Genomic DNA, 288,358 nt, shown 5'->3' with positions numbered 1-288,358 from the left:
CAGAAATTGAGAATTTATAAGCAACAGAAAATTTATACCTCACTGTTCTGGAGGCTAGAAAGTTCAAGATCCATATGCTAGTATATTTGGGGTCTAGTAAGGGCCCAATTTCTGTTTCTTCAGTCATTTCTTATGGCTACTACTAACATAGAAGAAATAGGGCAAAATGTTTCTTTTATGAAGTATCAATCTTAATCATGAGAATTCTTTGTTTATGACATCAACATGTCAGTCATGAGGTTTCAACAGATGAATTTAAAGTAGTCACAGATATTTAGACAGGAGCAACTATAGCACTACCTAGGACAGAATACTGTCTAGCTAGATGACAGTCTCAGTTATCACTCTTAGAAAAATTAAGAGAGGTACTTATTTCAAAACACTGAAATTTACAGGCTGGTGATTTAGCTTAGTGGCATAAGTGCCTGTCTCAGAAGCATGAGGTCATTAATTGGATTCCCAGTACTAATAGATAAATAAATAAATAAAAACACTGAAGTTTAAGTTTTGGGGTAAAGCAATCCTATAATGATAAAGGCAAATTGACATGTGTCAGACGTGTTGTACTGGCACACACCTAAGACAGTACACCTCATTTAGCCATTCACTGTGGATTTTTTAGGTAGTAACAGAATTTCAGTACATACTTCTTTACCATAGCAGCTTAAGTAACCAGACTCATCACAAAGAAAGAGATTTTCTATGGCTTAACCATTTGTACCCATCCCTTATACTGACAAATTTTTCACCACTTGAATTTAAACAGACAAGATTATTGCCTTTTGCATTACAGTGGGAGCCAATCTTATCTCAGAAGAAATGTAGTTTTGTACATAATTAAATGTAGACTGCTGTATATGAAAAAATAGACATTCCTTGAAAATTAGCCTTATTATATCTTTTGAAGCAAAGATTAATATAAAACTTATTTTGAGGATATATGGTAGCTTCACCAGACTAACAATCATAAGTGGCTTTGTATTAACCAGATTTTAAAGGACTATTTCTCAATTTAGGCTTTAATAGCAATTTTTAAAACAGCTTTAATTATGTAGCTCAAATTGTCCTTAAATGCCCTATGTAGACAAACTGGCCTTGAATATGTAATGATTGTCTTTCATCAGCTTCTCAAGTGCGGGGGTTAAAAGCATGTACCATTATATGCAGTACACCATTAATATTTAGACCAGAAACTTCATGTTGTAGTAGGTAGCTGTCCTGTGCATTGTAAACTGTTTATCAGCATCTCTGGTTTCTGGTTATACTAGAAGCCAATAGCACTTTCCTCACCCTACTTGTGACAACAAAAAATTCCTTCAAATACTCCCTAAAGTACCCTCGGGTATAAAATCATCTTTGGTAGAGAACCACCATTTTATCAATTCTCATTCTGCTATATCTACCCTAAACAAGTGATCCTCTTCTCTCAGTACAGTAGAGATGTCTTCAAGTTACTGAGATCCATCTCTAACATCTTTTTCTAACAACTACAGTTTTCCCTGATGCTGTCTGACACTGGATCCAGGTGATATTTGTAGAACCTTGGGGCTGCTCAAACACTAAACAAAACAAAAGGAAAGGAAATATCTGCCCTATAAAGTTTTTATGGAAAGAGAATGCCAAGTGGTACAAACTATGAAGAAAGTCACTAGAGTGAACCATACTATACAATCCTCTTCAAGTCACTAATCTATATTTATTTATTGTAGGATCTGTAAGGTTTTATACTCTGAGGCAACTGATGGTGTAAACTTTAAGATAAAAAATTCATGGAGACCTTCTGTAACATATCCAACCAATCTTGCCATATTGTTAGTATCATAATATTGGTTCTATGACCTTAGCAGAGAAACATGGGTTTACTAGTACTAGATTAAAAGAAGTTTTTTAGAACTGATAACCAGGAAGGAGTAAAGGCTCATGCATCAGTCAAAGAAACTTAATGATATTCCTAGATTTGTGCAATATATATCATGTAAATAGCTTGTCCAGGCACACTCTAATCTCTGGAATCTACACAGATATTTTTGAACATTTCAGCAGAGAAATCTCTAAGGAATAATGGTTTATTTCACATGGAGCAGATTGTAAAAGAAGTAATGATGTCTCTTTACACATCAGTCTTTTTAGTGGCTACCAACACACTTATGCTAGAGGCTCCAACATGTATCTCAATGAAAGGCAATTCATCTAGGTTTTATCCTGTTTTTCATCTTCTTGAAACTTCACTCAATGGCCTCCTCTGTCTTATTTACCCTTCCTGCCTCATCTAGTGCCACTCTTGCTTTTTGATCATCAGAGTCCAGCCTCAGAATTCTCTTTCTGTTCTTCCACAAGCCGTTCTATTTTCTTGCCTCTAAGCCTTTATACTCATTGTGTCCTCTGCCTGCCTCTTTCTTAGTTACTTTTACTCAATGCCAACACAAAATATACAACACCAAAAGTTAAAGGAGGAAAAGTTTACTTTGATTCACAAATTTGTGGAGTTTTTTCATTCATAATTGACTGGCTCCAAGGCAAGATGGCATGGCAGAAGGATATAATAGAAAACTATTAGCAGCAGCAGCAGCAGCAACAACAACAACAATAAGCAACACGTGAACAGACTACAAGTAACAACTTGCAACATGCCTCTTTATGACCTTCTATTGCAATCTAGGCTACTTACCCTTAGGGTGGATAGCACTCACATACTTAATCTTAGCACCCTTAATCCTAGCATTGCACCACAAATCAATGACATGCTCTAGATTCAGTGACCTCTGAAAGAGGCCCATCTATGAATGCATGAGGCTTTGGAGGAACATCTAAACATAACCATGACATTATTCTCTTTAACTCCCCAAAGACTCATGCATACTGCTTTATGCAAATGTCAGTTAAATCATCTCCAAGAATTGCCAAATTCCTAACAGTTTCAGCACTGCTGAAAAATCTAAATCCAAATTCTGCTCTGATATTTAAGGCAAATTCTTAGCTGCAAGTTCCTGTAAAAATAAAAAGAAAAGGTAAAGAATTCCTACACTCAATGGCATAAGATAGACATTTCCATTCAAAAGGGCACATGAAGGGTGGGATATAAAAGAATGGAAACAAAGCATGATCAAATCTAGCAATGCAAATATTGAGTCCCATAGTTTCATATCAACATGTTCATCTGTGACAAGTTATGAACTCCAAAGTGCTTAATGGTTCCATTGGTGTGGCACTTCTGGTGGCTGTAGTTCCCAGGAATTTCTTCTTTGGCCAACTTTACTCTTTCCTTGCAGTTTTCCTCAGACCACCCATGATCCTGGTTTCTCCAAATTTCTGATGTCTCCATCAAACCTCTGGCTTCACATTCACAGATTTACACACTGCCCTCTCAGGGACATGCTGTCTACCTCCCAGATCTTCTGAAATCTGGTGGAAGCTTTCCTGACCCCAAAACTCTTGTGTTATTCATGAACCTAACATCAGCACCATGTGGATAATGCCAAGGCCTGGGACCAGCTTGATCTGTAGCCAGGCTTCTTTCTCTAAAACCCCAAGAAACAATTTCCATATGACACTGCTATTCTAGAACTTGGTTCTCTGGGTACTCTCTTCTCATAGCGAAGTCTTGTACTTTTGCAATTTTGAGGCTACAAAAGTTGGAGTCCTACTGATTCTTGTGATGGCCTCAGATCATCTTATTTATTACCTTCTTCCTTTTCAGCAAACAAATTCTCCTCTGCTCTATTTTTGTAATCAACAGTTTTACTAGTTCTTGCTTTCTGGTGAAGTTCACAGTGTTTTTTTTTAATTTTTTCTCTGGGATCTTTGTTCTTGATTCTCAACATAGACCTGGCTAAAAGTGCCCAACAGCAGCCAAGACAGTTCCTCAACATTAGACTACCTTGAAATGTCTTCTGCCAGATTTAGTCTATCACTTAAATGACCCTATTTCTCTGGTATAAAATTCTGCTTCCAAGGCTGTTTCCCCCACACATTTTGGTTTTAAATCCAGTTGCTTCATGGGATTTCTGCTTGAAGAATATTTCCTCAGAGACCTCATGCCTCACTTTAAAACTTTATTCACTTATTCTAGTTTCTTTTATAATGCATTATATTTATCTTTATTATATTTATCATTAATTATACCATTATATGTATATTTATTATATTTATCATTATAAATATTCATATTTATCTAATAACATTTATAATACTCCCTTGGATTTATTTATTGTTTATTAGTATAATATGAATTGCAATATGAATATTTGCAATTCATAAAGTTTAAATTTCTAATGGAAATTTGTTATGTGTATATAACACATCTTTTTTGTTGTTGTTTGTTTGTTTGTTTTGTCTTTTTCATTTTTATCGGTACCAGGGATCAAACTCACAACTGCCTGCTTGCAAGGCAGGTGCTTATGCCCTGAGCTAAATCCCCAGGCCCTACATAGCACATCTTAATTCTTTCTTCAACTCTTTCACTGCCCCTTATTCCAATCTCCATCTTTCATTTCCTTTATTTTATGCATAAGATCTATATCCCTATTTCCCATTATCTATCATATGTTTTGCACTTTATATTTTGGATTTCTCATTTAACAGAAATCATATGATGCACAAGCTTCCAAGTCCAATTTAGTTCACTTAACATTACAGTCTTAAGGTATAACTACTTGCCTACAAATGAGTCAAGTTTATCCTTCTATATCATACAGTAGCTGTATACTTATTGTGAGTTTATTATTGGATTTTTAAAGGTTTTTTGTCTTCTTTATTTCAGTGTTGATAATGCACATATATGTAAGAATGTATGCAATTCTTTGGAATTTCCCAATTAATTAGATTACTGGTTTTCAAAATATTTGCTAATAATTTGTCCACTATAATTACACATTTTTCATTTTTTACTGCATTTACTTGTATATTTTCTTTCATTTTTTGGTAAGAACATGTAATTTTATCAATCTATTTTAATGTTTCAAAGAACTAGATCATTGTTTAATTGAAACACAGTATTTTTTAGTCTCAATACCATTAATTTCTGCTTTGATCTTTATAATTTCCTTCCTTTGTACTAGCTTTGGATTTGGATCTCTCTTAGTTTTCTAGAACCTTAAGGTTCATCATTAAGTCATTTGTTGGCCTTCATTCTGTTTATCTGATGTGAGCATTCAAAGCTATAAACTTTCCTTGTGGGATTGTTCCTTGACCAATAGGCTCTGATATGTCATATTGGCAATATCGTTGGATTTGAGAAACTGCCTAATTGCTTCCTTGATCTCTTTTGTAACTCTTTACTTATTGAAGGTCATATTGTTTAATTTCCATGTGCTTGCAAAATTTCTATGTTCATTTGTGTTATTGTTTTCCACATTTAATAGACCATGATCTGGTAATACCAATGGGATAAATTTAATTCTTTTGCTTTTACTTAAACATTCTTTAAATGCTACTATGTGATCTATTTTAGAGAAAGATCCATATGCTGCTGGGAAGAATGTATATTTTCTTCTTTTATTTATTTATTTATTTTTGTCTTTTTCTTTTTTATCGGTACTGGGGATCGAACTCATGACTGCCGCTTGCAAGGCAGGCGCTTATGCTGTTGAGCTAAACCCCCAGCCCCTATTTTCTTCTTTTTATGTACAATACTCTGTGCTATCTACTAAGTTAATTTGTTTGAAGGTTTGGTTCAAGTCTAATATTTCTTGGGTTAGTTATTTGTGTAAAGTAGCTGATCTGTGGGGTGTTGAGATCCTCCACTACAATTACGTTAATGCTTAGCTGATTATGTTCAGTGATGTTTGTTTCATGAATTTGGATGTAGTGGTGCTCAATGCACATATATTTATATTTATAATCTCTTCCTATTGAATTTTTCCCTTAAGCAATATGTAGTGACTATTACCTCTTAACCAGCATTAAGCCCACTTAGAAATTAGTATAGTTACTTCTACTTATTTTTGGGTTCCTAATACATGACATCCTGATTTCCATCCTATGATATATAGTCCATGAATTTCTTTTGGGATTAAAAACATTTCTTGTACACAGAATTCTGTTGGATTTTGCTCCTTCACCCATTCTGCCAATCTGTGTTTTTTATTGGGGATTGGAGACCACTCACAATCAATATTACCACACATTTCTTTCAGATTATACATTTTCCATTGGATCTAGTATTTTCCCCAGATACATAAAGGCTTGAGAGTGTATGTGATAAATTTGGATGATGGTGTCCTGAGGTCTTGGGTTGAGTGTTACATTTGGTTCAATTTCTCATTTCAGTACTATTCTGATTTTAGACACAGTTCCTGGGTTTCGGTTCTATCGCTATCCTTTGTAATTTTAGTTTATACTTATTTTCCCCTGGGCTTGGCCTTCTGTCCTTCATAATTTGAACTCTGTAAGTTCTTTATACTCGGGTCTGTCTCAGGGTGAGAGATATAAGCATGCTTCACTTTTCATGACCTCCTGCTAGCCCTGGATCTTTTGGCTAACGCTTTTTCACTGACTTTACCATATCTCCTAGAAGTATAAAGTTCTCAGATATAAAAATGGCTAATATCCAGTCCCTATCCTCAAACAGTACATTTCTGAGATCATATTGAGAAGCCAGAATTTTCCTTAATCCAAAATCTTTTTGTTTAATTAACCTCACCTTGCTGTGGACCTTGCCAATGTGGGGTCCCTTGGATTCTGCAACTTAAGCTAGCTCAGAATTTTATTTGCATTTGTGCCTACAAGTCACCTAAACTGGCTATAGAGTCCACATAGCCAGTCATAAGTGCCCTAGCTCAAGGCTCTTGGAATAAAAGGTGGTAAATTTTCATTGAAATTCCCCCTGTCCAGGACATAAATTCTTTGTGAGATGATATACCTGCCAGTTATAAAGTATTGTAGTATTGGTAAAGCACTGTTTTATGGTCTCAGGATATTTAATGATAATGAAAGAAGCCCTGTATCTCCTCATTCCAGAACATAGTTCTTTTTTATTAATAAGAATATTAAATTGAGAATGTCATAGAATAGTTACAATGGTAATAATAGAAGATCATGACTTTTACTCACTCAAGTACAGAGTTTCAGGTCACCCCAAAGGTATGTGTAATCTTGAACCAAGAGAAGGGAACATATGGTCCTCTATAAATTAGAGTGGAAATTAATTAAAGCAACACTGTAGATTTTTCTTAATGTTAAATTATTTAATGATTGTCTTTGAAATATGTAATACTTCAAGGATGCAGCCACATCTTTTCAATCATATTGGGCAAGGTACTGAAAAGAAGTGATTGCTTCAAAATGTATTTATATATTTTCAGGATCTAAATTTCTATGAATATTTGTATTATATCAATCTAGAATGATTACATATACATAGCAGTCAGTATGGCATGATTACCATTATGCTTTATATCTAAATTATTTCTCCAAATTTTCATATATTTGGAAGTGATTGTATCATAGGAGCATTATACTCATCAATGGATTCATCTATTGATGACTTCCATAACTGAATGTGCGGTTAGGAGATGGCACCTGATGGTAGATAGGTCATTGGAGGTGTGACCTGAAAAAGTGGATTCTTGCCCCAGCTCTTCCTTTCTCTCTCTCTGCTCAGGTGGTCCACTGTCGTCTTCTAGGTCTTTCCACAAAGTTGTTTCTGCCTTGGATACAGCAAAATTTGGACTGAACTCACTGGAAAATAAACTACTCATTTAAATCATAAGCATTGAATATTTTGTTCCGACAGTGGAAAAGTAAATAATATAAAAATTGATACCAGAGAAGCAGGGTTGTTGCTGTAACTATATGTGTATGTGGTTCAAAAGCCTTTGCAATTAGTCTGTGGTAGGAGTCTGGGTTAAGTTTAAAGATGCTGGTTAGAGAAACCCTAGAATACTGGTAAACAGAGATTGATGTGCAGTTATGGTCAGAGTTTGAAAGAACACTGTGTTTCTATGAATGCAGACAGTAAAGGCCAGGCCCATGAGGTCTCAGATTGGAATGAGTACTGTGTTAATAATGGGACTAGAGACCATCTGAGTTTCATTCTGGCAAAATATGTGTCTACATTTTGCTAATATATTTGGGGCTATGTGGAAAACCTCAGTGTACCAGTTGATCAGGCAAAGGAAATTTTATATTAGCCCAACATTCAGACTGTGGCATGAATATTGTTGGATGCTTTTAGCCAGATCTTCAGGTAGAAGCATGAATAAAATGCAGATCCAAAAACCTATAAAATACCTTTAGTTTCTCCAGAAAGTATCTGCAAAGTTGATTGCTGAAAATATTAGCATTAGAAATAAGCCATGTGTCTTCCATAAAGACAATAAGAAACATGGTTTGAGGGTATCTCAAGATTTGGTTAAAATCCAACATTCACTGGCTCAGTGGTGCAAAAGTGTAAACATTTCATTTGATATGATAGGCTCTGGGCTCCAAGCTTGAGAGAAGTCACCTAGATAATTGGCTGCCCAGGATTTACTTTGCCATGCTTAGTTATCAAGACACTCAAGGTGTCTTCAGTCATGATCCAAGATATCCAGGCTACTGTTCTAGGCAAACATTATTGTTTTAATTAAAGAATGAAAGAAAAAAATGCATAGAAAAAAAGTAGAATAATAAAGAATTTAAAAAGAATTAACACTAAGAAATCACTAGCTGATGCACTACATATTGCCATCTTAGAAATAGTTGTTCATTACAAAATCAAAGCATAAAAAGTGGATGGACACTCAAACACTGACAGTGAAAACCATTCTGTTCAGTGATCCAACAAAAATTTAGTAATATGGTCATAGATCTTACACATTTGTACAAACAGTTATAACCTTTAGAGCACTTTCCTTCCCTTTCATTTTTACAATGTCTATTATATCGTATTACTTTTTCAGTTTTTATTATTTTTAAACTAGAGAGACAATGTGGTATTTACAAAGGTGAGTTTTATTTATTTCACTTATGAGGATAGTCTCAAGTTGCCTCCATTTACTTACAAATGTCTCAAGATCATTTTTTCTATAGTTGAGTAGTAGTTTACTGTATAAAAATATGACATCTTTTTCATCTACTCTGTGATTGATGAATGTCTTGATTGTTTCCAAGATTTAGCTATTACAAATTGTGCTGCTATTAAAATTAGTGCACTTATATCACTGTGATATGATATTTTCAATTTTTCTGTGAAAATACCCAGAAAAGTAATAGCTGGACTGAATGGAACTTCCAATCCTAGTTTGTTGAGGAATCTCCATACTGATTTCCACAGGCTGCACCAGGCTACACTCCCTGCAACAGTGGATAAGTGCTCCTTTTCCCTGCAGCCTCACCAACATTTGTTATCAGTTGTTTTCTTGATGACAACCATTCTATCCAGAGAGAGATGAAATTTCAATGCTGCTTTAATTTGCATTTCTCGAATGACCAGCGAACAGTTTTTGATGTATTTACTTGCCATTTGTATATCTTCATCTGAGAAATGTGTGTTCATCTCTGATGCCCATTTTTGGACAGGGCCTTTGAATTTGAGGGGCTTGATGTTTTTCAATTCTTTATATGTTCTGGATATGTCCTTTGTCTGAGGGATTGCTGGCTAAAATTCTTTCCCATTCTGTGGGTTTTCTTTCACATCTATGGTGATTTATTTTGAAGTGAAAAAGTTTTTAATATGAGGTCCCAGTTGTTGATGTTTTGAAGTATTTCCTGTGTGTTTTGGGTTTATTTCATGGATTCTTTGCCTACCTATATGTCTTCAAGGGGGCTGGGGATTTAGCTCAGCGGCATAAGCGCCTGCCTTGCAAGCAGGCAGTTGTGAGTTTGATCCCCGGTACCAATAAAAAGGAAAAAGACAAAAAAAAAGATTTTATCCTATCTTGTCTTCCAGTAGATTTAGTTTTTCTGTTTTAATATTTACGTCATGATTTATTCAGACTTAAGTTTAGTGAATGTTATAGGTCTTTGTTGCCCAGAATCTCCTTTGCTATTTTGTGTTTCTTCAGTTTCCATATGAATTTTAGGAATATTTTCTTTAGATCTCTGAGGTATGTTAATGGTATTTTGATTGGGATTGCAAAACTCTGTATAATGGTTTTGGAAGCATGGTCATTTTCACAATGTTGATTCTTTCTAACCAAGAGCAAGGAATACCCTTCCATTTTCTAATATCCTCTTCAATCTCCTTTTTTAGAGTAGTATAATGTTCACCATATAGGTCTTTTACATTTTTGGTTAGATTGATTCCTAAGTACTTCATTTTTTAGATGCTACTGTGATAGGTGATATTTCCATAATTTCTATGTCAGTGAGTTTTTGTTGGTGTACAGAAATGCTATTGATTTTTGAGCATTGACTTTGTATCCAGCTGCACTGTTGAATTTCCTTATTATCTCTATTAGTCTTTTGGAGTTTTTGTGTCTTTTATGTAGAATATCATGTCATCTTCTAATAATGATAATTTACATTCTTCTTTTCCTATCATTATCCTTTTTATTTCTTTCTCTTGTCTGATTGCTATGCCTAATATTTCCAGAATTATATTGAATAGGAGTGGTGATATTGGACATGCTGGTCTTGTTCCGGATTTTAAAGTGAGGGCTCTCAGTTTTTCTCAATTAGGATAATGTTGGCTGTTGGCTTGTCATAAATGGCCTTTATGAGATTGAGTACTCTGAGTTTCTGTAGAGTTTTTATCACGAACATGTGTTGGAGTTTATCAAAACCTTTTTATGTGTCTACTGAAATGGTCATGTGATTTTTATTTTTGACTCTGTTGATACGCTGTATTACACTTACTGATCTGCATATGTTAAACCATCCTTGCACTCCTGTAATAAATCACACTTGATCATGATGTATAAGCTTCTTGACGATTTGCTGCATTTTATTTGCCAGTATTTTGTTGAGAATCTTTGCATCAATGTTCATTAGTGAGATTGGCTTATAGTTCTCCTTTTTGATTGAGTCTTTCTCTTATTTTGGTTATCAGCATGATACTTGCCTCCAGGAATGAGTTACAGAGGCTTGCTACTCTTTCAGTCTCATTGAAGATTTTATGGAGTATTCACATCAAATCTTCTAAAAGTTTCTTAGAGAATTCATCTGTGAATCCATCAGGACCTAGGCTTTTCTTTGTTGGTAATTTTTTAATCATGTTTTCAATTTCAGTAGCTGATATTGGGTTATTCAAAGTTGTTATAGCTTCTTGATTGAGCTTTGGCAGTTCATATGTTTCTAGAAAGCTGTCCATTTCCTCTGTGTTTTCCACGATATATGAGTAGAGATTTTCAAATTAGGTGCTCACGAACTTTTGAATCACCATGGGATCTGTAGTAATTTCCCTCTTTTCAGTCCTTATTGCATGAATTTGAGTTTTTTCTGGAAAAGATTGGCCACATGTTTTTTTGATTGTTTATTCTCTCAAAAACCAGCTCTTTTATTCATTACTTCTTGGTATTATTTTTTTAGATTCAATTGCATTAATTTCTACTCTAATCTTTACAATTTCCTTCCTTTTATGAGCTTCAAGTATGATTTGCTCTTCCTTTTCTAGATGCCTGAGATGTAATAATAGGTTATTTATTTGTGTTCTTTCCATTTTCTTGATGTGACAATTTATTGTTATATATTTCCCTCTTAGGACTGTTTTCATTGTTTCACACTCTTTACAGTATGTTGTGTCTGCATTTTCATTGAATTGTAGGTATTGTTTTATTTCTTCTTTAAATTCATCTGTAACCCACTGGTTGTTCAGAGGTTTGTTATTTAATTCCCATGTATTTAGGCAGGTTTTTCAATTTTTGTGATTTATTTCAAATTTCAATGCACTCTGTTCAGACATTATGCATGGAATAATTTAAAACCATTTGCATTTCCTTAAGAATGCTTTATGGGTTAATATATGGTCTATTTTGGAGAATGACCCACATGCAGCTCAGATAAATGTATATTCTGATATGTTTAGGGGGAATGCTCTGTAAACATCCACTAAGTTCATTTGCTAATAGGTATAATTCAGTTCTGTTATTTCTTTGCTGATTGTTTGTCTAACTGATCTATCTCTCTGTGACAGTGGAGTATTAAGTAGAGTATTTTCATATTTAATGAAGAAACAAGATACTTCAATATTACAGTTGTGTTCTTGTGTATTTGGGTTTTCATGTTTATTAGTATTTATCTTATTTAGCTGGGTGCTCCTATTTTTGGTGCATATATATTTATGATTTTTGGTTATTTCTCTGGAAGTTTTCCACTATATAATAGTGGCCTTCTTTATCTCTTTTAATGATTTTAGGTTTGAAATTCACTTTGTCTGCAAACAGAATAGCTACCCCTGTTTTATTATGGGTTCCTGTTTCATGGAATGCTGTTTCCCATCCTTTGACTTTTAATCTATGAGTTTCCTTTTGGGTCAGATGTGTTTCTCATATACAGCATACTGTGGGATCATGTTTCTCAATCTACTCTGTCAACTTGTTTCTTTTGATAGGTGAATTGAGGCCATTTATGTTTATGGATGTTAAGTGACTAATAGTGGCTGAACTGTGTCATGCTATGTCCTGGTTGTTTGTCTTCTGCTTTTCCTCCTTGTTTAATTTCTTCCCCTCCCTGGTGGTTTCTTTCTATTGTTGTTCTGGAGATTGTGGTCATTTTTATCTCTATCTAGTATGTCTCTCGGTACTCTTTCTAGGGTTGCTTTGGTGTACATGAATTTCTTCAGTTGTTTTTGCCATGGAAATATCTTGTTTCTTCATTGAATGTGAAAAACACTTTTTCTGAGTACATCAGTCTGGAGTGAAAGTTGTTTCCTTGTAGAGCTTGAAACATTTCACTCCAAGCTCATCTTAACTTGGAGGTTTGTGCTGAAAAGTCTGCCATGATTCTAATGGGTTTTCTCTGATAGGTAAGTTGTATCTTTCCTCTAACAGCTTTTAATATTATGTTTTTATTGCTGTATGACTGGGATCTTAATTATTATATTCCTGTGTGTAGATTTGTGTGGCATGTGACTGTTTGGTGTTCTATATGCCTCACTTATCTGAATATCATATTTTCCCCATGTTTGGGAAATTTTCTGCTATTACTTCTGTGAATATTTTACTGATCTCATTCGTGTTGACTCCTGCTTCTTCATTGATGCTCATTAGTCTTACCTTGTTTCTCTTGGTGTCATCTTAAAGCTGCTGGATTGTTCTTTCATGCTGTTTTGTTGTTTTTAAAAGTTCTACTCTTTCATGATTGCTATCTGTGATCCTGTCCTCAAGGTCAAAAATTTATCCTCTGTTTCATTTGAATGGCTTTTGCCCGCTTTCAATAGAATTTTTTGTTTCTTGGATATCTCTTTGAATTTATTTCATGGATTCTGAATGTTTTATATATTGTTCAAAGTTTCAATCAATTTCCCATGCTTCTGTATTTTTAATCTATTTCTTCTCTAGCTATGCTGAGAAATTCCTTTACTTAAGTTGTTACTTCTGTCTTTTTGTGAGAAATTATTTCTAATTTGATTTCCTCTACAGCCTCATGGATTTGTTTCTTTATTTCATTTGCTATCTTTTCAGAGATTTCTGGTGTATGACTTTTTTTTTTTTTAATTTTTTTTTTTTGTCTTTTTCATTTTTATCGGTACCAAGGATCGAACTCACGACCGCCTGCTTGCAAGGCAGGTGCTTATGCCGCTGAGCTAAATCCCCAGCCCCTGGTGTATGACTTTTAAAGTCTTTTATTTCACTGTCCCCTGTTCTTGCTCCTGATAGACTAGATGTTTGAGATTTCGTTTTCTTGCTTTGTCATTTTCACCTTTTGGGCTAATATTTGGTTTTCAATCTCAATAGTCACAACTGACGGTAGTGTGTATCTTAGTGTCTTACTGTGTGGTTGATGTTTGTCTGATTATTAATTACCACAATGAAGAGTAAGGACAGTCACCTGAATTTTTCCTGCAGGTCCTGTTGGGTAGGTCCTATATGCTTCCTGGGATGACTAGCCTAGAAGTATTGATATGTCAACCCTTAGTTCCTAATTTGCTATGTCTTCAGGTTATTACCAATTATCAAATCTCCCTGTCTTTAGTGTTTTTCTTTGCTGAGACCCTACTGTGTCACGGGGTGCCTCATAAACCTTTTTAATTTTCTCCAAATTTGAGGAGCCCTTATTGGCAAACTCCTCAACTTTCCTGATGGTCTCTGTGTGGAGGAAGGAGTCACCTACACCCTTGAAAAACTCTCCAAGGTCTTACAGATGGAGGGAGCTTCACTACTGCTCCTGTTTACCCTTTGAAGACTTCTGTTTTAGGGGAAAACTCATCGTATTAATTGGAACCTGCCAAGATCTTCTATTTGGGTGAGGGGTTAATGAGTCTCCCATCAAATGAGCACCATTAATCCACTGCAGTTCAAGGCTCTGGGAAGGGGAGTGTGAGCCAACATCAACAACAGTACTTGGTCCAAGAGATGAGGAGGGTAATGAGGGCAGCAGACAGAAGGAATGAGGTCTGTGCTGGTGCAGTGCATGCAGGAAAAGTGCACCAGTGCAAGGAAGGTCTATGGGTGGCACAGCCCTCCAGGCTGGCAAAGGGCATACCAGCACATGGAAGGTCTGAGGGTGGCATGCCTGTTCTAGGTAAACTTTAACATCATCCACATTGTACTGATTTTAAAAGCATACAAGAATACAAGAATTTTCAGGTCATGAAAGCTTCCACTCCAATTTCAGAGGAAGGTCTAAGAGACCTTCAGTAAGAAAATGTGTCCTTGAGAAAAAGCATGAAGTGAGAGAGAAGTTGAAGGTGAAATGGAGACAGCAGATAAATGGTGATGCCAGGAACATAATATATATATTGAAGAAAAACACAGGCAGAGAGAGAAATGAAATGGAGCTGTAATCAACAATGCTTCAGTAGTGGGGCAGCCCAAGCCCTTTGGTGCTTAAATCTCACCACAACCTGCCCTAAGTCCTAGACATAGAGCTACGAGACTTAGTTTGCTTTGCTAAGTTTCAGTATTTCTTTGGTTCAATTCTTTTCTATCCCCTTTCCTCTACTTTGGAATGGAAATGTTTGCACAGTGCCATTGTACAATGCAATTGTTTAACTGTTTTTTTTAAACATAGGCTGACAGCTAAGAGTTTGTCTTGAGTCTAGGAAGAAACTCTGGAGTTTGGCTTTTCAGCAATGCTGTAATTATTAAGACATCAATGACTCTCAAATATGGACTAACGTATTTTGCATAATGATATGGACATAAGTCTTTTGAGGGTTGTTGTCAGGAATTGTAAGGAAAGCAATTACATACAGGACACATAATGCATACAATTATTTTCTAATAGACAGTCAAATACAAGAAGTGTAGGAAATCTTTCCACACACTAAGGATCCCCAACAATTCAGCTGAGGGCCTGGATCTCATGGCAACATTCTGCATGAGTCCAGCTCAAGACCTAGAGTCCACAGCAGTGTTTCATGTAAGTCTGTTTCATATATCTGCACTGGTAAGGTCAGCGGTGGAAGGCAGAATGTCTGTGCCAATGGGATGAAGATCTGTGTCAGTAGGTTGAGGGTTCTGCACTGGAGCCAGAAAGCGATGCTCCAACTAAGGATCAGGACTCCCCTGAAAAGTACCACAGCCATCATCAACAGCAACAAGGTCCAAAATTCCTCCAATGATGAGAATATCCAAGTTCATATCAGGAAGCCAACATGACAAGCTTCTCCTGGAGACTGAACAGAACAGCACACCATTTTTCCTTCTGAAGGCAGGAAGTGGTAAGGTAAGGAACAAAGTTTTCTCAAAGTGAACCTCAGCCATTCTCAGCAACAACAAGATCATCAGCTCCTCTAATGATGATAACAGCCAAGTTCATATCAGGAAAGAAACTTGACAAGCACCTCCTGGAGAATCAATGGCAACAGAAAAACCAACAACAACCAGAAGAAACAAAAACACCACTTCTTTCTGTCTAGTTCTTTTTATCGCGGCAGCAATCCTCAGGTGGGACACCCATGCTCAGCACCATGCTGATTCAGTTCAGCTGGTATTACAAGTTGAGCACCAGTTATCAGTCCACAAGTATCAAGGGTAGGATGTTATGGTTTAGAACTTTCCTCAGTCTCATGTGTTTGGAAGGTGACTGGACTGTGAGGGTTCTATACTTATCAATTCATTCATCCATTGATGATTTCATTTTTTTGTTTGGTTTTTCTTTTGAGTTTTTTATACTAGGAATCAATCTTGGGGCCTTGAGCTTACCAGGCATGTGCTGTGCTGCTAAGATCCATCTCTGGTCTGATGATTTCAGTACCTGAATGTGCTCTTAGGACATGGGACCTGGTTAGAGGTGGGTTACATGATGATATGACCTGGAAAGATGTGTTTTTGTCCACAGGTCTTCTTTTTTTCTCTCTGCTTCCAAACTGACTTTTAATGAGCAGGTGTCCTCTACGAGGCCCTTCCACCATTCTGTGTCTGACTTAGAGACAGAGAACATGCTGGAAACTATGAGCTAAGTGAATCTCTCTTCAATTTGTGGGTGTCAGACAGTTTGCTCCAGCAATGGGATAGTGACTTATACAGGTGCACTCCCTCCATAGTAAAACATTGTCTCTATGGTTTTTTAAAATTAATACATGTTTTCCATACATAATGTTTACATTCAAAAAGGGGAATTTGTATGTGTACATAATATATCAGAATTATTTTTCCTCTGACCCTTGCTCACTTTCATCCTTCTTCCCCTCACCATTTACTGAAGCTCTACTTCCATTTTTTCCTTTAATTCTCTCTTTTTAAATTCTCTTTTTCTGATCATCCTCCCACATTTGTTCCACTTCCCAAATGAATAAGTTTTTCCTACTAATATATATCCTCCAGTTTGCTTCTTATTTACACTTTGGGTTTATTACACAAGAGAAACAATGCAATATTTAATCTTAGGTGTCTGATCTATTTCCCTTAAGATCTTGAACTGCATTCCTTTGCCAAAAAATGACTCAAGTTCATCATTGTTTATGGCAGAGTTGTACTTCCATTGTTGTAATGATGAAACATGTAATTAAAAGAAACAGCTAAGTAGGTTCATCAATTCTACAACTTAAGGTGTAGAAGATCCATCCTAGCACGGATTTTCATCTGGATGGTATAAAGGGGAAATGAGAAAGTATATTCTGTTCTTCAAAGGAACTCTAGTCTTTGTATTCAAATTGGATGTCATCTCTGGGCTTCCAGCACAGACTTTTTACTTTTCAGCATGAATCCATCAGCCTTCCAGTATAGATTCTGTAGTTTTCTGCTGCAGACCAATTGATAGACTTGCACAGGACTCTGCAGTAAAGTCCAGACTTTGGACAGAATTCTTTGGTCTTCAGTGTGCAGACACACTCTGCATTCTTCTTACTCAACTCCATGGGTGACTATTGAAAACCAGTCTTCTAAATTTGTATACATTTTATATCTGGTGTTATGTCTGTTACTATAGTAAAACATTGGCTGATAAAATTATATTCCACATTTTCATTATCTGTTGTTTTGTTGATGGACATATAGACTATTTCCAAGACTTAGCTATTATTTTAGCAAAAAATGACTTTTCCTTGGCCAGTATACATCAATTGCCCAGGTGATAGTTCCTGTTTTAGTTCCAGTTCTTCTGTCTCTTAGGAACAGCTGGTGATGCATAGCTGATCACTATGATGCATATTATAAGAACCAGTCAAATACAGTCAAGCATTCTACCTCTCTACCTCTCCTTTGAAATCCCATAAAATCCTCCCTCCCTAGGCCTTCAAGGCCTGATGTTTTGAGGAACAATTGATTCCTTGCCAGTACTCATTCAATGGTAAGTAAATCTGCCTCCAAATCCTGTCATTTTAGTGTTTCTGTTGCTGTTGCATATGGCTTGTTATCTGGGAAGTCCAACCATGCTGACTTTTTGGTCACCAGTCATGAACCTCAAAGACTGAGCAAGAACCTCTCTAGGTTCTGACAGAAATGAATGCCCCTGAGATTTCTCAAATCATCTTGGAGGTCTGGAGGAATATTCCTGGCTCCTTGATTGAGTGGTTCACATTAGATCCCTAAGGGAGGAGGATATAGTCTTTCCATCTGTCTGCTGGCCTGCATGCATGATTCTGGTAAGAACTCCATGGGCACCCTGGTTAGTCAATCTGTCAGTCCTATTCATGTCAGGCAGGAGGATAGTGTGATCAACTCTCATTTGTCAGGAACATTCTCTAGGGAAGGGAGTTGCAATGTTTAACCTCTAAGCACCTGTTGAATAAATGTGTCAGTGAGCAGAATGGACAATGTGAACAATAGGTTTTTCCTTCTCTGCACTAAGCCTGGGAAGCACTGGTCTTGTGGATGACTGGGCTTTCATCTGCAGTTCCATGACAATAAATGTATGGTATAACAGAGGCCTCTCTTTCTCCTTAACTAACTCACACCTATTTTCCAGTGAGGGGCACTGCCAAGTGGGCATCTGAATGGTCTCTTTCTATGGTACAACCATCTTTTGTCTGTTGCACCATCATTCAAAGGTATATAATGTACATGTAGAAAATCAGAGATGGGAACTGCTTAGTCAAAGTCCATGGTTCCTGACCAGAGGAAAAGGGGCTTTTCTGAGATTATAGAGTTAAAAATTAAACCAAATCATTCAAGGAAAAAAAAAATAATCCCATGCTTCTTGAGTATTCCATCTTAGCATGTTTGTTGGCCACCACAGTGGTGGCCAACATCTATGGTTTCACGCCTCTTTCCTTACCTATCTACTTCTAGCCAGTCCAACTGCTATCCATTGCCTGCATTTTCCCACAGAGGCCCTCCTGGATCCTCATTCTTCCTATTATGGTCAGATGTCACTGCCTGATGTCCACCTGAGATGACTGACAGCAATTCCTTCTGAGATCCATATTTTGACTGAGGAAAATGAGTTGTCATGGACTTTCCAAAAGTTTCCCAGCCTAGAAACAACCCAATAGAATGCTTCTCAAAAAGAATCAAGGAGAAGAGCAAAACTTCCAACTATATTGCTTTCAAAAGCTTCAACCTGGATCAGGTGATAACACTTTCATCAGTCTGATGTGATTAAACAAGGCCAGACCAGGCTCCCTTTTTCCTGGTATCTGCCTTCAAAAGTTCCCTCTATCAGGAAAAGGTTACCATCACTGAGAAAACTGTAATTCTTGCCTCTTGCCCTCTCTGCCAGGCATTAACTTGCAGCCTAGGAGGACATTACCAAACATGAGTTCCTGTATCCATACCACTTTGGGGAAGAGATCTCTTGTTTGAGTTATATAGTAGTTAATTGATTGTGTCAACTTGAGACATTTAGAAGCTTAACTAAATGGGTTTAGCAATTCTACACACTAGGATGTAGAAAAGACCCACGCTGGGGTGGGTCATCACCTGGAGGTATAAAAAGGGAAAGAGAAAGGACAAATATATTCCATTCTTGGGAGAAGCTCCAGTCTTCAACTTTGGTTTGCACCTCGTCTCCTGGCTTCCAATGTAGACTCTTCAGCTTTCTGGCATAGACTCTTCAACCTTTCATCACAGAGCCTTTGGCCTTCTGTTGCAGACCCATCAGCCTACTGGTTTAGACTTACACAAGACACTAGGGTCAACTCCAGACCTTAGATTAAATCCTTCAGCCTCCAGGACCTAGACACCCTCTGCACACTTCCTCATCAGACTCTGTAGGAATTTTGTTGTTTCTGCATATCTTGTGTTATATCTGTTCTCTCTAGTAAAACCCTGATTAATACAAGTTAAAAGTGATCATCTCCTTTGCACCAAGCCAGTGAACCTCCTTCTAATTTAACCTGACACTTTCAAATTTGACTGTTTTCCAAAAGGAAGTTAATACTTGCAACATTGTGGGGCAGATAACTGCAGTCTTGAAGTTCAGAAAACTCTTCTCCCAGAGATATGAGCTGAAGACTCACCACTGGGCCTGACAATCCACCCTGTTCCCATATCCATATGGGAAACACAATAGATACAGCCACACATCAGCCATTTAAAACAGTTTGGGATCCTGATAGACTGTTAGTCTGTGGTTCTCAACTGGTACCCCCTTTTAACTGTTATCTACAGATGCCACCTGTTATACATGTCTATATTTAAAAGATGTCTTCCTCTACTTGCAAGTTATTACCATAAACCCCTTCAATTGGAAAAATCCTGAGACAAGATGCAGCTCACTTGAATTCAATTGCCACAAGGGCTTAACAACTCTCCTATGATTTTTTGAAGCTCTGACAACAGATTTGTTCTATATATCAGCACCTTTTGTCTGATACAGGCTCTTTCTCTGCCTCTTCTGCTCTGTTACATTGCCCTAAGTAAATATCACCCTAAATCATGAAAGATTCAATAGACTGTCTGACTGCTACAATTCACCTATTCTACCTGTAAAGAAACCCAGTGGAGAATATTGTCTAGTCAAGATCCCCAAGATCTCCAAGTTATCTTCTGCCATCCACAGCATGATGATAGTTACCTGGACCTAAATAATGCACCTTTAAATGGAAAGACATCAGTTCTGAACTCAAAGGTTAACTGACTTAAGACTCAACTTCCTACAGGTTCCAAAATTTGTTTATCGTCTTTTGGAGAATCTCTCACAGGTGACATCACTAGTTTTGCAGCAAAAAAAAAAAAAAAATCCCTGCATTTTGATTAACGATACTCATTCTGCCACAAAAGCTCTACTCCAATATCTGGCACCAGCAGGTTAAAAAAACTCAAATGTCTTGGAGCCTCTGGTTTCCACAAAATCTAGTCCCTTGAGTTCACAAAAACAATGATGCTTACTCAGAGTGTCAGTCCCTTGGAATGCCCATAGCCTACCTGTACAAATACTTGGGTCCAGTTGCTAAGGGCTGCCCACCACCTTTGCCTTGATGCTCTGTCACTGTCCTTCTGATCAAGAAAACTGACAAGCTCACCTCAGGCCAAGACCTAACTGTCTAGGTAGTACATGCTGTTCTGGGCCTCCTAAATAACTGTGGACCACTCATTCCAACTATGTCCTTGCCCACCAAGCTGGACCCACCAGGCCATGACTGAGAAATGGAACCTCTGACAGATGCTGAGAACATGCCCTTTATGGATGGAAGTCACTCTGTTAGTAATGGAGTCCAACAGGCTAAATAAGCTGTGATCATTTTGGAAAAGGATATTTTTTTAGCCAAAGGTCTCTTGCTACTGCTTCCTGCTGCTGTTTGGAAACTTGTCACCAGTGACACCAAACCTATGCTCCTAAACCCCTTCCATGGATCCAGTTGACTGAAACATCAACACCTGACAGAAAAAATCTTTACACAGTACTCCCATTAAGTCAGAGCCAGACTTGCTCCCACTGTGTGTTCTGCAAGCTCAAGGTGCAGCACTGGCATCTGTACTCCTGCAACCAACTCAGGCTTCAGTACCTGTGTCACTGGCCATGCCTTCCACCTGATATTCAATATAGTTGACTCTCCCCATTTAAAGATATGTAGAAAGACTCACAGTAGTAACATCTTACAGGAGTTACAAGTATTTGTTAGTGCTCATTTATACTTACTCAGGTTAGCCCAAGATATTTCCTACACTTGATCATTGGCAATGACAACAGGCCTGCATATATAACAGAAATGACTAAATAAAAACTACATACAACACACTGACCACAAAGCTTTAAAAAGCTAAAACATAAAACATAACCTTACAGGAACAGCTTGTGACCAGCTCCATAATGTTTTATTAAAAGACTAGCTATATTTATAGACACTCCTGAACATACAGATAACCCAGGTGCATATTGACTATCATGACAAGTTTCAGAAATCCAGCCTTAGATCCACCATTCTAGAGTTAAAGGAGCCATTCCAGACAATTTGTGGAACTTATTTGGACCAAACAACTCATTCTGAAGAGACTATGCACACGAAGCCTTATTCTGGTCACTCCAGATGTTGAGTAGTCAACATACAGTTAAATCCTGAGGACATAGTTCACAGGATTGCTCCATATTTATATTTATTCCCCTTGATTTTTGTACTTTTTTAGGCTTGCCTAAGTACTTGCTCCCCCATTCCTCCCTACTAGCTGTGGTTTTTGCCTTAGTTTTATAGATGCTTGCCCTAGGAGAACAAAAAATAACCAGTAAGGCCCATACAAATGCTAACGATTTGATGAATGTCCAAGGCACATTAGATGCTCTTCTAGCTACAGATTAACTCCTTCACTGCCTTGTCAGAATCAACTTAGAAATAAACCCTATAAAAAGGGAAAAAAACAATAAATTCCTGGTAATACAGCTCTGCCAGCTTCAACTGACTACCCATACTGTGCAACAACAAAATAAAAGGGAAAGATATATTGGAAGTCATTGAAGCTGGACATTCAACACACATGCCAGGTTGTGGCATGGCCAGGGCATGCCAATCTGAGAATAAATTCATACCCCAAATGGTGAGATAAGGCCACAGCTGAGGACACCTGGTTCCAAGCCCAATTAACAAGATAGAGACAGTAGCTGCAGGTATCTCACTCCCGCTGTCTATTTCCTACCACAAATGTCATTGTGGAGATAATACCTTTTAAATTAACACAGAATAACTCTCACTTACAGAAGTCACTGAAGTGATTCTCAAGGTCCTGCTCATATCCTGACCTTTCCTCAGTGTCCTATCTCTTTTTTTGAAGATGTAATGGGTGTGGACCACCCAGAGAAGCTCTTTGCCTCAGCCCCCAGAATCAAGAACTCTGCTAGAGAGTTTTGACCCTTCTGGAGTCCTAAAATCATACCACTTATCTCATTTATTTAAGCCTCACGTACACTAGTTTGGGAGGTTGGGGATCTTGGCCAGGTGCCAAGTGGCCCAAATGTTGCTGCTTCTACTTAGGCCTTGTCTCAAAAGATCACATGTAATATTCCTGCAACAATTTGCCAAGGAAACTAAAAGAGGTGGGAGGAAACGTAACAGAAAATTCCTCTCCACCTGGGCCAGTATACTTCAGATGCACAAGTAACAGTTCCTATAGCAGTTCTGGTTCTTTCTATCTCTTAGAAACAGCTGGTCACTGTGATGCATAATTGGTCACTATGACGCATATTATAAGAACCAATCAAAGATGGCCAAGTAATCTATCTATGTACCCTGCCTTGCAACCCCATGAAATACCCCCTCCCCCGGACCTTTCAAGCCAGATATTTTGAGGAACATTTGATTACTTGTAAGGGCTTGTTAAATGTTAAATAAATCTGGCTCCAAATCCAGGATATCATTTCAGTGTTTCTGTTGCTGTCACATCATAAATTGTAAAAACATGGGTATGGATGTCTCACTGTGGCATGATGACTTATCTCATTTGGAAAGGTCCCTAAAAGGGAATAGCTAGATCAAATAGCTAGTTTTAGTCTGTTGAGGAATTTCCGTACTTATTTCCATAGTCATTGTACAAATTTACACGCCCATGAACAATGTAGAAGTGTCCCTTTATCACCACATTTGTTACTGGTTGATATCTTAATGATAGCCCTTCATTCCAGAGTGAAATGGTGTTTCAGTGTTGTTTTAATTTGTATTTCTCAAATGACCAATGTTGACCTTTTTTCTTGTACTTATTTGTGTTTCATGCTTCTGTATCAGGGAAATGTCTGTTCATTTTAGATATGCATCTTATTGGGTGTTCAAATTTAGGGTGATCCAATATTTTGAATTCTTTATATATTCTAGATATTGATCTTCTGACTGAGGAGTAGCTGGCAAAAAAAATTGTTCCCATTCTCTTCACTGTTTTTTTCCTTTGATGTGAAGAAGTTTTTTAACTTGGTGTGAACTCAACTGATTTTTTATAATGTTTCCTATGTAGTGGGGGGTTTGTTCATAAAGTCTTTGTCTACACCTATGTCTTCAAGAGCTTTACCTATTCTATCTTTCAGCAGATGAAGGGTTTCTGTTTTAATATTTATTTTTTTGGTCCATTTCAATTTAAGTTGGTGCAGCATGAGAGATATGAGTCTAGGTTCAAACTTTGGCATGCTAAAAGCCAATTTTCCCAGTGCAATTAATTAAATAACCTATTTTTCTTATAGTAAAGATGTCTATCCCCTTGTCCAAGATAAAATAACTGAATGGCTTGGCATTTTTTTCTACATCTTCTATTCTCTATGGGTTTTTAAAATTTTATATGTCTTTGACTGTCAAATTGACATATGAAGTTTTGACCTTTCTTATAAACACCCTCTGGAACTCATATCTCTGACTGAATCTTCATATTTTGTCACCTATCTAATTTGTAGCTATTTAAGATATCTTTGAATGAACTCTTTACTCTGCCACCCAAAAATCTGTTCCTCTCATAAACTTTCCAATAACACTTACTATCATCTCCACTTTTCAAGTTGTTCAACTAAAAAACTTTGACTATCTTTGATTTCAGTTTTTAAACCTTATGTCCAACATCCCATCAAAATTTGCTTTCAAAAATATAATTCTGGCTCTTCCAAGAGAACATGGTGGATAGTGAGCAGCAGGTATGGAGGTTCTCTGAGATACTCCACTTAAAATCCAGCAATGGTGCAGGGTGAGAAGTCCTAAGCAAAGGCAGATATACCCTGTCGACCCAGGAATAAACTAAACTAAGAGAAACCAACTGGAAACGTGATCCTGGTGCTAGAACAGGAACAGATAAGGTCTCAGTGTAGAAGCTAGAGCCCGTGCCACTGGAAGCCACAATTTGAATTTCCTGCAGCCACTGCTGCATCCCAATCAGCACAGCAAGGAGAGAGGTGTGAAAGCTCTGAGAGAAGGAAGTGGCAAATGGAGCTGAGAGCGGGACTGGCCGGGAGCCCTGCATCAACCTGTGGTGAGTGAGCAGATCTGGGACCCATCCATAGAGTAGGAGGCATCAGCAAAGGACATACTAGGACCGGGAAGACTAGCTGGAACAGGACACTGCAGTGTCTTTAGTCGCATATTCCCCTCTCAAGTGGGATTGGTGGGGAGTGCCTGGCCTGGGTGTTGCCACTGACTTAAGACCGACTAGGCTAGCCCAAACCAGGTGCCAGCACCTGGAGGTGCACCCTAGCAGTGAAGCCTTCGGTAGATTCACCTGGAGGGGTGAGCCAAGCATAGGCTGCCCAGGTCTGTGTCTCCTTAGAACACTGCAGTTGGCGGGAACACCTAGCTGGTGCAATTCAAACAAACTGTAACCAAAGAAGGAAGAAACTGGGCCTCCTATATATGCTTGTATGGAAGGAGCAAAAAATATGGGAAGAGGGAACAACAAGAAAGGGTCTTTGGCCCCCAATCCTGACAAACATGCAGTATCAGACATGGCACCAAGAGACATAAAGTGATATCTTCAGAGCCAACAGACATAAAGTGATATCTCCAGTTAAAAATGAAGTTATTAATGACTTAAAGCAAGATAAAAGTAGAATAGTTAGAGAAACGCTAAGCACTGCCCAAGAAAAAACAGATGGTGGAATGGAAGAACAGAAAAAAAGGGCAGAATTGTTTGATGGAGAAAATAGAGAAAACATAGAATACGTGATGCAGGTTCAAAGAGATTACAGGGAAACTAAAAACTCTATCAAAAGCTGGCATAACAGCTTGAAAGAAACTAAGGATAGATTATCTGAACTGGAGGGCAGATTTGTAATGTGGGAGCATGAAATGAAAAACTTCTTAAAAATAACAAGAAAACAAACAGCAATACTACAAAGGCTAGAAGATGATAAGAGGATCTATAACTTAAGAATTAGGAACATAAAAGAAGAAGTAGGGACACAAACAAATGGACTACAAAAGGTATTCACAGAAATAATCCAAGAGAATTTCCCTAATTTAGCAAAAGGTAAATATACTTAGATGTATGAAGCATACAGGAACCCAGCCACCTACAACCCAAATAGAACTACACGCAGGCATATAATAATCAAAATTCCAGAAATCCAATATAAGAACAGAATATTAAAAGCCATCAGAGACAAGAAACAGATCACTTACAAGGGAACACCCATCAGAATTGCAGCAGACTTCTAGGCACAAACCATCAAATCATGAAGAGCATGGGGGGAAATAATTCAAGCTTTGAAAGATAATAACCTCCCACTAAGATTGATATATCCTGCACAACTGTCCCTGGAAATAGATGGAAAAACAAAGTGCTTCCAGAATAAAGAGGAATGAGGGGAATTTGCAACCACCAATTTAACTCTACAGAGAATACTGCAGGATTATTTTTTAAAAAAGAAAATACCAAGATTCCAGAAATAATGCAGGAGTAATTCATTGTGGCAGAGAGACCACGATGAATGGAGCAGAAAGAGAAATGTAGAAGACAAACTGACAACAAACGACAGAAAAAGAGCTCAACAGAAATGAAGCAGAGAAGATTGGATGCTAGGAACAGCTATTTTGGAGAAAACAAGACATCATAATAGCTAGTGCTGATTTAGTATCATCTTGTTTTGAAGTCCCATCAAGCTTTTATTCTTCTGTCTCCATCGGTCTTAACAGGTTGTATCTTATTGGATTTTATTATATGTGATATTATAAGCAAAAACTTTTATAGACAAGGAGATTATACAGAAACCATTGTTCATTTTCTGTTAGTTGGCTCTAAATATCCTGTAATAATGTCATTCTCTTGAATGGTTTTACATTGGATATGTTTGGTGCTACAGTATATGAAGTTATACTCAAAGATTTCAAGGAAAGGGACACTATGGTAACTACTTTTATGCCAGGATATCTTGTGGTGAAACACTATTTTGCCTAAATGGTTATGTTTTGACCTGCGCTGTTTTGTTGTTATGCCCTCTTTTATCTCAATCTCCTATTTGAATTATTTACTTTTTTATTTTTATCTTTTATTTATATCTTTAATTTTATTTTTAATTAAGGGAAAAATAAATAAAATATAGTAGGATACACTATAGTAACATGCTTTGATTTCCTATTAACATGATTTGAAACCCTGTATTGCCCTCACCATCTGGTTTTGACTGCCCCTATTCTGCTTAGCTTGATAGTACCAAGTTCAAAAGTATAGGCAACAACTGTAAAAACAGTAAGATTCATTATGACGCCCATTCTGGTTGACTATTATCTTCTTTTAAAGTCCTGTAATGTCTCCAATGTTTTGGTTTTATTGTTTACTGTTTTATTCAAATTTATTATAACTGATGATATAGGCAATTCTTCTTAAGATAGCCAGAGGCAGTACGGTAACCACTGTTGATCACCTTGTATTTTGTTTTTACATTATGTATTATGTCCATCCTTTTGATTTGGCTGACTCTGTTCTGATATATCGCATTTGGTTTTACTCTGTTCAAAAAAGTAATAAGAACTGTGGGAGTAATAAAACCCAAAATGTGTAATTGTCATTGTACAAAAGAAAATAATAGAAAGTTCTCTAAAGGTTATAACTGCATATATGTCTAAGTGTATAAGATAGATAACCATATTACTCAGTTTTTTTGGATCATTGAACAAAACTGTTTGAAGTCTCAATGTTTGAAAGTCCACTTTATATGCTTTAATTTTGTACCTTGAACAAATATTTCTAAGATGAGAATATGTAATTTATTAACTAGTGATTGCTTACTGTTTATTTTTTAAATTTTGTATTACTTGTACCCTTTTTCTGTTTTTTTCTTTTTCTCCTTAAATAAAATTTTTTAAAAAGTGCTCTAAAGAATACAACTGCAAGTGTGTTTAGGTGTGTTAAGATAGATGATCATATTACTAAGTTTTTGTTGGATCACAAAACACAATTGTTTGCAGTCTCACTGTTTGAATGTCCACTTTGTATGCTTTAATCCTGTAACTTGAACAACTATTTTAAAGTTGACAATATGTAATCTATTAACCAGTTATTTCTCACTGTTTTTTTGAAATTCTGTATTGATTGTACCCTTATACTGTTTTGTTTTCTTTCTCTTTTAAATAAAATTTTTAAAAAAATTAAAAATATATATATATATATATATATATATATATATATATATATATATATATATAAAATTCTGGCTGCAGCCACCCCAGGAGGAGAACCACCAGGGACTCCTGAGTTCTGTGCCATGTTGGAACTTAGTGCACTGGGAAACAAAGCAACCAACTTGCCTCTCTGCTAAGCAGTAATGAGCCTACCAGCACATGGACTAAGAATCAAACATTCCACCTCCCCCTGCATTAGCAAATGGGACCCAGAGATCTAAGTATCTCTTGGGAGGTTGACCACATGTAATATAGCAAATAAGGGGGATTTCCTTCTACCATCTCTTTGAAGGGAAATATTTTCACTACTGTTTTACTCTATTCTGATTAATGGTATTGCTCTATTCAATATTTTGTTTTGATAAGTTCTAAAATGTTCTGTATTTCATTTTATTTTGCTATACCTGATTGAAAGAACAACTATTGTGCAGATAATAATATAATCCTATTTATCAGCACTTTTATTGTTTCTTCAATTTTTACTGCTTCTCTGTAGTCTAAGCTTCATTGTCTTTTCAAAAAATATATTGACATAGAATCTTCATGTCATACAATTCACACAATCAAAATGTATAGTGAATGATTTTTAATGTGTTTATGGTTCTGAGACCATCACAAAAGATTCATTTTATAATATTTCAGGTCCCTACCTGTAATAACAATACAAGTGCAAAAAGCTTAGGGATCAGGCATAAATTCTACTTTCCTGTTCTACAGTATTGGACATAAGGTACAGTGTTATTCAGCTATCACTGTGAATAAAATGACTCAGAAAAACAATTTAAAGGTGGAAAGATTGATTTTGACTCATGGTTTCTGATTTTCAATCCATGTTGAGTTGGTCCCATTTTTGGTGGCCAATATGGTAGAATAAAGTTACCCATTTCATGACATTTGAGGGAGAAACAGAGAAAGAGAGAGAGAGAGAGAGAGAGAGAGAGAGAGAGAGAGAGAGAGAGAGAGAGAGATTGAGAACAGGCTAACAGGCTTTCCCTTCTTTCACTTTTATTTCACTTGTTCCCCTGGCTTGTTGGACAGTGACATCCACATTCATGGTAGGGCTTTCCCCTCAGTCTCTTATCTCACAAGCAATTATCTTCAGAAACATCCTTATAGATACATCCAGCAGTGTATTTTTCTAATTTCTTAGGCTTTTGTCAATTCCATTAAGTTTACCACCAATATTACCCATCACATCTAGTACAGCATAACTTCTACCTCAGAGCTTTTGCCTTGGCTTTCTCTCCTGCTTTGAATGCTTTCCTTTCTCCCAGATACAAATGTGATTGCCCCAATTCTTCCTTATGACTGTTGTTCAGTGTCACTTTGTAATCTTTCCTGGGCACCTTATTTTTACCTCCAAACACATTATGTTATGGCTTTTCTTTTGGTACTTACAATTATCTTACATATTACATACTTCACAGTTTCATTTGTTTGTTATCTGTTTTACATATTAGAGTGAAGATTCTATTAGAATCAGGATATTTTAGCTATTATTTATGTTCAATACTGTCTACACAGTACCAAAACCATGTCTGTCTCACTATTCAGAAAATATCTGGATAGATAACATGCAAGTAAATGAAGGAATAATTCAGAGTAAGAGCTTTGTAGATAAACAAACTTAGTTTCAAATCTGAGCTCCAAATCTTACTGACAATGTAACCGGGGGCAAAATTTCCTGAGTCTCAATTTCTTTTATGACTCATAAGGCTGATGTAAGAATTTTAAAGAGATGATCTGTGCAAAGACCTCAATACAGTACTTGGCATATAAAAATATATGACAAATAAAAATAATAATTATAAAATGTCTCTCACATATTCATATTTGAAAACACAGAACATTAATCTTTCACCATGTGCTGCCAGAAATTGAATGTAAATGATATAAATTGGCAAGATTTCTGAGTCAGTAATGAGATAATAGAAACTTTTTGCAGTTATGGCTATCCTATTTTCTCAGTTTGAACATCCCTCATAATGATCTTTTTAGAAAAGATGAGGCTTCATCTGACTCCTAATGTATTTGACATTTATGCATCCCCACTCAATCCTTTGACCAAGAGCGCCCAAGAACTGTGGACACATGCACCTCCACTATCTCCATATTTACCATTCTGTTAAAAAATATGCCTAAACATTTTCTGTACAAAAATGTTGTAAACCTAACTTTGGGGGTTCTATCACCTCATGAAGCAGTGTTAATTGACTTTTATTTCTAGCAGCAATTGATGAGGACTCAGAGCCATTACGATGTGGCATTCAATGATGAAATGTGATAGTGTGATATTGTTTTAAACAGTGGCCCACAAGCATGAACTCATGTCAGAAACACATGGAACTTTTTCAAAAGTACAAACTGTATTAGCATATTTTCTCATTCAGTAGGCTTGCAAAGGAACTAAAAAAATTGCATTTCTGACAAGGTTTCACCTTGTTAAGTTCTATAGCATCTCACAATGCCACAACACTAAATAATTTACATTTGGACTTTAGGGGAGACTCATCTAAATCATATTACCTATTGTAGATGCCCAATACCTAGCCCCAAAGATGCTAGTTGGGTACATTTGGTGTGGCATTTAAGTAATCATGTGATTAACAAGTCTTCAAGTGCTTCTGATGCACATCAAAGTTTGAAGGTAATTTTTTTTCTGTCATTCATTATCCATACTGATGTAATAGCTCTTACTTGCTTTTAAAATCTCAGCTGGGACATGTAAAAGAGAGATGTGATATCTACCCTAGCTAGTGAGATCTAGCATGAAGAAAGCCTTTGAGAGGAATGAATTTGAGAATAAAGATTATTTCACAGGTGAAGACAGTGGGGAAGTGGATGGGGAAGACAGCTAAGCAGTTGCAAATTCTCAGCAAGTTTCAGAAGGGAGGTCAAATTGTGGTTGCTTTGGAAAGAATAACTCTTATACCAATAAATTCAGATAGACTTGTACTCGTCTTTCAAGACTCTGTTCAGATCCATCTGTTCCCTAGCAGTGACCCAGTCATCTTCCCCAAGGCCAACACAAAGTTTTTTGTTGGATAGCTTCTCACAAAGAATTCTAATATCATAGGAATAGAAGGAACTTCAGAGATTTTACACCTAACCATCCCCTCCTGACATTATGATGGAGACACTGAGGCCTAGAAACAGTATTGAATTTGGGAGATAATTAAAATTCACTTAATCAGGAAAGAAGATCCTGAATATACAATGTATGACCTAAAATATGATGAATGTTTAGTTAAAAAAGGACTATAACAGTAAAAGTCACATTGACATTAACTGCCCACAAAATTCTCATGATTTCAAACACAGTTGTTCTATTTTTCTTGCCGCTTTCTGAAGCACTTCTGGAAGTTCTTTTTCATGAGTGTCTTCAGTTGCACTGTCTAGGCTTCCCCAGGGGCCTGAATCAATTAAAATGTTTGTCTTTCATGGTTGTTTTGACTTTGGGAAAGAGTTAGAAGTCAGATGGTGCCAGATTTGTTGAATTGGGGGGATAAGGATACACTATAAGGTCTTATAAGTCCATTTCCTGTTAGGTGGTAATCAGTAGTAGCATTCACCATATTTTTTTATAAATCACAACTTTAATAAAGACACTCATGACAAAGGACTTCCAGAACTCATAAAAATGGCAAGAATGATAGGATAAGAGTATTTGAATCAAGGCAGAACATTTGAGGAATATTAATGATGTTGTATCTTTTAGTGTAATAATTTGTACTTAAACCACCATTGTGTATCAGTAGCACCAACTACTAACCATGCTAGGGATTTAATACACTTTCTTGTACAATAATCAGAGCAATTCCATTAGCTGATCACTATTATCAAATCTTCCATCTTATTAAGCACTTTGAGACTTGGATAAGCTTTAGTATCTGAGTGTATGGGTGCCCTTGATAGAGGCTTTTACAAGAGCAGTGAGCCAAATGAAATGATATACAAGTAAAAATGCCAGTACCCTGATTGGTCTAAGGTGTAAATTGCAACCACCTAGCAGTCATACTTAGGCAAGAGAATTGGAAGCTATTTCATGACAGGGGACTGGAGAGCAAAGATGACAAAAAAAATAGCAGACTATCAAAACTAATGGCACAGGCCTGTGTACATAAGGGGGAAAAGATGCTATTGCATTGCCTATAGGCAGAGAGATTGCAATTGTGCAACTGCAACTGTTCAGTAACAAGTGATATTAGGTATTGTGGTTTGTTTAAATGCCTTCCTAAAGACTCATTCAGTCATGGAGGCAACTGAGCCTAGCATTTGTGACTGGTTCATTGTCTAGTGCTAGGATTAGCAAAGTGAGTGCTGTATCCATCCAGGAGTGGAGCTACTATACAGTGTAACATTTGGAAGAAAGTGTCTCTCTCTGTCTCTTGCTGGTTCATGCTTTGTTGTTTGCAGTTGGCCATGGAGGTTGGCCCACCATGCCACTTGGAAGCAGCAGAGTATGGACTGAAACCTCCAAACTGTAAGAAATAAACTTTTCCTTACCTAAATTTGGGCATCATGTATTTTATCTCAACAACAAGAGAGAAACGTAACCAAGACAGAATTTGGTACCAGAGGAACAGGGTCATTGCTGAGACTATACCTGACCATGTGGTTGAAAAGCCTTTGGAAATGGCTTGTGAGAAGAGTTTGGAAAGGTTCACAGATGTTGCTTGAATGGACAGAGCTGTAACAGCTTACACTGTTCTGTAGGGAGATACTTGTCAGAGCTCAGGAGATCAGAAGGCTGAGAGAAAGCCTGCTCGTAAAGACTAGTCTCAGGAGGTTTCTGCTAGGAAGAAGGACTGCATTGGTTGTTGGCCTTCACACAATGTGTTTTATGGCTTGGCAAAAAGTTTGTCTGCATTTTTCTTGTGCCCAGAGACTTTGTCTGAGACTGAAATTAAGGGCAATGGACTGATTAATCTGGCAAAGGAAATTTCAAGGCAGTTGAATGTTGAGGCAGTGGCATGGCTTTGTTGGGGGCTTTTAGCCAGATTTATGTTGCAAATCTAGAGCAAAGAGCCCAGCAAGATGATTTAAAACATTGTGACTTTGGCCAGAAATCTGTGGCCTGCAAAGATAGAGTTGAGACTTCAGTTGCTGAGAAGGAATAAAGAAATAAAACAGATAGTCTGGGGGCATCCCAGGAAGCAGTGGGGTCTTCAACTTTTGCAGCTTCAAACTGATGAAAGTGAAAGACTTTGCTCAGAGGAGAAAGCCACAGAGTGCCACATTCTGGAGTGGCAAAGGAAGTCACAGGAGATTCCATAATGGTGGTGACCACACCAGATTCCAGAATAGCAGAGGCATAGAGAAGCTGTTTCTCATAATCAGATTCAGAGAGCTGAGTGATCCAGGTATTTGACCCCTACAGCCAAGTAAAAGGAAAGCCTGCATACAAGCTCCAGGACCTTGGTGGCAATCATGTGGTGCTGATTCTAGATTAAAGAAAATGCACAATCCTCCACATTGACTGCACAGGGCCTGGGAGGTTAGGAATTGCACCCCTGAGAAGGCAATATGTAAATTTGCAAGTGAGAAGCCAAAGGTGCAAGGGATACACCAAAAGTTTAGAAAAGCCAGAAATGTGGATCATCCAAGGAAAATTGCAAGAATTGAGCAGAATGTGCCAAGAAAGAAGCTATGGGAGTTAAAACCCCTGAAAGTTCTGTGGCAATGGACTCACTCAAGCCTTTTGGAGCTCCCAACCATATTGCTTCAGATGCTGGGCATGAAACTCCAGGGCTAAATGTTCGCCCTGCTGGATGTTGGACTTGCTTTCCAATGCTTTGTACTCACCTGTTTGTAACTTTCTGAATGGCAATGTTTATCTTGTGCCTTTATATTTTTCAAATGTTTAACCTTGTTTCATTTGCATGAGGGGTTACAGTTAAGAGTTTGCTGTAGTTCTCAGAGGAGACTTGGAACTTGGACTTTTCAGCAATGCTGAAACTTTTAGGAGTATGGCAATTCTTGAAATGAACTAAATGTCTTTTGTAAAAAAGATGGGGAGACAGGGGTGGAATGCTGTGATTTGCTTAAATGTCCCCTAAAAGCCTCATCCAGTCATGGACTCAATTTATTCTAGCATTTTGATTGGCTCATAGTCTATGAGGGCATTAGTGATATGAGTGATGTATCAGTCCAGGAGTGGAGCTAATACAACATAATGGTGGGAACAATATAATGGTGGGAAGAAGGTCTATCTCTCTCTTCCTCTCTCTCTCTCTCTCTCTCTCTCTCTCTCTCTCTCTCTCTCTCTCTTCTCTCATCAGTTCATGCCTTGATGTTTGCATCTGGTCAAGGAGGGTGGCCTAATATGCCACTCTGCTGCTTCCAGCTGAGTATAGACTGAAACCTCCAACCTGTAAGAAATAAACCTTCCCTTCCCTAACTTTGGGTATCAGGTATATAATTCAACAATGAGAGAGAAAAGTAATCAAGACACTAAGTTCAAACAGCAAATTGGTAATGATACATATGAAAGATAGAGGGTTCAATACAGCTGAATTGGAATTTGAGCTTGTGTCTGGAACATAAAGTTCAATTTTATTACATAGTGTATCTCACAATTTAGGGTACCTCAGACTGATCTGGAGAATAGGTATACATACAAGTCCCTGGGCTTACATAAAGTCTTATCCTGATTGTCCTGATTGGGTTCCTTGGATCTGTATTTTCTAATATCCCCTCCAAAGGATTCTGACATAGCTTGACCCAGTTTTTAATTTGAGATATACTATCAATAACATTCTGCTAGATCAGTGCCATTCACAGGGTCCCTAAATGGCTGTCACTTCACCTTCACAAAGTGACAGCTTTACACACACACACACACACACACACACACACACACATGCACACACTGCACCCAAGTTCTTCAATCTTACTATATACCTCAGAAGGATTCTACACCTTAAAAGTGTTCAAAACCAAATGTTTCTGACCAAATGTTCCAATTCATGACTTTTCCCTTTGTAGTGCAGAAAGATATAAAGAGATCATGGGTGACCCATGATTACTGATAACCCATTAGTATTTCTTTAATTTTATGATTCTACAGAAAATTCAAGAAGTTTTAAAAATATCATAACATAATTGTGGAAACTTCTCACCTTCTATACTCTAAAGGAAACCACCAAAAATAATATCTTGTCTGTCTTTCCAATTTTTTCTCTTTATCTACTACTGACTGGTAGATGTGCTGTAGTCTCCATATTTGCCACCCATAGGTCAATAATGATAGTTAACACTGGGTGTATACTACATATATACCAGTCACTTTACACATATTGTTTCACTGAATCCTTACAACAATCTTGTGAAATCAGGTAGTACTGTTCATCTCATTTCAAAGATAAGTAAACTGAATCTCAGAAAGCATCGTTATTTGCCAAAAGTCAGAGAACTCACTATACAGCTAGGAGCTTAATTTGGACCTCCACATTTGCCATTCAACTCTGTTGTTTTGTGGTAGCATGCATGTTATAGTTTGTGGCTGTATGCCCCCCCACACACACACACAAAGACCTCATCCAGTAATGGAGTTGTGCTTTCAGAGGTAGCTGAATCTAAAGTTTGCAATTGATTAATTGTCTATTGCTGAGATTATGGGTGTGAGTGCTATACCTACTCTAGGTTGGTTAGCCTACAAACAGTATAAGGAATAAAAAGAGTTTTCTCTTGTGTATTTTATGTTCTTGTTGATTTTGATGTTTTCTGCTACCATAAACTGTTTTTCTCTGCTGTGTGCCATGCTGTTTTGGAGCCTTGATTATGGAATGAAACCTCCACAAACTGAGCTAAGTATACTATTTTCCCTTAATTTTGGGCATCAGATATTTTGTATCAGCAATCAGAGGGAAGTATTCAACACAAAATTTACACAGAATTGGTACCAGGAGTGGGACCATTGCTGTGATGTTGCCTCGCTATGTGGCTTAAGAGCCTTAGAAATTGATTTGGAAAGGTTTTGAGAGACTGGCCAAAAAGACAGCCCTTATAAGCTGTAAACTATATTAGAGACTCTGGTCAGAGCTTGGAAAATCAGAGTACTAATGGAAATGCTGCCAGTTAAAGTGAATCTCAGGAGGCTTCTATTGAGGACTGCATTAGCTGCTGGATCCCAGGTAGTATATTGTGCTTTGTCAGGAAGTTGTTTTGCACTTTGCGTTTAAAGATATTACCTGAGTGATAGAAAAATTTCAGTGTAGTTTACTGATTGTAGCATGGTTGAGTGCATTTGACCAGACCTATTTAAATTAAGAACAAAGAGCCAGCAAGATTATTTGACATATTTGGCCACAGAGAAGGCTCTAGTGGAACTGTATATTGCAAGGATGACATAGAGTAGAATGTGGTTGTTGAGAAGGACAGCACAATGGAAACTAAACTGAAGTCTTTCACCAAAAGGGAAGTGTTGCAGGAGATCCTTGTTTTTTAGTCTTGTCATGCCCTGTCAAAAAACTTAATGGGAAGAAAGTACTGTGATCATAATAGTTCCTTTAATATTATTTTAATGTCATTTTAGATGTTTATAATTAAGTTAATTAGTCAAAATATTGTGGTTTTAACCTTGAATTTTGGTCACCCTTCATATATTTTGCTTTTGATGTGAGAGTGAGCATAATAAAAGTTATATTAATGTAAAACTTAATAAACCAAGACTTGTTAACTTTTAACAATCATCCACTAGAGACTATGGTTTAAGGAAATGTGTATGGTTATCAAGTTCACCAGGAGTGGATTGTGGTAGATTTACACTAATGATCAACTTGTAACTGAACTGAATCATAGTGCTGCTGAGTGTGGGTGACCCACCTGAGGATTGTTGCCAACATAAAAGGTAGAATTGGAGAGAAAAAAGTGCTATTGTCGGTTTTCCTGGGTGTTGGTTTTCCTGTTACCATTGCTTCTTCTGGAGGAGCTTGTCAGGACTCCTTCCTAATATGAACTTGGCTCTTGTCATCAGAGGAGCTCAGGACCTCATTGTCATTGAGGATGTTTGTGGTACTTTTGGGGGGAACACTGACCCTTATTTTGAGTGTTGTTTCCTTGCTGCAGTACAGAACCTTCAACCTACTGGTACAGATCCTTCATTCTGCTGGCACAGACTTTCTAGTTTCCACCACTAATCTTTGGGCCTTCCCAGCATGGATCCGTGAAACAGACTTGCATGAATTATTGTTGTGGGGACTTCCGGGAGAACATGTTGGACAGATAGCAGATACTACGGAGGCTCTCTGAAAGGCTTGGTTCAGAAGTCAGGAATGGTGCGGACTAAGGAGACATAAGCCGGTGGAGATATGCTCTGCTGACTCAGGAACGAACTGGGCTGAGAGAAACCAACTTGGAATGCAGTCCTGGTGCTAAAACAGGAACAGAAAAGCCTCAGTGTGGAGGCTGGACCCCGCGCCATTGGAAGCCGCGATTTGGGTTTCCCGCCGAGTGGCGGCTGGCTGCCTCTACATCGGCTCGGCAAGGAGAGAGATGCGCGGAAGCTCTGAGAACAGGAGTCTGCGAATGGAGTCGAAAACAGGACGGGCAGGGAGGTGTACACTGACTTGTGGTGAGGTGAGTGAGAGAAACTGACACTCTACCACAGTTTGACTCCAGCGGAGGACTTTCTGGGCCGGGGCAGTCCTGTGGGAGTAGGGCGAGGTGGCGACTCCAGCCACACATCCCCCTCTCGGACGGGATTGGTGAAAAGTGCCTGGCCTGCATGACGCTGCTGGCAGACCGGGTAGGCTGGCCCAACCCAGATCCCAGAGCCTGACGGTGGCCCGGAGGGGCGGGCCCCACGCAGGCTGCCTGATCTGCAACTTCCTGGTGTGCTGCGGTGGGTGGGAACACCTAACCAGAGCAATTCGATCAGGCTGTGGCTGACAGGGAGAGAAGCTGGGTCTCCTATGTAAGCTTGCATATATAAGGAACGGAGATTATGGGAAGAGGCAGCAACAAGAAGGGCTCCTCGGCCCCCAATTCTGAGAAACAGGCAATAGCGGATACCGCACCAATAGACATAAAGTGCCATATAGAGAGCCTCATAGACCAATTCAGGAATGAAGTTATCAACAACCTGAACTAGAAGTATGCAGAATAGTTAGAGAAATGCTAAGCACCACCCAGGAAAAAACAGATGGTGGAATGGAAGAACAGAAAAAGAGGGGAGAATTGTTTGATGGAGAAAACAGAGAAAGCATAGAGTACGTGAAGCAGGTTCAAAGGGACTACCAAGAAACTAAGAAGTCTATCCAAGACTGGCATAACAGCTTGAAAGAAACTAAGGACAGACTATCTGAACGGGAGGGCAGACTTATAATATGGGAGAATGAAGTGAAAAACTTCTTAAAAATAACAAAGAAACAAACAGCAATAATACAAAGACAAGATGATGATAAGAGGATCCATAACTTAAGGATTAAGAACATAAAAGAAGAAGTAGGGACACAAACAAGTGAACTACAAAAGCTACTCACAGAAATAATCCAGGAGAATTTTCCTAATTTAGCAAAAGGTAAAGATACTCAGAAGTATGAGGCATACAGGACCCCAGCTACCTACAACCCAAACAGAGCAACACCCAGTCATATAATAATAAAAATTCCAGAAATTCAATACAAGAACAGAATATTAAAAGCTGTCAGAGACAAGAAACAGACCACTTACAAGGGAACACCCATCAGAATTACAGCAGATTTCTCTGCACAAACCATCAAATCACGAAGAGCATGGGGGGAAATAATTCAAGCTTTGAAAGATAATAATCTCCAGCCAAGATTGAGATATCCTGCACAACTGTCCCTGGAAATTGATGGAAAAACAAGGTGCTTCCAGGATAAAGAGGAACTGGGGGAATTTGCAACCACCAATTCAACTCTACAGAAAGAATTGCAGGATATTCTAAAAAAAGAAAAATACAAAGAACCCAGAAATAGTGGCTGGGAGGCCACAACGAATGGAGCAGAGAACAAAATGAAGAAGACAAGCTGACAGCTACTGACAGAAAAAGAGCTCAACAGAAATGAGACAGAGAAGATTAGATGATAGGAACAGCTATTTTGGAGAAAATGACATCTTAATAGGTAATACTGAGTTAGTATCATCTTGTTTTGAAGTCTCATCTAGCTTTTGTTCTTCTGTCTCCAATGGTCTAAATAGGTTGTATCTTATTGGATTTTATTATGTACGATAGTATAAGCAAAAACCTTTTAAAGACAAGGAGATTATACAGAAACCATTGTTCATTTTCTGTTAGTTGATTCTAAATACTCTGTAATGCTGTCATTCTCTTAAATGGTTTTACATTGTTTTGATATACTTAATGCTACAGTATACAAAGTTATACTCAAGGATTTCAAGGAAAGAGTCAATATGGTAACTACTTTTGGGTCGGGATTATCTGGTAGTGAAACACTATTCTGCTTAAATGGTTATGTTTTGATCTGTGCTGTTTTGCTGTTATGCCCTCTTTTATCTCAATCTCCACTCCATTATTTACTTTTTAATTTTTATCCGTTTAATTAAAGGGAAAAAAATAGCAGGATATATTATAGTAACCCACTTTGACTTTCTATTATCTCGATTTGAAGCCCTGTATTACTCTCACCATCTTGTTTTTGACTGATGTTCCCCTATTCTGTTTTGCTGGATAGTATCAGGTTCGAAAGTTTAGGCATCAGCTGTGAAGATAATGAGATTCATTATAACGCCCATTCTCATTGACTTTTATCTACTTTTGAAGACCTACAATGTCTCTAATGTTTTGGTTTTGTCGGTTTTGTTCTTTACTGTTTTGTTCAATTGTATTATAACTAATGATATAGGCAATTCTATTAGAGATAGTGGGAGGCATTATGGTAACCATTGTTGATCACCTTGTATTATGTTTTTACATTATCTATTATGTCCACCCTTTTGACTCGACCAATTCTGTTCTGTTATGTCACATTTGGTTTTACTCTCTTCCAAAAAAGCAATAAGAACCGTGGGAGCAATGAAACGCAAAATGTGTAATAGTCATTGTACAAAAGAGAGGAAAAGAAAGTGCTCTAAACTATATAACTGCATGTATATTTAAGTGTATAAGATAGAAAATGATATCACAGAGTTTTATTGGATCATTGAACAGAACTGTTTGCAGTATCATTGTTGGAATGTCTACTCTACAAGCTTTAATTTTGTGACTTGAACAATTATTTCTAAGATGACAATATGTAATCCATTAACTAGTGATTTCCTACTGTTCATTTTTTTTTCTGTAAATCTGTATAACTTGTACCCTTTCACTGTTTTTTTTTTTTTTTGTCTTTTCTCGTTAAATAAAATTTAAAAAAAAGAATTATTGTTGTGGGTTCTAGGTCTCTAGTTACTTGTGGTAGGTATCCTCATGGCTCTAGGTCTTTAGCTGGACTCATGCAGAGTATTGCCATGGGATCCAGGCCCTCAGCTGTATTCTTTTGGTTCTTTGTGCGTGGACAGATTTCCTGCACTTTTTGTGTTTAACTCTTTGTGTGACTATTATAAAATAATTCCATAAATTATATGTCCTGTATTAAGTTATTTCCTTGCAAACTCTGACTACAACAATACTATAATAACAGCTAAACTGGGAGCAGTGGCACACACCTTTAATCCTAGCATTCTGGTAGCCTGAAGTAGGAGCATTGAAAGCTTGAGCCTAGTCTAGGCAAACTAGTGATTAAGTAAGAGCATGTCTTAAAATAAAGAATAAAAAAAGGCTGGGGATGTAACTCAGAGTAAAATCCCTGAGTTCAGTAACCAGTATCACTAATTATTATTATAAATATTATGATATGACTAATATATAGTGAATTCACACTGTGTACTAGGCACTATCTTGAGAACTTTAACTGTAGTGCCTTCTTTTAACTCTTTCAATAAGCTCTTGGGTTGGGTATTATTTTAATCATCATTTTATAAATAATGAAACAGGTACAGAGAGGGTAACTTTTCCAATATTGCACAGCTGGTGACATGCAAAGCTGGGAGGTAGAACTAGGTTCTGTGGCTTCAGAGCTTGCATGTTTATCCGTAAAGCCATGTGGCCTGTTTAGATAGAAGGAGTGCATAAAAAAAGAGTCAAGCCTCAAATCTCTGCTCACTCATTTTTATGATCCAGCTTGGCTTATCTCTCATTAGAAATTTCCACTCCTTCCTCTAGCCCTATTAGTCGATCTCAGCTGCTTTACATTTTTATTAGTGGGCTAATACAACCTGAAAACATCGTGTTGTAGGAAGTCAAACAATTTTAGATTTATGCTTCTCAGCATCATCACTTCTTATAGGAGGCAGCAGCTTTCTCTGGGGAAGGGTACCTTCAGTTGAGTTAAACATGGTGGGAAGGGGGAGGTGATGCCTTAGCATGCAGCTGCAGAGGTATCTCTAACTCTGCCTCTGTCTAACCCACTGGAGAAAACAGTATTGCAAGAAAAGAAAAGCCGGGGCTGGGGATTTAGCTCAGCGGCATAAGCGCCTGCCTTGCAAGCAGGCAGTTGTGAGTTCGATCCCCAGTACCGATAAAAAGTAAAAAGACAATAAATAAATAAATAAATAAAAGCTAAGGGAGCAGCAGTCTCTGGCCCCTGGCACATCACTTGTGCTTTATGTAAGAGCAAACCTAGGGTCTAAAGCAAAGGGATCAGAGATTGCTTTAGTATTGGACAGTTAGTTCCTTTTTATGAGATTCCTGCTCACTCTCTTCTACAAATTTGCCAAGATGGTAGCCAAGACTGCGTTCTCTATTTTTCCTGCTCAGAGGCTCTAAGCTAAGGAATTCTCAATATGATCTCCATAGATAAGGTTCATCTTCAGAGGGACTCCAAAAACTCGAATGGAGAAAACACATCTTTGCCTTCACTAACCTTTAACTTCAGTTTGCAATGTAAGGTGATATTTCCTGCAATTATAAAAACAAGCAGCAATTCATAGAGGTGTTGGCGGTACCTGTGACTTTGTTATCAATGGAAGTCACAGATGGTTGTCTATCCCATTCCAACAGCTCCATTATAAATTTTTTCATTTATGGTCATCACATACTTCATAGTCACAGTAGTGGAGATCTGCTACCGGATCTTGTAATCTAATATGTGAAAAGAAATATATCACAAATTCATTTTAATATTTAGAAAACACATTTCAATATAGTAGATTTCCTGTTTATTTCTACTTGCTCCATAGTATGTAAAAATCAAGAAACTCAACTTTTAGGAATTGGGATGGGTGTTTCTGCATCTGTGGTGATGGGCTGTGGCAGACTAGAAAAAAGTCCTAGTTACTACAGCTTCCAGCAGAACAAAACAGAAACTTAGGTATGACACATTCCAAGCCTCATTTTCCCACTATGAACACCAAAGCCCACTCTTTTGTCACTCTTGCTTCCCTAGTAGGAGCCTGTTACAACCCTGCTACTGGTTAAAAATCTCATTTCCCAAGGCACAGAGTGTACCACTAGATGTTGCATTTGTAAAAACTGGTGGCCAGGAGAAGACTGCCAAAGAATCCCAGAATTATTAGTCACCATTTAGAAGTTTCAAGGCTTGTTGTCAAGTCCCAATTAGAACCTTCAGAGGACATTTGGAACTGAAAAAAACGTTATGGCATTCCTTTCTTGTGTTCTTGTGTGTAATTAAAAATAAAAACAAAATAAGCTTCAAATAATTTTGCCCAAATTCTGTGACTTAAAATATTTTTTAAATCAAAATTCTGTATAAGGTCCTTAGAGTTGTTCCCTTGCAGTTCTAATTTCCTGCCTGGAGTTCTAACTGCATTTATTCAACTTTCTTGGCAAAAAGTCCAACAGAATTTGCTATGAAAGGGACAACTAGACTACATTCCACTCTGGACCTTGACTCATCACCAGACTCCACTCCCTAAGGAGGCACAGTGTGTTGGACACTGGAAAAATCCAGAATATCTTGTATCTCTAAGATTCTGATAGACTAGGGGCCTTTGACGTTTGGAAAGCTTTGTGTATGCTGGCCCAACCAACTCATATGACTTAAGTCAGGCCCAGCATGGATGAAGCTCATGATATGATTAGAAAATTAGTAACATATGAGGTATACCTAAGTATTCACACATGGGATTATGCAAATTTCCTACTCAGAAATCCTATGTTTCTTAGGAAAACTCATTTGTCTTCCTTCCTCTAGTAGTAGTTTTCACAACACATCACTCTTTCAAGCATTCAATGAAATAAATCCTGCTGTTTCTGTACTCCACCAAGTGCAAGGCTCCACCAATTCTAGACCTACCACAGAAGTACTTACACTGGTAAATAAACATTTGAAAAACTAACAGGCCCTTAGCCTCTATCTGACAGAGAATATACATGAAGTCACATGAAGTAGAAATCAATTTACCTGGAGAAGTAATACTTCTGAGTCTTTATGAATATATAATAATATCTTTCTCTCTCATGCATTTCTTTAGTTTTCTACACCTGCTGTTTCACATTACCAAAGGACAAGTAGCATAGGACACAAGTAATCTGAGATAAAAAATAAAGAGCTGGAGAGGGTTGTGGGCTTCTGTAATGAAAGCCTGAAGAAAGTTGTCCTTAGGAAGATGAGAGTTGGGAAAGAAGTTGGCAGAGGTGGTATCTAGTTCAATCAAGCTTGGTGCCTATAAGCTAAATGGTTGCTCCTGCTCCACATAGGTCACTATCAACCAATTTCAGGTCAATACTCTGTATCACTCATCAAGAATGGACATTCCAAGTCTTCCACTTGTATGGCCAAGGTACAATTTTTTTCCTTAAAATTCTGTGTTTTGTTATATTTTGCACTTTAAAATTACTTAAACAAAGACTTTTTATGTACCAGATGTTATTCTAAGCCTTTATTTAATCCTTACAGCAACTCTCTGACATATGTATATTTTAAATTTAGAGATGAGAAAACTGAAATCAAAGAAAACAACTAGTCAATTCCCTTGTTGCTGGAACACAATATCTGGCACCCAACTTAAAAGAAGAGAGATTTATTTGGCACAATACTTTAGAGACATCAGTCCATGGCCAGCTAATGACAGGGCAGAAATGCAACGAAAGAAGAGTGTGTTGAAACAAAGCTGCTCATGTTATGGCAGCCAAGAAGCAGAGCAAAGAGGAAAGGCATGTGCATATGAGAGAGAAGAGAGAGAGAGAGAGAGAGAGAGAGAGAGAGAGAGAGAGAGAGAAGAGAGAGAAAAGACAGGAGAGAGAGAAAAGACAGAGAGGAGAAAGAAGAGGTAGAGGAGAGAGGGAGGAAAGAGAGAGAAGAGAGAAATAGGGAGAGAGAGAGAGAGAGAGAGAGAGAGAGAGAGAGAGACACAGAGAGAGAGAGAGACAGAGAGACAGAGAGAGAGACAGAGAGAGAGAGAGAAATTCCCACCAAACATCTGACTCAGTGACACATTTTCTACAACTGGCTTCCAACTCTGAATGGTACATTCATCTGCTGATTATAGAATTTCTATGATCCAGTCACATCTCCATGAGTTGCTTAGTCCATTCAAACTGAAAATTAATATTGTCACACAATTCATTTTTAAAAGAAATCTTAAGGTTCTTAATCTAGGCTTCAAAGAATTATAGTATTAAAATTATACAGAACAATTTTTCACATATGTGTGATGCATTTCCAAGGGTATAAGTCCATAGGTTTTTATCAGAAAAACAAATGAACCTAAGACACACACAAAAAATTAAGAGGCACAGGCATTACTGCTGGCTTTGTCTTTGATAAATAAGTAAAAATAGTAATTTTCTTATATATTTCACATTCCTTTTTCTCTTATTTTTGGTTTAAGATCAAAGGAGTAAAGGATTCAGATATTTTTAAAAATTTACCTTGTGGGGGTGGAGCTAAGATAGTGGATAGATAACAGCCAGCTACAGGGGATCCCTGACATAGCCAACTTAGAACTCAACATAATACAACATGGGGAGCCCTGAACAGAGGGAGAGGAATTCTCTGGTCCCAAGAAGAAATTAAAGTGAGAAAAACCAATCAAACATACACTCCTGGTTGGCTGCGCCACCGTGCAGCCCTGAGTGCCTCCAGGCCGCCAGCGAGGCAGGCCATCCCCAAGCCACCGCCTCCAGCCCCCACCTCCCATTCTGTTGCCAGGGGCTGGTCCAAGGCTGGGGGAGTGAAGCGACTCAGTGCCCCCCAGCTGCCCCTGCCCCCACAACTACTGCCACCACCTCCCTGGATCTGGGCCGCCTCCCAGAGGGCACAAGGAAGAAGGTGCATTGTAACATCATGGGTGTGGGACCTGCTGGGATGCATTGCTACCTTCGCAGTCGCTGCTTGCTTGAGGACTGGAGCCCACAGTGCTGGTGCTGAGCAGGCCCCTGCCACTGGAGCACCCCCATGGTCTCTGGGTGGGCGAGTGTGTCTTTGCCGCCACCAGGCCTGTGTGACTGGAATCCCACGGAGCGTAGCTGCTGCCTTGGCTGCCTCTGCTTTGGCTGCCTCCCCAGATCTGGTCCATGTCCCAGAGTGAACGAGGAAGAGGGTGTACTGCAGCATCGGGGACACAGGACTGGACCTGCTGGGATGCATCGCCATCTTCACATTTGATGCTCACTTGAGGACCTGAACCTGTGGTGCTGGCACTGAACAGGCCTCTACCACAGGAGTGCCCCCGAGATACCCTGGGCAGGTGAGGGTGTCTTCGCTGCTGCCAGGCCCGTGGAACTGGAGTCCCATGGAGCCACTGCCACCACCAACTCTGCCTCTGCCAGCTCCCTGGATCTGGGCCACATCTCACAGGGCATGAGGAGGGCACATTGCAGCATCATGGGCACAGGAATGGACCTGCTGGGATGCATTGCCGCTTTCGCACTCGCCACTCCCATGAGGACCCAAGCCCAAAGCACCAGTGCTGAGCTGGCCCCCCGCCACCAGAGCTCCCCTGAGGTCCTTGGGCAGGTGAGTGTGTCTTCTCTGCCACCAGGCCCATGGGACCGGAGCCCCACGGAGCCACCGCTGCAAATGGAGCCCAGAGAAGCTGCTTCTGAAAACACCTCTTCAGACAATAATCAAAAATATAGAACCAGAACTTTCTGGTTTCCTGCTGTGATTGACCAGCTTTGAGGAATTGGGCCTGCCTACCTGTGTCCTGAACCCTGGACTGGGTGGCCTGGGGTGAGTGTCCCTGCACCACACCGAGCCCCTGGAAGGGAGTTTAAAGTACCTCAGATAACAGCAAATTGTGGAGGGCAGGAAAACCCCAGTTAGCACACTTCAGAAAGACTCTAAGCAATACAGAGAGGGCCAGAAACTCCCCGGACACACCTGTCTGAAAGAAACCAGAAACATGACAAGAGATAGAAATAAAAAAAAAAAAAAAAAAACCCAGCCACTGACCCTGGAAAAATAAGCCCAGAAGAGATAAATACAGAAAAGAAGCAGTGCAGTAATCATGCATTATTAGATACAGCATCAGCGGACATAAATACCTTCATGATCTTATAGACAAATTTAAAACTGTACTTCTGATCCAAGTGAGGCATGATATAAAAAGATTAATTAAAGAAATGATAAGCTACTCCCAAGAGAATACAGATGGAAAAATGGAGGAATTCAGAAAAGGAAGAGAAACATTTCATGAAGAATATCAACAAAATCTAGAATACATGAAACAGATCCCAAGAGACTATCAGGAAACTAAAAACTCCATTGAATGCTGGCAAAGTGCCTTGGCAGAAACTAAAGTTAGCCTTTTGAAACTTGAAGAGAGATTTACGGTGTGTGAGCGTGAAAGAAAAGATCTCTTAAAAATAACAAGGAACCAGGAAGAAACAATACAAAGGCTAGAAGATGACAAGAGGCTTTATAACTTAAGAATAAAAAAAAGTGAGAAAAAAGACAGGAGTAACTACAAATGAACTACAAACAATATTCACAGATACAATTAAGGAAAACTTCCCAAGCATAGGAAAAAGAAATGATATCCAGATAAAAGAAGCATACAGAACTCCAGCCACCTACAACCAAAACAGATCTACACCCAGACATATAATAATCAAGATTCCAGAAATCCACCAAAAGAGCAGAATATTAAAAGCAGCCAGAGAAAAGAAGCAGATTACCTACAATGGAAAAATTATTGAAATAACCACAGACTTATCAACACAAACTCTCAAATCGAGAAGAGCCTGGAGGGGAAATAGTCCAAGCCCTGAAAGAACGTAACCTCCAACCAAGACTGATGTACCTGGAAAATCTCTTTCTCAAAATTAATGGGGAAACAAGATGTTTCCAAGACAAGGAGGAACTGTGGGAGTTCATGGCCACCAATCCAATCCTACAAAAAATGCTGAAGGACATTCCAGAGGTAGAGAGGAAAAAACATCAGGATTCCAGCAACAGTGGCAGAGAGGCCTCAATGAATGGGGCAGACAGTGGAATGAAGGAGTAAAGTGGACAAATAATGACAGAAGAATAAAAGGGCAGGAATGAGGCAGAGACAGTAAGCTATAATCTTTAATATAGATAGCCTAGATACACTAACAAAAGAAGAAACACAGGCAGAGTAGATTAGGAGGGAGGATCCATCAAGATGCTCTGAATAGGAGATGCACTAACCTGAAAGAGGGCTAGTAAATTGAGAGTCAAAGATGAGAAAGCAATGCTCTATGTGACAGGAAACCAGAGAGAAATACGGACAACTCGTCCAGCAGCTGCAGATAGGTTAGAAAGACATGACATTTTTGGGCAGTGTAGAACTACACAGCTGGAAGGAAGGAAAACCTTGTGACTTTAGTAAGTAAAGGAGTACAGCTCAAGATCAAACTCAGGGGTAAAAAGGTTCAGCAACACTAGATAGATAACAGGCTAGCCCTGTAATCTAAAAGCTAAAAAAGCTAGTGGGACCCAAAATATACAAAGCTCCCTGAGAAAGGGAAAAAGGAGGAACTGTCTAAATAGGAAGGCAGAAGACATTGTTAATAGTGTATCAGGATTTAAAAGTCACAGTAGTCTTATCACTCTGTTTAGTTTGATTATATTTTGTTCCAGTCTGTCTACTCATATTAAATTTGAGGGCACAGACAGCTAACCCAAAAATAGAAGATTATACCATGGCAACTATCTTTAATTTCTATTATCTGACACTGAAACCCTGTATTACTTACATTGTCTTACTATGGCTGATCTTATTTGACACTGGCTTGTTAGACCACTGTTTAGCCTTGACTGATTTCATTTGAATTTGGTATCCTTGATATTATCAAGTCTGGGAGTGGAGACAACTACTCTGAAGATGACAAGATGTAAAAGATATCCATTCTGGTTTTAATTATTCACTGCTTTAAAGTCCTACAATATCTTCAAAGTTGTGTTTTTATTAAAATAGCTATGTAATTTTATGTCCAATTATATTATGCCTGATGATGTGGACAATTCTATTGAAAATAACAAGAGAAAGCATAGTAACTACTGCAGATCACCTAATATCGTGGTCCTATATGTCTTTTTCATTTCATGCTTTTCTAGGAATATATTTTGTTGTCTTGTTTTGATCTGCTTTCCCCTATAATACAGAAAGGATAGATATACATACAGAGATTCACACATGGGAAGAATTTCTAAACTATTTATGTGAACAGATTATATAATATACTATATAATGAACGGATGCTCTGAAGAGACACTAAGAAACCCAGTGCTAATTCTGTGGCATTATGATATGAAATCTAGCAATACTATAATTAACTATTCAGAGTGATATTAGTCTAGTCTCATGTTCAATTTCAGCATACATAAAGATAAAGACAGCTACTATGAAGAGACTGAGAAACATAATGGTAGACACTATTGACTTCCCCCAAATCAGGTTTTGAAGACCTAAAAAGCCTTCATCATCCTGTAATTATCTGATTAGTTCTATAATGTTTAGTATTTATTCAATGTGTGAAGTGGTGGACAACTATTTGGAAGAAAACTAGAATAAATAAGATAGACAGTGAAGATCTCTTGTGGACTTGCTTTGAAATCTGTTTCTTTAAAGTGTTTCCTTATAAACTGTTTTGTTCTGTTTTGTTATGTTTAATCTTAACCTCTTTAAGATAAAAAACAAGTGTGTAGGACTGATAACCATATTACTAAGTTCTTGTTAGATCATTGAGCAGAACTGTTTGCAGTGTCATTGTTTGAGTATCACTTTATATGCTTTAATTTTGTAACTTGAGCAACTATTTCTAAGATGATGGTATGTGACTTACTGACTGGTGATTTCTTACTGTTTATTTTTCTGAAATTCTGTATTGTTTCTACCCTTTTTTCTGTTTTTTTTTTCTTTAAATAAGAAAAATTTACCTTGTAATTTACATGGTGGAGAGACAGAATCAGTATAGAAAAACATGACATACATACACTCACATGTGTAGGATGAGCTTCAAAATTTTTGATATTTTGAAGGTTTTCTTTGAGGGCAGGTCAAATGCTGTAAGTGAATGTTGAGCAATTATTTACTTAATTATACTGGACTTTTATAAAATGTTATTTAAAATAGATGACTAGAGCTTAGAAATATTTTCTAAATTTTAAACCATGTTTTGTTACATGAATTCTACCTTTATATTTTGGTGAGGCATAAATTTTTTGCAACATAGAAAAATTCATAGCATATTTATAGGTAACTTGAAATTTAGAGAATATTTTGGAGTCTTTACACGAAGGAAAAGCAATTCTTTTCAAAAGCTGATCACAAGTAGTAGAATAGGTCTGTGTCACCATCTCCCTAAGTGTAAAAACAGAAATGTTAATGGAGCTCTTAGCATGCTGTAGGGTTCCCAATGACAGCTCTTATAATCACATAGATTCAACAGTGACAAGAAATAGTCTTTGCATAACATGAATTCCACTTATTCTGATGCAGACATTGACACAATTGCAGTATTACACTCTAAGTCAATAAAAACCAATAGATAAATGTTTTTCACTTTGAAACTATAATCACTGTATACCAACATATCCCTTTCTTTTTTAAATTTGATTTTCTTTGTTTTGTGTTTCCAATTCTTCTCCAGTAAAATGTATAATAGCAGTGACAACTATTCAGTTTTTAAAATAATATGTGAGCAAGCAAATCAATATATCTGGATTTCATATCTGATTTGGCATCCCCTTTCTCTTTTAAATAATAATTCATTTGAAATACACATAAACTCAATTGCGCCACTCAAAATGCCTTTAATGAGTGCGGGGAAATACCTTGTACCTTGCAACCTTTTTTGTGGGTTGCTGGTTTAATACTGCACCATTTAAGCCCTTTATAATTAGTAGTTGTTCCAATTCATTCAGCTGATTTTGCATGACTTTGAGATTCACCAATATTCTCTTGCGTAGGGTCATCGAATGTGGGAAGTGCTTTAACGTATCCTGAGAAAGATTCTTGACTGAAGGTTTGGAAGTACTGCTGTGACTTGAGCAAGTACTTGTTTTTATCAGTGCAAGAGCAGTTGAATTTGATGACAGTCTACTATAGAGTCTCTGTAAAGAAAATTATACATATGTAGTCTGTTGAATTTAGCAATTTCCAAATACTACCAAATAACAACTTGTTTACAAAAGATGAACTGATTTTTCCTAAGAACTAGAGATTAAAAATGTAAATGACTACACTGATCCAGTAGTAATATGCTCTGCCAAGAGCAACACTAAGAGTAAAATATATTAACATTACCTTATAGTTTCAAAGTGTCATATCCTTTACTTATGTTCTGTACAACTACAGAAGTCTCCTGTCTTTGACCCTTATCTAAAAGATTTTCACTTCCAAGTATAAAATAACACCAGAAAACCACTTTTGAACTTGAAATATTTGTGAATGTTGTATCCAAAAAGCTCTCACAGCGGTAGCAGGAGAACCAAAGAGGAATATGGGTAAATAAGAGAAGTAAAAGAAGGGCAGAGCAGATAAAGTTTCTTAAAATGGGACATGATGGCGGGTGGTGGGCGTCTTCGGCTGCATTTTTTTTTTCTCTAGTTGCATGAAAATGAGCTCAAATCACTTACTGACTTGGGACTATTTTCCAACAAATCACAACTCTGGAATCTATGTGCAAAATGGGGACTTAAGGGGTAAGGTAATTGAAGTCTGGACACTTTCAACAGAAAGAGATAAGGTCATATTTTTACTTAACTATCTTTCCATTATCCACCAAACTCATTCCTCAGTCTGCATATCATTCAATTCTGGGACTTCTTCAAAAGAAAAAGATAAGTTCATATTTTCACTTCCCTATTTTTCCATTATCCTACAAACTCAATCACAGCCTTTTGTATTCATCTAGCTTCACTTAATTCCAGTCTCTCTTACCTTTATCTGAAATCGCTTTTTCCAGAACAAAAATGTGAAGCAAAAAAAAACTGCGCTCATTAGCATCAAAAGGATGGTCATGGTTTCTCTTTTTTCTCCCTTAGTACAGAGGTTCTGGGTTTGTACTTGCGAAGCAGGGGATGCTTAGCTGCGCAGAGTGAGGAAAGCGCAGACTGGCGTGGTGGACGTCCCTCAGTATTTGGTGCAACTGGGACTGCACTGAGGAGCTGTGCTTTATATTGAGGTGTCAGCGTGAAACCTCATAATTGTATGCTCAGCTAAGGGGCACTGTGACACAATCGGTGACTTAGAACCTGGCTCAGAGGAGGCCAGGTTGCACTTAGTAAACGCCCACTTAGTTACTGCGTCAAATCTTTGAGAAGAGAATTAAAAGACACTGAAGGAATTTGAGAGCCCCACGAAGCTGAAATATAGTAGAAGTACACACTGCAAACAGCCTAAAAGAGAGGGGAGGGCAAGAGGAGAGAGGGAGGGGAAAGGGAAGTAATAAGTGTTAACATAGCTCATGCACAGGAACCTAGTAACCCTACCGCAGTGAATGTAAATATTATTTTATAAACATGAATTAATAATAACAATAAAAATAATAATGAAAATGGGGAAAGGGGATTTAGAAAGGGAGGGTCAGAAGTGGGTGGGAATGGAAAGGGAATTTAAAAAGAAACAAGCTGTGTTTTGTACATGAATCTTTTCCCCGAGATGAGTATAAACTTCAGATACTTCAAACACATACTAGTAACATTTTTAAAAATTACAAAAATTTTTAAAAAGTTTTAAAAGTTGCTTTTCCTTCTTTATTTTTTCTTTTTAAAATTATGGCTGTCTTTTCTGCAACCACACCATTATTCATTCCAAAAATAAGATAGAAAAGTTTGTAAAAGTAGTTACCCACTAATTGTAAGTCATTGTCAGAAAAAATACCTTCTACACAGTCCTATTTTTATTTTTAGGATTTATTCCAACCTTGGTCACATTGGAATAATTGTACGTTTCTGTTATTTTATAAATAAAAAATTTTTTTCACAGACATATTCTCATATAATCCTGACAATAAATTTGTATTGTATGTTTAATATTGGATTTATTTTTGCAGACACAAAAACAGTTTCAAGTGTTTCAAAAAAAGTTTTAAGTATTAAACTCGTCTGAAATCACTAACAAAAGCAGCATTTGGATGGTACAATTTGAACTCTAAGATAAACTGTCCCGTTCCTTCATTCACACCCCTAAAATCTCCTCCACTCTGATTTGTGAGCATCAGGTGTTTAATATTTTTCAGCCAAGATACGTAAGTCTATTAAAGGAAGGCCCCAGCTATAGGAATCATTACACTAGAAATAAAATGCTCATGAAACTCATTTAAATGTGGGAGATGACAACTAAACTGAAGATTCAGAAATAAGAGCAATAACCAGGTGTGATGGTTTGTATTTGGATGTCCTCCCAAAGCCTTATGCAGTTATGGAGGGGGGTAGGCCTTTCAAAGGTGGTTGAGTGTAGTATTTGTGATTGGTTTGTTGTCTAGCCCTGGAATTGATGATGTGGTCACTGCACTTGCCCAGGGGCTGGTAGCCAGCATACAACATGAGAGGAAAGGGGGTGTGCTTTTTTTTTTTTTTTTTTTTGGTCTTTTTTCTTTTTTATCGGTACCAGGGATCGAACTTGCGACTGCCTGCTTGCAAGGCAGGTGCTTATGCCGCTGAGCTAAATCCCCAGCCCCGGGGGTGTGCTTTTTAATTTTTGCTCTTGTCAGCTTTATACTAGCTGCCATCATGAATGGCTGCCCCTATGCCATGCCACTCTGCCTTGGAGCCAATTGAATATGGACTGAAACCTAAAAATTATAAGGTACATAAACTTTTCCTTCCTTTATTTTGGGTGTTGTATATTTTGTCCCAGGAACAAGAGAAAAGTAACTGAGACAGGGCAACCTCAAGGTTAATGTCAAACAGTAAGCTGTAACTCTGCTTGAGGAACAACTTTCATATAGTTTATTGGTCAGCTTTCCTGTTGCTGGGACAATAAACTCAATACCTTAGAGGAGAAAAGTTTTAGGTTATCTCACAATTTCAGATGTTTCAGGCCATGATTGGCTCACACCAAGGCAGGAACATCATGGCAAAAGGGCAGGGTGCAGCATGATAGCTAGAAACAGAGAAAAGAGGAAACAGATCAGAGAGGAATGGGCCAGGGACTAGATACAGCATTCAAAGTCACACCTCCATGACCCACTTCCTCCAACTAAGCTCTGCCTTCCAATAATCCATTCATCTGTAAACTCATTAATGGATTGACTCAATTATGAGATTAGTGCCCTAGTAATCCAATGTTATTTCTGGGAGTCTCAGTCTAGTCAAGCTGACAATCAAAATTAACTGGCACAAAGAGGTAAAGTAACTTGCTCTTGATCAAACTGCTGATAAGTGGTAAAGTTAGGAAACTCAGATTATAGACTGACTCTGTAATCCATGGGCTTAGTCACTGTGCCACAGCCTGTTTGGCATGTGATACCTCTGATAAAAACCTGTTAACTTCTAGTCCTTTTTACATCCTTTGCATTTCATTTGTTGTGTTTATGGAGTCTGCCTTTTGGCCCATAGCCAAGAAGACTTCAAACAAGGAGTGCCCCAGGAAAAGTGGTCTTCCCCTCATATGCAGCAAACCTCCACAAAAAAGGATCTAAACACAGTTAAGAGCCAACTCAGAAGCACCGGCAGCAAGGATGGAGGAGAGGCAATAATTACCAGAGAAATGTAAAGGAAGACTTGGCAGGTTTGTGACACATGAGGAAGAAGAGGCCAAATATCTCTGGCTTGTGTCATTTTTCATGTAAGCAGTGATGCCAGTCACTGAGGTGCAGGTCCAGAGGGAAATGAAGAGTGGTGGGGAAAGCAGCAATCATCACCATTAACCTCCATGGCACAAGTATTGTGCGACAGTACTTTAGATTTAGAAGTCAATGTCATTCATACAATACCCATTGGAGGGAGGAGGTAACTACTATCAGTATTTTCTTTGAACCGTGAGAGGAACATGAGGCTCTGAGACCTGCAAGAACTTCCCCAAAGTCCCACAGGCAGTAGAAAAACCACGATTTCAATCCAGGTTGACTGGCCCAATTTCATCCATGCCACCAGCTTGTTGGAAGGGCATTGCCTGTGTTTTCTTGCTCTGTCTTCTATTTTAATCCTGATTGTTGCCTGCCTCATTGGTTTCTGATTTGCTGGTTTTCCAGAGTCTTAATTTTGGTTTGACCCCTGATGCTGGTCATCTATTTGACCATGAGTTCTAACATTTCTCTAATCTTCAGTATGTGAATATTGCCTTCACCTTCACACTTCACTTCTCTCTATTCTCTGACTGCCTCACCAGAATTAAAACACAATGAGTTAAAGACCTTCCTCCATATCCTACCTATTACTCAGTCTCTTTCCTTGTATTCTTCTCCAGTTTAGCCCTGAAATGAATATCAGAGCTATAATTCAATTTCTTTCTCGAAGTTTTGGTATATATTTGTCTAAATCAGTGTTTCTGTGCGTATGAATGTGTATATGCAGTGACTGATTGCACAAGGTTGAGGGAACGCTTGATGGACAAGAGGGTTGAATGGTGAATATGCCCAAGATTCTGGAAAGTTCCACACAATGAAGAATGATCTGTATTCTATCCACTTTTTGTTGCCACCTTGCACCTATTATCTGTGTAATTTTAAAAATCTCTAAATGACTGCTTGTACCTAGAATAAAAATGCTTTACACAAAAAGTCCCAATATTTGTGTACTGCTTTAGCATATGCTGAAATTTCCAGTGATAAAACTGCCATCTAAATTGAGAGAAATTTGTGCTTCAGTTTGTTTAGAACTCTTCCAAAAGTTATTTAGTTGTTTTTTAAGTATTACATTGTCAACAGCCACACTTACAGTAACTGGGTCACTAATGAGATGCCCTGTCTGTGTCTGCATTTGTTACATTCTGTTCTTGGTCTTTCTATTTTGTGCAAGATTCCTTATATATTCTCAGGTCTTTTAGTATGGAATCGCCTGAATATTTCAAAATTTATAATATAATTTTAAAATTATCTATTCTTTCTCTCTTACACTAGAGTTGGCCCCTCATATATTTGCACACACATGCACATATACAAATATATAAAATTAAGAATGTAGTAGATATACTGTATATTAGTTTTCTTGTTTTATTTTAGTATAGTGTAGGAAAGAATTTTTTAGAAATATGAAAGTTTACTAAAGTGCACTGTCTTGTTTTGGGTGCTTTATATGTATATCTCAATTAATCTTCAAAAAACCTGTATAAAATGGACATTATTTTCACTTTTATTTTAAAGATGAAAAAGTAAAGAGGAGTTAAGTAAATTTCCCAGCATTATACACTTAGTAAGTGATAGAACAGCAATTGAAAACTAAGTTTATCTTATTTCCAATGCAATACACATTTAGCTACTAGTAATGTGGTAATATTGTTTAATACTTCTTATTGGTTTTAAATTATGCTTAGGATGATTCTCAGGTGATAATATTCCAAATTTTGCGGTTCCATGAGAAATTACAGATAAACTCAGGATCACTGAAAATATTTAGGCATGCAGTTGGACATGTCTGATTAGTGGGCATGCACGTGTGTGCACACTCACACACACAGAATGAGTTGAATCAAATTTCATTATGTCTTATTCCTTGTTTCTTGTGCCCAATTACATTATATTACGCTTGAAAGTGGATTTGTTCAAATCACATATTCCGTTTTAAAAAAATAAGACAATAATGGGACAGTTAATATGATGATATAAACAAGTAGGGTACATCTGGACTATAGAAATCCTCAATTTACAAGCAGTTGAGTAGCAAAATTTAACAAATAAAGATCTTGCATTTTTATGCTTTACATTGTATATTTGTGTCAAAAGTGTATAATAATAATTTGTCCGATTTATTGACAAATACGATTTGCAAACATTTTTCCACCACACACCCATCAGCATATAGCCACATTAATAAGATTACGTGACCAAAAAGTGAAACGCCCAAACATTTACTAGCCTCCTTTAACAATATATGTTGGGTATAAATACACACCACACATCTGCCTTATTTAGAGAAATCGTTCACTCATCTTTCCTGGTATAAATGAAGTCTCAGTGATTTTTCTCCAAGTCTCCAAGAACTGCAGTTCATTTGCCAGCATCTCTGAATTCTATCACTAGATGGCAATGTTCTCCAAGCTTTTGATTATAAGCAAAGCCAGCTTTGTTTGTGTGTGTGTGTGTGTGTGTGTGTGTGTGTGTGTGTGTGTGTGTTTCATTTCGTTTTGTTTTTCGTGCTCATGGGTCAAATTAACTATCTTTCTTGCCAGCAAAATCATGCCCAGATGTTTGCTATGCTGTTATTTCAGGACAGGCAATTTGTTTTCAGCAATTTGCTGGCATTTTAACAATAGTCTTGATCCTATTTGAATAAAAGTGACCCTTGATTTAGTTCAAATATTCTGAATCTAGACTATGTTGCAAACACTGACCTAGGCATGAAGAGCACAGAGATAAAGACAGGCTTGACACTTAAGAAATGCACAGTCTACTTGATGAGACTATGGATGAACAGAAAGTTTTATGACAATATCATAAATCTTGTGTGTGGGAGTAAGCACAGGATGAAGTACCACCTCAATTCAGAGGCTCAGGGAAATCCTTCTGGAACAGATGACACTAAAAGCAGAATTTTGAAGAATGGACAGGGATTAGTTAAAGAAGGAAGGATGTGGGATATTGTACTTCAGGCAGAAGAAACAAACAACTTGCAACAGTGTGACTCATGCTGGGGAAGTAGGTAACAGGTGTTAGGCACCATAAGAGAACACAATACTCAGTACAAAGGTAGGGAGAAATTAAGCTAAGGAATGCAATAATAGTGTTGCAACCAGAAACCACTATGTGAAGCTATCTACTCTTCCCATCTACATCATCATCTTAAGTTGAGAAGAAACAATTACTTCATTTCTTTAACCACATGTACTTCAAAGTAAATTAGCTATTATTTACTGAGTCACTATTTAGTACTGAGCCCTACACTAAGAGAGTCTTCATACATTGACATTTTAAGAACCAGAAATAACTCTAAAAGATGCCCATAACTGTTATGATCATCTTTATTTTACAGATAGAAAAAACCGGTTTAAGAGAGGTTAAGTGAATTGCTTATAATCACACAGCTAACAAGTGGCAGAGCTAGTTCTTAGAAGCATATACCAAGTACAGAGGATGCATAAGTGAAAGAAGGAATCTAGCAGGAGGCTGAGAATGGTAAGAAGGATTTTCTGGCTGAGATAATGCCTAATATGGGTTTATTAACATGAATAACAATAACAGGAAAACATTTATCTTTTTAAACCTACCCTATGTGTTATATGCTGTGTTGTTTTATAAGTATTCACTCATTTAGTCCTTACAAAATCCTATGAGGCAGGTGCTATAATGTGGACGTCGATGTCATGGTCAGACTGTGGCATTGCTGGGATGGGTGGAATCTTCATGAGTTGTGGTCCAATGTAAGGAAATTAAGTCATTAGGCTCATGTCCTTGAAGGACATTGTGGAACCCTGGCCCATTTCTACTCTCTTTGCCATGAGGTAAGCAGCCTCTTCTGCTATATGTTTCCACCATATGTCCTGCTTCACCACGTACCTCAAACCAACTAGGTTAACAAACCCAGCATGGCAGCATGTACTGAAACTTCTGAAACTATGAGCCACAATAAACATTTCCACCTTTAAGTTGATTTCCTTCATGTATTTTTCACAGTGAAAGACAGCTAAAAATGCAGAAAGAAGAATTATCTTATTTTACAGTAAGTAAGGTCCTGAAGTACAGGGAAATTAACCAGTTTCCCCAAGGGCACATGGCGAGTAAGTGGCCAAGCCTAGATTTAAATGCAGGTAGTTTGACTGTAGAACCAGTAAGAATTGGGAAAAGGGTATGAATGAGGGCATTTCATGCAGAAATATCAGGGAGAAGTGCATGAACCAGCATGGAAGGTTGAGGACTCGAAACAGGTTGGAATTGCTGAGCTATAAAATTGGGGTAGTTGAGAAGTCAGGACTGGGAGGCAGAGAATTTGCAGGAACTCTGATGTTGTGAAGGGCCTCGTTTGTCCTGGTCCAGCTGGGGTTTGACATGTCAGAAGTAGGAAGCAGGAGAGCATGGTGGAGTTTCAAGCAGAGACAGACTTAATCCTGTTTGTCTAATCTTTCTTACCTCAGCTACCTCAGGTGATAATATCCTGCATCATAGAAATCACTCTAAAGCTCATACGCTATCCAAATGTGCATAATGGTGCTTCTCACTCCTTTATTTTAGATGCTATGTAAGACAGTTATATTCTAACGACAGTGGCTTTCCCATTAAGGGACTTAAACTAGCATTGACAATGACAGCTGAAAATACAACTCCTCTGGGCCTGTTTAAATCCTTCCCAATTACAAATCCTAGAGGCACGAGCTAACAATTTGTACTTTAACAATCCTCTGGGTGATTCCATATAAGACTAATGATTGAAAACCACTGTTTTACACAATTACTTTACTATTGCATGTGTATGTGATTTGTTTCATCTTTCAGCTCCTTGAGGTAGAGATAATATCTTCTGATTTCTGTGAAATACTATAATGCCTACCTAATTTAATTACTGCATAAGTAAAGTTGTAGACAGTTCCACCAGACTCATATCAAGTTCTCATTTATCACTTGTACCTAATGTTCAATAATACTCATACATTGATTGATAATTGAGGATAGATATGTATAAGAAGGGGTAGAGAATTGGAAAAGCCTCAATGGGATGCCAAGTCACAGAAAATTAAAAAACAAAACCTCTTTTGAGCAGATTCAACCAGTCATACAGGGCTGACCTAGCAATCCAGGATATTAACTTTGTGAGAAGGCAGAGAAGAAAGGGGATGGGAAGAAATGCAGAAATAAGCCTACTTCCATTTATATGAAATACCCAGAATAGGTAAATCCATTAAAATAGAAATGAGATTAACAGTTGCCAGGAAGGTTGGTGTGTGGAATGTAATATGACTACTAGTTGGTGTAAGGATGTCCTTGTAGGGTGGTGAAAATGTTCTTGAATTAGATAGTGGCAATAGTTGTGTAACTCCAAGTATATTCAAAACCACTGAACTCTATACCCTAAAAGGGTAAATTTATGGTATATGAATTATATCTCAAAAAAGAACAGCTGTTTTAAAAAAGATAAGATTTGTTAATCTAGAAGGAGAACTCAAGACACTTGTCTTCTGCCCCCATAAAAGCCCAGGAAACTAGGCACAAAACAAGTATAGAATTGATAGTGAATGCTGTGGCTGGATTCTATTCTATTCTATTCTATTCTATTCTATTCTATTCTATTCTATTCTATTTTTTGCCAAATTGGAGTACTCAACTCAGTTCCTGTGTTATTATTTCTAAAGACATAAAGCCTAACATTTTAATTAAGACCTACTATATTGATGGCATAAAATTAAGCTTCAAGAGAAAGCCATAACCTTATTGTATTGAAAATATAACCCAAGACTGGCATGTAATGGAAAATGTCACACACCTGTGTCACATGATTAGGGTCAACATATGTGAAAGTCTCAACTTCATTTTTTTTCTCTAACTCCACAGGCAATATAACTTAACCAGATAGCCTTTCAAGAGCTAGTTATATCTGATACAGATCCAAACCACTTAATTTTCCTACCAATCTTTTAGCATTTCCAAGAAAATCATTCAATAATTATTTCACTAAGTGATAAAAGTACTCTTATGCTTTTATAACTCAGGATGCATGAAACAAGACTTGATGAATTCTGAGGTTTAAGTATTTATTTAATGGTATTAATTATAAGGAGGAGGCTATTTTATTTTATTTTATTAAAGATTATACATGTCTGCTTTATAGACTCTCTGTGTGACAAGATTGGTTTGCACCAAGAGAATTCTACCAGGAAAACCTGAGACAAGCAAAGTAAATATGTATGAATCAATGAATGCTGGCAAAATTTAGGATGAAGGTGAGGGGAGGATTTACTGCCCAATAGTTAGAGTGAAAGATGTCATATACCACAGAACTATATTTATTAAGTCTCAAATGTTAAGGCAACTCAACTGTTTGACTCTGTATAATGAGTGGTTCAGTATGTAGATTATGGAATTAGGCTACGAGGTTTAAATATTGACTATCTTATGCTCTCCTGTAATAAATAGCATGAATATACTAGACAGGATGAGCAGTTAAGTAGAGGGAAATGGGAAATCAATAGCAGGAGAATAATGCAAAGGTAGGAATATAGCAATAATTTTCAGTAATGACTCTGCAATGTGAGTGGTCTCACTTCCCTAGCCAAGAAATGCAGATTGGCAGAATAAAATAAAACACAAAATATAACAATATACTATGTACCAGAAACACACTTAATCCAAAAATAAATGCATTTACCTTTAAATCAAAGCATGGAAAACCATATTTCATGTGAGAAGCCCCAAAAGTAAGGAAAAGTATTGTATTTTTAGACAAAGTGGACTTTAAGCCAAAACTTGTCAGAAGAGACAAATAAGGTCACTATCAGTTGGTTAAAAACAATTCGATTGGAAAGTATAACAAATGTAAATATATATGCACCAATAAACAGCATAGTCAACTTCAGGAAGAAAACAATTGGACATAAAATGCCAGGTTAACACTAACACAATTATCATGGAGAGCCTCAATTTTCACATATCATGATCAATTAGGCTTCATTTCAAGGATGCAGTGATGGTTCACCATACGCAAATAAATCAATGTAATACATTGCATAAGCAGAAGAAAGAACAAAAAGCACATGATTACATCAATAGGTACAGAAAAAGCCTTTTACAAAATCTAACATCTATGATAAAAACCCTTAAGAAAGTATGTATAGAAGGACCTTCTCCCAATCTGATAAAAGTGTATTATGAAAAAGTATATTATGATAAATGTATTAAATTAAAAAATTGAACACTTTTCCTCTAAAGAACCAGGTGAAGATATCTCCTATCACCACTACTTTACAAACAGTATCAGAGCCTGGGCCTTGATGGTGCATGCAGGTTGAATTTCAGCACACTGGGAAAATCTGGAACTTTTCTCCCGGTGGGTAAGACCACACTCTGCATGTGAAATCACCCTAAGACCCACAGGAGGTACTGGGCAGGCCTAACCAGGCCATGTTCAGCCATCTCCAAGCAGCAAGCAGGGCCTGGAATCCAGTCCCGGGCCCTGACTGCTTGTGCTGGTTGAATTCCAGCACATGGGGAAAATTGGGAACTTTGCTCCCAAGCACTAAGACCATGTCCCATGTCTGAAATCACCAAAGAACACACAGAGTTCCCACAAGCCCAACTGGCCCATACAAGCAAGCTCAAAGTGGCAAGCAGTTGCCAGCAGTCTGCCCTCAGAAGCCAAAAGTGGGCCAGATGATTCACAGTGCACCTAAACCTTGAAACAGGTATGACTCCAAAAAGCACTGAGGAATGCCATGCTGCCTTGGGACCTTGGCCTGGCCATCAGGAGTTCCTGTGTGACTCCCATTGGCCCTGGGGAATGTCTGATGCCCTTGGACCTTGGTCTGCTCAGCCACCTGCTTCTTGCATGACACCAGTCAGCACTGAGGAATGCCATGCTGCTCTGGAACCTGGACCCATGCCCATCAGATGCCCAGACCCAGGAAATCTGCTGGCGCTCGGGGACACACCCTAACTCCTGGACCTAATGCTGCTGTTGACCTTCAGCTCCCACCATTTTTCCCAGAACCTTGGACTACAGTGGATAGACTGCTAGCCTGAAGGGAGATTCAGTAACTGCCTCACCCAACCAGGATCCACTCAGTGTGGTGAGTATGCCCCTAAAATGGAGGTGTACAGTGGTTAAATAGGGCCAGTAGTAAAGCTCCCTCCAATTAGCTATAAGACCTTGGTGAGCCTGGCAAGAGTGTGGGTGACCCCTTCCTGCATACAGAAAACATCAGGCAGGGTGAGGAGTGTGTCAATAAGGACTCCTCCAACTTGGAGACAATCAAAAGACCTTATGAGACACACAGGCACACAATAGGGACACAGTAGGACCTCAGCTGACACAAATACTACAGACAGGGAGATTTGGAGACCTGGAATAACCTGAAGATAAAATAATAGCAGGAGCTCAAAGTTGACCTACATCAATACTACTATGCTTTTCAGCCCAGGAAGAATATAGGACTGCCGTGGAAAGGCCCTTGCAGTGGGAAGCGGGATGACTGGCTCATCTCTTCATTTTAGGACCCAGCAATTGGACAAACATCAACCTTACATTAGGACCCCAACACTACCAACAGTTGACACTAGTGGGACCGAAGGACCAAATATTAACTCAAAAGGAGAAAATGGAAAAATGAAAAAGCAAAATACAATGTCAAACATCTAGTCCACCAGGAACAAGTACAGAAGACATTGAAATAGAGGACTTCAAAAGTAACACGCCAGAAATCTCTGAAAAGATAGCAAGTGAAAAAAACAAAAAACAAAAAACTCCATGAGGCTATGGAGAAAATCAAATTAGAAGTACTTTCCCATGTAAAGATAGAAATAACAACCTTCATAAATGAATTGCTGAGCACAGCTAATGAAGAAAAAGAGAAAAATGTACAGGAGCATGGGAAACTGATTGCAACCTTGAATGAACAATATAGAAAACAAGCACTTCATGAAACAAACTCAAAGAGACATCCAAGAAACAAAAACTTCTATTCATAGCTGGCAGAACCTTTTAAATAAAGCTAAGGATAGGATTTCAGACTTTGAGGACAGGATCACAATTAGCGATCATGAAAGAATAGAACTTTTAAAAATGATGAAGCAGCATGAAATGACAATCCAGCAGCTTCAAGTTGATGCCAAGAGCAACAATGTAAGATTAATAAGCATCAGTGTAGATGCAGGAATCAATACAAATCACATAACTAAAATATTCACAGAAGTAAGAGCAGAAAATTTCCCAAACATGGGGGAAAAACTGATATGCACATATGTGAGGCATATACAATGTAAAACAGTCACAACCAACATAAATCTACACACAGACATATAATAATTAAGATCTCACACACACAGCATTAAAACAGAATACTAAAAGCTGTTAGAGAATAGATACAAGTCATCTATCAAGGAAAGCCCTTTAGAATCACAGCAGACTTTTCAGCACAAACCCTCAAGTCAAGACAAGCTTGGAGTGAGGTATTTCAAGCCCTGAAAGAAAACAACTTTCAGCCCAGACTGAAGTAGCCAGCAAAACTTTCATTCAAATTTAATGGAGAAACAAGATACTTCCATGACAAAGAACAACTGAAAAAATTCACGCCCACCAAACCAACACTAGAAAGAATATTGAAAGACATACTAGATAGAGATAAAAATGACCACAATCCCCAGAACAACAACAGAAAGAAACCACTAGGTAGAACAAGCAATTAAATCAGGGGAAAACAGAAAGCAAACAACTGGAACATAACATGGAAAAGTCAAGCCAGTACATATCAGTGATATCCATAAATGTAAATGGCCTCAATTCAGCAATCGAAACAAATAGGTTGACAGAATGGATCAAGAAAGAAGATCCCACAATATGCTGAGTACAAGAAACACATCTGACCCAAAACGAAACTCATAGATTAAAAGTCAAAGGATGGAAAACAGTATTCCGTGCAGCAGGAACCCAGAAAAAAGCAGTAGTAACTGTTGTATTTGCAGATAATGTGAATTTCAAACCTAAAATGATTAAAAGAGATAAAGCGGGTCACTACTTACATATTAGTGGAAAAATTCAAGAGGAAAAACTAACAAGTATAAATATCTATGCACCAAATATAGGAGCACCCAACTATATAAGACAGATACTAATGGACATGAAAAACCAAATACACAAGAACACAATTATAACAGGGGACCTTAACAGCCCATTGTCACAAAGAGAGGTCAGTGAGGCAAAAAGTCAGCAAAGAAATAATAGAACTGAATCATACCTGTGAGCAACTGGACTTAGTAGATGTTACAGAGTGTTCCACCCAACCACATCAGAATACACATTTTTTTGGTCTTTTTCCGTTTTTATTGGTACCAGGGATCGAACTCATGACTGCCTGCTTGCAAGGCAGGCACTTATGCCGCTGAGCTAAATCCCCAGCCCCCAGAATACACATTCTTCTCAGCTGCACATAAGACATTCTCCAAAATAGACCATATCTTATCCCATAAAACATTCTTAAGTAACTGCAAAGGTATTGAAATTATTCCATGTGAAATATCTGACCATAGCACATGGAAATTAGAAATTAATGGCAAAAGAAATTGCAAAACCTGCATAAATTCATGGAAATTAAATGAAAAAACTTGTGAACAACCAGTAGGATACAGATGAAATTAAAGAAGAAATAAAGCAATACCTACAATTCAATGAAAATACAGAAACAACATATTGTAATTTGTGGAATGAAATGAAAGCAATCTTAAGACAGAAATATGGAGCAATAAATTGTCATATCAAGAAAACAAAATGAGCACAAATGGAAAACCTAATGCTTCATCTGAAGCTTCTAGAAAAAGAAGAGCAAATTAAACCCAAAGCTCATGGAAGAGAGGAAATTGTAAAGATTAGAGCAGAAATCAATGCAATTGACACTAAAAAAAATACAAAGAATTAATGAATCAAAAAGCTGGTTTTTTGATAGAATCAACAAAATTGACAGTCTTCTAGCTAACCTTATAAAGGAAAAGAAAGGAAAGTCACAAATTCACGCAATAAGGACTGAAAAGGGGGAACTGCTACAGATCCCACAGAATTTCAAAAGATCATGAATACCTGCTTTGAAAACCTCTACTCACATAGGGTGGAAAACACAGAGGAAATGGACAGATTTCCAGAAACATATGAACTACCAAAGTTGAACCAAGAAGATATAGAAATTTTAAATAACCCAAAATCAGCTATTGAAATTGAAAAGGCAATTAAAAACTTACCAACAAAGAAAAGCCCAGGTCCTGATGGATTCATGGCTGAATTCTACAAGAAATTTAGGGAAGAATTACTGCCAACACTCCTTAAACTCTTCAATGAATTTGAAAAGGAAGTGATCCTCCTTAAATCATTCCTGAAGTTAAGTATTACTCTCATACCAAAACCAGAGAAAGACCCAACCAAAAAGGAGAACCATGGGCCAATTTCACTAATGAACATTGATGCAAAGATTCTCAATAAAATACTGGCAAATAGAATACAGCAAATCACCAAGAAGATTATACATCATGAACAAGTGGGATTCATCTCAGGAATGCAGGGAAGGTTTAACATATGTAAATCAATAAATGTAATACAGCACATCAACAGAGCGAAAAACAAAAACCACATAATCATCTCAATAAATGCAGAAAACTCTGTCGATAAAGTCCAGCACACTTCATGATAAAAGCCTTTCAAAACCTCAGAATACACAGTGTTTACCTCAATCTCATAAAAGCCATTTATGACAAAACTACAGCCAACATTATACTAAATGGACAAAAACTGTAAGCTTTCACTTTAAAAGCAGAAACAAGAGAAGGATTTCCATTATTGCCACTCATATTCAATATAGTTCTGGAAACACTAGCCAGAGCAATCAGACAAGAGATAGAAATAAAAGGAATAAAGATAGGTAAGGTCCTAGAAACAAGGAAGTTGACTAAAAACATGAATAAACTTCTGATATGAGATGATTCTAGATCCTACCCATCAAGCCAACCCTAGTCTTCACGTTTTCTCAACAGCAGTACCAGATATTTTGTAGAAGATACAATTTCACTCATCAAGAACCTTCCAAATTCCTAACCTATTTAAACCATACACATAATGAAATTATGTTTTCTTTAAGCTACTCAGTTGAGGGATGATCACTGGTAACAGTATGTTGAAATATATTATAATTTCAAAGGAAGAATATTCAAAAGATCAGACCCTCTCATATTACCACCTCCAATTGAGGTTTGGATCATTTGAGCAAGATCTAGGATGCATCTCAGGATTAAGGAAACACATTACTTGAAAAACACTGACTCTCCAAATCACATTATTAGTTTTAAGAGTTAAAATCTATCCAATCAAGATTTACTTGAAAGATTTCACCTTTGAGAATCTTCTAGTAAGAAATAATTTCCTCTGAGGCAAAAAAAAAAAAAAAAAATTGGAGATGGAAGTTGGTCATTTGAACTGAGCATCCTGTTCAGAAAAGGCTTCAACTTTATTCTTCTGAAGTTAATCACCAAATGAGTGTCTAGATATACATTGTATTATGATGCATAAGCTATTCATCATATGAAAAATTCATCATATGAAAAATAAGCTATTCATCATATCACTTTAAACTTCTGACTCATCACCAGGTCCACTCCTTTCTCTTCCATGAATTATTTCTTTTGATAAATTCGGTAATTGTCTTTCAGTTAGCAGAATTATGTTGTAGAACTTTGCCATATGAAATGGAATATTTAAAGTGGAAATAGACTACAGATTATAACTGATTTGTGGGCATTCCTTATTGGCAAAATATTTTCTATAATATAAAAATCTTATGACATATTTGGCTGTGGCAGTTCTGAACTTTTGCATCAGTTAAAAACATATTAATCATTAACTCTTTGTGGGCAAAAGGAAACAAATTAATTTATTTTCTTTGTAAAGTTAAAAATGTGTTTTGCTTCCACATTGAAAATATAGGATAATTTAAGAAACTTGTTTACTAATTTGTGTCTGCACAGAGATTTTTAATGCCCAGAAGTGGTCCCTGTGTGTCTTGCTCTCTGAAAAACCCCAATTGACACTGAAAGCTATTATTTTGGAAGGGTATGAGTGAAGGAGTTTAGTGATTGAGTTTCATGCATGAAGTATCTTTGAAAGCCTAATTTTGAGGACTACTGAGTGAATGATAAATAAAAAGGCCTCTGGGAGGGCAATGTGGTACCCAGGGGTCAGAAGAATCAGAGACTGAGGAATCTGCTATGTCACCTATTTCCCTTTCCAAGTTCTGTCTGGACTTCGAGAGAAGGGGAACACAAAGTGCTGGGGTTAACTGTAACAGCCTTTCCTGAATGTGGATGTTCTAATGAAAAATTGAACTCACTTCTGTGAATGTAAATAGGGTAGCAGCCCACAGAGTTGCCATGCCTACTGCTTTATTTGCATAAGGTCTTTTAAGGGTATGTGCCAGACTGTGGCTGATCCATTCCCAGGAAGACTAACCTTGCCTCAAATGCTCCCTAATTGGCTTGGTATTGCCAAGCAGCAGAGGGCAACATGCAGCCTAGACTGCTCAGCTGCTGCTGCTGCCACCTTGTGCCCTGTAAGGAGGAAAAGCAATTGCCTTCAGAGGAACCAATATTTTCAGTGGTCAAGATCTCTCCTAAGACATGAGTTTGCTTTTCCCAGGCAACAAACTGGCCCAGGAGCCCCCAAGGATTGACAAATAGGGCTAACTTCTTCCACATGTCATCCTTTTATTCTCATTGATTCTCCCCTTCCTGCTACTTACCTCTTCTCTTCTCCACATCATTTTTCTTTTCTTTTCTTCTTACAGTACTGTGGCTTGAATATGTGACCTTTACAAGGAGTTACACCACACCTCTTTTTGAAATATTAAACAGTTGATATAGGGTTTTGTAAGTAGCTGGGCTGCCCAAAACTATGATCCTCTTGCCTCAGCGTCCCAGAATGGTATTATAGTTATGTTTTACTTCAGCTGGATCTCCACATCTTCTTTCCTTCCTTTCATCTTTCTTATCATTGACCTCTTCTCTTCTTCTAATTTACTACTTCCCAATTATCTCCTAAGATTTTCATAACTCTTTCCTCATTTTCCTCTTCCAATTGTTCTTTATTTGATCTTTTACTCGTCTCACTTAAAAAAAAAAAAAACAAAACTCTCTTGCTGTATCTTTCTCTCTTTCTTGTCTCTGATCATTTATTTAATTCTTCTTCCCTTTAGATCTCCTAACTTTGTTAGTCTACCATTTCTTACCCTTGGCTTACAAACTGGTGAATTATGAGCCAAATTTGACTCACAGTCGGGTTTTATTTGGCCCACAGCATGGTTTTCTTCTTAATAAATTATTTGCTAAAATTAAACAATAGGAATATTTCCTTTTTAAAAAGTCTGTATTTCCAGCTTTACTTGAAAAGTATAATATCTGGTAAGGCAACAATTGGCCAGTGGGCAGCTGGACTGTCCCTTTGATGAGGCAGTACTGTGCAGTGGTCATAAGCCCAAGTCACCTTCTCTGATATGTTACCTGTTTGGCTCCTATTTATTTCAAATAAGGGTTTTAGATCTCTTCTACAATATCTTCTCTTTCTTTTCGTGACTTCTGTTGGGAGGCAACAAAATCATTCTAAGGTCACCCCCCCAAAAAAAAAAAACATTTAAATGTTTTCATTTTTCAAGCTGTGTAACCTCAGACAAATCTCTCAAATTCTATAAATCTCACTTTCCTTATTTACAAACAAGGGCCTGTTAATATAGCTATCTCATGAGGTGATTTGGAGGCTCAACAAGATGAATATCAGGATGTTCTTAGCACAATGTCTAGTACGTAGCAAGCTCTCAATGATACTTATACTTCTGCTGTCATTGTATCTTTTCTGCTTTTCAACCTCTCTTCTTTCGTTTCTACCATCCATCCCTTCTCTCTTTTTCTCCTCAATATTCTCCTTAGGTTCTGTTCTTATTTTCCTTCTTTTTCTTCCCTTTCTCTCAATCTTAAGAGCATATTGAAATATTTACTCTTCATCCAGTTCTTCTTTACCTACTTTCTCCATAGTTTCCTGACTTGTTCACTCTCACCTAATACACACTTGCTCAAATTCCTCATGGGTTTAGAATTCTGAAGTTTTAGAATTATGGAATAGGAGTATATGTAATATGAAGTAATATTTAATTGCCAGATCTTGAAATAGGTTTACAATGCATGAGAGGAATTAAAACTGTAATTTTGTGAGGCAAATAAAGAGCCAGAATGCTTCATCCCCACTTTTAAATGTTTCAGGCTTCACTATGGCAAGCCTGTTACTATGGACTGAGATCTCTTCTCTGCCTAAAACAGTGAGATTGCTAGGAGCCTCTAACAAGTTTTATTATGAAACATTGAAGAGATATAAAAGGCATGAATGTGGAGCCAAGGATATGACTTACTAGTACAGTGCCTGCTTGGCAAGTGTGAAGTACTAAATTCAATTCCTGATACCAGAAAGCAAAAACAAAATAAACAACAAGAAGAACAGGCATGTATGTGTACCTTCTTATTTAACCACTGCCCAGACTAACAAAATGAAGTGCTAGTAATGGAATTGGAGTCCTCTGTGTGCATTTTTTTCCTCATACTCTATACTTATCCATCAGCAGATAGCAGAATTAGGTAATTGCTATTTCACAGTGTATTTTATCTTTTTCCATGAATGTACATAGCAGCAAAAGACTTCTTAAAAGTTTTGCTAACTTTTTACCCACAGATTTATACTATTTCAGCAGAAGTCATAAAGGAAATTTTGATAGTGTTTGGTGTAGAGAGTGGTCAGCCTCATTCCTCATTCACAGCCTAGGTCCTATAGGCTGCCAACATCAGAAAACGTGGTAGATAAGAATGTAGTCTTCAGCCGGGTGCTTAGTGCTTGTCTGGTAAGCACAAGGTCGTGAGTTCAATCCCTGGTACCAAAAAAAAAAAATAATACAATCTTCAAGTGCTGGGGATATATCTCAGTGGTAAGAGCCTGCCCAGCAAGCCTGAGGTCCTGAGTTCAATTTCCAGTGCAAAAATAAATTATGATCTTCAAATAAACTGACTGGGTTTGGGTTACATTGTTGTAGTGACTTTGTCTTTGGAATATGCCCAGCACATAGTAAATCCTCCATAAATGGAAGTATTTGGTTAGTAATAGTGAAGGGGATTTGCTAAATAATGAAAATGGAAGCTTTTTACTATGGCATCAACAAACAGGGATTTTGACTAAAGGAATGGCCTTTGGGACACCAAATAGAAGGACAAATTTCAGAGATCTGGGTGAAACAGACTCAGAGTAAGAAATATTGGAGGCCTACAGTGCTACACTGATTAATGCTTGAAACTTGTCACAGGAATTTCTAAGTCATTTTCAATTTTTTTCAAAAGCACATTTCTGATAAGGGCTTGGAGATTGTGCAAAGAAAAGAGGATGCTATGATAGTGTTTTGCTGTTATAGTGAGCCTTAATTTCTGAGAGAGAGAGAGAGAGAGAGAGAGAGAGAGAGAGAGAGAGAGAGAGAGAGAGAGAGAGAGACCTAGAGTTTGGTAGATGAACAACCACACTGGGCAACAAAAGTAGCATAAATGAAAGCAATGAGTTAGTTCATCCTAGCTTGTTACTGTCAACTTTACAGATTGATCCTGAGATCCTGCAAATATGATTGTGTCAATGATATAACGAATTCAATTTAGGGTCATAATTCATAGTAGAAAAGACTAAGTTTAGACTATTGAACTAAAAACATTGTTAGATTATATAAATGAAAATGCTCTCTAATACCCATTATAAAGAATGAAAGCAAATACTCCATTTACTGATTGAGCACATAAGCAAATAAACAGCAAAGGTTCTTCAATTTTAAGTCTTTTTGATTGGCCTTAATTAGGATTAGAAATCTGCATTTTCATAGTATTTCAAGTGATTCCGCTATAGATCATCTTTGTACAGAGCCCACTTTGAAAAATTTGATCTATGCTGCTAAGAAAGGAGTTTCATTTATAGAAAATGGTATAGTAGCAGTCTTTTTTTTAATTTAAAGAATAAAGGGGAAGGAAGGAGCTTCAGGAAAGAATACTGGTCCCTGAGAAAATCAAACTATGATTAACGTGCGTTAGATTTTCTTTAGCTGTTTTAGTTCAGTATGTGTACATGAGATCTATTTTACTCACAACTTTTGAAGCCTATTTTAGCTCTATCAAGTTTATGAGATAGAGAAGATTTTTCCCACACAATTCCAATTTGTAAGTATCTTTAAAGAGGACCAAGTCTAATAGTGTCATTTTTCAGATGGGCTTCAGAGCCAGGAGATGACTTCTTTAAGGTTTCAAATTTAGTTATGTATATGGAAAAAGGTAAAATTGCTCTCCACTTACTGTGAGGTTATGTCCCGATAAGCTATTCATACGTTAGTAATATCATGAGGTGAAAATACACTGAGTACACCTAACCTACCAAACATCATAGCTTAGCAACACAGTACATTGCAGTATCTCAGATTTTACCCCTTCTTGGTCATGCAGCTTTCAGGGAGTCAACAGTGTACTTCTTATTGTTGTTCAAATTGCTAATCTGGAAAAAGATCAAAATTCACATTTTTGAGATATAGTTTCTATTGAATGCATATACACGTTATTATGAATCTAAAATATTACAAAAACTGTCATAATTCTGACATCATCTGTGGTCAGACGAGTTATTTGGTATGGTACAGATACAATGTTCAAATGTTATTCTGAATTGACTAGATCAACGGTTTCCAACATTAGCTGTAAGAGTGGCATTCAAAATATTTAATAATGAGTACAATACTGAGCACTGATTAATTAGAGTGAAATCTGGTTAAATGCTGAAGCAGTATCCTGGAGGACTCCTGCTAGGCCTGGCATTAACCCTTTAGTTACTCATCATGCAGTAGTCTGGGGGCCCTGGGATGGAAAAGACAAGGAGTCCAGGGTACAAGGGTCTCAGGGCATTTATCAGTTTTAACAAATGGGTCTCACAATACTTTTATATCTGATACGATTATTCAAAAGCATCTTCCCTGAACTATCTACCTATTATGCTTGGCTTGTACAATTTACAAGCAATGGCTTATAAAGAGAATCAGTGCCTCGGTAATCTTATATGCAGCCAGGGTAAGAACCAATAGACTAGATATTTTGCAGTTGTGAAAAGCAATTTTCTTTTGACTTTTACTCACCAACCATCATTCAGAAACATGCACAGAGCACACACAACTGATGCAACCGATTGGACTCCCTCTAAGAACTCAGAACTTCACCTTGGTTCTTAAGCATATTATGGCTTGTCCAGGCAGACTTTCATGGCTTTGCCTGAGCCCTACTTCTGTACAAATTATTTCTGCAATAAACTAGAGTCATTATATGTGATCTGGTTATAATGTAAGACAAAAACCCACTCAGTGTCATACTCAACCGTATGGGTCACACGATCTTTGTGTGTCCAGTGCAACTTTCTTTGTATTGTGAAATTGTATCTCTGCAAGTGATAGGCTTGAACACTAATTCTTTTATGTTGGAGCAAAGAAGGGATTTTGGAAAGTGAGTGAAAAGCTCCATAATATGAGGCAGACACCTAGAAGAGGTGCAGACTACATCCTTTATCAGAATTTAGCCTGATATGAAGTTAGTGATGGGTAGGGAACTATGAGGATACATGAGAGACAGATAAAGAGGTGAGTTATAACTGGGAGATAAAAGCAAGAAGCCACCATTCAGGTAATAAATGTGGGTGAACAAGGAGAAATCAGACAAAAGAAATACATAAATATTAATCAAATTTTCAATGAGTTTGACAAATTAATACACATATGAAACCAAAATCCTTTTCCAGAAATAAAAAATTACCATGACATCAGAATTACTTATGTTTTTTTCAGACATTTTTCTAAAGTATTCATAGCATTTTTTACTCCCAGCAAAAATGTATGCAAATTTGAGTTCCTCCACATCTCCAATTACATTTTGTCTAACTGTTGCCTCTTTTGTGATTGAATATTATTATATAACAGTACAGTTAGTTTTCAGTTCTCTGATGCCCAATGATGGTAAATAGTCATGTGCATATATATTCAAATATATGTATATATATATGCATAGATAGATGCTAGATAGATAAACAGATAGATAGACAGACAGACAGACAGATAGCTGAAAATATGTAGTGCTTGAGATCAAACTCTGGGCCTCACACCTGCTAGGAAACTTATTTACCTTTGAAATATACTCTTATCTCCCATTTTGAAGAATATGTTAAAATATTTTGTCTATTTTTATTTAAGAGAAAAAAGACAGAAAAAAAATAAAAAGCAGAAGACATAAACATCAAAACAAACCCTAAACAATGACAGTATAGGTATTCAAAACAAGATGATAGGAATTTAACAATAGTTGTAATATTGTCTATTGTTACCTACAAAAGGATTGATCAATTATTAGATATAGACATGTAAAATTGATCTATTCATATGAGGATTACTGGTTCTTTTCCAAGAACTAATACCATTAGTAGTATAGTCATCTTAGTTAACTTATGTGTGCATATATATATATATATATATATATATATATATATACATATATTTGTATACATATGTACACATATATATGTATACTATGTACATATATATATACAAATTAATGTCATTTTCCTTTTCACTTCATTTTTTCTTCATTCCCCTATCCCAGTTACTTTTCTACTTTGAGAAGTTTCTTACCTTTATGCAATATTCTTTGTGGATTTTGGATCATATTTGCACATTCAGTTTCTTACACCAGGGAGGCAATACAGTATATACGCACATGTGATTTATTTCACTTATGAATATAGCCTCAAGTCACATACATTTACTTATGAAAGCCTCAATGCAAGCTTTCTTTATAGCTGAATAGTACTCCATTGTATAAAAATACCACATATATTTTATTCATTCCTCGATTGATGGGCACATGGGTTGCTTCAAAGATCTGGCTATTACAAATTTTGCTGCTATAAACATGGGTGCACATACATCATTATGGTATGATGTTTTCAGTTCTTCTAGGAAAATGCCCAGCAGTGGAATAGCTGAGTCAAGTGGAACCTCTAATCATAGCTTTTGGAGGAATCTCCACATTGGTTTTTACAGTGGTTGCACTAGTCTGCACTTCCAGTAACAGTGAAGAAGAGTTCCTTTTCCCCCAGAGTCCCTCCAGCATTTGTTATTGGTTGAGTTCTTGAATGTGAACATTCTTTCTGGAATGAGACGGAATCTCAGTGTGGTTTTAATATGAATTTCATGAATGAAAAATGATGCTAAACTTTTTTCATATATTTATCTGCCATTTGTAATTCTTCATCTGAGAAATGCATATTCATCTCATATGCCCACTTTTAGATTGAGGCTTTGAATTATGGGGGCTGATTTTTTGAATTCTTTATATGTTCTAAAGAGAAGTCCTTTGTCTGAAGGACAGTTGGTAAGATATTTTCTCAATTCATGCATTTTCTTTTCACTCTGTTAGAGATTTATTTTACATGCAAAACCTTTTTAATAAGACAAGATCCCAGTTGCTGGTCCCAGGAAGTATTTCCTGTGCAGTTTGATTTTTGTTCATGAACTCTCTGCCTACCCCTGTATCATCAATATTTCTGCCTAATTTGTCTTCCAGTAGATTTAGTGTTTCTGTTTTAATATTTAGATCTTTGATCCGTTTTGACTTCATTTTATTGCACCGTGATAGACATAGGTCTGGTTTCAGTTTTCAGTGTATGGAGGGCCAGTTTTTCGAGCATGGCTTATTAACACAGGCTACCTTTCTTCCAGTAAACGTGTTTGGACCCTTTGTTAAAGATGAGGTGGTTGAGTGTGTTTGTAGTTGTTGCTATATCTTCTAATCTATTCCTTTGACATTTTAGGTCTGTGTTTATTCCTGTACCATGCTAATTTTATCATAGTAGCTTTGTAGTATACTTTCAAGTTGGGGATTGTGATGTTTTCGCCTAGCTTTTGTTGCCCAGAATTGCCTTTGCTAATCTAGGTCTCTTCTGGCTCTAGATGAATTTTAGGAATGATTTACCTAGATTTGTGAGGTATGCTACTGATATTTTGATTGGGGGTGCATTAAATCTGTATGAAAACTTTGGAAGGATGGCCATTTTCACAATGATTGTGCTTCATATCTATCAACAGGGAAAGCCTATCCATTTTCCGAAATGCTATTTAACTTCCTTTTTTAGAGTAATGCAATTTTCAATTAATAGATATTTTACTTCCTTTGTTAGATTTATTCCTAAGTATTTCATTTTTTTGGATGTTATAGTGAAGGGTGTGGTTTCTCTTATTTCTCTCTCATTGAGTTTGTTATTTGTGTAGAGGAATACTGAAGATTTTTGAATGTTGACTTGTTATCCAGCTACATTATTAAATTTGGTTATCACATCTATAAGACCTTCAATGGAGCTTTAGTGGTCTTCTATGTAGAATATCATATCATCTGCAAATAATGATAATTTAACTTCTTTCTTTCCTATCCTTATTTGTTTTATTTCTCTCTCTTATCTAATTTCTCTGTCTAATGTTTCCAGAACTATATTGATTAGGAGTGATGATAATGATCATCCTTGTCTTGTTCCTGATTCTAGTTTTCAGTTTTTGTTCATTTAATAAGATTTTGGCTGTCAGTTTATCATATATAGCTTTCATCAGACTGAGATAAAGACCAAATATTCTGATATTCCTTTGTTTTTTTTTAATCATGAAATAGTTGTGGATTTTGAAAAGCCTTTTCTGCAACTATTGAGATGATCATTTAATTTCTGTCTTTGGCTCTGTTGATATGGTGTATTACATTTATTGATTTGCTATGTTGAAGCACCCCTACACACCTGTGATAAATCCCACTTGATCATGGTGTATTATCTTCTTGATGATTTGTTGCATTACATTTACCAGTATTTTATTGAGAATTTTTGCACCTATGTTCATTTGGAAGATTAACCTGTGATTCTTTTTTTTTTTTTTTTTGGCTGAGGCTTTCTCTGGTTTTGATATTAGACTAGTACTTACTTCCAGGAATGAGTTAGGGGGACTTGTTTCCCTTTCAATTTCACTGAAGAGTTTGAGAAGTGTTGGCAGTAATTCTTCCCTAAATTTCTTGTACAATTCAGGAGTATATCTATCTGGAGGTAGGCTTTTCTTTGCTGGTAAGGTTCTAATTACATTTTCAATTTCATTATCTGAAACTGGGTTATTCAGAAGTTGTACATACTCTTGTTATAGCCTGGGTAATTTGTATGTTTCTAGGAATCTGTCTATTTCTTCTGCATTATCAAACCTATGACAGTAAAGGCTTTTTGATGTAGGAATTGATGATCTTCTGTATTTCCATAATGTCTGTAGTGATTGATTTCACATTTTTTTACTTCTTATTGTTTTGATTTGAGTTTTTATTTCCTCTTTTTGATAATATTGGCTAGAGTTTTATCAATTTTAGTTATTCTTTCAAAGAACAACTCTTCAATACATTAATTCATTGTATTTTTTTTTTCAGTTTCCATTGCATATTGATTTCTGCTCCGATCTTTATAATTTCTTCCCTTCTTCTGGTTTTGGGCTTGACTTGTTCTTCTTATTCTAAAAGTTTGAGGTGCAGCATTAAGTCGTTTATTTCTGTTCCTTCCATTTTCCTGATGTAGGAGCTTACCACTGTAAAATTCTTTCTGAGGAATGTGTTCATTGTGTCCCACAAGTTCCAGTACATTGTATTTGCAATGTTCTTTGATTGTAGATATTGTTTAATTTCTTCTGTGTTGTTTAGGGGAGAGTTATTTAATTGCCATGTATTACGGGGTTCTTATGGTTTCTTTTGACATTAATTTCCAATTTTATTGTACTATGGTCAGATAATATGGTTGGGATAATTTCTATTCATTTGCATTTAGTTAAACATGTTTTGTGGGCCGGTATATGGTCTATTTTAGAGACGGCGCCATGTGAAGCTGAGAGCAATGTGTATTCTGATGTTGGGTCAAACACTTGGTACAGATCCCCTGGTCCATTTGTTCACAAGTTTGATTCAGTTCTGTTATTTCTTTGCTGATTTTTTGTTTGGTTGATTTGTCTTTTTGTGGCAATGGGATGTTAATGTTTCCCATTATGACTTCATCATTGCTTTTTGGATTTTCATGTCTATTAAGATTTATCTTTCATAGTTGGATGCTCCCATGTTTGATGCATATATATTTATGATTGTAATCCCTTCTTCTTCAAGTTTTTCCCTGATAAGTATGTAATGGTCTTCTTTATCTCTTTAGATCATTCTTCATTTGAAGTTCGCATTGTCTGCAAAGAGAATAGCTATCCCTGCTTTTTTTTTTTCTGGATTTCTATTGCATGGTAGATAGTTTTCCAACCTTTGACTTTTAGTCTGTGCATTTCTTTTTGAGTTAAATGTGTTTCTTGTACACAGCATATTGTTGGATTTTGTTTCTTAATTCACTCTGTCAGTCTATTTCTTTTTATTGGTGAGTTGAGATGATTTACATTGATGGGTATAATTGGTGTGTACTGTATCATCCCTGCCTGGTTATTTTTCTGTTGTTGCTTTTCTACCTTTTCTGTTTAATTATTTGCCATGCTTAGTGGTTTACTTCTGCTTTTGTTATTGAAATGGTAGTTATCTTGATCTTCTTCCAAGGTATCTTTAAGTGGTCTTGTAGTTTTGGTTTGAAGGTCATGGATTTCTTCATTGTTCATTGTCATAGATGTATCTTATTTCTCCCTTAATTTTGAAAGATAGTTTTGTAGGGTACATCAATCTGGATTGGAAGTTATCTTCTTTCAGGACTTGAAATACTTCACTCAAATCTCTTCTTGACTTGAATATTTGTGCTGACAAATTTGTCATAATTCTGATAGGCTTTCCTTTGTAGGTGACATGTTTCTTTTCTCTGAGAGTTTCTAGTATTCTCTTCTTGTGCTGAACTTCTGAGATCCTAATTATTCTATTTCTGAGTGAAGATTTATTTTGTTTTGGCTAATTGGGGTCCTGTATGCCTTATTTATCTGTATATCTATTATTTTCCCATGTTTAGAAAATTTTCTGCTATTATTTCTTATGTAGACTTCTGATGTCATTTGTGTTGACTTCTGCATTTTCATTGACACCTATCTCTAATACATTGCTTCTCTTTGCATAGTCTTGTAGCTGTTGAATTGTTTCCTTGTTCCTTGTTACTTTTAAGAGATCTTTTCTTTCATGATCATAAGCTTCCATCCTCTCTTTAAGGATTGAGAGTCTATCTTCAGCTTCATTCAAGTGGTTTGCCAACTTTTAATGGAATTTTTAATTTCCTAAATAATCTTTTGAATCTGTGTCATGCATTCTAATTCTGTCTTATATTGTTCATTCAAAGTTTCCATTGTTTCCTTATATTCCTTTATTTTAAAAGGAATTCCTTATTTAAAATTTAGATCTTCTTTAGATACATACAACATTTCTTTCATATTTGTCATTTCTTTTTTTACTCAGGAGATTATTTCTGATATGATTTCCTTTATAGCTTCATGGATTTATTTCTTTACTTCAGTTGCTATCATTTTAGAAGATTCAATTGTGCAATTTCCAATATCTTTCATTTCAGTGTCTCCTGGGTTTATTCTTGATGGGGTGGAGAATTGAGACAGCATCTTTCTTTTACATTTTGTCATTTTCCTCTGGGACCTGTGCAATTGGCTAAAGAGCCTCCTGATGGATTACATTAGAATGCTGCACTGGGAAGAGCTTTGATCCTCTGATATCCATGTGGCTAACCGGGGCACACCCCTGAACTATGATGTCAGAGCCTTGCAATGTGATGGGCAGAGATAAAAAAAAAAAAAAAAACCTCAATGACCCATCGGCAAGGGTGGTCATTTCCTGATGGATGGCTTTTGGGCTCTGGTCTGAGCAGAGCTCTGTACTCTGTGATCTGTGAGGCTGGTCAGCAATTCCTCAATGGATTGTGCTGTCACACTGAACCGGGTAGAGTTCGGATCCTCTGTGCAGCTAGCAGCAACACACCCCTGGAGTGTGGTGCCATGAATTTGTGAGTGTCTTGGTGGTGTTCAGAACCTCTGGGACCCAGGTGGCTTGCAGGGATTCACCCAGGAGTGTAGCACATGGGTCTTGGGCCTAGGTGGGAGGAGTTTAGAGGCTCTGGATCATGCAGCTTGCTGGGATACACCTCCTGATTATCTCTATTTTTTGTAGAGTTATTTTATATATCCTGAATATCAATTATCAGATATAGTATGCCTTAAAGATATTTTCTTCTAGAATATATTAATTTTCGTAATGCTATGTCTACCTTCTTAACAGGGACTTTTTTTTTTTTTTGGTACCAAGGATCAAACTCATTACCTCACATTTGCCAGGAAAGAACTTATGGCACTGAGCTAAAACCTCAGCCACATTAACAGGGACTTTTGAAAAGAAGTGCTTTTAATTTTGATGTAGTTTATTATATCAATTTTCTATTATATGATATTGGTCTCTGTGCCCTGTCTAAGAACGTTGTCTATCTACAAGCTATTTATATAGGTTCCTGTGCTCTTCTAAAAGTTTTATTGCTTATTCTTTACTATTAGGTGTGGGATCATAAACACATTGATGTACAGTGTTGTGATTTGGATATTCACATCTTGAAATTCTAATCCCCAAGATGATAGTATTAAGAGTTCAAGACTTTTTCCAAGGTGATTAGGCTATGAAGGTGGAGTCCATATAAATGGTATTATTGTTCATGTAAAGGAGACCCAAAACCACTTGCTCATCTTTTCCAACATGTGAAAACACAGTAAAAAGACTACTGTGAACCAGAGAAAACTCATATACGCAGTTAGTGATTTGATTTTGCACATTTTAGCCTCTAGAATCTAGAGAAACAAATTTCTATTGTTTATAAATCATCTAGGTTAGGATATTTTCTTGTAATAGCCAAAATGAATTAATATATGTGAATTGAAATAGGATTTGAGGCCTAATGTGTATCATTCTATTTGTATATCAAGTTTTCAACACCATTCATTAAAGATTATTTACTTTCCCAATTGGATTGTATTAGCATATTTATCAAAACATCAAATGCTTATGTATTTATGTACCTATTTCTGATTTCTATATTTTGTTCTATCATTTTATCTGTTAATAAGATATAAGCTTGATTGCATTCTTTTTACAGTAAATATCCACATCAAGTAGAATAAGATTTCTGACTTTTTCTTACAGAATGCTTTGGCTATCTAGATCCTATGCATTTTCAAATAAATTTTAGAATTAATTTGTAATTTCTTGCAAATGAATGAGATAGGCCTGTGCTTGTATGTTTTTGAAGCTGTAAACCAATTTGCTAAAGTGGATTTCTTCACAAGATGAGTCTTTTAATATATGGAAATGGCGTCTGTGTCCATTTATTTTAGATATTTACATTTCTACTATTTTATGATAGCACTTAGTATCTATATATCTGTCTGTCTACATATATATCTAAATATACATGCATTTAGGTGTATATCTGTGTATATATTTTAGCTATTTAAAAATCTATGCATCTATCTACCTACTATTCTATTGTCTTGGGCAAGTTTTGCACAAACAGTTTTGTATTCATACATCATGCATATTCTCAATAGTTAGAATAATAATTTATTAAGACTTGCATAACTTTGGTTTGACTGGGAGTTGCTATAAGGTGAATTTGAATCCAAATTGACTATTTTTTTCTTTTTTTAACTTTTATTTAAAAGGAAAAAGAAAAACAAAACAAAACAAAACAAAACAAAACAGTGTAAGGGTACAAGTAATACAGAACTACAAAAAAGAAAAAAACAGAAAGAAATCACCAGTTAATAAATTACACATTATCATCTTAGAGATAGTTGTTCAAGTCACAAAATCAAAGGATACAAAGTGGACATTCAAACGGTGAGACTGCAAATAGTTGTGTTCAATGATCCAATCAAAAACATTAATATGATCATCTATTTAACACACCTAAAAACACTTGCAGTTGTATCTTTTAGAGCACTTTTTTTCCTCTCTTTATTACAACAAAATTTACACATTTTGGGTTTTATTACTCCCATAGTTCTTATTCCTTTTTTTGGGAAGAGAATAAAATCAGGTATGACAAAACAAACCTGTCAGTCAAAAGCAAGGAAAGACATAGCACATGATGTAAAAACAGAGTACAAGGTTATCAACAATGGTTACCATAATGCCTCTTGCTTCCTTAAGAAGAATTATCTATCTCGTTAGGTATTATAAAGTTGAACAAAACAGTAGAGAACAAGACCAATAAAACCTAAACATTGTAATCATTACAGGACTTCAAAAGGAGATAATAGTCAAACCAGAAAGGGCATCATAGTGAATCTTCTTGCCTTCAAAGTAGTTGCCTATCCCCTCAAACTTGATACTATCGTACAGAATGGAACAGAGTCTAATCAGTCAAAACAAGATAGTGGGAGTATTACAGGACTTCAAATCAAATTAATAGGAAATAAAAAAGTTACTAAAATATATTCTGCTAATTTTTAAATTTTTCACCTTAATTAAAAAATCATAAAAAATAACTAAATATTTTTTAATGAATAAGAGAAAGATTGAGATAAAAGAGGACATAACAACATAACAATGCAGGTCAAAGCATGACAGTTTCACCAACCTAGTGCTTCACCACCAAAGAACCTGACTTAATAGTAGTTGCCATAGTGTCTTTTTCCTTGAAATATTTGAATATAACTTCATATACTATAGCATCAAACATATCAAGACAGTGTAAAACCATTCAAGTGGATGAAAGCATTGCAGGGTATTTAGAACCAGCTAATAGAAAACAAACAATGGTTTCTATATTATCTCTTTGCCTATAACAATTTTTGTTTATACTATCACATATAATATAATCCAGCAAGATACAACATGATAAAACCAATGGAGACAGAAGAGCCATAGTTTGGTGAGGCTTCAAAACAAGATGATATTAAATCAGCACTAGCTATTATGATGACTTGTTTTCTTCAAAATAGCTGATCATTTCATCCCAGGCAATAATATCAAGCAGCCCAGAATAAAGCCATTCCAATTAATAAGTGAAAACTTTATAAGGCTTCAAGGCCACATAATGGGGAATCATGATTACCACATACTTTTATATATTTGAATCATTTTTTGCACTAGGGAAACTATTTGGTATTCATACATGTGAGTTTGATTTACTTCACTTATAAATATGGTTTCAAGCTGCGCCCATTTATTGATAAATATCTCAACGTGATCCTTCTTCATAGCTGAGTAGTACTCCATCGTATGGAAATACCACAACATTTTTATCCATTCCTCAGTTGATGGACACTTGGGTTGTTTCCAAGATCTGGCTATTACAAATTGTGCTGCTATAAACATAGATGCACATATATCACTGTGATATGATGCTTTCAGTTCTTCTGGGAATATGCCTAGAAGTGGAATAGCTCAAATAAATGGGACTTCCAATCCCAGCTTTTTGAGAAATCTCCAGAATGACCTCCACAAAGTTGTACCAGTCTACACTCCCACCAACAGTGTAAGAGAGTTCCTTTTTCCCCACAGCCTCTCCAGCATTTGTTGTTGTTGGTTTTCTTGATCCTGGCCATTCTTTCAGGAGTGAGATAGAATCTCAGTATGGTTTTAATTTGCATTTCTCTGGTGAGCAACGATGACAAACACTTTTTCATGTATTTATTTGTCATTTGTATTTCTTTATCTGAGAAGTGTATATTCATCTCCGATGCCCATTTTTGGATTGGATCTTAGAATTTTGGGGGTCTGAGTTTTTTTAATTCTTTATATGTTTTAGACAAAAGTCCCTTGTCTGAGGGGGAGTTCACTAAGATCTTTTCCCAGTTTGTGGGGTTTTTTTCACTATGCTAGAGATTTCTTTTGACATGCAAAAACTTTTTAATAAGAGGTGGTCCCAGTTATTGATTCTGGGAAGTATTTCCTGTGCAGTTTGGGTCCTGATCATGAATTCTCTACCTACCCCTATGTCTTCAAGATTTCTACCCCATTTGTCTTCAAATAATAGATTTAGTGTTTCTGTTTTAATATTCAGATCTTTGATCCATTTAGCTTTGAATTTAGTACATGGTGATAGCCATGGATCTAGTTTTAGTTTTCATCAAATGGAGAGCCAGTTTTTCCAACACGATTTATTAAAGAGACCGTCATTCTTCCAGTGAATCTGCTTGGCTCCTTTATCAAAGATAAGGTGGTTGAGTGTGTTTGTAGTTGTGGTTGTATCTTCTAATCTATTCCATTGATCTTTGGCTCTGTTTTGATTCCAATACCATGTTGATTTTACTACTGTTGCTTTGTAGTATAACTTCAAGTCAGGGATTGTGATGCCTCCTACCTTGCCTTTGCTGCTTAGAATTACCTTTGCTATTCTAGGTTTCTTCTGGATCCAGAAGAATTTTAGGAGAGATTTCTCTAGATCGATAAGGTTTTTTGATGACATTTTTATTGGGATTGCATTGAATCTGTATAACAGTTTTGGGAGAATGGCCATTTTCACAATGTTTGTTCTTCCTATCCATGAGCAAGGGATGTCTTTCCATTTTCTGAAGTCCTCTTCGATTTCTTTTTCCATGGTATTATAGTCTTCCCTGAATAGATCTTTTACTTCTTTTGTTAGATTGATTCCTAAATATTTCATTTTTTGGTTGGTGGTGTGAAGAGTGTGGCTTCTCTTTTTTCTCTCTCTGTGATTTTGTTGTTAGTGTATAGGAATGCTATTGATTTCTGAGTGTTGATTTTGTATCCAGCTACATTACTGAATTTATTTATTATATCTAAGAGTCTTTTAACGGAGTTTAGGGGGTCTTTTATGTAGAGTATCATGTCATCTGCAAACAATGATAATTTAACTTCTTCTTTTCCCATATTTACCCCTTTTATTCTCTCTCTTGTCTAATAGCTCTGGCTAGTCTTCCAGTACTATATTAAATATTAGTGGTGATAAAGGACATCCTTGTCTTGTGCCTGATTTTAAAGTAAAGGCTTTCAATTTTTGGCCATTTAGTATGATACTACTGGCTGTTGGTTTGTCATAGATGGCCTTTATTATATTGAGGTAAAGACCATCTATTCCAATTTTCTGTAAGGTTCTAATCATGAATGAATGTTGGACCTTATCAAAGGCTTTTTCTGCATCTATAGAAATGATCATGTGATTCTTACTTTTGGCTCTATTGATATAGTGTATTACATTTATTGATTTACATATGTTGAACCATCCCTGCATGCCTGGGATGAATCCCACTTGGTCATGGTGTATGATCCTCTTGAAGATTTGCTGCATCCTATTTGTAAATATTTTATTGAGTTTTTTGCATCTATGTTCACTAGGGAGATTGGTCTATAGTTCTTTTTTAGTTGGGTCTTTCTCGGGTTTTGTACTAGAGTAATATTTGCTTCCAGGAATGACTTAGGAAGGATTACTTCCCTTTCAATTTCATTGAAGAGTTTGAGGAGAGTCATCATTAGTTCTTTGTATTTGTTGTAGAATTCTGCAGTGAATCCATCTGGGCCTGGGCTCTTCTTTGTAGCTAAGGGCTTAATTACATTTTCAATTTCATTAATAGAAATTGGGTTATTCAGCAGTTTTACATCCTCTTGATGTAGCTTGGTACTTCATATGTTTCTAGGAATGTGTCTATTTCTTCTATGTTATCAAAGCTTTGAGAGTAGAGATTTTCAAAATCGGTGCTGATGATCTCTATTTCCATAAAGTCTGTAGTGATTTCACCTTTTTCATGTCTTAATGCATGAATTTGAGTTTTTTCTTCCCTTTTTTAATAAGGTTGGCTAGAGGCTTATTGATTTTATTTATTCTTTCAAAGAACCAACTTTTTGATTCATTGATTCTTTGGATTGTTTTCTTAGTCTTTATTGCATTGATTTCTGCTCTGATTTTTCTAATTTCCTCTCTTCTTTGGCTTTGAGCTTGACTTGCTCTTCTTTTTCTAGCTGTTTGAGGTGTAGTGTCAGGTTATTTATTTGCATTCCTTCTGTTTTCCTGATGTGGGAACTCAGTGCAGTAAATTTTCCTCTGAGTATGGCTTTCATTGCATCCCATAAATTCCGGTAAGTTGTATCTGTATTTTCATTTTCTTGTACATATTGTTTAATTTCTTCTTTAATTTCCTCTGTGACCCACTGATTACTCAAGAGTGTGTTATTTACTTTTCATGTGTTTGTAGGATTTTTGCAGTATCTATGATTAATTTCTAATTTCAATGCGCTATGATCCGATAACATGCAAGGGATGATTTCAACTCTTTTGAATTCGTTTAAATATGTTCTGTGAGCTAATATATGGTATATTTTAGAGAATGACCCATGTAATGCTGAGGAGAATGTGTATTCTGATTTTGTTGGGTGGAACATTCTGTATATATCTATCAAGTCCATTTGTTCACAGGTGTGATTCAGTTCTGTTATTTCTTTGCTCATTTTCTGTCTGGTTGATCTGTCCCTTGGTGTCAATGGTGTGTTAAGGTCTCCTGTTACAATTGTGTCACTGATAATTTGATTTTTCATTTCTGCTAATAGTTGTTTTATATAACTGGGTTCTCTGGAATTTGGTGCATATATATTTTAGATAGTCATATCTTCCTCTTGGAGTTTTCCCCTAATGAGTGTGAAGTGACCTTCTTTGTCCTTTCTGATCATTGTTGGTTTAAAGTTCATGTTGTCTGCAAACAGAATGGCTACTCTTGCTTTTTTGGATTCCTGTTGCATGCAGTATTGTTTTCCATCCTTTGACTTCCAGTCTGTGAATATCCTTCTGGGTTAGATGGGTTTCCTGTAAACAGCATGTGGTTGGATTTTGTTTCTTGATCCATTCTGCCAGTCTGTTTCTTTTGATTGGTGCATTGAGACCATTTACATTAATGGTTACAACTGTTATATGCTGCTTTATTGTTCACATGTTATCTTTCTGCTGTTGCATCTTTATCTTTCTGTTCTTTTTAATTATCTGCTTTGTTTAGTGGTTTTTTCCTTTGTGTATCTAAACTGTCTTTCAATATTTTTTGCAGGGTTGGCTTGGTGTTCATGAAGATCTTCAGCTGTTCTTTGTCATGGAAGTATCGTATTTCACCATCGATTTTGAATGATAGTTTTTCAGGATACATCAGTCTAGGTTGGAAATCATTTTGCTTTAGGATCTGGAATACTTCACTCCATGCTCTTCTTGGCTTTATTGTTTGTGCTGAGAAGTCTGCTGTGATTCTGATAGGTTTTCCTTTATATGTGATCTGTCTTTTCTCTCTGACAGCTTTAATAATGTATTCTTGTGTTGGATTTTTGGGATGGTGATTATTATATGTCTGGGTGTAGTTTAATTTTGGTTATGACTATTTGGAGCTCTATATGCTTCACTGATCTTCATGTCAGTTTACATTCTCATGTTTTCTCAAATTTTCAGCTATTTCTTCTCTAAATATCCTCTTGATATCCTTTATGTTGTCTCCTTCTTTTTCATTTATTCATATCAATCGTATGCTTTTTTTCTTTGCATCATCTTGCAGCTGTTGAATTGTTATTTCCTGTTTCCTTGTTATTTTTAAAAGATATTTCCTTTGCTCTTCACTAGCTCCAATCTTGTCTTCAATGTCTGAAATTCTATCTTCACTTTCTTTGAGGTGGTTTTTACAACTTTCAATGGAATTTTTGATTTCCTGTATATCTATTTGCATCTGCTTCATGTATTCTGTTTGATCTTATATTGTTCATCCAGGGATTAAATCTTTTTGTTCAGTTCCTCCAATTTTTAACTGTGTTTTCTTTATATATATTCAGCATCTCTTTCATTTCTTTTATCATTTCTTCTTTTATCTGGGAGATTATTTTGGGTTTGAATTCCTTTAAAGGTTCCCAGAGTTGCTTATTTATTTCAGTAGCAATTATGTCCAGTACTTGAGGTGTATGGCATATATTTTCTTCTATATACATCACTCCTAGGGTTTCTTGAGATGGGCTTGAGGTTTGAGATTGTAATTTGGTCTTTCCTTTTGTCATTTTCCTATATTTCTGTGTTTCAAGTGTTATTCAAAAGCTTCCTCAGGGTCTGTTGGAAATCCACTTCTATTCACAGCTCCTGGGACTCTGGCACCCAGTTTCTCCAGGTCTCTGGGCCTCTGGAACCCATGGGGCTCCTCTGCCTGATTGGTATTCCACAGTCCCAGATAGGCTGGGCTCGGGGGACAGTGTGCACCCTCCTGCTTGCTTGAAACTCCACAGTTTTCCAAGTGCGGCCAGAATGGGGAGGTGGATGTAGGCGCCTGGAACCAGCCTAGCCACTTTGCTGCACCAGGAAGGCTCGAGGGTCCTGAACAGGCTAGACTTGGGGGAGAGTGCGCTGGGCACTAACCACAGGCCGAAGAGTCTCTGGAACTGATGATGCTCGCCTGCTTGCTTAGGAGTCCACAGTCCTCCAGACTCATGGGGAGGCAGATGCAGGTGCCCCAGACCTGCCCAGCCGTTCCACCCCAAATTGACTCTATTTATTTCTCAGTTTCTTTGAACCATGACAGAGACATAACTTTTTCAATTTTATGGCAGAAACATCACAAAGCATACCCAACTACATAAGCATAATTTATGTTTTTTTTGTCAAACACCTCAACAAATACCATACTTTTTAAAGCAAGTCTATAGCCAAAACCAACATTAATAATATTATATACAATAATAATGTACTGTTTCTCTAGTAAGAGAAACTATTGCATCACACAGAAAATAAAGTGAATATTCTGAACAAAAAATTAAATGAAGTACACTTATTTTTGTATTCCTCAATTATAATATGATTTTACAAAGTCATGCCTTGTGTCACTGACATAATTTCATTTGCTCAGAACAGTATCAGCCACCTAATGGATCCTCAGTGACTATTTCTTGAGTGAATATGTGAATGAAGTAATCTTGTTGGAATTATTTGCTCCTTCATCCTTATTCTCATAGTACCTGGTAATGATCTCACAGGTGACTGTCAATGGGGTGGGCATTGCATGTAGTTTTCTTTATAGGACTGTGTTCCTACTAGTGGATCCACATTCTCATCAGAAAGAGAGAAAAATAAGCATCAAAAATAAGCATCAAAAATAACCTCAAGCATCAACCTACTACTCTGAGTCTTAAAAAGTCCTTGTGGTATGAAGTGGCATGGCTTGCTGCTCTACCACATATGGAGCATTCTGCTGTCCGTGGAATGTGAAAAACAAATTCCCTGACAAACAGGCTGATATGGATTTATAGCTCAAGAACGTCTCTTGGCATGATGTGGACTCAGAGAATTGAGAAATGCAAAATTGTTCTTTCTACCCCAAGCAAAGTTTATCTGTTCCATGTCTCTTCCCTCCCAAATCTTTCTTAAGCTAGCCGTCACACTAATAAGGGGCTAGAACAATTTCTTTTAGGATGGTAATAATTGAGAGTGCTATTTTACTTCTGTTTCTTCAGAGGAGCTCCAGTCTTTGCCTTGACGTTGGATGTCGTCCCCTGGCTACCAGCGCACTGTTTAGCTTCTGGGGTAGATCCTTCTATTGCAAACCCATTGACATCCAATACAGACTTGTACAGGACATTATACTGAGCTCTAGATTTTTGACTGGATCTTTTGGTCTCCAGTGCAGACAGCCTTTCTGCATTCTTCCATACCTGATTCTGTCGGTGGCCACTATAAGCCATTCTTGTAAGTTATATATTGTGCTATATCCATTTATCTAGTAAGGAATGATTGAGACATATTTTTGTATAAGAGAATTGGAGTCATTGCTCTGACTGTACCTGACCACATGGTTTGAGAGCCTTTGGACCTAGATAGTGAGAAGGGGAGGAGTTAGAAAAAGTTTGGAGATTCCATGTGAAAAAGTAAGCTGGAACATTTGAGACTGCACTTTGTGCGAGATTCTGGTCAGATCTCAGAAGACTAGAATCCCGATACAAATGCTGCCAGGGGAGACCAGGATTGGGACGTTTCTTCTGGGAAGAAGGACTTGTGTCTGCTATTATACTTCAAACAACATGTGTTCCAACTTGGTAGAAAGTTTGTCTGCATCTTCTTATGCTCCGAGATTGCCTGAGATTGAGATTAAGGGTGGTAGAAAAATTAATAAATAATCTGGCAGAATTTTCAAGGAAGTCTAATGTTGAGTTGGTGCTATGGCTACTGTTTGAGAGCTTTTATATTGGGTCCTGACCTAGATTCCCAATCTCCCAAATGAATGTACAGCAGAGGTTAAAGAAAAAGAAACAAATTGTGTGATTTTTTTTAGGGCTCCAAGAGGTCAAAATCCTTTACTTAAGCTCTTGACTCTGAGGTTAAGACAAAACATTTTCTGGATCAGTCCACTTTTATTAGGAACAATGACAAAAGGCAGAGAAACTGAGGAAAGCACAGGCAATGAACAGGACCTTGAGAATCACAAGAATGTCTCCAAGTAATGAATCAAGTCAGTTCAGTAGCACTTTCTTATCATGAAGACATGGTAGAAGTGAGACTGTAAGAATAATTTATGCAGCTTCAGTCTCTATCTTGTTAATTGAGGTTGGAGGCAAGTGTCCACAACTGTTGTGGCCTTATCTTGCCTTTTGAGGTATCTCTGGCCTCACAGGCCACTACAGGCCTCAGCCAGGAGCAGTGATTCATAGAGCTTCACTTACTATGAATCAGCTCCTGTCACCAGGCAAGGGTCTTTGGCCAAGGACAGACTCACAAAGAAACATAGAAAGCCAATTAGTAAAATTTAAATCCTGCTCAGAGCTGCTTCTGCTAAACACTTTTAGCCAGGTTTTTCTTGAGAATAGAGGTCAAAGAGTCCATCAGAATGAATTAGGCCAGAAAGAAAGCTCCACTAAAGTTTTAGTCTGCAAAGAAGGAACTCTGAAAAGACTACCAAGGAAAAGGAAAGTATTTCAAAATAAGAGAATAGAAAAAAAAAGATGGCTCAAGTTAATGATAACTTGGGACCAATCTGAGAAACATACACTTCCTATCAAAGAAAAATGATTTTCAAAAAATGCTATAGACATTCTGAGTGTAATATATTATGTCAATCCTAATTTTTGAGAATATTTTTTCTCTTACACTAGCTTTGAGTTATAATTAAAAATAAACATTGTATATATTTAAGATATGTACTACAACATTTTCATATAACTATATATTCTAAAATGCTCACCACAATCTAGCTAATTCACATATCCATTACCTTCTATACTGTGGTTACCATTTTTTGTTAAGAAGATTTAAAATGTCCATTCACAACAAATTTAAGGTGTATTATATACTATTAACTACAATTACTATGCTGCATATTAGGCCTTTCGTACAAATAAGTGAAAATTTCATTTGGGCCTAGTAGCACAAACCTGGAATCCTAGCACTCATATGCTGAGGCAGGAGTGATGCAAGCCCAAGCCCAACCTGGGCAATTTAGTAACTTAGTGAAACCCTGTCTCAGAACAAAAAAAGTTCTGCGGTGTAGCCCAATGAAAAGGCCCTGATTTCACTACTTCTAGTACCTCTCACCCAGGAAAACTGAAATCTTACCTTTTGAACACAGTCCCCTACCTGTTAGTTGTAGCAGTGTAAATGAAACCAGTAAACACTTTTTGAAGAAGAATCCTCCCAATTTGTTTTGAACATATTCACATAATCACATTCTTACTTTTGTAAGTATACCATACATTTTCTGCTTTCCCTTTTATCCATGTACTTTATGTACATTATTCCATTTGGTCCTTAAGATATATTTTGGTGATGAATAAGTAAAGTTCTGCTCCAATTTTATACATGGGGAAACTAATAGAGAACTGGTTAGTGACTTCTAGAAATTTATATAGATATTTACTGTTGAAGTTTAGACTACAATCAAATTTTCCCAATCGCCAACATAAACCTTCTACTAAACCATGTCATCTCCTTTTCCTGTGACTGCTTTATACATTTCCCAGAATCCTTCCTACATGGTGATCCTCATGAAAAGAAAATGCTTTTCAGTTGAATTTATCCAAAGTTTTTTTTTATTCAATCAAAAACCATCTTACACTAAAATTTGTTCTTCTTCCTAGCATTCCACTGCACTTTTTCTACACTGATTCTTTCAGACACTCACAAAGAAAAGGCAAAACTCAAATTAATATTATTAAAAAGGCTAAGTTACCAAAAGTGACTTATATATTCAATCTGATTCCCATAAAAATTCCAATGACATTTTTTTACAAAACTATAAAAATCAATCTTAATTTTCACAAGGAAATACAAGACTCACAATAACCAAAGAAATCCTAAGCATTTTAGTATATGTGCTGCCAAAGTGAGCACTATCCTAAGCATTTTAAAAGACACAGAATAACAATTTTCAAATTATGCTACACAGCCATGGTAACAAAAAGAGTATAACACTGGGACAAAAAGAAACACAATAATCAATGGAACAGAATAGCAGCTTCAGAAACAAACCGACACAACTATAGCCATCTGATTTTTGAGAAAAAAGCAAAAAACTATATGCTAAAGAAAAAAACTTCTTTAAAAATGGTGCTGGGAAAATGGTATACCCATATATATAAGACTTAAACTAGATCCCTGTCTTTGCCTGTTCAAACATCAATTGAAAATTGATCAAAGATCTACCTGAAACTGCTAAAATAAAACATGAGGCAAACATTTGAAATTACAATCACAGGCAAAGATATCCTGACTAGAATTCCAATAGCACAAACAGTATAGAACAAAAAGGACTACATTAAATAAAAATGTTTCTGAATACCAAGGGAAATAATTAACCAAGTAAGGATACAGGTTTCAGGATGTGTGAAAACCTTTGCCAGCTATTCTTCCAGTGAGGATTAATATCTAAATTATATAAAGAATAAAAAACTTAGTACAAAAAGTCATGTCATCCAATCAATAAATAGGCAAATGAATTAAACAGACACCTATTTTGTCGTTTTGCTACAGTGTCTCACTACACAGTTCAGGGTTGTCTTGAGCTCACTTTGTAGCCCAGGTTGGTCTTGAATTCACAACAGTCATCCTGCCTCAACCTCCCAAGTGCTGAGATTTTAGGCATTTGCCACCATGCCCAGCTCAACAGACATTTTTCAAGCAAAGAACTGCAAAACAGCAAATAAGCATATAAAAATGTTCAATATCTTTAGCCATTAGTGAAATGTAAATTAACTGTACACTTCTCATCTCTTCCCAGTCATAATGGGTTTCATCAAGATTAGAAATAAACAATAAACATTGGCAAAGATGCAGGGGAAAAGGAGCCCTTTTATATTACTGATGGGAATATAAACTAATATAACTATTAAAAAGTCAGTATGGAGGTTCCTCAAAACACTAAGAACAGAGCTACTGTTTTACCTAGCAAAACAACTCTGTGACATCTGAAGGAATTAAAGTCAGCAAACAGTAAGAATACCCAGGCTTATTGCAGCACAGTTTGTAATAGCCAAGATATAGAACTAGCTTATGTGTTCATGAACACCATTAATATCTGATTTACCTCAGTTAATATTATGATCTCATAATACACCTATTTTACTACATTTGGCTCAAATTTATCTTTCTTTACAGATAAGTAATTCTCCAATGTATACATAGCACATTTTCTTTGTCTGTTCACCTGTTAATGGGCATTTAGGCCATTGCCATAATTTAACTACTGTGAATTGGGCTGATAAACCCAATAGGAGTGCATGTATCACTGTAATATGGTGAATTTAACTCTTTCAGGAAGACATCCAGGTCAGATACTGTTTGCTTATTTATTTATTTTCAGTTGTCTGAGGACTCTCCACACTAATTTTCATAGTATTTGCAGTAGTACTCATTCCCACCAACAATGTAGAAGAATTTCTTTTTCTTCAAATCCTGACCAGCACTTGTTAAGTCTTTGATAATAGCCATTCTTTGCTACTGTTATTTATTTGCCTTTTTTGTGTTTTACTAGTAATTTGTTATGTTTTGTTTTTCCTTCTAATAAAGAAAGGATGAGTATGCTTGCAGAGACTTATACATGCATAGAACTTCTCCTAAACAGTTTGTGAGAATCAATTATATAATTAATGATGAAATGAACAGCTACTTTGAAGGAAAAGAGATATTATGTTATCCATTGCTGATTCTGTATCATCATGCTGCTAAATCCAGTAATGCCATTATTCTTTGTTCAGAGTGATGTTAGTGTGTTTTGTATTCTTTAATTTCAACATACATGAAGGTATAGATAGCCATTTTGAAGATAATGAGAGACATTACAGCAGTCATTATTGATTTCCCTATGGTCTGGTTTTGAAGACCTACAATGCCTTCATCACTTTATTCTGATCAGCTTAATATTATTTTATTTTGTATGAATTCATTGTGTATGAAGATAATAACAACTATTCAGATGAAAACAAAAGACATGGTAGCCAGTGATCATTTCTTATTGTCTTGCTTTGAAATGTGTCATTTACATTGCTTTCTTCTGATTGGCTTTGTTCTGTTTTGTTATCTTTAGTTTTACCCTCTTTTTAAAAATGTGATAAAGTCCAATAGTGACTAGAAAAGCTATAGCAGTACACATTCAAGGACAAAGGTAGGTTTTCAATGATTTCTAAATTGGTTCTCTATAACATGTGTTTTCCCTTCATCAAAAAGAGCCAGGGAATTAGCACCTTTTTACTTGATTTTAGTCCTTAAAAAATCTTGAGTTTCATTGGGCATAGTTACTTGTTAAATTTCAAATTTTCATAGTTTCTTGCTAAATTTCACATTTTCAAAAAAGTACCTTAGAATGTGTCTTCATAAATATATAAGTAATGCAAATATTCTTAAAAACATTACCAACATGAAAACAGGAAGCAGGGGGAACAAGAGGCCCAGCCTCCCTGAGAAAGGGCACCATGCACGGGTCACTGGGAGGAGAACCAGACGCTAGCCACTTCTGGCATGCAGGTTGGGAGACAAAAAGAGCCACGATCCATCCTTTCCCTCCATAAGTGACTGTCTGATCCAGAGAAACACAGGCTGCTGTACCCTCTATGGGTGATCTTCCCGGAAGTTTGCAGCCATTGTTAATTACCTATTATCTTGTTTTGAAGTCCTGTATCAATTTTACTGTTTTTTTTTTTTTTTGGTTGAGTTTTATTCTGTTTTGTCCTCTTTGATTTTATTATATCTGGTGGTACAGACAGTTATTTCAAAGATAACAAGATATATTATGGTACTATTTTGGATTTACTATTATCTTGGTTTTTAAAAAAGTTTTACTTAAAGAAAGACTAAACAAAACAGAAAATGGGTAGAAATAATACATACTTTCAAAGAAAAAATAAACAGTAAGAAATTTTTAGTTGATGATTGCATATTTTCCTCTTACAAATAGTTGTTAAAGATACAAAAGTGAAACATACAAAGTGGGGATTCAAACAGTGAGACCGCAAAGAGTTCTGTTCAACTATCCAACAAAAACTTAGTAATATGGTTATCAATCCCATGCATTTAAACATACATGCACTTATCCATATCTTCATTTATGTTGCAATTAAACAAACCAAAGCAGGCTAAAATCACTCTGAACAAAAGGAGTAGTATTGTTGGGTTTCACATCATGACATTACGGGATCAGCACTAGGTACCATAGTATCTCTTTTTCTTCAAAGTATTTGTTCATTTCCTCATGAATTATAAGATCAGTTCTTGAAAACTGTTTATAGGTTCTACACAAGTGTGAGTCTTAACACGTATTTCTATCCTTTCTATATTAGAGGGAGAAACAAATCAAAGCAAGACAAAACAAAACATATTCCTATAAACACATGAAATGGAAAAGACATATAAAACCACTGTACAAGGATTTCTACAACAGTTACTGTGTTGTCTCTTGTTATCTTCAATAGAATTGTCTATATCATCAGACATAGTACAATTGAATATAGCAGTAAATAACAATATTAATAAAAACCCAACTTTGTGGATAGTGTAAAATTTCAAAGACAGGTAATAATCAAATCAGAATGGGTATCATAGTGAATCTTGTCATCTTCGATGTGGTTGCCTATACTCTCAGACTTGATACTATTAATCATAATAGTTTTGAATAAAATCTGTTGATATCAAACAGCAATCAAACAAACCAGATTTAACTAAGATCAGTCATAATACACAGCATAAATTATACAGGGCTCTAGATTAAGTTAATAGGAAAATAAGATGATTACTGTCTAAATCCTGTTATTTTTGAGATAGCTGTCTGTGCCCTCAGATCTAGTGCAAGTAGACAAACTGGGACAGAATAAAATCTATCTAAGCAGGGCAGTGTGAGTAATGTGGGTTTTAAATCCTGATATACTATTAACAATATCTTCTGCTATCTTTTTAAATACTATTCCTCCCATTTCATTCCCCCAGGGTGCACTGTGAATTTTTGGGTCTCACCACCATCCCCAGGTTTTAGATTGGGGGGCAATCTACTATTTACCTAAGTGATTCCGAACCTTCTCCCTCCTGGACCTTATCTCTAGTTGTATTCCTTTATGTATTAAAGCCTGTCTTTCCTGCCTATCGCTAAATACTGGTCGAGTTGCTCCTATTACTCTCTGGTTCCCTGTCATATATAACATTGTTTTCTCATATTTGATTTTTGGTCCATAAACTGTTTTTCAGGTAACTATATTTCCTGTAAAGAGCATCTCAGTGAACTGTACCTCCTGATCTACTCTGCCTGTGTTTCTATTTTAATTCTTTTTTTTAGTGTATCAATCTATATTAGAGATTATAGCCAAACTTCTCTGCCTCATTTCTGATGTGCTCTGTTTCTGTCATTAGTTGTCTGCTTGTCTTCTTTATTCCACTTTCTGCTCCATTCATTGAGGCCTCTCTGCCACTGTTCCTGGAATCCTGGTACTTTTCTCTCTCTCTAGAATGTCCTTTAATATTCTCTGTAGAGTTGAATTGGTGGTCATGAATTCCCCCAGTTCCTCTTTGTCTTGGAAGCATCTTGGTTCCCCATTAATTTCTAGAGAAAGTTTTTCAGGGTACATCAATCTTGGCTGGAGGTTATTTTCTTTCAGGGGTTGGAATACTTCGCTCCAAGCCCTTCTTGATTTGATGGTCTGTGTCAAGAAGTCTGCCATGATTTTGATGGGTTTTCCTTTATAGGTTATGTGTTTATTTTCTCTGATGGCTTTTAATATTCTGTTCTTGTATTGAATTTCTGGGATTTTCATTATTATATGCCTGGGTGTAGCTCTGTTTTGTTTGTAGGTGGCTGGAGTTCTATATGTTTCATGCATCTGAATATAAGTTCCTTTTCCTATGCTTGGGAAGGGTTCCTTAATTATTTCTGTGAATAGCCTCTGTAGTTCCTTTGTTTGTATCCCTGCTTCTTCATTCACATTCTTTATTCTTAAATTATAGATCCTCTTGTCATCTTCTAGCCTTTGTATTATTACTGCTTGTTTTCTTGTTATTTTTAAGAAAATTTTCCTTTCATGATCCCATATTGCAAACCTGTTCTCCTGTTTGGATAATCTATACTTAGATTCTTTCAAGCAGTTTTGCCAGCTTTCAATGGAGTTTTTAGTTTCATGGTAACCTCTTTGAACCTGCTTCATGTACTCTATGTTTTCTTTATATTCTTCATCAAATGTTTCTCTCCTTTTTTTGTGCTCCTGCATTCTTCCATCTGTGTCTTCTTGAGAGGTGCTTAGCATTTATTTTACTAATCTACTTATATCTTGCTTTACTTGGTTAAATATTTCACTTTTGAACTAGTCTATGAGGTCCCAAGGATATCTCTGTATGTCCACTGATGCCATGTTTGATACTGCATGTTTGCTGTCCTCTATTTCTTTTGCATTTACCTCTCCTGGATCAGTGTTCTCATGGTTGAGGCTGGGGCAGCTATCCAAAAAATAACAGGATATAGACAGTAATCATCTTTAATTTCCTATTAACTTAATCTGGAGCCCTGTATAATTTATGATGTTTATTATGACTGGTCTTGGTTAAATCTGTTTTACTAACTTTTGCTTGTTGCTTTTTCTTTTCATATTTTTGGTTTCTTCCATACAGGCATACAGAGGAGGTCCCAGGCCCTTTCCTTACTGGTTGTGGTTTTTCTGAAGCATGCTGGCTAGCTGATCCTGCCCACTCCAATGTGTTATTGATATGCAAACAGGGGAGGCATATGCTGGCTCCTCCCATCTGAGTCAGTCGACTTGCTGAAGCCTTCAATGCATTAGTGTGTGCCACGCATAGGGAATTGGCTTGGGACAACTTATTATATCTCAGCCAGGGGCATGATCCAGGCCCAGCATACCCCACCAATCTCATCTGAGAAGGGAATAACTAACTGAAGTCACTGCTATTCCTTGTTCTTTCCAGTCCTGCCCAATTCCTAAATGTCATCCCATTGGTGCCCCTTTCTCATGGAAGGGTTTTATTCCTAGCACTCACCACAGGTCAATGCAAGTCCCTTGCTGGCTCTATTCTCTGTTGAGCTCACTGACCTCCAACTACAATGCAGCTGCACTTCAGTGCTACTGCGGTTTCAGCGAGTTGAAGAGGTGGGAATTTGGGCATGTGAGAGCATAGAGTCTCAGCTGCCTCAATAGTAGCCTCAGGACTGAATGTCTGACTGTTTCTTTTTGCTTTAGTTTCTTCCTGGGTGGAGAGGATCCATCTCCCTCTGTCCAGGACTCCCCACATTGTGCTATTTCGGCATCTGAGTTGTCTGTCTCAGGGAGCCTCTGTATTCTGCTCTTATCTCTCTGCCATCTTTTTTTTTTTTTTTTTTTTTGTCTTTTTCATTTTTATCGGTACTGGGGATCGAATGCAGGACCACCTGCTTACAAGGCAGGTGCTTCTCTCTGCCATCTTTACTGTAACTATTATCTTGTTTTGAAGTCCTTTATCAAGTTCATTGTTTTGTTTTTATTAGTTCTATTCTATTATGCTTTGTTTGATTGTTACTGTGTCTGAAGTTATGCTGGCTGCTTTGAAAAGAACAACAGGCATTATGGTAACCATTGTTGATTTCCTGTTACCTCATTTTGAGGTTCTGTATAACCTACATTGTTTTGTTTTGATTGGCTGTGTTCTGTTTTATTTTGCTTGGTTTTATTCATGTTAAAATAAAAATTACCAGAAAAACATGATAGCCATTCTTGCTAAAGTAAGACAGAATTTCATGGTTGTTTTAATTTGTATTTCTCTAGTAGCTAGAAATGTTGAAAATTTTTTTCATGCATTTACCAGCCATTTGTACTTCTATAGATAGGAGTGTATTCATTGGCCCATTTACTGATTATTTGCTTTTTGTGTCTAAATTTTGAGTTCTTCATGTATTTTAGCTATTAATACTCTTTCAGAGCAGTTGCTATCAAAATATTTTCAGCTTTGTATGTTTTCTCTTCACTCCATTGACTCTTCCCTTTGCTATGCAGAATCTTCAAATTTGATATAATCTCATTTGTACATTCTTGATATTATTTCTAGTGCAATTGGGTAAATATTCAGAAAGTCTTTGCCTGTGTCTGTGCCTTCAAGTGTTTTACTTAGCAGATTTAGTGCTTCTGTTTTCATATCTAGGTCTTTGATATATTTTGATTTGATTTTAATACAGAATGACAGATACAAGTCTAGATGCACCCTTCTGCAATGGCCCTAGTACTGCTACTTAGAAGCTGTCTTTTCTCCAGCATTTGTGCACCACATGGCTAAAGGCACAGGAGTCTGTTTTTGTGTCTTTTATCATATACCATTGCTCTACATACCTATTTTTGTGCTAGTATCATGTTCCTGTGTGTGTGGCTTCATAGTACACCTTGACATCTAGGATTGCAATGCCACTGGTTTTGCTTCTCCTCTGTCCTGGATTGTTGTAGCTGTTTTGTGTCTCTTTTGGTTCCATATATATTTTAGGATTGTTTCTTCCAGTTCTGTGAAGAATATTATTGATATTGTGATTGAAATTGCATGAAATCTATCTCATTTTTAGTAAAGCAGGCATTTTGACAATATTGATTCTGCCTAATCAAGAACAGATGATTTATTTCCATTCTCTAATATCCTTTTCATTTTCTTTTTCTAAAGTACTATAATTTTTATTAGAGAGGATCTCAACCTCTGAAGTTTGGTTGACTCATAGGTATGTACTTTTTAGAGCTACTGGGAATAGTACTGTTGTTCTGATTTACTTCTTGGTAGGCTTTTGTGTATAGGAGCACTAATGGTTTTTGTATTTTGATATTGTATCCTACCACTTGGCTCACTTTTTTGTTCTAAGGGTTTTCTGATATAGTATTTTTGTTTTATTTTTTAGGTCTAAGATAATCTCATCTGCAAACTAAGATAGCTTGATCTCTTCCTTTCTTGTTCATATCCATTTTATTTCTTCCTTTTGCCTGATTTCTTTGGCTAAAGTTTTGACTACTATATTGAGCAGTACTGGCAAAACTGGATATCCTTGACTTGTTCCTGATTTTAGAAGGAAGGTCTTTAGGGTTTTTTTAACCACTCAGTATAATGTTGCCAATTGATCTGTCATAAATGTCTTTTATAACTTTGATGTAAGCCTCTTCTATACTTAGTTTTATTTTTGTCAAAGTTCTTATCACAAATGGATGATAGATTTTGCCAAAATCTTTTCCTGCATCTATTGAGATGAACACATGATTTTTGTTTTGCAATTTATATATAGTGTATTATGTTTATTTATTTGAATATGTTATACCGACCTTACATCTATGAAATGAAACTAATTTGGCAATGATATATGATCTTCTTATTTGTTGCATTCTGCTTGCATGTATCTGAGGAAATTTGCATCTTATCAATTATGATCATTAAGTTCTTGGGTGGTTTTGGTCTGAGGGTAGTACTGACATCAAGGAGTGATTTTGTCAGTGTTTCTTCCCTTTCAATTTCATGGAGGAGTTTGAGAAGAACTGGCACTTTTTCCTTTCCTAAGTTTTGAAAAGTTTCAGTGGTGAATCCTTTGTGTTCTGGGATATTATTGATTGGTAAAGTTTTTGCTATCACTGCCTCAATTTAATTTTCTATTATTGATGCATTCAGGGTTTACATTTCTTTCTGCCTCAATTTTGGAAAGTCTTAAATGTCTAAGAATTCACATTTCTTTAACACTTTGAAAAGTATTAGAATATACATTTACAAAATTGTTTCCTGTAATCTTCTGGATTTTGGCAGTGTCCATTGTGATTTCATCTTTCTCATTTATGATTCCATTGAAACCAGCCTTTTCTTTCCTTCTGTTAAGTTCACCCGAGGATTTATTGATTTTATTTATTCTCCCAAAGAACCAACTCTTTCCAAACCATCAATCAATGCCAGACCAACTGGTAGACCAACCATGCAGACCAACTCATGAACCAAGAGAGGAGGACTCTGGGACCTTGCACACCACCAATAGGCAATGATGCTCCCACTTCTCGTCCCTCCACAAGACAACAAAGTGACAAGCAACAGATTGACCTGATCAAAGAAGAGACCAACAACCAGAATGTGAGTTACATGTTAAGATTGAAGTTGTTGCTCTACTACATTGTCTAGGCAAGAGACAGTTTTGGGAGATAAGTTAGAGAGATTTAGAGCTAAACAGAGATCTGTTGGGATTCCCTGGGAAGACGGGGCTTAAACTAGGAAGACTATGAGGCCTGTTTTCTGTTGTGGGAGGATGTAATTTTCAGAGGGGGTGATCCTGAGGTAGATACTTAGTCAAGTTATATGACTGAATTTTGGAACTACTGCCTACATTCAGCAGAAAATAGTGGTTTGAAGTACTATAGATCAGTATGTGGGTGCCTTAACTTTTTTCAATAAAACTATAGGCCCCTCTGTTCTGGTTAAGAACTGTTTATGAGTATTTCCAATGTTTTGTCAATATCCGGTAGACTTTGGTTACATCGTTTTTTCTGAATTTACTACTATAGCCAAGGTGTTATAGTAGTGACTGGCATTTGGTTTTCTTTCGATGTCAATACATGGATTGCCTGGGGATCATAAACAATAAAGCATGGATAGTCATACACACAGGATCATGGAAACCAAATCAAGAGAAGATCCCCCAATGTCTCCCAACTTTCTCGTGAGGCAGATGAAAGGGTATGAAATGGAGAGGAAAGCAAATAACAAGTAGTTCAACTCTACAAAAATGCTATCAAAAAATGAAGAAACTGGATGATCTCAAAGAGAAAATGAACCAAAACTTCTTGAAATTATCATTCAAAATTCCCAAAATGGATTTGGAGTAAATAAGTGAAATTTGGTAGAGCGGACCAAAATGGTTCAAAACATGATGACAAATTCACCAAAAATTTACAGTCTTGGAAATGATGTCAGGCAGAAATACAAACATTCTTTGCTTAAGGACCAAGTTCCATTCATGTGGTTAGGTCACTAAATGAAGGCATGTATATAGTATAAACATTACAGTATTCAGAACAAAGAAAAGGTCAAAGGAAAATCCAACTTCATGAATTTGTATAACTCAATGCAGTAATGTAATATATAACACAATATAAAGCTGCAGTACTGCAACATACAGTACAATTAGTAAAAAGTACAATGGCATATAAACAAGCTGTTCTGTACAAAAAAGACATCAAAGTTATATAAACAAGATGTCTGGAATGATACAAAAACAAAAAGAAGATTAATAAATCCAAGTGAAGAGAATGTGAGTCTAAACAATCATGAGATACATGGGTAGTTAAACAAGAAATGTCTATACCTCAAATTAAAAAATAAAGCTGAATACAATTCATAAATTACAAAAATGACAAATGTGAAGGCAGAGTTCTGAAATTGAGGACATAAAGTTAAACTGTGAAGATGTACTCAAAGTAGCCACAAAAACTAAGAGAACAAGACTATGACACCCAAAAAAGACCAACCTAAGGTTAACTAGAGTTAGATAAAAACTAAAAGATAGAACAGATAGAATTTTTAATATATTTACAGAAATAATAGCAGAAAATTTCCCAAAGAGTTAATGTGCCAATGTGCCAATAAATGGAGCTGCCAGAATACCAAACTATGATGAAAAAATACCAAATAATATGCTTATTAAATACCAAATAATATGCATATATCCAACAAAGAAACTGAATTTTAAAAGAAGATAGAGAAAAACAAAACAAAATAAAAACACATATCATGGTAAGGCCATTAGAATTACAGCAGATTTCTGAACACAAAACTTCAGGACCAGAAGATCTTGCTATGAAATACTTCAACCACTTAGAGCAAGTAATTTCCAACCTACATTAATATACCTAGCAAAACTTTCTTTCTAAACACATGAAGAATTAAAGATATTTAACTAAAGAGACCAGTTAGAGAGATATATGAGTATTAAACCAGCACTTCAGGAAATACTGGAGAACATTCTAGGCAAAAATTACAAAAACCAGATGAAGTGAAAGCACCAAGCAATAACAAAAAAGGGCAGGAAAAGAAAAACAATAATGTCACAAATATAGAAAGAGTACAATGACAGCAAAGAATCAGCACATCTCAATAATATTGGTCAACATTAATGGCCTCAACTCTGCAATTAAAAGACACAGATTGGCAGACTGGATCACCAGAATGCAACAGTTCATTGCATTCAAGAAACTCATCTAACTCCAAAGGTATTCACAGACTAAAAATCAAAGGATGGAAAACAATGTTATGTATGATGGAATTCTGATAACAAGCATTGTTAGCAATTTTAATGTCAGACATGGTAAATTTCAAGCTAAAACTGATGATGAGAAATAAGGAAAGCTTACTACATACTAGTTAAGGGGGTGACATAATGAGAGAGCTACCACTAATAAATATTAATATACTAAATACTACAACACCAATCTACATAAAAATTTTTGCTAAACATAAAAAATCAAGTACATGCTAACACAATTATAGTGGGTCATCTAAATAGCCCATTTTTGCAAAGAAATAGATCAACTTAAAAAAAGTAAAGAAATATCAAAGCTGAAACACATTCTTGAATATGTGGATGTGAGAGGTATCTAAAGAGTATTCTTCCCCAGTACAAGAGCACCCTTTTCTGCAACATACAGTACTGTCTACAAAATAGGTTATGTACTACTCCATAAATCCTGCATATATATATATATATATGAACTGAAATTGCCAAATGTGCACTATCAGACCACTGTGCAATGAAAATACACATCAACAACAGTAATGACAGAAATGTAGAAGCACCTCAAAAATAATAATATACACCTAAACACAAAATGGTTCACAGAAAAAATTAAGGAAATTTTTAAAAAAATTCTTGAAGTTCACAAAAATGCTTGTGCAACATACTGGAACCTCTGGGATACTGTGAAAGTAGTCCTTACAGAGAAGTTGATGAAAATTATTGCTCACATTAGGAAAACAAGTAAACTCAAATACAACAAAACAGTGTGAGCCCCTACCATTGCTGTCACTGTTGCACTCATGACCCAGGTGAAAAGCCTAAGCCCCTTCCATTGGCACCACTGCCACTGTGACTCAGGTGAACTGAAAAAAAGGGCACAGAGAATCACTTCTCCTCTTGCTGCTGCTAGGATGGAGATGAAACACTCTGGAAGACCCAGAGACCATAGGTAATGCCAAAAACACAGTAGGATCCCAACTAGGGCACACAGGATGGACAGGCAGGACTAGTGATATGAAAAGTCCAAGGGAATGATAACAATATGAACCAACAGATGATAAGTTAGGTGAACCAGTATTGTGCTTGGGAAAAAAGACACACAGAATAGAAGCAAGTGAATGGGGCTACTCCTGTTATCTCTTATTTCCTTCCTTTTTAAATTTTTTTCTCTTTTCTATTTTTTTCTGTTTTCTAAATGCTAAGGAGAACTCCCACTACAGAAAACAAATCCCACCCCACCAACCCAAAGACCAAATTCAGATAATTTCTTGCTTACTTCCTCATTCTTTCTTTACTACCCTCGTCTCTAGTTTCTAAAAGATTACAAGATCATCCTTTTCCTCTAGCCTTGCTTGTACTTTCTTTTTGGTTATCACTATTTTATCCACTGTCCTTCTTAAATATCCATATCACAGGCTAAAACTATTGTATCAAAGAGAAGGTCTTTGAATTCAAGCTCCCAATATTATTGATTTTTTTATTGTTTTAATTTCTTATTTTATATCTTTATTTTTTTTAAAAAAAGATTAAGATAAAAGAGTACACAACAACACAGGTAAGAACAGAACAATTTAAGCAAAATAGTGTTTCACCACAAGATAATCTGACATATGAATAGCTACTATACTGTCTCTTTCCTTGAAATATTTGAGTATACCTTGATATACTATAGTATCAAACATAAAAAAAGTATAAAACCATTCAAGGGAATGAAAGTATTGCAAGGTATTCAGAACAAACTAACAGAAAACAAACTATTGTTACTATATTATCTCCTTGTCTATAAAATTTTTTGTTTATACTACACATATAATCAATGAGATACAACATGATAAAACTGATGAAGACATAAGAATATAAGCTTGGTGGGACTTCAAAACAAGATGATATTAAATCATCACTAGCTATTATAATGTCTTGTTTTCTTCAAAATAACTGTTCATACCATCACAGACAATAAAATCAAACAAACCATAATAAAACCATTCCACTCAATGAATGAAAACATTATAAGGCTTCAAAACAATGTTTGTAGGCTTTCTTTTCACTGTGCTAGAGATTTCTTTTGACGTGCAGAAACTTTTTAATAAGACATAATCCCAGTTGTTGATTCAGGGAAGTATTTCCTGTGCAGTTTGATTCTTGTTCATGAATTCTCTACCTACACCTATGTTTTCAAGACTTTTACCCAACTTGTCTGCCAATAGATTTAGTGTTTCTGTTTTAAAATTCAGATCTTTGATCCATTTAGATTTTAATTTAGTACAAGGTGATAGGCATGGGTCTAGTTTTAGTTTTCGGCATATGGTGAGCCAGTTTTTCCAGCACCATTTATTAAATAGACTGAGTTCTTCCAGGGAAGCTGTTTTGCCCCTTTATCAAAGATAAGGTGGTTGAGTGTGTTTGTAGTTGTGGTTGTATTTTCTAATGTATTCCATTGATCTTCTGTTTTTATTCCAGTACCATGTTGATTTTACTACAGTTGCTTTGTAGAATAACTTCAAGTAAGGAATTGTGATGCCTCCTGCCTTGCCTTTGCTGCTTAGAACTGTCTTTGCTTTTCTAGGTCTTTTCTGGTTCCAGATGAATTTTAGGAGTGATTTCTCTAGATCTATGAGGTATGTTGGTAGTATTTTTATTGGGATTGCATTGAATCTGTATACGAGTTTTGGAAGAATGGCCACTTTCAGAATACTTATCCTTCTTATCCATGAGCAAGGGATGTAGTTCCATTTTCTGAGAGCCTCTTCAATTTCATTTTTCAGTGTATTATAATGTTCCTTGTATGGGTCTTTCACTTCTTTCATAAGAGTAATTCCTAAATATTTCATTTTTTTGGTTGCTAGTGTGAAGAGTGTGGCTTCTCTTATTTCTATCTCTGTGATTTTGTTGTTTGTGTATAGGAATGCTATTGATTTCTGAGTATTGATTTTGTTTCCAGCTACATTACTGAATTTATTCATTATATCTAGGAGTTTTCAATGGAGTTTTTGGGGTCTTCTCTGTAGCGTATCATGTCATTTACAAATAATGATAGTTTAACTTCTTTTCCTATCTTTATCTCCTTTATTTTTCTCTCTTGTCTAATTGCTCTGCCTAGTATTTCCAGTACTGCACTAAGTAGGAGCAGTGATAAGGGACATCCTTGTCTTGTTCCTGATTTTAAGGTAAAGGCCTTCAGTTTTTGGCCATTTAGTATGATACTGGCTGTTGATTTGTCATAGATGGCCTTTTTCATATTGAGGTAAAGATCATCTATTCCAATTTTCTGTAAGGTTATTATCATGAATGAATTTTGAAACTTATTAAAAGCTTTTTCTGCATCTATAGAAATGATCATGTGATGCTTACTTTTGGCTTTATTGATATGGTGGATTACATTTATGGATTTACATATGTTGAACCAAGCCTGCATGCCTGGGATGAATCCCACTTGGTCATGGTGTATGATCTTCTTGATGATATGCTGCATCCTATTTGCCAATATTTTATTGAGAACTTTTGCATCTGTGTTCTTTAGGGAGATTGGCCTGTAGTTCTCTTTTTTAGCTGGATCTTTCTCAGGTTTTGGTACTAGAGTAATATTTGCTTTCAGGAATGACTTAGGAAGGATTGCTTCCCTTTCAATTTCATTGAAGAGTTTGAGGAGTGTCGGCATTAATTCTTTGTATTTCTTGTACAATTTCACAGTCAATCCGTTTTGGCCTGATCTCTTCTTTGTAGGTAATCACTTAATTACATTGTCAATTTCATTAACAGAAGTTGGATCATTCAGCAACTTTACATCTTCTTGCTCTAGCTTTGGTACTTCATATGTTTCTAGGAATCTGTGAATCGCTTCTGTATTATCAAACCTATGAGACTAGAGGTTTTCGAAATAGGTGTTGATGATCTTCTGTATTTCCAGAGTCTATAGTGATTTTGCCTTTTTCATTCCTTATTGCATGATTTTGAGCTTTTTCTTCCCTTTTTAAAATAAGGTTGCCTAGGGTCTTATCAATTTTATTTATTTTTTCAAAGAACCAACTCTTCGATTCATTGGGTTGCTTTGTTAGTCTCTATTGCATTAATTTCTGCTGTGATATTTATAATTTCCTCCATTCTTTTGGCTTTGGGCTTGACGTGCAATTCTTTTTCTAAATGTTTGAGATGTGGCATCAGGTTATTGATTTGTTTTCATTCTGTTTTCCTGATGTGGGAACTCAGTGCAATAAATTTTCCTCTAAGGACAGCTTTTTTTTGCTTCCCACAGATTCTGGTAGGTTGTATTTGCATTTTTGTTTACTTGTAGGTATTGTTTAATTTATTCTTTAAGTTCCCCTGTTACCAGTGATTACTTGAGTGTATTATTCAGATTCCATGTGTTTGTGGGATTTTTGCAGTTTGTTTTATCATTAATTTCTACTTTCATGGCACTATGATCCAGTAACATGCATGAGATAATTTCAACTCCTTTGCATTTACTTAAATATGTTCTGTGGACTAGTACATGGTATATTTTAGAGATTGTCCATGTACTGCTGAGCAGAATGTATATTCTGATGTTGTTGGATGGAACACTCTGTATATGTCTGTCAAGTCCATTTGTTCACAGGTTTGATTCAGTTCTATTATTTCTTTGCTAATTTTCTGCCTGGTTGATCTGTCCCTTGGTGTCAATGGTGTGTTAAGGTCTCCTGTTATAATTTTGTTATTCCTAATTTGGTTTTTCATTTCTATTAATACTTTGTTTATATAATTGGGTGCTCTGGAATTAGGTGCATATATATTTAAGATTGTTATCTATTCCTCTTGAAGTTTTCCCCTTACCATATGCAATGACCTTCTTTATCTCTTCTGATCATTCTTGGTTTGAAGTGCACATTGTGTGCAAACATAATAGCTATCCCTGCTTTTTTGTGTGGTTCCCATTGCATGAAGTATTGTTTTCCATCCTTTGACTTTCAGTCTGTGAGTATCCTTTTGGTTTAGAGGGGTTTCTTGTAAACAGCATACGACTGAATATAGTTTCTTGATCCATTCTGTCAGTCTGTTTCTTTTAATTGGTGCACTGAGACCATTTATGTTGATGGTTATAACTGTTATATATTGGCTTATTGTTGACATGTTATTTTTCTGCTGTTGCATCATTATCTGTCCATTCCATTAAATCGTCTGTTTTGTTTAGTCATTTTTTCCTAAGTGTATCTCAACTTTCTTTCAGTATTCTTTGCAGGGTTGGCATGGCGATCATGAAGTTCTTCAGCCATTCTTTTTCATGGAAGTATCTTATTTCTCTATCCATTTTGAAGGACAGTTTTGCCAGATACATCAGTCTAGGTTGGAAATCATTTTCCTTAGCATCTGGAAAACTTCACACCATGCTCTTCTTGACTTTATTGTTTGTGTGGAGAAGTCTTCTGTGATTTGCATAGATTTTCCTTTGTAGGTGATTTTTCTCTCTGAGAGCATTTAATACTCTATTCTTATGTTGAATTTCTGGGATGGTGATTGTTATATGTCTGGGTGTGGTTTTATTTTGGTTATGGCTTTTTGGAGTTCTATATGCTTCACTGATCTTGATGTCAGCTTACATTCTCATGTTTGGGGAATTTTCAACTGTTACTTCTCTAAATATCCTCTTGATATCCTTTATGTTTTCTCCTTCTTTTTCATTTATCCATATCAATCTTATGCTGTTTTTCTTTGCATCATCTTGCAGCTGTTGAATTGTTATTTCCTGTTTCCTTGTTATTTTTGGAAGATCTTTCCTTTCCTGTTCACTAGCTGCAATCTTGTCTTCAAGGTCTGAAATTCTATCTTCACTTTCATTGAGGTGATTTTTACAACTTTCAATGGAATTTTTGATTTTCTGTATATCTCTTTGCATCTGCTTCATGTATTCTGTTTGTTTCTTGTATTGTTCATCCAGGGATTATAGCTTTTTGTTTAGTTCCTCCAATTTTTAAACTGTGTCTTCTTTAGATTATGTATAGCATCTCTTTCATTTCTTTGTTCATTTCTTCTTTTACCTGGGAGATTATTTCTAGTTTGAATCCCTTTAAAGCTTCCCAGAGTTGCTTCTTTATTTCAGTTGCTGTTATTTTAGGTATTTTAGGTGTATGGCATATGTTTTCTTGTATGTACATAGCTCATAAGGTTTCATGGGATGGGCTGGAGGCCTGAGATTCTATTTGGGTCTTTTGTTTTGTCATTTTCCTATATTTCTGTGTTTCAAGTGTTATTGCAAGGCTTCCCCTGGGCCCGTTGGAAATCCTCTTCTATGTTCTCAGCTTCTGGGACTCTGGCTACCAGTTTCCTGGATTGAGAGAGCGTCACTTGGGGTGGGGCAGGCAGTCACAGCCTCCTGAACAGGTCCAGTGTGGCTGGAAGCTGCAAAGTTCCTTGGCCTCAATAACAATCTTAACTCCGCCCAGGGCTCAGGATGATGGGGGGACACTCACCCCAGGCTGCCCAGTCTCCAGAGTTGAGGGCACAGGCAGGCAGGCCCAAATCCCTGGAGCTGGCTGAGCACGGCTGCCAGAAAGTTCTATTGATGATTTATTTGGCTTACAGTTGTGGAAGTTTTGATCCATAACCAGCTGGCTCCAAGACATGTGGTGTGGCAGAGGAGCAACAGTTCATGACAGCAGAAAACAGCAAAGGCAACAAAAGCAAAAAGTGAGGAGCATGGAGACAAAACTGTTTCTGTCCTTTATATTTTATGTAGGCTAGTCACCTCATGATGGGTGCAGCACTCACACCCATAATTCCAGCATTGGACCATGAATAAGTCACAAACTAGAATCCTACTGCTTTGACTGCATGAAGTTTTCAAGCACATCCAGACAGAAACCACAGCACACAATTTTCTAATTTATGCTTGATGCTATTGTGTCTGCTAATTATACTACTTTAGCATGAATGTCATATGTGTTTTAATCATTTTTCTAAATGATGTAACAATACTGGGAAGCCTTGGAGTAATAACCTCAAACACAGATCGGCACCAAAGAACTGATGACTGAGTCAAACAGATACCAGTATCTCATTCTTAATTAATAAGCAATATAGAATCTGGAATAAACATAAACCATGAGTTGCCTACACACAGAAGACATCCCTGAGTAGCAGACATTTCCTAAAGAGGACTTGATAGTAATGATATAGCTACCTACTAAAAAGCTTACAAGGATCAACACAGAAAATAACAAAAATTTTTTGAAGTACAAAATTACAAGATGCAGAAGTATGGTGCAATCTCAGATATTCCACCTACCCAGAACAAGTCCAGGAGACAATGAGATAGAGGAAAATGGAAGACACATTACTGAAATTTCTGAAATGATAGCAACTAAAGTTAAGAAACAAATCTATGAGGTTGCAGAGGAAATCAGGTCCAAAATATGTTCTAAGTTAAAAAAAGAGAAATGTCATAAATAAATTGCGCAGTAAAACAAGAATAGGGATAGATTTTAAAATACAGAAAATAGAAAAGGATTAAAATTGTGAATGAGCAATATAGGAAAGAAATAGAATGCATGAAATTAATTTAAACAGATATTAAGGAATTTATAAATTCCATTGAAAGATGGAAAAACCACTTGAACAAAACTGAAAATAGACTTTCAGACAGGAACACAGCAAGTGAAAATGAGAGGAATGATCTCTTTAAAATAACAAGGGATCAAGGAATAGCAATTCAATTGCTGAAGGATGACAAAAAAAACAATAAAAGACTGATAGGAGTCAATGAAGAAGCAGAAGGCAACACAAATGACTTAAAAAGACTATCTGTAAAAATCATGCAAAATTTTCCCAAACATGGGAACAGAATCTGTCATACAGATAAATGAGGCATGTAGAACTCCAATATCCATGAAATATTAAGTCTACCTCTAGACGTATAATAATCATTAACCCAGAAATTCAGAGTATTGAAACAAGAACAGAGTATTGAAAGCTGTTAGAGAAAAACACATTGCCTATTAAGGAAAACCCATTTGAATCACAGCCAAGTTCTCAAAACAAATCCTCAAGTCATGAACACTTTGTAGTGAAGTCCTGCAAATCCTAAAAGAATGCAACTTCCAATGTGGAGGGATGTACCCTGCAAAGCTATCTTTCAAACTTAGTAGACAAGTAAGATACTTCCACAACAAAGAACAATGAATAAATTCATGACCACCAACTCTACAAAGAATAGTGAAAGGTATTCTAGAGAGTATAAATGACCACAATTCCAAGAACAACAACAGAAAGAAACCACCAATCAGGGCAATCATAGTTATACACAGAGCAAAAACAGAGATCCAGTAGTGGGAAAATAATATGACAAAGATAAGCCAACACGTATCAACTATAACCATCAATGTAAATGGGCTCATTACATTAATCAAAAGAAACAGACTGGCAGAATGGATGAAGAAACAAGACTGAAACATGTTTTATACCAAAACAACATTTAACTCAAAAATAAACTCATAGACTAAAATTCAAAGGAAAGCAATCCTCCATGCAGCAGGAATCTTCCTCCACAAAAAACTCAGAGGTAACTATTCTGTTTGCAGAAAACGTGAATGTCAAATAAGGAATGATCAGAAGAGATAAAGAAGGTCACTATATAGTAATCAGGGGGAATATTCAAGAGCAATCATACATATATATATGCATATATGCAAAATATGAGAGCAACAAACCAACCACTTAAGACAAATATTAATTGACATGCAAAATCAAATTAGTAATAACATAATTGTAATGGGGACCTTAACGACCCATTGTCACAAAGACAAAGATCAACTAGACAAAACTTCAGCAAAGAAATATCAGAGTTGAAACAAACCTGTGAATAAATAGATTTAGCAGATTTATTCAGAGTATTCCACACAGCATCATCAGAAGACACATTCTACTCAGCTGCACATGGGACATTCTCTCAATATACCAGACCATAGAACATGCTTAAGTAAATGCAAAGGAATTGAAATTATCCCATGTGGGCTGGGGATTTAGCTCAGCGGCATAAGCGCCTGCCTTGTAAGCAGGCAGTCGTGAGTTCGATCCCTGGTACCGATAAAAATGAAAAATGTAAAAGACAAAAAAAAAAAAAAAAAAAAAAAAAAAGAAATTATCCCATGCATGTTATCTGACCATAGCGTGGATGAACTGGAAATTAATGGCAAAATGAACTGTAAATATTCCATAAACTCATGGTAAATAAATGACACCTCTCTGAACAACCAACAAGTCACAGATGAAATTTAAAAAGAATTTATACAGCAATGCAATCAGTTAAAAATGCAGATGCAACTTATCAGAAATGGTGACACACAATGAATATATTCCTAAGAAGCAAATTTATAGCAATTAATTCTCATTGGGAAATCAAAATGAGCACAAATGAACAATCTAATGCTGCATCTCAAGCTTCTAGAAAAAGAAAAGCAAGTCAACCCAAAAATCCATACAAGAGATAAATTATTATAAAAATCCATACAGAAATTAACAAAAATCGAGGCTAAGAAAACAATATAAAAAACTAGTGAATCGAAAAGTTGTTTCTTCAAAAGAAAAAAAAAATGATAAACCTCTAGCCAGTGTTATCAAAAAGTGAAAAGAAAAATTTCAAATTCATGTTATGATGAGAAAAAATCAGAAATTCAGAAGATCATCAATGTCTACTTCAAAAATATTTACTCAAATAGGATGGAGAACACAGAAGAAATGGACAGATTCCTAGAAATGTATGAATTGTCAAAGCTGAATCGACAAGATATAAATAAGCATGGAGATATACCTCAGTGGTACAAGTGTCTGCCTGGCAAGCAAAAGGTCCCGAGTTTCATTACTGGTTAAAAAAAAAAAGAAGATATAAATATTCTGAGTCATCTAGTATCAGTTAATGAGGTTGAAAATGTGACTAAAAGTTACCAAAGAAAAATAGCCCAGGTACTGGATTCACAGTAATGGATTCACAGCTAAATTATACAAGACATTTAGAGAAGTTTTAATGTCAGTTCTAGTCAAATGATTTAATGAATTTGAAAGGGAAGCAAATCTCTTTAACTCATTCCTGGAAACAAGCATTGTCTTAACACAAAAACCAGAGGAAATGGAACTCAAAAAGAGAACTACAGGGCAATCTCCCTAACTAACATAGATGCAAAAATCCTTGAAAAATGCTAGTAAACAGAATGTAAAAAATCATCAAGGAGATTACATATAATGGCCAAGTGGAATTAATCTAAGGGATGCATGGATGTCTCAACATTCACAGATCAGTAATCGTCATATACAGTATCCACGTAGTCAAAGACAAAAGCTACATGATCATCTCAATATATACAGAAAAATCATTTGATAAAGTCTAGCTCTCATTCATGATAAAAGCCCTAGAGAAGACTGAAATAGATGGTATTTATCTCAATTTAATAAAAGCCATCTATGTTAAACCAATAGCCAATTTCATACTAAATGGACAAAATCTCAAGAGATTTTACTCTAAAATCAAGAACAAGATAAGGATGTCTACTATGAACACTCCTATTTAAAATAATTCTTGTAGTATTAGCAAGAGAAATTAGATAAGAGAAAGAAATAAAAAGAATAAATATAAGAAAGAAAGAAATTAAATTTTCTTTTTTTAAAAAATTGGTACCAGGGATCGAACTCACAGCCGCATGCTTACAAGGCAGATGCTTATGCCGCTGAGCTAAGTCCCCTGCCCCCAAAATTAAATTTCTTTATTCACATATGACATAATACTTTACATAAAAGAGCCCAAAAACTCCACCAAAGGACTTCTGTGTTTAATAAGGAAATTCAGTAATAGAGCTGTGTAAAAAATCAACACTCAAAAATCATTAGCATTCCTGTATGTGAGAAATAAATACAGAGAGAAATCAGGAAACAATGCATTTCACAGTAGCATTAAAAATTGAAATACTTAGGAATCAATCTAGCAAAAAATAAAAGATATATACATTGAAAATTATAGCACATTGGGAAAGATGATTGAAGAAGGTATAAAAAAAGGAAAGACACCTTGCTCAGGGGTAGGAAAAACCAACATAGTGAAAATAGCCATACTCCCAAAACTGTTATACAGATTTAATGCAACCTCAATCAAAAAAACATTAGCATACCTTAAAGATCTAGAGAAAACTTTGCTAAAATTCATTTAGAAAGATAAGACAATCCTGGGCAGCAAATCTAAGTCAGGAGACCTCATAATCCTTGCCTTGAAATTATAATACAAAGTTACTGTGTTAAAATCAACCTGGTGCTGACAAAAATAAATAAATAAAAACAGACCTTCAGATAACTGGAAAAGATTAGAAGAAGCAAAAACAAGTACAAAAATACTCAGCCAACTTATCTTTGACAAAGAGGCAAAATATGTTAACTGGATGAAAGATAATCTTTTTAATAAATGGTACTGGAAAAAGTGGCTTTCTACATGCTGAAGACTAAATCTAGACCCATGTCTTTCACCACGTACTAAATTAAAGTTGCAATGGATCAAAGATCCAAATATTATGACAGAAACAATAAATCCACTGGAACAGAAAGTAGGTAGAAATATTGAAGACATAGTGGTAGTCAGAGTTCATGAACAAAACCCAAACTGCATGGGGAGTAATTCAAAGAATCAACAACTGAGATCTCATCATAGGAAAAAAAAATTGCACATCAAAAGAAATCACCAACCAAGTGAAAAGAAAACCTACAAAGTGGGAAAAAATTGTAGCCAACTGTCCTTCAGGTAAAGATTTTCTATTAGAAAATATAAATAACTGAGAAAATTCAGGGCCCTTAACTTCAAACATCTTTTCCAAATGTGTGCATCTGAGATGAGTATGCACTTCTAAATGAAGAAATACAAATGGAAAATTAGTATATGAGAAAATGACCAACATCATTTGTCATTTGAGAAATGAAAATTAATACAACACTGATACTGTATCTCATCCCAGAAAGAATAGCTGTCATCAACCTCAGCCGTGGTGTCTGGCAAGTGCAAGTTCCTTTGTTTGACGGCTAGTATGGTGGGGGGGAGAAGGAAGGAAGGAAGGAAGCAAGCAAGCAAGCAAGGAAGGAAGGAAGGAAGGAACCAATAATAAATAAATGCTCATGGGGCTGTAGGGGAAAAGGACCCTCCTCCACTGTTTGTGAAACAGTAGACTGGTACAACAACTGTGGAAATCAGTGTGCAGATTCCTCAATAAGCTAGAATTAGATGTCCCCCTCAACACAGTATTCCCCTTCCAGGTATTTTCCCAGAAGAATTAAAAACATCATACTACAGCTATATATGTGCACCCATGATTATACTAGCACAGTTCATAATAGCTAACTCTTTAAACCAGTCCAAATGCCCATCAACCAAGGACAGGATAAAAGTGATGTGGTGTTTTTGTACAATGGAGTACTACTCATCCATAAAGAAGAAATAAATCATGGCTTTTATAGGTAAATGGATGCAACTTGAGACCATACTCATAAGTGAAATAAATCAGACTTTCATGTGTAAACATCATATTGTTTCCCTAGAGTAAGAAAGTGAAAACATATATAAGATCCAAAATGCATAATAGATACTGTGAAGGGGAATGAAACTGTTCAAAAGGAAAAAACTAATGGAATGGAGGACATGTAGCAAGAAGAAAGGGAAAAGAAAAAAATATATATATATATGCACAACAGCTAAGATTATTATACTATGAATTCCTATTTGTTTATTAAGGAGAATAGCTTGTACTTATATTGTGGGATCATATTTTCTCACCTATATCTTGTAACCTGAGCAACTATTTTAAAGATAAAATGCAATATATTATCCATTGTGAATATCCTTTTATCTCACTTTAAAATTCTCTTTCATAGTTTTTACTGTTTTTATCTTTAAAATACAGTTTTAAAAAACCTTATAAGAATTTTTAAAACATTTGAGAAACAAAACATTCTATGTACAATCCAAATTTAAGGATAGAAATTACAAAGCAGAAATTAGTGAAATGAAGACTGAAACACAATACAAAGAATCTGTGCATCAAAGAACAGGTTCTGGGGCTGGGGATTTAGCTCAGTGGCATAAGCACCTGCCTTGAAAGCAGGCAGTCGTGAGTTGGATCCCTGGTACCGATAAAAAGGAAAAGACAAAAAAAAAAAAAAAAAAAAAAAAAAAGAACAGGTTCTTTGAAAGAATAAGCAAAATAGATAAACTTTTTTGCGAAACCTAGGAGAGAGAGAGAGAGAGAGAGAGAGAGAGAGAGAGAGAGAGAGAGAGAGACAGAGACAGAGAAAGAGACAGAGAGGGCAAGAGATGCACATCAATGCAACTAGAAATAAAAAAGGTCAAATCATGACAGATCCTACTGAAATTCAGAAAATAGTAACTATTATTAAAAATTGTGATCCAAAACATTTGAAAATTTTGAAGAAATGGAAAGATTCCTAGGTTCATACTAATTACCAAGGCTCACTTAATAAGATACAAAAATGCTGAACAACTCAATAACAAGAAATGAAGTTCAGAGAGTAATAAAGAACATACCAATTAAAGAAGTCCATGGATTTACTGCTGAGTACTAAAAATCTTTTAAGTATGCTATATTATCTATATTACTCAAACTCTTTAAAGAAATTCAAAGGAAGATAGCAGTTCTCTGATTCTAAAACCAGATAAGGACTCAACTAATAATGACAACTGTGAGCAGTCTCATTAATGAACATCGATGAAACAAAATCCTCAATGAGAACTTAGCAAGTAAAATATAGCACATAATCACAATGATCATGCATCATGACCAAGTAGATTTCATCCCAGAGATGCAAGGAAGGGTTAACATATGCAAATCAATAAACTGCCTAAACAGAAGTAAGTTCAAAATCACATGATTTTATCAATAGATGTACAAATGTATTTTAACAAAATCCAACACTTGTACATAATAAGAACCCTAATATATATATATGGACCATAATTGTATTTGGTGAAAGCTGTTGATGACAAACCAATGGTCTATGTCATGTTAAACAGGGAAACACTAAAAACAGTCCCCTTAAAATCAGGAAGAAGACAAAGACGCCTATTCTAATGATTTTTTTTCAACATTAGCCGGAACAATCAGGCAAGAGAAAGAAAAAAGAAGGATATATATATATATATATATATATATATATATATATATATATGAAAGAAGAACACAAATTATCACTGTTTGCAGATGAGATGACAGCCTGCATGGAAGACCCAAGGAATTCCACCAAAAGAATTTTTAGAACTAATAAAAACTTCACCAATAAAGCAGGATACAAAAATCAACACACAAACATCAATAGCATATGTGTACACTGATAATGAAATTAAGGTGAAGAAAATTATAGCATCAAAAATACCATATACAGTAGCATAAGAAAAAAATTTAACACAGGGATTAAGCTCACTGAGGAAGTAGAATACCTCTACAAAGAAAATTAGAATACTCTGAGAAGGAAATTATAGAGGCATCAAAAACTGAAAGATAGCCCCTGATCTTGGATAGGCAGAGACAAATATTGTCAAAATGGCCGTACTCCCAAAACTGTTATATAGATTCAAAGCAATCCCAGTCATAATACAAACAACATACTTACCATATCTAGAGAAACCTATTGTAAAATTTACATAGAACCAGAAGAGACCTTAAATAACAACATAATGTTGGGCAAAAACAGGACCTACTACAATACAGTATCAGACTTCAAGCTATATTACAAACTAACAATGATAAAAAGCAACATGGTTATGGAACACCTATGTGGAATAATGAAATATAACAGAGGATACAGAAACCATCCAGAGAGATTCATCTCTTTGTTCTTTGACAAAAGGTCCAAAAGCATATGTTGGGGTAAGATAGGCTTATAAAAAAAATTGTGCTGGGGAAACTTGGCATCTATTTGCAGAAGACTGAAACTGGATCTATATCTCTCACTATGTGCTAAACTGAAATCAAAATGGATCAAAGATCTAACATTAAGGCTGAAACATTGAACATACTGGAATATAAAATAGATGAACCCTTGAAGTCATAGATTTAAGAAATGATTTCATAAAGAGAAGCATAGTGGCACAATAATAACAAAAAATTTTATATAAGACTATTTGAAATTAAAAATCTTCTTCGCAAAAGAATAAGAAAAAAAACTGCCAGCGATTCCTAAGTCAAAGAAATAATATCTAAAATATATACAGAACTTAAAAAATAGACTACTTAAAATAAAAGACCCAATTGAGAAATGAATAAGAAATCTGGGTGTGGTGGGAGATGCCTGTAATTCCAACACTTAGGAGTCTGAGGCAGGAGGATTCCCATGAGTTCAAGGCTGTTGTGGGCTACACAATGAGTTCGGGACCAGCCTGAACTACATAATGAGTCTCTATCTCTAAATAAATAAATAAAAGATATGGAGAAGTGAAATAAACAGACACTTCTCAGAGGAAGAAGTACAAATGCACAACAAATATATGAAAAAATATTTCCATATTGTCTCACTAGTGTAAGAAACTGAAAGAGTAAATTAGATCCAAAATGTACAGTAGATATGGTGGAAGGGTGAGAAACTGGTCAAAGAGGAGAAATAATTGGGATAAGAGAAAGGAGAAAAGATGGAAGGGGAAAGGAAAAAGATATATATATATATTTTTTTTCAATTGTTATATCATCCTGTTGAATTGTTCACTTTAACAATATATCTTTGCTTTCTTTGACTCTTCTTATCATTTTGGCTTGAAGTTCATTTTGTCTGATTTAAGATAGCTACTCCTGTTTGGTTTTGGGCCCTTGTTTCATGGATTATAGTTTTCCAGACTTTAATTTCCAGTGTATGTGTGCCTTTGTGAAATGAGATGTACACTTTGCAAGCAATATGTGGTTGGGTTTTGTTTCTTCAACCAAACCAGTTTTCTAGTCTGTCTCCTTTTGGCAAAGGGAGAATTAATGTAAGTTTTTAAAAGTGATGTAATACTTAAAATAATCTTAATAGTCTATTTTAAAGGAGAGAAACAGAACAGTAGAGGGAAGAAATAAAAATAAATTAGAATGTATAAGAGGGGGGATCTAAGAGATAATAGAGTGAGGAGAAAGGATAAAGAATGGATGGGATTTTAGATTATAGATCATAGATGGGAGGTGAGAGATAAGGTTGGGAGACTGTATGTAATTGTTGAACAGTCAAGCAATATTAGAGAACACCAATAAATAACCTTTAAAGTGCATATATGTGACTTAACCAGATAGAATAGTTTACAAGTAAAAGCAGAAAGTCATACACTTACAATAATACACACATATAAAGGTTTACCACTCAAAAAATCAAACAAGAAAAAAAAACAGAGTAAAATACACACACACACACACACACACACACACACACACACACACACACCCTAAAAACATATCAAGGACTTAGGTACCTCTTGTGTTCTCAGAAAGCTGGAAGGTTGCTCATGATTTTCCTTTTGACAGATAAGAACCTCAAGTTTCCTGTGGAGATTTTGCAACAGATTGTGCTATTTGCTCCACCCAGTTCACCTCTCTCAGCCTCCGACACTCTCCTTTTGTAGTTCTGTCCTAGTACTGTCCAGTCTTTCTCTGTTTTTCAGTGATGCCCTGTGGTTAGGCAGGAGGCAATATCTCCACCCTTTATGCTACTCTGATACCAGCTTCCTGCCCCCATGTTTACTCCCGGGACAAAGCAATACTACTGCCTCTCGAATCCCAATCTGAGCTGCAATTTTAGTAGTTTCTAGCAGGAAATAATCTCAAGAGGCACTGATCTGGATTTTTTCTCCACTTTCAGTGATCCAGCATCCCAGTTGTTCAACTTAACAAACAGTATCCTTCCAGTCCCAATTTCTGCAGTTTTTAAGGTGCAGTAGAAGGAGTCCTTTCTATATGGAGTTCAGCAATGTTTTAGCACCTGCAATTCTGTCTCATGTATTCCTCTGTGCCTAGTTCTGAGTCCCTTAATGGGATTGTGCACTTTGACCTCTGCCCCTAGGGTTCATGGGTCCTAATTCAGTCACTGCCCTCTTGAATGAGTCTCTTACTTTTGCTTTATTTAGTTTTCTAAAGGAGGAGGCTCTCTCTTGTGATTACTTCACTCATTGAATTCCACCTCCGAGTAGAAGGTCAGTGAGGGCTGGTGAGCACTATGTCATGGGTGCTAGGCTGCTAACTCCACACACTGTGTAACTCTTATGTTGAAGTCAAGAGTCTGGTATCAAGTAAAAAAATACTCTCTCAGAATAATTTTCCATCTCTTTTTGTCCTTTGAAACAAATGTTTTATTTGCCAGTAAATGATTTTTAGAGCTGTAAGCATGCAGCACCAATGGACATAATCCAACATAATCAATGTTTGTATTGACCTTAGAATATGATTTATTTAAAAAGTAGGAAACAGCAATTTAGATAGCTAAATATAGAGTTTGTGACTGTTTCATTATTTAGTGACAGGACTGGCTGCAGTGCTGTACCCACCCTTGAGCCTGTAGTCTGCATATGATATAAGGGAGGTAAAGAGACTTGCTCCTCCCTTTTGCCCCTTTTGGTCTTGTTACTTTTGGTATCTGACACATGAACTGTTATCCTTCTGCCATATCACCTTGCCTTGGGGCCAACTGACTATGAACTGAACCTCCACAAACTGTAAGCTAAATAAACATTTTCTTCCTTCATTTTAGATATCAGGTATTTTGTACCAGCAATGAGAGAACAGTAACCAAGACACCAATGGACTCACTTCTCTTCCTCTTATACATATAGGTCACACACAGACTCTCGCATAAACTTTATCTGCAATAAAATCATATAAAATAAAAAGCAGGACAGTGATTCACATAAGCTTTAGAATAGTGGTTATATATAATACTGCATGATATGAAAATCAGGGTTATGATTAAGAGCGGAGCACATGGTTACCTGTAAGTTACTGTTAAGGTTCTAAATTTCTTTTTTAGTTAAGTTTATTTTTACATTTTAGATATGCATTATATTATTCATCACAAGGAATTTGTACCTGTACACGATATATTTTGATTCCTCTTTTTTTCTCAATTCCTTCTCCTCCCTTCAATCTCATTTCCCCTCCTTGTTTGCTAAGTTTTTTTTTTCCATTTTATCCTTTTTAAAAACCATTTTCCCATTTCTCTTTCTTTGATTCCTCTAAGCCAACTCCTGTTTCCTTTTGAACAATTTCTTCACATTTAATAATGTCTATTGCATATTTTGGTCTTTATTTACTATTTCAGTTCTCACACCAGGGAGACAAAATGTGTTTACACATGAGCTGGATTTATTTCACTTAAAAGTATGATCTCAAATTGTGTTCAACTATAAATATTTGTCATTCTTTATGGCAGCATAGTAATCCACTATATTAAAAAAAAAAAAACTAAAACTTTTCCATCCATTCCTTGATTGATGGGCATTTGAGTTGTCTCCAAGATTTAGCTATTACAAACTACTTCTATAAACATGGGGTGTATATATTACTGTGGTTTGATGCTTTAATTCTTCTGGAAAGATACTCAGAAGGGGAGTAGCTAGGTCAAATGAAACCTATAATCTTAGATTTTTTAGGACTAATTTCCACAGTGGTTGCACCAATCTACACTTTCAGTAACAGGGCAGAAGGATGCTTTTACAGCCCCTCCAGCATTGGTTACTGGTTAATTTCTTGATAATAGCTATTTTTCTAGAGTGAGATGGAATCTGAATGTTGTTTTAAGTTTCATCTCTCTAATAACCAGAAATGTTGAACATTTTTTCACATATTGATTTTCCATTTATATTGCTTTATTTAAGAATTGTGTATTCATCTCAGATTCCCATTTTATTGAGTCTTTAAATTTGGTGAGTTTTATTTTTTTCAATTCTTTATACATTCTAGATACAAGCCCCTTGTCTGAAGGAAAAATGCCTGAAATTTTTTCCACACTATGGGTTGTCTTTTCAGTCTGTTGGTGATTTCTTTTGCTGTACAAATGCTTTTTAATATGATGAGACTCAAGTTATTGATTCTCTGTATTATTTCCCATGTGATCAGGATTTTGTTCATAAAATGTTTGCCTATGCCTATGCCTTCACAAGTTCTGCCTCTTCTGCCAGATTTAATGTTTCCAATTTAATATTTAGATTTTTGATAAATTTTGATTTTATTTATTGCACACTGATAGACATGGCTCTAGTTTTAGTCATTCACATGTGAAATGCCAGTTCATTCGGTACAATATATTAAAGACATTACCTTTCTTCCAGTGAATGTGTTTGACTCCTTTGTCAAATATAAGGTGGCTGAGTATGTTTGGAGTTGTTTCTGCATCTTTCAGTCTGATTCATTGATCCTTAGGTCTGCTATGCTTTGTTTTATTTGCCAAGACCATGTTGCTTTTATTACAGTAGCTTTGTAGTATAATTTCAAGCCAGGAATTGTAATGTCCCCTGTTTTACTTTTGTTGTCAAGAACCATTTGTGCTATTCTAGTTCTCTTTTCATATCAAACAAATTTTAGGAATGTTTCCTCTAATTCTGTGAGGCATTCTAATGGTAGTTTGATTGGGATTGCATTAAATCTGTATAACAATTTTGGGAGTATGGTCTTTTTCGTTATGTTGGTTCTTCCTACTCAGGATCAAGGGAAATCTTTCCATTTTCCAGCTTCCTATTACATCTCCTTTGTTACTGTACTGTAATTTTCAAAGAGTAGAACATTTCTGTCCTTTTTAGATTGATTTCTAAATAGTTAATTTTTTGGTATGCTGTTGTAAAGAGTGGTTTCCCTAATTTCTCTCTCAGAGTTTGTTGTTTGCATACAGGAACATTGTCAATTTTTGAGTGCTGATTTTGTATCCATTTTCACTACTGAATTAGGTTGCTACATCTACAAATCTTCTGGTAGAGTTTTTGGAATCTTCTGTGTAGAGTACAATGTCATCTGTGAATAATTTCACTTCTTTCTTTCCTGTTCTTAACACTTTTATTTCTTTCTCTTGTATAATTGATCCAGGCAGTGTTTCCAGAACTATATTGAATAGAACTGGTGATAGTGGACATCATTGCCTTGTTCCTGATTTGAGCATGAAAGTTTTCATTTTTTGAACAGTTAGTATGATGTTGGCTGTTGGTTTGCCACATATAGCTTTTATCAGGTTGAGATAAATACAATTTGGTCCAAATTCCAAGAGGGTTTTTTATCATGAGTGGGTGTTGGAGTTTGATAAAATTTTTGTGCATTTATTGAGATGATCATATGTTTTTTTTCTTTGTCTCACTACTTTAATCAGATAGAAAATATTTTCATTTAAATATAGTGTATTACATGTTAATATGTTATATTACATTCATTGATTTGTGGATATTGAACCATTCCTGTATCCCTGGGATGGATTCTACTTTGTCATATGAGTATAATCTTTTGGATGATTTGCTGCATTCTGCTTGTCAGTATCTTAAGGATTTTCTCATCTATGTTGATTAGAGAGATTGGCATGTAGTTTTCTTTTTTATTTGAGTCTTTCTCTGTTTTTTGTGTCACTTGCTTCATTTGGTTATACTTGCTTCCAGGAATGATTTTGGAATAATTGCTTACAGTTGGTTTTTTTTTTAAAGTGTTTCAGCATTAGTGGCATTAGATATTCTCTAAATTTCTTGTCAAGTTCAATAGAGAATCCATTAGCGTCTGGGCTTTTCTTTGTTGTAATATTTATTTATACTTTCAATTTCATTGATTACTATCAGGTTGTTTAGAACTTTTATGTCTTCTTGATTCACCCTTGGCCATTCCTATGTGTCTAGGAATCTGTCCACTTATTCTTCATTTTCATTATGAGAGCACAGATTCTTGAAGTAGATAATGACAATTTTCTAGATTTTCACAAGATCCATTGTGATTTCTCCATTTTTTCTTGTTGCCTTAATTTCAGTCTTTTCTTTCTTTTTTTGATAGGTTTGCTAAAGTGTTATCAATTTTACTTAACTGTTCAAAGAACCAACTCTTTAATTCCTTGATTATTTTCTTAGTCTCAATTGCATTAATTTCTTTTTTTTATAATTTCCTTGCTCATATGAGCTTTGAAGTTTGATTTCTTGTTTTTCTAGAAGTTTGATATTTAACATAAAGTTGTTTACTTGAGCTCATTCTGTTTTCTTTTCTTTTTTTTTATTTTAAGCAGAACAGAACAAAGCAGATCAGAACAAATCAATGCAATCAACACAGGATTTCAAAACAAGATAACAGGAAATCAAAAGTGGTTATGGATAATGTGTCTTGTTTTCTTCAAGATGGTTGTCCATATCGTCACACACAATGAATTAAAACAAAACAAAAATGGGATAAAGTCATTCAAAACAAAAGAATGAAAGCATTACAGGCTTTCAAAATCAGACAATAGGAAAATCAACAATGGCTGCCATAGTGTCCCTTATTCTCTTCAAAATACCTGTACATACATTCATATATATTGAAATTAAATAATACAAAACAGACAAAAGCCAACAAAAACAAAGAGTAAAGACATTACTGGACTTCAGAATATGATAGGAAATCAACAAGGGCTACTATAATGTACTTGTCCATACAATCACATGTAATACAATCATTCTTTTAGATTCTTTAGAACACATTCTACGCATGTATAAGCATATACATGTACATTTATCCTACTTGAATTAGTGGGAAAAGCAAAACAAAGTAAATTATGACAAAAACAAGAAACACAAGAGACAAAAAAAAAAAAAAACTGAAGGAGTAATAAGATCCAAAACGTATAATAGATATTGTAAAAATGAAAGGGAAGGAAAATGCACTAAAGGACATAACTGTATGCATGTTTAAGTATGTAAGATAGATGAGCATATTACTAAGTTTTCATTGGACTATTGAGCAGAATGGTTTGCACTGTCAATGTCTGAGTGTCTATCCACTTTTTATGCTTTGATTTTGTAACTTTAAACAACTATTTCTAAGAGGACAAGATTAAATTTATCAACTAGTGATTTCTAAGTGTTAATAACTATTTTTTGAAATTCTGTATTATTTCTACCTTTTTATGTTTTGTCTTGATTCATTGTTTCTTTTTTCCTTAAATAAATAAATAACAATAACAAAGAGTCCAAAATGATGACAAAATAGGCTTGCAAAAAAGTGATAGGAACATAACTAATGTTGTTATTTTGCATAGTTATCTTTAAAAGAGTTACTCAGATTATCAGATATAAATATGCAAAATTGAACCAATCCTATGAATGCTAACTGTCCAAGAACTAATTAGTAGCACAAACATCTTAACTATCTTAAGTGTGCATATACAAATTTATATCTTTTTTCATTTTCTTTCTTTCTTTTCTCTTTATCCTTGAGTTGTTTTTCCCCTATGAGCAATTTCTGACTCACAATATTTATTGAAGATTTTGTATCTTATTTACTCTTTCAGTTTCTTACACTATGGAGAAAATATGGTATTGACACATGTGAGTTTGCTTTATTTCACTTATAAGTATGCTCTCAAGTCATATCCATTTGCCTATAAAACCCCCAATGTTATCCTTCTTTATAGATCAGTAGTACTCCATTATATAAAGATACCATATATTTTTTCATATGTTCCTCAGTTGATAGTCATTTAGGTTGTTTCCAAGATTTGGCTATTAAAAACTGTGCTGCTATAAATATGTTTGCACATATGTCACTGTGGTATGAATTTTTCTGTTCTTCTAGGAATATATTCAGAAGTGGAAAAGCTAGGTCAAAAGAGATTTTCAATCCCAGCTTTTTGAGGAATCTCCAGACCGCCATCCACAGTGGTTTCACCAGTATACACTCACACCAAGATTTCCTTTTTCCCTATAGCCGTTCCAGCATTTGTTGTTGGTGGTGTTCTTGACGGGTCATTGTTTCTGGAGTGAGATGGATTCTCAGTGTGGATTTAATTTGCATTTCTCTAATGATAAATGAAGCTAAACATTTTTTCATACATTTATTGGAAATTTGTAATTCCTCAGCTGAGAACTGTGTATTCATTTTAGATGCTCAGTTTTGGAATTTCAGAGGTCTGATTTTTTTTTTAAATTCTTCATATGTTCTAGCAAAAAGTACTTTGTCTGAGAGACAGTTCAGTAAGATTTTTCCCAATTCATGAGTTTTCTTTGTACTCTGTTGGAGATTTCTTTTGACATGCAAAACCTTGTAAGTAAGATGAGATCCCAGTTATTGATTCTGGGAAGTATTTACCATGCAGTTTGATTTTGTTCATGAATGCTCTGACTACCACTATGTCTTTAAGTTTTCTACCTACTTTCTCTTCCAGCAGATTTAGTGTTTATGTTTTAATACTTAGATCTGTGATCCCTTTTGAATTTAGTTCAGTGCATGGTGATAAGCATGAGTCTAGTTTCAGTTTTCAGCATATGGAAAGGCAGTTTTTCCAGCACCACTTATTAAAGAGACTATCTTTCTTCCAGTGAACATCTTTGGTCCCTTTTTCAAAGATAAGGTGGATGAGTGTGTTTGTAGTTGTGTTTGGATCTTCTAATCTAGTCCATTGATCTTCAGGTCTGTTTTTATTCTAATATCACACTGATTTTATCACAGTACCTTTGGTATATAACTTCAAGTGAGGGATTGTGATGCCTGCTGCCTACCCTTTGTTGTCCACAATTGCCTTTGCTATTGTAGGTCAATTGTGACTCCATTTTAAGAATGTTTTCTCTAGACCTATGAGGTATGCTAATGGCATTTTGATTGGAATTGCATTAAATCTGTACAACAATTTTGGGAGAATGGCCATTTTCACAATGTTTCTTTTTTCTACCATTGAACAAGGAATGTATTTTGATTTTTTGAGATCTTCTTTGATTTGTTTTTTTCAGAATACTGTAATTTTCATTGATTAATCTTTTACTTCCTTTGTTAGATTGGCTCCTAAGTATTTCATTTATTTTTATGCTATTGTAGAGGGTGTAGCTTCTCTTACTTCTCTCTCAGTGAGTTTGTTATGTGTACAGGAATGCTGCTGATTTTTGATTGCCTTCTTTATATCCAGCTACATAACTCAATTTGGTTATTATATCTCGAAGCCTTTCAGTGGAGTTTTGGAGTCTATGTAGAGTATCATGTCATTGGCAAATAACAATATTTTAACTTCTTCTGTCCTTACCCTTACACCCTTATTTCTCTGTCTTGTCTAACTGCTCTGGCTAATATTTCCAGAACTGTGTGTAACTGGAATGATGATGATTGTAATGGACATCCCTGTCATGTTCCTGATTTTAGAGTGTAAATTTTTCAGTTTTTGATCATTTAATTTCATACTGGGTGTTGGTTTGTCATAGATGGCTTTTATTGGATTGAAGTAAAGATCATCTAGTCTAACTCTCTGTAGAGTTCTTATTATAAATGAGTGACCTTATCAAGAGCTTTTTCTGCAGGTATTGAAATTATCATATATCCCTATCTTTGGCTTTATTGGTATGGTGTATTATGTTTATTGACTTCAATATGTTGAACCATCCTTGCATTCCTGGGATGAATCCTACTTGGTCATGGTGTATGCTCTTGATGATTTGTTGCATTCTGTTTGGAAGTATTTTACTGAGAATTTTTGCATCTATGTTCATTAGGGAAATTGTCCTATAGTACTTTTTTTTTTTTTGGTTGGGACTTTTTCTGGCTTGTATCAAGGTAACACTTGCTTCCAGGAATGAGTTAGGGTGAATTGCTTCCCCTTCCATTTCACTGAAGAACTTGAGGGGTATTGGCATAAAGTCTTACTTGAATTTCTTGTGGCGCTCCACAGTAAATCCATCAGGACCTGTACTTTTCTTGTTGGTGAGATTTTATTTACATATTTAATTTCATTAATTGAAATTGTGGTATTCAGTTTCACATCTTGGTTCATCTTTGGTAATTCATGTTTCTAGGAATCTGTCCATTTTTTCTGTGTTGTCAAACCTATGACATTAAAGATTTTTGAAGTAGGTACTGATGATCTTCTGTATTTCCTCAGGATCTGTAGTGATTTTACCCTTTCCACTCCTTCTTGCTTGAATTTGATTTTTTTGTTACCTGCTTTTAATAAGGTTGAGTAGGGGCTTATCAATTTTATTTATTCTTTCAAATAACCAACTCTTTGATTTGTTCTTTGTGTTGTTTTATTAGTCTCTATTGTATTAATTTCTTCTCTGATCATTATAATTTCCTTTTTTTTTTGGCTTTTGGCTTGACTAGCCCTTCTTTTGCTAGATATGTGAGTTGTATTTGAGTTATATAAGCTTTTTTATTTTTTCTTGTTGTTGTGTTTTCCTGATGTGGGAATTGACTGCAATAAATTTCTCTCTGAGGACCTCATTGATTGCATCCCACAGGTTCTGGTAATTTGTGTTTGGATTTTCATTTGCTTAGAGATATAATTTTTCTTTTTTAATTTCTTCTGTGACCCATTGGTTGTTTGGGAGTATATTATTTAATTTCCATGTGTTTATGATGTTTTTGCAATTTCTTTAGTCATTGATTTCTAGTTTCATGACACTATGATCAGATAATATGCATGGCATAATTTCAATCCCTTTACATTTACTTAAGCAAGTTCTGTAGGCTAGTAGATGGTCTATTTTAGAGAATTTCTCATGTGCAGCTAGAAGAATGTATATTCTGTTGTTGAGTGGAACACTCTTTACAAATCTACTAAGGCCATTTGTTCACAAATTTGATTCAGTTCTTTTATTTCTTTGCTAATTTCCTGTCTATTTGATCTGTCTGTTTGTGTCAATGGGGTGTTAACATTTCTCATTATAATTGTTTTATTGCTTATTTGATTTTTCATTTCTATTAATATTTGTTTTACACAACTGGGTGCTCGCATATTTGATGCATATATATTTAAAATTGTTATCTCTTCCTCTTGAAGTTTTCACCTAATATGTAGTGACTTTCTTTGTCTCTTTTCATCGTTCTTGTTTTGAAGTTCATATTGTCTGCAAATAATATAGCTACCTCTTTTTTGTTAAGGTTCCTGTTGCATAACATGTTGTTTTCTATCCATTGACTTCTGGTCTATGAATTTTCTTTTGGGTTAGATGGGTGTCTTGTATACAGCATATGGTTAGATGTTTTTGATCCATTCTACCACTGTTTCTTTTAATTGGTGAATTGAGGCCATTTACATTAATTGTTATAAGTGATATACATTGGCTTACTTTTGCCATGTTATTTTTCTACTGTTGGTTCTTTACCTTTCCCCTTGATTCTTTGCCTTGCTTGGTGTTTTTTTTTTCTTTTGGTGTTCTTGAAGTTGTAATTATTTTAATGCCCATCTAGAATATCTTACAGTAGTTTTTGAAGGGTTGGTTTGGTGGTCATGAAGTTCTTTGTCATGGAAGTATCTTATTTCTCCATCATTTGGAAGGACAGTTTTCAGGGTACATTAATCAAGTTTGGAAGTAATTTTCCTTTAGGATTTGAACTACTTCAATCCATCCTCTTCCTGATTTCATTGTTTATGTTGAGAAATCTGCTGTAATTCTGATGGGCTTTCCTTTGTAGGTGATCCATCTCTTGTCTCTAGCAGCTTTTAATGTTCATTTCTCATTTTGAACTTCTAGGATGTTGATTATTATATATCTAAGTGTTGATTTATTTTGGTTATGATTAATTGGAGCTCAATATGCTTCACTTATCTGAATATCAATTTTCATGTTTGTGAAATTTTCAGCTGTTACTTCTGTAAATTAGGTAGGACTTGATTGATGTTGTCAACTTGAGGCATATAGAGGTTTAAGTAATTAGGTTTCACAACTGTACACTCTAAGGTGTAGAATATCAACCTTAGGGTGTCTCATAACCTGTAGATATAAAAGGGAAGTAGCAAAAGTGAATGCATTCCATTCTTTGGAGAAGCTCCAATTTTGTCTTTGGTTTAGACGTCATTTTCTGGCTTCCAGTGTAGACTTTTCTGCTTTCTTACATAGACTATTCAGTCTTCCATGGTAAAGCTTTCAGCCTTCTGTTGCAGATGTATGGACTGGCAAGAGACATGAGGGTGAACAGCAGACCTTGGATTAAATCCTTTGGCCACAATCATGTGGACATCCTCTGCTTCCTCATCTGACTCTATAGCAGACCATCATAAGCCAATCATCATTTCTTATACAATTTTGTATCTCAGGTTATATCTATTTTCTCTAGTAAAACCCTGACTAATTCATATTTTGGTACCAGAAGCGTGGGGTCATTGCTGTGATTATACCTAACCATGTGGTTCAAGAGCCTTTACAAATGGCTTGTTTGAAGAGTTTGGAAAGATTTGGAGATGTTATTTGAATGCATAGTTGGAAAAGCTTAGGCTGTTTTGCAAGGGAGATTCTGATCAGAGCTCTGGAGATCAGAATGCTGATAGAAAGCCTGACACTGATGACCAGGCCCAGGAGATTTTTGTTGGAAAGTAGGTAGGACTGCATTGGTTGTTGGACTCCAGTTGGTGTATGTTATGGCTTGGCAGAAAGTTTGCCTGCATTTTGCTCGTGTCAAGAGAATTTTTCTGAAACTATGATTAAGGGCAGCAGATAGATTGATCTGGGAGGAGAAATTTCAAGGCAGCCAAATATTGAGGCTGTGGCATGGTTATTGATGGGGTTTTTAGTCAGATTTATGTTGCAAATCAAGAGCAAAAAGCCAAGCATGATAATTATGAGTTTGACCAGAAGGAAAACTCCAGTAAAACTATGGAGTGGAAAGATAGAGCTGAGATTTTGACTGCTGAGAAGGAACAGAGAAATAAAAAAAGATGGCCAGGGGGCATCCCAGAAAGCAGCAGATCTCCAACCTTCACAGCCTAAAAAATGCAAAAGTGATAGACTTTGCTCAGAGGAGAAAGCTGCAGAGCACCATGCTCCAGAATGGTGGCAGAGGCCACACAAGATTCCAAAATGGTAGCAGCCACATGAAGTTTCAAAATGGTGGCAGCCACGCCAAGTTACAGAATGGTGGCAAAGTAGAGAAGCCTTTCCTCACAGTCAGATTCACAGAACCCAGCAATACAGGCTCTCAACCCCTACAGAAAACAAAGAGAAAATGCTGGCCACTGGTCCAGCTGGGAGCAAACCTTTATGACATTCATGTGGCAATGATTTTAGGTGCAAGGAAAATGCACAAATTTTGAGGATGAGATGGCTTCCACCCCAATTGCAAAAGGCCTGGGAGACCAAGCAGTGTGCCCCCCTAAGAGGGCAATATGTAAAGATGTAAGGATGAAGCCAAAAGTTCAGTAGAGACCCCAGAAGTTTGGAAAATATAGGATCATGGATCATCCAACGAAAGCTGCAAAAAAATGGAGGAGAGAGTGTTTAAGAGGGAAGTTAAGGGAGCTGAAATTGCTGGATGTGCCATGGGAGTGGAATCACCCAAGCCTTTTGGAGCTTGCAACCAGATTGCTTCAAATGCTGAACACGGAACTCTATGACTTAATGTTCACCCTGCTGGATGTTGGACTTCATTTGCTTCCAATACGCTGTGTTCCCGTTTGTAACTTTTGGAATGATAATATTTATCTTGTGCCTTTGTATTTTGGAAATATTTAACCTTGTTTCAATTATTAAGAGGGTTACAGTTAAATAGTTTGCCACAGATCTCAGAGGAGACTTGGGACTTGAACTTTTCAGCAATGCTGAACCTGTTAGGACTTCGGTAACTCTTGGGGATGGACTAAATTTCTTTTGTATAAACAATGTGCTTGAGTCTTTGGGGTCCATGGATGCAATGTATTGGTTTATGTCAGTGGCCCCTTAGCCTCATGCACTATGATACTACCAAATCTAGCATTTGTGATTTATTCATTGTGTAGTTCTCAGATTGGTGGTGCGAGAGCTACACCCACCTAGGGGTGGATCCAGGATATGATGTAATGGCTGGAAGAAGGTGTGTGTGTCTCTCTTGCTGGTTTCCACCTCACTGTTGTGGTTGCCATTAATGGCAGCTTGGCAATGCGAAACTGACTTGGAGCCAATTGAATACGGACTGAAACTTCCAAGAACTGTAAGAAATAAACTTTTCCTTCCTTAACTTTGATTATCAGGTATTTTGTCTTAGTGACAAGTAAAAATTAAAAAGACAATAATCATTTGATATCACTTGTGTTGTGACCTTATTTACACGTACCAATCTTATATTGTTTTTCTTTGCATCATCTTTCAACTGTTGACTTATTTCCTGATTCCTTGTTATTTTTTAATGTCTTTGCTTTCTTGTTCACTAGCTGCAATCTTGTCTTCATGGTCTGAAAGTCTACCTTCACTTTCATTGAGGCGGTTTTGCCTGCTTTAAAAGGAATTTTTGATTTCTTAAATATCACTTTGAATCTGTTTCATGCATTCTGCTTCTTTCTTGTATTGTCTTTCAAAGTTTTCATCTTTTTTCAGTGCCCTCAAGGTTTTTAACTATGTCTTCTTTAGCTGTATTCAGCATTTTAAAAATTACATTTATTATTTCTTCTTTTTCTGACATGATTTCTTTTACAGTCTTATGGAGTTATTTCTTTACTTTATTTGCTATCATTTCAGATGTATCGGTATATGGTTTACATTTTCTTGTATGTCTATGTGTCCTAGGATTGTTTGGAATGGGTTAGAGGTTTTAGATTGCATTTTGCTTTTTCATCTTTTCATTTTCCTGTATTCCCCTGGAGAAGTTCAATGCAATGTCTCAGCCGCTTATTGGGTTGAGGATGTCTTTTTGTACTGCAGGGAATTTCCCCACTTGAATCGATCTCATTAATCAGGTCTTATCAGGTCCCCAGTGACACTGAAATGATTCTCTAATGTGTAGAGTATCCTGGCCTGCCATGCAGCACACTGAACATTGTACTTTGAAGCTTCTGGTTGCTTGATGTTGCTGGGTGGCACTCTACCAGGTTCTGAGTGTCATACCAAGGCTGAACAGCTAGATGGAGTATACTATGCAGGCCTTCAGCCCATGCTACATGGCACACCAAAGTTACACAATAGGCTGGGCCATACAATGTTCCACATGAGGTTCCTAGTTTGCACAGCTGGGTGAGGCTTGCTGTTTGAGCCTTCAGCTTGCACCACCAAGCTCAGGTGGTTCCCCCTCCACTTGGATCACTGGGCAGGGACCAAACAGGCTCTGAAGGACATTCTTGAAGGCCTGTGACTAATTGGAGATGCCAAGTGGGAGCCATTTGGGTTGCATTGTGTTCACTGTGTGCACCTCTAGTTTGTGTCACAGAGCTCAGGCAATTCTCAGGCCACTTGGGGTTACTGGGTGGGGCACAACCAGGCTCCAAGAGACCTACTCAAATATCTGCAGCTGAATTGGGACACTGGGCAGAACCCTAACAGGTTCCTAGGCAGGTGCCAAAGCTTCAGGGATGGATGGGGTTCAGTGTGTGCATCTTCAGCTCATGCCACCAAGCTCCATTCTGTTTCCTTGGTGTGCAAGTTTACCACTGTAAATTTCCCTTGTATAACTGCTTTCACTGCATCCCATAATTAACAGTATATTGTATCAGCATTATTATTTAATTGTAATACTCTTTAATTTCTTCTGTGACTCTTTGGTTGTTCAGGAAGTAGTTTTTTTTTTTTTATTTCTGTGCATTTTTATAGCTTGTGTGGTTTCCTTTACCATTAACTTCCAATTTCATTGCACTATGTTCAGATAATATGCATGAGATAGATTCATTTCCTGTGTGTTTAGTTAAAAAGATTCTATGGACTAATATGTGTTCTATTTTGGAGAATGTCCAATGTGCTCCTGAGGAGAATGTGTATTCTTGTGTTGTGAAATACTCTGTAGGCATCTATTATGTCCATTTGTTCATAAGCTTGGTTTAGTTCTGATACAGCTTTGTTGAATTTTTGTTTGGTTGTACTACCTAATTGTGAGAGTGCAGTATTAAATTCTTCCATTATAATTGTGTTAGTGCTTATTAGATTTTTTTCTTGTCAGTTAATCTTTGTTTTTAGGCATTAGGGTGCACCAGCATTTGGTGCATATATATTTATGGTTGTTACCTCTTCTTGGCATCTTACCATAGCAAGAATGTACTGACTTTCTTTGTCTCTTTTGGACATTCTAACTTTCTAGCTTTTGTTTGGAATGGAAAGATCTGAGTATCTGTTACTAACATTAAGATAATTAAATAAAAGAAGGGCACATGCATGACAATAATAGAGGTGTATTTTGAAAAAATATTGTTTTAACTAACTCATGTATATCTAAGGACCAATTTTAAAATCCTGAATAACAACAGATAAGCTCATAGCAAGGATACCTATTTTAGAATAACATGTTTTGAATTTTCTCATCCTTTATACCTAGATTTTGGTCATAAGCAGCTTAGGTGGAAGATGAGTCTTCCTTACCCCCAAAACCACATAAAGATCTTTCTAATAGAAGAAGTGGATAGCTACTGGGCATAGTTATCCATGAGAGGCTTGACTATGCTTGACTGTGCATTGAGAGGAGTCTTGGGGTCAGCATTAGTGATGAGCTTCCCAAGTAGATTAGAAAATCTAAGACGAGACTGATCATGCGTGCTTGGAAAGGACACAGGATTAGTTGTCTACAGCCCAAAGTTATGTGGGATGCAAAAAATAAATGCTTTTAGATGGGCATGATACGGATGAGTCTAATTCAGCCATGCACAATTTCCCGCAATGCCAGAGGATCAAGGGGAAAATCTGATGTCACATTTTTGAAGTATATTGAATTGACTGAAAGAGAATTTGACCTAGAGAAATCCTGTGATGAAGACCAAAGGGCAATGCACAGCAACCTGCTTGAATTATTTACAGTTAAAAGACAAATTATTTACAGTTACAGACAAAATGTGATAGATCCAGGCAGATGTCAGCATCTCGCTGCCTTATCACCTCAACCTCATTGTAGAAAAATTCTTGAAAATTCCTAGAAAATGGATGTAACTCTGGAAAAAAGAAAGGACCTGAAATGATCAAACATAAATAAAATGAGTAATTTATTACTGGCCGATAGCAGGATATAACATAGTTTATAGTTGTAGACAGATACAATGAATATTATTTTATGATAAAGATATAATATAGGCTTATATATGGAAGTTTTAAGTTATATTTCTTGCACAATTAAAATATGAAACCCTGTATGAATAAGCTGTCCAATCAAGCCCTTTGGTTTTGAGAATATAGAAATAATGGAGGCAAAGCAGACAGATTAGCCCTGCCTTTGCCCCATAACTGGTCTTGTGAACAACAAATCTGTAAACCTTTGTATAAAATAGAGTTGTAGCTAGCAGCCAGATAACGTTTTGAACCTACCATGAAATTACTATGTGAACTTGGTTGCATTTCTTTTCCTCTCTCGTTTTCTATTTCCTCATACGTAATACTACAATGGATATAGATGAAATCTAAACTTTATTTTGTGCTCCAATAATCTGTAACACTAATTTTCATATGGGACTCTTTGGATGTTAAATGTAGTAGATGCAGATAGTATCTTTTGTTCGGTTGCGTTAATGTAAATGCAAATTTTATTTTGTATAAAAATTTATATGAAAATTTGGTTTAGAGTCACTTAACCACATCTATACCCTGTCACTCAATTGGCCATAAAAAAGCACATGCAAAAAGAGCTGAAACATTAATATTTGATCATGAATATTCTGCAGGATATTTCTGCATAGTTAATGCAGTCAATTTCTGTTATTTTTCTAAATATTACTGGCTTGGCTGTCCTTGCTTGAGAACAATTTCTAGGATCATGCATATAATCTGACAGCCCCCTCTTAATCCAACCTAAAATAGAGAAGGTGGGTGTATTTATTTTCTTAGGAGCATGCATATAGTTTTTGGAATCCTGTCTATTCTATTTATTCACCTGTGAAACACCATGGAAATTGAGATATATGGAGAATAAAACATGGTAAGTGTAGGTCTCATGAGCTCAGAACCTTGTGATAAAGAAACCAGGGGATTCACTAGCAGAGTAGATTGCAGAGAAGAAAAAGATAAATCATGGTATACAGTAAGACAGGTATAGATATGTGGTCTACAGTTTTGAACACAATGAAACAGAATGGGTGGGACAGAAAAAGGATAAACTAACAGATTACAGATTCAAAAAAAAAAAACATGGGCTTCAATCCTGATTGTATGCCTTACAAACTGTGTGATCTACCTTAACTGTAAAAGATGGGATGACAGTAATAGTTCCCAACTCATAGGGGTATTGTGAGGTCTTCATTAAAGAATACATGCAAAAGTAAATGACTTCATGTTGACACACAATGAGTACCTAATAAACAATAATTAGTATTCTAATTAATTAACCATAAAGACAATCACACAGAATCTTGCAGCTAGAAAGACCTCTATCACTTATCTTAGTCATCATGTGATTAGAAAAAATATGTAAGTTCAGAAAGGTGAAAATATTATATGAGGGCACACTGCTAATGATAACACCCATGTTAGCTACTATCTGGGTTTTCTGAAGTCTATTCATAAGATCTTTCTATTCCATACCAAGCATTTATGGGGCAGAATTATAAAATGTGTCACTTTGGTTCTTTGTGCCCTTTTATAAATCTTTCTCCCATTCTGGGGAGTACTACAAAGCCCAGAATGAGTCGACTTGCATCTCTAGAAGGCAGCCTACGTTTATGGAATAACACTGTATAAAACAATAGAAACTGTTGCCTCCTAAGGAGGTACAGCTGCCTTCTGTGCATAACCACCTTGTGCCAGATTTCATACCAAATGCCTACCTTTCTCACCATGGCAGTATGCCACAATTATTCATGATTAAGGCATCTAAAATAGTTAACTTCTGGTCCAGCATACGTATGACTAAATAAAAAAGGTGTCCAGGGGTCCATTGGAACGTGGAATTTGAGTGCCTTCTGCTACCTTAGCTGATAGTATTTTCATTGTAGATTGTTGAGAGGAACCCAAGGGGAGGGGTACAAACAGTGTACACTGCATGAGATAGTTAGGGAGGATTGGGGGTAACGGCAATTTAAATAGCGAGAGCATATTTCATTGTTTTGTCAATGGTACAAGTGCATAGGAGGATTCTGTAAAGTGTCAGCCTTATATGTAGTTAGAAAGTGTTTTACACCTTGGCTGACAAAGGAAACCAGCTAGAACTGCCCACCTCTCAAGGAACTCAACATGGCAGAGAACTGCGCCCTTTGCTGGATTTTAAAACAAGTGGGCAGAAGCTTGAGATTTCTGACTGCTAACAAGTGAGCAATTTACAGTAATACATTGTTTCTCCAGTTGAAAACTCTTCTTGCTGTTATTCCTGTACATTCAGCGGCTGTGATAGACCAAAAAATTTTAAAAACCTCAAGAGATTTAAATATATTTAAGACTTTCCCATAAGGTATCTTATTTTGAAATAGAAGACTCTAGAATTCCTCTGCACAAAAACTGAACGGAAAAGCTCTGATTGGTAAGGAAACCATACCATATTTTTAACACAAATGTCATCTTTTCTAATCCTGACATTTTGCTGTATAGTTACTCCCCTTCTTCTTGTCTCATATTATAAGGTGTTTCTAGAAACCACACAAGTACTGAATCTCCACAAGACTCTACAAAGGCATACTTAGTCAAAGCTGTTTTGAAAAAAACTAGATCTTGTCAAATAGGCTGCATAAAGATGATAATTAAATTAAATGAAATTAATCCCAAGAACTACTATTATAGGATTGGCTGATTACATAGGTAGCTAAGACCCACTAACTACCATTTTCCCTGCTGGACTCAGAAACAACATTTTGTGCTATAAGAATAAGTGGTAAGAGCAACTCAGCCCTGTCCACAGAAGTAACTCTTCTTCACATGCACAGAAAGTCAGAGGCAGAGCACAGGCTCTGGGGTATGCACTTTGGCCCAATTGCCTCCCTCCTGAATACTCCTTGCTGTGTTATGCCACAGTTAATCAAGCTTTCTAGGTTTTAGTTAATTTTGAGACCCCAATAAATTGGTTTGTTCTGGCATTAGTCCAGCCCCGATAATTTCACAGCCATGTGCTTGGAAACTGCTGCAAGTTTGCACAGGACTTAGCAAACAGGGAGCTGGGGGAGAGAGCATAAAAGGAACTCTTGTTTGGCTTAAGTTCCATTAATATTGGAGAAAGCTGAACTCTAAATGACAGAAAAACATGGTTTAGCACATGGACTTTGTATCTGGGAGTTTCTCTATGTTCTTTTAACTCCTTCCCCCTTCAACTCATGATGGACTTGAAAACAATACAATTAAATAAACCCAAATATTTAGTTTGACATTTCTCTTTGTCTGATTGTTCTCAATTTTTGCCTCTGATTTCACAAGAGTTGGTTTAGAAATAAGCGTGGAGCCCATAATCTAGTAAAGGCTTCATTTGGGTGTGGTTTTTTTTTTTTTTTTTTTTTTTTTTTTTTTTTTTTTTTTAGATATGATGCTTTGAGTTATCTTTTTCTTTTTATTTTCCAATTAAGGCAACTTTTATGACTTAAGATGTTACTGCGAAAATTTAAAGACAGGAAAGGATAGGTGCCTACTAAGAATAGAAGTTTGGGTCTTCCTGTGGAAAATAAACCTATGTCATGCAGGCTATACAATTCACAACTGTGTCTTTGGCATTTGGATTCCAGAATGTTTTGTGGCTAAAGAAACACCATTTGGAATGGGCCAGTAGGCTGAGTGATTGGACACCTGGAATATTATTTTACAATTGAAGACTGCCAGAACTTAAAGGAATCTGAGAGTTCAATTCTTATATTTTACAGATGAGAAAACTGAGGCCCACAGGGAAAAGGAGGTAGGGATATGACCTGTCTAAGGCAGAGACAGGATTACAGCCAAGAGTTCTGGTTCATAGTTCAAAGATCCTTTTAGTTTCTGATGTTGCTTGTCTTGTGGCAAGAACACTATATTTTCTCTAATATGAAAAGGGGGTAAAAAAGACTTGGACACTTTGTTAACGGGCCAATGAGAGAGTGACTGTTTAGATTTTTAGATTTGCTTGGCAAAATTCCCTGGACATGCAAATTCTCAGCTAAGTTTTTAAATCATCCAGAGAAAACTGGAGATGAGTGTTTGACTGTGTCTACATGATGCCTAAACAGACAGTTGATTCAGTCATAAAATATTATTCATATTGCTGGTTTGGCAACACAACTAGCTGGTGGACTGAATCTTTTACTTTTTAACTCCTTGAGAGGCAGAAGAAAAAGGCTCTAGACCAGAAACCTGGTTGTCAGAGAACCTGGCTTACAAGCCTAGTTGTACATTTTATCCCACTCAACTCTGAGGGCCTCAATTTCTCCCACTGTAATGAAATCAGTTTTGTACCTAAGTACTTTAGGCTAGTTCCTACCTTCTCAGGTACTGTTCTATGCTACTCAGACATTTTCCAGGATTTGTTGGGAGAGGATATATCTATGCTGAAGTCTGCCTCTGCACATGAGGTTAGCATCCCTACATTTTTAGGGTGAGAAGTTTCTGCATACGATGCATAGCCTATTTACATTTCCCTCTAAACTTAACTTCTAATTAAACAGTTCCCTAATTACGTCATTATCCTCTTTTAGTTTTTCCCTCATAAACAGAAAAAGAGTTCAGTAGTCAGTTGACAAGAGAAACTCAGCAGTATTGTCAGGGGTCCTATGTTTTTTTTTTTTTCTGACCTCATCAAGCTACCAGAAACTCTTCCTTGGCCTACACGTCCTTCTTAGCTTAGCCATCCCCAAAGACTACATAATTAGTCTGTGGGATTCTGAAAAAGAAGCAGGGAACAAGAAAGCAATGTTGATCTAATGATGGGTTCCATGTCGGGTGTTGAATCTGACTGTTCTTGCTTGATTTCTGACTCTCACTGTATGAATAACATATTGCTGACCATTCCATTAACTTACTAAAGTTTTTTTTTTTTTTTAATGAATTCCAGCCAGTGGTGTTCTTACAAGTTCTCCTAAGCATAAAAGACAACTGTACATAGTTTTTATTTACTCCACATTAAATGAAAACTTACTGTTAATTTGAAATTGATCTTGATGGAGGTATTTACACAACAGAAATTGGAAATCCCTTTACAAGAGCATTTTTCTTTCCTCCCTAGAGAGCTTGTTTAGCAACAGTTTCTACTGTACATCATGGTTCAAACTAAAATGCCTCAGGACTAGAAAGGTAATATGAATGACTAAAACAGGGGATGCAATATGGAATGGTGGGGACTGTGGCAATGGATGAATACTTGGGCTGTATAAAAGCGGCAGCCATTACTTTATCTCTGTTATCATGCAGAGATATCAGCATGTTGCTTCCAGCACTTATAGTTTTTCAAGAAGAGGAATCAAGGTGTTTATGTCATCTCCCCCAATAACAAAAATGACACATTGTTTGCATCCAATTCAGTTGTGACAGGGAAAAAATTGTTTAAGCAAAACGAGGTGGCAGACTTTTTCTCCTCAGCCTTTGAGTCAGTACTTTGCCATCTTTGCTTTCAGAAATACAGTTCCGGCTTCTATTCCCTGGATTACCTATGCTGGGTTGTCAGTATCTTTCATAATCACTAACACATTTTTTTCTCGCAAATTGAATGAACAGGCAATTGAGAAATGAGAATATTCAGGTGGCTTCTTATAATTTTATTATGACTTGTGTGTTTGTTTTCTAGTTCATGTGTCATGAAGATGGAGAAGATAAACCTAGCCTCCGATCTTCTTCTAACACTATATGATATTCTCCAGGCACCAGGACAGTATCTGCATCTCTGTCTAAAGAGTGAGTTGCTGCTTGGCATCAGTTTTGCTACGTTCCATTGGAATGCATGTTGGCACTCTACACTCCAAATCATTCTCTACATTGGAGAACAGGTTGGGAAGCTGACTGTTTATCCTACTTTTACCCTCATCTGCAGTAAACTGGGGCTTGAGTAGCTGATAAAAGATTTTACTGACTGTAGCATGACTTTCATATTGGACCAAGTGAGTGGAGATGGAAAGGAAAGACTGAAGTTGGAAACAACTATTGTGCACTTACTATGTGAGAGGGACCCCACATACATTAGACAATTGAATCTCAGCAGCAACATTTTCATTCTCTTTTTTTTACATAACAAGAGACAAACTCATAATGATTCTATAACTTTTGAAATTCCACATCAAGTATATTGATTCCAGTGCCTTGATTTTTTGGAGCACATCACGTTACTTCCCGGAGGAGAGCTAAAAGCAGTGGTTAAGACAGAAATATCGTCACTTTTGTTGATTCAACCAAAAAATATTAACTGTTTGATATGCTACCTGCCTCCAGGATTAAAGTTAATACCCTGGGAAGTTCATGGTAGTTCCAGCAACTGTAGGTACTTTGAGGTCATATAATACTCTACTAAAGCAATGCAATTTGGTAAAGTGATTAAACATAGCAATAGAACTGCTAGAGAGGCAGTTTTTATTTTAGTACATTGCACTTCTTTATGAATCACATAGCACTTGGACATATCCTATCTCTTGTTTGTTTTGATGACACCTGTGGCTAACAAGCTTTTGAAACACCTTGGTAAAATACTGAGAACACTGTTGAACTCTAAGACACAAGTCTTCAAACAGAAATGATATATTTTATGTCTTCTCATGTGACTCATTCATGGTCATTGTAAGACACATTATAAGTTTAGATCAAGAAAGTCACCCCTTTAATCTTTTAGATATTTTCTGTAATCCTGTACACTGGTAATTTTATCTTGATTTTAAAAATAAGTGTATTCCTGAAATTTCCTGTAAACTAAATGTTACTTATAAAATGCAATGTAATTTATTTTTGTGGTGCTGGAGATTGGATGCAAGTGCTCTATCACTGAGTTTCACTTCTCCCCTTCCTCTTTTTAAAGCAATTATTTTGATATAGTCTCACTAAATTGGCCAGGCTGCCCTCAGTTTTGCCATCCTCCTGCCTCAGCCTCCCATGCATACAGATATGTACCACCATGAACAATGGAAAACTGGTTTTTCTAATGGCCTTACTTATAAATCTGAGAAAGCAATCTTTTATGAAAAAATCACATTAAAGTTTCCACAGATATCTTAAAGTCACTTGAAAGGAAATTGTTTCTATAAAAATTACTATATAAATGTAACAAAAAGTCCAAACAAAAAACACTCTGTGTTATTTTTTGTTTGCTATAAATAACTGAAAGGCATACATGAAAAATGACAGTTTAAGTCAAATAATACATTGAACTTAAAAAGCATCTGCTTCTATACTAGAGACACAATATGATATTTACAAATATGAATCTGATTTAGTTCACTTATGAGGATAGTCTCAAGTTGCCTCCATTTACCTATAAAAGCCTCAAGATCATTCTTTCTTATAGTTGCATAATATTTCATTGTATAAAAATACACCTTTTCATCCATTCGGTGGTTTTTACACTGTTTTCTGTTTTGCTTTTTTTCTAAATATAAAAAAAATAAAAATACCTGCTTTGAGGTCTGTGAGTATGTCTCAGTGGTAGAATACAGGCCTACCATTTACAGTGCTCACTGTTCAATTCCCAGGACTAAATTAACAACTATAAAAGCCCCACAACTGTATTTCTACTCATGCTGTTTCCAGTGTCCTCTAGCTATTTTCTATATTTATTTCTCTGGTTTTCATAAACTTCTAGGAAACAGAATTGTTTGAACTTTCAGTAGCAGTCAGTATTGGCTAGTCATGGTGCAAAAAGAAACAACCTCCAAATCTCCAAATATATCTTTGCCACTCACTCTAGATAACCAAAATAAGTCTCTTAAGAATTTTGATCATTATAGTCACTCAGAAAAGCGAGCTTCATTATAATACATTCACCCATTACTCCTATGGTAGGAAGAAAAAGAAGGGAACAAATCATGCACTATCAATTCTCCCCCAGAGCATAACATTTTCATTGATCAAACCAAATCCAGAGGCCATACACAACTCTAGAGAAGAGGATTACGATCCTACTACCCAGAACTCAAGAAGAAGAAAGCTAGAAATATTAGGTGAGCCATATTACTTGCAAGCAATTTTATTTTCTAGCCCTTTCTAGAAATGGCTAGCAAAAATAAAATGCAACAAAGGGATAAACATTCAGTTATAAGCAAGAATATATGCGAGTAGCAAAATGTCTCATAAAATATATGTTACTGGTCCGAAAATGTCGATAGAATAAATTATCAACTTGTATATATTGAATAAAGTATCTAATACAAATTGTTCTGAATTTTTATATAAAGAGGTATAGGGAGGTAGACTTTGTAGAACTGGGAAGGGCAATAGGTGGGAGGAGATGAGAAGGTGGGTAAGAGAAGAGGAAGTAAAAATGATAAAGATGCAATGTTTTTATGCGCCAATTCCCCAAGATGAATTCAATTACATAACACAAGTGCATACTAATAAAAAAGTCTAAAGAAGAAACAGAAAAAAATCAGTAAATCTATACTGCAATACACTTATTAATCTTTATTGAGTCCCCTAATTTAAAAATAAATTAGATCAATAATCTGACTTTGTCAAGTTCTAGTGGGAAAAGAGGAATTTAAAAAGCTAAAATTTGCTGGACGTAGTGGAGCATACCTGAAGTCCTAGCTACTCTACAGGAGATTGCGACAGAATGGCATAGTTTAGCTTGAGTGATCTGAGTAGACTTTGTCTCAAAATAGAAAAGAACTGGGAATGTAGTTCAGGGGTAGAGCACTGGTCTAGTATAAGAAAGGCTCGACAGAGAGTCCCTAGCACCAAAAGAAAACAACCCAGTAATATTTGTGTCATCAGAACATTGTTCAGTATTAACCACTCTGAAATACCTATTTGCATATTAAAAATGAGTGAGTTCTACAACACACTTTATGGTCATCACACAACAGTCAATTTCACTCATATATATTAGAAATTAACATGTTAGAAATCAAATTTAAAACACATTTCCAATTGCTCCAAAGAAAATCAAATATGTACATATGAATCTAATAAAATATAAGATTTTCATGTTAAAATCTATAAAACATCAATGAATGAAATCTATGAATACCTAAATGGAGAGACTTATTATGTTCATGATTCATAACACTCAATCCTTACAATTATCAATTCTCCCAAAAATTGACTATTAGATTTAATATAATTCCTAACCAAATATTAGCAAATATTTTATGGACACAGATATGTTTATCTTAAAGTTTATATGGAAACATGTGAGAACTTTAAGTTAGCTAAAACTATCTTGGAAAGAACCACGATACTTGATGTCTACAACAATCAAGACTGTGTGGTACTGGTAATATGATATACACATAAGTCATCAGAATAAACTGAGAAACTAGAAATAGATCAATATAAAAATAATTCAGTGGAGAAAAGACAGCTTTTGACACAAGTGATAATGGAACACATGGACATCTGCAAGCAAAAAGTGAGCTTCCACCCAAAATACATACTTTACGTAAGAATGAATTCTAAATACATCACAGACCTAATGTAAAACTTTAAACTATCACACTTTTAGAACAACAATATAGGAGAAATATTTTGAGACCTATAGCAAGGCAAAAAAAGTTCTTAACACCAAACCATGATCCATAAAAGCAAATTTTGCTAAATAGGACTTCAGCAAAATTGAAAAGCTTTGTTTAAAAAAAGCCTCTGAGAAGAAGATGAAAAGACAAGCTACACATAGGGGAAATATTTACAAAAATGTACAGAGGTAAAATAAACACATAAAAATTGTAAATATTATTAAAGATAAGGTAAATGCAAATTAAACCTACAATGATACATCAGTATATTCCTACTAGAATGACTAATATAAAAAATAATGACAGTAAATACTGGCAAGAACATACAAGACTGGATCTCATATATGTTGATGGAATAGAAGATAGTACAGCTGCTCTTCAAAACTACAGTGGCCTTAATAAAACTAAATATGCATTTACTATATTACTCAAAAGCTTAAATATTGGAAATTTATCCTAGAGATATGAAAATTTATATTTATTCAAAAACCTTATAGTAGCTTCACTTGTAAGTCAAAATCTTGGAACATTCCTTCAGTGAATGAGCGACTACACAAACTGTGATTATTAAGAATTATTGATCATACTAAAAAGATGCAAACTGCAGATACTTGAAACAACTTGAATGGATCTTCAGAAAGTGGAAAACAAAGCCACTCTCAAGAAATTACATATTGTATGATTCCATGTAAGATTCCTAAATGAAAAAATTATGAGTAATTTTACTGGTTGCCATGTTGTAAGGGAGGGACAGAAGAAGGTAGGTGTGATACAGTAACACTGAAGATCCTTGTGGTATTGGCACTGTTCTGCTTCTTGAAGGTGGTGGTGATGGCCACAGGAACTCACATATAAAATTGCACAGAAGTGTAACACAGGCCATGTAAAACTGGTGAAGACAGAATATGGCGACAGAGTAGTACCACTGTCAATTTCCTGGCTGTGATATTATATTATAGAAATGCATAATGTTATCATAGGGCAGAAGTGGATGGAATATATTCAGAATCCTTCAGAATTATTTGTCAAAACTGCAAGTCAATCTACAATTATTTCAAAATAAAGACTTTAAAAACTCGGTATGACTTTATTTGCATTCGCATCCCCATTTAATAAATATAAAAGCAAGACATGGAGATAATCACCAGTTTAGACTGTGTAAGACGTGGTGCAGTATCTAAGTTAAAACTCATGCAAACTCAAGTTCCAATACATAAATCAGGACAGAAGCTAACATAAAACCCACAGCACTTACAATAATGAACAACTTTTCAGAGAATCCAGTGGCTTTGCTTATGGTTTCCTGTAAATGTATAAAAATAACTTAACAGGTTCAGTTGAATTAATTCAATAGTATTAATTGCTCAAAATAGTTTATTTTAAGCCATTAGGTACTATTATGTTTTATTATGCAGCATTTTTAATACTACATCAATTAGTGAGTGGTTGAAGCCAAATGCATGAGTTTTAAATAAATGAATCTATTCACTTTATTATTTCTTTTAGTAGTATACTTTTGTCATACACAAAGATTATATTTGTTTTGGAGAATTGGTACATACACATGTCACATCTTTCTCATTTTTGCTTCTCTTCCCTCAGTTCTTGCCTTACCCTGCTTTCCCATAGGTCTACTTATTTTAAGTACTAGGATTCAGGTTTGTCCCAAGCTGTTTACTGAAACCCATTTTTGCTAAATACCTCATAGGCACTTTGGAAGTGATGACTAGGATTGAGGAATGTATACACAAATCAAACTTAACAGCCTGCCCTTGTCCTTGCAGAACTTACAGTTCTGTGAGACAAAACATCAGCACATTAAATGGAATAACAGTTATATGGTCACAAATTAACAAATCCAAACAAATATACAGTAAAGCACAAATTAAATGCATATGGCAATGTGTGGCTACCCAAGCAGGAGGACTAAACTAGACATTTTGAGACCTGAAGGCAGCATTTTAGAAAGGACAATGTTTCCTTTTTTAACAGTGAAATAAGCATCTCCAGTAATGCAACAGCTAGTTAGATTGTAAGGAAAGAAAAAATATAATAATTTGCACTTTATTTATTTTTTACTCTGCCCTCCTGATGTGAAGGTTTTTGACAAGCCACAATTTTCCTGAATATCAATTTCTTCAATCAGAGAGTAGTGAGTCGAAAATCAGAAAATTTGAATTGGAATGTCATCTTTGTCACTGACTAGCTTTGTGAACTTGAGTACATCAAACATCAGGTTCATCAGCTTCCTGTTCTGTGAAATAAAAAGGTTACTACTGAATGGTTCAGAAAATCTCCAGCAACTCATACTTAAAGTTACTGACAGTTCAGTTTGTTTTGAGGGTTTAAAAAAGTTTGATGTATTGCATATGAAAGTGCACTATAAATTGTGAAGTGCTATACAGAATATTGATATTTTCTAGTTCACGGAGAAAAATCCCAACAGCTCTCTTCCAAATTTAGCAGCCTAAAGTATAAATGGGCTTGGTCAAGGCAGTATTTTCATGGACCTTACAGTATTCTGATTAATTTTTTGCAAATATGGTTCATCCAATGAACACATATTTGTAGTGTTTCCTCTGGGGTTCACCAAGGCATCAGCAGACCTCAGACCTCTCTTTGTGTTAGAAAGGAGGAAAGTACACATCTAAATCTCCACAAACCCATCCTTTAAAAAATATCAAAAGTCCTTTTTTGAGCCATATAATTTTACAACTTGAGGACATCAAACTTTTCTCCTTTGCTGTAATGAGGCTCATAGGAAATTTCCCAAATGATGAATAACATACTAGGACATATTTTGCCTGGCCAGCTCAACTTGCATAACTTGCATGCTACACACCAACTCAGGACCTAAAGCAGGCACACAGGGAAGGCTCATTGTGCCACAGGAGAGAAGGTGCTCAACTTCCATGCAGAGATGCAGGACAGTAGCCAAGGCTTTCAGGGCGTGCCCAAGTGCTCTGGAGCTCAAAGGTGCATCCAGTGCTGAGGGGAGGAGGAGCTGGAAGAGAAGTGCGGTCCCTTTAAGACCCCATCGCTCTCCCAGCCAAAAGAGAAGGGAGGGGGTGCGGTGGGGGCGCTGCGTGATGGGAAAGTCGGCGGCTGAGCCTCACACTTTCTCCCAGTTCTTTAACTTTCTGGCCAGGGGAACAGAAATAAAGCTCTGGTGCCGATACGGAGAAAGGGTGAGTGCTTGCACTGTTGCGTGCTTGCGGACTTCCCGCCAGCGCCAAGCGGCTGGCCTCCCCGGCCAAGTGGGGAGAGGGCAGGCGGGTGGGCAGGTGGCCCCGGGCCGCCGCGCCCGCGCCTTGGCTCTACCCCTGCAGCCCAGCCAGCCGCTCCCTCGTGGTGTGAGGGCGGTGATGTTTTTTCCTCCCTCCCACTTTTGAGCACCCCCTCTCCTTAAGCTCACTCTAGTGCCCGGCCACAACCTGCGAACCCCAGACCTCTGAGGAACACCCGGGGGAGCCCTGAGCGTGTGTACACGTGACAGACGGAGACCAGCACCCAGGTCAGTGAGCAGTGCAGGCGCCTGCCTCCTCCACCTTCCTTTCAAGCCTTTGCACAGGTGGTGTGTCTTCTGATGGCTGCAGCCGCCCTTGGAAGTTCCCCTTAGGGCACCTTGAACTCTCAGACTGCTATCCCAGTCCATCCTATGATCTAGCTGCAAAGGACTGAGATTCAGGTGGTGCCCGAATGAGACAGGTTAGGGAGCTGTGGATTCAAACTCACAACTCGCCGTTCTCTGTTTGCCCTACATTTCTACTTACTCTTTGGTGCTTCCAGGGCCACTCCCAGGCAATATTTAGTGGGTTTTGCAGCCCCTTAATTAATAAGAGTGTCCACAAGTCTGTTTTGTCATTTACTGAAGCCTCTTGGACCAGTGGTTGATTAATGCCTAGTAAAGTTAAAGAAATAGTGGATGTGCAAAAAGCTCCTATATCCTCTGGACATCTGCCTCATTTTCTGGCCCAGACCACAGGGGTTGAAAGTTTGAGACACTAGGCTCAGGAAGCAAAGTGATACTGTGAGAACACAGAGCCTAGAAAGCTGCCTTCCAGTCCCTCTTAGCCTTGCCACTAACTAACCTCATTTGAGCCATCGCCCCACTCCTGCTATCCAGGCCCATTTTAAAGGTGGAATTGTGCAAAATAACATGAACTAATAGATGGCAAAGTGTTTTGCAAGGCAAATTCAAGGCATTGTCTGTCAATCATAAGCATCAATGTAGTCATTGCCTCCAAAAAAAGATACCCTGGGCTAAAAGTGCCATTTATTTTTAGTAGCAACCCAACAGGAGTTAAATGAGCTTTTCTTATTTTTTGGTAGTGTGAAGAGAGGATTTCAGCTGAGGGACAAGAGCTTGAGATACCAGTGTCTTTCTCAATGTTTGTCAGACAGAAAATTGCTACCCTAGGGGTTGTCCCACAGATGATAGTGAATGTGAGATTACAAGGCCAGTCAAGCCTCTCTGGAGGATTAAAGAGACACTGTGGGACTTGAAGAACTGACTGGCATGTATTCATCTCTTTGTATTTCTTTGGAAACCTGTTCTTAGTGGGAGCTTCTGTCACTTAATGGCCTGGATTGCCCTGTGTCTACATCCAGGGCAAGAAGCAGTTGATAACTTAGCTAAATAATGTGAATGTTTGTTTCCTGGAGATACCTTAATACTATATCTTTCCTTTCCTGTTTGACATGTTGCTTGTTCTCTTGTTAAACCTTCAGCACCCTCCTTTCCAGCTCTCACCTCCAGTGTTGGTTGCAAAGTTTTATTTTCTTTATTACTTTCTTATTAACTCCTGGATCCCACCAAAACATGTCATCGACCACATTTATAAGTAACCTGTAAAAGAGGCAGTGCAAGTTCCATGGCACAACAGTCTGTGTGAAGCAGACAGAGAGTTAATGCAGAAATAACTCCAGTTAACTGGGTCAAAGTATAATTTGAAAAATTAAGGACAGTTTGGTTCTTTGGGAGAATAAGTGTCGGATGTTTGCTGAGTAACGTTTGCTTGTTCACTGTTGCAATCCCAACAAATGTCTTAAGCTCCCGTCCCCAAAATAAAATTTTTAAAAGGATGAAAGGAAATTGAACAGTGGGGAGACCTGGGTAGGAAACTCATTTCATATTTCTTTACAGAATACAAAGGCAAGACTTCAAGATCTTATAAATCAAAAGTGAATATTTATAAAGCAATTCATTTTCTGATGTTCTCTATCCTTGCCTGGGAGGCCGCACAGATGACAGGAATGCCAAAAGAGATTAATTGCTCTCTAGTCACCAACTTTTCTATTTGCTCATAACATTTGTTGGGACCCAAGAAAAGCAAAAAATTCTAAGGGCCATTTTCTTGCCAGTTTGAGTTATGAAGCAATGCTACTGTTCACTGAATCGCCCAATCATTGTACAAGTAAAACAACCGTTAGTTCTTGCATGGGTAGAGACCTAAAAGCTAGTTTCAGAAACTCCCTGAGAGCCATATGATTGTGCTGTTAGATTTAAATGGTTAAAATCTGTGTCTTTTGTAAGTTTGGGAGATAAGCTTATTTCAGCAGGCTTAAAGAGAAGTTCACTGAGGTAGGCAGCTGTGTTAAATGGTTAATAAAAATGCCTTGCTTCAGGAGAACCAGTAGCTCTTAGGGTATGAAGATATTTTGAGTGATTGAAAGTAGACCACAAACTCACAGAGGAGACTAAGATGCCAGAACTGAGATAGTCGGAAAACTAGGAACATCAATAGCCTAGGAGAATTAGATCCTTTTGTAAAGATCGGAGATGAAATAGAGAAAGAAGGCAGATGAGTGCTGTAATTCCTGCCTGATAGCACAAATTATTCTGTATGATCGGTTTGTACTACACTCATAATTTGAGACATTGGACTTTCAATTTTCCCAGCAACTTCATAGAATATACAGTAGGAAATATGGCATCTACTTCATAGCCAAAGGAAATTAAGTTCTCCAAAATGAACCTCCTTTTGCAGTCTTTATGCTCTGTATTTAGGATGGATTCCCTAGAAAGATCTTTGAGTCCAGTTACTATCCAAGGTTAACTCCAGGTTGAATTTTGTGTTTCTAAACTATTTATATTTTTCCCCAGTCTTCTGTTGGAAGAGTCTTGTAAACTCTAAAGTCTGTGGATATCACTCATGATTAAATATGAGCTACAGCAAACTTTCTGAGTTCCAAGGCAAAGGCTTTAGATTTATATGCCTTACAATGGAAATGCTAATCTCATATTTTAAGGTGTTGCATTTGCTTTAATGGTCTTTTGGATGGTGGTTCAAGGTGAAAAAATTCTGTTTAAATATTCTTAACTTCCCTTAAAATGGCCAATTTAAAATTCCCAATTCATAAGGGACTTTATGTGAAAGAAATATGTCTGAATCATTCTAAGCAATAAACTTTTCAGGTGCCAAATTGCATTCTTTGGCTAATTACATCTGTTTTTTTTTTTTTTCAAACAAAAGTAGCCAAATTGAACAACCTTATAGATCTTATGGAGGACCAGGAAAAAAATCAATTTGAACTGATTCCTGAAGGATTAATTATAACAGTAGTCTAAAAGCTAAGATTCATTAACTTTCATTTCAGAAATTGCTTGAGGTCCTGCCTTTTGTATTTACCTTGTTTGCCAAAATAACCTTTTTGTAAATCCAGTCTCTCTTTTCTCCTCCCTTCAAATCTCTTGAGAAAATCAATTCCCTTTTAAAGGGGGATTTCAATTTTTTTTTTATTTTCTTATGACTTGCTTGTAAGAATTTAGCTTTGGTTTTAGATAGGAATGCATGTTCATTCACTTGAATTTTCTCCCACAATCTTTGCAAGACAAGAGCGACAAGTCTTTTTTCTTCTGCAAACAAACAATGCTTGCACTTATGTAAATTCTCCAGCATTTTTTTCCCTACCAAGTTGGAAGCCTAAGCATCAATGATCTCTGAGTTCCAGAGGATTTGTTTTAAGTCTTTTTCTTTTTTCCTGTTTTCTTCTCAACAGTTTGAGTACACTACACCTTGAAGGTTCTGAGTTGCATTTTGCAGTGGTCTCAATGAGGAAAAAGTGGAAAATGGGAGGCATGAAATACATCTTTTCCTTATTGTTTTTCTTTCTTTTCCTCGAAGGAAGCAAAGCAGAACAAGTAAAACGTAAGTGTGTTGAGTTTAAAAAATAACATGTTTTCTTATAATTTCTTTGAAAATATGGTTATAAACTGTAGGGATTATGATTTAGCTCAAATGTGGCCATGATATTATTCTATGACAAGAAAGCGAATGTTACTAGTTTATGCATGAGTTGATAAAAGAAAATATTGAATGGGATCATTTAAATTTGGGTATTTTATTTCTGATTGTCATGTAGATTCTATCTTATAGGACACATGACATGTTGGTTCATTTTTCTTGCTTTGTGCTAACCTGTATACATCTCATTCTAATTTATATAACTCTAGAAATGAACTGGATTTCTTTTTCCTAAATTGACTTTTCAACAATATTTTTTAGCTTAGAAAAGAATAGAAAAATTAAAGCAGTCTCTGCCTATTTCCCTATGCCAAGAGATGAAAAAGGAAGAAACTTTCACATGAATTGGATTCACATGAAAAAATCTTTTGAGGAAATTGAGATTCTAGGGACTGACAACAAATTGGATGCCATTTATTGAAAAGAATGGCCCTGAAAACCCAGGGAATATGTCTAGAAAGTCAGTAATCCCTTGCAACCCCCTCTGAGGTAGATGGCTTGCTTTAAATTTGAAGGAAAATCCACAGCTCTAGTTCCCCATTATGAGTGCATCAAAAAGAGGCACAAAGTGGAATTGGTCCAAGAGGGCCATTCTCTGCTCCACTGAACTTATTCATGAGAAGGAGCTGTGAGAAAACTCTTGGTAGGAGCCACAACAGCAGCATTTGAAGCCCATCATTTAAACATTTCTGTCCTTTATTAGCATAAATTAAATATATCAGAAGAAAGCTTGCTTATAAGAAGGATGATACCAAACCTATTTCTTTTTAAAGTGCATTTCTTTTTCACTATGCTTTCAAAGTAAAATTAGTTTTATTCTTGGAAAAAATACTGCTTTTAATTAGATTTATAAGCATGAATACTGTGTAGTGATGTCTAGTATGATTGGGACAGAAAGCAAAGTTTACTAAGGTATGGTCTCAGTAAGGAAATTTGAGATTGCCTCACCCACCTTGTATTCCTCACACTTCTTCCTTCTCCGAGTGCATCTCAGAGTTCTCCTTTTCCAGACATCTTGCTTGTAAGTGTGTGTGAAATAAAATGGATGCATGCGCATTCATTTTCAGCTCAGGTCACAGTCAGTGGGACTTGAAAATCCCTCCTTTATTAAAGAAACTTGCCTTCTGGCCTATTATTGATTGCCTCATGGATGAAGCTTGTAACTTTCGTTAGACCACCTCTTCTTCTAGGAGGCCTTTCATATTTATGAAGAAGTGACAAATATTGTCCATTAAGCATAGATGCTTGTTGATAAATCAAAGAACTATGTGAGTTAAAAATATGTATGAACCAAAACTAATATTTGTAATGTTTCTTGGTGCTTATGAATTTGTTCCAAGACACTTTAATATTCAGTAGATGTCAAAATGATTGTGTAACTGACAGCCTAAGTTACCATTTTAGAATTAAAATTTCAGCATTGGAGTTGATGATAAATCAAAACTCATGATCGTTTCATGAACACATCCCTGAGCATCACTCTGTTGAATCAGCTTACTGTTTTGGGACCACGGATTTAGCTCAGCGGCATAAGTGCTTGCTTGGCAAGTGAGAAGTTGTGAGTTTGATTCCCGAACAAAAATTTAAAAAAAAGAAAAGAAAAAGAAAAAGAAAAATTTCACTCAAACTGCCTTGAATATGTGCAAGGTCATCTCCACTAACGGGGAAATATCAAAGCATATGTGTGTAACCTTCATACACATACACACAATATGTATCTAAAGAGATATATATTGTAGCTCTAGCAGTGAGATGTTAGAAACAGTAGAAATGTAAATCCGTAAAGATTGGCTATATAAGGGATCTAATCATTACATAGTACCAAATGAACATTAAAAACACTATTGAAATTTTGATAACCCTGGAAAATGCCTATTTTAACTAATTTCTTAATCTTAGAAATTATACAATTTATATATGTTCATTTTATAAAAAGATATGAAAATATCTAAATTTTAAAAGAACATGTAACTCTCAACTCTCTGTTCCACTCTCCAAGGTAACCATTATTAGTAGCTTGCTATGTGTTTTTATAAGTGTTTCTCCGTGTTATAAAACTACACATACATTTCTTTTTTTAATTTCACAAAAATTGGAACTCATACACATTATTCTGTATCTTCTTTTTGCTCAACAATGTCTCTAGGACAATGACAGTGAACTTTTTAGAGTTTTCAGTGATAACAAACCTCTGTGGCATGCATGCCATTGATTTACCACTACTGCTTTAGGATATTTTTCCACATCAGAATGCTATACTATGGCAGTGTCGCATTATTTCTAATGCTTTTGTAGTTTCTGATTGTGTATGTGGCTTATGTAACTAGTCTGTATTTGTAGATATTTAGGTTGTATACAGTTTTTGCCATTACATTTAAGACATTAATGAATATCTTAAGACAGTAATGCAAATATTTGTGAGGAACTGCTAGTCAAATTATGTTTGGTTTTAATCTTGGCAGATACTGACAAGTTACCCCTCAAAAATATATTTATTTTAATTCTCAACATCTATGGATGATGGTCCATATATAATTTCTTTCCCGAAAGTATGATTAACATTTGTATTTTGTATATAGTTTAATATAAATCATATTTAAGTTTTGCTTTCATAGTTTTCTGTTACTGTAGCATCTTTTCAACCCAGTTTTAGCTCACTTGAATTTCTCAAGTGAATTGCCTATTTGATTTTTTGGCTTCTTGTCTTATCTGTATAAAAATATTTATTTATTAATTTTTTATTTTGGATTTGCTAGCTTTTTGTATTTCAAATACTCTCTCAGTCTGAAATTTGCTTTGAACTATGTATATGTTATATTTTTTCATATTAACTTTTAAAATTTTTATGTAGTAAGGTCTTTCATTTCTTGTATGAGTGCTTCATTTCTTACAAAGAACTTTTGTCACTGTAGATTCTCATGTTTTCTTCTGGTGCTGCCATAATTTGAGAGTTTATCCATAGTCATCTATTCCTATCCAAAATTTATAAGGTTATGTGGTATACAATAGGAAACTAATGGTTTGAAAATCTCTGAATGGTAGTTTTATGATTGCTTTTTTCAGTCCTCTTTGTGCTTCTTTTGTCTATTCCAAATTTTCCACCATTGGCAAGTTTTACTTTACAACAGGGGAAAGTAAAAGCATATCTCTGTCCAATTCTCGAGAATGCAAAATGTAGGGGTAAATGAAAAAGAGGGCTATTTTAAAGTTTTTTTTTTTTGAAAAGTGGGAAAACTTCAAGAAATGTGTGAGTGTGGAAGTAATAAATATTTGTGGATCTCTTTACTGCCTGACTTGCTTTTACTCAAGAATATCAGTTTTTTTTTTTAAATCTTTCTAGGATTTATTAGAATATAAAATTCTAAGTCAATGGGGTGTTGTTCGGTAGTCTGCTTGTGTTCCTATTTGGGGCATCAGGCTGGAATGTCATTACGGTGAAAGACGCTCTCAACTGATGTAGAAATCTGAAGATGTCTGGAAAAAGTACTTCATTTGTGGGAAAGCTCTTTTCAGAAAGACGTGAAAGTTTGTGCTGTTACTTGCTGCTAGCTAATTAGCCATAGTTACAGTTGCTCTTATAGGAGGGAAGACTGGCTCAAGGGACAAAACAATACAGATTGTTCATTGCAGTGGATGAATGATCCATTTGTTGCCTATGTAAAAATTTGTTACTGTTGAGCATCAGCATAATTTGAGGATTTATAGGAAAGAATCCTTCTGTAACTTCATTATGCTTTGTTATTAAGCTTGTAATCAAGGAGGTCAGGAAGTTCTTTTGAAATTTACAGCATAATGTTCATGCAAATATGGGCCAAATGGACAGAGAATTTGTGAGGGTGAAGAACTGAGTCATTAAGGCTACTCTGTTATGTGCTTCTGATGAGAGAGCCTGTATCAAATCTGGCAAAGGTTGTGAAGAGAGAAATTGTTCATGTATCTCAAGGAATCCATTCCTGCCTTACAAAATGAGTTAACTGACCTTCAAGTACCCAGATTCTCACTCATTTTTTTCTTGAGAAGAAAAGCTTCCAATATTTGTATTTGGATTAAAGTGGGCCTCTGAAATTCTTAGGAAAGGCAAGCCATCAAAAGCTTGAAGGGAAGGAAGAAGATACTTTTTGAGATGTAAGGCATGCTGCCAGAGAGAGTCACACAGAACCTGTCCATTGTGACAAAAGGAAACATGTACTTTATCCTTCTTTTCTTATTGTTTTTCAATAAAATGAAAACGGAACTTTGTGAACCAGAAGAAGGGATTTAAAAAGAGGTGATGGGGATGGGGATGGGGATGGGAGGGAAAAAAGAGGACTCAACTTATATCATGTACTGATACAAATTCCCTATAATGAATGTAATCATTATGTATACCTAAATTGTTCCAATAAACCTACATAGAATTTGAAAAACAAAAAGAAACATGCAAGAGAGTAGGCCATATATTAGATGTTTTAAGTAAGTGGGTGTAAAATAAAGAATATCTTAAAATTAGACCTTGCTGTTTTTCAAAGTATATCCTTAACACATTTTTAGGGAGGGTGACATGCAAAAACTTTGTCATGGGTGCCTGAAGTTAACCTAGATTCTGTGCCCAGCTCCATGACTGCATTATGCATATTTGGAATGTTATTTACCTATTCTCCATTAGTTTTTGTATCAGCAGAGTGGGAGAAATAATAGCATGGTGTTCATCACCATGGTCATTTGAAGAATAAATGACACTGTACACCAGGTACTGTTGCACAATGGCTGGTCTATGGTTAACTTTTAATGAATGGTACCTATTAGAACAACTGACTCCTAAGCCAAATGATGTTATCTTTTTACTTGTAAGATGAAAACCTGAAACCCAGTAAGGTCAAATGGTCTTTGTGTAAGAACAGAGTGCAAATCCCAGCCAGAGTCAGAAGTAAGATGCAAGTCTCCACATTCTGTTCACTGTACCGGTTTGTCTGTGGCAATTTTTAGAGGCAGCCACTTAATTCATTAAAGAAAATTAAAAATAAGTGACTGATGCTCCACCTTCTTACATTTCTATGACTTCTCTGTAAGATTGGAATGACCTCCATAGTCCAGTGCAAAGAGGACTTTGCTTAAAGCCAAGAGACCTGATTTCTGGTCAGGCATCTCTTACTTGTTGTGTCATATTGGTTGAGACATTAATGTTCTTTGAACTAAAGTTTCTTTACTTGTGAACTGAGAATTCTTGCTTTTACACAGAGAACTAAAGGATAAGATAGGAATGGGGAGGTGAAACAATGAAAACCAAAGCCCTGGGTTTGACTACTTGGAGCAACAACATGTGTTGCTAATTTTGTCACAAAGTCAATGCAATGAAAACTTTATTCATTTAAATGTTATAGCCTGGATCTTTTAAAAAGGTTAGATACAAGATAGAGATAAAAGAGTAGGTGTGAGATAACAAATTTTAATATAAACTGAAATAGAGGCCATCTGAAAAAAGTACAAACAGTAGATGTATTCAACATGTAATTTGGTAGATTATGGCACTTATACTCTAAATTTGGCTTTTATCTCTTGAAAGGAGAAGCTTTGGGTTTGTTTGGAAAATTACAATTTCATCAACAGACTCTTCTTATGTCCTATCTACCACTTAGGTAGCACTGATAATGCGATATTTAAATAAGGTACATTCTGGGTAGTACAAGGAGACCATCAACAACCTGATTTCTTAGAAGTAACTGTCTATTTGTCATTTCATTATTGAACCTACATAAAGGAAAAGAGCAAATATTAAACTATAACTCAACAAAGGTCTTCTTATAAGCAGTCAAGGAATGTGGACCAGAACTTCACTTTTGAGTAAGTTGTAGATTTCTGTCTTAGTTAATTGGAAGACAGATATAGATATATTTAAAAACTGAATGTTTAATATTTCTACTAGCTTGTATTGATAACTTTCAGGTACCCTAGCAATTTTTAAATTAACATGATTTTTTTCTGATTTTAAAGATAGATGCTCATTGTCACACATGCAGAAAATATACAAAAGTGTGGAGAAAATGAAAATCAGCGATGATTTCAACATTGTTGGATAACTATATTTATTTGGTGTGTGTTTGCGTCTGTATCTAAATCTATATATTATATAAGATGATTAATTCCTGAATGAGGGAATAGGCAGTATTTATAGAATGAAAAATTTGATTTCTTACTGTTTTCCTTTTACACTGATTTCCACAGTCGGGAAAGGAAATATGAAAGTCCTAAGTGAATCTGATAGTCTTCAACTCTAGAAATCTCATGCCAGAAAAATAAGGGAAAAAATGTGCCACTACTAAATATTTTCCTTCCTACATTCTACTTTAAGTTTGATAAATGGCAGAAGAAAAATACTTATGCTTTTATTCTTCATTCCTCTAGTAGCTTTTCAAAAGAATAATTAACTAAAATGAAATTGATGTGCTTGGGATGTGCACTCATATAGTGAACAGCACAGGTTCAACTCTCCCTTTCTGTTGATTATATGTGCTATAATAGAATAAATATAAACACTAAGTATGGTACATCTACAGTAATAACTGTCATCAAAACTTGTTCAAGGAGATGTTTACTTGTTTTTGGACTGGTGATGGAATTATTGGACTTCTGACCTAATTTTGGAAGATGAGCAGTAATAATTGGGCAAAATGTTGACGGCATAATGACACATCTTTGTCACTGTTTCCTTTTTGTAATCATTGTTTCTGTTAAGAAAGGCCACTAAAGTAGCAGAGATTTATACTTTTAATTAAATCCACCTCAATCACTGGAAAAATAACTATGATGAGGCAGGTTTGGAGATCCATTTCATCTAGTAGTTGGAATTCCTTAGAGACTAAAGTCTGCCATCACATATTAATTAGAGGTAAATTTTGCATTTTCCAGCTGATAGCTTTTAAAAATTAGCAAAGAATCACTTTACTTTTCTTTCTCATATCTCCTAAAAGTTGGTGAGACCTTATCATTTAGTAGTAAAATCAACTAACTTTGGGTTTCTTGTCCAAGATGATATACTGGGACTGACTTTAGATGTACTAGAATATACTGTAACTCATTAAATTCTCCCCAGGGAGGTGTCAAAAACTTTAAATGTAAAAATGGGCTGAAATTTATCCTAGATCTGAAAATTGATAACTGTCTAGTTATTCATGGAGAAATCAGTATATTTTTTCTAACCACTCCATATTGGACAGCCATGCTAAAACATGTCATAAAGATTATGGTGTTTACTTTTGCTATATGCTTGTAAAAATATCAGTGTCAGTAACTGCAGAAGCATTTTTTAATTGCACCAGTGTTGTTACTGCTCAGCTCCTTGTCAGTGTCTAGTTCCTGAATTTTTCCCCATCAAGAAGTTGTAGATTTCTGTCTGGGGTATAATTGCTCAGTTCCCAGACTACTAAGATAATAAGACTAATGTTACTTGATGCAAGACCATTATGTTTGCATTAAGCTCATGTTTCTATCAAAGTTATTGAGTGAGTAGGATATTTGCATTTTCAATAAGTAGTTTTGTAGACACGTACAGCAATGTGAAATAAATGTCATTTGGGCATCTGAGGAAAGTGATATTCAGTTTAAAAATAATTAAAAAGGACTTTTAGCTGGACTAGTCATGTCTTCCCAATGAGATTACAAAGCGCTTCAGAATATGAGTTCTATTTTATACTTTATGCTTAGTCACTGATCTAGATGCAAAAAAAGATAAAATAAAGTTTCCAGCCATCCCATTTTATGTAATCTGCTTTGATTTTGATTGGACTTCACTATAAAGAACATTGATTCTTGAAAGGTGATCACAGCTGTGTTTTAAAGTTAGAGTATAAGGGTAATTTGAGAAAAGATTAGGTTAAGAATGTGTGGATACTATTTATTTTCAGAGTTCTAAAAAAAGGTGACCTGCACCTTACCAACCGCATAGTGGGAGGGAAAAATTATATAATGATTATAGTCCTGGGACCCAAAGACAGTCTACCTAGGTTTAAATCCCAGTTCTATACCTGTCTCATCATGTCTACTTGGGCAACTTGCCAAACCTCTCTGTACCTCAGATTCTTCATTTATAAAATGGAGCTAATGGGACCAATCTTGCAACATTTCTGTGAAAATTTAGTGAATTCATAAAACAACAAATCCTTGTAACAGAGGCTGAAAGTATCAGTTGTTTTATTTTTATTACTATCATCATTTTCATTTGGCTCTGTATTTTCCAGGGTCTTGTTCTCTCACTGCCTTTTCCACTTACCATCTACCTCTTGACCTTTGAACCAAATTTGGGGCAGGAAAACTCATAAATTCAATTTTCACTTTGCCTAACAATATTCCTTGTAAGCTGAATTTGAGGAAATGGAATCTATTGGCAGAAAATGGTTATTTGGTTTGGTTATCTGTGTTTTTCATGAATACTGCTAAGCTCAGGCACATTAAAGTGATTTATTTAAGGGCATCAGTAAAATAGTTCGTCTTAAGGACATTTCAGAGAAGAGAAAGCAACTTACTTCAAAGTGATAAAGCATACTGTGTTTTCAGAGACAGACTTTCCTGTAAGTTAGTCTTTAACAATTTCAATGTTAATTTTAAGAATGTTTAATTCACTTAAAAGGCACACTTTGATAGTTTATTTTATTTTAGTGATTGCTTAGTCTTTCAGAGATTTTTTATCTTGTATTATCCCATTTATTTATATATCAAGTAAGGAAGGGATAAGGAGATGATTATTTTACCATACAGATCACACAGCTGATGGCAAACTTGCCTCCAGTTTCCTCTTTTATGCAGGAACATCTAATGTCAACCTCTGATTGTGCTAATCCAAGCAGTGAAATTAATCTATAATCAAATTATAATATGCGGATACTACTTTACTTTGTATTGTGAATGTTATTACATAACTACATAACTTCTAGCTTACCTCTATTTAGGGATTGATGGCCCTGCTCCCATATGACTATTTTTGCTAGCTTAACAATGTTGTTTGAAAGGTCTACCTTCATGAATTGGCTTCAAAGTGCGCTAAAATTCTTTGTGAAATGTTGAAATAAGTTATATATGTGAAAGGCAAATCACTTAAGTGTTCATCAGTGAGAATATTTATTAACAGAAACAGTATGCCTCTTATTGACATGTAGAAGGTAGAGAAAATTGTGTCTTTAGACATTAGTGCTGGAAATTCACAGTCATCTCTCATAAGTCATAGATGTTGAGTTTGTTAAATATTTAAAGTACTTCTTACTATATCCTTGAATATTGCGGAGCAGAAGCCTACTTTGTGTCCTTGAAAGAAGTTTGTATTGCTGTGACTTGGCCGAAGAACACACAAGTTCTGCCTTAAAAAGTTTTTTTTTGTTGTTGTTGTTGTTTTGTTTTTTTCTTTACATTAATAAATGATTTTGATCACCTATTCCTAGGTCATAAGTACAGCTTATTTAATCTCACTGACAAAAAAGAAGAAAAATTGATTCTGTGTTTCTCCATGAAATTGTCAGCTGCAGACAAAATATTCATGGTTGGGCATTTTCATTCACACTAATGGTGAAGTAGATTAGTGCAACTTTTCTGGAGTCACTTGGGCAGGGTAGACCAAACTTTGAAAGTACTCAAATGGCCCAAGAAATCTGCTTCTCAGATTTTTTATTAAGAAAACAACCAGTGTTGCACACAAAGGATTATATACAAGGATGTTTGTTATGGAGTTTTTTATTTTTTTTATTTTTTTAATTTTTTAATTTTTTTTTTTTTTTTTTTTTTTTTGTCTTTTTCGTTTTTATCGGTACCGGGGACCGAACTCAAGACTGCCTGCTTGCAAGGCAGGTGCTTATGCCGCTGAGCTAAATCCCCAGCCCCTATGGAGTTTTTTAATAGTAAGAAGTAGAAAAAATATAACACAGTAGCCCAAATAGGGGATTGGTTAATACATTATGGTTCAGTGTGATAATGTTCTAGAAAAGACACACTATGACAACAGTGAAATAATTACTGGTTGGCAGGGAGTAGGAGAGGGAGAAGTGAATAGGCAATGCACAATGGATTTTTAGAGTAGTGAAATTATATGATACTGTAACGGTGGGCTTGTCATTGCTCATTTGTCAAAACCCATAGAATGTATGAAATAAGAGTAAGTCCTAATGTAAAACATAGTCTTGAAGTGATAATTATGTGCCAATATAAATTCATCAGTGAAACGAATGTACCACTTCCAGTAGAGGATATTGGTAATCACGGACATTATGCATGTGTGGTGGCAGAGGATAGATGGAAAAACTCTGTAGCATCTCTTCTTTTTTTTAAATTTGTAACTGCTCTTAAAAAGTAAAATTTTGATTTTGAAAGATGGAGAGATAATATAATCATATATGATAAATAATCATAGAATTCCCATCCCTACAATTTATAATTGCATCAGTAAGACTTCTCTGTATTATAATAAGTGATTATAGCTGGAAGATTATAGGCTTCAAATAGTTTAAAGGGAAATCTCTAAGGCATCCTAACAACTAAAGAAAAGGAAAACATGAGCGCAGAAGAATACATTTTGGTCACTTATGTCATAGCTACCCCAACCAGTAAATAGAACTTACTCCAAGCTGTACTAATATAAAGCCTCATGCTGAAGGTCTGTTGCCTCAGTTTCTTTTACCCAATATGGCATACATGACTTTCAACCAAAAATTACGAAGTATGTTAAAAGTTAAGTCTGAAGAAAGAAATGAAATATCAATACCAAATTCATATATTTGAAATTATTCAACCAGAAATATAAAATAGCTGTGATAAATACAACAATTCTAGTGACAATATACAAGAATATGTGAATAATATGTAATAATATGTATGGAGACATGGAAACTCTAAAGAAGAATTTAAAAAGGAGCATGAGAAATCAAAAACACATTTAAACAGTGCCTTCTGTGGGCTAGTTACTAGATTGGATAGTGGACATAAAGTATAAGTGCATTAAAGATACATGTATAGAGACTTCCCATATTAAATAAAAAATGAATGAGAAGTAACAGAATATCCAAAAGCTGTAGAAGAATAAGAAAACATTGACATGTAAAAGGACTATCAGTACGCAAAGGAAAGAAGAAAAAAAAATATGAAGTGATAATGGCAGAGTTTTCCAGCCTTAGTGATGGACACTAAAGCACAGATTCAGGAAACTCAAATGATGCCAAGCTGAATTTATATGAAAAACAAAACAAAACACACACACACACACACACACACACACAACAAACACCTGAAACTTGTCATATGATGCAGAAAATAAAAGCAAAGACAGAAACTTTAAAGAAGCAGAGAAAATAATACTCCCTATAGAGGAAAAGGATGATAATTATATGAGACTTTTCTTCAGAGCCTGCTTGAGAAGGGAGAGGATGGGATGAAATACTTTTTATTACTAGAATATCTTGGGAATTTTTCTTTGAAAATTGAATAAGGAATAAAATTTCTAAGAAAATAAAAAAGTGAAGAAATATGTCACCAGAACCTACTTTGTAGAAATGTTAACATAAATTATTTAGAAAGATGAAAATAACACATATTAAAAACATGGACCTATATAAAAAGTTGGAGCATTAGAGAAGTCATAAAAGGAGGTAAAATAAAGTTTTTTTCTTATTTCATTGTTATAATGGGCAATGATTTGTTCAAAATAATAATAAAAATACTTTATTTGGTGATTTTAGGTTATGGGGAAGTAAAATGAATAACAGCAATGTCACAAGGAATGGAAGGGTAGAAGTGGGAATATTCTGTTAGAAGGTTGGGTTTCATTTACAGTATTTTTTGTGGGATATCCTAATAAATATCCATATCTGCAACTCTTTAATTCCAAATCACACGAATATTCTCCTATGAATTCTGAAAGTTTTAAGATATTGCATTTTGAATTAAAATATATGATCCATCCTAAATTCATATTTTGAATGTGGTATAAAATATAGAGTAAGGTTCATTTTGTTTTATGTTCTACATATGGCTCTTTAAATATGTTACCAACATTTATTGAAAATGCCATCACTTTTTCAATTGAATTACATTTGCACCTGTATTTAAGTCTATATGTATATTCTGTAACCTTTTATGAAAACTACAGTGTCTTGAAAAATGTAGCTGTATATTAACATCTGTTTCGAAATTGTTTTCACTACCCTAATACTTCCTTCACTTATCCATATAGATTTCTATTAGATTACCAAGTTTATGGAATATTTTGTTAATATTTGGAGATTTGTTAATATTTGAATGACATAAACTCTATAACTCACTTTGGAAAAAATTGACAATTTAATAACAATGTCTCTTCCAATATACAAATAAGGTACAGTTCTCTAATGTTTCGTTGAATTTTGTTTACCTGGGTTTCGTAATTTTATTTCTCTTTCTCCTTTATTTTTCTCTTTCTTTCTTTCTCTCCCTTTCTTTTTCTCCCTTCCTTTCCTTTCCTTTCCTTTCCTTCCCTTCCCTTCCCTTCCCTTCCCTTTTTCCTTTCCTTTCCTTACCTTTCCTTTCCTTTCCTTTCCTTTCCTTTCCCACCCTTCCTCCCTTCCTCCCTCTTTCTTCCTTCCTTTCTTCCTTCCTTCTCTCTCTCTCTCTCTCTCTCTCTCTCTCTCTCTCTCTCTCTCTCTCTCTCTCTCTCTCTGTCTTTCTCTTTTCTTTCTCTTTCTTTGAACCAGAAATCAAACTCACCATCTCACTCTTGCTAGGGAGGTGCCATGCTACTGAACTATGTCTCCAGCCCTGGGTTTTCTAAATCTCTGAGTGCAGATGTTGGATATATTTCGTTAGACTTATACCTCAAGATTTTTGTGTTTTGGGAAGCCTGTTGTAAATATTGCACTATCAAAATTCAATTTCTAATTTTTATAGAATTTATAAATATGATGAATTTTTGTATATTGGGCTTACATCCTGCAATGCTGCTGAATTCTCTTACCATCCATAATAACAACTTTTTAATAAATTTTTTGGAGTTGTCAATGTAGAAATTTGCTATAAAAGGATTATCAGCAAATAGTTTTATTTCACATCTAGTATATAGTCTGTGTCTGTCTTTTTGTGTCTCTGTCACTGTCTCCATCTCCTTTCATCTGACCCTCCCTCCCTTTATCCCCTCCTCCCTCCCATCTCTCTTCAGGAGTGGCAATACAGACATTCCAGGGTAATTCCTAGTCTTAGGGAGAAAAAATTCTGTCCTTTGCAGTTATGTATCATGTTACCTATAAGTTTTTTTGTAGAAGGAGGAATTTCTCTTCCCAGTTTCTTTCATGAATGGACACGAAATCTTTCAAGTGCTTTTTTTTCAAAGATGATGTATTATTATTCAGTTTTTTGATATGGTAAATTATATTGATTGAATTTTGAATCTTAAACTAACTTTGAATTTCCAAGATAATGCCCACATGCTCATAAAGTTTTATCCTTTGTATGACTTGTCATATTTAATTTGCTAAAATTTTGTTGGAAACTTTTGTATCTGTCTATAAAGTATATTGGTCTGCACTTTTTTGTAATATCTTTGTCTGATTTTGGTATAAATATGGTGCTTTTGTCAAAGACTCAGTTGGGAAATGTTCCTTCCATCCTTTTTCTGAAAGTGTTTGGGAGAATTTTTAACAGAATTCACCAACAAACCCATCTGAGCACTGAAATTCTCTCTGTGAGACAATTTTCAGCTAACAATTCAAGTGATTGAAAAGATATACAACCATCAGGCTATCTCTCTTTTTTAGGCACTTTTGGTAAAAACTTGTGACTTTTAGGGAACCACTCCATCTCATCTAAATTGTTAAACTATTATAACATTATTCATAATAAAGCAATTTTTACCCTTGTAAAGTCTGTAAGCATTAAAAGAAAGTCTTCTCTTTTATCTCTAATGTTGGGAATTTTCATCTTCTCTTTTCAAAAATCCTTGTTAGTCTTGCTTAGGTTTTCTGACCTCCCTCAAAGTAAGCAGACTTTAATCTCATTCATTTTATCTATTGATATTCTGTTTTTGGTCTCATTGATTTCTTTTATTCTTCTTTCCTTTTTGCCTTACTTTTTCTAGTTCTAGCTCTAGTTTCAAATGAAAGTTTTCTCAATTTTTAACATTTGAACACTGGGAATTTCTTTGGATTAGCTGAATCCCATGAATTTGTTGTACTGTTTACTTTTTTACTTACTGCATTATATTTTTAAAATTTCTATTTGTTTGTTCTTCAACTCACGAACCATTTATATGTTATCATCATGCTAAAAGTGGTTACCTTCTCACACTGCAATTATGTGTACTGTTTCTTTCTTCTTTGTGCTTATATGATTTTACTGTTATTCGTTATACTTGTGTAATTTTCTAATTATCTATGTTAAGCATGCAACATTTTCTAATTAGTAACTAATATAGACTAACACTATATTGCATATTATATTTTAAAAGAATTCCACTTAGTCCTCCAACATTCATTGAAAATCATAATCCATATTTCATAATTGTTGCAAACTGAAATTAATAGTCTGAGTTTCTCAGTATACAGCTGTACCTAGTAAGGATTCAAATGCAGATTTTCTAAAAGCTTATTTTTCTAAACAAGTTAGAAACAAAGACTTGACAACTAAATTTGAATTCATCTTGTAGAAAGTGAGAATCATAGACTGTTTTTAAAGCAGTAAGTGATGCAATGTATTTATTTCAATGCAGTTTAAATTGATTACTAGTGATGTTAAATGTCTTTTCGCATTCATTTCTTGTTTCATTTAATTCTTCTGTGAATTGCTTGTTCATGTTCTTAGATAACTTTACTATTATATTTGTTGAGTTTTTGCTTATTGACTTGAATGATTATAGCAGTTTCAATAACAATGCCTGGTTTATTAGTTGAAAATATATTCTCTTAGTTTCATGCTTTTCTTTTTTATTTTGATTTCAATGATCAGAGAAATTTATACAGGAATGAGAAAAAGTAATGTATTTGATATGAGAAGATTATGGTTTATTTTGACCTTGTAGGATGGGAAGCAGGAGGTAGAAGATAATAGGGTTAGAAGATAAATCACTTGATTTGTAAATTCAATGTATTAGTCATCATTTGCTTATATTTATTAGATATAGTGTGCTAGGGCATATAACGGATATACAGAAAAGAAAAGAAAATCTTGCCTACTTTTGAGGAACCTGACTGAGAAGACATGTAAAGTGAGACAAGTAGTATGATATGTGCTCAACTGTAGCATGGAACAAAATGAGCTGTTGGTTCCTGAAGTTTCTGTTTTAAGAAAGAGAAATGTGTGGTTTGAGTTATTTTGGAGTTGTCCAAGGGAGCAAAAATTTGTAAATTGAATAGGAGCAGGGACTGTGGGTAGAAATTTTTGTTCACTTTATGTTTAGTAATTAGCATAGTGCTTGATCAACTGGAAGTTCTCAAATATTTGTTCACTGATTGAAAGATGTTAAAATGTGCAGGCAAAGCCATTTATAGAGTCATAAAACAATTTCTGTAATCCATTGCTTCTATGACAGCGCTAAGCAGCTCTGAAAATGTTGTAATACATCCACATTTTTAGCATTAGTTTTCATTTCCAAAGTAAAGGAGCACAATCTTTAAAGAAAACATTCATTATATGCTCCCATATCTTACTGTTGTAACAGAGCAGTAAAGATTTGCTCTTAACCATCAGACAAACCTAGATTTGATTCCTTTCTCAAATAATTGTGGTTATGTGACTTGCTTTCCTTCCTCTATGGAATAAGTCAATAGTAGTACCTATCGTATGGGTCTTTGTAAGGATCCAGGAAGCAGAGCATGCAAAACACCAAGCCAGTAGTAAGAATTCTGTAAACACTCTTTATCCCCTTTCCCTTCGCGTATATATACTAAACTGGGTGGAATCTGTGAGTGCCTTTGGATTTTTGTGACTTGGTCCATATTTCTAACTGACTTATTTACTCTCCATTTACTTCCTCACAGATTCAGAGACATATTGTATGTTTCAAGACAAGAAGTACAGAGTGGGTGAGAGATGGCATCCTTACCTGGAACCCTATGGGTTGGTTTACTGTGTGAACTGCATCTGCTCAGAGGTACAGTCCCTCATGACATGCATTATCCCAGTTTGTTCCTCAGTGGGGAAAGAGACTTTCAATGCCTAGATACCCAGAGAACATGGGTAAAAAAGCCTAAAGGAAATTAAGAAACAGGTTGTAAGGAAAAAAAAATAACATCTGCTGTCTTTTTTCCTCTATTTTTTTCGCTCAAGTTTTACGGGTTCTCTGGGTATTTACTATGCACTGATACCTGCATTATTTTAGGTTATTCACATAGGACATGAAAGGAGAAGGCAAAAGAGCTCAATTTTTGGAAGAAGCTCGATGTAATGCTTAGATTATAGGACATGATAGTTTTCTGAAATCATTTCTAAGCTTGTCCTTTAGAGAGATTAGGTCTTATCATAAACTGGTTCATTGGAACAGTGTATTTTGTGTTGTCTCAGTCAATAACTTTAATTAAGATTTGGGTTAAGAAAACTTGCCCCATACTTTGTAAGAATTCGAGTTTTCTTAGCTTTGCCTCGGCTTTTGTCCAGTAGCTCACAGAACAGCTTAAATGCTATCTTTGCAATAGACAAATAGGTAGTGCTAGCTTCTTTCCGTGGCTTTGACCAAGACCACAGCTCTGATCCTTTTCAATAAGCTTCTGCTATCATATTAGGTCAAGGACACTCAACTTTTGCACTATTGACCTTTGAGGATTGATAATTCTTCTTGGGATGGGGGCTGTCCTATGCATTGTAGGGTATTTAGCAGCATCTCTGTCTTCTTCCACTAGGTGACAGTGGCACCAATCACAGTTGATACAGCCAAAAATATTACCATATGTAGCAAAGTTTCCTCAGGTTCATAATCATCACTGTAAAATGCACCACAAAGAACCGCTGCATAAGCCAATTGCGAAAGGAAGCCTTTTACTAAGCCTTGACAGTTGAGAATTCTGAATATTTAAAAGGAATTTCTTAGACTAACTCTTAACTGTGTCCTTGTGTAAGGACTGCAACTCTTCCCTCTTTCCCGCCTGCCAACCAGGACTAGTCACAAGCTTGACCCTTTTGCCATTTGAGTAGAATTTTGGACTTTCACAAATATGAGCATGTGGAAATGTAACTTTCAGGTAATGTTGGGAGGTATTAAGTGTCTACAAGTTTCTAAAATTAAGACAGAACAAGTTTCTGACCTTGGCTCTGTGATGTATGAGCCATGTTATGCAAAACAGGTTACCTAACCTCTCTTGGATGCCTTCAGCTTCCTGTCTTTAAAATAAGATAATGGTATTACTATTTCATTAGGTTGTGGTAAGAGTTGAATTCACTAATCCATTGAAATCACTTAAAACAGTGTTTGGCCATGGTAAATTTTCAAGATTTGTTAGTTACTATTATCATCTCTGTCATCATGATTATCATTGCTGTTTTCATTATTATTAATAGTCTTTTAACTCTAGAACGCTATTTAGTATACAACATTAGGGATTCAGTTAAAACTCAACCTGGAGGTGTGGTTTTTGATGTGCTTCAGTGATCTCTCCTCCACATGATAATACTTGGTTCTGAAGAGTGTGAAATACAAAGATTTTCTCTGCAGCATTCCAAAAATTTATTTTAGAAAGCATACAAAAAAAAGAAAAAAAAAAAAAAAAAGGAATCTGGTTAAGTGACTCTGATTTGGATAAAAGAGAACTGCCCCTTTAAGTGGTGAAGGCATGTATTAAATAGAGCATCTAGGGACTGATTAACTTCCTGGTATGGCATGATTTTGTCAGATTCTTGACCCAACACATTGGAGATGGACAGTTCACCCTTGGGGCTGAGGCTTTGATGTGTGTGAGGCAGTGAAAATATAAATATGATCCTAATGACAACAACTCACACCCTAGGCATCTTTCCTTTCTCCATCCTCTTCACCACCCTCTCCCCCCACAATGGCCTGACAAGTACAAGTAGCTCTTGCCTCTAATGAATTATGAATGGGAAAATATAAATATAAAACATACATTAAAAGTCTTCCATTGTTCTGACAATTGCTGAGAGCTGTCAGAGCTAGGAATCATGTTATTTTAAATCAGGCAGAGACTCAATTGCCCCACCCAGGCGTACTAACTAATCAGCTCAATTCCCAACTCTAACTTGTTTTCAGAAAAACGTTGGCTGAAAAGGGAAATGAAGAGAGGAACCAGTCTACTGGGCCACGGTAGAGTTTATAGACTCCAGGATCCCTGTGCTACAGAGAAATCTTTACCCAGTTTTGGGAGGCAGTTCAGGGGCCCCATTATCGTTTTCCTTCCATGGCACTGGGAAGGTGATTATGAAATCAGAGCAGGCTCCTGGAAATGACATGCCACTAGAACTGGGAAAGGGTAGAAATGTCACAGGGCCAGGCCAGAAGAAGCCTCCCACAGTTAAATGGGAGGCTTTAAAACTGGAGGAACAGTGATCTTGGCCTTAGAAAAATTTGCCAGTAAGCCATCAAGGAACTGAGCAGAGGTGCTAATGTGAAAAAAGGAAAGAAAATGCTAATTGTATTTAACTTCTAAGGAATGCATTATTCTCTGTCTGGATGAGTTCCCACATGACTCTTTCTCAAAATGGCATGATCCCAGTGACTTTTGAAAGACATTTTTTTTTCTTGGTGCTTTCTCTCTTTTAGAATGGGAATGTTCTTTGCAGCCGAGTCAGATGTCCAAATCTTCATTGCCTCTCTCCTGTGCATGTTCCTCATCTGTGCTGCCCTCGCTGCCCAGGTAAACCAGTTTGTGGGTTTTTTTTTTCCCCTAGTGGTTTCTTCTGTCTCCCCTTTCACCCAACCCAACTCATCTCCCTCACTTCCCCAGAGTGGAAACTTCCAGACAGGAGTAATGATAGTATTCTTTTAGGCATCTCAAACTGGCCTCTAACCGCCAGGCTCTAATAACTTACTGGGTAACTGGTAAGAAATTTTCATTGGACTTCTAATCATTTGAAGGAACATATTAATTGAGACAAGGGAATCACACAGATAAACTTTTTTTGCCATAAACAGCCTCTTCCTGCCATGGACGATGGGCACCAGGGGAACTGTAGCACTGTGACATGTTTGCTATGCAATTAGTGCTAGAATTGCATCCAAGCATAGCTTCAGAATGATGACAGATTATTCATAAATCAAAGGAGCTGAGCAAGTGAGGTTTATGACAGTATAAAGCTGTGTGCCTGCTGAATAGTCCCCTTCTGCAGGATGAATAGTTACTATGTACACATTGTTGAAGAGCAACTCTGAGGGGAGCCAGGCAGAGACTTTTTCACAGGAGTACTAGATATACATTCACAATTTGTAGTTAGAGTATTTTTCTGAGGCAGAGACTCACTCAGTGATAACTTTGTATGGTTCTTACTATAGTTTAGCTCCCACAGCAGAGGCATAAGACTTGAAATCATTCAGAAAATACCTGTGGGCTCAAAGGCAGTCCTAGGAAAGCTATGTGGATAGTCTTGGGATCTGCCAAGTAAAAGCCTTGTCATCTTGGAAGTCAATTCTATTTACCACAGAGACAAAAATTCTTCAATTATGGTACAAAGTGGGCTTTAGGAAATCAACCCTCTGAAACTGATGTGACATAACTCTGTACAGATGTAAATTTTCCAGTGGATCCATACCTTTATTGCTACTACTTATTTGGTATTCCTGTTGACATTCCTTTATAAAATATACTTTAGTACATTAGTATATACACACCAATTAATAGAGGCTATTATCTACCAGATAGCAAAAAGATGATACTATGTCATGGTTTTATCATTCTTGGTACTGATGATGATACAGTAGATTACAATATATATTTTAAGATGTGAAAAATTGTCTTGGTATATGACCAAACTAAGTTGTTTTAAGAAATAAAGTTCTAAATGAGGTTTATCATTTTTCTATGTGTTTACTTGTTTTATTTAAACTGAATTCCAAGGATTTGGTATAATGAAGGACTCTGGTAAACAGGAGCAATATTTCTGAAAAATGGCTGCTCTACAGAGCTTTCCTTTTTAACTTTCCAGATAGCTTCTCAAATAGATTTATAAAAGCATTCTTTTGAATATGTCTTCAAAAGTGGTCTGATTTTGTAGGAACTTATCTATAGCACTATGTAGAGATTGTTTTTCCTTAGGAAGGAGACTGAGGCATGATGCTGACACACAGAACAGGGCAAGAGAGCATAGAATGGATATGGCTGTCACCTACTCCAGCTGCCTAGAAAGCAACTGGTAGGTAGCAGGTTTTAAGGAAAGGAGAAATTATAAGTTAGCAATTATTTTAAGACAAAATGAAACTGTTAAAATAATTGAGGTCATAAGGCTTGGAAAACAGAAAATAGGAAGGAATAAAATACTTTGAATGGAGTATAGATATAAGCTTTTCTTTCTTTGTTCTCTTTGTGAGTTCATTTTTATTATGGTTAATCATACAAGTTCTTTCTATGAATAATGGTACTAAAGTTCTCATCCTTATAAGTAAAAAGGTCTTATTTTGTTTTTATTTTTGAAAGATAATGTAGTCGGACATAAAATTATAAGTGCAAGCTGATTTGTCATCAACACTTTGAAAATATTACTAACTGGTTTATTGACTTTTCTTTTTAGATAGTAACTCCTTCAATTATGTTTCTCTTATAGGTCCTTTTGTTTTCCTTACATCTTTACATACAAAGTAATATATATGGATGTGTGATTTGTGTCTTTAGCTTCCTTAGCATATGTTTTTTTTTCAACCAAAACACTTCAATTTCTCTTCAATTACAGTCATTATTCTTCTCATTTTCAAAGTTGTCTTTGATACAGGCTCCATTTCATGTACCTCTTTGTTTTTTAATGTCTTCTTTACTTTAAGCATCTTTATATACTCTCCAAATTGCAAATTATTTTCATATTTAGGCCATCTGTTGCATTGTTTGTTTCTCTTATCTTAACTATATGGTCATTCACATTGTGAAACCATCACAGGTTACAATTTTGTAACCCTCTTTCATTATTTCTTGGGATTTTAGTCTCTTTGTGTTTCCTTAAAGTACGGTATTTGAAATTTATTTAATGTGCATTTCAGATTTTTCAATTATTATATTTTTAGAGCTAAATTCTGACCTTTTTGGGGGGCTGTATGACAGATTCTTTTAGTACTGATTTTTTTGGGGGTCTTTTTTGTTTTTATCGGTACCAGGGATCGAACTCATGACTGCTTGCTGGCAAGGCAGGCGCTTATGCCACTGAGCTAAATCCCCAGCCCCCAGTACTGATTTTTTATTTGTAGTTTTTATTTTATATATTCATTACCCATAGAGATTATTCATTCATGAGCCCTTTCTTTCTTACGTAATTGTTGCTTCAGACTTCTTGGCTTACTTAACTCTAAAGGAGGTCATGTATTTGTGTCTCATCTTGAGTACTTACGTCTGAGTGATCTGTCTTTATCTCTGTTTCCTTGTGCAGTGTTAGGTCTCTGTACCTACACTACAATCATGTACCTTGGACATTTTAGGGAACTATTTCAGGTAAGCAGAACTATGTCAGCTCCTTTTTATATCTGATTCTGGTTCCCAGATACATTAGTCAGCTTTCTCTTGCTCTGCTAAAATGCCTAAGAAAATCAAAGTAAAGAAGGAAAAGTTTACTTGGGCTCGATGTTTCAGAAGCTTCTTTCAGGGCATCCTCCCAGTGACTTCACTTCCTTCCACTAGCCCTTACCTTCTAAAGTTTCTGCCACCTCTCAATAGAATTACAGGCTAGCAGCCAAACCTTCAACACAAGATGCATTTGGGGGGTATTCCAGATTCGAACTATCATCACAGCAGCTTCACACAGGAAACAACTTACAGTCTGTAGTTCCTCCTTAGCTGTCCAGCACCAAATATTTGAATCTAGTTCCAGCTACCATTGTAGCATACAGCTTTCGCCCGTATATTCCTGTGCTGTTCTCATGTGTTTTATTCCACGAAGGATTTGTCCTGCTTTTATGAATTTTGGTTTTCAAGTTTTCAATTTTTTTTTTTATTTTACATGTTAATTGCTCTCCTCTGTTTGGAAAAGAACAGATAGATTTTTTTCATATCTCCGCTTTGCCATGTTAAACCAGAATGCAACCAACTAGTCTTTCTTTTTACTGAAGATAAAACAAGAACAAATAGATTTAAACCATAACAGAGAAGAATGAAATTTTATTCAAGGAAGAACTTTGGGGAACATTTGTTGCTAAATCCTACAATAAATGACTAAGGAATGTTTCAGTTTCTTAACTATTTCTAGAAATAAAATTTACCTACCTATCCAAGAAAGAGTTGGCACAGTCTCACTTTGAGACAGGGCAATCGTTGTGATGTTGTGATGACTCCTCTGTATTCCTTCCACCCCAGTAATTAATTATGAAGAAATTCATGCATTCAGAGCCACAGGAATGTTTTGTCAAAGGAAGGAGCTTTGGTTTTGTGTCTTAATCCAATAGAATGCATTGTGATGAAAATGTCCTCTTTTAAAAGTAAAATATTCAATGCCAAGATAATGAGCAAACTCTGTATCAAAAAGAGAAGACAAATAAGCAGTAGATTTCAAGTGATGGTTTTATATTTTCTTTTATAGCAGTATGGGGGGCAATCACCTAAGTAGTTATAAGGTCTTCTCTCACTGAAAAAGTCAGAGAGGCCATCTCTTCCCTTCTGTTTCTCTGTTTCCTAGGATCTTACTTCTGAAACTGCTTGTCCTTGAATTTTGCAGTGATCCACATGTATTTCATGTTGTGTCCTGCTAAATGGTGGAAATCAGAGTATGCCAATTACTTTTATAGAATTACCACAAAGAAATGTATACTGATTACCATTTACAGCAAGTGAATGTTTTTTAAGCAGTGTTGTCAGAGTTTTCACGGCAAAGGCCAAGACTTGGTCACAGACCACAAGGCTCTATTGGGCCCAAAGAAGTTGGTGCTCCATGGAATCTTAAACATTACTAATAGTTGTGAAAGCTGCACAGTAATTATGACAGTCACTAAATCCTCTAGTCATAAAGTAGGATTTCATGTGATCCTTGTAATTAGAAATTTATAACAATGAAATTCTCTATCTTCCCTTTTGGGAGGATGGAGTGATAAAGGGAGGGGAGCAAGATAATACATAAATAAATAAATTAGTAAATAAATGACTTTTATACTGACCTGGTGCCTAAAAGCCTAAATCATGATATTATCTAAGAGGTTGTTTTTATTGTCAGTCCACTGAGAATTTGCTTTTTTTTTTTTTTTTTTTTTTATTTGAGGTACAGGGATCAAACTCATGACCTTGTGCTTGCCAGGCAGGCGCTTATGCCACTGAGCTAAATCCCCAGCCCTGAGAATTTGCTTTTCAGAATTAGTAAATTTGGGCTCCCTCGGAGACATTCCAGCATTCCAGGGTTATTAAAGTGTTCTTATAAAATTGCCAAAATAACTGATTTGATTTGGTTACCAAAGACCTAATCCATAGTGTTCCTTTCAGCTAGGTGTGAAACAATTTGGCTCTACATATTTTTAAGAGGGAGAGTAACAGTGTGATTTTGCCAAGAGAGGAACTCTCACCCCAGTGTTTTAAATTCCAGATAGTTTAAGGAAATACCCTTTTAAGTGATACAGTGTTCAGTATGTTATAAGGACAAGGCAAGAAGCCTCATGTCATTTCTTTAGGAACAGTAGTTGGCTGATGAGTGAGCTAGCCAATGTAGGCATTTTTGCCGTATTGTAATATGTACCTTTTTAAGCTATGACATTTAAGTTTGCCTATAAAATATGCTAATTTATTCATACAAATTGTGAATTTGTTAATATAACATCAAAATAGGAAAAAAATTGTAGAAGTTATAGCATTAGCAAAATATATAAATTATGATTTTTGTATTTTTAATATTTACACGCCATTAAAGTACAAAATTCTGAAGATCCCAACATTCTGCAAAATTGTGTGCTGAAAAATAACACAGGTTAAAGAAAAAGACAAAATTGGAGAAAATCACCCAAAAACTTATGAAAGTTTATAACCGGAATGCTAAAAAAACAACTCTACTAACAAAATACGAGCACAATTGAAAGAAATTATACTTTGAAATCCATAAACAAAATTGCAAACAATATACATTCCATTTTTTAAAATCATTAGCTTGAAGGAAGAAGGTGTAAAAAGGATTATTTTTGCTGTGCTACAGAGACAAGAGGAAAAATGCACAAATATAAGGGATAATTATGTAATAAGCACTTAAAAGCCAGACCACATAGCCAGACCAAGCCAGAAGGAAGAAGGAAGGGTGACTGGGAAGAGGGTATAGTACAGTATCTCTTCATGCATTTCAAATTTCAGTAGCATTTGTGTACTTGACGGATTTAGCTACCGTCAGTTGGTAGTACAGAATATTAATTTGTTGCTAAAAATCATTTATAAATAAAGGTGATTTCTCTTTTATACCAAAACATTCCCTTATTTAACACAGATTTGAACAGCATTTTATTGTATAAGTCCATATTGTCAAAAAGCAGACTGTATATGATCTGGGATGTATGCACTGTTTGATCTTGAATGGTTTAGAAAGAGGATTCAAAGTTACTTGGCTACTCTGAATATTTTTATTTGTTTGTTTTGGTCTTTCAGCACTGAACTTGTTCATTTTGTTCGATTTTCTTCCCATCCCATACATTTACATAAAAAACGATCTAGGTCTAATCAAAGAGAAGCTTTTTTGTTCTCTCTATTGATTTTAAGGGCAGAAGTTCCAGGCTCAATTTATTATTTCATTGTGGTAAAACACATCTCACTTAAAAATTATAAGTTCAAAACAGACAATTCTGGGGCATTAAGAACATTGATGACACTGTGAAACCATCACCACTAATTTAGTTCTTAAAATTTTTCACAATCCCTAAAGGAAACTGTGTGCACATTATATAGTTGCTTCTCATTCCACTGTCTCCCTAGCTTCTTATGGCCAGGAATCTACTTTATATCTCTGTAGATTTATCTGTTTTGGATTTCACATAAAGAATCATATAGTGGATGATATTCTGCTTCTGGATTCTTTAACTTGGCATAATATTCTCGAAACCCTTATTCATTTTGTAGCATATGCCAGTACTTCATTTTTATGGCTGAATAATGTTCAAGCTGCTTCATTGATTCACTCACCAGTTGATGGCATTTGGGTTGTTTATGACTTTTGACACTGCTGTGAAAATGTGAGTCCAAGTTTTTATGAGGTCATATGATAAGTCTATTTTTAACTTAATGAAGAAATTTTAAGACTTCCCCATCATTTGACCCATCCTTTTCAATTTTGCTGCCTCCTATCATGGCTACTGCTGATTTGCTGCTATTGCCATCATCCATGTCTAATTTTTCCTCTCTTCTTTTGTTGTCTTCTAAAATCTGTATTTAATTGCTTCTTGGAGTTTATGGAAAAGATCAATTTTATTTTAAAAACAAAAATGAATAAAAATGATGATACAGAATTTCAAAACAATATTGTGGGAAATTAGCACTGGTTAATATATTGCATAGTATTATCAAAGTAGTTGTTCAGATTATAATATATAGGCATGAAAACAATGATCAAACAATTGACTAATGAAAATACAAACTGTTCTTTTTGATTAACAGATTAGTAGTACAGTTATCTATCTTGTATGCATGTTATATATATATATATATATATATATATATATGCACACACAGAGAGACATATAAACTTTTCCTTTCTTTCTTTTCTCCTTTCCCCTATCCCAGTTTGATTACTTTTTTATAATAGCAGTTGCTTATATTTCTAGTTACAGCTAATTAGCATTCCTTTTTCTGTATTAAGGAGACTTTTAGAACTATAATATGCAAATTGATCAGTTAGGACCTATGTCTTTATCTGCAAAAGACTGGTGTGTTTAAAAATAAATAAGTAAATAAACCTCCCTAGTCAGGCACATGCCTGTAATCTCAGCTACTCAGTAGGATGGATTCTCCTCAGCAGGAGGATTCAAAGTTCCAGGCCAGTCTAGGCCATCTAATGGGATCCTGTCTCAAAATAAAATGAAAAGGACTGGGAATATAGCTCAGTGGTACAATACGTACCTCGTTGTGCAGGGCCCTGGATTTAATCCCAGCACCAAAAACAAACAGAAACATTTTTCTGGATCCAAATCTATCCAAATGCCTAAAAGTTCTGGAGTGTTTGTCTCTAGATTAGCAGAGGTTTTACTTAAGTATCCTCACTATATTGTTGTTTCTATCATTTTTCTTCCACTGTTACTAAGAACTCTCTTGAGAGAATGATCTCTGGTGATCACTAGACCCTGCATATGTATACTGCCTGCACTCTTAAACCCCTTCATTTGTCTTCCATGTTTTGTTTCCATTGTTTTTCTCAAACTGTTTGTCCTTGGATACTTTGCAGAATATTAAGGGTTAAAACCTTTTCCAGAAAAGTGGCCTGCAACTTCTGCAGGCCAGGTGACATGATTGTTGTCTCTGGTAAATCCTGTAAGTTACTTAAAAAAATGTGATTTCTAAAAGTATGCCAGCAGGCTCAAGTTATGTAAGAACACGCCTTTTAGGAAAAAAAATGTAGCCTTCTGTCATGGTAAAGCAGAACTTCTAACTGCTCTATTCTTTCAGTGGACATTAAGAGAAACTGGCCCTTCCCAAAGGTAAAGAAAATGATACTTTGAGATCCCCGTATGTCTTAAATAACATTTGTGTTCTATATTCAAAAGCCTCTATCATTATACTCACTTTTCTGAGTTTAGACAGTGTTTCTCAAGGTTTTCTCTAAGGAATATAATTTTATGGGGTGGTAATAGAGTTTACTAAGGAAAACATTTATATGACCAAATAACTTGAAAGTTTTTGAATTAGAGAAACTTGAGCAGTGTACTTGCAATGCAGGACTTCTCAGAACCTTTCCTATATTAATATGTATTATGAAGCTATGAATCTACCAGACAAGTATATAGGATGCAGTATTTTCCTAACTTACTCAGCTATGAGACTAATTCTTATAGAGTATTTTTCAGGATTACTGTTCATTAGTATATGTTTTAGGAATTGTTACATTATACCATTCAATTCTCAGAAGTAATTTATGTTATGTCTGTAAGCTCTTGGTACATACAATACCTTTGTTTGGAGAAGTGCATTAGGGTAACAGATCATTTTGTATGAGATCCTAAATTACTGCTATTCAAACTTTAATGTGCTTAAGGGCCACCTTGGAGGATTTGATAAAATGCTAATCCTCAGGCTTTACCCTAAAAATTCAGATTCATCTGGGCTTCAGTGAGTGTTATACATTTAAGATGAGCACCACATTAATTGTAATCACTTAGCCTGGAGAATTCACTACTGAATAAGGCCCAAGGGAAACAGAAAGGAACACTCCCATAGAGCACTTCTGGGTATGATCTTGTAATACAAGGCCCTGTGAGTCTGCAAAGGGATATGGGAAACGTAGCAACATTGTTTCTTTGATTATGAGGAGCATAAGCATCCTGTGAACATTTTGCCTGTGTGGCATTTCTGGGAATCAACCCTATAGTAAATGTGTACAGTGGGCATGTGGCCTGCCTCCCCTACTTTCCCAGAGTTCCCACCTAAAGCCTTTATCTTCTGCTGTCTTGCACAGTCAGAGCCTTTGGCTGTTAGGTCTAGAAAGTAGGACCCTCCATGGGGAGCTTCCCTTTCTACCCCGCCCATTGTTCATGACTTGGCCAGAAATGAATGGCATTTCTCGGAATTAGCCCAGGAATTTCTGCTGATAAACAAATGAAACTCTCAAAGGGGAAAGCAATCAACATAGTTTGAAATGAAATCAGTTTTTTCAGCTTAGTCTGTTTTCAACTTAGTTTGAAATCAGAGTCACGTCTAGGATATTTTAAAGAAAGGATTAGCACAATGCCACTTAGTGAGCTTTCAACCTAAGGGCAAGGTTCTAACCCTTGGTCCAGGATTGGATTTCTACTTTAGTAAGAAGAAGAGGTGATTATTACTTTGATTTCCTGTGACCTTTAATTCTAAAATCTTCGAGACATCAGGTCAACTCTGCTTACCTGTACTTCCACTTCCCTGCCAAGTTGGAGACACCTGAAATTGTCATTATTGCAAGTTCATCTTTTTCTTATAGGCTTTAATTCCTAATACATTCATTTATCTGTCTTTGAATGTGATAACTCTTAGCAATCATTCTTAACTTAATTTGAATGAAGGATATAGAAAGTTGTATAAGAAATTAGGTTGCATAGGAAGAAAGCGTATATTTGTGAGAAAGATCCTAAAGCTACTAGCTGGGCTGAGTACCTAGATACATTATGTGGGGCAGAGAGCTGAAAGAAAAGCCTCGAGAGTCAGGCTGTCTCTCCTCCACTGGTGCAGAGTAATAACCTTCTCCCTAATATTAAGGATAAGTTACTTTTTCATGGCAGAGAACATAGTGGTTTCTAGGATGAATTACCAGTTCTCAAGATTTTTCTTTAATTTTTGGATTATTAGTTTAAAATCAGTATGTTCTTGAAGTAACCAAATATATATGCTGTTGTCTAGATCCAAAGGGTTTGGCTTGAGGGTTTTGAATGCAAAATGACTATAACTTGAAAGGTATGCCATATTACTTTCAGCCACTAAGTCAAATAATATTCTTTATGTTATATTTTTGTGCAATTTTCATATTCAGACTTTTACACTATCAGGTATTTACTAAAAGTGATTTTAGAAACTGGCAGACATAGGGTGACAATCATTCAAATCTCTTACAAAATCTGGCTCCTCACAGGATTTCATTTTCAACCATCCAAGTAGTATATTTTGCAAATATCTTATTGTGCTTGTTGTCTCTTGCTTTTGCCACATACATATTAAAACCTAGAGAATGGAAAGTGTTTCAGCATATATATGTGGGTACCTAAAAACTGTTTTCTAGATTTATACTTCCAGAATTGGACAGGATCTATGAAGTATATGTGCTGCATCTTTTCAGAAATGACTCCAAATCAGAGTTGATTTCTTAAGGGTGAAAGGGAAAGGCAGTTGGTTTTTATTTTGATTAAAGAAAAGAGGAGATTGATTTTTCCAAACATTGAGATAACTGTCCTTGAGAGCTCCATGTTCTTTCCTTTATCAATTCATGCATTTTTGATTTCTCCACATACATAAGATCATGCCCTCAAGAGCTAAGGCCAAATCAGAGTCACATTCGTGTTAAATTGTTTATGTAATGTATTCATTAATTATTTTAATAGAGAAATTAACATAGAGAATGAGGAAGTAAGGGAAATGTGGTATTCCTCTTTGCTTTCTTCATATCTTTGTTTTCCTTGTTATTTTTAAATGTTTGTCATTTATTCTGGTAAAATATGCATACAATAAAATTGTCCACAAGCCATTTTTAAATGTACAGTTTAGTGGTATCAAGTACCTTCACATTGCAGTAAAACTATCACCACCATCCATCTTCAGAACATTTTCATGTCCACAAGTATGCAAATACCAACTAAACACAAACTTTGCTCTCCCCTTTCCCCCAGCTTCTGACAACCACGGATCAATTTTCTCTATGGATATGAATTCCCTAAATACCTCATATGAGTAGAAGCGTGATCAGTATTCAACCTTGTGCGACTGACTTAATTCATGAGGTTCATCCATGATAATATCTCTTTTTAAATGGGGAAAAGAGATTAGAAGAAGTTGGAGAAGAGGTTGCTGATAGAAGTATGAAAGTGACATCAGGAAAAAAATCAAAGATCTTAGAGGAATCTAGCAACTCTCGGCTTTCAAAGCACATTTTTCGTAGGATGAGAAAGATTCCAGAAACCACATTGTTTCTGACAGTGACAGGTATGACAAGGGGTAGCTGGCATTAATAACTTATGAAATGCTGAATCTTGAATGACAGGCAGATTCTTTATAAAGGTTTCTCGGGGAACTTTAGAGAACATGATCTATTAGGAGCAGATTACCAACAGCTTTTGTTATGTGATTTTGGAGAAAATATAGTGGTAGAAATACATCACTGTTTCCCTTTGTCAGAAGAAATACATTTCCAAAAGAGCCTCCTCTGTGACTGCTTTGTGAGAAAAATCATGTCTGGAGCCATTCACTGTGATTTTATTATAGAAAAATTATTAAAGGATTAGAGAATCAAACCTATGAGGCAATGTTGAAGGAAAACTGTAATTACTGAGCCTGTTGAAAGACAGACCGAGGAGAATTGAACAAGCTTCAGAAAGATAAATGACTTGTTCTTTCTTTCTCCAAAAGGGAAGAATGGGTAGAAATGAGCTTCAACTCAAGAAAATTAGTCTAAAAGAGGTATTTTTAGGCAAGAATAAGGACAGTATTTTTCATTTAAAAGTCAGTATTTTACAGCTTAAACTTAATGGTAAGTAAAAGCAAGACACAATATGCAAAAATGCATGTAAAATTATAGGCAAAATTAAATTATGTTGTTTAGGGATGTACATAAAGGTGAAAAAATAACTGCCATGAGCGGCAGGAAAATGTTTACCACAGGAGTGAAAATGTTAGTGCCCTCCAATGAGGAGAGAGAGTGCTACTAAGCACCTCTACATCTACATAGAGGTCATAATCAGATCAACCATACATTTATGATTTCAGTATGTATATTTCCCAGTGTATGTTTTTAATGACATTTAATTTTCATTTTTTGGAGTCTTTATGATTGAAGGAAAAAAATTAGAATGATTGTGGTAAAGCACATGAGTCTGTATATATATTAGACTGTATGGGGCTGCTAATATTTGTCTATTTTCATTGTTTTAGTCCTCCTGTTGTAGGATGAGTCTTTATTTGCTGTTTATTCTTGTATCAAGCTGAGAAATACCAAAGTCTACAGAAGGCTCTCTGTCCTTTATTTCGGTCCTTGGAATTAGTAAAAAGATATTTGGAGAATTTGGCACTTTGATCTCCAAGCTATAATGTGCAATGTCTGTTGATGTCAGGATGAAATCATTTAGCTTCCGGTTTAGGTCACTGATCATAGATTCTACTGAGCTACAAGCTATTCCAGTTGATTAAGATATCTTGTGGGAAGAAGGAAGAGGTTTGGTTCTATGGGTTATACATTTCCTCTCTAAGCTGGTATTAGATTGTCCTGTCATGGTTGAAAAAGACATGAGGCCAGATGAAGTCTAGCCCTGCTCTCCTTTCAGTTTACTGCATGGGGTCCACAGAGTAGATTAGCATCTCTGTGCCTGTTTTCCGAATTTATATGCCTACCTTCTCCTAAGGTTTATGTTGTCAGTGAGCAGAAAGTTTGACGTAGAAAGTTACTTTGAAAAGTAAGTTCGTTGCGTAAAATTAAGACAGTGTTCAGTAGTGGAGAAAAGAAATATATATATCTGAGGTCCTCAGATTGCAGGTAGGCATATCTGCACTGTGAGCAAAGCTGGAGCCTTACATTTGGTACTTGTTAGCTTAGATCCCAATGATCGCAGCTGCATAACCAGACACCAACCACGAGTCTCCAGCTTCAGTAAAATAATGTAGAGGGACAAAAGGAAATAAGTGACAAGTTTCATGACTGTTTGGCAGAAAATGTAAAACCAGTGACAACACCTTTGTCTTGCCTGTTGGTTTTCTTCTGATTAGATTCCTAACGGTGCCTTTAGTGAGTGTGCTGCACAAATTGTTGACCTTCTCAAAGCAAAGCAAGCCCTTAGCAGAAGCATGGGCAATGCTGACAGTCCATTTAGATACATTTATTTCATATTTTTCCCTTGAAAACGGAGGAGAACTTTGTTTTGGTTCAGTCTGACCCTTCACCCCTCTTAAATCATGAAAACTCTGAGTAGGAGTCTCTGCTTGGTACTGTGGTGTGCTGATTAGGCTGCCTCATAATACCTATTTGCTGGCCAGAAGTTCTTCAGTCCTTCCTTTCTTACAAATTCATGTTTTAGCTGGAACCTGTCATTCATCACCTCTTACAGGAGCACAGCGCAACACTACTTCAGGGAGCCTCTCAGACCACTGTGATTACAGAAAACAACATAGCTGTAATGCTACTTGCAAAACAAGGAGGATCAGGCCCTTCCCCTCTTCAAGGGAAGTATCACAGTGATATGTTGGGGAAAATCATTGGCATTTAGTGGGCAAAAATATGGATGCTGAATATTCCACAATAACTGGAAACACAATTCAGCGAAGTGTCCCTCATAAAATTCCAATGGTAACCCTGCTGAGAAACACAAATATTTACAGAGTGCAGGCTTTGGAGCAGGTCTGAAGTATGTTCAAAGTCGTTGTCTCAAGGAGCTCATAGTACAGTGTGGGCAAGGGGCATACTGAGATCATTAAAGTAGAAAATGTGAGTACTCCAGTAGAGATGTGGACTAGGCCTGTACAGGCAGAGGGAGGAGAAAAGAGAGGGAGTCTGTAAGAGCCAGAATCCAGACAAAGCCTCAGAGAGGAGTCAGCATTAGAACTGGGTTCTGACAGATGAATGGAACTTTGCCAGGTGAAGGAAGAGGAGGAGGGGAGGGCACATGCAAAAGCATGTGTGTGACCTGTGACTGCAGTTGAGTGTGGATTATGTAAAAGGAAGAAAGCTGGAAAAGTCAGAGTGACAGAGGCCCAGTCTCAGGGGACCTTGTATGCCCTATGGTTAGGTACTATTTTGTAGGGCTGGCCCATTAACAAAGTAGGAAGTATGTCTTTAGTATTCCCAGAAATCTTCCTGCACTTACTTGTCTGTCTTGCAGTTTCCTTCATCTTTACCTCTCTCTAGTCACTCACCTGTCAAATAGTCAATAAAACGTGATAGGAATTAGACTAGGTTACTCTTTCCTAGAAATTTTGCTGTTTATCAGCAGAAGGAGCAATGGTGAACCATAAGAATTCATTAAAGTTAAAATGGGGTTGGGGATTTAGCTCAGCGGCATAAGCACCTGCCTTGCAAGCAGGCGGTCGTGAGTTCAATCCCCAGTACCGATAAAAATGAAAAAGACAAAACAACAACAACAAAAAAAAATAAAAAAAAAAAATAAAGTTAGTCAGATGTCAGTGGAAGAGAGTGCAAATGGAACCTTGAAGAACTGAGCACTAAGGTGATACAAAGAGGCTTCATTCATTTTACATACACTTGATGAAAATATGATTGGACATGAGCATGTGTATGAAGGTGTGTATGTAAAATAGGGTTATAACAGATCATACTTAAAAGAATGTTGTGAGGGTGAACTGAACTAAGATATGTAAAGGCTTAGCAGAATGCCTGGTCAATTATATGTCTTTCATAAATTTCAGCTATTGTTGGAATTGTTTCAGGCTGTAGGGCCAGAGTCAGTGTGCAACAGTGCAAACATGCTGGCCAGAATGGAAATGAAGATTTTATGCTAAGACTTAGTGGCTGAGTCTGGCTAGCTTCAAATATGTGGTTAGGCACACATCCTAACACTGGGACAATTTAATTTTTCAGCACGTTGGCTTATCAGCATGTAGACATGTCATTTGAAGCCATAACATTACTTTGTGTATATTTGGGTACTTTGCCTCCACTTTGGAACATGTGGCAGGTGGACAGCTTTTTCACAAAAAGGATCTGCCTTGAGATACAGAGCAACAAGTCTGTCCTCACATACGGGAACACAAACTAAAGGAATCACAGCACTCAGGTCAGAGCCAGCAGGATGCATTTACAAGAAATTAACTTTGGAGAGGTTGGATTAAGGAACAAAAGTCTTAACTAGAGAAGGAAGGAGCAAGAAACGAGGAAAAAAACTGGAAAGAGCAAGATACATAAGATCTTCCAGCTGCCCCCAAACTGAACTTACAATGTTTTTTGTGTTCTCTTTGGAAGAGGAGTTGGCTTGTCCAGCATTCAATGGAAACTTGTTGACTGACACTGAGTTGGGCACAAGTTCAGTGTGAGTGTGCCTTCAGCTATTTATTTGATTTTTAAAAATTGCATCCTTTGCAGTAAGACTGTTTAGCTTCTACTGGCGCCCTGGGGCAGTAAGTTTAGATTGTTAAAATAGCAGCCATTAACACTCCCTGTGTTATGACACCATCCTTCCTGCCCCCCCTTTAGAGGAATTGGGCATGAGATTGCTTGACATTCTCCTCTCCCCACCAAAAGCAAGAGAGACTCCTCCTCCAAGTCAGAGGCTCCTTTGACCCAGAAAGCCTCCAGCTCTGCTCATCCATGCCCCACCAACCCCAGTTTTGTATATGTGACTATCATGTACACTGGAACACATTCACTCTTACACTCTCACATTCACCCATCCCACAAGCCAGAGGGACCCTGGGGAGCCCTTGTGCTTGTCTTGCTGCTCTTTTGTTTTGGTTTCCTTTATTTGCTTTGTTTTCATTTGAAATCAGTCTTCAGGATTACATTGGATATTTTTTTCCATGTTATTAATAGTACTGCTCAGGGAGCATATAAGGACTTTCTGTTCATTCCTGTCTGTACTTGCTTCTCTAAACTAGTAAGTATGAGGCTGGCTTTCATTGATCAGTTCATCCGGTCTTTGTGGGACTTTGCCTATAGTATCTTCTGAGCAAACAGCTGAGGGAGTTCTAAAGATGCATGAATTCTCGGATTATCTAGATTATTCATAGATCTACTTAAAAGGGAAATTTACATGACGGGAGGAAGACCTGGCTTTCCCGAAGGCCCTGGGGAAAGATAAAAGGAAAAGAGACACAGAGAAAGTATGGAGCTGCTCAGCTGCCTGAACAGGGCAGGAATCATGACCAGAAACAAAGTCCAACAGCATCTCAGAAGGCAGGCAATGGTCACAACTAAATAGCACCATGAGACCTGGTTTAGCAGGCTTAGAGTGGAAAGTTCTATGCTCTCTAGGTATCTTTGGTACATGCCGTCTTTACCTCACTGTCCAGCAGAACTTTGTGCAATGATGAAAGCAGACTTTATATGTACACTATTATAGTACCCACTAGGGATGTGACTGTTGCACATTTGAAACATGACTTCTGTGAGACAGAAGAAGTATATTTAAGTTGTATTTATATTAAATATTTTAAATGTAAATGGACACATGTGACTAGTGGGGTGACTGCAGTATGAGGCACAGCTTTGTCCTATTCACTGGATACTTTCATGCTTCATTTTATTTAATGTTGAATTCAGTTTTGTACCTTCTCTATCCATATGTTGTGTCTTGCAAATTGGTCATAAACTTCTTGTGAGCAGGAATTATGTATTCTATAGCTGTAGAAAATTATACTTTACAGAGAGATTTTTATCTAGTTCCTTATGCCCATATTTGACAGATGGAAAAACAAAACAACTACAACTTACCTGAAGCCACAATGCTTAGTAACATTAGGTGAGCCTGCATCCAGGTCACTCTGCCTCTTGGATTGTGCTTGTCCTATATATCCCTTGCAGACAAGATTTAAAAGGATTAAATACCTTCCTCCTGTTCACTCTCTTCACTTCTTATGACTGAAATTCACCCCTCACATTTGGAAAAAAATTGGAGCCAAAGTCTTTATTTATCACATGTGCCAAGGCACAGAGTAGTCTCTGAACAAATGTGTATGAAGTGAATTAAATTTCAAGGCTGTCTTGTTGCCTGTCATCTTTTATGTTGTGTTTTTCAAGACACTAAGTTTCTGTCTTAATTTCTTTGAGTTGACCAGAGCTTATGCCCAGGGAAATGTGGCCTCTGTGACTATTAGGATGGCCCATGGTCAAGTCTAAGCTGGAGAAGGCTAGTGAAAAGGATGTAGCACTATGGCTCTGGGTTCCTCTGTATTGTGAATTGTCTAGTCTTTATGGGAACCAGGGACAACATATAATTCCCTCCCTTCTCTACCTCTCCACAATAATCTAAACCTAATGATGCTACAGGTGGGACTTGGGGAGCTGAACCTTCTGGTTACCATAGAAAATGAGAGAAAATACCCAGTCCAAACTAATCTCCTAATCAACTGCTCAAAAGGAAGATTATTGGTTTCATAGATCCAAGTAAAATACCTTTTTATCTTCTTTCTCCTTCTGTTTACTGCTCCTTCCTTTTGCTCCCAACTCAGAGCCAGTCAGCAATAACTCAGCAATACCTGAATTGACACAAAACTTGTTAACAGCCACCAAAGGCTGAATTTCAGCCAGGCAGCTGGTGTCTCTGGGCAGCCCTCCCAAAAGCCAGGCCGAGGCAAGGAGACAAACAGCTTGTGTCCCATCCAGAGTGGAATGGCCTGCTCATTTGCTGGTACCACCTAATGAAGGAGTGATCTGGTACAGAGATAGAAAGCTTCCAAGGACCCACCCAGCCCTAAAAATCTTAAGCCCAAGTATAGTTATTGGATGCCAAGGACAATGGAGAAAGTCTTTGGAGCATATAGAACACCAAGCCAGTTGGAGTGCCTGCTAAGCCAGCCCAGGATTCCTAGCATTCCAGCCACCCCATATACACCCCCCCCCTGGAAGGCAGCCAGTAACCACAACAGAGGCCATGTCCAGCAGGCCAAGACACTTATAAGACCCTCCAAGAGCCTTCATCTTTACTTAAGGCCTTAGTGCATGCTCCGTGCTATGTTCAGGGAGGTAGACAAACCATACCGATCCTTTAGTCTAACAATCTGACTTGCCGTGGATTTTCTGGGCAGTGAATCATTTTGAGCAAGCACTTAAGCAACTTTCCACTGAGTCATCCTGAGGACTGTCAGGTTCACTAATCCTGACATACACTGTTTATATCCTTTTCTCAGATCCTGTCCCGATCCTGTACCAGAGAGTGAGGATGTAAACAACAGAACTTTAATGATGTGCTTAATGGAAGTCATTTATATTAGGACTTCTTTGCTTCCTTATCTCCAAAAGGGCTTGCAAAACAAGTCACAGGTTAGATTTGGCTCACAATCTTTGTTCTAGTTGTAACATAACAAAATAATGAATATAAGAACATAACGTAAGAACATGACATAGCACAGAAGGTGAAACCTACTTTCAGTTGCTGGAGTGCTTGTGATTATCCCATTGGGGAAGAGATCCCTGTGATTCTGTTCTTTTTCAGAATAGATATAGAAATTATAGGAGTATTTTTTACCTTTTCCATTTTGAATATCAAACTCCAGTCCTCTTCAAGTACTGGGTATCCTATAATAATTAAAATTAATTGAATTATGATGCATTGACACCCTACAAAGCTTAGGATTTAAGACAATAAAGATTTATTTCCTATACTATATGTTGCTCTCAGGTGGACACATCCTTCTTCCCTGGGACCTTGAGTGACAGAATCTCACCAACTAGAATTAGTTCCAATGGCATGGGAAGGGAACACAGTGGGCAGTACCCTGGCTCTTAAATCTTCTACCTAGAAGTGATACAGATTACTTCTGCTCATGCTATTGGTGAGAACACACTATACAGTCATAACTTGACTTCTAGGGGACAGGCAGATACAACACTACCATGTCCCTCTACAGGGACAACTGATGTATAGATGAACAGCCCTAATGGCAAATAAAATAAGAACCCTTCTTCAGATTTCTTCTTCACATCCTTCCTTGCCTAGCTTTTAGATTATCTGGTCAGATTGTGTCTTTTGCCTAATGCTGCCTGGCTTTCCTTCACTGTGCTTGTCATTGACATTAATGCATGGGGGAAAAGCTTAAGGACTAAACCTTTGGGACACTAATCATTTCTTAAAATGCTGTGTTGACCAACCATAAACATGAAGTCAGGCCTCTGAGCCAGGTCCTACATGCCACTGGATCCAAGGATTGATTGCCATTAGGCAGCAAGCCTGAAAAAAATTGGACCTCCCATGTTTCTGGTTTTGATTTCACTTTAATTTACTTTTAATGAGAATTTGAATCAGACAGTGAATTCTAGGCACATTGACTCTAGTCAGTTCCTGCCGTTACTGCTGTGCAGAGTAATTCTCAGTGCAGAGGAAGGATATGAAAAGTGAAAGGTAGAAATGTAGGAGTCATTCTGGGAGCTTGGGCCCCTTTCACTTGAGCAGCATTACCTTCCTGTAGGGCGCCAGAGTCCTTCACCGAAGCTTCTTCATGTGACTCTTAGACTGGGAAAACAAAGAGGTAAGGGGAAGTCATTCAGGAATTTTTACAGGTCAGGCTTTGAAGGCATGTGCATCATTTGTCACTGAAGTCATTTACATGGCTCCACCTAGCTGCAAGTATAACTGTGAAATGTAGCTGATTGTCATAATGAATTTTATACTACTATATAATGTTTTAATGAAGGGTGATTGTAAGAAGAATTCAAACTGGGTGAATCAACCCAAAATCTTTACAATCTCGTTGAAATTTTGCTGTTTATGAAGGAACATTGTAAGACATGGTGTAAGAAACGAGTACCAATAAAAATAAAAAATTAAAAAAGAAACTAGTCTTTCCTTTAGAAGCTTTGTTTTACAAATAGAGATATAATAAGTGCAATTCCCTGAAATCTCAGTTTGCTTTGTACTTCACATGACCTCTGGACCTAAGGCCACTTCTGTTCTCACTGACAGAAGCTTGAGAGAGATGTGAGTCCTTGCATTCATTAAAATAATGATCAGTATTTCTGATCAATTCATTTTGAATCTCAAAACACTTATGAACCACTCTTAGAAAGCTAAGGAAGCCACTAAAATGGGAATTGTATAATTAACCTCTCCCATTTTGCCCTGGCCATCAAGGCAGTCACAGTGCTTTGACACTTATATATGACAATTACATTAACCCTATTGGCTGGCATTTCTTTTTCCCTTTTGTAATACTGAGGATTGCACTCAGGCCCATCACATTGAGCTACATTTTGGTCCTTTTTAAAAAAAATTAATTTTTATTTTGACACATGCTGTTGCTAAAATCACTGACTTGCTCAGGGATCTTCCTGCCTTAACCTTTTAGAGTGCTGGTATTATAGGCATGCAGCACCATGCCTGGCTGGTATTTCTTTTAGGTACTTACTGGTTCTGATTTTTTTTTGTCTTTTTCCTTTTTTTTTTTTTTTTTTTAATCGGTACCGGCTGCGCTAAATACCCAGCCCCTTGGTTCTGATTTTTTCCTGCTTTTGCTTTTAATTGTTTCATGGTATGGTTGAAGAAATGAGATAAATATATGTATTATGTCTATCTGTCTCTTTACTTCTAGGCTTGAAGATTGGGACTTGTAAAAATGATGTGTGTGTGTGTGTGTGTGTGTGTGTGTGTGTGTGTGTATTGTAACTTTTCAAGCAGTTAGTTTTATATGGTGTAGGTTTGGGAAATAATTAAATAATTTTAGGTCAAAGTAGAGCTCACAGGTCAAAAGAGGACATCACTCCTTCAGGAGCAACTAGAACTTTCCTGTCTAAGCTAAAGCTGTTAGAATGGAAAAAGTCCTTTCAGATTCCTTTTCTCTTTAGCTGTAGTTTTAATATTTTATCTATTATTTCCTTCTAGTCCAGGGTTTCTAAACTACTTCAGGACCTGATAATTGTTGTGTATCACAGGACATTTACCAGTTTCTCTTGCCTGTACTCGTTGGTTGACAGTAAGTTCCCATCCCTCACTTTTGACAACCAAAAGTATCTTACATACTGTCAGATGCCCCCTGTGGAAAAAAAATTGCCTCTGGTTTAGAACTACTGCTTTTGTCTTAAAGTGCTCTTATTACTTTGAATATATACCTTTACTTTTTCTGTACCCTATAATTAACTGCATTTTGCTATCTCTCATAAACATGGGAGTTGGAGACAAAGATTATGGGTGACAGGGAGCTCAATCCTCATATTGCTTGCATGTGGACCTTAGGGAAGCAATGTGAAACAATACATGTGTATATGAAGAACTGCGAGTAAAAGCTTCTCAATACTTACTAATCTTTGAGAAGCTCATTCTTTCTAAAGTATTGTCAATGGTTCAAAAGGTGAACTCTAAAACCATAACTTCTAAATCAGCACTATATTTTATTTTTCAAGTTATACAGATTTACAGAAGAAAAAAATGCGCAGTAGGAAATCACTAGTTAATGGATTACATATTGCCATCTTAGAAATAATTGTTCAAGTCACAAAATTAAAGCTTGTAGAGTGGACATTCCAACAATGATACTGCAAACAGTTCTGTTCAATGATCCAATAAAACTCTGTGATATCATTTTCTATCTTATACACTTAAATATACATGCAGTTATATAGTTTAGAGCACTTTCTTTTCCTCTCTTTTGTACAATGACTATTACACATTTTGGGTTTCATTGCTCCCACGGTTCTTATTGCTTTTTTGGAAGAGAGTAAAACCAAATGTGACATAACAGAACAGAATCGGTCAAGTCAAAAGGGTGGACATAATAGATAATATAAAAACATAATACAAGGTGATCAACAATGGTTACCATAATGCCTCCTGCTATCTCTAATAGAATTGCCTATATCATTAGTTGTAATACAATTGAACAAAACAGTAAAAAACAAAACCGACAAAACCAAAACATTGAAGACATTGTAGGTCTTCAAAAGTAGATAAAAGTCAACGAGAATGGGCGTTATAATGAATCTCATTATCTTCTCAGCTGATGCCTAAACTTTCGAACCTGATACTATCCAGCAAAACAGAATAGAGGAACCTCAGTCAAAAACAAGATGGTGAGAGTAATACAGGGCTTCAAATCGAGATAATAGAAAGTCAAAGTGGGTTACTATATTATATCCTGCTATTTTTTCCCTTTAATTAAATGGATAAAAATAAAAAAGTAAATAATGGAGTGGAGATTGAGAAAAAAGAGGGCATAACAGCGAAACAGGGCAGATCAAAACATAACCATTTAAACAGAATAGTGTTTCACCACCAGATAATTCCGACCCAAAAGTAGTTACCATATAGACTCTTTCCTTGAAGTCCTTGAGTACAACTTCGTATACTGTAGCATTAAGTATATCAAAACAATGTAAAACCATTTAAGAGAATGACAGCATTATAGAGTATTTAGAATCCACTAACAGAAAATGAACAATGGTTTCTGTATATTCTCCTTGTCTTTAAAAGGTTTTTACTTATACTATCGTACATAATAAAATCCAATAAGATACAACCTGTTTAGACCATTGGAGACAGAAGAACAACAGCTAGATGAGACTTCAAAACAAGATGGTACTAAATCAGTATTACCTATTAAGATGTCATTTTCTCCAAAATAGCTGTTCCTATCATCCAATCTTCTCTGTCTCATTTCTGTTGAGCTCTTTTTCTGTCAGTAGCTGTCAGCTTGTCTTCTTCATTTTGTTCTCTGCTCCATTCGTTGTGGCCTCCCCACCACTATTTCTGGGTTCTTTGTATTTTTCTTTTTTTAGAATATCCTGCAATACTTTCTGTAGGGTTGAATTGGTGGTTGCAAATTCCCCCAGTTCCTCTTTATCCTGGAAGCACCTCATTTTTCCATCAATTTCCAGGGACAGTTGTGCAGGATATCTCAATCTTGGCTGGAGATTATTATCTTTCAAAGCTTGAATTATTTCCCCCCATGCTCTTCGTGATTTGATGGTTTGTGCAGAGAAACCTGCTGTAATTCTGATGGGTGTTCCCTTGTAATTGGTCTGTTTCTTGTCTCTGACAGCTTTTAATATTCTGTTCTTGTACTGAGTTTCTGGAATTTTTATTATTATATGCCTGGGTGTTTCTCTGTTAGGGTCGTAGGTAGCTGGGGTCCTGTATGCCTCATACATCTGAGTATCTTTACCTTTTGCTAAATTAGGAAAATTCTCCTGGATTATTTCTGTGAGTAGCTTTTGTAGTTCACTTGTTTGTGTCCCTACTTCTTCTTTTATGTTCTTAATCCTTAAGTTATGGCTCCTCTTATCATCTTCTTGTCTTTGTATTACTGCTGTTTGTTTCTTTGTTATTTTTAAGAAGTTTTTCATTTCATTCTCCCATATTACAAGTCTGCCCTCCAGTTCAGATAGTCTGTCCTTAGTTTCTTTCAAGCTGTTATGCCAATCTTGGATAGACTTCTTAATTTCTTGATAGTCCCTTTGAACCTGCTTCACATACTCAATGCTTTCTCTGTTTTCTCCATCAAACAATTCTCCCCTCTTTTTCTGTTCTTCCATTCCACCATCTGTTTTTTCCTGGGTGGTGCTTAGCATTTCTCTAACTATTCTGCATACTTCTAGCTTCAGGTCATTGATAACTTCATTCCTGAATTGGTCTATGAGGCTCTCTAGATGGCGCTTAATGTATATTGGTGCGGTGTCCACTATTGCCTGTTTCTCAGAATTGGGGGCCGAGGAGCCTTTCTTGTTGCTTCCCTTCCCCATATTTTCTGTTCCTTATAAAATGCAAGCTTACATAGGAGGCCCGGCTTCCCTGCCTGTCAGCCACAGCCTGATCAAATTGCACTGGCTAGGTGTTCCTGCTCACCGCTGCGCACCAGGGAGTTGCGGAGGAGGCAGCCTACGCGGGAGTCAGTCGCTCCTCCGGGCCACCGTCAGGCTCTGGGATCTGGGTTAGGCCAGCCTACTGAATCTGCCTGCAGCGTCACGCAGGCCAGGCACTTTTCACCAATCCCATCCGAGAGGGGAATGTGTGGCTGGAGTCGCCACCGCACCCTGCTCTTACAGGACTGCCCGAGCCCAGAAAGTCTTCCGCTGGAGTCAAACTGTGGTAGGGGGTCAGTTTCTCTCACTCACCTCACCACCAGTCAGTTTTCGTGTACGCCTCCTTGTCCGTCCTGTTTTCGACTCCGTTCGCAGACTCCCATTCTCAGAGCTTCTGCGCGTCTCTCTCCTTGCAGAGCCGATGTAGAGGCAGCCAGCTGCCATGGCGGGAAACCCAAATCGCGGCTTCCAATGGCGTGGGGTCCAGCCTCCACACCGAGGCTTTTCTGTTCCTGTTTTAGCACCAGGACTGCATTCCAAGTTGGTTTCTCTCAGCCCAGTTTGTTCCTGAGTCAGCAGAGCATATCTCTACCTGCTTATGTCTCCTTAGTCCGCACCATTCCTGACTTCTGAACCAAGCCTTTCAGAGAGCCTCCGTAGTATCTGCTATCTGTCCGCCATGTTCTCCCGGAACCAACACTATATTTTTTAAACTTGAACATTCACCCGTATCACTGGGGATCTTACAGAAGTGCAGACACTGATTCAGTAGACCTGATGTGGAGGTTCAAGGTTCTGCATTTTTATCTATCTCTCAGGTGACACTAATGCTAGTGGTCCCCCATGACACACTTATAAGTAGGGTGTTTGCGGTCTATAGACACCATTTTCATATCCGATGAAGGAAAATGTTTTATTTCAAGATTATTTCATTGGAGGGGTAACTGGTAAGCTCACCTATAGTTGTAAAACATTCCTTCCTTCTACAACCCAAGGTGATAGCCTCCTTACTTTTCTCCAAACATTTAAGAGGAAAATGAGGAGAGATAATCAAGTTTTTCTTTTCAGTCAACTTCCCTGTAGTTTTTAGACCTTCTGTGTATCTGTGTATGAGTGACTGCTTTCCAGAGGAAACAATGGGATGTACTTAGGGAGTGATAGAAAAGATTTTTTGTAGGTGAGTATTTTTTAAATTTATTTTTTTATTTTAAGTAGAAAGAAGTGAGAAATAACAATAAAACAGAGTTTCAAAACACGCTAGTAGGAGAGTAATAGTAATCAGCATATTGTGCATTGTTTTATTCACGGTAGTTTTTCAGAATACAAGATATAGGCATGAAACATTGTTCAGAAAGTTACCACCACAAAACTTTCCCCTCAATGAGCCAGGAGAAACTAGCTGTATAATTATCTTAAATGTCTTGGGTATATATATATGTATATATATATATATATATATTTTTTTTTTTCCTTTTCCCTTCGTTCCTTTCTATGTGGCTGTTTTATACTAGCTGTACTTTCAGAAAATTTAATCTCCATCTCTAGAGCCAAAGACTGGTTACTGTCCCATGGCTACAAGTGGTGAATGTAACTCCACTCTTGGTATCAAAGATCTTGATTCCAGTTGTAGCATTAGTTTCTTTATCTGTGTTGGAAGATAACAGCAATACCTACCTCAGGCCTTGGGTATAGGGAGAAAAGAGCTAATGAACATGAAGTCCTGAGCACAGAGTCTACTCACCATAAGCCTCAGAACATATTAGCTGTTAATATTATTGGTGTAATTATTGAATTTTGACCAAGACCTCTTTTCCACTGTTACATTATTTGCATATGTTGTACCCCCATCAATGACATCTCTCAGCATGTGAAGGGATTCTCAATCACAGGTGAAGTGTTATGTGGGGGCCATTCTATTGGATACCCTCATCTACTTGCTCTCCTTTTGAAAATTAGTAGTGTAAACCAGTGATTGCAGTTCATTTTGCTTTTACAGCCTTTGTAAATGCAAAGACAGTGACAAACCTTATACACAAACCTAACCTCTGACTCCTACAATCATCTTTCTTTCTAATAAGTTTGCTCTAATATGAGGATAAGAACCATCGTGGAAACATGTAGCTAGCAAAAGAATCCTAGTTTCAATCCAGAAATTTTCATTCATCTTTGACCTTTGTTTACCTTTGCTTACTCTGTTTTCCAAGGACTTACTCTCCCATGGCTATCAGTGGTGGAATTCTTGGAGTCCGGTTTCTCCTTGCTTTGCCTTTCCTTTCCTTTTTTTCTTTCCCTGTATAACATATCTTAGTTAAATTATTCTCCATACAGTAGGGACTTTGACTTTGTTTCCTAAGAAGAGAAGTATACTTTCTCTTCACCTTTAGTAGTTACAGTGACATGACAGATGTGCCCCACCCCCTGGATCTTCATGAAGATGGAGACTGCTTTCCTAACAGTCTTACCCAATACTCTAAAAGCCCCAAGCCCTAGCTGTCACCACTTTCCCTGCAACTTCTGCCAATGGCCTCTGGGGACCATTTTCTGGATCCTGTTGTAACAGTTTTCCAGCTACAGCAAAATGCACATTTGGGGATAAGTTTTCACAATTGCTCCTCAAGTACTGAATGCCTCTTTTTTCTATTCTACTTATCCTCATGTTTTAACTTTTTTATTTTTATCAGTACATGTTTGTAGAACATGATTATATTAACTGTAGGGAATTGGTACATATTCATAACACACTTCAATTCTTCTTTCCCCTTCCCTCCACACCCCTTTTATTTTCCCAGCATTGGACTCATTTATTTATCTTTCACTCATTTATGTATCTTAGTATGTAATGGGATAACAATAGGTTCTTTCAGTAACTTTCTGACATGACCTGCCTCTAACTTCATTGTCTATCCCCCAGTCATCCCAGAACACTCTTTCAAAATGTACAATCTCATCAAAACACTTTGCTGTTTAAATCACTTCATTGGCTTCTTATCATATACAGGAAAAGCACAAACTCTTAGTCTTGACTTCTTTGTATCTCAGGTTCTTGATGTCATTGGGCTATTGCTGTTTGTACCAAACTTAATGATTCCAGGTATTGGCACTGTATACTATTACAGGAGTCTGGTGAATTCTCTTGATTTATGTGGCCAGGAAGGAAGGAAAGCAAGAAGGAAGGAAGGGAAAAAAAGAAAAGAGAGAGACAGAGAGACAGAGAGAGAGGGACAGACAGACAGAGAAAGGAAGGAAGGGATACCAGTTATGCTATGCAGCCACCTAGAAAAAAGACGTGAAAGGTGTTAGGTTTTTAGGTGAAAGTTGAGTGACTGAGTGTGGAACCAGAATCCTAAATCTGGTAGTTTGTACTGTCCTTGAGACAACAGATATCCAGATCTTCAAAATACCTAGATGTATGTTAGATGTCGTGCAGCATAACACTTCCCAAGAGGTAATCCTTGGATGTTCATCATTACCAAAATAAATAATGTTCCAGTGGTTCAGTAAAGTCAATCAAAGAACATATTCAGTTGTAATTCAATAGCTTTATTTACTCTAGAATTTTTGAGTTCCTGTGCCATTCTGAGAGGGACATTTTGAGCTTAGAATGTGGATCTTTTCCTAACTTTATTTGAAGCACAGAATTTTGTTTGCACAGTCCATCTTGTGGGCTAGTAGTGCCCTGCAGAGCAGACTTGGGAAATGCTGGTGTAGGCAATACAAAAGAATGCTTGACTGAACTCCACACTGTCTCATCCAGATGCCTCACATTGTTTCTGTAAATGCTGCTTGAGGGTAGTGACTAATTTGTCCATTTCAAAAGATCATTGACCTTCAAAAAAAAAAAAGCCTAGTTCTCAAAGGATTGATTGGAACAAACAAAGCAATAGTAGAACTCAACCTTAATTTATTTAGGGAGAAGAGGAAGGCAATGAGTGACACATATTCCCACAGAACCTGTCATTACCAATTAGCCACTATACTCAGTAATAAATTTAACATTTTTCTTGAAGCTATTAATTCGTTAATTGTACCCTTGGTAATAAGTCTCAAAAACTCATTGTGTAGTGGCAAAGGAATAATGCAAAACTGTTAGATCCATTGTGGAGAGAATCTTTAGATGAAGCTTTGAGATTGAGGATTTAAGACAGGAAATGGATTTTGTATCATTTCTTTTTCCAGTATTGGGCTGGATTTTCATTTGTGGTTCTAAGTAAAATTAAGAGAACTAAATTTGAATTTTTGCTTTGGCACCAAATAACAGTATCCCTTTGTATCCTGGGGCCTCATTTCTACATGTCAAAAGAAAAAGTCATTTCCACTGTCATCTTAGAGATATCCATGGAAAACCCTAGGAGGCTTATATAATGAGATTGGAATAGTCCATGTTCTGAATAATGGAGTTGGTGAGAAAGCTGCTCAGTAAAGTGGAAGAAATTTGGGCAGAGTAGAACATAGATGTTGCCTCTGAAGTTTGGATTATGAGAAGCATCCACTAATAAATGCCCAGCACACAGAAAGCTGAAAGTGAGCATGTGTAGCTCTAGAGGTCTACAATCTGGACAAAGATGCCTTCAGAGATATGATGTTGCTAAAGCACTACAGCCTCCAACATTACATTGCAAAAAGTGAGGACACCTATTTTTTAAATTATGAAACATTGGTAGAACTTACTGAGCCTTTTCCCAGAAGAATGTATGCATTCTTACACACTCAATATCCTGTGATCACTTCAATATGACTTTTGAGAATCATGCTACTTCTATTCTGTAGATCTTAAATGTTGAATTACTTTGTCCCTGGATGTATGTATTTATATGTATTAACAGAATTAATAACAGACCATCAGTACCCAAGCCTATGTTTATTCTTCAATACAATGTTCTGATTCCATGCTACAGTCAAAGAATATAAAGAGATAAAAGATTTAGGCCCTGTATCTTTTGCACTGACTGATCACTTAGAAAGCAATTCACCTGCTGTGAGATGGTAGATGTTAGGGTACAGACAGATGCTTTAGAGTAGCAGCTCTAAGAGTTCAGAGTGTGTTTGACAGCCTGGAGACTGTGTAGGGTATGAGTAGGCAGAGTAGTCTGTAGGGGCACAACTCAGGACAAAGTTGGCAAGAAGTGCAGAGGGGCAGGGACTGGCCAGTAGAGCATTCTTTAGTAAACTGCCAAATTCTCAAGGGAGAGATTTTTGCGATGCGCTTCCTGACCCTGGCTGGCCATATTCCAATACTTCGCCATCTGTGCAGCTTCAGCCCTTGGGTGCCTGCCTACAGGCAGATGGTTTATACTGCAACAGTAGATGTACTACCTGAAAAGGAGCAAATCATTAACTGAGGACCATTTTCGAAGTTGGCAGAGCCTGCATGTGATGTATGGTAAGCTTTGGACCTTGGATTGCTGGAGTAGACACAATCATAAATCTACTTTTGCCTTCTAATGAATTACAGTTGGTAATTTAGAGATAAGAATAATTGATTGGCTGTGTTCTGTATAGCTTCTTTACTCCCTAAGCCTGGTTAAAAAAGAATTATGTTTGTTCTTATTATATTCTCATGAAGCAGGTGAAATAATTCTTCTTACCAAACATATACACACAAAGGCACAACGTTCCATGAAAACTAAGGCCCAGAGATGTAGAGTAACTGCAGGCTCATCACACAGCATGCTAGTAACACAACCTAGCCACGAACATGTGTGCTTCTCCCCCAAATGAACATACATTTATGCTCAGTTTGCAAACACTCTGCTTCACAAAGAGGTGGCCTTTCTGGCGCAAACTGTCTCCTCAAGCTGTCCTTCCCAGCCATTTGCCTGAGAAGATGGCATATTCAGTCAGGCAGGGTCAGCTACTGACTGACATAATCTGAAACAGTAAGGGATGAAAAATACAACACAGATAGGGGCCGGATACCGAGGGGGAGAACTGGGATTAGACCAGAGCGTAAGCTCTCAGCACCCTCTTCTACTCTCTTTTCTCCAGCTGGAGCAGCAAATGATTGTTTCCTTTCACTCAGCACTTTCTTGGTTGGGACAGAATGTTGTGTCTGTCTGTTTAGTTGCAGAGTGATCTGCTGAATCTGCTACAAGAATTTCCTGGCCTGAGATGCTGCTGGGGGTCAAGCTGAGGGTGGGGTTACGGAGACCACTAGTCCTGCTGAAAGTGTGGGCCCACAGTCTCCTTGAAAATTTCCATCAGGCACTTCTCACCCTCATCAGTCCCCTAATTTAGTTCACCTATCTGGCTGACCCTCCCTGACCACTAAGGTAGGTACTCCATGCCTGGGAGCACTGAACAAGATTTGGGATTGACCTTTTCTATCTCCCTTATGATTCTCCATTGCTTTTAAATATACATTTACTTACTTTACCTGTCTCCCTGTCACCACACTAAAAAGCACCTTTAATGTGTTCAGGTCTGCCCCGTTCTGATACCCAATCATTATGTCTGCATCGTAGGATGTTTGGCAGCTTAGTATTTTGGGTAACAGCTTTTTTGAGGTATAATTCAAATACTATCCAATTTTCCCTTGAAAAATGTACAGGCTAGTTGGTTCAAATATATACACAAGTTATTGAAACCAACATTATGGTATTGTTCCAGAATATTTTCATCATTCCCCCCAAAAGTCACATATCTACTAATACTCACCCCCTACTCTGTCCTCAACCCCCGCTCCTGGTATTCTCTAACCAATCTACTTTCTTTCTCTACAGATTTACCTTTACAGAAATACCTCTACAGTATTTACCTATACTTCATGCAAATGAAATCATACAGTATGTGATACCTTGTGACTGGGCTTCTTAGCATAATGTTTTCAGGGCTTGTGCATTGTAACTAAGCAATATAGCATTTTATGGATATACTACATTTTGTTTATCAAGTCATCTGTTGATGAACATTTGTGTCACTTCTACCTTCTGACTATGATGAATAATGCTGATGTATTCATATACAAGTATCTGTTTGTGTCTCTACTTTGAATATTTTTTAGTATATAGCTAAGAGTGGCATTTCTGGTTTCTATGGTAACTCTATGTTTAACTTTTTCAAGAATCGTCAGACTGTTTTCAAGAGCAGCTTCATCATTTCACATTTTTACATTCCACCAATAGTATATGAGGGATCCAATTTCTTCACATTTTTGCCAACACTTATTAACATCTTTTTTTAGTTAGTCATCCTGGTGGGTATAAAGTGGCATCTCACCATAGTTTTTTCTTCTCCCTCAGGCCTTGCTCTATACTAGGTGGTTGTTCAAGTTTTCTGCATTCATTATTGTAAACTCATTAAAACTACAGAAAAGATGGGGCCATTGGTGACTAATGGTTGAACCTGGCGATATGTCAGGCATTCTAATACAGCAGGGAAATAGAATTTAGGCATGTGGAAACTTGCCACATTTGAAAGAGCCACCATATCAGGTTAAATCTGCTCTGTTACTGTTTCCTCACCCTTACACAGATCAAGTGAAGAAGTTACAGAGACTTCCTTGAAGAGATGAGACTCAAAATGGGACATGAAAATTGGGAGGCAGAAAAATGGCTGGGCCATGAAGTAGAGAGGAATCTTAAACTAAAAAATAATGAACTTTTCTCTAAAAAAGCAGCCTGGTTACTGACACAAAGCAAAGATCAAACTCAAATCAACCAGAAATCACTTTTGTTTAGCAATTCCAGAAAACATACAGCAAGGGAGGAGATTAGAAATGATGGCTAAAATACTTTAAGACAACTTGCTGTGGAGCTCAAGTTTTCCTTCTCTTTGGATTTAGGACCACTGATAATCCCATAATCACAGTATATTCATTGCCTTTCCGTAAATCCACCTGTGTGAGCCCTCACAAGACTGCAAACAGAATCTAGTGTATAGGTTTGCTAATGACTCTGGCCAGAATAAAATATTGAGTCAAAGAAATCACACGTTGTCCCTCCCCACCTTCACTAGGGTGGAGGCAGAGGAAGGTGGTATAAACTAAGAACTGGGGCGTCATGTGATGCCTCAGTACACATTATAAATGAATGCAGTGGCTGAGAAGTGACTCTTTAGCCACCTTTCAGGATGTAGAAGTTTTAAAGAAATTGTATAAGGCAGTGAAGAATATCTTATTGCATCGAAATAAAAGCAGACCCTTACACTGTGTTAAGAATTTCTAACAGCTTTACTACCCAGTATTGACTGAAAAGTATTACTGCTCCTTTGAGGTTCAGTAGATCCTTATACAGAGTCAGGGTCCACCATTGTGGGAGATGGTCATGTCAGGATGAGGCAGCCCCACAACTCTTGCCTTACTTGCCAGCTTTCTGTCTTCCAGAAATTCCATCATTTAGAGTTAGTATCAAGTAGTGTTTTTTGATATTAATATTCATCCAGTATTACTCTCAAAATATCATGTCTTATTTGTTTTTTTTCACAACTATGATACAGGCAATATTATCCCCATTTTGTAGATGAAGGAGTTGAGGCTCTGAGATGTTAAGTGGTTCATTCATGTCATAATCAATAATTGATTAGTAATGGTGCTGGCATTAGAGTCCAAGTGAGACAGTTGGAAGTAAGGTCGTTTCTTCTCCTAGAACATATCTTGGCAATGAGATTTTCAGCAAGCTGTCTCACGAGTCCTAAATCCTGGAACGTTTCACACTCTTTCCTCTTCATTCTCCAGCCTCATCATAGTATAATTATCTAGAAAAATACTTTTTCTTTCATTGATACACAATATGATTTAGTTTGCTAAAGCAAAGTCTTAAGACTTCAGTGTGATGGATCATAGAAAAGTTAAATTCTGTGGAGGAAGAGAGTTTGAGGAAAACCTGGAAATCATAGGGCATTGTCCAAAAATACTTATTTTATTAAAATATTTTATTTATAATGCCAAGAGGCGTCAAACAAGAAAAGAAATGATGGTGGTTTGAGTTCTGAAAGAAAGAAGCTGATTGGGCCTATTTGAAGCAGTACATCTGATCTCACTGAGCATTAACTAAGCAAAAACTCATCTGAACTTATGTGACCTCAGAGCATGAACATTGCCCGCCCCCCGCTTTTATGAGGGAAAATAAAGACCCCCTCCCTGGTCGCCAAATTGTTTGGGATGCATGGATTGTGTAAGATGTGTTGCATTCATGCTGTGTGCTGGATGCCACTGTCTCCAAAGATACTTCCCATCAGCACCTTAATTTGTCAGTGTTCTTTCTTTTCTGGGTCAAGAACTAAAACCAAGGTCAAATTTACACTGTAACTTTAAAACCATTTAAGAAATTAATGTTTCAGCCCTCACTTTTCCCAGAGATGCTGAATAATGTTAGTAGGAGAGAAATCTGTTATTGGGATAAGACTGAGACCACAGAGATACAGGTGGAATTTGTCTCTCTAGTCGAAATGGAGCTGGGCTTCTGATAACTATCTATGAAAGACCAATTTTCTATGGTTGGAAGAAACTCAAAATGGCCATCTAGTCTAGATCATGGTATTCAAATTCAATTTTTTAAAACATAGTCTTCATATTTAATTTTTGAATGAGGAATTCGTGTCATGCAAAAATATTATTACATATATAATTGCATGTATCTATGGTTGTATATCTGTGTAAGTATGTATAAGCATGCAATAAATTGTAACCCATTCTATCCCTCATCTTCCCAATTCCTTTATTCCCCATGCAACAATGTAGCTTCCTCATAATGTTCAGTAAATTCTTATGTACCTCTTTATACGGTAATAAGAAAGGGTTATTTTCTTTCCACATTTTCTTTTGAGAAATACAAGCAAATATGAATATGTGCTCATTTTAGTTTTCTGTATGCAATTGTCACATTTATTGTGGAGAGTTGCTACATGTACATAACATACCTTATTTTTTTATATTTACTTCACCTCCCCTTCATCAACTTTCCCTCCAACTCTTGGTTCATTTACCATTTGCAAAATAACTATATCCTTCTGTCCTATTATTTAACTTTAATTTGCTCTCTAAATTTATTGATAATTTGGATTTCTCATACTTTATTTAAGCATGTGTATCTGATTTATTTCACTGAACATTGTGTTCTCAAGGTGCATCCATTTTCCTACAGATGACTGAAATTCATCCTTCATTATGGGAGATTAGTATTCCATTATATAGAAATATGTTTTCTTTGTCCAGTCTTCTGTTGATGCATACATTGGCCTCTTGTAAGATTAAGATATTATGAATCATGCTGCCATAGAATGAGTAGACATGAACCACGGAAATATGATGTCCTCAACTCTTTTGCAAAGATACATAGAAAGGGAGTAGATAGGCTGAATGGAATTTCTAGTTTTACTTTTTTGAGAAATATCCATACTGATTTCCATAGTGACTGTAAGGTTCCTTCTTTCCTGCAGCATTGCTTACATTTTCTATTACTGATTTCTCTTTTTTAAAATTAATTATACTGGTACACTTTAGATATAATGATCACATTTGTCGTAATGACAATATATCTCCCCATAATAATATCTTGATTCTTCTTTTTACCTTGATCCCCTTCACTCCATTCAACCCATCTTTCCCTCCTTATTTGCAAAAGTTTGTTTTCTTTTTTCCCTTCTATTCTGTTTATTTCCTTTCCTTCCGTTCCCACTTTCTGCTCCCTTGTTCCTCATCCCATTTAAACCTTTTCCTATTTCCCAATATCTGTTATACATTTTGTTCCTTATTTAAACTTTCTGTTTCTCACACCAGAGACACAATACTATATTTAAACGTGTATATGATTTACTTTACTTAAGAGTATGATCTCAAGGTGCATGCATTTACCTAGAAAGGTCTCAAGTTTATCTTTCTTTATGGCAGAGTAGTATATTACATATATATATATATATATATATATATATATATATATATATCCTTTGTCAATTCATAGATTGCTGAGCATTTAGGCTTTTACCAAATTCATCCATTTCAAATTGTGCTGCTATCACCATGAGTGTGCATATATGACTGTGGTACGATGCTTTAATTATTTCAGGAAGATGTCAAGGAAAGGAATAGCTGGATCAAATGAAACCTCTGATCCTAAGTTATTGAGCAGTCTGAATACTGATTTCCACAGTTTTTGTACCATTCTACACTCCCACCAACAGTGGAGAAGGGTTCCTTTTACCCTCTAGCTCATCCAGCATTTGTTATTGGTTGATTTCTTCATAACAACCATTCTTTCTTGAGTGAGATGGAATCTCAGCACTGTTATAATTTACATCTCTCAAATGACCAGTGATGTTGCACATTTTTAAACATATTTATTTTCCATCTGTACTTACTTATCTGAGAAGTATGTATTCATTTCAGATACCCAGTTTCACTTTAGGTCTTTAAATTTGAGAGAGAGTCCTTTTTTTAAAATTTTTATATGTTCTTTATATTAGTCTTTTGAGGAACAGCTGGAAAAATTTTTCCTACTCTTTGGATGGACTCTTCACTCTGGTGGTGGTTTATTTTCTATGAAAAGGCTTTTAAATATGAAGAGATAACAGTTGTTCATTCTGTGTAATATTTCCTATGTGATGAGTGATTTGTTCATGAAGTCTTTGCCTACACCTATATCTTTAAGATTTCTATCTATTCTCTCTTCCATCAGATTTAATATTTCTTTTTTAATACTTGGATCTTTGATCCATTTCAATTTTAGCATAGTGCATATTGAGAGATAGACATTTAATTTTAATCTTTGGCATGTGGAATGCCAGTTTTCCCAGCACCATTTATTAAGGAGGTTATGTTTCTTCCAGTGAATGTGTTTGGCGCTTTCGTGAAAGACAGGTTGCCTGCTTGTGATTGGAGTTGTTTCTGCCTCTTCTAATCTGTTCCGTTGATTCTTGAGTCTTGTGGTTTTGTTTGTTTTTCCACTACCATACTTTATTTAAAATCACAATAGCTTTGCAGTAAAATTTCAAATCAGGGATGATGATGACCCCTGTCCTACCTTTTGTTAGCCAGAATTTCTTTTGCTATTCTAGCCTTTTTAATTCCATTGAATTTTAGGATATTTTTCTCTAATTCTGTGAGGTATGCTAGTATTTAGATAAGGATTGTGTTAAATCTGTGTAACAATTCTGAAAGTATGGCCACCTTCACTATATCTATTCTTCATCCCCAAGAACAAGGGATATCTTTACATTTTCTGAATCTTCTTTGGTTTCTTTATTTAAAGAGTACTACAGTTTTCAATGTAAAAGTCTTTTACTTACTTTGTTAGATTTATTCCTAATTGCTCTTTTTTTAATTTTTGGTAGAATTATGAAAGGTGTGATTTCCTTAATTTCTATCTCAGCGAGTTTGTTATTTATACAAGAATGTTTACTTTGCATCCAGCTGTGCTACTAAATTTGGTTATTAAACCTAGAAGTATTTTAGTAGATATTTTGAGAACTTCTATGTACAATATTATGTCATCTGCAGATAAAAATTTAAATCCTTCCTCCCCTATCCTTATTTCATTGTGGGTGTTAGACTTTTTCAAATGCTCTTTCTGCATCTATTGAGATGGTCAAGTGGTTTTTGTCCTTGGTTATGTTAATATAATGTGTTACATTTATTCATATGCATATGTTGAACTGTACCTGCATTTCTGAGATGAATCCTACTTGGTCATGGTATATAATTTCTTATGTGTTGCATTCTGTTTGTTAGTGTCTTATTGAGGATTTCTGTGTCTATGTTCATTCGGGAGATTGGCCTATAGTTCTGTTTTTTGCTGGATGCTTCTCTCGGTGTCAGAGTAATGCTTGCTTCCAGGAATGAGTTTGGATGTATGTATTGCTTTGGTATCAGTTTCATTAAATAATTTGAAGAGTAGTGGGATTAGATCTCAAATTTCTTGTGGAGCTTAGCAGTACATCCTTTAGGTTCTGGGGTTTTCTTTGTTAGTAAGTGTTTGATTACTTTATTTCACTAATTGATGTTGGGTTATTTAGAATTTTTATATCTTATTGATTCAGCTTTAGTAATTCATATATAAATAGGAATCTGTCCTTCTGCATTTGTATCATATTCGAGTATAGGTTATCAAAGTAGATATTGACGATCTTCTGAATTTCTGCAAGATCTGTTGTGATTTCACCCTTATCATTCAAATAACATTAGCTTGAATCATTTCTTTCCTTTATTTGAACAAGTTTGCTAAGACATTATCTATTTTATTTAATTTTTCAAAGAACTAACTCTTTGATTCACTGATTCATTTTGTGGTATTTTTCATCTCAATTGCATTCCTGATTTTTATAATTTGCATTCCTGATTTTTATAATTTTCTCCCTGATGTGCTCTGGCTTAACTTGCTCTTTTTTTCTAGGAGCTTGAGGTTCAATATTAGATTATTAAAACTTGCTCTGTTTTTCTGATGTGGGAATTTACCACTATAAATTTCTCTCATAGGCCTTCTTTCATTGCATCTCATAAATTCCAATATGTTGTACTGGCATTATCATTTAATTGTAGAAACTCTTTAATTTCTTCTTTAATTTCATATTTTACCTATTGCTTGTTCAGGAAGGTGTTAAACATCATGTGTTTATTCACATTTTGCAGTTTCTTTTGCCATTAGTTTCCAATTTTATTGCACTATGATCTGATAATATACATGGGATAATTTCAGTTCTTTACATTAATTTAAGCATATTCTGTGAGCTAATATGTGGTCTGTTTTGTTGAATGTCATGTGTGCAGCTGAGCTGAATGTCTATTCTGATGCTTTGGGGTAGAACCCTCTGTAGACACCTACTGAGACAATTTATTCAAAAGTTTGCTTCTTTTCTTATATTTCTTTGCTGATCTTTTGTGTAATTAACCTATCTGTTTGTGATGTTGGGGGCTATTGAGGTCCTCCATTATAACTATATTAGTGCTTATTCGATTATTCATGTCTGTTAATATTTGTTTTACGTAGTTGGGTGCATATATATATATATATATATATATATATATATACATGTATGTATGTATGATTGCTATCTCTACCTCTTGAATTATTCCCTGTATGTAGTGATCTTGTTTGTCTTGATCAGTCCTGGCCTGTGGGCCTGTGACCCAAGTTTTGCAGTCCACAGCAATATGGGTATTTCTTGCTGTCTTGATCTCTGCCCTCTGATTCTGTGTGTTTCCCAGGGCTGCACTTACACTTGGAGCTCAAAGATAAAGCCAACTCATGGTTTCTCTGTGTCACAGGTTCAGCCATCCCCACCCCAAAGTTGCATCCAGTCAGTTACTTTCTTGGGGATGTTTGGACTGTATTCACTCACCAGCCACTCCATCCCCTATTCTGTCCCACTGGTATGTTTCTCTCTGGAGGCCTCCAGGATCTCCCACCATCACCAGACCTCTATAGCACCAGCTTCCCCTCTCCTGCAACAAGCCAGGAGTCAGTGTTGCACCTCCCTCTTCTGCATTGAGTGTAATTGCTTCACTGTCCCTGTGGCTCCAGTTCTCCCTTCATATCTTTTCTGTGTCTCGAGGATCCCTTGGTCCCTCCTTTTACTCTTCTTCAAACTGCTATACTGCAATGTCTGGTCTTCCAATCTCAGAGAGGCTGGTTTCCCACTGTTCATGACTCTGCAATTGTCCTGAAAGTTATTCATTTTTTGATGATAGCTGTTTTTTCTGGAGTAATATAGAACTCAATATTCTTTTAATTTGCACTTCTGCAATGACAAGATATACTGTACACTTTTAGAAGTATTCATTGGCCATTTACACTTCTGATAAGTATGTATGCATTTCATTTGCCCATCTTTTGATTAAGTCTGTTAGTTTGAGCAAGTTTAATTTATACTGACTTCTTCATATACTCCAGATATTAGTCCCCTGCTCAAGGAATAATTGACATTTTTTTCCATTCTGTAAGTTGTCCCTCTCTTCACTCGGTTAGTTGTTTGCTTTACTGTGCACAATTTTCTTTAATTTGATATGATCCCATTACTTCATGTTATTTCTTGTACAATTTGAGTTCTGTTCAGAAAGGCCTTATCTCTGCCAGTGTATTCAAGAGTTTTATCTATTTTATCTTCCAGAAGATTGTTTGTTTTAACATTTGTATGTTTGATCCATTATGTTTTTAGTGTAGTACATGAATAATGTTTAGGGTTTAAATTCAATCATATATACATTTTTTTTCAGTTCTCCTCACATCATTTTTTTAAACAGGCTATCTTTCCTCCAGTGCAAGTTTGTGGTCCTTTTCCAAAGATCAGATGGCTGTATATGCTTGCAGTTGTTTCTGTGTCTTCTATTCACTTTCTATTGATTCATTTGTGTTTTTATGCCATTTTCATGGTGGTTTAATCAATACAGATCTGTAATTTAACTTGCAGTCTACAGTCATGATGCCTCTTGCTTTGCTCTTGTTGCCTGGGGTTGCTTTTGCTATTGTGGGTCTCTTGATTCTATATGACTTTTAGGATTATTTTCTGTAGTTCTGTGAGAAATGCTGCTGGTATTTTGATTGTGATTGCATTCAATCTGTACATTAGTTTTGGAATTATGACATTTTGACAATAGTGGTTCTGTGCATAGAGGAATAGGATATCTATTTCATTTCCTGATATCCTCTTTTAATCTCATTTTTAAAAGTACTGTAGCTTTCATTGCAGAAGTCTTTCATTCCATTGGTTAGGTTAATTCCCAAATACTTCATATTTTTGATGCTATTGTGCATTGTATTGTTTTCTTGGTGTCTCAGTGAGTTCATTTTTGTCACACAAGAATGCTACTGATTTATGTGTGTTGATTTTGTAGCCCAGTACATTGCTAAATTTGCTTATTAATTCTAAGAGTCTTTTGCTGGAATTTCTTAGTCTTTTATGTAGTTGATCATGTTATCTCTAAGTAATAATTTGACTTTCATTAATTTCTGTTCAATCTTTCTAATTTTATTTCTTGTAATAACTTTGCATTTGAATTATTCTTGTTCTAAAGTCTTGAGGTGCATCACTAAGTGATTTATTTGGGCTCATGGTTTTCCTGATGTGGGCGTTCATAACAATAAACTTCCTTGTAGGACTGCTTTTATTGTGTCCCACAGGTTCTGGTACATTGTATTGGCATCATCATTTGATTTCTTCCATGACCCTGGATTATTCAAGAATTTTTTTATTTAATTTACATATGCTTGCATAAATTCAGTGGTTTCTATTGCCATTTACTTTTAGGTTTATTGAACTATAATCTGATAATACCCATCGAATAATTTCAACTCTTTGTATTTATACATGATCTATTTTTGAGAGAGATCTATGTGCTGCTAAAAAGAATGTGTGCTCTGCTGGTGGTGGGTGAAACACTGTAGGTATCTATTAAATCCAGATAAGGTATAGTTTAACTCTGATACTTCTTTGTTGTGTTTTTGTTGAGGTATTTGTGAGAGTGGAGTATTGGTGTCCTCCACTAAAATTGTGTTGGTGTTAATCTGATATTGTTGTGTTTGATTTATGTAATTAATTGAGTACACCGTTGTTTGGGTAGCATATATTTTAACTTCCTGTTGAAATGTTTCTTTAACCAATTAATAGTGACTTTCTTTACCTCTTCTGGCCAGTTTTGACTTGAGGTACCATTGAGTTTTGTTTTTTGATCCATTTTGACTCTCTGTGTCTTTTGATTTAAGAAGTGTAACCATTCACATTAACAGTTTTTTTAATGTATTGACTTACTTCCATCATTGCATTATTTCCCTGTTGCTGATTATCTTTTTAAAAAATAATTTGCATAGCTACTTATTCTGCCTGATGTATTCACTCTTCTACCAGACTTTTGGCATCATTTGATTGCTATCTTTTTCCAGGATATCTTTGCGAATATTGTGGAATATTGATTTGGTGGTCATGGTTTTCTTTATTTAATTTTTTGGTCCTGGGGATTGAACTCATCACCTTGCGCTTGATAGGCAGATGCTTGTGCCACTGAGCTAACCCCCCAGTCCCATCAGGATTTTCTTGAGGTGATTTTATCATGGAAAGACTTTATTTCTCTGTCAATATAGAATGATAGTTTAGTAGGATGCATCAGTCTGGAGAGGAAGCTATTTTCCTTTTGTGCTTGAAATTCTTCACTCCAAACTCTCCTAGCCTTTAAAGTTTATGTTGAGAAGCCTGCTGCTATTCTAATGGATTTACCTTTTTGAGTCATTTGTCCCTTTTATCTAACAGATTTTAAGATTCTGTTCTTCTTTTTGATTTCTGAGATTTTGACTAGGTCATGTTATAAAAAGTCTTTCTGATCCTGGCTATTTAGGGTTCTATATGCATCACCTACCATGTGTGTATTAAATTCTCTTCACATCTGTAGAAAGCTTTCTGCAATTATTTATGTGAATGACATTTTATACCATTTGTACTGTTTTCTAATTTTTCAATAATTTCAATTAATTGTGTATTAATCTTCTTTGAGTCATGTAGCATCTCTTGCATGCATTTTCTATGTCCCCTTATTTTCAAGGTATCTATGAATATATAATCATTTGCATCTGCCCTATGTACTACTTCTAACAATCTGTCATCACATTTGTCACTTCTGCTGACCATACTTTTTTTTTCAATTCTATTTCTGTCTGATACATTTTCATACTTTGCAATGCTTTGCCAAAGTGGTCATTCACTTTTTTGTTTCATTTTCTATATCTCAGCCAGGTTCTTGTTAGTGATTTCTGTGGTCTTTTTGCCTATTAAATCAATTATCTATTTATATCAACTCTGATATCATTTGGCACCTGATTGATCTCTTTTTTCCCTACTCTTTTGTCATTATGTATAATTTAACTTTTTATTTTCTCCCCATTAATGCCCCATAGTATAACTTGGCAGGAGTTGATTAACTTTGTTTCCCTGCCTTCTCTGATTCTTCCATTCTTGTTTCTATTTTTTTCCTGTGTGTGTCTGTGCACAGCCTGCAGAGGTTTTCATTTTGATTTCATGTGGAAAGACTTTGATGATGGTGGAGTATCTTTTTCAGTGATGCACTCTGGGCATGACTAAATTTAGGCCTTTGTCACTGTCTGAAAATCTGAAACTCTCTATTAATTTGCAAGGTGACAGTGTAGTGGATTTGAACAAGTACCCAATTTTCCAGAAATAAATTGCAATATTATTTATTATACAGGGATTTCAGATGTTATTATGCAGAGAAAACCAACAATAATAACAACTATTCCACCTGGGCAATAACAACAAAATCAGTAACAATAATAGAGTCAAATACAAACTGGATGTTGACATACCATAAGAACCAATAAAAATTATCATTATACCACCTCTAATCATATAAAGGAGATCCATAGTTGTAATAATGACATAAAGATAAAACAAATAGTAACATATAGTAAGATCCTACTAAATGCAGGAACTATACTGCCATTAACAATACAACTAAATATATAAAGATTAATAAAACTTGCTTAATATTAATACTAGTAAGTAAAGAATGAGATGTGGAACGGGTGAATAAGAGAAATGAAATTTGAAAAATACAGAAAAAGAGGAAATAGTAGTGAAGAAAAGTATCTCATTAAAGAGTAAATGAAAATCAATAAAATTTGAAAAATTAGCTGAAAAGAAGAAAAAAAGAGCCCAATCAGAAAACAATAAACCAAACAAAGAAAACATGTAAAAAGAAGAAAAAAAAAACATTAAAAAGCCAAAAATGAAAAAAGCATGTTTTTATAATTCCTCCATATTTTTGAATTAATGATTTCTATCTTCTACTCTACTGAAACCCATCAAATATAAAGGAAGACAAAGACTGATTTTTGCTTCTTATGCATGCTTTTCATATTAATGCTCTGTCCTTCCCTACCATCATTGCTGGATGTGGTCAGTCAATGGTGTCTACTCTCGGTCTTGTCACCTCTCCCAGTTTCCACATCCTTGTATTATTCTGCCTAGCTGTATAGTATGTGAGTTCGTAAGGTGCCATCCTTGTTCCAGAGTCCAGAGTTCCTTGATCCTCTGTCCATGTAACCCAGGTGTGACAACCATCTAAGCTTAGGCATATTCCTGATCACATTGGTATATCAGGACTGCCAATCAGCATTCCTCTGGACTTAATGCCAGCATCTTGAGATTCATTTACCCTCAAAGGCTGCATGTTACTGATCTGACTTCTTACCACACAGGATAAATTCCCTTTGTCTTTTTTGGCCTGAAGTTAAACTTCTCAGGGATACATATGAGGACCATACTTTCTCTGTGACTGTCTCTGGTGGCCACCTCTCAACCAGTCACTGTGGTAGGGTGGCCCCAAAACCCTGAATTATAATTGATGTATAGGTGTTTTGCAACTCAGCCTTAAATAATTGACCTCTTCTCAAAATGGCTCCAGGTTAGACCCTCTCAAATATGCCAGGTGCTACACTGTATTTTTTCCAACTCTAGATTACCATCCAGAAGTCACTTTCAGAGTAAAACTCCACACTTTTTGCAGTTTACAATGACTATGGGCTTCTCTCACAGGTTAACACTACTAGCCTGGTCCATTGTTTCTTCCTGAGGCTGCTGTCCTTCTTCAGGCTTACCTTTGGTTAGTGGAGAAGGTTCTCCACAAAAGCCAATATTTCTTTCCTGATCTATTCATTCTTTTCTCTGCATTGTGCTCAATTTGCCCAATTTCTCTATAGTTTCCAGTTTTCCTGTCAGCTCCTTCCTGATTCCTAGTGATCTATCTCTTTTCATTTTCCTCACTAAGTTGTTAATCCAGGTTTCTCTATTCTGGGTTTAATAGAAGTTGTATTTTGCTAGTGATCTCTATTCTGCCATTTATGACTTTGAATATATGCGCTTTTAAAGCATGGTCTCATCAGCTGAGTGTGGTAGGGTGCATGTCTGTAATCCTAGTATTTTGGAGGCCGAGGCAGGAGGATTGCTGTGAGTTTGAGGCCAGCCTGCACTGCATAGTGAATTCGAGGCCAGGCTGAACTACATAGAAAGACTGTGCCTCAAAAGATATATGTTCTCTTTTATGTAAAATATAGTATGATTATGTACTGCATTTTTGCACTTCTAAAAACTTAATATCTTTCTATAATAGTGCATAAAGAGTTTACTCATTATTTTACATTATGATACACTATACTATTGTATTAACTCACATATATTCAAATCTCTAGTGATAAAAAAAATTGTTTCGAATTTTTGGCATTAAAAACAGTGCTCTGATGAATTACTCTGCATGTTCCACACATAAGCAAGTATATCTATAGAATTAATTCTTGAAAGTAGGATTGGTGGGTCACATATATGTTAATATATATATATATATATATATATATATATATATATATCCATCTACACTGTTTTATCAACTACTCACAACCTTGTGAAGAGAGTTTATCACTCAAACTGTTGGATTTTTTGCAAATCTAATAAAAACAGTACAGCTGTGCAGTTTTAATTTATATTTCTCACGAATGAGGTTGATCATATTTCTTGTGTCTAACGTGCATATAGTTCCATTTCTATCAATTGCCTATATGCTATAATTTGTTCATTGTTACTGATTTTAGTCTTGTTTTAGCAACTTCTAGGAGCTTTTCATATAATAAGCACAAATAGAATTTTAATCTCAAACCAGGAAATTGCTAAAAAGGTTCCAAACCAGAGACTTATAGCATCTTTTAGCAGATACCTTTTTTTAAATGAAATCATAAAATAAAAACATACCAATAGAACTGAGCTATGCTGTTGAAATGGAAATGAGGAAGAGTTTACCTTTCTCACAACCTTAAGACATTTTGAGGAATCATAAATCAAGACTGATTGAACTTAATTGCTGGTTTGCCTGTGATTCCAGTTTTTAATAACCTTTTCAGCTAGGAGTATTTTTCAGTGTCTAACCTGAATCGTTGTTAATGGAGTTCATAAGTCTTCCTATTTTGCATTGTTTAGCATTTTGTATTATTAGATCTCTTCCAATGTCAATCTTCATGTGTTATTTAAATACATTACCATCTAACACCTTCTTGTGCTTGCCCTTTCAATGACAGCAAGATTTCTTTGAAGTCTGGAAAAGGTCTTATTACCCTTTATAGTTTTGAAGTTGCATATTACCAGAGATTGTCAAGGTATAGTTAAGGACCTATTCATGCCAACTATAACCTAAGACCTCCATAAGTGCTTATTGAATGCAAACTAAGAGAAAAATTGTCTTACCTCTTATATAAGTCTCTCTCATCACTGGGACACCATACCTGACACCCCCATCTTAAAAAGAAGTTTAGTTTGACTCATGTCTTAGATGTTTTAGTCCTTGCATGGTCAACCAGATCTAGGCGAAGCAGTGTGCTGGAAAGGTCTGGATGGAGATAAGCCACTCATATCATGTCAGCTTTCATATCAGAAAGCAAAGAGAGTGAATGAAGGAGCTGAGGAGGAAGATATACATTTCCAGGACATGCCCCCAGTGACGCATGTTTTTGACCAAACCCTGCCTTTAAATAGCAAGCCATCTATACTGCCTTACCACCCAATCAGCTTCCAAACCATGAGACTCGAAAAGGGACACTTTAAATCTAAACCCTAACAACTCATATCTCCACAACACTATACACATAATTACAAACCAAACACCCTTTGATTCATTGTCCAGTCATCCATGGAAACTAGGAAATCCTTCCATTTTCTTTTAAGCTTATACTCTTCATCTGTTCTTTCTGAGCAAATATTATCTGCCATTTCTTGAGAAAGCTATTAAATACTAGCCAAATTTGGGCTTTTTGAAATATTTTTTTCTAAATATCACAGCCATGTAAAGTATGTAGAGAGCATATTCATTTTGAAGATGAAGAAATTAGGATATAGAGAGATTTAGTAACCTCCCCAATATCACACTGCAAAAACATACCACAAGTGATGTCTTATTTGGTTTAGGTTACTATAACAAAATACCAAGAACTGGCTACCTTGTATGCTACAAGTTTATTTCTCCAGTTCCTGAGGCTGGGAAATCCATGATCAAGTTGCCAGAGATTTAATGTTTGCTCCTTTTATTTCCTAATTCATAGATGACATCTTTCTGTACCCTTACCTGGTAGAAGCGATAAACAATATTCTTATAAAGACACTAATCCAAAGTAAGCAAAACCCTCAAAATCAAATCAGTGCTCAAAGGTTCTGCTTCCTAATGTTACCACCTTGGAAGTTAAAGTTTGAACTGATGAATTCAGACCATAGCAACTGGGATCCAAGAGACTAGGCTCAATTATTTTCTTTTTATTATGATGATATATAGAGGTGAAAAATTACAAGTCCAATCAGTAATCTGTTCTAGGCATTGCTCTCCTAACCCTTTGGCATTTTCTCCTGTCTTGTATCTCAGAAAAGATCCCTTTGCATTATATAGGTCTAGTCATCCTCATATCCCTGTCCAACATTGCCCCCTTCCTGGTCGCCTGTAGATGTGCTGGGACTGTACCAGTAAAATGTCAGATCACCAGAGGAACATTAGAATCTGGTTCAACCATCAAAAGGAAAGTAGAAATGGAAGTAATGGTAGCAATGCCACAAGAAAGGATAGCTTTGCATTGAGCAGATGAACCACTGATTCCTGGACACTGGAAAGGTTTGCATGTATCTCACAACACTGGCAGCTGACTTGTCTCCTGACATACAAACTGCTTTTCTCACTAGCCAGGAAAGCCACTAAGGAAATGGAAACTTGAAGTTGGGAGATTGGGAAAGAGAGCAATTATCTTTTTTATTTTTATTTTTATCTTGAATACTCAGTTCTTGAGAGTGGAAAGAAGAGTAATGCCAGGAGGAGAAAGAATGATGTACCAAAGGAAGTGGGAATATAGCTACAGACTTCTTGGTAAAAGTTGTCAGTTGCTTTGAAAGCCAAAAGAAAATTCTTTAACAAAGTTATTCCTACTAAGATATCAGTGACAATGCATAGTCTCTCTGAAGACTTGTGATCAAAAAACCTGATTCCAAAAATAGTCAAGCATGTGACCCAAAGAAATGATTCCCTAATGGTGACATTGTAGGCATTTAGGTAACAGTGTTTTTCATGAACATTTCAGAAATGGTAGTTCTGCCAACATATAAGACTAGACCTCCCTTGGGGAGAAGAAACTGCTTCTTTGCCACTGCTACATAATGTCCTTTCCCCATTCCATTTCATGATGCTTTGTGGAAATTTGACTTTAAACAAGGAATATGGGAAGACCAGAAGCCGTATAGCCTGGGTCATTTTTATTGGAGTCTCTGAGGGATTCTGGAGCAAGCTTTATTTTAGACTGATTTTTTTTTTGCCAGTTTTCATCCAGGAACACTGAATATGTTCCAAAGATAGTTGGTTAAAAGCCCAGCCACCTCAGAAAGTCTGGGAAGGGAGAGGGTAGAGACTGAGATGGTGTCCTTGTGTCTGTGGTTGGGAAATATGCAGTGTTGGCCCTTGAAAGATGAAAGGGATAGATTTGAGTCTCATATTCCATTCTTAGAAAAAACTGAGCCCCAAAGAGATGAAGTGGCTTGTGTAAGATTATGGGGAGATGGTGGCTGAATTAGCATCGTGATTTAGTGGCTTTATCCCAAAGTTTTCACACCCTTTCTGTGAGAACAACATCAGTTTAAAGGCAGAAAAATTGTGTTTCTGAGATTACTGTCAGCAGCTCTCTGACATGGGTTAATACTTTTGTGGAGTATTATAGCTCCATTTTCATAATCTTCCCCGTACAATATTAAGGATTTAGAATGAGATGTTCCAAAGATAATTTTATTGCATGCAACTAGTTGTAAGTTTGACCATACTTGCTTTTTATTTCTTTGATTCTCATGTCTTCTTGTCATCTGTTGCTTTCTTCCCCTCTTCTGTTGAGTAATTTAGAGATCATTGCCAGGTTACTGAGAAGACTGCTTCAAGGAAGACTCAAGGTTAGGCTTCCAGTGGAAAACCTTAACCTGAAATTGTCTTGTCAGTGATCCCTTAGTAGAAGGACTAGTTCAAAAAATCAATTCACAAAAAGTAAAAAAAAAATCAATTCACATATTTTGAGGCTAAATAACTCTGCATATTTTTTTGCATTCCAAAGATCTGCCAGCTTCTGTAGGAGCCATGACAAATATTATTTTGTAGGGCATTGTATTTTTCTTTTACCACAAAACGCTTACATTTGGAATAATTAGAGCCTAGGAGGCAAATGACTCTCTTCTATCCATTCTCTGATGAGTTTTACTCATTTCTGCCAGCTGCAGCTGTTTAGTTGTATGTATTCATGGGCAGGAACAGGAACCACTAGCCCAGACAGACTATCAATTGATTTGGGTTAAACTTTTTTTTGGAGTGAAAACTCTCTTCTTTTTAAGGAAAAGTTAAAGATCTTTTAAAACATGCTATAAAGCCTGATTCATAAGTATTTAATATTCAAAGAGTCATTTATACAGAAACTAAAGTTAGAACAACTTATTTACTAAAGTATAGAATTAAGTGGTTACTCAAATAATTGAAGCTGAAGAAGTGTGTTGTCCATATTCTGAATATTTTAGGTCACAATATTCCTTGTCCACAGCACAATCCTCATGTTTCATTGGTTTGTTTACTGGTTTTAAATTCAATAATCCCTTCATTGTTACAAGTTTGAAGGTACTGGTTTTCTTTTTGATTGTGGCTAATAGAGAAGATCTTCAAATCAGTCAGGGATCAATCCATATCCTGGTGTTGCCCCTTACAAGTTATGTGACTTTGGACAAGTTGATTGTTTTGTTAAGCTTTAGTTGCATCATTTGCAAAATAGACATAGTAATGTCTACATCTGAACATTATTAGTAAAAGCCAGTGAAAATAATGTGTATAAAAGCAGTGCTATTATTTATGGCATATAAAGGTTAATAAATATTTACTATTATTATTATTATGCATATAGTAACTTTTTATCATTTTCACTATATTCTGAGAATGATTTCATTCCATTTTAAACACTTTTGAGGTATTATTTATCCAAATAAAATGGGCTCTTATTCATTATAGTTTCAACTGATAGAAGGGGTGATCTAATTCTCTAAACTTTTCCCCCATGAAGCACTAAACTCCAGTAATTTCTTTTACTAGACTGTAGCACTCACTTTCCAAACTCTGCTTGTATCTAGTGCTAATTCATGCATCAATAATTAGTTTAATCTTAGAAAATGTTCATATATATATATATATATATATATATATACATATGTATGGCATATACTTAAGGAAATCCAGTGAAAATATTTTTAGACATAATTTAAGTTGGAATCAACTCACTAAGTGCATTGATTTTTTTGCTAAATGGCAACCCTATACTGTACTTCAGGGAGTAAAGAGATATTTAATTTTCCCAGTTCTCAAGAAGTTATACATACACGTGCATATACAAGTTAACAGGCGAAATTTAGAGTCAGGAGACCAGATTTCAATTTCCTTTTTCACCATTTGCTAACTTTGGGAACTAGGATAAATAATTCAATCTCAGTGACTTATTTCCCCCAAATGAAAAATCAAGGTAAGAATACCTTATTTGATGTGTACAATTGTTATGAGATTCCCTTGTAATAGCAAATATGAAGACTATTTGGAAATGATTTGATAGGTACTATAATTCACAAATATGAATTTCAATTATATTTAAATGCCAAATTGTGTGCTCCAGACATCAGGTGCTCTCAGAGATCCAGATCAATGGCTAAATTATTAGGGAACACTGTAATGAGCTAAATCTCAGACAGGACTTGTGTAGATAAAAAGGAGTTGAGAGGAGCAGTCATACAGGATTAACCAAGAGGAAAATTTCAGAAATTTGGCTGGGTTTGTTCACATCTGTAATCTATAAGTTCAAGGTCAGTTTGGGCTGCATATTAATCCCTGCCTCAAAACAAAACAAAACCATACTATACCACATCATACCACAAAATAGCAAACCTACAGAGACTGAAACTAGCGTAGAAGCGTATGACAAATTACATAAAACTTTAGATAGCATAAAGTTTCTAAGACAGTTCCTCTCCCCAAGGGGAACTAAGAAAGTTTAAATGGAAAGTACCATAGACTTCCTCCTGTTAAGCAAGTTAGTACCTTGTAATCAAAGAAGAATTGAAGAAGCTGATTAGCTTCTTCAAGGCTCAGGCCTTGTCCTTGCTCTTTGGTCTTCCCTAAAGCTTATTATGCTGCCTGGCACATAGTAGGTGCTCAATAAATATTCAACAAATGAAAAAATGGATGGATGGTGATGGCCACTACTGTTTTTGTCTGGTTACTTTAGTGCTATCTGAATTCTTTAGCCACTGGAGCAAGAATTGGCTTTTTAACTTCCTCTATGTGGTACAGCCCCATCTGCTGTTGGGATTTATGAAATTCTTTGCAATTATGTTAGTACTGTGTTTATTTTTTCCCCTCCATCCTATTCCAGAAGACTCCTTACCTGCAGTGAACAATAAAATGACCAGCAAGTCCTGTGAGTACAACGGGACCACTTACCAACATGGAGAGCTATTTGTGGCTGAAGGGCTCTTTCAGAACCGGCAACCCAATCAGTGCACCCAATGCAGCTGCTCGGTAAGACCCTGCATCTCAGTGCTCCTACTTGTCCCTACCAAACTGAGAAGATTTCCTCTGCACTTGTGTTTTTCTTTGAGCTTACACTATAAGGTGTTTGAAGGAAAGATGAATCATATTTAATTCATAAGTGTTCCTGCCAATCAAAACTTCCTGATTTTCTTCAGTGCTTACCAATTCTCCTGAAGAGCTCAGACTTACTTGCACTCCAGTTTTAAAACTGGAGCAAAATCTGCTTAAGTGGGCAAAATTAAGTTGTTTCATGTGGTTTGCACTCCTTATAATTGTAATTACATCACCTAAGCCTTCATCCAAAGTCTTTCAATCATTTGAAGCCTTGGAAATGCTATGGTGGAAAAGTCACTGTAAAATTCTACCCTACTGTATCCAATTCATCAGAAAATGGAGTGTCTCTTGGTTACCATCTCTGAAGCATTCTGCTAACCATTTAATTCCTGGTATGAGATGAGAAATTTCATGTTTGATCACTGTGATTCCCATGCTTTTACTTGTCAAAAGATCTTCATATACTTCAGAAATAAACCATAACAATTATGTCATTACCTAATTGTGCAGTTCAGAGGGGTTAACAGATATAACTAAAAAGTGGAGTAAGATGCCTATTTAAAATGAAGCACAAAGGTATAAAGTTAGATCCTGAAACAACTTTAAAGGTTGACAAGAAAAGTTGAAGAATTTCTTTCCTTGGAAAATTGGCAAAAACAGGGGCTGGGGATTTAGCTCAGTGGCATAAGCCCCTGCTTTGTAAGCAGGTGGTTGTGAGTTCGATCCCCAGTACCGATTTAAAAAAAAATTGGCAAAAACTATCTCATTATTTTGTACCTCTCTTGGTAGTTCAGTAATTTAGGAAAAATACTTGTTGGGTTGCTTTCCTAGTGACTTTGCAGGAAACCTTCTAACCCTAGAAGAATATACTTCTAGGAACTAACAAGAATGTTTAAAAATGTATAAGAGAGAAAACAATTGTAACCAGCAAATTGAATTATCTCCCCTGCCCTGTGCTGGATGAAGCTATTGGATTCAGATTATCTTGTATAATTTTGTATTATTCCAAAGAAAGCCCACCTCTTTGGTTTGGAAAAGGAAACACATGAGTAGCAACAAATGGTAGCACAAAGATCTTCATTCCCTAATACCTCCAACATTCAGCTGGGGTCTGTTGAGGAGCCAGAGCTGCAGTAAACAAAGAACAGAAGAGCCAAATTATTTGGTGAATTGGAGGCCCACGGCAGCCCTCACAGCGTATTTTTCTATCACCTTGGACCAGGATACCTGACCAGAATTGAGATCTCTCTGGGACTTAATTTCTGCAATTGGAAGTAGTATGTAGGAAAAATAATACATAAGAGAAAGTAGGAAGTGCCTAGGACAGAGTATGAGAGAGCAGTGCCATATTCCAAGCCCCTTTTCTATCATAGATATTGAGCTTAACCTGGGACTTAACTTAGATCATGTTGATCTCAATTGTGTTTCTCTTTGGCAGGAAGGGAATGTATATTGCGGTCTCAAGACTTGCCCCAAATTAACCTGTGCATTTCCAGTCTCTGTTCCAGATTCCTGCTGCCGAGTATGCAGAGGTAGGTTTTCCATATCGCAACACACTGGATGCTGCCATTCTGAGTGGCAGAACTTAAGAAAGAGGAAAATATATGTTTAGCCTCTGTAGAAAAGGCAATTTTGCATGATAGCCTTGGCTTATAGAAGTTTTTTCATTCCCTAAAAGAAAAAATAGAAGAATTGATTTTTAAGGGCCAGAGCCCAAAAGAAACAGAGATGGAGTGTGGTGGAAAAAGTCAGTGGAAGTTACTGGTATGAAAGTGATCATCTGTCCTTCCTTAATCCTTTGTAACTTGGCCCCTAAATTATTGGATCATTAAATAGAAATCATTCCTTTAGATGCATGGTTTTTAAAGGAAGAAGGGACCTTGTACAGTATTAATATGACAATATTAAAGACTGAGCCAGGTAAAGTTAGGTATTTCTAAAAATCACAAGAAAATGATGAAAACAAAATAATAACAAACCGAGAGGCATCATTTTCTCAAGTTATCCTAATAGAATCATCATAGTCTCAATTGAATCTTTCTTTCTTTGTTTCTTTCTTTCTTTGTTTCTTTCTTTCCTCTTTCTTTCTTTCTTTCTTTCTTTCTTTCTTTCTTTCTTTCTTTCTTTTCTTTCTTTCTTTCTTTCATTGTACCGGGAACTGAACTCACAACCTCATGCTTGCTGAGCTATATATCTCCAGCCCTCAGTCTTCTTCTTTAGATTCTAATATATATATATATATATATATATATATATATATATATATATGCACCATTTTTTCCTTCTAGGTTACTGGGATCAGACCTAAACATCTTTGTCTTTTTTTCATCTTCTTAGATTATCAATTTTCTCAATTAGCAATTTTCTCTAGCCCTCCCTTTCTCCACCTTCTCACTAGCAACATCTTAATATTACCTTATTTTTATACTCAATCAGTATATACATAGAATATATACAGTATGCTCAACACTGTGCTAGAAGCTTATTTTGCATTGGTAAATATAGTAAATGTATAGGACACTACTAGACCACATGATATCTTTATGTGAATCACAAAAAGGTATTCTTTTTTTTTTTTTTTTTTTTTTTGTCTTTTTCCTTTTTATCAGTACCGGGGATCAAACTCACGACTGCCTGCTTGCAAGGCCGGCGCTTATGCCACTGAGCTAAATCCCCAACCCCTACAAAAAGATACTCTTTAAGAAACCTTACTGCTTTTGTCAGAAAATCCTTGTTAACTTATAGTAATGCCTCAGTTCATGAATACTTCTGTTTGCAAACAATTCAGTTCACAAACAAAAGCATTCAGCAAAGTTTCGCTTCTGTACCCAAACTCCACATCAGGTATAAAAAACCAGAGCCATCTTGTCCACACAAACCAAATCCTGCAGTGCACAACCATATATTGCACACTGTACAACAAAAATATATTTTTTGTTCTTATAGAGCTCACAGTCTATCAGAGAAGACAAATAATAAACAAAAGTCCAATAAATATCTAAATATATGTTGTAAGTACCATAAAGGAAATAAACAAAGGGCTGAAATAGAAAATAAGAGTTTTATTTAAATTTGAGTGATCAAGAAGGCCCCTGAGGAGATAACTTTTGAGCCCACATCTGAAGGATAAAAAGGACCCATCCATACAAAGACCCTGGCACATGACCATAATGTCAGCACTCAGGAGGCTGAGGCAGAAGGATTGCCACTAGTTTAATGCCAGCCTGGTCTACATAGTAAGTTCAAGGCGAGTCTGGGCTACATACCAAGACCCTATATCAAAAAGAAAGAAGAAAAAAGAGAAGGAGAAGGAGAAGAAAAGAAAGAGAAAGAAAGAAAGAAAGAAAGAAAGAAAGAAAAAGAGAGAGAGAGAAAGAGAAAGAAAGAAAGAAAGAAAGAAAGAAAGAAAGAAAGAAAGAAAGAAAGAAAGAAAGAAAAAGAAAGAACCTAAGAATCATTCTGGGCAGAAAGAAAACAGAAAAGCCTCAGGCAGGGAACAGCTTAGAAGACCAATGTGATTGGAATATGGTGATTATGTTTGAAATTGGAAGGACTGAGCCTGGGGAGATGAGTAGGTGTTAGACAGTTCAGAGCTTTGAAAACCATTGGAAGGAATTTTGGGTATCATTTTTAGTGCATTGGGAAACCAGTGGAAATTTATGAGCAAGAACACCATAGAAAGTCAGATGGAATGTGATGCATCCCTGTATTGCCATCTCCTCTGGAGTCTAAGACATAGGAATCATGAGTGCAAGGACAACCTGGGCAATTTAATTAGACTCTGTCACAAAATAAAATTTTAAAATGGACTGGTAAGATAATTCTGTGGTAGAATGCTTGCTTCACATGCATGAGCTCCTTGGCTCAGTCTCCACACTGGAACAAAAGACATGATACAATCCAATTGACATACTGAGAGATCTCTCAGGCTGTTGTTTCCACATAAAAATGGATAAAGGCAGTGATGTAAATGGAAAGACCAGGAAAAAGGTTAGCTTCCTTCTACCTGGATGACCTGACTCAACTCACAGTCTTTAAAGTGACAATATTAGCATTTACCTTCAAGATGATTGTAAGATTTGAGTGAAGTAATGCAAAAAGGGCATAGGATGGTATCTTGCATATAGTGAGGAGTCAATAATAAAACGTGGACATATATATATATATATATATATCTGTCAGTGCTGGGTGAATATTGGAATTGTCTTCCTCGATTTCTACCCAGAACAGGAGAAGAAAGTAACTCCAGGGCTGGGCATTTAGCTCAGCTGCATAAGTGCCTGTCTGGCAAGTGTAGGGTTGTGAGTTCAATTCCCAGTAAAGAAAGAAAGAAAGAAAACAAGCAAGAAAGAAACTCCAGTGTGCAGCCAAGCTAGAGAACCACTAAGTTACAAGGAAAATATAGTACTTTTTGCACAGAGAACATTTTGAAGATTACTTTGCATACTGCCATTTGAATCTTCCAGAAAGACAGCCTTAACTTTACTACATCCCTGTTAACAAGTCTGTGCTGACACATATCATACTTACTACATACCAGTTCCTAATTCTGAACACTTCACATATATGAACTCATTTAACTTCATCACAATCTTGTGAAGTAAGTACTTATAGTATCCCAACAAAGATGAGGAAACTAATGCAGACAGAGGTTAAGAACCTCATCTACACTAAGTTTAGATACTGTGATTTCAATCCTATCAGCCTGGCTCCAGACTCCAGGCTTTAACTATGGCATTGTGCCACTGAAATGTATGGTTCTTGTAGCGACTGGAAAACATGTCAACCCCCTGGCACTGACAGTAAAGACAACTCATGGTCTTGCCTCATTTAATCTCTACAGTGTGCCATTTTTCCATTGGTGCAATTCAGGTTTCTGTCCCATAGTTTCTGTATTCTCTCTTATCTTTATACTTCTCTCTCTTGCTCAGTGTTTAAGTGCTTCAGTATCTTCTAAAGAATTTTTTTTTAAATTCAATTCCCTGGCCCACTCTTGCAGATGTCTAATCAGTAGTCTTGGAGTGGGACCCAAGAATTGGCATTTAAAAAGATCATATCACTCATTTTTTTGCAGAATTTTCAAAATGGACCACCAATTTGAAAAAACATTCCAAAGATCATGTAGCTCACTGATTATAATCTGGAATGATGGTTTTATATCCAAGTTTTGCATACCAAAACTCATTCTATTGAAGTTCTGAAATCTGAATAAACTAATAGGAAAGTAGTAAATTTCAATCTCTGACTGGTCAAGCTGTCTAATCTCAATCTTATGGTTACCAAGTTAGGTAAATGAGTGATAGCCATTTTATGATAAGAAACTGGGAGGAAAGGAGATAAAATGGCTCCCTCTATGCACATTCATAGTAAAGGTTACAAGGGAATAATAATGCTTTTTACTAGAAAACTCTTTCTCTCCATTCTTTCTTATGAAAACTTTGCTAATACTTCAGACCTACTTCCAGTGTAGGTGTCTTAGATTCTAATACAAGAGCCTTGGTTACTTTTCTCTCGTTGAGGTACAAAAACACGACACCCAAAATGAAGGAAGGAAAGGTTTCTTTAGCTCACTGTTTGTAGAGGTTTCAGTCCATAGTCATCTGGCTCCAAGGCAGGGTGGCATGGCACTGAGACAACACTTCAAGGCATCAGCCAGAGCAAAAGAGGGGAATAAACTTCTCCTCCTCCTTTATATTGTACATAGGCTACAACCCCTCTAGGGTGGGCGTAGCACTCAGAAAATCTCTGTGCCCTCCTCTTGCATAGGATGAGGCTATTTACAAAGTAAGAATCCTGGCTCCCTGCTGAGTTAAACTTCTAAACTTCTCAAGATGACACAATCTATCAATCATAACAAGTCACCCACAGGATGTATTTTGATAAATAAAATCTGAAAGGTCTTCTCTGCATTCCCACTTCCTTTTTTAATTTCTGTACTACTAAATCTTGCTTATCATTCAAAGATAAGGTTAAAATGCCACCTGCTCCATGAAATAATTTTAATTCTGCGAACCAGGGGCAAACCTGCCTTCTCTCTGTGTCTTTGCAGTGTGTAACCTGTGATTCTCTTAGTAGCATTGCTGTCCTTGTCTTTTATTATCTGTATTCATATCTTAACATTAAGAGTGTTATAAACTTGTTAAAAGAGGAACACTTTCTGGATCGTTTTTATTTCCCCCACTGTGCTAGGCATAGAGTAAATGGTTTGTATGTTAGAAAGATTACTAGAGAGTTAGCCATGGCTTGAATTCACTACTACAATAATAAAATAGGGTATGATTGTTTTGTTTTTCCTCCTGAGTTACTAACTCTTTTAGGACTCCGTATTTTTGTTGCTGTAACAAAATACCGAAGGCTAGGTAATTTGTAAAGAATACATGTTTCTTTAGCTCACATCTTTGGAGGCTGAAAGTCTGAATAGCGTGGTACCTGTTCTGATGAGGACCCCACAAGCTGCATCATCTCATGGTGATTGCATCCTGCCATGAGCACACATAAAAGGATGGGGCTACCTCTTAGCTTGAAAAGAGCCAGAGAGTGGGGAGAAATCAGGTTTACTCTTTTATAACTACCTGCTCATGAGAACTACCAGGGTCATGTAAAAATTCCTTTAATGCTTCCGACATAAGTACCCACATTGCCCTCCCATGAAGTTCTGCCTTTTAAAGACTCCACAGCATGTCTTTGTACTGCCACATTGAGAACTCAGCTTGTAACATAAATCTTTTAAAGAAAGACCTAAGCTAAAGAATAACTAATAAAAGAAAAGGAAGGAAATCATGCAAGGACATTCAAGAGGCAATGTAGCAGAGCTGCCATCACTCAGTATTGTTACATTGGACAGTATACTTCACCACTGAAAACCTGGACATTCTTAATAGAAAATGGAGATTTGGGCTGAAGATTTAACTCAGTGGCATAAGTGCCTGCCTGACAAGCACAACGTCATGAGTTTGATCCCTGGTACCAAAAAAACAAACAAAAAAAATGGAGATTATAATGTCTGCCACTGTGATGGCCATAGCAAGTGCTAAGAGAAGGCTCATTATAGAGTTACTACTTAATAAATGGTAATTATTATTCTGAAGTTAGGTAGAAATGAACGTTCTCCTGTATCTCTAGGAGCGTTGACTTTGTTTTATTCAATCCATGAACAGAAATTCATATCTAATTGAACTATCTTCATTCCACTTTTTCAATTTAAATTTCTCTTATTGTGTCTTTAAGCTTCTAACAGATCAAAGCTACTTCTTACTGATCTTGTATTGTCCCTTTGTACACTTGGCAATTCATTAAATTCTTTCTTTGTCATCTCTTCAGCCTAAGTACACAAGTGTTTAATCCTGTATAGAGACTAAATCTTACGCCTTCATAAAAGTAGGTTTTTTCTCTGTCTCCAGTTTCTTTACGTCTTTTAATTGTGTATAAACTCCTTTGAAGTTCTCTTTTTTGCAGCACCTATTTTTTTCTCTTAAAATGATATTTTTACAAAAATGTACCTTAGATAAGCATATTACTCAATAGCAAGGAAGCCAGACACTTTTCCCTAGTGCTGACCACCCTAATGGAAGACCAGTTCTGAAGAAGAAATAACCTTTTGAGTGTCAAACTTGCAAACTTTAATATAAAGGGTCCCATTGAAAAAGCCTTTCTCTACTGTTACCAAATTACAAAAAGAGAATTTGGAGCACTGGAGCTAGACTTCCTCACTCTGAGAGCAATCCTTACTCAGGACTGAATGCCAGCCCCAGCCTCAGTTGCTTAGATATGTCTGTGAAGCTGGAATAAGCAAAAGTGTTTGGAGAATGTGTATCACTCCTGGCACTTTGGCAAACCTCATCTGGACTAGAAAGACAGTGTAAAAATCTACTTGAACTTTAAGGGAAACTTTATTAGAAGAAAAAATATCTCCTTAAAGTTAGTACTACCGCTACATTCTTAGCTGGCAGGACTCAAACCCAAACCCACACCTTGCTTTCCTCCATTATTTATCATTTCTGCTTCCTGTCTCCTGCTTGTCTCGTCAAAGCAGAGGAAGATGAAGTACTTGGACTGTGGACAAAGAAGTATTCGCAGTATTGAAATCTGGTTAGAATTCGACAGATGGTGTGTATGTGTATATATAGCACTTACTGTGTTCCTGGCAGTGATCTCAGCCCTTATCGCCATTGTATGGATGAGAAAATAGAGGCAGAGAAGTTAAGTGAGTTGCCCGAGTGATTTAGCAAATGACAGAATTAAACTGAATTATGTAGCTGTAGCTCTAGAGTTCCAAATTCTCTTTTTGTAATTTTTAATTTTAATAGTACATATTTGCACTACACAATGATTACATTCCCTTTGGGGAGTTGATACATGTACATAGTACACCTTAATTCTTTCATTTCTTCTCTTACTTCTCCCTCTATCTCTTGGTCCTTCATTTTTGCAAAATATTATCTCCCAGTTTCCTATTATCTTTTATGTTGCTCTTAATTTACAGTTTGAATTTCTCATGTAAGAGAAACCCTGCATTATTTAAGCTTGCGTGTCTGATTTATTTCACTTAGTATTATGGTCTTAAAGTGCATCTATTTTTCTACAAATTATTTAAATTTATCCTTCTTTATGGCAAAGTAGTATTTCATTGTGAATAAACACATTTTTCTATCCATTCTGCTGTTGATGGACATATAGGCTGGTTCCCAGTGGCACAAGAGATAGCACTAAGAATCAACAAATGGGTTCATATTAAAAAAAAAAAAAAAAAACTTCTTCCCAGCAAAGGAAACAAGTAACAAAATGAGAAGACAACCTACAAGATGAGAAAAAATTTCCCATGTGTTTCTTAGAAGATTAATATCTAGAATAGATAAAAAATTTTAAAAACTTAGATCACCAGAAATAAAAGACCCAGTCACAAAATGGGCAACTGAAATGAATAAACACTTCTCAGAAGAAGTGCAAGTGGCCAATAAATACATAGGAAAATGTTCAACATTTCTGGCCACCAGAAAAATGCAAATTAAAACATCAGTGAAATTCCATATTTTTCAAATGAGTGGGCATAATCAGGAAACCAAGCAATAGCAAATGTTAGCAATGCTCTACAGGTGGAAGAATAATCTTTTACATTGTTGGTGGGGGTATAAACTAACACAAACAGTGTGGAATTTAGTATAGAGTTTCCTTAAAAATATAAAAATAAAAATTCTATTTGAACCAGCTAATCCTCTTCTAGATATTTTCCCAAAAGAGTCAAAGACATAATACTACATTGAGACATGCATTTCCATGTTTATAGTGGAGATTCAAATCCTAACCTTCACACATCTTTACGAATCTATTCACAAGAGTCTTACAAGAGAGGAAAAAGAGAGCAGGGACATACACAACACATTGTTATAGACACTGCTAAGGGAATAACTACACTGTCCATTTTTCCCATCAATGCCTGAGATTCTTTCTCCAGCCTCAAATCACATTATATTTTCCTTTCTCTGCACTCCAGTGTTAGTGAAGATTGGCTCAAATCTTAGGGAGCTAACTGCTGGCAGTCGCATATTTCCTAAATCCTCAACTTCTGATCCCACCGTAAAACCAACACACTCTCCATGCTTCCAGAGTCTATCTACTCTTTCATTCTACGTTGCATGTGCTGCACAATGCTCTAGCCTAGGAATTTTCTTCTTAGGGTACTATTGGATCAGAAACTACCATTTCTTAAAACATAATCCATTCTAAATTATACAACTACTCTTTAAAGTCTCTCTGTAAAATAGTACAATACATCCTTAGTCTACTACGTATCCTCATTTCTCTCGTACCGTTATACAAAACTTTTGTTCTAGGCTGGCTGATGTCTTATTCCTATAATGTGCCATGTTCCTTTTCATTTACCTCCTATTATATACTCCTTTTCAACTCTTATTTTACATAAGTGTAGAATAGCTCCTCTCCTCTCTTCTACCTATTAGGATCTCATTCATCTTTCAAGCATCCACATGAAGTTGCAGTTCTTCTAATAGTCCTGCCTGGTTCAATCTAGTACTCACTGTTCACTTTCTTTGACCATTTCAGAGCTCAATCTTGTTCATACATGTGTTCATTCATTTTGTGCTACTATAACAAAATACCTGAGACTTGATAATTTATTTAAAAAACAAAGTTTATTTAGATAAGCATTCTGGAGGCTGACCCAAGATTGACCTACCTCATCTGCTAGACTTCTGATGAGAACCAAGTGCTGCACCTTTCATGGCAGAAAAAAAAAAGTAGAAAAGGGAAAACATTAATCCCTCGCAAAAATTCCACTTCCCAAAACCACTACACTGGCAGCCAAATTTTCAGATGAGTTTCGACAGGCATAACCTACATCCAAACCATAGCAGTAAAGAATTAAGCATTTAAGAATAATTTTTTTTCTGTTATTCATTATTGTGTATGCCTTGCCTTGACAAATGGGAACTTCTACAAATAAAGAATCATCTTTTCTTCTTCCCATCTATCATTATGTAGTATCAGCCACACATTTAGCTGATGGATTTATTAAAGTCAAATAAAGCTACAATAACAAAAATGCTATTTACAGGGCTCCAATTGCATCCTTGTTAGAGATGCAAGAGAAATGACTACACTCACAACTTGGCCCACTTAAGCTGCTTTAACACATCTTGAATGAGCTCAAGGGCAAAGCTGATATCTCTTTTCAAAAACTCGAGATGTTTCTGTTACCTCCTTCTAGGTAACTGAAACTGGAAGTAGTTTTTCAGTTTTCAAGGAGACTGTCTTTTTATTAAATTTTTTTATTTCTCTTGCCACAAATCAGCAAAATTGTTCTTCACATGCCACCTTGGCTAGAATCCAAGGATCTTGGGAAAAGTGATCTGTGATTTGCTTCCTTTTTTTAAAGACATAACAAAAATCATTAAAATATTTCAAAGTTTTCAAAATTAAAAAAAATGGAGAAAATAATGACATCTCCAAACATAGTTCCTTACAAATCATTTTTGAGTCACATTTTCTTTTTTTTTTTTCAAAAACAGTATTATCTCCTGGTTCTGATTGCAGGAAAAGAATATTATTACAGAGAAATACTATGTAAAAAAATACAATCCATATCATATTATCAATACATTTTCTGTATTGACTAGATCCACTCTACAACCCTATGACTAGAATTAACACTGTGTTGTGCACTTAACAAACTTAAGAAAGTATCTCATTTTACATGATCTTCCCCCCAAAAAAGAGTTTGAACTACTCTGTTCTTTACAAAGTTCCATAATATTCTGACAGCTATGAGTAATTTCTTTTCACAACTCAGAAATATAGGGCCATTTTAGAGATTTTGCGTTAACTATTTTCTTTCTCTAAATTCCAATTAAAACCTTTTTAAAATTTTTACTTAAAGAGGAAAAAAAGCAAAACAGAAAAAAGTGTAGTAATAATATAGAATTTCAAAAAAATAAAGAGTAAGAAATCATCAGTTGACAAATTACATACTGTCATCTTAGAAATAGTTGTTCAAGTTACAAAATTAAAGCATACAAACTGGACATTCAAACAGTGAGACTGCAAACAGTTCTGATCAACAACCCAACAAAAACTTAGTAATATGGTCATCTACCTTACACACTTAAATTTATTTCACGTAGTGTCACGTTGCCTCTATTTACCTATGAAGGCCTCAAGATCATCCTTTTTATATCTGAGTAATATTCCATTGTATAAGCATACCACGTATTTTTCATCCACTCTGCAATTGATGGGCATTTTCGTTGTTTCCAAGATTTAGCTAATACAAATTTGTGCTCCTATGAACATAGGTGCACATATATCACTGTGTCATGCCCTTTTAGGTTTCTGGGAAAATACCCAGGAGAGGAATAGCTGGGTTGAATGGAACTTCCAATCCTCAACTAGAACTTTCTAAAATTTCCAAATTGTTTTTGTTTTATCTCTATCTGTTTTGCCCAAAACATCTCCACCTACTTACTGATTGTCCCAGGACCCCTGGCACTCTCTAATCATCATGTTCCTTCTTCGTATGTCTCTTACATCTAGAATACTTTTTTGCTACACAGAAAGTCTTTTAGACTGAATGGGACCATCTCAACTTTCATATTGAACTTTTGTCTGTTGTCTTCTGTTAGGGTCAGGATAGCCTCACCCTGTTTGTGATATTAGAGGGTATTTTGTGAATATCTGTGAGTGTGATGCTACGATAAAAATAAGAAACTCCCATCTAAGGATGTGATAGAAATTACGTCTCCATGAATAGTTCAACTCACTCTTCTTTCTTTCTCTTTCTGACTACATGGGGGGATTCCATCACTAGTCAGAAACACCACTGAATGTGCTGATTGCTCATATTACCGTAGTTTTCATGACCTTTAGCCTCTAGCATTTATAGGAAGCAGTTTGATTTTTTTGACTGATAACATAAAAAGAGATAAAAAAAAGAATGAAAAGGAAGAGCAATGTCTGTACTGTAACTGTGAGAGCTTAACAATTCCAGGTCTCCACAGCCCAGAAAAAGTGGACAGTTGATGTAATTATATAGCTGTTTCAATCAAAGAAACAGTATGACTGCATCTAGTTTGTTTACTTTGCTTTGGTGATTAAAACCAGATTCATATCCTCTACTTACACCAAGTAGTTCCATCTTTTATCTAGAACATATAAAGAATTGAAAAAATAAGGCCCCCCCAGATTTAAAGACTCAACCCAACAATGGGCATCTGAAATGAGTACACAATTCTCAAATGAAGAAACAGAGATAGCAAATCAATATATGAAAAAAGTTCAACATCATTGGTCATTCAAAAAGTACAAATTAAAACTATACTGAGAAATGATGTCACTCCAGAAAGAATGGCTGATACCAGCAAATCAACCCATAACAAATGTTGGTGGGACTGTGAGGAAAAAGAAATGCTTCTACACTGGTGGTGGGAGTATAAAATGGTGCAACCACTGTGAAAAGCAGTGTGGAAATTCATCAAAAACTATGATTAACAGTTCTATTTGACCTAGCTATTTCCCTTCTAGGTATTATCACAGACGTACTAAAAACATCATACCACAGTGGTATATGTGCACCTATGTTTCTAGCAGCACAATTTGTAATAGCTTAGTCTTGGAAACAACCAAAATGCGTATCAACTGAGGAATGGATAAAAAAGATGTGATATTTTTATATAATAGAATACTACTCAGCCATAAAAATGATAAACCTGAGGCTGTTATAAGTAAATGGATGCAACTAGGAATCATGCTTATAAGTGAAATAAATCAGACTTGCATTTGTAAACACCTCATTGTCTTGCTAGTATAAAAAATTGAAAGAGTAAAGATGATCCAAAAGTTACAATAGATATACTAAAAGGGAAATTTTATTGTTTGCTTAATCTTGCTTGCCTGTATCTGTTAACCTGAGCAGTTGTTTTGAGGATAAAGATATATAATATAACAACTTTTGTTGAATTCCTATCATCTTGTTTTAAAATCCTATATTGCCATTTTTTATTTAAAAAAATAAAGCAAAGCAAAGCAGTTCAGACAATGCAAATAACAGTATTTCAGAAAAAGACAACAGGAAATCAACAGTGACTACCATAATGTCTCTTTGTTTCTTCAAAATAGTTGTCCATACCTTCACTCACAATAAGTTAATATATACCAAAATAGTATAAAAGCAATCAAAACATAAGAATGAGAGCTTTACGGACCTTCAAAACCCGACAACAAGCAATCAGTAATGGTTAACATGATGTCTCTTGTTTTCTTCAAAATAGTTGTCCATACCTTCATATATATTGAAGTCAAATAATTGAAAACAGACTAAAACCAATAAAAACCAAGAACAAAAGCATTATTGGATTTCAAAACAAAAATGATAAGAAATCAGCAATGGCTACCATGGTGTCTCCTTTTCTTCAAAGGAGCTGTTCATACCATCTCACATAATAAAATCAATTCTTTTAAATTCTTTAGGTAAAGTTCTAGGCAAATACAAGCCTATACATGTACATCTATCCTTTCTTTATGTGAGAGAAAAACAAAACAAACTATGAAAAACCCAGGAAACAAGAGTCAAATAAATAACTGAAATGAATAGTAAAAAAACAAACAAACAAAAAAAAAAACAAAAAACAATGTAGGCTTTCAAAACAAGGTGAGAGGAACATAACTAATTTTCCTGTTTTGCATAGTTATCTCTAAAAGTCTTACTTGCAGAACCAGATATAATCATGCAACATTGATCTGATCCCTAGAGTTTTAACTGTATTGTTCCAATAACTAATAGAATTAGTACTACAATCATCTTAGTAATTTTAAGTTTCTATATATAAATTTATATCTTTTTTTCTTTTCTGTCTTTTCTCCTTTTCCCTATCTGACTTATTTTTTCTTGTTTGAGAAGTTTCTTATCCTGTCATAATATTTATTGAAGATTTTGTATCTTATTTACTCTTTCAGTTTCTCACACTAGGGAGACACTATGGTTTTTACACATGTGAGTTAGATTTATTTCACTTATAACTATGGTCTCAAATCACATCCATTTACCAATAAAAACCTCAGTGTGATCCTTCTGTATAGCTGAGCAGTATTCCCATTGTATAAAATATCACATCTTTTTTATCCATCCTCAGTTGATGGGCATTTGGGTTGTTTCCAAGTTTCAGCTATTAAAAACTGTTATTATAAACATGGGTGCACATATGTCACTGTGGCATGATGTTTTCAGTTCTTCTAGGAAAATATCTAGAAGGGAATAGCTGGATCAAATGGGACCCCCAATCTCAGCTTTGTGGCCCCTCCACATTGATTTCCACAGTGGTTTGACCATCCTACACTACTTTGTTGTGTGTATATTACCACATTTTCTTTACCCATGTATCTATCGATGGCGTATAGGCCACTTCCAAGATTTAGCTATTCTGAATTGTGTTGCTATACACATGGATATGCATATATAACTGTAATATGTATTCTTAATTACTTGGGAGGATACCTAGAAGGGAAACAACTGGGTCAAATGGAATTTCTACATTCAATTTCTTTAGAACTCTCTATACTAATTTTCATATTGATTATCCTAGTTTACATTTTCACTTAAGTAGAAAGGTTCCTTTTTCCTCACAGCCTCACCAATATTTGTCATCATTTGACATTTGGGTGATGAATGTTCTTTGTTGGGAAATAATGGAATATCAGTATTGTTTCAATTTGCATTCTCTAATGGCTGGTGAGTTGAACATTTTTCATACATTCATTGGCTATTTGTATTTCTTTTGTGAAATGTCTATTCATTACACTTGCTCATTTTTGGTTGGGTCTTTTATTTTTTGGAGAGTCTAATAATTTTAAATTCTCCGTATATTCTAGATATTAGTCTTCTATCTGCAAAATAACTGGCAAAATATTTTCCCATTCTTTAGGTTCTCTTTTCACTCTATTAGTGATTCCTTTGGCTATGCAGAAGCTTTTTAACTTGATATGATCCCATTTTTTGATTATTCATAGTATTTCCTGTGCAATGTGATTCTGTTCAGAAAGTCCTTGCCTGCACCAATGACTTCAAGAGTTTTAATTATTTTGTTTTCCAACAGGTTGTTTGTGATTTGAAATTTAGTTTGTGATCTGTTTTGATTTTAGTTTGGTACATGGTGGGAGATATGAGCCTATGCTCAATCTTTTGTATGTGAATAGCCAATTATCTCTATAGCATTTATTATTGAGTTTATCTTAATAATAACAATAACATTAATATGCTTGCAATTTTTTCTGCATCTTCTTTAGTTTTATTGATCCTCGTGTCTGCTTTTTATGCCAATACCATGCTGTTTTTATCACAGTAGTTTGATAATATAACTTCAGGTCTGGGATGGTGATGCCTTCTGCTTTGTTTTTTCTGCCTAAGATTAGTTTTTCTATTCTATGTCTCTTCTGGTTCCATACGAATTTTAGGATTGTTTTCTCCAATTCTGTGAGGAATGCTGTTCGAGTTTTGATTGAGATTGTGTTAAATCTGAATGTCAATTTTGGAAGTATAGTTATTTTTATTATACTGGTTCTACCTACCAACGAACAGAAGATATCTTTCCATTTTCTGATTTCAATTTCCTTTTTCAGAGTACTACATTTTTAATTGTAGAAGTCTGTTATTTCCTTAGGTTAATTCTTAAATATTTAATTTTCTTGTTGTTATTGTCATTGGTACTTTTCCTTAATTTCTTTATCATTATTAGTATAAATGCTGTTGATTTTGAACACGATGCATTACTGAATTTGATTATTACCTTAAAAGTCTTTTGGTGGATTTTTTTGTATCTTATAGGTAAAGCATATTGTAATTTTCAAATAATGATAATTTGATTTCTTTCATATATATACATATATACCCTTTATTTCTTTTTCTTCACTAATACCTCTTGCTAATATTTTAAATACAAGTAGAACAGAAGTGGTGATAGTGGAAAACCTTGTCATGTTTCTGATTCTAGAAGGAAAGCTTTAAGTTTTCCCCATTTAATGAGTTTGGTAGTAGGTTTGTCATAAATGAGTTTCCTCACATTGAGATAAGATCCTTCTACAACTATTTTCCTTAGATATTTGTTATCTAGATATTGTCAAAGGATTTTTCTGTGCCTGTTGAACTGATTGTGTCATTTTTGTCTTTGCTTCAGTTTATGTGATGTATTATATTTATTTATTTTGTATATCAAAACTTTTGAACTCCTGGGATGTAGATTACTCTGTCATGGTATGTAGGGTTTTTATGATTCTTTGCATTCTGTTTGCAGTATCTTGTAGGGTCTTAGAACTTCCCAGAAGTTTTTTTAGATTTCAGCAATGAACTCTGACCTAAGTTGGCAGGTTATTTATTACCACTTCTGTTTCATATGATGCTGAAATGGCTTGGCTTTTTGATAATGAGAGAAATAAAAAACAAGTATTTGAAACATGTTCAAAAGCTTGGCTAAAATCTAAACTATTTATAATTCCCATGGCACCCATTAATGTCTGAATGATTTGAGCAAGTAAACTCTATCCTCTCAAAAGAACCAAGTATACAGTGAGATTTTGTGATACCCACTGAAATAAACACAGACACCAAAATTTGCCAATATGTGGTTATTTCTGGATAACACAAGTGATCAATAATAGGGCACACAGTGCCAGTCAAATAATGAGTATGAAGAAACAACACATGTGGATTTTAAAAGTTAAATTAATATTGTTTGACATTCAGTACAATAGAGTTGTTTTCATTTGGATTAAAAAATTGGTTAAAATTACATCTTGCTGCTTCTTGGGATTAACTAGAATCCATTTGTCTCTTCTAGAATCATTCCTTTTTACAGAAAACCTTGACTGACAGAAAGGGCCACATCCCACTCAAGATAAATTGTCCAATCAATCAGAAAAAAATATAAGCTTTTTAGGATATTGATGAACATTTTTCCAAGATATAATAGTTACAATTATGAATTGACATATGTATCCATATTTAAGTTTCGAAACAAACACTATTACAGATCTAATGAGCCATTTATAGCTATGTGAAGTGTCAATTTTTGAGAAGTTAATTTCATTTTAACTCTGATTGAAATTAAATAAGATATACCGGGGAATGGTTGCACACTTCTGTAATCCCAGGGCTTGGGAGGCTGATGCAAGAGGGCCTTTGCAAGTTCGAAACCATACTGGACTACAAACTGAGCTCAAGGTCACACTGGACTGCATAGTAAGACCTTGTCGCAAAGAGAGAGGAAAAAAAGAAATTAAATAAGATAACTAAAGTGTTAAAACCTTTAGCAGCTATTTAATATAACATTTAAGCTTCGATAATGTTATATGTTATATGACATATCCCTTACAGGATATGTCAAAACCTAGACCACTGGCCCCACTCCAGAGTTTCGAACTTAGTAGATCTTAGATGGGGTCCAAAATCATGCATATCTAATGAATTCTCAGATGATGACTTTGATAGCTCAAAAGAAATATTGGCAACTCCTGATATATATGTGAATGTATTACATGAATACACATAACATATATATATATATATGACACATGAGAGGGGGAGGGAGTGAGAGAGACACCAGCAATTTTTAACAAAGTAAAATCGTTCCAGTTTAAATGCACATGCCTGACTACAAGTGCTCAGATTTTCAAATACAAGTTCTGACATACTCATCTGAACTTGTGTTATATGGTATTAACCTTCTGTTCCCGTGTGTGATACTGACTTGCCTCATTGCTTTGTCATGTTACCTTCTGCTCATTTGGAGCAGCAACTTTATGCTTTATAAGGCTCTGACCTTCTCACTGGACTATAACTGCTTAAAGACAATCTTTATATAGGAGCTCTTTTAAAATTCCAGTGCCTTTATACAATCCAATGAAATTCTGAGAAGACCATGCTGAGTAAACATTTTCCATTGATTATATTCATGAAATACATTTTTAAAAGACACCTAAAAAGAAAGCTATTTATGAGTTTTCTTTTGTGATTTATTTGTTCCTTTTAACTACTTAGATTAGACTTGAAATCATGTTATTATACCATTAACATTTCATTTTGCTAGTTATTAAATGAAACTTTTAGGGTTTCTGATCTTCTTTCTGGTCTATTTTCATTTGGCTCAGAGTCACCACTGCCAGCTAAAACAGGCCAAGTAAATCTAAGTATCTTTACTCAGTTACTGTCAGTGGCATTGTCAAGTTCTCCAAATATGCAATCTGAGAGTCATTTTATAATATTTTCTCCTCTGCCTTCTTCCTTGATCAAATATACCACCACAAACTTTCTTTGTATCTGAAATAGTGGAATTAAACCATTCTTCTCTATTATTGAACGGTCTATCACCTGTTTCTATAACAGCTCCCTGGTTATTCACTTGTGTTCCAGTTTCACCCCAGCTAGTCTACACTCTATTACCTGAAGAAGCCCCCACAAATACTAGAACAACTAAATAAAATTAGTAGCAGGATCAAATGTAAATTTTTCAGCCTGTTTTTGAAGTTCATGTAGCAAATATTTACTACATCTATTTGCCTCAACAAATCATCCTACTCTTTCTCCCTCTCTTTCCTTTCTCTCTCCCAGTGAAATTTCCAGCCCCATTTCTCATTTTCAAATTTTAAGTTTCCACTCAAGTCATAATTTGCTTTCTGCCTCCAGTGTATGATTTGTTACTTTCTTATGTGTTTTTCACAAATGTCATTCCTTTAAATTCATACTCTCTGTCCACATGACTGTCCATTTATAACATATCATCTACTTCTAAAGATGTGGCTGATACCTTTTAGAACACTGCAGTTACATCTAATTGCTTATTCTTCCCATTCAATGTCTTGGAAGCATATAGTATCCATTTGTATTTTCAGTTGCCTATCCTCCTGTGTTTTTAGAATGTTTCCTGTATTGATTTTTGTTACTTCTAGTGATGTTATAAATATGCTGAGCATAAAGGCCTGGCCTAATTTCTTCAATCGTCCTACATTATCTAGTGTTAGACTCTCTACTTAGGTGTTCAATGCATATTACTGATTTTTGGTTATTATTGACTAGTTTACTGGCTACAAACTTAATTTTGTATTTTTACTGTAGTTTAGTTCGGTACATATGGTATTGAGCACCTCAAGTTTACTCTGCAATATGCTAAGAATTCCAGCCCAGTTATTTTCAAATACCTGCATATAGCAGAATCCCTTAGAGGATATGTCAAAATCTAGACCACTGGCCCCACTCCAGAGTTTCCAACTTAGTAGATCTTAGATGGGGTCCAAAATCATGCATATCTAACGAATTTTCAGATGATGTCAATGCTTCTGACCCACAGACCACACTTTGAATTGTGAGCAAAGGGATATATAATGGTCTACAGTGACATGGTATCACATTTCAAAGGTATAATCGTTCAGAATTCACTCATTCATTCTTTCATTCAACAAATACTAAATGAGTACTATGTGTCCATTAATGTAATAAAATTAGATCAGTGGACAGAATAGATTAAATTCTTGTTCACATGGAGAAATTCTAGTGGAGGAAAATGGAAATAAAACATATAAAACAGAAGATAGTAAGTTCTATGAAAAAAGTAAAAAGAATATGAAATATTACAAGATTGAAATTTTAGATAGAGTGATCAGAAAATGTTTTCTAGATCCATCATTTCACAAATATTGAATGATAATAGGTGAATGATTACTATCAGACATGGCTAGAGATGATGCAGTCATATCCATAAGTAACACAAAGAATAAAACTTGCCTTCATAGAATTTGGTATCCAGGAAACCTAAAGTTTTGGTGTTAATTCTCAAAAATTCATTCTTTCACTGTGAATGTCTACTTCCCTGCTCTGAGCATTGGTTCTTCTATCTGCTAAATGGAGCAATCAAGCAAACTTATAACTGAAGTTCTCGACATTTCTTAGTGCTACCAGATATGAAGTGCTTTGGGCAGTCACAAATATATAAGTGGGTTTCAAGAATACTTTGTGGACAAAATCTTAAGTGATTTTTGTAGGCATAGGGAAACTAGGAGGCGTGTGATATGAGAAGATAAATTCATAAGAAAAACACAAAACGAGGGACACACCTTTAGTCTCAGCTACTTGGAAAGCTGACTCAGCAGAACCATTTGAGCCCAGGAGTTTGAGACCATGTGGGGCAATACAGTAAGGCCGTATCTCAAAAATAAATAAATACATAAATCAGAAGAATTAAAGTATAGAAGCAAGAATGATCATCTCATGTTCAAATAAGAACCCAGGAGATCAAAGTGTTCTCATTTTAGTATGGCTGAGAGAAATGAATAGAAGTTAATTAGTGCTCGAAGATGATGTGGGCGTTGATTTTGCAGTCTTCAATGAGAACTCACTCAAGGTTTTGATCAAGTAATGATGTGACCATACAAAGTGATGTTTCAAGTATAACCTAGCAATCATAATTAAATCTTCAAGGTTCATAATTTTTCCATAATATTTTCTTTGAATTACTAAATGTAAAAGTTATACTTTGTTATAAGTGACTGTTCTATTCTAATATTACCATCAAACTAACTGTCAGGTCTTTTCCAAGCAACTAAAAGCCAATGGTATTACATAAACTTCCTTAGCAATACTGCTACATTCTTGAACCATGAACATGTTATAATTTGTTTTTAGGTTTTTGAAACCCAAACAGAAATTCTTTATAAGTGTACTTTTCTGTATTTCTTGTCATTCTATGAAATATCTGGTTGAATATAGTGCTTATCTTTAGCCACATAATTTAAATGGCATTTATTTAGAGTAGTATGAATATTTCTATGACCAAGCTTTTCCCACTTGTTCCTGGGTAACACAAATTTCTTGAAAATTATCATATTGTTCTTAATTTCAGTTAGTTGAGGAATTTCTGAGTGTGTTGTATATTTGTTGCTGCTAAAGATTAAAGTACAGTCCTTCTCATAAAAGAAGTTACTCTGAAATACATGAATGACAAGTGTTTTTTATCCAAAGAGTAGATCCTATACACATAGAGAAAAGTGTGTCAGGCAAACATAAGGGAGAGCATCTTGGATATTTGTTATGTAAATACTATAATCATAGCAATTTTCACCTTAGATCAACTCATAATTTCTCAGAGACATCGTGGTGAACTTGACTCATGAAGGACCAAATCCTCAAAACTCATTGTTTAAGATTAGTTTAAATGCAAGTTATATATGACCTATAAAATATTTAACTGTCACCAGAATAAAATAAGCAAATATGTTAATCATCACTATAATAAGGTAAATGACTATGTTTTCTTTTATTTTCCAAATTCTGGATAACATTTTTAGGTGATTTAGTAAGTGGCAACTGTATTCAGAGACATTTTGAACCATGAGGAACACCCAGAAGTATCTTTCAGCTCTGTTTCTTAAAGAACAGTCCCAAGAGCTAAAACACCTGAGAATTTTGGAATTATACTAATAAAAATGTTCCTGGATTACAAAGGCCAGTATTTTCTCTTCTGTATGTGTATGATTTTGTTTTTATTCCTTTTTAATAAACAGGAGATGGAGAATTATCGTGGGAACATTCTGATGGTGACATCTTCCGGCAACCTGCCAACAGAGAAGCAGTAAGTGTCAATAGCTCAAGTACTGTAATTCAGCACTCCACAGTCTCAGGCATAGCTATCCTCTCTTGTGACTACTATCCTGACAAATCCAAAAAGGGCCCATTTCTAACACCATTTTTCTTTCTCATCCTTGGAAACTTGAAAATCATCATCACCAACCTCTAAGCATTTAAGAGCACTTTGTAATTGATAATTAGGACCAGGCCATAAACACAAAGAAACCACACCCTTTCCTGTAGATCGGAATCTGTATAGTATTAAATCCCAAAAGAGAAGACCTGCCAAATCATTCAATCTGGTAGAAAGGCATGCCACTGCTTCTCTCAACAGTAAAGATTGTGCAAGGATCTTCTGCTAGGTTTGGTAAGTAGTCCACTTTATCCTCTTGTGAGATTTGATGTATATTTTGTACATAAACCTTCCCATAAGCCTTAAGCCTTATGATCATAGAATTAAAAGAAAAGAAAAACAGTAGGCCAGATACTCTTGCCTTCATCCTGTAATATCTCATTTATGTTATCAGTGTTAATCGCAGCATAAGCCTCATAAGTAGGTGTCTCTATGTATACACTAGAAATATCTTTTGTTCCTTTGCATTTTAAAGCAAGCAACAAAACAGAAGCCTTCTCATATAAAATGCAAGTCTAAAAAATACTAGACTTCAAACATCTAAAATCTTAAAAATGTTCAATTCAAATAATGAATCAGATTAAGAGCCTTATAAAAGTACAGAATGTACAAAGGTGTTCATTGCACATAAATTGGTCTTCATTAAAAATCTTGTACAAGGACTATACTGGGAATTCTATTACAGAATTATTTTCATACGAATAAGAAACAAATGGAGACAACATAAGTAACTATTAAAAGATGCTAGGTTAAATGCACCCAACCTATGGGACACTCTGTGTTAGTTATAATGAATATGGTATATTTAATTGTAGTAAAGTGGAAAGAATTCAAAGACATATTGTATAGTAAAACAAGATGCTTTCCTTTTGTAAAAATTGTGTGTACATGTGTATAAATGCATGCAAAAATATCTGGAAGGGCACACACAAGCATGTTCACAGCAATAGTATTAGTGGGATAGGAAGAGACAGGAGGAAAGATATACTTTGACCTTTTATGTTGTCTTCTGTACTATTTGATGTTTTCCATAAGCATGAATTAGCTTTGGAATAAATAAAATTTAAATGATTTTCGAAAACTTTAGGAATTTATTATGATATAATATTGCAGAAAAGACAGGAGCCTAAAGAGTTATACAGCAGGCCTGAGGATAGTTAGGGTTGCAGAAGGGGTTCATAGGGTATGCAATGGTGTACTGACACAAATATGACCATGTTGTTTGGCTGTCCTTCCTGGTTGTCATATGGGCAAATTCTACTTTAAACATCTCCAGCTTGTCACCACCCAACACAGCCTCAGATCTGAGATGAAATACTTTCTACCTGCTTTATTCTATAGCAGCATTGTTTGCAGGAATGAATGTAGAAGGAATGCAAAATTGTACTCTAGGCACTTTGGGGAAAAAACACAACTTCTCGCAAGAGGTAGGCTTCCTAGTTGCTAGCTACTATAGATTCCAAGGATGGATTTTTTCATCTACCTCATATGTGTTTTACAGTGAGGTACCTTAAAGATCCTAACAGGAAATGGTGTCAGTTTCAGTGTTCTGTATTGTGAGTTTTCTCTTAACTCCAAGTTTTCTTTGTAGTCAGAAGCTGAGAATGGATAAATATGACTGGTAATCAGATGTCACTCCACAACAATTTGAGAGGTCAGTCACCTTAAGCTATTAGACATCCACAGTAAGCACTCTGGCCCCCTTACGAGTCCTGCTGGTGATGCCAGTAATTAACCTTGCTTTTTACTTTATTTCATGTACTACCAACACCATCTCTTGTTTTTAGCTTCATTGTACTCCCCAAACTGCTAGTGATAGGAAAGTGCTTACTGCAAGACATTTTGTAGCAAAAGAGATAAGATACAGAACACAGGGCATTGAAGTTGATTTTAAACAAAGTTCAAGAGCTGTGTTTAGAAAAAAAAATATTTAAGATTGGTAGATCAAAATGGGCAGATGGCTTTTCTTTATTTTATGTAAATATTTCCTTTGTTCTAAAAGGGATAGATATTGTGGGGTATGACTCCAAAAATGCATAGCATCTGTAGTGATGCAAAAGTAGATATACATAGTAGGCACCCAATACATATATGCTGAATGAATTGGTGTGAAAAGTAGAGTAAAATATGTAGGAGTGGGGCATGAGAAGAGAGGGAATGATATACTTTAATGTACAGGAGTTTTTCTCAGAGAAATTCTTCAATTTTACTCTTTGCTCTTGACCATGTTAAAGTAAGAATATAGTAGAATCCATTCTGAATATTCTTTGTATGCTCAATTGCTTGCATGGGAGAAAAAATAGTACCACCAACAACACATTTTCTAACCCATAGACTGTTTTATTTATTGAGAACTATCAAACCTTCAGTTCTATAGAAACATGGCTGATTATTTTTCCAAATGGGCAGAAAAATATCAGTTTGTCAAGTTGTATGAAATTGAATAAGAAAGCGAGCCAGTAACTTCAGTATGTCTCTTTAGTAAAAACCTCATATAGTTTTTGCTTTCCAGGTCATAATTTCTTATGAATCTGTTCTTGTATCATTTGAAGGAACGTGCTATGTGAGTGACTATGGTATGTAGGAAATGAGAAGTATATAGGTGCAGAGCTGAAAGCCAAAATATGAGAGCAAACGATTTTGTCTTGGACAACAGCCCGACTTGTGTTTTGCTCCCTTATAAATTATAGTGGTGCCTCAGATCACAAATGTGTCAAAAGAGATAAAAATCAATTTTTCCAAAAAGGTCAATATTGAACCTAAATATTTAATTTGATTTGGCTCTCTTCTAATTTGATTTGTGATGAGAATTGTGGGAAGACTTAAATTTGTAAACTTAGGCACCACTGTACCTTGAATTTACCATTATAAAACTGAAAGAATTTAGAATAGAAAAAAAACATGAAATGAATAAAAATGTTTGCCTCATTCACATTGTCAGAACAATGACTTGAATAGGAAACTGGTCTAAGTGTCTGCTGGCAAAGTTTTGTTCTAAGTTAGTAGTGACTAAGATAAAATATTTTCACGAGTGTATGAATTAGAATACTTTCTGAAGACACTTTTGAAATTGAAATTTCAAGTAAAAATAATTAGGCTCCCCCAAATAAACAGATCCAAATAATGGACAACTGAAATGAATAGATGCTTCTCAGAAGAAAAAGTACAGATGGCTAATAAACACATGATAAACTGTTCCATATCGCTGGCCATGACAGAAATGTAAATTAATACCATTTTGCCTCAGAAAGAATGACTATTATCAAAAAATTAAATAATACACATGCTGGTGAAGATGTGAGATAAAAGGCACTCTTCTGCGTTGTTGCTAGGAATGTGAACTCATACAACCAGTATGGAAATCAGTGGGGAGATGTATCAAAAATCTAAAATTAGTAATTACTTTTGTCCCAGCAATCGTCCTTCCAGGTATCTTCCCAAAAATGTTAAAGTCATCATATTACAGAGATACATACATACTCAAGTTTATAATAGCATAACCATTAGTTGTAAACAGTGTGACCAAAGAATTTTAACCAAATGTTTACGGAACACTTTTTCTTCTCTTCCTCTTCTTTCTTGAATCACCTTCCATTGTCCTTCCTCTCCCATTCTCACTCACCTATCTTCTCCAAAAGCTCAGTCTTCACAATCATCTGGAAAATACATCTTTCCTCCCTGGTTTCAGTTTCTCTGTCAAACAAACGACTGCAACAAAGTGAGATTTTGGAGGCTGACTGGTCTACTACAGGTCCCCTGATCAAAATTCCTGAGGCTTTTATTTTTTGTCTTGAGTCATTGTCCTACCATAGGAGTCTCTGGTACTGAAAAACAGCTTCTCGTTTTGTGCCCACTATCATGAACCAGAGAATTTCTTGTACTTGCAGTTTATCCTGGGGCAGCGACTTTTCCTTTCTAATCCCATCCTTGACAAACTCCTTTCTTTTAGCATCAGTGAGACACCCACTAGCCAAATTGTCTTCTCTGTGTTCATTTGGCAAAACTTTGCCAAACTCCACAAAGGTCAGAACAATCTGTAATGGCCTTTGTGGAATGTGAGTGATTATGACAGAAAAAGACATCTGAGCCACTGTGGGATGAAAAATATTTGCACATGGAGCCTGTCTGTGTTCATGATAACAAACTGCTGCAGGTTCTTCTTTGTGTGAATTTTTATAACAATGCACCAGTATTGGCTTCTCTTAGATATACAAAATAATGTGTTCTTTCGAAATGCTGAGAAAGGTCTTCTTACTTTCCAGCTCCTGATTACTCTTCTTCTCTCCCACCGGAAGAGCAATATTAATTCCAAAAGCTAAATTAGCAACATGTGTGGCTATAACGTTAGTGTTTTATGGGATAGTGAGGTCAGAGGACCCTATAACTGTCTTTCCAAGGCTCCTTGCTACTTCTATCACTGAATATAAGGGTTTTACTTTCTAATTGCCTATGAAAGATTTCTTAATGCTTTTTTTCCCTCCTTTGTCACTAATAAATGCCCCTAAAAGGCAGTTATGTCATATGTCTTTAAACCTTAAAGTTACCTTTTTCATTATTATATGTTCCTTTATCCACACCTTACTTCAGTGTTGGGTAGAGGGGAAGGTCACCAAATAGTGAGGCCACTATGTGTTTTGAGTCTTTGAAAGAAACACGATTGGAGACTAGTTTCATTCTTCCAACCAATATTTGATGAGCACCTTCTAGATCAGTGTTTGTGAATCTTTTAGAGCTTTTAGTTGTAACAACCCTCTGTGGCACACATGCCATAGGTTTACCACCACAATTCTATATACTAGACATTGTTCTAGGCACTGGAGATATAGGAGTGAACATCACAAAGTCCTTGATTTTGTGGTGCTGATATTCTAATACTATTGAGTACTTTTTAAAAAATGTTCATCTATAAAATGCAGTGCCGAATGATCTTATGCTACTGCCTATGTTTACAGCCCCTGTAGAATTTATTGAGACTATACTTGACTGCCATCGTTTCCGTCTCCCGAGTTCATTTTGCACATTATCAGGATTCATTGCTTTGAAGCACAGTTCCGATTAAGTTACTTCTCTACTTTAAAAAATTCCTTCAGTCTTCCACACCCCCACCTCTGTCACTTACCAAATAAAGTATCCCTTAGCTTGTCATTTGAAGTCCTCTATGATCTGGCTCCAGCCTCCTTTGGAATGTTATCGTTCAGCTGTTCCCTTTTATGGACATTATGTTCTCTGCTACACCTTCTGAACTTGAAAATCTCTGCCTAGGATATTTTCCACACACTGACAGGAAAAAAAAGCAAACTACCCGTTCTTCATGGACCAGGTCACAAATCCTCCCTGGCTAGCAACTCTTCCTCTTCTTAATGTGCATAGCACTTTTAAACTTCTCCTGTGGCTTCTGTCATCATTTGCCTTGTGTTGTAGATGACTATTTTAAATCTAAGCTCAAAAATGTGAGTCTCAAAAGCAGAAAGGATGCTTTAGCTCTTTCGGTTGTTTTCTCCCTCAGGGGTCTGTCTATGAATCTAATCTGCTTTCACATATTCACATCCATGCTTCTTTCAGAATAGAGTAGGTAACATATAGTTAAGGTCAGAGTTCATCACTGAAAATCATATTTATCAAATGGCTTCTAATATATGTAACTCAATCTCTGAAATCACATTGTTGTATTACTTTTGAGCCAAATTTGTTCTTATCATTTTATAGAGACACTCCTACCATCGCTCTCACTATGATCCTCCACCAAACCGACAGGCTGGTGGGTTGCCCCGCTTTCCTGGGGCCAGAAGTCACCGAGGAGCTCTTATGGATTCTCAACAAGCATCAGGAACTATTGTGCAGATTGTCATTAATAACAAACACAAGCATGGACAAGGTAAGTGGCATATTTCTTTTGTACTGTGTCTATATCAGAGTCATAGCATGCCTGTTCTTCTGAGGCCTGGAGCTGAAAAATAAACCTTTCTCCCATGAATAGCACAGTATAAATATGACTCCTCACTAACAAGTCTACAAAGTAGGCATGAACAAGTGACTCCTGAGGGTTCTTAGGACCTTCTTAAATGCAGCTAGTGAAGCAGAGTCAAAACTCTTTGTGCTTGCAAAGCAGCTTCTTCCACTTTCTCAGCTATCCCTGGGGGTCAGAGATCATTTGGGAAAATTCCTTGCATCTTTAGCAAGTAGGTCACACAATATTCAGAGGAAATCAGTGTCAAATACTTCCAATTTTCTTACCAAAGCCTTAGAAATAATCTTTCTCACACCTTAGTGAACCCCAGATTCTCCTGGGACTCCTTGTTAAATATTCTTGGCCCTATACTCAGAGATTTTGGTTTAATATGTAGCTATAAAGAGACTGTCCTTAAAAATGAGTTATCAAGCAAGAATTAAAGAGGCGATCTGACAGAGCACCAAGGATCAAGGTAGCTCAGACCTGCAGCCCACTTGGGCAATCAACTGTCTGCAGTAAGCATCTACGCTCATTCATGAACCCTGTTTTCTCCCATGCACATTCTCTGGTCTCCACCAACCCAACTCTGGTAGCAGAACTGGGAGGAGAAGTTTAGTAAAACCCCTAACTGGTCCTTTCTTATTTAAGTATCTTGTCAACCACCTCTTTGAAGCAACAGCTGAGCTAGAACCTTTTTTAGGAAACCACAAACATGTTTTATTTCCTTTAAAGGAAACACAAATTAAAATCAGTTTCCTAAATGGGTTAATATAGTAAATTATTAAACCAAATGATTGAATAACATGGGTGAAAAACAATCCACTACAAGGAACTCCTATTATAAATCTCAAATCTAGTCAAGCCAAAGCTAGTTGATCACATCTGGTACTGGTTAGATGTAAATTTCAGATTACAGATAAAAAATTAAATTGCTTTTGAACCCTGCAGGCTTATAAGTACAATCTAAATAAAATTGTTAATAAATAATGGTATATTAAAAGAGTTGGAAATATTTAGGTATTATTTTTAAATCCCAGGCTATTCTGATGCAAGTTTATGAAACATGAAAGAGTTAGGTAAAGGTGCTCTCTGATTTTAATTTTTCTCCATAGATTCCATTTGCTCCGAAAGTATTTCAAAATCTTTCTAAAATGTGGGGAAATGACCTTTTTTTTTTTTAAATCAAAATCACATAATGTCTATACAGCTTCTTTCAAGGTAAGGACTCATCCCTTAATTATCTGTGTCCTACAAAAGCTCCAGCTGGTTTACATTTACTCATCTGCCTCCATCAATTTGGATGCAGCAGTTCTTTTCTGACCTTTCAGTTATAGTTCACTAGAGAATCATTTATCTCCACCCCCAGCTCCCAACTCCCCAGCTGGAAGATTCAAACTCATCTGAGTATTTGTTGCTGGGTAAAAGGCAATATTTCCTTCTAGATAACTGACGTCACTGTATGCTGCTGCAGAGTGTGTACTCTTACCTAATCTGGACATTTCCCTCAGTCCAAAGGTTTAAGAGACAGGGTGCCTGGGTATTTTATTCTGGGAATCTGGTCTGCTTGGCTACTTGGCATAGTTCACTCTTCCCTCTAGCTCTTTTGCTAATGACGCTATCTTCTCACATATACCTACCTGGTTCCTTTCAAACAGAAGTGATAGTACTGTACCATTTTGTTTTATCCTATTCATTCTGTGCACCACACAATTTAGTTATCAAGACTCAGCTCACTCAGTGGAACCCTGACCCTCTCTGATTCACATTCTTGGAAATCTTTACATGGGCTGACCTGTTACAGTGCCCAGTACGCTTGCAGCTTTTGCAAAGAACAATAAAAGGCCAACATTTCTTAATCTGACCCAGCGGACTTGATGAGAAAGAAATAGCCTCATGATTCATTCTGAGCCTGCTGTCTTGCAGCCAAATCAGTCAATTCCTAGAAACGCCGTAAGTGGGATTATTTCTACCCCCCAGCCCCACCCAAAGTAATACAACCCACTCTAAAGATATTGTTGATTGGGATGTCAGCAAGTCTCCCTGGGTGTGATAGGATGATGGGAATAATGAAAAACACACCCAGACTCAGTCGTGGCTTGCACTCTCCAGAGGGGAAAGAACTCTTTCTCTGACGTTTCCATTCATAGACGTTTGAGTTTCATGTCTGAGAGTCTAGTGCCATTGTTTACTATAGCAGCCTAATAAATTTTGGGTTTGATGTGCATGGAAGGATGTTCCTGTGGTCCCTTCCCTTCTTAGGCCCCTTGTCCTGAAGCCCAGGTGCTGCTTCTTTCCTTAGAAAACACTCAACAAATATCAGAGTGCCAAAAGATATCTTTGGAAAAGATAGTGATTCTCTGTAGCCAGACACATGCAACCACTACAAGATTGGAAACTGAGAAAAGTCCTTAAGAGTAGAGGCATAAAAGGCTACCCCTTCACAATTACCCAAGAGGCATGTGCCTCTCAGTTTGTCTTAGCACTATCCTTTCCATGCCAAAGAGTACTCCAGCAGAATTAAGGTCCGTACCTGTCATTGTTGCTTTCTAATTGTGAAGACAAAATACTCAACACTCATGATTTAAAATAGGAGAGATTTATTTTGACCCACAGTTTCAGAAGTTTTATTCTGTGGTTTGTAGGTTCAAATGCGAAAATGGCATGGTGAAAGGGCCTGCCATGGAGGTCAGTTTTGCACTCACATAATGATGACCAGGAAGGAAGAAACCAGGGAGGGAATGGACTTTTCTGGTCACACCCCTAGCAATCTACCCTTTTTGGCAAGACTCCACTGATTAGCAGCATATTTCACTATGTATTCATCAGTGGGCTAATGAATATAGAGTTCCCAAGATTCAATCATTTTTCCAAAGCCCTACCTCTGAACACATGAATCTTGTGGAGGACATTCCAGACCAAAACCATAACAGTATCAGTCTGTGTTGATTGATAATAGTCTCAATAACACACGACATTCTGAATAGATTTGCTTCAGGATGCTATAAATGTATCTCCATGCTCATAACACAAAGAAAGAATATGTTAAGAAGTTCAGGGTTTGTATTCTGAACATTGGGACCCATCTCAGCTACTTTTAATTTCTGTTTCTTTGTACTCTTCTAGTGTGCGTTTCAAATGGAAAGACCTATTCCCATGGCGAGTCTTGGCACCCAAACCTCCGTGCATTTGGCATTGTAGAGTGTGTGCTGTGCACTTGTAATGTCACGAAGCAAGAGTGTAAGAAAATACACTGCCCCAGTCGGTATCCCTGCAAATATCCTCAAAAAATAGATGGAAAGTGCTGCAAGGTGTGTCCAGGTAAAAAAGCAAAAGGTGCGTTTGTTGGAGGCCCTGCTTTTGCTTAACTGAGATCCACATGTATTCCTTCTCAATTTTCTTTGGGGATTAGAAATACAATCAAACTGTCATCAATTGTAATTGTAACAGTTCCACTAAGAATAAATATTCTTTCTTCTCTTGAGGGACTGATAGGTGGTTACTTGGAAAAATGTACTGTTCAGAAATATACTGAAGATTTCCTTCTGTCCGCCATATCTCTTAGGTAGTTTTAATAATGACATTACCCTTACTTCAACAGAAAGTTTAGGTTGTTGTGATTATTATAAAAACTGTAGCATCATTAACTTATCACTTTAACTCACCAACACCCAGGCACATCCGTTGAACAGGATAAGAGACAGATGAGATACATTGGAAAACAGGCTCTGGTCCAAATCTAAGGGGTTGCATGACCTTGAAAATGTGTCGTGTCCACTGTGGATCTCATTAGTCATATGTGAAAAGGTTAGAATAATTGGTTTTTAAAGCAATCCTTTTTTTATTGTTGCAGTTCTTTTAATTTTTTGAGACATAATATTGAATATATCATAGGTATTATAACTTGATACATGTATAGAATGTATAATGATCAAATCAAGGTAATCATTTCCATTCCCTTGAATGTTGTTTTTGTTTTGGAAACCTTTGGACTTGTATAGTTACTTGAAGTAAATCATAAATTATTGTTGATTATAGTTACTATACTGAACATAAGAACCAATTCCACCTATGTAGTTGCATTTTGGTGTCTATTATCTGAATTCCCCCTAGCTCTCCTCTACCCACCTCCTAGCACTAAAATCCTATGATTATGTTGCTGTGCATCTTTCAAAGATAAGAAAACTGAGTTATATAAAGTGACTTGCCCAGAGTAGTGAAACAAACTGATAATAAAACCAAGGCATAGGATTCAGTATTTGTATTTTCCAGTAGAAAATGTTCAGTAATATCTTTAAGGAAAACTGTTTAAGCAGTGGCTTAAGGTGTGTGGTACATAAAAAGTCTGTAATAATGGAAATTACAAATAATGGTATGGGTAATCAAGTATTCTCATCCGCTCTGCCACTTATTTCCTGCATGACCTAGAACAAGTAAAGTTACCTCTCTGAGGCTGAATTTTCTTTTCTGTAAAAGCTGAGGGTTAGAGCAGATGGTTGCCTAGACCCTTTCCAGTAGCAATGTTCTATAATCAACAACTCCCAGGGTCATGAATTCCACATTTTATGCCTTCTGCAAAAATTTTATAAAGACAGATAAAATCCCAAACATTTGTAATGTGTGCAAAAAGCTAAATCATTTATTCTTTCAATTTAAGTAATCTCTCATGACTAGAAGGCAAATATGCTCTTAGTCAATATATACATATGGAACATTTTTATGTGGACCAGTAATGTCGACCAGTTATGAGAACAACTGGTCCACATAAAAATGCATATTTCCCTTCTAGTCATAGTAAGCATGGATAGATCAGAAAGCACCTTGAGGTAGAATGTGGAAAGTGGATAAATCTTTCTAAAGACAAACTTTCCTTCTTTTATCATTTTCAGTTATAATCCAGGTTTGAGTCACAAATTGGTTTCATCGTTTATAAATCCCTGTGGTCTCATGAATTCAACTCTTTGAGAGGAAGAGGTAGTAGTTCAGGATAACTCTTTTAAGATATTGGGAGCATATTACAGGGACTTCCAGTGCCATCATGTATTTCATATGTCAGTTATACCCGTAGCCAATATTAAGCTGCTGAGCAAATTTTAACCAGTGAACTCACATCTCATTCTAAAGATGATAATTAAATACACAGAAGTCACTGTATACTACATAACCTCTTTTATCCACCTGAAATGTGCTAACATACATCCCTTAATTGCCTAACATCACCAAGAAAACTGGACTGCCAAAGTAATTAAACAGCTGAAAACAAAGACAAAAGGAGAAAGGAAATATGATCCTAAAATAATCCACAAATTGAGTAACCCAACCTGGAGTTGTCTAGAGAAGAGGATGGCTTGGTCCTTATAGTACCAAATGGTTTTGAGGGTCAGAAAGCTGATAAAATCATCAAGACACACACAATAGCAATTTGATTACAACTTCTAGTCCAAATGTGTCTGATTGGCTGACAGTGAGTCTCCTTAATTAGTCACTCATCCAAAGCACTGAACACTTAGTGGTTTCATCCTTACCAAATTAGATATTATTAGAAATGGCTTCTGCACATACTCATTTTTCAGGGTGTCTGAAGTTATTCTTTGCTGATTTAAATGCACACTTAAAATATGCAGCTGAAGAGAATGCTGATTAAAAACTAGCAAGGAAACTTAACTCACTGATAATCAACCAAGAAAAACTTTTTTTGATAGGAGGATGAGGAAAGGGGAGCGTAGAGTAAGATGGTATTTTTATGCTAGGGAGCTGAAATTTGGCAGTTTAGTTTCTATATTAAATGATCCATAGCTGATGGATTTGACCAATTTTTGGTCTCCCGACTGTTCATTTGGGATAGCCTACAAATGACTAATCTGACATCTAGGTTTTGGCACTGTGCTGATCTGGTATTATCATTCTTCTTATAAACAAATCAAGGAGCATTTAGAAATGTCAAGTCAATTTGGATAGATCCATTAGGCAAGTATATGCACATAAATGAGTGTCATAAATGTTTTCTAAGTATATATAAATGGTATCAGGGAAGTTACCCAATGCCCTCTGTCAGCCCATTTCCTAGGTCTGTCTTCACAACGCTGGGTTTGGCAGAGCATGATCCTAATCCAGTATGGAAAATCCTATATCCTCTTACGTGCTTTAGAGATTTATATGTGGCTATGTTTTTCCTCCTCAAGTAAGTTCACTTATGAGTGACAGAAGTAAGCAGATACAGTTTCAATTTCGGGCCAGCATTCTGTACAACTTTGGATTCTGTCATCAGATGGACTTCAAAGCTTGTATGCTTCTTTGTGATTTGGTGGCTGTTAACCGGGTCAGCCTATCCTGAGGTAACAAAATAAAGATGGAATCTCTGTCTCTGTAAATATTCTTATTGACAGTTCACTTTCTATAAGAAAGTGTAAGATTGTATAAATACTGATATAACTAAGTGTAGAAGTTCACTTCTAGCTTTAGAAAACCATGACCAAATCCTACTTGCTTCCTACTTCCAGAAGAACTTCCAGGCCAAACCTTTGATAACAAAGGCTACTTTTGTGGAGAAGAGACAATGCCTGTATATGAGTCTGTGTTCATGGAGGATGGGGAAACTACCAGAAAAATAGCACTAGAGACAGAGAGACCACCTCAGGTAGAAGTCCATGTTTGGACCATTCGAAAAGGTAAACAATACAACATTAATTTCTTGTCTTTGTAAAGAGGGGGTGAGAACAAAGAAGGGAAGCTTATCCTGTACTTAGTTTCACCATGTTCCTGTGTTTGGGTTAGAAGTTTTCTTGATTGCTTAGAAACTGATATATACCTAACACAGCTGTTATTATGACCTTTCAAATTTAACTATGGTGTGTGCTAAAGATTAAGAATTAACCCTTGAGGTTCCCAAGGTTATCTTTCTCATGCTACCAAAATAGAGGAGTAGTTCTTAATCCTGGCTGCATGTCAGGATCATCAAAGTTGTTTTGTTTTGTTTTTAGTACCAAATACCTGGACCCTATCTCCAAAGTTTGATTAAGTGATCTGAATAGAGCGTGGGCATCAATGTTTTTTCTTAAAAGTTCTACAGGAGCTTCTAACATGTGGTCAGAGTTGCAAACTACCAAACTGTACTCTACCTTTTCAATATGAAGCTCTACGAACAAGACAACACATTCATTCAGTGTGAAACTAAGTACCTCAAATTGTACTGTATACTCTGGGGTAAAACAATTTGAAAATATCATCTCTGCCTTCAAGAATAATATAATTTCACTGGAGAAACAATCCCAGTCTTTATGAGCAATTCCTTTTCTGATTACTCAAAAGGATCTGCATTTTTTTCACTGTGATCCTACAGCTATTTACCCTCTTCTATAGCCGCGAGACTAGTACTCATATAGTCTGGTCAAGTTTTCTAGTAATCCATGTGCAGAAGTGAGATTTTAACTGGAAAATAATGTTCATCCTTTTATTATTGGCTCCCACATAAGATGTGAAGTGTTCAGATTTTAGTGTGTTTCAGTTGTGATGCACAGAGCTGTTTTAATATGAAGTTACCTATTTCTATCTCAGAGACACAAATTTAGCTGGCCTTTAGTAGGATCTAAATATTTGCATGCTTAAAACAGCCTGGCGATTCTGAATGTAGGTGGCACTCAGATCATACTTTCTGAAATACTGCTCTTGTATTTCTAGAGGATTTTTCCTCTCCTTTTTCACAATATATTTTTTCCTCTAAAGTGTGTGTTCTTCCCATGTCTTAAAAATACTTGCTATAATGTACATGAGATTTTTGTTCATGCTTATTTTGGCTTTATATGTAAGTATGCCCATTTCCACCTTTAACTCTATAGCACACCTGTAACTGAATACCTAGGGCAAGGTACTGATCTGTTGGCTTCCTTAACATTGGACCTGGTATTTGTTACCCCACTGTGGTGTATAGATCGATTGTAGCTTACTAGTGTAGCATCTAAATTACCTTCTGTGCACAGTGCTAGCTTATGAAGATCTGCGCTTAGGGGCCAGATTAAAATCCAGGCTTCATCTCCTTTGCCTGCTAGAGGCTCTTTAGTGAGATTGCTACATGTTGCTCTTTAACTACTAGAAAGTTTTCAGTTGTTTACCTGTTATTCTATTAAAGCTATTTGAGCAAGGTTGACACTTTACAGACCACTCTACTTTAAAGAGAAGTCTAAAGTAGCTGTGATTATTTCATAATGGAAAAAATGCTTTTCAGTAAGTTCAGAAACAAGGGTAGCTTTTGCATTTACACAAATAATCTTCCTGTGATCTTATTGCTGGCTGTCAATATTTAGCCAGGTGGGCAGCCTACTGGCTTGACAAGGACATAGTCTACCCAAATTTGGATCAAAGGAAGAATTTCTAATGTTGCCTTTGGCTGCAGAAGCTCTGACCAACATCCATGTTTGTGTCCATGTGTCTCCCTACGATGGGGACCCATGGTCAGCAGCACTATCCTCCTTATTTCCATTCCCAAGACAAGCCAAAGGGAGGCCAGTTAGCCAAGGAAACAAATGGAGACAATTACAACCCTCCAGCCATGCAAGTTCTCAGTTAAGCACATTCTGCAGCCCAGCTCAATACTCTTAACCCCAATAATGAAATTGTGTGTTCAGCCCAGGAAGCAAAGGATATTGGTGGTCCCAGATAGAGAGTGGTTCACCACCTCCCTCATCTTTGCTTGACTTCAGGCATCCTCCAGCATTTCCATATTGAAAAGATCTCTAAGAGAATGTTTGAGGAACTCCCTCACTTCAAGCTGGTAACCAGGACAACTCTGAGTAAGTAATATCTTTCTTTATTCCTTGCCGGAAACATATCCAGTTTTTCAGTGCACCATTGTCACAACTAAAATCCCTCCACATTCTTAGCATTAAAAGTACTCAGTATCAGCATTAAAGAATATTCTATTTTTTCCTCTGGGGGATTTAGCAATAAATATGATATCTGAATGTGAACTGAAAAGCTTGGACATTATTAGTACAAAACCAGATGTAGGGCAAGCATAAGCTACTTCAGATTGAAGATTCCTGAGTAGTGAAATTGCTAAGCCTAGAGTCCCAAGAGGATTGCACAAGGCTTCACACAAAATTTCAGGTCTCATATAGTAGTGGAAACTTCACATCTAGATAGCTATGCTCTCTGAATGAGGGTGAGAGACAAAAAGAAAAGGAATGCATATCAATTTTTGTATTATAAAAAAGTTATTTGACCCTTTTAGAACTGCCCCTGGGTGGTCATGTTTTTTTAAAAGCACTCAGGCCTTCAGGCATACTTGCAGCTCTCCCACATTTTACACTAGATGGAGCCTAGGGATTAGATACTGCTACGCACTGGGAGTGGAAGAGAGCACTTCTAATGGAATAAAAGGCACACAGTTGCTACCCACAGGGAATTCTAAGAGGCAAGATAGAACATGAAAATGCCTTGAGTATGAATTAATATAGTTCTGAGGGGTTAAATACTTTACAGGCTCAAGACAATCTGCAAAGAACGATGAGATGAGAACCACATGGGCTTAGTCAGGAAGGCTTCGGGGAGGAGGTGTGTTTTGAAACAGAAGGGTGTGACTGGGCAATGGATCAAGAAATCAGTCCAGGAAGAGAGTGCAGCCTAAGTGAAGATTCAGACAGAACCAAACAAGAAATGTGGGTGGTGATGAGGAATGATCACCAAAGCCACAATACAGTCCACTAAAAGATGAGCAAAACAGGTAGAAAGTAGTCAGAGGGCCCAGAAGCAACCAGGGAAAGCTTCACATGTAAAGCAAGTAACATTGAGACTTGCTGCAAAGTTACAGATAGCCTACTAGAATCCAAACAGTGCGTTAGGAAGACATCTCTGGACTTTCAGATAGATTTATTAAGTTCTTACTTTTTGGAAGCCAGATTTAAGGAGTTCAGTTTATTATGCTAAGAAGTTAGATTTTATTTCCAAACAGTTGCTCAGAGAATAATAGTTGTGCTTTCAATCAGGTATAGCAACATCACACCAAATACAGAACATTATAGAACTTATCAAAACAGAACATTGAATAGAACAATAGCATTAATCAGAACAAAGCAAAACAGTGATAACAATATTTTCCTTCAAAGAGATTGTAGAAGGAAATCCCCCTTATTTGTGATATTGCTAAATCTGTTTTTAAAAAGATGTACTTGCTGTGTGGAACCATCGACTATTTGTGAAAGAGTTGACAATAGACTGAATTAGGAAGCTACTTTACTGTATTAAATCAGTGAAATGGTGTGGAAAGGTCACTAACAGAGACATTTCTCATGTTAAATCAACAAAATTGGTGTCAAAGAGAGAAAGGAGTTTGGTATGACTCCAATATTAACAACTTTATAGAGTGACTGAATAGTACTGCCAATGGAAAACTCCGAAGAAGCACTGGTGAAGACTTTCACTTGAAATATTTGGATTGCAATACTTACAGGCCATCTAAGCAAAATTATCCAGTAGGTAACTGGAAATAGAGTTCATGAGGTCAATTGTTTTTCTTGCAGGACTAATAGAAAATAAAATGAATAGTGTGAATATTCAAATGAAGATGTTAGAAGTAAGGAATAAAGGAGGCAGAGTCTAGGATCCCAGCATCAAAGATATGACTTTTTAAATTATCATTTAATTATGAAGAACATATTTTAGTTCATATTCTGAACAAGGCACTGTGCTGTGATCTAGAGGACTTGAGAGACAATTTACACATGCTCTGTGTCCATTAGCAGTTAGGGTTTGGAGTGTACAATGGAAATAGATGGTGTGTGTCTCAAACTGTGCATCTGGAGGAAGTGAGATCTGTGAGAACTTCAGGCATGAAGAACAAGCCTGATTCCTTTGTTTGGTGTGCCTAGCAGAGTCTGGCACATCTTGGGGCTTCAGGGAAAGCTATTTCCTTGCCCTGTTCGTCTTTGCCTTTTTCCTTCTACATTCCGATTGCATCAGAGAGAATAGTAAAAAGAGAGAAATCCAAGGGAGAAAGAATCAGGATCACATCTCAAGGGGAAGGGAGCATGTTCTCATGTAGCTTGGGTAAGGCAAAGCAGTTCAAAACACATTTGGAGTTCAGAGGAGTTCCCTGACCTTGGACCAAGAGTTTTCCAGTTGTCTTTGAAATCCTCTGGTGGCCTGATGAGTAAGTAGGTGGGTGGGGTGAGGTAAGGGGTTCCATTGATTCTGTCTACTCTTACACTTTGCATCCCTTTTGTGTTTGATATTCCAGGCCAGTGGAAGATATTCACTGAAGGAGAAGCTCAGATCAGCCAGATGTGTTCAAGCCGTGTGTGCAGAACAGAGCTTGAAGATTTAGTCAAGGTTTTGTACCTGGAGAGATCTGAAAAGGGCCAATGTTAGGCGAGTCAAAAAGTATTAGATAGGGTCAAGCAAGAAAACTCAAGCTGCAGCTGGACTGTCAGCTTACTTTGCTTAATTCAACAGTACCCTATAATGCCAAACTTGAATGCAGTTATTCACACCATGCATAGCATAACTTGCTCCTTTATGTGGAGTGGTGTGTCAGCCCTTATCCACCTCCTCTAAAGAGACTAAAGAATCTTGAATGATTTGTGGGAAGAGGAGGGATCGAACACCACCACACAGCTCTAGTTTCTTGGAGAATCACATTTCTTTACATGCTGAAGAGCAAATGAAACCACAGAGTTTCTATCTAAAATGTTATTCAAATGAAAGAAAGAGAAGGGAATTGATTAGTAGGAATTCTGGAGAATAGAGCGATTATTCATATGAAATGATACTGTTTGAATGTTAGAAAGTCTTTTGTTCTTTAAAAGAAAATTAACTGCCCATATGCACACACACACACACACACACACACACACACACACACACACACACAAAGAGAGAGAGGGAGGGAGAGACAGAGAGACAGAGAGAGAGAGAGAGAGAGAGATAAAACTACAGCCTCTGCATGGAGACAAAGCCTACAATCTGCCTTTCTCTGCCTGAAACACCTTGGAGGTGATCTGCACCCAAGAGGAAAAATAAAGCCTTTTAAGCAAAAGGCTCTGTTCTTAGGCCTTTGAGATGGCTCTTGAATTCAGCAACTATAGTGGCAGGGTAAAGTATAAAAGCACCATTTCTGGCCTCATCCACTTTAAGGTGATAAATAACTTTTCCCTACTGATAGAACTTCTTTTTTCCCCTATGAAATCTCCAAAAAGAAATTAGATCGGGTAATATCAGAAGCTGAATCGATATAAACAAAGTAATTGTTGAAAAAAGGAACTGATAAAAGTCAGAAAGGTTATCTTATTGTTTTGATAGCATAAAAATCTACCAGTTAGTAAATCAACATTCAGTAATTTTCTTGAGGCTGTACTTGTGTAGCCAGAAAATTTAGGCTGGATTATTAAATTCTAGACAACCCTTAAAAGGGCTGTTTTCCTTCTTCAAGATTTGAGATTTCACTGTGCAAACAGGCTCAGTCTTCATGAGATTCTGAATGTTGGTTCTTCAGTTAAGAGAGTTACTGTTTGTTTAAGGAGCTGAGAATTCTGATAAAGCCCCTTATCCTAAATATCTGTACCATTTTCATCTTATCCAACAAGCGCAAATTTCCACTGGTATTCTAGAAAAGACCGTTCATAAAATGTCTATGTGCAGTACCATACAAGAGCATAGATAATCAATTCTGAAGTCTGGATTTAGACATCATCTCTGTGGGAAGACTAAATTTTTCACAAAAAAGAACCTCAAGCATGCATCTGGATTTGTCCTCTCTGAGGGTCATAATGAACTCTAATGAGTATTAATAGAAGTATTGAGGACTCAGAAATCCCATATTTCCCACTCTATGATGATGGGGGAGAGAACAGTTTTCCCTTAATGTATTTGACATCGATAGGGAAAAATGTAAAAGGCCCAGTATTAATGGCAATCTGCCATAAAAGAGTATGTTTCTGTAAAAGAGACATAAGGACCTCATGGCAAGGAATTCATGGGGCATTCCTTACCCCGTCCCACCACACACATTCTCTTTTGGAGAGGAAGGTAGGACATCCTGGGCTGAAAAGCCACAAAGCATTATTGAAAGGGGAGTCACGGTGCTTGACAGCTGCTGCCTCCCTTTCAATGGCAGTCATTTCCGTAGCATAGAGACCACTAGCTGGATCCTGAAGCAAAGTGGTGATTCCACTTCTAGATGCTTCACCCCAAAGGCTTCCCAGGGCTTCTCTGAATGATCATCCTTAAAGTGACACCCAGAGAGCTTCCCTAGATAAATGCCTGACTCTTGGTGCTGGGACACATCTTCCCAGAGTGTTGTGGGAAGCAGGAGTTGGTGAGCTATTTCAATGATCATAGAAATCTTCCAGTGTTTGGTATTGTGTAGAGAGTAGGTCTTAGGAAAAAGGCCAAGCCACCTGTAGTTAGTAGAGAAAATGGATGTGGTTCTTCTTGTGTATTTATTTGTATCATAAACACTTGGAACAACAAAAACCATAAGCAGCGTTTCACAGTAACAGCCATTTTCTAGTTAACTCATGTAAACAAATAAGAGTAACATAACAATATTACCCTTTCACTCTTCTCATAGGACAGGTACCTCAGCATGGTACTTATTTATGTAGTCACTGTATTTCTGGATTTCTAAATTAATAAAAATTTTAATTTTGAAAAGTATCTGCAAGCAAGTGGCATGTGTGATTGACTCTTCATCATTATTGACTCAGAACTAGATAGCAGGTGATGGGTTGGCCTGGTGCTTTCACACATCTTGACACCCTCCTTATGCAATAGTGTGGTGGTCACAGGGTGATCTCTGCATTCAGACTACAGGGATTTAAAATTTTCTATTAGTACATTTTTCATATAATGATTACATTCATTGTGGGAAATTGGTACATGTACATAACACATCTTAAGTCTTTTTTTCATCCCCTTCTCCTCTCATCCCTTCCCTGATCCTCAACATCTTGGTCACTTTCCCTTTTGCAAAAGATCTGTCTCCCTGTTTCCTATTATCTCTCTTTTATTTTGATCTTTAATTATGTATATTTTTGGGTTGCTCATATAAAGAAACCATGTGATATTTAAACTTGTGTGTCTGATTTATTTCACAACATTATGGTCATAAGGTGCATCCATTTCTTTACAAATGACTCAACTTTGTCCTTCTTTATGGCAGAGTCTGTGTGTCTAATGCTGCATTTTTATTACTGACTCATCTACTGATGGACTCATTGGCTGTTTCAAATTTTTAGCTATTATGAGTTGTGCTACTATGAACATGGATATGCATATATCCTGGATTTCTAAGTCAACTCTGTACTTAGCGGCTGTATTTCTTAACCTTTCCAACCATAAAATGGGATAACAGTGGTACTCATACCCTTTGCCTGCAATTTTGCTGTGAGGTTTAATTTAGTTAATGCATGCCAAGTCATTAGAATATTATCTGGTACAAAGTAAGCACTCATTAATGATCACAGATATTCAAGACTGCCATGGAATGGAAATTGAGCATTGGCGTCTGACTTCCCTTTAGGTCACTGATTCAGGCTTCAAGGGGACCTGTTACTGACATTGTTCTTTTGTACAAAAAAAAATTTACAGGGAGCAGGGTAAGAGTTTTGTCACACATTTTGATCCAAACTAAATTCCCTCAGACCTCCAGCAACTGCTGAATGTATGTTACTACAGAAGTCAAAGTATCACAAGGCTTCAAGATTCATGTGTCAAAGACTGCTGAGCTGTCAGGTAATCTTAGCATAGAAAAGTGTGCACTTGGATTGGCAGCATGGAAAAAGAGAAGTATTGCCAGAGTGAATGAAGCAGAGGCCTATCGGGGTGGATTGTAAGTGGGTACAGAGATGAGAAATGATTGCTATGATCTCAAGACAACTTTGGAGAAGCTGCACCACAGGAGATGGAAAGTCACAATGAAGAAAGTAGCTGAGAAAGAAAAAAAGGCAAAGAAAATCATTTTGTTTTAAATATGAGAGCTATTTCCCCTGAGGGACAGATAGTATAGAACAGATCAAAGAGAATAGGAAGTGAAAAGAGAATAGGAAGTGAAAAGCCTTTGTGTGAGGTGGGTAAGAATTCATCCTCTACCATGCTGCAACCAAGAACTCACAATCTAGACAGATAATCTGGTTGGATTCGAATCTCTGTATGCCAACTTCTTACATTAAACTGTACATTACTCGGCTGATCTCTACTAGCTTGGTTCTCCTTTATCCCTCACTGATTTTCTTCTGGAAAAATGACTAAAAATCCCAATAGCTCCACTTGTAATGAGGGAACTACACATAACTCAGACTAGACATCTTCTCTCCATTTTGTGCTCTTCCCTTTCCTTAATCAGACACATCCAGATTTCACCCAGTCCTATCAGTCTCAGTGTAGGTGATGCTCACAAGTTTTTGCTCTTAACTTCTCTTGTCAAATTCATTCTCCCATATAGTCTGTACTCACCTGCCCACACCATGATTTTCAGGAAGCACCAAAGATCTTCTCTTTTGAGTTTAAAGGGATGCTCTGCTTACTATCACATGTTTTCCACCTTTTTATTCCTTTCTTGCTTTTACTCTTGAAGGGATTCAGAATATGCAACATAAAAATGTGCCACTTGACCAAAGGATTTATTTCAAGCTAAAGGAAGTTGAGTATAAATAGCTGCATGAAGAGTTCTCTAGGCTACTCTTATCTGCCTAAAAGCAGGGCATAACTTACCCCTTGAGGAACTTTGCTCCTCCTGTATACCAAGGATGGAAGAGAATTTCATCACTGAAGATAGGAAGTCAACAGCAAGATGAGTTTGTATACACATAACTAACCAAAATAGCCTTTGTCATTCATAAGTTACCCCATATGAGTTATATTTCCTGTTCACTTCCCTAGAGTTTACCATCACCTGATGCCCAAACACTGTCCTTTGGTTAAACGGTATATACTATAAACTCCTATGTCTAACATAAATGTTAATAAAACTATGTGCCTTCTGCTAATCTGCCTTTTTGATACGTTGACTAATGGGACCAATGTCACTTAATGTAAGAAAGTAAAGTTTTGGGGCTGGGGATTTAGCTCAGCGGCATAAGCGCCTGCCTTGCAAGCAGGCAGTCGTGAGTTCGATTCTCGGTACCGATAAAAAGGAAAAAGACAAAAAAAAAAAAAAAAAAAAAAAAGAAAGAAAGAAAGAAAGTAAGTAAAGTTTTTCCTCCCTAACATCTATCTCTATGACTGCTAGAAAAACATTTTTCATCTCTGCATATCTGACAGTCACCACTGCTGCCAACTATGAGATTGATTGGGGCCTTTTCATTCTGGCCTACAGGTGCTGCATCAGTGGTGGTGTTGGAATCCTCTATCATTTTTGTTCCCCAGTGGTACAGTGTCTTGTGTACAAGGTAAAAGAATTTCCTCCTTTTTCCGGGCCTTTGAAGCTAGTTTGTCACTTTACATTAAAGAAGTGAGCATTTTTCTTTTTTACTTTTTGTTTTTGCAGTATTGGGGATTGAACTCAAGACTTTCACACTGTACTGCACTCCTGGAATTTTTTTTTTTTTTGAGTCAGGATCTTGCCTAGTTGCTGAGTTGTCCAGGCTGGGCTCAAACTTGAGATCCTCTTGCTTCAGCCTCCCAGAGTGCTGGGATTATAGGCATGCACCACCATGCCCAGCCAACAAATAATTCTTGAGTGTGTATTACGTGCACCAAAGGGATATCTTCTTATGCCTTAGTATATCATAAATGCTTCATAGAATGAAGAACTTCAGTTTCCACCTTCAGCCCCATTCTTAGGGCTTGATTGCCAGTGTGTAGTCTGTGCTGAGTATAAGCCTTCAAGATACATATATGATACATATATGACTGTTCCCCAATCCTTTTCCCTTTGGACGCATGTGTACTATGATTTCCCATTGAAACTCTCATCCACATTAAATTCAGTGATCTCACATTGTTCATCTCTGTTAGCTTGTCCTCCTTTGTCACCTTTGCTTCCAGTAAATAACAAGTGCTTACCCTGTACCAGGCACTGTAGTAATCATTTTTCTCATTTAATCCTCATATCTGTATGTGGGAGGTAACATTATTAAAATTATTTTGTCTATGAAGACACTGAGTCATTTATTTTTCACATGCTATTTCAGTCATACACAGCATAATAGTGTTTTAGTCATCAGTGGATAGGAGTAGTCCTAGCAAATTGTAATGGAGTTGAAAAATTCCTTTCACCTAGTGCAGTAATTTTGTAACTGTTATAAATGGTAGCACAATGTATTACTGCTATGTTTGTGGTGATACTGATGTAAATAAATCTACTGCACAGTTATTTCTACAAAAGTATCACACAAACAAACATGTGCAGTATATGACACTACAACAAGTAATTATGGGCTAAGATATTTGCTATACTGTACTTTCTATGGCTTCACATTCGCTGTTCCCTCACTAGCTGACTCACCCAGAGCAACTTCCAGTTCTGCAAGCTTCATTCATAATAAGAGCTCTATAGGAATGCACTAATTTTTATGCGTTATATTGTATTTTTATCGTATTTTTTCTATGTTTAGATGTCCTTAGAGACCCAAACACCATTATGTTACAGCTGCCTTGAGAACTGAATGAAGCCACACTCTCTACAGATTTGTAGCAAAGGAGCAACAGATTATACCATATGGCCTAGGATGAGAAAACTCTACCACGTAGGTGTATGTAAAGTATACCGTATAATGTCACTACAGTGGTGGAATCACCTAACAACATGTCACTCAGCATATATTTAGGTCATTAGTGACACATGACTATATACGTACAAATGTGAAATATCTCCCCTGTTGATCTCCCTAATTAGATTATAGAGCTCTACGATGGCAAGGACCCAGAGCCTAGCACTTTTAAACATTCAATAAATGTTTTTCAGAGTTTACTTCATGTGATTCTTTCTCCAGTTGAAAAATAAAACAGCTCAGGGAATGCTTAAATATGCAGAGGCTAGTCAATCTTCAGGACATTTTCCTTGTCACCTACTCTAAGCAAAACTAATAAAAATTGGGCTGAGAAGTACAAAGGAAGAAGCACTTATTTGCCTTGTGGAATGACTTGCCAATAAATGTTATTGGAAACAATAAATATTCAATTTACATATAGTTGTTAAATTCTAAGTCAGATGTTTCTGCATTCATGGTATAGGCTTCACAGCAATACTTGGCTGTGAAGTATTCTTGCAATAACTTCAATATTGTGGGTCAGAATAGCTCCATTTCTATATATTTGACTCATAATTTTTAAAATAGGGCCAAGGATATATAGCTCAGTGGCACAAATATCTGCCTGACAAGAACAAGGTCCTATGTTCAATTCCTGGAACCTAAACAAATATGTAAACCATATGTGCATATGTGTGTGAATAATTAAGCTCCAACCTAGTGTATATAGAGACTTTATAAAATGGGCCATATAAGAAACCTGACACAACTTATCTTCACACAAGGCCTATCTTCAAGGTAATGTAGGCAAGAGGTGTTCTGAGTTATCTCTAATGGTTAGCATACCCCATCTAGGGACACCCATTTTATTTGATACTCAGATTCTCGGGCCAGTTCACACAAGCCTGTTGAACACCAAATGTTGCTAGGTTAGATATAATACTAATTAGTAGCTGTTTAAGCAAGATCATGGATGCAAGGGCAGGTGGTGAGGAGAAGCACGAGCAGGGATTTTCTCTACTTTTCTGGGTCAAAAATCTCAAATGAGACAGAGTTTACACTTGACAACCTCCTTTCTCAGTCCATTTCATTATGCCCTCTTCATTGTTGTTGCCAAAAATTTTGCATCCAGCCCCTCACCTCCTTGCTCCACAAAAAGCCTTAGGCATTACCATACACCACCTGGCTAAATAAGCAAACACTCAATCTCTTCAGGGCAGCTGTCTGGTATTAGGAAGGAAGTAAGTTTAACACAACAATAGTTGCTTAACTCTCAGATATATATTCACATTTAAAAATTTTATTATTCGGTATTACTCTCAAAATGAACTCAATTAAAAATTACAGGAAGAGGGTTAACGTGAGTGAAATTATTTGGGTGGTGAAAGCAACAAAAAGGAGTTTGTGTGGTGTGCTATGAGACCTGAATGAATAAGAGGAGGCACACTAAGCAGGTTGTGTGTATTGTACATGAATAACGGTAATTCCCACTGCCACTTCCTGTAATGATCACTGATACTATTCCTGCCTTTCTGGCATCCTTATTCCTTCACTTCTGAACTTGATATGTCCTGAAAATGCCCAGGTGAGGGTCTTTTTATGTGAGAAGCAGCAGCTTCCATAGTAGTAGAGGCCTGATGAGGAGGAAGAGGTATTTGTTTCCACAGGCTGCTGAAAACAGTTTATGCCCCTTTTCTTTTGGCACTCACTGGGTAGCCCAAGAGGGGGCAGTGCCAGTGAAAAAGGAATTCTAAGGCTTGGGAATGTATCCCTGTGGGGAATGTTTTCATTAGAAGGTGTCATAGTGACTTCTTGATGCTGAGTCAAAATACTCAACAACCAAAGTTAAGGGAGAAAAGGGTTGTTTGGCTCACAGTTTGTAGGGATTTCAGTCCACAGTCAGCTGGCTCCAAGGTATATGACAAACAGTTCACAACAAAGTGGGGCAGGCAAAAGGCACAAAAGCAACAAAGTACCATAGCAGTAAGCGGAAAGTGACCAGCAACAAGCAACCACAGCAGTCCTCTTTCTGTCCCTTATATTCTTCCCAGGCTACACAAACTTAGAGTGGGCAGAACTCACACCCAGGTTTGGCCTTCCCATCATCCACATCCAGAAATATGTCAAACCAATCAGTGGACTAATTTAGTGATCACACATTCTTGATCCCTATATCACATATTTCCTCTCAGCATTACATACTCCATCCCAGCCTCACATACTCTAGATCCAGCCACCTCTGGAAAGACATACCTATGAACACATGGGGCATTATGAGGAGGCATGTAGACACAAGCCATAACAGGACATAAGCAGGAAGAAAGAAAATTCTGTAGGAAAACTTTAGCCACTTTCAGTTCTGTAATTCAGGGGTTTACTTCTGTTCAAAGAGTCACCAAAATTAACAATAAAATAAGTTTCAGGCCAAGTCAGTGAGAGGTCTACTCTGATTACTAGGCCAAGGGAGGATAAAGGGTTAACACATGCAGGCAATTGATACCTTTTTTCCCTTCCATTTCCTAATCTTTTCTTCTCAGTTCCTTTATCTGTTAAATGGAGATCAGAGTAATCTCTGCCTCACAGAGTTATTGCTAAACTCTCATAGAGTAAAGCTTAAAAGAGATCATTTAAAGTGCTCACAATAATGACTGGTAAAGAAATTGACCTTTTTAAAAATTAAATAAACCATTTTTTATGGAATTCTAGTAATTCTAATGCAAAGAATGGTGAGAACAGTTTCAGCTTGGGTTAATTTCAGGCAAAAAGGAACCTGAGCATGGCTTTGAAGAAATTGCCAACCCACGATAGTCAACATTGAGAAAGCCTTTCAGGAGCCCTAGTAAAAGGGACAGGTGACTGTCCCTGTAGAACTTAGCGGCTGCATCCAGCACAGCTCTTGAAAACTCCAGGAGAAGGACAGTGCAGGAAGAGGAAATGAAGACTAGAGTCAGAAAGCCGAGGTTAGTTGGAGCCCCTCTCCTGATGGGAGAGAGGACCGCCCAACAAATTCAGTGCATTTACCCACACAATAAGCATAAGAGGACGCCTGTGGGAAATGTAAGGGGAGGACAATATCAAGAACAGGAATAGCATTCAGTCTTCAGCAAGACATCATGCTTTGGTGGTTACACAGGAAACAAGAGGGAAAGTGTTTATGTTATCTCAGGGGAAAGCCAACTCACTATGTGTTAGCTCCCTGAGTTGCGTACAAATCTCATGGGGCCATGCCAAACTAAGGAGAAGCAGCGACCTTGTCTTAGATACCCAAGGTACAGGTAGCTTTGTTCAAAACATTTAGCAAGAACAAGAGTCTAAGCTGAGATCCAAGTACGTGGGTGCACATGTCTTTAGAGGGTGGAGTAATCATCAAGACCAGCAACGTGGAAGTATCTGAAGCAGCAGTGAGGATCCAGCAGTTGGGCTCTGGAGAACTCCATCAACAGAAGACCAGTTGTAGTCCCCAAATCCAGAGGCCAAGATCAACTAAACACTCCGCACAATTCCATGGCAGCACATTTCTAGGATTTGTGGTATACACTATCACAGAGCTGTAATATCAGAGGCATTTTCCTACTTCTATTTTCCCTTTTTTTGTCTGATTGGATGTCATCTTGTTTTGTTTTGTATTATGTGGTTGTTACTGTTTTGGATATTTTTCCTTTCTCTCTTACTTTTCTTTTTCATTCTTTTTCCATTTCTTCTTTTTTCACTGTTTAGGTTTCTTACCTTTCTTTTTTGTTTTCTTCTATTGACTCTCTTTCCTACAAATTAAACTTTCAAGTGAGAAACCATTGCATCTTCTGTTTCTGATTACTCCTTCACATTCTATTTCATTATTTACCTCCTGTGTGCTCTAGTTTCCCAAAACTTGGGTAATCATCTTTTGACTTTCAGAACTAATTCTACTGTATCTGGCCACATTCACCACTTTATTCTGTCCCCTACCCATCCTAAACTCCTCTGCAACAGCAGAAGCATAAAATCTCTTCACTAAGGGGAAATCATTGCATAAAAGTACATGGTATATGTTTGATTTTGTTATATAACTTTAGAGTCTGCTCCTGTGGTCAGAGGTAGAAGGTTAATGGTTACCATATTTTTTCAGTAGTCAAACTGTACTTCAAATTATCATTATTACTAACTGCACAATTTTTGCCAAAATGTCATATGAGTTATAATCAGTTTATCTCCCATGTATGATAACGATGTGATTTTATGGGATCATAATCATCACTACAGCCCAGTATCAAAGGATTGGGTGCTAAGTCAAATAGTAACTTTTCATCCTTTACAAATTGTGAAGATAGATACTTGGGATAGCTATAAAAAAGCTCTATGTCTAGAGGACATTCCTGAAAAGCAGACTACTAGGGAAGCCTCAAAACTAGTGATAAAGCTATCTATTATAAGAAATCAGCAAATATCAACATAGAAAACAAAATTTTAAAAAGAGAAAATAGAAACTGACAAGACACAGAAGCAAAATGCAACCCCAGACAACCAACCCACCCAGAACAAGCTCAAAACACAATGAAATGATGGAAAGGGAAATCACACACTAAAACTTTCTGAAATGAGAGCAACAGAAGTGAAAAAAAAAAAGAAAAGGCTAGAAAGAAAATGATCCCTCAGGTATGAAAAGAAATGGTGCTTAAAATCAAAGATAAAAGGGAAAACACAGTTTTTAAAAAAAGATGATCCTAAAACATGATGCAAACAAAAAATTCCCAACATAGGAAAGAAAATGGAGTCCATGAAACATAGCCAAACAGAGGTACAAGAGATTATAATATCCATTGAAAGTATATGCAACAGATTAAATGAAGAAGATGATACAGTGTCAGATCATGAAGGCAGAATTGAGATAGTGATCACAAAATAAAGATATCTTAAAAATAGCAAGAGACCTTAAAAAATACTACAGCTACAAGGTGAAGCAAAGAATAACATAAGTTTGATTGAAGTCAATGAGAAAGCTGGAGACTGTGTGAATACAATTTTTTAAAAAAAGTATTCACAGAAATAGTGGCAGAAAAATTAAAGACTACTGATAGAAAACTTCCCAAGGATTGGGTGCTAAGCCAAATAGTATAGGCAAAGGATAAAGAATTTACATACAAATAAATGGAGCACATAGAACTCCATATAGCCATGACCAAACTAAAACTATGTCAAGACATATAATAATCAAGATTCCAGAAATTGAGCACAAGAACAAATTGTTAAAATCAGTTAGAGAAAAGAAACAGGTCACCTATAAAAGAAATCCTATCAGAGTCACAGTGGACTTCTCTGCACAAACCCTCAAATCAAGAAGAGCTTGGAGTGAAACACTCCAAGTCATGAAAGAAGAAAACAACTTTCACTATGCAAAATAAAAACTTTTGTTATGTTCCTACCACCTTGTTTTGAAAACCTGTTTGTTTTTGTTTTGGGCTCTTTGTTATTGTTATTTCTTTGTCTCTTCTGTTTCTTGTTTTTCTTGTATTTTGTTTTGTTTTTTCTTCTACTAAAGAAATGGTAGATGTATAGGGTGATTATGTGCCAAGAACATGTCCTAAAGAGTTTACAAGAATTGATTTTATTATGTGTGATGACATGAACACCTACTTTGAAGAACATACTAGAACAAACCCTTTAATAAGTGGTGCTGGAAAAATTGTCTCTCCATATGCCAAAATATAAAACTAGATCCATATCTATCACCATGCACTAAACTATAGTCAAAGCGGATCAAATGTCTAAAAACCTAAATACCAAAACAGAAACACTTAATCTGTTGGAAGACAAAGTAGGTAGAAATCTTGATAACATAGACAGAGAATTGATGAACAAGCATCAAGCTGCCTAGGAAACATTTCCCAGAATCAACAGCTGAGATCTCACCTTATTAAACAGTTTTTGCATGTCATAGGAAATGAATAGAGTACCAATAAAACCCATGAATTGGGAAAATATTTTAGCCAACTATCCCTCAGACATAAGACTTCTATCTAGAATTTACAAGGAATTATAAGTGTGGTTTTGAAGGCCAATAATGCTTTCATTATTTTGTTTTGATTGGCTTTATACCATTTTTTTGTTTGAATTTATTATATGTTAAGGTATGGAAAATTAGTTTGAAGAAAACAAGAGACATTATGGCAGCCAATGTTGATTTCCTGTTATCTTGTTTTGAAGTCCTGTGTTGCTTGCATTGTTCTGTTATGTTCTGTTTTGTATTGTTTTGTTTTATTCTTTTTAAAATAAATAAGCAACTTTCAACCCAGATTAATATACCCTGCAAAACTATCTTTCAAAATTGATGGAGAAATAAGAGGCTTCCATGACAAGAACATCTGCTGAAAATTTATGACCACCAGATCAGGACTCTGAAATGTTCTCAAGGAATTCTAGAAAAAACATAATTAGCAATATAGCTCCATGAACCCAAACAGAAGGAATCCACCAGGGAAGGCAAACAGAGGGAAAAGTCAGGGGAGCCAACAACAGGAAAATAACTTGAGAAGTATAAGTCAGTGCATATCAGTTATAACCATCAACAGTAATGGCCTCAATTCACCAATCAAAAGACACAGAATGGCAGAATGGATCAAGCAGCAAGATCTAACAATATGTTGTACATAAGAAAAAAACTTAATTCAAAGAGAAATTCATAGACTGAAAGCCAAAGGATGGAAAACAATATTCCATGTGAAAGGAACCCAGTAAAAAGCAGGGGTAGCTATTCTGTTTGCAGAAAAAGTGAATTTCTAACAAATATTGATAAAGGGAGATACAGAAGGTCAATCCTCTTAAAGGAAACAATCTAAGAGCAAGAGATAACAATCATAAATATATATGCAACAAATACCAGTACACCAACTACACAGAACAACTGCTAACGGACATGAAAAATCAAATAAGCCCTAATACAATTGTATTAGGAGACCTCAATATCCCACTATGACAAAAAGACAGATCAGCCAGATACAAGTCAATAATGAAATAATAAAACTAAATCAAAATTCAAACAATTGGGCTGATTTATACATTTATGGAGTGTTCCACCTTACATCAGAACACACGTTCTTCTTAGATGCTCATGGGACATTCTCCAAGACACACCATCTACTGGCTCATCAGATAGACAACAGGCTAGCCCCGTAATCTAAAAACTAAAGGGGTTAGTGGTACCCAAAACATACAAAGCATCCTGAGAAGGGGAAAGGTGAAAAACAGCCTAAAAAAGGAAGGCAGAGGTCATTGTTAATAGTGTATCAGAATTTAAAAAGTCACAGTAGCCTTATCACTCTGTTTAGTTTGATTTTATTTTGTCCTGGTCTGTCCACTTATATCAGATTTGATAGCACAGACATCTAACCCAAAAATAGCAGGTTATACCATGGTAACTATCCTTAATTTCCTATTAACTTAAACTGAAACCCTGTATTACTTACATTGTCTTACTATGACTGATCTTATTTGAAGCTGGTTTGTTAGACCGTGGTTTTGCCTTGACTGATTTTATTCGAATTTTGTATGCTTGATAGTATCAAGTCTAAGAGTAGGCGCAACTATTCTGAAGATGACAAGATGTAAAAGATACCCATATGGTTTTGATTATTAACTGCTCTCAAGTCCTACAATGTCTTCAAAGTTGTGTTTTTATAAAAATATCTATGTAATACTGTGCTTAACTATATTAAGCCTGATGATGTGGACAAGTCTATTGAAAATAACAAAAGAAAGCATAGTAACTCTGGTAGATCACGTAATATTGTGGTCTTTATGTCTTTTTCGTTGCATGTTTTTCTAGGAATTTGTTTTGTTGTCTTGTTATGATCTGTTTTCCCTATAATACAAATATGATAAATATACATGTAGAAATTCACATATGAGAAGAATTTTTTTTAACTATGGGAACAGATTATATAATGCACAATGTAATGAACAGATACTCTGAAGAAGAAGAGACACTAAGAAACCCAATGCTAACTCTGTAAAATTATGATATAAGATCTAGCAATACTATTATTCACTGTTCAGAGTGATATTAGTCTAGTCTCTTAAGTTCACTTTCAGCATACATAAAGATAAGGACAGCTACTACGAACAGAATGAGAGACATTATGGTAGTCATTATTAACTTGATGTCATTATTGACTGACCCAATGTCAGGTCTTGAAGACCTAAAAAGCCTTCATCATCCTGTAATGATTTTATTAGTTTTATAATATACAGTATGTATTCAACGTGTGTGAAAATGGGGACAACTATTTGGAAGAAAACTAGAGACAATAAGATAGACAGTGAAGATCTCCAGTGGACTTGCTTTGAAATCCATATTTCTTTAAATTGTTTCTTTATGAATTGTTTTGTTCTGTTTTGATATGTTTAATCTTACCTTCTTTAAGATAAAAAACAAGTATGTAGGACTGATAACTACATTACTAAGTTTTTGTTGGATCACTGAGCAGAACTGTTGGCAGTCTCACTATTTGAATGTCACTTTGTATGCTTTAATTTTGTAACCTGAACAACTGTTTCTAAGATGACAATATGTAACTTATCAACTAGTGATTTCTTGCTGTTTATTTTTCTGTAATTTTGTATTATTTCTACCCTTTTTTCTCTTCTGTTTTTTGTGGGTTTTTTTTTCTCTTTAAATAAAAAAAGAAAATGCTTAAGTAAATGCAAAGAAATTGAAGTTATTCCAGGCACACCACAGTGCAATGAAACTGGAAGTCCATGTCAAAAGAAACCATAAGAATTTCATAAAGACATGGAAATTATATAGCGCCTTACAGAACAACCAATGGCTCACAGAGAAATTAAAGAAGAAATTAGACAGTTTTTACAGTTTACTGATAATGACAATACAACACACCAGAACTTATGGAACACAATATGCAGTCTTAAGAGGGAAATTTATAGCAGTAGATTATGATATCAGGATAACAGAAAAAGCTCATGTAAAGAACTTAATGATGAACCTCAAAATTCTAGAAAAAGAAAAGCAGGCTAAGCCAAAAGGGAATAAATTATAAAGAACAGAGCAGAAATTAACATACAGGAGACAAAAAAAACCCCAATACAATGAATCAATAAATCAAAGAGTTGGTTTTTTGAAACATTTAATAAAATTGGCAAACCCTTAGCCAATATTATCAAAAGAAAGAAGAGATTCAAATCCTTGCAATTAGGAACATAAAAGATGAAATCACAACAGATCCTGCAGAAATCCAAAAAGCCATCTCTATCTACTTTGAAAACTTGTTTTCTAATAAGATGAAAAATACAGAAGAAATGGACAGATTCCTACATTCATATGAAATTACCAAAGCTGAATTAAGGAGATATAAAAAGCCTAAATAACCCTATATCAATAAATGAAATCAAAGATGTAATTAAAAACCTATTGACAAAAAACAGCCCAGATCCAGACAGATTCTCTGCTGAATTCTACAATAAATTTAGAGAAGAAATAATACCATGATTTCTCAAATTCTTTAATAAAATTGAAAGGGGAGCAGTACTTCCAAATTCATTCCTGGAAGCAAGCATTACCCTGATTTAAAAAAAAAAAAAAAAAAAAAAAAAAACAGAGAAGGACCTAACTAAGAAAGAGAATTGCAAGTCAATTTCCCTAATAACATAGATGCAAAATTCCTCAGTATGATACTGGCAAACAGACTAAGCCAATCATCAAGAAGATTGTACACTGTGATCAAGTGAGATTCATCCCAGGGATGCAGGGATGATTCAGCATATGTAAATCAAAAAATATAATACACCATATTAACAGAACCAAGGACAGTAATCATGTGTTCATCTCAGTAGATGCCTAAAAAGCTTTTGACAAATTTCAGCCCCCTTTCATGATAAAAACTCTATGGAAAATTAAAATATATGGTCTTTATCTGAATCTGATAAAAAACAAACCAGCTATGACAAACCAACAGCTAACATCATACTAAATGGACAGAATAGTTTTCTCTTTAAAATGAAGAAAAAACCAAGCATGTCTATTTTCTCCACTCTTATTCAATATAATCCAGGAATCTTCAGCTGGAGCAATTAGAGAAGAGAAAAAAGTGAAAGGGAAGAAAGAAGTTAAACTATAATTATTTGCAGATGACATGATACTATACTTAGAAGATCCCCAAGAACGCCACCAAAAGACTGCTAGATACAATAAGCAAATTCAGGACCATAGCTGGTTACAAAGTCAACACTCAAAAATCAATACCTTTCCTGTACACAAATAACAAACTCAGTGAGACAGAAATCATGGAAACAGTACATTTTATAATAGCACCCAAAAAGATGAAATACCTAGGAATCAATCTAACAAAAAAATGTGGAAGATATCTATATTGAAAATGACAGTACTCTGAAAAATGATAGTGAAGAAGATATTAGAAAATGGAGAGATATCCTATGCTGTTGGGTAGGAAGAAACAATCTAGTAAGAAATGGCCATAGTTTCCAAACTGTTATACAGATTCAATGCAATCCCAAGCAAAATTACAATATCATATCTCACAGAATTATAGAAAAACAATCCTAATACTTATCTGGAACCAGAAAACAACTAGAATAGCAAAGGCAAACCTGAGCAACAAAGACAAGATGGGAGCATCACAATTACTTACTTGAAATTGTACTGTAAAGTTACTGTGATAAAAACAGTGTGGTACTGACAAAAAATTCAGACCCAAAGTTCAATGGAAACAGATTAGAATATGCAGAAACAGTTGCTGACACAATAAGCCACCTTATCTTTGACAAAGGTGCCGTACGCATTCACTGTAAGAAAGATAGCCTCTTTAATAAATGGTGTTGGAAAAACTGGCTCTACATATGTCAAAATTTAAACCTGGATTTATATCTTTCACCATGTACTAAACTAAAATCAGAGTGGATCAAAGATCTTAATATCAAAGCAGAAACATTAAATCTACTGAAAGATAAAGGAAGTAAAACTCTTGAAGCCATTGGTTTAGGGAAAGACTTTATGAAAAAAAACTCTGATTGCACAGGAACTATCACACAGAATCAACAAATGGACTCTCATTCTGTTGAAAAGCTTTTGCACATCAAGAGAAATTACCGGGGGAACTCACTTTGTCACCTGGGGACCAGCATGAGGTTTCCTGATAGGACCAGCAAGTGGGGCCTAGGCAAGGAATCCTGCCCCAGGAACCCGGCCCGGTCTGGGGGAACTCTCTTTGTTGCCTGGGGATCTGCCTGCAGGTTTCTGCTGAGACCAGTGAATCTGGTAGGCACAGAATCCCACCCCAGTCACGGGGAACACGCTTCCTCAACTGAGGGGCCAGGCTGCGGTTCCCTGTGGGACCAGCCAGTCTGGCCTAGACACGGTCTAGGGGAACTCTCTCTCTCTCACTTGGAATAACACTTGAAGCTCGAAAATATAGGAAAATGACAAAATGAAAGACCAAAATGCAACATCAAACATCCAGCCCAACCCAAGAAAGCCTAGGAACCACATGCATAGAAGAAACACACTCCACATACCTGAAATAATAGTAAGTGAAGTAAAGAAGCCACTCTGGGAAACCTTAAAGGAATTCAAACTAGAAATAATCTCTCAGGTAAAAGAAGAAATGATAAAAGAAATGAAGGAGATGCTGAACATATCAAAAGAAGACACAGTTAAAAAATTGGAGGACCTGAACAAAAAGATATAATCCCTGGATGAACAATATAAGAAACAAACAGAATACATAAAGCAGATGCAAAGGGATACACAAGAAATCAAAAGCTCCATTGAAAGTTGTAAAAACCGCCTCAATGAATGTGAAGATAGCATCTCAGACCTCGAGGACAAGATTGCAGCTAGTGAACAGGAAAGGAAAGATCTTTTAAAAATAACAAGAAATCAGGAAATAACAATTCAACACCTGCAAGATGATGCAAAGTGGAACAACCTAAGGTTGATAGTGATAAATGAAAAAGAACATAAAGGATGTCAAGAGCATATTTAGAGAAGTAATACCTGAAAATTTCCCAAACACGAGATTAGAAACTGATATCAAGATCAATGAAGCATATAGAACTCCAAATAGCCATAACCAAAATAAATCTACACCCAGACATATAAAATGAACATCCCAGAAATCCAACAAAAGAACAGAATATCAAAAGTTGTGAGAGAGAAACGACAGATCACCTATAAAGGAAAACCTATCGGAATTACAGCAGACTTCTCAGCACAAACAGTAAAGTCAAGCAGAGCATGGAGTGAAGTATTTCAGATCCTAAAGGAAAATGATTTCCAACCTAGGCTGATGTACCCTGCAAGAGTGTCCTTCAAAAATCGATGGAGAAATAAGATACTCCCTTGAAAAAGAAAAGCTGAAAAACTTCATGATCTCCAAGCCAACCCTGAAAAGAATACTGAAACACAGCCTAGATACATTTAGGAAAAAAACACTAAACAAAGCAGACAATTAAACAGAGCAGAAAGATAAAGATGTAACAGCAAAAAGATAACATGTCAACAACAAATCAATATATAACAGTTCTAACCATTAATGTAAATGGTCTCAATGCACCAATTAAAAGAAACAGACAGGCAGAATGGATCAAGAAACAGAATCCAACCATATGATGTCTACAAGAAACACATTTAACCAAAAAGGATACTCACAGACTAAAAGTCAATGGATGGAAAACAATACTTCATGCAACAGGAGCCCCCCCCCCAAAAAAAAGCGGGGGTAGCTATTCTGTTTACAGATAACCTGAATTTCAAACCAATAAGGATGAAAATGGATAAAGAAGGACACTACATATTGGTTAGGGGAAAACTTCAAGAGGAAGAGATAACTATCTTAAATATATACGCACCAAACCCCAGAGCATCCTGTTATATGAAACAAGTACTAACAGAAATGAAAAATGAAATTAGCAGTAACACAATTCTAACAGGAGATCTTAACACACCATTAACACCAATGGACAGATCAAACAGACAAAAAATCAACAAAGAGTTAAAAGAACTGAATTGCACCTGTGAACAAATAGACTTAATAGACATATACAGAGTATATCACCCAAAGACAACAGAATACACATTCTTCTCAGCAGTACATGGATCATTCTCTCAAATATACCATATATTAATTCACAGAACATATTTAAATAAATGCCAAAGGACCGAAATTATCCCTTGCATGCTATTGGATCACAGTGCTATGAAATTAGAAATTAATGATAAAAGATACTACAAAATTCCCACAAACACATGGAAACTGAATAACACACTCTTGAGTAATCAGTGGGTCACAGAGGAAATCAAAGAAGAAATTAAACAATAACTACAAACAAATACAACTTACGGGAATCTGTGGGATGCAATGAAAGCTGTCCTCAGAGGAAAACTTATTGCACTGAGTTCCCACATTAGGAAAACAGAACGAATACAAATAAATAACCTAATGTTATACCTCAAACATCTAGAAAAATAAGAGCAAGTCAGGCCCAAAGCCAAAAGAAGAGAAGATATTTAAAAACCAGAGTAGAAATCAATGCAATAGAGACAAAAAAAAAAAAAAAATCCAAAAAATCGACGAATCAAAGAGCTGGTTCTTTGAAAGAACAAATAAAATCGACAAGCCCCTAGCCAATCGTATCAAAAAAAAAAAAGGGGGGGGAAGAAAAAGCTCAAATTCATGCAATAAGGAGTGAAAGAGATAAAATTATTACAGACCCTATAGAAATACAGATCATCAACACCTGTTTTGAAAACCTCTACTCTCAAAGGTTTGATAACACAGTGGAAATAGACAGATTCCTAGAAGCATATGAAGTACCAAAGCTAGGTCATGAAGATGTAAAACCACTGAATAACCCAATTTCTATTAATGAAATTGAAAGCATAATTAAATCTTTACCTACAAAGAAGACCCCAGGCCCAGATGGATTCAATGCAGAATTCTACAAGAAATACAAAGATTACCTAATGCCAACACTCCTCAAACTCTTCAATGAAATTGAAAGGGAAGCAATCCTTCCTAAATCATTCCTAGAAGCAAATATTACTCTAATACCAAAACCAGAGAAGGACCCAACTGAAAAAGAGAACTATAGACCAATCTCCCTAATGAACACAGATGTAAAAATCCTCAATAAAATATTGGCAAATAGGATGCAGCAAATCATCAAGATCATACTCCCCAACCAAGTGGGATTCATCCCAGGCATGCAGGTATGGTTCAACATACATAAATCAATAAATACAATCCACCATATCAATAAAGCAAAAGTAAGACTCACTTGATCATTTTTATATATGCAAAAAAAGCCTTTGATAAGGTCCAACATTTATTCATGATAAGAACCTTACAGAAAATTGGAATAGATGGCCTTTACCTCAATATCATTAAGGCCATCTATGACAAACCAACAGCCAATATCATACTAAATGGCCAAAAAATTGAAGGCCTTTACTTTAAATTCAGGCACAAGACAAGGATGTCCCTTATCACCACTCCTATTTAATATAGTACTGGAAATACTGGCCAGAGCAATTTGAAAAGAGAGAGAAATAAAATGCATAAAGATAGGAAAAGAAGAAGTTAATCATTATTTTCAGATGACTTGATACTCTATATAGAAGATCCCCAAACTGCATTGAAAGACTCCTAGATACAATAAATAAATTCAGCAATGTAGCTGGATATAAAATCAATACTCAAAAATCAATAGCATTCCTATACACTAACAACAAAATCACAGAGAGCGAAACAAGAGAGGTAACACCCTTCACACTAGCAACCAAAAAAATGAAATATTTAGGAATTACTCTCACAAAAGAAGTGAAAGACCTATACAGGGAAAATTATATTACACTGAAAAATGAAATTGAAGATGATCTCAGGCAATGGAAAGACATCCCTTGCTCATGGATAGGAAGAATAAATATTGTGAAAATGGCCATTCTCCCAAAAATTTTATACAGATTCAATGCAATCCAAAAATACCATCAACATACCTCATAGAACTCGAGGAATCACTCCTAAAACACAGCTGGAGCGAGAAGAGACCTAGAATAGCAAGGACAGTTCTAAGCAGCATAGGCAAGGCAGGAGGTATCACCATCCCTGACTTGAAGTTATACTACAAGGCAACTGTAGTAAAATCAACATGGTACTGGAACCAAAACAGAGCCAAAGATCAGTGGAATAGATTAGAAAATACAACCACAACTACAAACACACTCAACCACCTTATCTTTGATAAAGGGGCCAAACATGTTCACTGGAAGAACGACAGTCTCTTTAATAAATGGTGTTGGAAAAACTGGCTCTCCGTACGCTGAAAACTAAAACTAGACCCATGCCTATCACCATGTACTAAAATAAAATCTAAATGGATCAAAGATCTGAATATTAAAACAGAAACACTAAATCTATTGGAAGACAAATTGGGTAAAAACCTTGAAGACATAGGGGTAGGTAGAGAATTCATGAACAGGACTCAAACCACATGGGAAATACTTTTCAGAGTCAATAACTGGGATTGCCTCTTATTAAAAAGTTTCTGCACGTCAAAAGAAATCTTCAGCATAGTGAAAAGAAAACCCACCAACTGGGAAAAAAATTTTAGTGAACTGCCCCTCAGACAAAAGACTTCTGTATAAAACATATAAAGAATTTAAAAAAAATCAGACGGCCTCTCTGCGTGTCTGGAGGACTCTGGATATCTGCGCCCAGACTGCTGGAGTTCCCTCAGGCTTCCAGGTGCAGTGAAGGAGAGAGGTGGGTTTGAGGCTTCCACATCAGCCTCCCCATTCCTGGCTTCACTTGGAGACCTGCTGAGCTCCCCATAGGTGGGCTGGCCCACACTACCAGCCTAGCCCAGCCTGTTTAGCTGCCGCGCCTGGCCATAGGCCTGCAGAGGAGGAGCTGGGCAGATCTGGGGTGCCCTCACCGGCCTCTCTGCGTGTCTGGAGGACTCTGGATATCTGCACCCAGACTGCTGGAGTTCCCTCAGGCTTCCAGGTGCAGTGAAGGGGAGAGGTGGGTTTGAGGCTTCCACATCAGCCTCCCCATTCCGACTTCATTTGGAGACCTGCTGAGCTCCCGATAGGTGGGCTGGCTCACACTACCAGCCTAGCCCAGCCTGTTTAGCAGCTGCGCCTGGCCATTGGTATGCAGAGGAGGAGCTGGGCAGATTTGGGGTGCCTGCATCGGCCTCTCCATGTGTCTGGAGGACTGTGGATATCTCTGCAACCAGAGAGGGTCCACAGGTTCCTGAAGCACTGCGGCCTGTGGTGAGTACCCTAACCCGGCTGTGATTGAAGAACTGTGGAGCTTCCAAGGGGCAGGTGGGCGCACAGTGTCCCTGAGGCCCAGCTTGTCTGGAACTGCGGAGTTCTGAGCAGGCAGAGGAGGGCCACTGGTTCTGTAGGCCTAATGGCTTGGGGTAGCGCGGCGCCAGAGTCTCAGTAGCTCCAAACATAGAAGGGGATTTTCAACAGATCCTGAGGAAGCTTTCAAATAACACTTGAAACACAGAAATATAGGAAAATGACAAAACGAAAGACCAAATTACAACCTCAAACCTCCAGCCCATCTCAAGAAACCCTAGGAGCGATGTATATAGAAGAAAATATATCCCATCCACCTCATATATCGGACACAATAGCCACTGAAATTGACAAGCAAATCCAGGAAGCTTTAAAGAAATTCAAACTCGAAATAATCTCCCAGATAAAAGAAGAAATGATAAAAGAAATGAAAGAGATTCTAAATATATCTAAAGAAAACACAGATAAAAAATTGGAGGAACTAAACAAAAAGATAGAATCCCTAGACGAGCAATATAAGAAACAAACAGAATACATAATGCAGATGCACAGAGATATACAGGAAATAAAAAACTCCACTGAAAGTTGTAAAAACCGCCTTAATGAAAGTGAAGATAGAATTTCAGACCTTGAAGACAGGATTGCAGCTAGTGAACAGGAAAGGAAAGATCTTTTGAAAATAACAAGGAACCAGGAAACAACAATTCAACAACTGCAAGACGATGCAAAGAAGAATAACATAAGAATGATAGGGATTAATGAAAGAGAGGGAGACAACATGAAGGATGTCAGGAGGATATTTAGAGAAGTAATAGCTGAAAATTTCCCAAGCATGAGATCAGAAACTGACATCAGGATCAGTGAAGCATATAGAACTCCAAACAGTCATAACCAACATAAAACTACACCCAGACATATAATAATCACCATCCCAGAAATCCAACACAAGAATAGATTATTAAAAGCTGTCAGAGAGAAAAGACAAATCACTTATAAAGGAAAACCTATCAGAATCACAGCAGACTTCTCAGCACAAACGATAAAGTCAAGAAGAGCATGGAGTGAAGTATTCCAGATCCTAAAGCAAAATGATTTCCAACCAAGACTGATATATCCTGCAAAACTATCATTCAAAATAGATGGTGCAATACGATACTTCCATGACAAAGAACAGCTGAAGAACTTCATGAACACCAAACCAACCCTGCAAAAAATATTGAAAGACAGTTTAGATACACAAAGGAAAAAACCACTAAGCAAAGCAAATAATTAAACAGAACAGAAAGATAAAGATGCAACAGCAGAGAGATAACATTCCTACAATTAACCAGCATTTAACAGTAATAACCATTAATGTAAATGGTCTCAATGCACCAATCAAAAGAAACAGACTAGCAGAATGGATCAAGAAACAAAATCCAACCATATGCTGTTTACAGGAAACCCATCTAACCCAGAAAGATACTCACAGACTGAAAGTCAAAGGATGGAAAACAATTCTTCATGCAGCAGGAATCGAAAAAAAGGCAGGAGTAGCCATTCTGTTTGCAGACAACGTGAACTTTAAACCAACAATGACCATAAAGGACAAAGAAGGTCACTACATACTCGTAAGGGGAAAACTCCAAGAGGAAGAGATAACTATCTTAAATATATACGCACCAAACTCCAGAGCACCCAGTTATATAAAACAATTATTAACAGAAATGAAAACTCAAATTATCAGTAACACAATTGTAACAGGAGACCTTAATACACCACTGACACCAAGGGACAGATCAACCAGACAGAAAATGAGCAAAGAAATAACAGAACTGAATCACACCTGTGAACAAATGGGTTTGATAGACATATACAGAATGTTCCACCCAACAACATCAGAATACACATTCTTCTCAGCAGTACATGGATCATTTTCTAAAATAGACCATATATTAGCTCACAGAACATATTTAAGCAAATGCAAAAGAGTTGAAATCATCCCTTGCATATTATCGGATCATAGCGCTCTGAAATTAGAAATTAATGACAAAGGATACTGCAAAAATTCCGCAAACACATGGAAACTGAATGACACACTCTTGAGTAATCAGTGGGTCACAGAAGAAATTAAAGAAGAAATTAAACAATACCTAAAAGAAAATGAAAATGCAGATACAACTTACCGGAATCTATGGGATGCAATGAAAGCCGTTCTGAGAGGAAAATTTATTGCACTGAGTTCCCACATCAGGAAAACAGAACGAATACAAATAAATAACTTGATGCTACACCTCAAACAGCTAGAAAAAGAAGAGCAAGTCAAGCCCAAAGCCAAAAGAAGAGAGGAAATTATAAAAATCAGAGCAGAAATCAATGCAATAGAGACTAAGAAAACAATCCAAAGAATCAACGAATCAAAGAGTTGGTTCTTTGAAAGAATAAATAAAATCGATAAGCCCCTAGCCAACCTTATTTAAAAAAGGAAAGAAAAAGCTCAAATTCATGCAATAAGAAATGAAAAAGGAGAAATCATTACAGACCCAATAGAAATACAGAGGATCATCAACACCTATTTCGAAAACCTCTACTCTCAAAAGTTTGATAACACAGAAGAAATAGACAGATTCTTAGAAGCATATGAAGTACCAAAGCTAGATCAAGAGGATATAAAACTGTTGAATAACCCAATCTCTGCTAATGAAATTGAGAATGTAATTGGGTCCTTGCCCACCAAGAAGAGCCCAGGCCCAGATGGATTCACTGCAGAATTCTACAAGAAATATAAAGAAGACCTAATGCCGACACTCCTCAAACTATTCAATGAAATTGAAAGGGAAGCAATCCTTCCTAAGTCATTCCTGGAAGCAAATATTACTCTAGTACCAAAACCTGAGAAAGACCCAACTATAAAAGAGAACTATAGACCGATCTCCCTAATGAACACAGATGCAAAAATCCTCAATAAAATATTGGCAAATAGGATCCAGCAAATCATCAAGAAGATTATACACCATGACCAAGTGGGATTCATCCCAGGAATGCAAGGATGGTTCAACATACGCAAATCAATAAATGTAATCCACCATATAAATAAAGCCAAAAATAAGAATCACATGATCATCTCTATAGATGCAGAAAAAGCCTTCGATAAGGTCCAACACTTATTCATGATAAGAACTTTACAGAAAATTGGAATAAATGGTTTTTACCTCAATATAATAAAGGCCATTTATGACAAACCAACAGCCAGCATCATATTAAATGGCCAAAAATTGAAAGCCTTTACTTTAAAATCGGGTACAAGACAAGGATGTCCTTTATCACCACTCCTATTTAATATAGTACTGGAAGTACTAGCCAGAGCAATTAGGCAAGAAAGAGAAATAAAAGGGGTAAAGATAGGAAAAGGAGAAGTTAAATTATCATTGTTTGCAGATGACATGATACTCTACATAGAAGACCCCCTAAACTCCATTGAAATACTCTTAGATACAATAAATAAATTCAGTAATGTGGCTGGATACAAAATCAATACTCAGAAATCAATAGCATTCCTATACACGAACAACAAAATTACAGAGAGGGAAATAAGAGAAACTGGACTATTTACATTAGCAAGCAAAAAAATGAAATATTTAGGAATTACTCTTACGAAAGAAGTGAAAGACTTATACAGTGAAAATTATAATACACTGAAAAAGGAAATTGAAGATGATCTCAGAAAATGGAAAGACATCCCTTGCTCATGGATAGGAAGAACAAACATTGTGAAAATGGCCATTCTCCCAAAACTGTTATACAGATTCAATGCAATCCCAATAGAAATACCATCAACATACCTTATAGATCTAGAGAAATCACTCCTAAATTTCATCTGGAACCAAAAGAGACCTAGAATCGCAAACGCAATTCTAAGCAGCAAAGACAAAGCAGGAGGCATCACAATCCCTGACTTGAAGTTATACTACAAAGCAACAGTAGTAAAATCAACATGGTATTGGAATCAAAACAGAGCTGAAGATCAGTGGAATAGATTAGAAGATACAACCACAACTACGAACACACTCAACCACCTTATTTTTGATAAAGGAGCCAAGCAGGTTCACTGGAAGAACGACAGTCTCTTTAATAAATGGTGCTGGAAAAACTGGCTCTCCATTTGCCGAAAACTAAAGCTAGACCCATGTCTATCACTATGTACTAAATTAAAATCTAAATGGGTCAAAGATCTGAATATTAAAACAGAAACACTAAATCTATTGGAAGACAAAATAGGTAGAAACCTTGGAGACATAGGAGTAGGTAAAGAATTCATGAACAGGACTCAAACCGCACGGAAAATACTTCCCAGAATCAATAACTGGGACCACTTCTTATTAAAAAGTTTCTGCATGTCAAAAGAAATCTCCAGCATAGTGAAAAGAAAACCCACAAACTGGGAAAAGATTTTAGTGAACTCTCTCTCAGACAAGGGCCTCTTGTCTAAAACATATAAAGAATTAAAGAAACTCAGACCTCCGAAATTCAAAGATCCAATCCAAAAATGGGCATCTGAGATGAATATGCAATTCTCAGATGAAGAAATGCAAATGGCAAATAAATACATGAAAAAATGCTCATCATCATTGGTCATTAGAGAAATGCAAATTAAAACCACACTGAGATACCATCTCACTCCTGAAAGAATGGCCAGGATCAAGAAAACCAACAACAAATAAAGGAGAGGCTGTGGGGAAAAAGGAACTCTCCTGCACTGCTGGTGGGAGTGTAGACTGGTACAGCCTTTGTGGAGATCTGTCTGGAGATTTCTCAAAAAGTTGGGACTGGAAATCCCATTTATTCCAGGTATTCCACTTCTAGGCATATTCCCAGAAGAACTGAAAGCATCATACCACAGTGATATATGTGCACCTATGTTTATAGCAGCACAATTTGTAATCGCCAGATCTTGGAAACAACCCAAGTGCCCATCAACTGAGGAATGGATAAAAAAGTTGTGGTATTTCTATACAATGGAGTATTATTCAGCTATAAAGAAGGATCACATTGAGATATTTATCAATAAATGGGCGCAGCTTGAGACCATACTCATTAGTGAAATAAATCAATCTCGCATGTGTGAATACCGAATAGTTTCCCTAATGTAAATAATGATTCAAATATATAAAAATATGTGGTAATCATGATTCCCCATTAGGTGGCCTTGAAGCCTTATAAAGTTTTCACTCATTAATTAGAAAGGCTTTATTCTGGGCTTCTTGATATGAAAATATTTGAAGCTAGAGTATATGAAGTTTTATCCAAATATTTCAAGGAAAAAGACACTATGGTAACTACTATTAAGTCAGGTTATAAGGTAGTGAAGTACTAGGTTGTTGAAACAGTCATGCTGTGACCTCTATTGTTATATTGTTATGTCCTGTTTTATCTCAATCTCCCCCTTATTGTTTCAAAAAAAAATATTTAGTCATTTCTTATGTTTGTCTTAAT

The 288,358-nt window shown here is 36.2% G+C and overlaps 2 protein-coding genes and 1 pseudogene across 6 annotated transcripts; 1 reads left to right on the top strand and 2 right to left on the bottom strand.

Moving 5' to 3' along the window:
- LOC100714106 (liprin-beta-1-like) overlaps positions 1–45,558 on the bottom strand; it is a 69,564-nt pseudogene extending 24,006 nt beyond the window's left edge.
- A 4,623-nt stretch (positions 45,559–50,181) lies between these two features.
- On the bottom strand, positions 50,182–51,502 carry LOC134475357 (kita-kyushu lung cancer antigen 1 homolog). Its single transcript, XM_063245627.1, has 2 exons — positions 51,317–51,502; positions 50,182–50,487 (listed from the first exon to the last, which is right to left on the bottom strand). The coding sequence occupies exons 1-2, from the start codon at positions 51,395–51,397 to the stop codon at positions 50,188–50,190; spliced, it is 381 nt and encodes a 126-aa protein (XP_063101697.1). The 5' UTR covers positions 51,398–51,502; the 3' UTR covers positions 50,182–50,187.
- A 96,072-nt stretch (positions 51,503–147,574) lies between these two features.
- On the top strand, positions 147,575–262,534 carry Chrdl1 (chordin like 1). 5 transcript variants are annotated; one of them, XM_005002703.4, is made up of 12 exons: positions 147,575–147,699; positions 151,514–151,662; positions 167,712–167,824; positions 170,441–170,534; positions 220,482–220,627; positions 222,132–222,225; positions 242,744–242,811; positions 248,647–248,815; positions 252,014–252,223; positions 255,388–255,555; positions 257,584–257,673; positions 260,118–262,534. In XM_005002703.4, the coding sequence occupies exons 2-12, from the start codon at positions 151,566–151,568 to the stop codon at positions 260,246–260,248; spliced, it is 1,380 nt and encodes a 459-aa protein (XP_005002760.1). In that variant the 5' UTR covers positions 147,575–147,699; positions 151,514–151,565; the 3' UTR covers positions 260,249–262,534. The 5 variants fall into 5 exon arrangements, with proteins under 5 accessions (XP_005002760.1, XP_063102348.1, XP_063102347.1 ...); XM_063246278.1 differs by having other exon boundaries at positions 147,667–148,025; positions 220,485–220,627; positions 252,014–252,208; XM_063246277.1 differs by having other exon boundaries at positions 147,674–148,025; positions 220,485–220,627.
- Positions 262,535–288,358: the final 25,824 nt, after the last annotated feature.

This window comes from Cavia porcellus, unplaced genomic scaffold, assembly GCF_034190915.1.
Source record: "Cavia porcellus strain 051 isolate PalLab524CR breed Dunkin Hartley unplaced genomic scaffold, mCavPor4.1 scaffold_3, whole genome shotgun sequence".
NCBI lineage: Eukaryota > Metazoa > Chordata > Mammalia > Rodentia > Caviidae > Cavia > Cavia porcellus.
The sequence above is the reverse complement of the archived record's forward strand: the minus strand, read 5'-3'. Positions and strand labels throughout refer to the sequence as shown.

Coding starts and splice junctions, on each gene's coding strand:
- LOC134475357 (XM_063245627.1), bottom strand. CDS start 51,397: ATGACCATCCTTTTGATGCTAATGAGCGCAGTTTTTTTTTGCTTCACA. Junction 50,488..51,316: donor AAAAGCGATTTCAGATAAAG/GTAAGAGAGACT, acceptor TTTTCTTTACAG/AGACTCTATAGTAGACTGTC.
- Chrdl1 (XM_005002703.4), top strand. CDS start 151,566: ATGAGGAAAAAGTGGAAAATGGGAGGCATGAAATACATCTTTTCCTTA. Junction 252,224..255,387: donor TCCAGGTAAAAAAGCAAAAG/GTGCGTTTGTTG, acceptor TCCTACTTCCAG/AAGAACTTCCAGGCCAAACC. Junction 257,674..260,117: donor GGTAACCAGGACAACTCTGA/GTAAGTAATATC, acceptor TTGATATTCCAG/GCCAGTGGAAGATATTCACT.